The 288,358-nt window shown below is 37.7% G+C and overlaps 2 protein-coding genes, 1 non-coding gene and 1 pseudogene across 8 annotated transcripts; all 4 read right to left on the reverse strand.

The window, feature by feature from the left end:
- Positions 1–7,351: 7,351 nt before the first annotated feature.
- NCOA1 (nuclear receptor coactivator 1) lies at positions 7,352–208,903 on the reverse strand. 6 transcript variants are annotated; one of them, XM_054569049.1, is made up of 23 exons: positions 208,541–208,903; positions 160,412–160,545; positions 100,855–101,010; positions 88,001–88,106; positions 81,445–81,611; positions 79,034–79,131; positions 70,000–70,177; positions 67,910–68,089; positions 66,524–66,619; positions 64,783–64,923; positions 57,049–57,196; positions 54,382–55,702; positions 51,473–51,653; positions 43,623–43,740; positions 42,256–42,424; positions 40,897–41,211; positions 32,540–32,641; positions 30,260–30,662; positions 22,566–22,737; positions 17,742–17,925; positions 13,786–13,875; positions 9,740–9,796; positions 9,514–9,654 (listed from the first exon to the last, which is right to left on the reverse strand). In XM_054569049.1, the coding sequence occupies exons 4-22, from the start codon at positions 88,087–88,089 to the stop codon at positions 9,752–9,754; spliced, it is 4,197 nt and encodes a 1,398-aa protein (XP_054425024.1). In that variant the 5' UTR covers positions 88,090–88,106; positions 100,855–101,010; positions 160,412–160,545; positions 208,541–208,903; the 3' UTR covers positions 9,514–9,654; positions 9,740–9,751. The 6 variants fall into 6 exon arrangements, with proteins under 6 accessions (XP_054425015.1, XP_054424988.1, XP_054424998.1 ...); XM_054569059.1 differs by having other exon boundaries at positions 9,526–9,651; XM_054569040.1 differs by lacking the exon at positions 9,740–9,796 and having other exon boundaries at positions 7,352–9,651.
- Positions 24,996–25,160, reverse strand: LOC129068005 (U1 spliceosomal RNA). The gene has a single exon (XR_008528829.1). It is a non-coding gene; the product is annotated as a U1 spliceosomal RNA (small nuclear RNA).
- LOC129064601 (tigger transposable element-derived protein 1-like) lies at positions 149,840–184,383 on the reverse strand (annotated as a pseudogene).
- Positions 208,904–285,717: 76,814 nt separating the features above from the next.
- On the reverse strand, positions 285,718–286,029 carry LOC129064609 (alpha-ketoglutarate dehydrogenase component 4-like). The gene has a single exon (XM_054565750.1). It carries the CDS (start codon positions 286,027–286,029, stop codon positions 285,718–285,720), a length of 312 nt encoding a protein of 103 aa, XP_054421725.1.
- Between the last annotated feature and the right edge of the window lie 2,329 nt (positions 286,030–288,358).

Here is a 288,358-nt window from a genome sequence, read left to right on the forward strand (position 1 = left end):
TACACTAGGTTATATGGGGTCACTGAGTACATAGTTCAGTATAGGCTCCAACTTGCCCATGGCATAAAATCAGAACTCTTTAGCTTAGCCTTCAGGCCCTCCACATGTATTTTCCTACCTACCTTTTTAGATGAATCTTCTATTCCCTCATCCAAACTTGTGTTTCAACAAAGACTCCGGTTGCTGCCCTGTAGTCTCTGGTCTGGGAGTTGAATGTTCATACTCTTCTCTCCCTATCCTGCCTCTGGACTTGACTTAAACTATTTCTGACTCAAATGCTATACCTTCACAAGTCTTACACAGCCAAAAATGATAGTTATCTTCTCTGAACACCTATAACACTGTATAACATTTAAAATATTTCTATAAACATTTGGAAACATCGACTGAAATTGCATGGACATCTGAGAAGCCAGGTTTATGAAGCGCAGTTCGTTCAGCAGCCGTGTAGCACGTCTATGTGACAGGCTACAGTGAGAGCTAAGGACATAGATGAAAGCTTTTACTCTCAGGTAGCTCAGGATCTAGTGAGGAGACAGAAGTAAAAATAACAGAAATGTGCAAGGTAATAATGGGTTTACTTTCCTCCCCACAGCCCCTAGATACCAAGACTGCTAAGATACTAGATAGATGCGGTGATTTTCCTTGATAAGAGAGGGTCACTTCAAACTAGGAGAGTGGATAGAAGAGTTAACAGCATACTGAGGGCAGAACCAACCTCCCCCCACAGCCCGCAAGGAAGACACGTGGACAGTTTCAAGGAGGAGAGAGCAGTCAAGTGCAGCATAGAATTTCAGTAAATAACTGAAAACATTCAGCAATCGGGAACAAATGGGTTAACTTCGTGAAAGTAGTTTAAATAGCGTATGAGGGTGGGAATCAGACTGGAGACTATTGAGGCAACAATGGGAAGAGAGGTAAGAGGTCAGGACTATTCTTTCAAGCTTGAATGGAAGGAAGGGATAATGATTGAAGGGGCGCTGGGAAGATGGATGCCGAGTCCCACAGAGGGAATTTTCTTAGATACTTGAGCAAGTTGATGGGTGAGAAGAAGGGTAAGGAGAGAGACCAAAGTTAGTAAATAGAATAACTGATAAAAGAAGCCCAGAAAAACATGGGAAGAGGTGGGGTCATGGGCATAGGGAAGGACTGGTCTTATATAGAGAAAGAGAGAGAAACTTTCATTTTTGAGACTGGAGAAAAGGAAGTGGAGGAAGGTATGGATATATATGTTTATAAATTAGAGGAAGAAAGTTGAAGTTGACCGTACCCGTTGACCTAATATTATTCTATGAGGTAGGAAGCATATAGCCTTTTATAACACCGAACAAACTTACTGAGCACTGTATTACAATAGCACAGTGGTTGAGAGTTCAGACTAGTTGGTGTCAAATGGCCTGAGTCCAAATATTGGCTCTCGTACATGCAAGCTGTGTGAACTTGGGCAAGGCACTCAACCTCCCTGAGCTCCAGTACCTTCATTTGTAAAGCAGGGATTTATGGGGGTGCTATGTGGACTAAATGTGTTAGTTGGTACAAATCCCTTAGGACAGTGCCTGGGCATTTGGTGCCAGAACCTAAGCATAAAAATATATTTTAAGACACAGCCCTCAAAGAGCTGCCTTCAAAGAGCTTTGGGCCAAGTCAGCCAGTTGTCTGATTCCTTTTCTGCTAAGGAGTGATCCCATCCAAGGAACCTCAAGCACTCCTGCCATTTCCATTCAAGACAATTAGGAAAATGTTTCCAAATGACACTGCGTCTAAAAATAAGTTTTAAAATAATTCTGAATTCTGCAGGAAGACATAATGATAAAGCCAGAGAGGGAGAAAGAAATCTACACAACTGGGAATTAACCATTCAGGCAAATCCCTAAAGCAGGGATCTGAGCACAAAAGCTTAAAACAGGGAAAGGATAGGCACTCGTTCTGACCCAGAGAGCAAGACAGTAGCAGGGAAGTTGCAAATTTTTTTACTAGCATCAGCTAAGACCGTTATCATTTGAACTATATTGGCGCTTTTCAAAGCGTGGCCCCTAGATCAGCATCACTAGGGTACTTGTTAGAAATGAAGTACAAATTCTCCACTGAATCAAACACTCTGGTATTATCTAGAAGCAGCCTGGTCCCAGGAGGCAGCCAACCTAAAAGGTGAACAATAAATGTGTGATTTAGAATCAACACATTATGATAGTGTGTAATGCGCTTACAAAAAGAAGTCAAGATGGAGAGCAAGAATCTGGCACCAACTACATATACTATATCTGGTGTTGCACACCAAGTTAACCAACAAACAAAAAAATTCTTCAATAGAGCAATAATTGTGCTGCAAGCCCTAGAATAAATCTTTGACAAGAATCTCTTGTGCTTTATAAGTTTCTTATATGTAAAAATGTTTTATAATGAACAAAGTGTGTCCATATGTGCTTGTCAAGCCTGACAATTTGATGTTGCAGGCAGTCTTGTCTCAAGTTTAGATTCAGAAAGGCTTTGACTTGCCCAAGATCAAAATCAGTGGAAAGACCAGGATTGAAAACCAGGTTTTCTGTCCATCTAGTTTTATCTTAACCTCTGATGGTGGGTTACCTATTTGCTTTTCAGCCATCTAAATACAAGAGGGGGGTTGTTGAAGCACTGGGAAGCTGTCTTCCATTTTTATATTCGTTAATTGACATTCTGGATTATAAATCAGCCTCCTGTGGCTGTGAGTTGTATGACTCAATACCCTAGGGCCCAATTATCACTGGAGGAGCTGACAAAATTGAGTTTCTGAACTTGTAAAGCTGAGAATCAGTGTCTAGGTCATTGTTTCTCATGGGGATGACAGAATGCAGAGGGTTCCCCTAGAGGTGCATGTTACAGGCACAATTTAGTGTTGTTCAATCAACATACATCTTCCCTGCAGATTCTGAGATGCCATCCTTGGGGCGTGTTCTGTGCTTCCTGGTTGAGAATCTTGGCAAGAGTGAATGACTGTTATTGGCGGAAAGGTGTTAGTGCGGAAAAATGGCTGAGAACCACGGCCTGTGGCTACTGTTACCTCACAAGTTTTAGCTGTCCTATGTGGTCAAGCTTAGCACAGAAGAGGGGACTAATCTAAGTATGGGGACACGTAAAGACTTCTTCGAAAGGGCATCTAAATTGAAGTCTTGAAGGATGAGCCAGAAGGAGAGAGGAACATTCCAGGCTAAGGAATGAATATGAATACGGATGTAGAAGTGAGGACACAGATAATGTTAAAAAATAAAGGCCATTTGTTTAGAGAGAATGGAAGGTTGTGATGCTTAAAATGTAGAATGATTTCAGATCAACTGTAGGCAAGAAGTAGTCATTATTAGAGTCTGAGGGTTGCGTTTAGAAAGATTTCTCTGATGACTGTGTAAAGGATGAATGTAAGCGGCATGAAAGTGGTTATTGTAATCATCCAAAAAAGATAATTAAGTCTTGAATTTGGTCTGTGATTAATAGGGTTAGGAAGGGAAAAATAGCTATGAGGCGCTTCAAAGGATAACTTTTTGCAATTTGGTGAAATGAGTGGGAGGAGGTTGTTGAAAATGACCGTCAATGAAACGATGATGTAATTAATTCAGATAAGAGACACAGGAGCTTATTTGTGGGGAAGTAAGTTATTTGGTTAGGGACTTAAATTTGAGATACTGGGGAGTAGGGATCCATCCATGTGGTAATGTTCACCAGTATGAAAATTCAAGACTGGATTTTGAGAGAGATCTTGGCAAGAAGAGTGGACTTAAGATGCATATAAATTAAGTAGTACTGAGTTCAAGGGAAAAGAAGAAAGGGAGAGTACAGGGATTCTTTTCAGAATTATTACTCTCATGTAAATTTAAAACATAAAAAAAATCAGTACTTTACCAAATCCAAGGTTAGTGTCCAGGTTACTTTCAAAATGGAAATCCTGCCAAACTTCTAAGGAACTTGAGTTCTAGAGAACAGTTTTTAACTCATCAATTTTCAGCTGAGTTAAAACTTGTCTCATGGTGCTTTTATCTCTAATAGTTGTATTGTGCAGTGGAAACAATGGCAGGTTTCATCCCAAAGCCCAAGGACTGACTCTGGGGTCCAGCACTTCCTGGCCACCTGGCCAAAAATCTGAGCTTCCGTTTCACCATCTGTAAGATAAGGCTGTGACCTACTCCAACGGCTTCCTAGGATTTTTGAAGATCAAATGACATATTGCATGTGAAAGTGCTGTACAAACTAAGAAATTATTAGCACAAGAGTATTAGCCTAGCATATTTCCTGGCAGAGTAGAAAGAAAAGTATTCCTTAACCAATATACAAACTCCACTAATTAGAAAGGAAGCAGCTTCAGCCAAGCATCTGCACTTCCCACACTGTCTGTCACAGGGCCCATACTGCAACAGCTCATCCACAAGATGGAATAAACACCAAAGCCCTGGTCTAAGGTTTTGTCTCATTCTGTACCTTAGGACCGCTGGGCATCAGAATGGGAAGAAAACCTGATGGAATAGATATTCTTTTTTTTTTTTTTTTTCCAAGCCAATGTCTCAGGTTTGCTACAGATACCTGTGGGCGTTGCTTGGTTCTGTTGGTGCACAAACTATCAAAGTTCTGAGAGAAGCACAAATGATTAGACCAGAGCCCAAATCCAGGGAGAAAAATTCTTTGTCCACAGAAGGTTCAAGAGCCAGAGAAAAGTGAATGCTTCTATGATCTGATCTAAGAAACCAAATTTCCTGCCTCAGAGAAAGGATCCTGTCAGTCATTTTATACCTGTCCCACAAGGAACCCACATTTTCCAAAATTCTTTTAAGCTAAGAGGTGACAATGCAGCTTCATGGTGCCCCTTTTTAATTTCCTGTTTAGATAGGAAGGGACAGAATGCCTCTGCCAAAACTGTAGCGGGACACCTCGTCGACCTTATGCCAAAGCTCACCCCCATTTAGGCCTCCAGAGGGAGGCTCTGCCGGCCTCCAGAGGAGGGGCCAAGTCCTCTCTCCTCAAGCCCTTGAGTTCTCATCCCTCTTTTCAAAGCCCGTTTTTAAAAGTTATTTCATATAAGAAAATTGCCTAAGGTCACACAGTGAGATTAAAGTCTGCAGACTCTGAGTTAGTCCTACATCATAATAGTCTAGGATAATGAATCCAGAATTTGGAATTAGAAGGCTTGGTTTCAAATCCCAATCCACTGATTAGAAGTATGTGTGTGTCGTAAACTTTTAGTTTTTATAAGAACTTTCTCCAAGGACTGCAGAGAATTACATGAACTAATGTACCTAAAAGGACCTGACAAATTGTTACAGTACAAATTTATTTTTTCTGAACATTTTTAATATTGTCATCAATAGATTATTGTGTAAAATACATACAAGCCTGTACTCCCGGCTGGATAGAGCAAGTCGTGGAAAAGACCTCAGCTCGTGGCTGGCGCAGTTTCCTAGCAAGGACCCCGAAGCCTAGTTTGTGTTCCTCCTGGAGCCCAAGGCTGATCTGAATCACTTTCCAGCCTACCGACTAACATAATTCTAATAAAACGTTTATGAGAACCTGAGAGCATTGGTTAACGATTGAAAAAACCAGCTCTCTGGGGCTCCTTCCTGCATCCAGACCTTTGCATGTGCTGTTCCTCTGACTTCTTGTCACTGGCTACTTCCTCATCAGCCCACAAATCTCACTTCAAACACCATTTCTTCCTCTAGGAAGCCCTCCTTGACTCTCCAGACAAGGTCTCACTCACAAAGCAACTTCTGCCTCTCCTATACACCACTTAACCCAACTCTGATTCTGTGTAGGTGCCCTCCATGTGAATGAGCGTTAGCTTTGGGAGGGAAGGGTCCATGCCTATCTGGATCCTTCCATATTCCTACTACTATGGATGAAAACAATTAAGTGTATTAAATGAGTGAAGGAGGCCAGAGCGTTTTGTTTGTTTAATCTCGTTAAGAGCGCCTGCGGCAATAAAAATAAAAGGAAAAAAGAAAACTAACCCTGAACAGTGTGGCTCAGTTGGTTGGGCATCGTACTGCAAAGTGAAAGGTTGCTGGTTCAATTCCCAGTCAGGGCACGTGCCAGGGTTGCAGGTTTGGTCTCTAGTCGGGACACACAGGAGAGGCAGCCAATCGATGTTTCTCTTTCATGTCAATGTTTCTCTCCCTCTCTTTTGTGTCCCCCTTCCTCTCTCTCTAAAAATAAATGAATAAAAAAATTAAAAAAAAACGGGTTTAGTGCTGGCAGACAAGGTTTTGGATGAAGGACTGCTTTCTTTGGTAGTTTTCTCCAATCGAAAGAATTAATGGGCTTAATTAACCTATCGAGATCTTTTTCAGAGATACAGGAATCTTCAAGGACCAAGCTTGCTCTGAATTATTCACTTTGTTCACGTGGAGCTGCTTTTCTGGGAAGATGAGTTAGTCAAGGAAATCAGCACAACTTCCTGCATAAGCAGACAATTGTCTTTTCTTTTTTGATTGTCAGGACCCAGAAGATAGTTTCTGGGTACGAAACCTATCTTAGACAAAACCATAAAGAAGATGAAGTTTCTCCATATCAACCTCACTTTTTCCTCAATTGTTTCTATTTGTTTATCTAATGGCCTTCCCACAACTACTTTGGGATAAATTTAAATCAATGGTTAGCTTCATCTAAGGGAAGTATCATTTTTACCATATCCCAACTTTGGGAAAAAAAGGTTTTGTTGCCCATAAATATGACTTCAGTCAACAGCTATCAAATCTGTGTGTACTTACATGTAGGAATGTATGTGGGATATACACCCTCCTTCCCGGCCCTCTCCTAAGTATCATACTTGCTCACCCTCCTTACCCGGACCTTCCTCAGCTAAGTATAGTGGACTTAAGCTGCCTTAAAAAAACAAGTAAGAAACAGGACCTAATATAAAATGCACCATCAGACTGAAGGAGCCTCCTCAACTCAGATTCAACATCTGCAGAACCATCATTAATACATAAAAGCCAACAGTTGTTAAGAGATATGGCATCTTGTGACCCTGAAGTGCTGCTGGGATCAGATCTCCTGGGTGACAAATAGCCAGACCAGACATCATCAGACAAATGGTCAAAGTCAGAATTTCCTCAAGGCCCACTGTCATGACTTCACTTTGCCCCTCTCAAATTTCACTGAGCTGGGTCATCTTAGGGTGACTTCAAGGATCTTTGGCCTCAGCGGTCCTTTCTTTTATTATCCTTTAATTACCCATTAGTCACTTTAGGCTTTGGCAATTCCTGCAGGATGTAGGTTTCATTTCTTCCCTGTAAATGAAGAGGCAACCCATGAGGTTGTTAAACAAATTCTATTCAGTAGCTGGAAAAGTGCATTTCCTGTGGAATGACAGGAATTACATAGAAGCAAGCAATTTTATTTTCCTCAAATGTAGCAATAATTTTAATCTGTACATACATAAAACAAACAGTGCAATTATAAAACCTTGAAGGTGACATGCATACTTTAAGGTGCAGTTGGGATGGGGAGGATGTTAGCATCTCCAATTCTCCTTACCACTTTTTTTTCTAGTTCCTTATGCAAAAGTACTGAGTCAGGAAACTTCATCTGGAATGCTGAAGTTAAAGGTGAACTTCCTGAAGTCTGCACGTCTAACTGTCACAAACAGAACAGGAATGACATCCTAGAGCAGTTTGGTAGGGACTAGAATAATATGGCTGGGCTTTCAAGCTGGGAATGAATGAAATCAGGGATGCATTTTCTGAAAAACTAAAAGAGATAATGTTTGTAACTGAATGTCTTATTTCTCTTTCATAGTTGCTACCCATGTGAGCCCTTCCACCAATCTTTTGATTCGTATACTTTCTGAATAGATGCTGTTCAATGGAGTTATTTGTAACTAGGGGTGGTGAGATGCAGAGAGGAGGACCTGGGAAAATGGCTTCTTCCTTGATGTCTGAGTCCAAGCTCCTCTTCCACTGTTAGTTCTCATGGCCTTTGCTCTGCCGTGGAGCAGAGGTAGCTGGTGCGCAACGTCAGGTGCTGTCGTCATTCTCAGGCCCAGGAGTGCAGGGAAAGGCGGGTGATGGGGTCTATCTCTGCTTCTTCCACAGTACCTTTCTCAAGCTTTCCTGGCCTTGCAGTAGAACTTCTAGAACTAGAAAGTCAGTTCACTGGGTCCTTGACTCAGGCCAGGATGAGACAAGATGTGGCAGAGTGACAAGACACAAAGGGAAAATATGGTACCAATTAGGCCTCACAGCAGGATAAATTTATATTTGCACTGATGAAAATTCAAATTCCCAAAGTCAATCTAAAAAAAAGTAAGAAGATTTTCTTTGAGTACTACTGTTTCTCTGTAGAAGTAGCCCATGCACTTCTGGTGAGAGCTGCTCACACTGCTCTCGGGTTAGATGACCCCAGAGACACTCTAGGGCGGTGCACTCTAGCTCATCTGGAGCAGCGCTTCCTGGCCACTGCCATTTGGATCGGAACCTCAAAGTAAATCCGTACATGGTGTCACAGTTATTAAAATAACAAAATATCACTAGCCAAATGTAACTGCAATTCAATCAATGTTATATTTCACACACAAATATAGAAAAATCAAGGGTATAATAATAAAGCCATAAAATTAAACAGACGGAAGTAAGTTTCTACAAGAAATCAAATATATTTACAGTGAGATTTAAAGGGAAAAATAAGCTACTTGGATCATAAATTTAATTTTATTTTAAATAACTTTAGCTACCTCAGCTGTTAATACAATAAAAGCAGAAAGAACAGGCTGCTTTTTTTTTTCCAGATTTAATCAGAAAATTGTATCTACAATAATTGACAGAACTCGCTTCTTGTCCTTCACCCATTTCATCAAAAATTATTGCATTTTCCCCAAACTGTATTTTTTGGATTCCTCTGTGAATACACTCATTTCATTCTCATTCCTGGAGGCATCTTGGTTTAAATCCATCTTTTTAAAAAAGGAGAAGGGGTACATATGTGGAGGCAAAATATTCTCTTGAAGCCAACAGATACAGACTTGCTCGAAGAAGCTGATTGTACACACAAGCTGCCCGGGGGTCAGGAAGGGCTGTGGGTTTGGAGACACGTGGCAGCCTTTGGCGGATGGGCACAGGCAAAGCCCCGCCGGGCCTTCCTCCTGGGCAGAGTCGGAATGGAGCCAGCAGAGGCGGAACTTTGTCTTCCCCTTGGAACTTGTCGTTTTGGTTCTCCTCCAAAGGCCTTCATCCAGATAAGAAGCCAATGACTGATTATAAAAATAAGAATAATTAAATTTGGCTCAAGAAATAGATTGTCCAACTGTTCTGCCTTGTTATTTTTCAATATCCAAGGCCTCACAAAGAAAGAAACAAAAACATCTCTCATTCTCCCAATAAAAGTGAACTCCTTTTTTTTTTTTGCTCCAAATGCTACGACCTGAAGAATGGCTGCAGATTGAGATATCAAAAATCTCAGAAAAATATATAATATATTTGTATATCTCTGTATGTCTATTATTTAAATTTCACATTCCGTTAAAAGTGGTTATTCAGTCAGTAGCTGCTGAAGGAGGCTCTTCTGCTGGGCCTGGGGGGTCTGTGGTCCTGCCGTGGGCTTTTGAGTTCCCAGTGGACCAGGCTGGTTCAGGTAAGGGTCCCCGCCTACCAGATTCACTGTACACTGGACGTCAGCAAACACCTGAACCTGTTGCACCTGCTGGAACACAAATAAAAGATGTGTTTAGACAGAAGGGTCTGCCCCCCCGGCTTATGAGTGGGTACTACTTGAAGTGGAAACTCACTAGAGCATTCCTCTAGTCTGTAGTCACCACAGAGAAGAACTCTTCTGTCTTCTTGTCCTACAAAAAGAAAATTGCTGCACTCATTTTGCTCAGGGTTCTGGAAAGTTCACACTTTAAAAATAAAATGAAAATCGGAATGGTCAAGCCTCCTACAGGGTTGCCATCAGTACTGAGAGTGAGCACTGTTGCTAATATTGCCAAGATTGGGAAAAGCCCAGGTTGAGAGTCTGGGTATCCAGTGGTGGGTTTAAAACACACACACACACACACACGCACGCACGCACGCACGCACGCACACATGCATGTTATTTGGAAAACTGGTTTCAAAGCATTCTATGGATGACTTTAATAGGATAAAAAATATGACGTTAGAAAATTAAGGGCTTTAACCCAGTATTAGCAAAATAAAACCACCACAACTCAGTAACAGGACATCAGCATTACTAAAGTTAATGTCCAGAAGGTCTGTGTAGTATCTAAATGTACTATTACATGGTTTCTTTATATATTGCCTTTAGACTTACAGCAAAATACTAGCAGAACAATTTTATATTTAACTTTTTTTCCTGATAGACAATCCATTTAAACACATGAGCTAAAAATAACAGTAAACCTCTAGCTGAGAACAGTGTGAATTTTCCCTTTAATTACTTTCAGTAATAATGCAAGTATTCCTTTAAAAGGTCTACAGTTGCATAGTTCTAACATTTTCTATTGGGGAAACACAACCAGAAGTTAGTCTTTACCAATCAGTCTTACTAAAAAGTTATTTGTAGAACTAATGAAGGCCACTATTGCACTTGTGAGTGTTCCAGACAAAGAGTGGAGATGCCTTCTCAGTCATCTAAGTACATCTAATTAAGTGTCTGAAGCTTTTGGCAAACTTGTGCCTTGTGTTTAATAGGTTCCTAAAGTATTTTAGATTAGTGATGCAGTTTTTGGCCATTCTTCACTAATTCACTACAATCACACTCAGGTTTTCTGAAAAAAATTTAACTTAATTGGATAAAAGTTGTTTTCCATCACCCTTCACTGGCCAAATGTCAAATGTCGCGACAATCCGACTGCTATGTGAGTCTGGCCCCGGTCCTCTCGATCCAGCGACACCTCCAGCCTGCTCTCTCAGCTAACGCAGGCACCCCTAAGCTTTCTTACTGCCGATGAATGAAATCTCCACTTAGATTAGCATCGTTTCTCTCCTTAGCCTCCCTTGCTTCATCCTCCTCTTCCTCCAGTTTCTGAAATCTTGCTTCTTGTCTTCATATGCTCCCATTTGTTGTTTTCTTTGGGGCTCTTTCTTGTGTATGTAAAATACACCAACTCTCCGTGTCCCCCCCAACCGTCACTCTCTCAACTCCTCATTCCTACTTTTCCTCCTCAGGCTTGCGCCGGCCTTCCTCTCTCCCCATGTCGTGGCTCCCCCTCGCAGCCCTCTTCTCTACCCTGTGTTCCTTTCCTGTCCCCTCCTTTGTCTGGCCTCCTCCTCATCCCAGTGCTCCAGACACAGCCAGCCCCCAGTCCTACCCCGGTCCTCCTCTCCCTGTTCTGTTCCTTCTCCTGTTCTCTACATCTGTCTCTATGCTTCTTTTTAACTCAGTGACCAACTTCCATTTGGCAAAAACAAAAACACTAGAACAGGGAGAGATTTCATGATGGGCTACAACAGAAAGAAGATTCTGCCACTGAAATTACAATGAGCACACACTATAGCGCTTTTAGGTACTGATTTTTAAAAACAATTAATGTAAAATTCATGCTTAGATAGTTCAACACATGAAATACTGGGGCAGAGCAAAAGATGGGTCTGTCCCCAAACACTTAAAAACATTATCAATAAAGGCATGAAAAAAAAAATAGAGAGAAAATTTTGCTTCTTTAAAAAAGAATGCTTTATTGAAAGATAGTCTGTATTGCAATTTTTAAAAAATTAAAAAGATTAAACCAAACTTTAAAAAGTACACATCTCAGCCATTTTGAACTTTAAAAACAAGGTCTCTTGAACCAGACCTCAAAGGACTTCTGATATTGCTCCACATTCACAGATAGGCAACGCAAGATGCAGATGAAGCTTCAGATTCGCCAGGTAGGAAGAGTAGTGTGAAAGCCGAGGCCCAACCTCTTAAGATTTCCCAGCATAGTTTTTACTTCATGCCAAATACTGTCTCAGGGCTCAGGAACTTTATTGGTTGCTTTGTTTTAACTAATTTGTTGAGCTGCCCAGTATATCACTCTGTAGGTGTGAGACTTAAAAAAAAACAACAAACTTCTGGTGTCCTGGCAGGTGTGGCTCAGTGGACTGAGCACTGGCCCGTGAACTGAAAGGTCGCCGGTTCAATTCCCAGCCAGGGCACATGCCTGGTTTGCAGGCCCCATTTCCAATTGGGAGTGTCTGAGAGGCAACCAATGGATGGGTTGATGCATCTCTCAGACATCAATGTTTCTCTCCCTCTTTTTCTTCCTCCCCCTTTCTCTAAAAATAAATAAAAATCTTTAATTAAAAAAGAACCAAACTTCTAGTAAATGAAGGCTTCATCTTCCCCATCACAAAGTCCCCCCTCCTCAGCCCCGCAGGACTCAGCCTGTTTCCCAATGCGCACACTGTGGACACAGCCTCCTAACTGACCTTGCCCCTCCCGAGCTGGCTGCCCAGCGCCCCTCCTTTCCCTCCTCCCTCCTCAGGATGAAGCCTAGGCTGGCTCTTTGATCACAGTTCCCTTTCAGCCATGGAGCTTCATCTGAAGGACCGATTCCAAATCCCTAAGTTTAGCATTCAAGGCCCCTGGAAGTTTACCCCAATCTACTTTACCCATTTTAATTCTCATGAATTCTATTACAAACCCTTTCTTTACCTGTCTTCAGTGAATTTGGTTTCCCAGGGCTATGCTAAGAAATCACTGTTTCCCTGTCTCTGTGCCCTCCACTTCAAACCCCTAGACTTTCAAGTTCACCCCTACCCCGGCCCCCAACAATCAACCAGAATACCTTTCTCCTTCACTGGGCCTTGCTAACTACCCTTCAAGGTCCAGTTCAGTCCTATCTCCTGTACAGCTCTTCTAACCATCTCAGCAATTTCTTCTACTTAACACTTATGGCTCTTGTTACTTGTAACAAAAACCTGAGCTTATCCTGTTTGATTAAGGGACAATTTATGTGCATATGTCTATGTGTTATCTTTTAACAGGCCCTAAGTGGTACAGCAGAAAGAGCATGAACTTCGGTGTTAGAAAGACCTGGGTTTGAACCTCAGCTCTGTCACTTTCTAGCTTTGTGAATTGTGCACACAGTTAAATCCCCTCAGGTTCTGTTTCTTCATCTGTGAAAAAAAGGAACATTACCTCCTTCACAGGGTCATGGTGAGGCTTACATGAGATAAAGCGTAGTCCCTAGCACAGTGCCTGGCAGATCTTATAAGCATTTCACAAATGTAACTCCTTTTTCCTCACTTCTTCACACAGTTCACCTAAAGGGCAAACATGTCTCATGCTTCTTTGTATCACCACCTTAACACAATGTGGTATTCAAAAATTTTTTAAAAAAATATTGATTAAGAGACTAAGGACTCAGCCAAAGTTACTGAAGTGAATTAAAACTTCCAACATTTCTAAATTTAGGTTAATATAGGGAAGTGGCCACCCACGCTTTTTACATGGTTTTAAAATGAACGTCTAAAAGGAGGCAGAGTACATAGCAGGCATTTTTATTTGAATTTACTGAGATCTTCTGAGGTATTTTGATTACATATGAATTTGAGCACTATATTTACAAAATAATAATTAGTGGCCACGTTAAATTAAACCTTCTGAAAGCTTATCTCATTTAACCCTCTCAACAATCCTTTAGGCAGGTATTTTGTTAGTTCTGTTGGTTACACAGCAGCTCAGGACAGTTCCCTAGCATGCCCCAGATGACGCGGCTACGAAGGGCACAGCCAGGACTCACTCCCAGGCCTGACCCCAAGGTCAGGCTCTTAACCGCGATGCTGTGCAAACCGTCCTGTGTCTCTAGGGTGCATCTGACAGCTCTGGGCTTAGGCTTTTCTTACTGACCTGGGTTCCGTCTGCTTCAGTTTTGAGAAGGTCAGTAGATGAAAGCTGGTTGCAGTAGAGGCCTGTGTGTCTCAGTGCTGAGTCATTGATCTATCAAAGATAAGTACAAGACTAAATTACAAGCTAGTTGTTTGAGTTTAAGAGAGAATTCTTCAATGAAAAACAATCTCACTGACAGAAAAGTAATAGAAGGACAACAGAAATAAAAAGCTTAACAACCAACTATGTTGTTAGAAGTCAGGACAGCAGTTCCCTTTGTAGGAGTGTGGGGAGAACGTTGGGGTGCTGGTAATATTGATGTGGGTGGTAGTTAGAAAGGTGTGTTCAGTTTGTGAAAATTTATCCAGTTGTATACTTTTGTATATTCTTATATATATATGTTTCTTCAATAAAAAGTTAACTCAAACACACAAAAGTTAATTAGCAAAACACTTTCACTTCCAGTCAAGATTCACTAACAGGGATCAGATTTTTTATCCTTTGCCTGAATCAACTAAAAAATTGGACAAAATGTATGAAATGAAGGCACTCAAGACACTGGACAAAGGCAAGAAAAGAAAAGTGATCCCTAAGAGCTGGGAAACAATTGAGATGAATTCTATGATTACCCCAGCCTACTGCCTGAAGAGAACTTCCAGGTTGTAGCGTGGGGACAGGGAACCTAGGCAGAGCCTGGCAGGTGCTCTGAGTTGAGAAGATGCAGCTGGAAGTCTGAGATGGCCACGCAGCTGGTATTCACCATGCAGAATACCAGATGGAAGAGAGCTCCGCAGAGAGAGAGTGCTGAGAGGGTCTGCAGTTCCCCTCGAGGCTACAGCTTAGTATCGATCAGCTAAGGGATGTCAGGGAGCTACCCAAGGCAGAGAATAGGTTCACCTGAAAAGATTTACATGGAACAATTCCCGAAGGACACACAGAGCTGGGAATAGGTCTTGATCCCACCAGCCAGGGTAGAAGAAAACACTGTAATTCATGTGGTATCAAGAAGCATACTTGAAAAGTTTTGCCTCAGTAGCAGAGTATAGTTAGCCCTATACTACATACTGCTCTCGCCCCACTAAAGAAAAAAGCAAGACATTGAAGGATTGAGCTGTTTTCAAGTCACTTCACCACTTCCCAAAGCAAAGCCCAAGAACGTTTATAGGAATATCAACAAGGTGAAACTCGTATGTCTAGCATTCAATAAAAAAAATCAGCCATGCAAAGTTGCAGAAAAATATGACATATAATGAAAAGTCAATCAATTGAAACCAACCCCAAAAGGATGGATAGAATTGATAGGTAAGAATATTAAGATGGTTGTATTAATAGCCATATTCTACAAGTTAAAGAAAGACTGATCATGTTAGAGATATGGAAGATACAAAAAAGGTCCAAACTGAACTTCTAGAGGTGAAAATAGCAATGTTTGAAATGAAAAATTAAAATGTCGGACATTGCGAAAGAAAAGATCAATGACCCTGAAGCTATAGCAATAGAAACTCTCCAAAATGAGACACAGCGAGAAGAAAGTGTCGGCCTCACACCGCGCCCCAGACCCCTGAACCCAGACAACCGGTGAGCCGTGGGACAACTCCACGTGGCCTGTTGCTTGTGTAACCGGAGTCTCTGCAGGAGGGGCGGGGGTGGCGACGGGAAAAATATTTGAAGAAATAGTGACTGATCTCTTTCCAAATTTGATGCAAATTATATATCCATAAATCAAGAAGCTCACTGAAGCCCAAGCAAGCACAAAAACCATGAATAAAATCACACTGAAGTATAGCATAATCAAATTGCTTAAAACCAGTGATAAAGTAAGTAACCTTAAAAGCAGCCAGAAAGGGAAAAACAAATCAATCATGTACAGAGGAACAAAGATCAAATGACAGCAGATATCACATCATAAATACTGCAGTATTCAAGTACTTTGAAGTACTAAAAGCTAAAACTGCCAACCTGGAATTCAGGGCAAAGAACTTTCAAAGATGAAGGTGAAACAAGAAACTTTTTCACGCATACAGAAGCTGACAGAATCCATCGCCTGCAGACCTACACTATAAAAACTGTTGGATAAAGACCTTCAGGCAGAAGGAAGATGATACCAGGTGGAAATCTGGATCCACACGAAGGAATGAAGAACACTGGAAATAACTACATGAGTAATGTAAAAGACTTCTTATTGAAATTTTTAGAAAATATAATTTGTTTAAAGTAAAAAGTACTGACAATATTTTGTCAGATATGTATACATAATATTGTATTTTGCTGTGCATAATGTGCTCCCATGTATAATGTGAACCCATGTTTTTTGTGCGCATTATATACATGGGATTATTATACCCGTGTATAATTTGCATTCTTATTTTTTCCTCAAAAATTTGGGCAAAAAGTGCACATAATACACGGCCAAATACAGTCTGTATGACCACACTAGCATAGGGGGGAGATAACCTGTTGTCAGGTTTTTATATTATATAGGAGGTGATTTAGTATCACTTGAAAGCAGGTGATGATAAGATAAAGATGTATACTATAAACTAAAGCAACAATAACGTTATAAAACAGAGATATACACACACATATATGTATATATAGCCAACAAAGGAGATAAAATGAATTTAAAAATTCAGTTAAACACAAAAAAGGCAAGAAATGGGACAAAAAGAAAAAAGACATTTAAATCCAACCATATCAATAATCACATTAAATGTAAATGGGCTAACAACTTGGCTGAAAAGGCACAGAATGTCTAATTAAATAAAAAAGCAAGACCACTATATAAGAAATATACTTTAAATGCAATATTCTTTAACCTAACTCATTATATTTTTATTATTTTATCTTAATCTACTGTAGATAGTGAGTAATTCTAATAACTGAATAAGAACAAGATAATAAGGACAAGAAACAATCCTATTCAGTGTTTATATTTTGCTGTAAGATATGGATCACTAAATTGTTTGGTTTTTCCCTGCTAACCTCCTTAGGCTTACTGTCTAATACCCGGGGAGTAGGGATTTAAAAAAATTAATATCAGAAAGAACTTCTCTAAGAAAAGGCAACCAGTGTTTGCATGTTTTTAGACTTGCTGTAAATTACGGCTACACGGTCACAGCTTAGTCACCACAGTCTGCTTCGTAGTTGCTGACAATGATAACGTAACTACAAGGAGTTACCCCAATGATCTTTACTATCACTTTGAAATTGGTCATTCTCTCTTTAAAATTCTTCAGGAGGCTCTGGATAAACTCTAAACATTTAGATGGCCTTTAACACCCTAAAAAGCTACTACATTCATTCTGTCCTACATATTATATAAAATCCCTTTAATATTTGCCAGGCTTTTCAACTTCTATTCTTGCCTAGATCATGCTGTGATAACCAGTCTTAAATGCTGTTTTCTACTCCATTTCCGTAGGCAAATTTTCCCTGAAGCTTTTCCTAATTGGGACGTTTTTCCTTTAGATCTTCAGTAGCTAATTGTATATACCCCTCATCTGGCATAGTATATATGGTCTATGGGGATCCATCTCTTACACAGCTATTCTGTCCTATTAGTCAACTGCTGCTTTGCTCATGTTACGTCTCTCTAGCTTGTTAGTATTATTTCTTATGGAGCTATCTTCGTACAGATCAAGTACTAAATAAATCTTAAATTGAAAGGGAGAAACAAAGAAAATGTGTTCAGAATATAAAGGAGTAAATTCCAAGCCAATGTATTATATGTATCATTTTATAATAAATCTAAAACACTAAAATCTCATGAGACTAAAATCTTCCAAGGTCTGTCAAAATTTCCATTTTATATCTTAAGGGATAGTAGTTATCAAAAGATAATGGGAAAGAATAAATAAGTGTGGTTATTTTTGATGAGTCACTGCGAACACACCTGACTTTCCTTAGAATAGTAATTTGTGGTGTGGTGCGATGTGGTGTGGTGTGTGTGTAGCAAGTGTGCCAGTTGTGCCACTTACCTGCTCAGGGCACACAGTGTTCATTCCTGGCATCTGCAAAGAGCTCATCTGCATCTGGCCCATCATTGGGTTCATGTTCTGAACACCTGTGTTCCCGCCTGCCATGGACACGGTGATGCTCATGTTGTTGTACACTCCCGGCTGTGCAGGTGCGGGCTGGCTCTGGACAGCTTGACCGAACATGCTGTTAACTCAGAAACAATCCCGGTTACACCCACTGATCATGAACATGGGATAATATGACTGGACTCTCCTTCTTAATTACTGGGTAGAATCCCAAAGAAAGTACTTTACATTATTAAGCTACACATAGGCTTTATCATATTATAATATAAAAGGATCAAGTATAATTCAGATGCATTTTGAACTCTGCTCCAGGGGTTTAATAATGAAAAAGAGCTCATTATAAGTTATAATTATCTGGCCTAGTATCAGAGTTGATAAGCTCCAATTATCTAAATAATTAAGAAAGGAAGTTTTCCATATGAGTAAATCTTCCAGACAACCGAATTTTACCTGTTTAACCATCGAAATCATTCTAAGATCTCAAATATTAAACCAGTTTCTATTAGTAGGTAGAATAGTATGGGATAAACTCCAAGCACAACTTGAAACTTTACGTGTGAACCACAAAATTCTATGTGATACAAATATACACATCTAAAGGAGAATGCATGAATTGTGTCTTTTGTAAGTTTTACAAAATACCAAATGTTTTATGATTATCAGTTGTTAAACAATAAGCTGCTGGTATAATACTACCTGTTTTAATGTCAATTATGGAGAATTTAATTAAAAAAATTATTTACCCCATCAATAGCTTATCTATTCCTTGCTAGCTCTTGGGAAGTAAGCAGGATGTACTGACATTTATAGCTTCCAGTAGATTAAGGTAATCATACTGACATCAACAGGCTGAGAAACAGCCAATTCATCATGTCTGAAGAAGAGTAGCAAATTTTCCCCTAAGTAATTATAAAACACAAGTGCTCAAAGAAAATTATATGCCCAGGAAATGGTCAATAATGCATCTGTGAACCATTAATGTCTGCACAGCATGTACACTTGTGAGGTAGTGTCCCCACAACGAAAGGAGAGGAAAAACCCTATCAGCGTACCCGCCCACTTGCTAATGAGAACATTTCTGCCTTAGACAATGCTCATTTGTCCACCGATACCCAAACCCCACTGCAGAGTCTCAGGGCTTCTGTAGGTTAATGCATGCAGAAGCTTCAAGGGCTGTAATGATGTCATACTTGGGGAAAAAACTCAGGATTTAATTTCTTGTCAAATTTATATTTGGGACTGTATATTAAGTTATTTCAAACTGCTCCTGCCAATAGCTCCATTTTAGTTCCTTCTGCCATGGGAAGAAGACCAGCCCCTTCTGCAGCCTCAGTTCCAGGTCCTGGACTAGACTGTGGGGCTGCGGGCAGCTCGGGCCCAAAGCGGGAAAGACCCTTCCCTCTGCTTTCCTGGTCGACCTCCTGGCAGTTACCACAGTGTTTGGCAGCCCCTGAATCTTGGGGAGAAAAGGGAAAAAATGAAGACTGTGGCCTAAAGTGGGTTCGACAGATATTACAGGTACTAACAAGCAGGGAGGAGTTCCTGGTCAAATCCTGAGAAACAAAGGGTTAAACAACAGGCCTCCGTAGCCTTTAAAATGCTAATAAGCACTAGGACTCTCCCTTTCGACTAGTGTTACACAGAAACACAGTCCAGTTCCTGGACAAACAGATTTGGTTTAACTCTTTATTTCTCGTGCCACCAGAGAGATAATGAAAAAGAATCATACTATACTGTCTCTGAACACATCATTCTACTTAAAGATTCTTTATCTTTTACTTCTCTTCCCGTACTCTTGTCACTAACTAGACTCTTGGGAAATTGACAGCAGGTGCTATTTTTCCCTGTTCCTGGTGAGACAATGTGTGGCCACAAAAGAGATGCTGCTTGTGTTGACCAATAAGCTCCTACACATGAACCAAATAAGCAAGTGTGAAAGTTTGAAAAGTTGGTGATGATTATTTTCTTTCTCAAATGATTTGAGAAAATCAAAGTTCACAGAAACTGCTACTGCTAAAGTATGAATCAAGTCCACATTTGAATCTGAATCCAAGAAGTGACTTAGGTAGGGACAGGAGATCTCTGCACTCATTCGTTCAAGAGACACATATTAAGTGCTTACCGTTTCTAAAGGATGGACACACAGAAGTAAGCAAAAACAAAGTCCTTGCGCTTATGAAGCTTATATTTTAATTGGAGAGACAGACAATAAATAAACAAGACTAACACACAAGCTGTCATGTGTTAAGCACTAAAGAAGAGAAAGAAGGAACTAGGGGTGGGAAGTGATGTTGTTTCAGAAACGATGATCAGGAAAGTTTACTATGGTGACATTCAGTATCTATGTTTAACAAGGTGACATTTAAGTAGAGACTTGAAGTGTGAGAGAGCAAACCATGTGGCTACTGAGAGAAGAACATTCCAGCAGAGGGATTTAAAAATGCAAAGGTCCTGAGTTTGCAATGTACTTGGCACATCCGAGGAACAGAAGAATAAACAGAAGCCAGTGTGGCAGGGTGAGTGATGAGAATAGCAGATGAGGTCAGAGAAGTGTCCAGGAGCAAGATTAAGTGGGGCTTTATAGGCCCTATAGTGTGTGTGGAGTAAGCGGGAGAGTGCTGAATAAAGGACTGGCACACTGCCGTGTGTTTTAAAAGCGTCACTTCAGCGAGGGCAAGGGTGGACACAGGGAGACAGGAGGCTACTGCAGTGGTCCAGGAAACAGATGATGGTGACGTGCACCAAAGTGTGCAAGTGGGACAGGTAACAAGTGAGAGCTGCTAAGAAGCTGAAATGATTTGTGGATGGAATGCTTGATGTGGGAATGTAAGAAAAAGAGAAAAGATGCTGTTCTGAATAACTGGAACAATAGAGCCACTTACTAAAATGGGGAGAAGTGGAAGAGGAGCATGTTTAAGGGAGAATGTCACCTTTGTTTTCATCATGTTGTTTGAGATGCCTATGAGATTTCTATGTGGAGATGCTGAACAGGCAGCTGTGTTACAGAACTGGGTTCAGAGGAGAAGTCTGGGCTGGAGGTTTGTATCTGGGCATCGCAGCATAGAGAGAGACATGTAGGGCTGTAAGAGTGGATGATATAACTCAGGGGGAAGAAAAGGGGAAGACGTCCTAGAAGGAGATCTGAGACTCTCCAATGGAGGTCAGGGAGAGGAGGAAACAGAAAGAATAAGGGAGTCACCTTTCTCAAGAGAGAAACTTGCTCCAGAAACCAAATGAAGAAAGAGTGCCAAGAAAGAATAAATGCTCAAATATGCCAAGTGCTACCGATGATCATTACACTTAGCATTGTAGAAGACATTAGTGACCTTGACAAGAATACTTTTGGTGGAGTGGTAGGAATGAAATGTCTGATTGACTCAACAAGGATTGGGAGGAAAGGAAGTGACAGAGTATCTAGTCTTTGAACAAATTTAACTGTCAAGGGGAACAGACCTGTCAGCATGATGATGATGATTATTTTTAATCCTCACCTGAGGATATATTTATTGATTTGAGAGAGGAAAGGAGGGAGGGGGAAAGGGACAGGGATGGGGAAAGCGCAAGCGAGTGCGCAAGCATACCCCAGCTGGGGATTGAACCTGCCACCCAGTTATGTGCCCTGACTGGGAAGTGAACCCCCGACCTTTCAGTGTATGGGACAACGCTCCAACCAACCGATCCACCCAGCAAGAGCATGACAATGTTTTTTTTCAAGCCACGTTTAAATGCCTATGTGCAGAAATGGAGCAAGAGTTTAAGTTGGATTTCATAGGGAGCACGTCACTAGGCACAAGTGCGAAAGAGGGAGAGCCGACGAGGGAGTGGAGAGTGCTGGTACGGAGCGATTACAGTGATGCACCGCGCAATCTAATGTGATTTTAGGAAGCTGGAATCACATTAGGAGACTAAAATTCTTTTTGTATATTACACAGACAGTTCCATTTCTACCTAATTTACACAGCCCCCGTTGAGAGTTACACAGTTTCTTACACACAGTCCTCACTGAGAGCTACAGAGTTCTCTAACAAGATTTCCTCTCTCACCTTTCGGTGAACTTTAAGAGAATATGGTCTTGAGTTTTCAACTTTAACTGCCTTACTTATTATGTTGTCAGATCAAATGGCTTCCCTGTCATTAGAACCAAGACACAACCAAATTAAAACCCTTAAAAACCCCAAATGATGTGTGAAAAGTTCAGGAGCCAGGACTGGGGAGGAAAATGACTTTAGTGAGATAATTCTAAGCAAAATGGGCAAGATGAGGCTACTGAAAATCTAGATTCAAAAAGCTGGGTAAGGCGGAATGACCCAAGAAGCCTTGAAACCCTTGTTGTTGCTATGAAATCTTTAAACGATACTGAGAAGAATAAAACCTGTCTGAATTCAGCTCTATTAAATTCTACCATTTTGCCATTATTGCTTTGGTTTTTAAGACAGTTAAGTGCTTTTATAAAGACTTTTTTAAAGTACTCATTTTTACATCTGTCCCAGGGCTGTTCTGTTCCTCACAGGAACTGCCCGTATTCTTTAGGCGTGCTGGGGTTGGGATGAAAGGCTGGGGCCCTGAGGCCGCTTTTTCTGTACTATAAATATACAGATTTGCCTTAAAAATCATTATTTTTCTTTGCTGACAATATAAAATTCAGTTCCTTGAATTTGCAAATTGCAGCAGCTAATAACCTATTAGAATGTGAAGAAATGGGTATTCTTATGTGTTGTAGTGTATCGGGGATGCCTGGATACAAAAACTGCCCCTTACTTGTTTCCCATTGCTCCTTGCTGCCAGGCCTTCATGTCTGGTGACTGGTACCCAGAAGCAGGTGGAGTTTGCTGGAGCAGAGAGCTCTGAGGAGGAGGGATTGGCATCGGCACCATGGAGCTCCCAGGGCTCAGAGACGGAGCAAAGTTGGCCTCACCTTGGGGAACCATTCCTGCAAATTGACACAGATTAATTTACGTGAATATACTATAAATTTATTAAGACACAAGAATCTTTAGAAATATTCCAATCAACAGAGTAGAGAAAAAATTTCTGTCCCTTAAAAATAAGGCAGGAAATTTCAGGATAGACAGATAAACATATAAAATAAGTTTGAAAGAATGCTTTCTATTTTAAAGATGTTGATTTGCATACCAGGATTACATGTGATTTTCTTCCTGCTCTATTTTTGCTTGCATGAATTTTTAAGTGTAAAAGACATATGAACATACATGAAAGATAACTTGTATAATAAAGGTAAGTTGAAAAGGAGAGATAAGAACAATCCACATGTGCAATGAGAAATTTTTGCTTGCCACTCCTCAGTCATCTTTGTGGGCTCTTCTTCCTCCCCTTTTTTCTTTATGGAGATATAATCTACATAGCATCAAATCCACCCATTGAATTGCACAACTCAGTGTTTTCAAATAAATGTATTGAGTTGTGCAACCATCACCATAATCCAGTTTACACATTTTCATCAGCTCCCTATTTGCTGTACCTCTTTGCAGTCAATCCCTACTTCCGCCTCTGGCCTAAGGCAACCACTGCTCTGCTTTCCATCTCTACAAATCTGCCCTTTTTTGCAAATGTAATAAATGTAATCATGAGGTGTTCTGTGTCTGGCTTCTTTCACTTAGCGTTGTTTTTTTTTTTGACATTCTGTTCTGTTCAACCATTCTGTAGCAGCTATTGGTAGTTTATTTCTTTTTATTCAAGACAGTTATTGATTAAACTATTGAAAATCAATTGATAAGCCCTGGCCAGGTACTCAGTTGGTTAGAGTATTGTCCCAACATGCCAAGGTTGTGGGTTTGATCTCTGGTCAGAGCACATACAAGAAGCAACCAAGGAACACATAAGCAGAATAACAAATCGATGTTCCCCTCTGTCTCTATTTTCCTTCCCTTCTCTCCCTCGAATCAATAAATAAATTTAAAAAAAGAAAAAAAAATCAATTGACCATAAAAGTCAATCACTCTGTTGCAAGGAGCTCTATGTCTATACTTGTACCAATACCATACCACACTGCCTTGACTGTTATGACTTTATGGAGATTTTTGAAACTGGTAGTCATCCAACTTTGTTCTTTCTTTTCAAAACTGTTTTGGATTTCCATATACATTTTAGGAGAAGTGTGTCAATTTCTCTAAAAAGCATGTTGTTTTTTGATAGGGACTGCATTGAATCATAAGACCAATTTGGAGTGAATTACCATCTTTTTTATCTTTTTTTTCCTAATTCCCATTGCTGTATCTTTAAGTTCACTAATTTTTCTTTTGTAATGTTTAATCTGCTTCTTACCCCCTCCAGTATATTTTTCATTGTTTCATATTTTTCATCTGAGAGGTTGATTTTGTATTTTTTAAATACCTTTCATACATTTACTTAACATGTTCAAGCTTTCTTGTAACTTCTTGAACATACAGAATAAATGTAAAATTCATAATTGTCTTAAACATCCCTGTCTACTAATTCTATCACCTGTGTGATTTCTGGGTTGGTTCTGATGGATCGATTTTTCTTCTCATTATTGGTTGTATTTTCCTGCTTTTTTCTTGCCTGGTAATTTAAAGAATGATCCCAAACACTGTGAATTTTACCTTGTTAGGTTCTCAATTAAAAAAAATCCTTTAAAATATTTTTGACATTTGTCAGGGTCATGGTTAGGTTACAGGAAAAGGGTTTGATTCTTTTGGATCTTGTGCCTAAAGAGACAAGAGCAGACAGAGTTCAGTCTTGTTTATTAATGAGGCAAACCCTTTGGAGAATTCTGCTTGACATCCCATGAATTCTGAGTTTTCTATTCTGGTTGGGAAGAGGAGTTGGCTCTGTGTGAACTTTAAAGACAGTTCCCTGCAATCTTTTCAGGTGGCCTTCCTTAGCCTGGGTTTGCATGTACACACACATACCCCGCCTGGTACTCTGCTGAAGAACTACGTGGGATCCTCTGCAGATCCCCCGCGGTTCTCTCTCTGTGTGGTTCTCCCTTCTCAGCACTGTCCCAGCTCCACTGCCTCAACTCAGGGAAATTTCTTGCTCCTTGGTGGCTTCCCCTCCCTGCATACAGTCTGGACAGTTTTGAGAACTGTACTTTATTTAATGTAGTACTTTGAGAGTTTGTTTCAGATAGGAGAATAAATCTGGTCCTTGTTACTCCATCTCGGCCAAAATTGGAAATCTATAATAATTTTCTTTTTCATTTTTTGCTGGGAGGGAGTGTGAACGCAGACCCCCACTACCACATATTGTGCAGTCGCCTTTCCCACATTTGGGGAAATCGCAGGGGTCAGGCACAGCTGGAGTGCAACGGGTGAGCCTCGCCCTGGGAAAGCCACCTTTGTGATCACGGTGTCTCCCCTGCCAGGGAAGTCTGTAACAATTTTAAAATGTAAACATGGATTTCTTTTTATGCTTTCTGTTATATTAGCACTTTCTTTTCTTTTTCTTCTGACAAATACATTTCAGAGTTAAACACTTTTGAGGTAGAGAAAGTTGTACAGGGGCAGAAAAAAAGAATGTCATAATTTGATTACCTATAATTTAGAATAATTCCTTTAAATCTTCCTCTATAAAATCTTGGATAATTGTGCTGCTTCTTTCCCTTATTTTTATATCATACATATTTCTATTTCCTTAATGTCTCTTTATAAACATAATTGCATATACCTGTATAATAGTCTATAGTGTGTCATTGCTAATATAATGACTTCTCTTTTTTTGTTTGGTTAACCTGGTCAGAGATACAGTTAATTTATTCACTTAGTTTTTAAAAAATATTTTTAAAAGATTTTATTTATTTATTTTTAGGGAGAGGGGAAGGGAGAGAGAAAGAGAGGGAGAGAAATATCAATGTGCAGTTGCCTCTTGCGTGTCCCCCACTGGGGACCTGGCCTGCAACCCAGGCATATGCCCCAATTGAACCAGCAACTCTTTGGTTGGCTGGCTGGCACTCAATCAACTGAACCACACCAGCCAGGGCTCACTTGTTTTTTTATAGGCTACAATTTTAAATCTCCCGTGAAAGTTGAGACAACTATAGACTTTATAAAGCATTTTTTCTTTTACTCAATGTTTAACTACTTTTTTGGGTAAAGATTATATAAATAAAACTACATATTTTTTCCTTGCTCCTTCTTCCATGGGTAGTTTAATCTCTGGTAAATGGTTTTAATTTAGAATAGAGAAGAAAATGTTTTCTATTTATGACTCTAAAGGGGTGGGGTTTTTTTCCCATCATGTTAACCATCTTGATATATGTTGATTGTTTTTGCATTAATTCTAAATTTAAGTTTCAACTATTTTAGTTGTGATCCTTAAAACACTCATCTCTTCCTTGCCCTGGCCAGTATGACTCAGCTGATTGGAGTGATGCCCATGGACCAAAAGGTCACGGGTTCAATTCCTGCTCAGGGAACACGCCCATATTGTAGGTCTGATTCCTGCTCAGGGCCTGTGCGAGAAGGCAACCAATCAATGTTTCTCTCTCTCTCTCTCTCTCAAAAAAAAAAAAAAAAAAAAAAAAAAGCGATGAAAAAATGTCCTTGGGTGAGGATAAAAAAAAACACTTGCTTGTCCTATTTTAAATTGTATTTATGATAAAATATTTCCTTTCAGAAAAATTATATATGCGAGAGAGAAAAGATTCTTATTACATTCTGGATATTACTCAAAGTAAACAATAAATAAGAGGCTCCAAGTACATCACCATGCTTTGTGACATTTCTTTCTGGCCTTATCTCACATTTTAACTGCCCATGTTTTCCTTATCAGATGACCTAGTTTTAGTAGAAAGAACCAGCCTGTCAATAATGAATTGCAGAGTTCATTAGTTACAATTCTAGTCCCAGTTCTGCCACTACATAGGACCTTGGATTCCTTGAACCGGCAATCTAGTTTAAAAAGTCTGCAACTCCATTTTTGCCTAGACTATGTTAATTCTTCCTGCTGGGCCATGAATAGTATCTAGTTGCTAGGCAGCAACCAGAATTAAGATTCATCCTCCCATTCATTTATTTCTTCAAAGATTCATTAAGCATCTACCTATCCCCCTCCAACCTGACCACTATGCTAAGCACTTGATAAACAGAGATTTAAAAATAAACAAACTGCACTTTGCTCACTCAAGGAACTTGCTGTTTAAAAAGAAAGGCAGCTCCATTAACAAGCAGGTGGAGGGCAGGGTGGTGAGTGCTTCTGACTGGGAGAGCCAGGGCAGGCTTCCTAGAGAGGATGCCTCTGAGAGGGGAAATGGGAAAGGAGCGAGAGGGGAGGGAAGGGTGTTTTAACAGAGGGCACAGGATGTACAAAAGCCTGGAAGTAAAGAGAGCAAGGTATGTATTCTTTCTTGGAACTTAAGGAGTTTCTTTAGCTAGAACAGAGGTATGGAGAGAAGAGGAATTGCAGTTGGTGGGTCTAGTTCTGGACAAGTTGACTTTGGGGTGTTGGTGGAAAATTAAAGCATGCGTGTCCAGTAGGAGGCTGTACACGTGAGCCGAGGGCTCTGGGTTAGAGATAGAGAACAGAGTCATTAGCATGAACAGGTCACTGAAGCCACAGCAGCGGATGAGATCGCTGAGGAGTGGGTGGAGTAGCACATTTACTATGTAGTTTACAGAAATGGGGGCCCTGGATGGGCTTCAAGGAATTCATGAAGCGGGTATGAACTTAAAAAAGAAAGTAATCCCTCATATTTACTTAGAACATTGCCTTACTATAAAATAAATTTTAAAAGTCTAATTTTTTTCTAGTGCACTCATCTTCATGGCATAATAGTCTAGAAAAATTTTGTTTTCAGAAATAAAAGGAAACATACTCGACCATTACTATTACCTGCATGTTCTTTCAGCTACTTTGGGCCTATATTCAGCTGAAAGATGCTCAAAGGACGAAAGCAAAGTTAATGTATTCATCTTTTAGTTTTATTATCATCAGTTAACATAGGGATCGGCAAGCTTCTTCTGCGAAGGGCCAGATAGTAAATATTTTGGTTTTGAAGGCAATAAGGTTTCTGTAACAACTATTCAAATCTGTTGTGTGAAACCAGCCATAGACAATATGTAAACCAATGGGAAGGACTGTGCTCCAATAAAACTTTATTTACAAAAACATGCGGTGGCTTTTATTTATTTATTTTTTTGAGAAGTCTTGCTTTGAAAAGGTTAGAACTTTTCCAGAATTTGAATTTTTAACAACACACAACCTGGTCTTGAAGACTTCTAGTAGGCTACTGATCATACTGGATCAAGTTTTAACTTAGAGCAATAGAAGAAATTACAAACATTTCATCTTGAAGTGATCTTATACTATCGAGGAGAACTAACAACTTCCCTTTATTATTTTAAATAGTTTATGGAGGAACTGAAAGTTCTGCTATTTCATTTCAGTCTGCAACTGGATGAAACTACTACTCTTTCCACTGTACCCAGCTTCTGGATTTTGTTTGGAGTATGACTGCTGCTTTTATCAAGGAAAAATTCCTATTTTGTGAAAAGTATTTTTTTGTCAATCAGAAGCTGGGCTGGAAGAAAAGTCAGGGTACCAGATCAGGTGTCTATGGTGGGTGGCAACACATCCGGTTACATTGCCTGGTGAAGGTGGAAAATCCACCCCACTCATTGCCTCAACTACTGTGTTCTGTATATTGACCTGTGAGAGATCAAAGATTAGACCCACAACCCTGAAAGACATCTTGTCAACTTCACTGGGGCTGGGACTTTGAAGCACTGCCTCTCCAGGTGGCTTTGTCAAGGAACTGAGGCCAGATAAAAGTTTTTCTTTCTTAACTTTCCAGAGAAGAGGTGTTAAAGAGCATGACGGAAAATTGACGGAAGTACTATTTTTATAAGAGAAAAAAAATCCTTTGGGAATTTATTAATGTTTGGCTTACTTGTAGTTAGACCCCCACCCTCCCCATGAATGAGATAAATCTTTTGATTTAAGGCTTTGCAATCAATATCATGAAGGCCAAGAATCTATTTGCTGTCCTGGCTAGGTTGCCATTTTAGAAGAGGAATGGGTAAATAAATAATTATAGAAGACTCCTAATGTTGGAGAAAGTATTTCTGCAAGCTAGAATAAAGTGAAAAAGCCTGTCAAATTCTTTGCATATAGAAATAATAAGAAATAAACCTCTTTTGAAAGCCATTCCTGTTCAGACAATCTTATAATGAAAATGTGGATTTATAATCCTTTTGTTGCCCACACATATAGTGTCAGAGATTCAAACCAGCCAAAGATGACTTCATTGTCTTGAGGACAGAGGAACTGAAGTAGCATAATTTTGATTAAAATGTCTTATAGAGAATTCTGGGGCTCTCTGATACTGGACACTTAATTTAATAGTCAAAGGATTTTAGCACTTGTTGCTATAAGAATGAAAAGTCTAAATTAACTAGGCTGTCAAAGTTGGTAAGCATACGGCCATATCAAAAAATCTCTATATAACTTCACCATTTTATTCAAGTCACACAGCAGCCTTCTCATCGATAGTCATATTTAAACAGCCTTAAAATTTACTTTTTCTTTCACTTATAAAATCAAGTAATTCATTTCAATTTTTTCAGGAACTTGCCATTACTTCTGTATCAAAGTTTGATTAAACATGGTAGATTAATCAAATGTGTATTGACACTATCTATTAGAATTTCAAAAGTGACCCAAGTCAAAAAGGTATCGCCTAGGACAAAGAGAATGGAAGAGACAGTGCAAAGGAAAGATTAAAAAGAAAAAAACCTTTTGAAAGCCAGGAAGTTGCCTAAAATTGCAGGAATAGCTTACGACCTAAGCAGCTAAGAGTGGTGACACTAATGAGAAGTCTGAGACACTTTGTGATGATTGATTATCCTTATGTAAACTATTAGAATTTCCAAAATAATAAAAAGACTGTATTCAAATTATGAGTTAATGTACTTAAACCCACTGTCTGAAGTAAACTTTCATTAGATTCTTAAAGGGATCCATGAGAGAAAGAAAATAAGAGAATGCGCCTTGTAGATGGGTCTGTATAGATTCTCTAATCTAGTGCCCTGGCTAGGTAGCTCAGTTGGTTGGAACATTGTCCCAGACACCAAAAGGCTGAGGGTTTGATTCCCAGTCAGGGCATGTATCTAGATGGCGGGTTTGGTCCCTGGTTGGGGTGCATATGGGAGGCGACTGGTCGATGTTTCTCTCTCACATCGATGTTTCTCTCTCTCCCCCTCCCCCATGTGTCTTTATAAAAATCATTAAACATATCCTCTGGTGAGAATTAAAAACGATAATAATCTTATCTATCAAAGAGAGATATAAGCCTCAAATCATTCAAGCATTTAGTGGTAAAAGGTGAGTCTGGAGCCTGGTCCTCCCAACTCCCACGTGGGTGTCTTTGTTCGTTGTTAGCACACCACTCCACTGTCTCCGAGCTGGAACACATATGAAGAGAGAGAGAGACCTGTGTAGTACTTATAAGAGCAACAACGTTGTAATTCTCCTACCTGATCCTGGATACTGGAAGACATTCTGCTGCATCTGAGGGCTGATTCCAGTGCCAAACTGTCCCCCCATGTTTCCTGCCATGCCTCTGTTCACCATGTTGTTGCGGTTGGCCAAGGCTGCCTCAGGATTTGCTGCCAGCTGGGAAAACGGGCTGGTCGAAGCGGGTGGGGTTCCTGGGTTTGTACCATAGTTTGGTGGGTAGGGGAACTGCTGCGGAGCACCCTGAGGAAGACGGGGGTTCCCCATTTGAACTGGCAGTCCAGATGAGGGGGGAAGGTTGTTCCCAAAGCTTTGCTGCCTCATGAGCATGGCTCTTTGCTGCTGTATTAGCTGCCTCTGTCGGTGCTGTTGGCTGTACAACTCCCGCTGGCGCTGTGCCAGCATCTGGGCATTTAGGGGCGGCTGCAAAGTGGGGAAAATCTCTCAGTTATTAATATTATTACACTCTTTACCTATCTTGGAAAGCTTACAGAATAGGGCCTACAACCATGGGGCAACAAAATATGTAGCAATTATCAGTGCACAAAGGAAAATAAAACCGAAAAGGAACAAAAATCTCTTAAGTAATAATCACAGGAAAGAAAGTGAATTAGGTACATTTTACAGATTAAAGGCAGTTGAGAAATGGTAAAATAATACTTATGACCATTAAAGTGGGTTAAATGCAAATTCTCAAAAAGTCACACAATACTGAGAAATGTCAAAGAAAGTATACATTGATTAGCAATAGTATAGTACAGGTCATAAAACACTGTTAGAAGAAACATGAAAATCTGAAGAGGAAGAAGCAAATGTGCTTAGTGATTTTATCTTATCTGACGTTAGGTTGTTAGGAGGCTTTTTTCTTTTCCATTTCCAAAAAACTTAGTTTCCCCTTTTTCACACTGAAATAATTTATTCCACTTCATGTAAATGAACAAAATGTGATTACAGGTGATTTTAATTTTCTTCCTATGTACTTTTCAGTATTTTCCAAACTATCTATAATGAACATGTATTATCTTTATAATTAGAAAAACCTACAAATACCATTAAAAAAAGGGAAAATCAGAAATCCAAGATCCAATGACAAATAAATTATCACTTAAAAAGAAAATAATTAATTAGAACTAAAATAATAAATGGAAGTAAATGGAACCTGCTATTTTATATCATTGCCGCAGTACAAGATTACTCTTGGCATTAAGAGTTTTAGTAGTTATAATACTATGAAGAAAGAAAGAAGTGTCAAAATTAGGTTGAAATCACTTTTTGGTCTAATTTGAAAAGCAATATGGCATGTCAATGAAGACCTTCTCAGAAAATATCAATTCAGACTGAGGATCTGATTAAAGCATATGGCTCCATTAAAATTAGACTTGCCGACAAGATACCGTCCCATCTAGAAGAAACTGACATATGCCTTTCTGATAGAAATCATCTTTATGTGAATTCCAAAATAGGGCCTTTATTTCCTTATGCTCTAATTACCCTTGCATGAGCTAAGCACTGAGATTTGTAAGACATAGAAACCCAAATCTGGATCCATGAAGATGCCAGTGTCTGCTGTTTACCAGCAGTTTCCGTCAACATTTATCCTTTTGGTTAGTGTTGGCTTTCCGTATTTGCCCCAAATCTATTTGGGCCCATTTTATGGAGAAAAGAAGAGTTTTGTTTGAATGTTTGAATACTCTTTAAAACACTTCACCTACCACCATAAAAAAGTGGTTGAAACAAAAATAGTAAACTGTGTGGAAGCTGGAAGTTAAGTAGGGAGTGATAACTAGATAACACTTAGAAGGCTACACAGCTCTTTTTATCTTAAAAGTTCCAATGGCTCTAGGTTCATGTACAGGATCGTTCAAATAAATAAAAAATAGAAAATGCTGATGCTCAGACTGGGCCGAGAACACAAGATAGTTAAGATCACTCAGCAATGTGATGGCGTTTGGATCAGGTTTCAGTCAGGTTTCAGGTACCATTCACACAGTCTCATATCTTAGGCTTCTTATTACTAGCACTATTTAGCACAGCAATAGGAGCTTTCTACTGAGTCAGCAGGTATCTAATAGCAGTGACAACAATAACAATAAAACAAAACAAAGAACCCTCAGCTTTTGATCAAATATCAGTAAGGGATATCACAAGTTCATTATAAATTCATTCTGGAAGAGAGCTACACTTATAAACATCATTAAAATATCAGCTCACCAACCATTTCAAAGGTGCTCAAGTCAACACTTTAGGAAACATGGCTTGGGTTAGAAAAGTATTAACAATGTCTGGTTTTCTCACATTACCTGAGGTGTAATTTGCTGCTGCATGCCTGATCTCATATTGATGCCAACAGGAGCATTTGCTGCAAACTGGTTCAAGATAGCTTGTCGATTCTGGTGTATCAACTAGAGAAAAGTAGGAAAAATGAGATACCATATTTCTACATAAAAACAGAACAGCCCTTAAAGTTAATACAAATATTTTATTGCTTACTAACAAGTTTTAGTACTGCACACTTAGTAAGATTATTCCCTATGATTATTTGCTACAAGGCTGGTAGATCATAACATTTATCAGATATTTCCCGCCTACGTTAAATATGGCAGAGCATCTAAAAGTAGAATACACACATGTGCACACATATGTATTCACATAGGTGTATGTGTGTGTATTGTACTTTTAAAGGTTCTGCCACTAAAATACACACACACACACGAATGCATTTAAAATACTTTGAAAAAACATGTTAATACTTAGTTATTTCAGATAAGGGCAATAATGGAGAGAAAAGAAACGGCTCTAGGCCGTAAACTATTGTTAGTAAAAAAAGTAAATATACAATTGCATACATTCTACAAAGGTATGGAAGATAAATGGAAAACGGAGTTACTTCTCTCTTGGAGGGCGCCTGTCTAATGGGTACATATTTGGGTAAAATCCAACATGATTTCATTAGCTGGAGAGAATTATGTAAGAAACAAATGGTCTGAGAAAATGGACTATTTATTTAACTGGAAGAAGTAATTACTTTAGACTAGCAGTTCCCAAATTGGTATTCTAAAAGAACATTGTTCTGCAGGATATTAATAGATGTGCCGGGAAAACAGCATGCTGTGCTGTATTAAGTACTGGAAATGATGGGTTACACAAGGTGAAACAGATTTCTTTACTGCAGCAATTCTAGGAGCCTTTAATTGGCCAAAGCACAATGTGGATCTCTAAGAAGGAACCTGCTATGCAACGAATTTATCACAAATCATTTTTTTTTTGACATATAGCCATTAACAGCATCTCCTAGTTTGGAAGATGCTATCTATATCGGGTTTAGGGGTTCCAGGTCACAGCCAAGCCTTAACTTAATCAGGTAACAAAACAAGCATCCTTCGAGGTTATATCTCACCATAAACAATCTATAGCTTAAAGAATTTCTTGCCCAATACTTTGATAGGAATAAACTGTCCAGAGAGATAATATTAACAACACCAATACTATTTTGTGTTTATATGGTACTTCATAATTTATAAAATATATTGACATAAAATATTAACATATCAATGTTTTAATATATCTTATATTTTAATAAATTTTATACATTTTAATATACTGTATACAAACGAGAAAGCTTATAGACGTTTTATAAGATAATCAAAGAGCTATGAAAAGTGATTAAATCTCTTATTTCTATGTAGCTCAATTCTTTTTTAAATATTTTACTTATTTATTCTCAGAAAGGGGAAGGGAGGGAGAAAGAGGGAAAGAGAAACATCGATCGGATGTCTCTCATATGCACCTGACTGGAACTGAACCTGCAACCCAGGTATGTGCCCTGACCAGGAACTGAACCAGTGGAATGACATGTGACAAACTGAGCCACACTGGTCAGGGCAAATAGCTCAATTCTTAATTCTGGTTTCATTCATTTTCTGACTCCCAGACAACACACTGATGGGGGGGGGGCGCCGGGTAACAGAATGCTCAATATAATTTAAATATTGAAATTACAACTTTCAGGCATTGTGGAATAGAACATTTGGAATCACTTCAAAAATAAAGATGACAACATTATGGTTTTAAAAATCAAGGGGTCTCTTAAGTACCAAAATCTATATACTTCTTAAACTCAACAGATTATGGGTACATGTTTAAATAAACTGTTCATTTTACAAAGATCTATCAGAAAACTCGGTGTACGTAAGAGATTATATAAAGTCTGATGGCGACAAAGGTGAGCAGCTGGTCTTCTGGGAACGCTCTGCGAGCGGCAGAGCTGCTCCAGGACAGCGCAGTGCACAGGAGCTGTGATGCACACACGCAGACTAGCCTAGGACACCAAGGCAGGACCAAGGGCGCGAGTGAGCTCCATGGGACCTTGAAAGGTTCACTTTGGGCAGAAACAACAGCAAGTATATATAAAAGAAAGAAGGTAAGACAACGAGCATAGGTGAAAATACTTTAACACTCAGTGATGCAGAGGAGTAAAACTGCTGGGGTAGTGGGAGCTGGGATTACAAATTTACTGCTTTATATGTTCTTTCAGCTGTGAGATACGGTGACAATGAAATGTGCAGGGACGGGAAAAAGAGGCTTGAGAAGTAGTAAAAATTTTTTAAAAACCTTAGAAAATAGACTGTTTTTAGAAGTAGAAGGAATTATTATAAAGAGTAATCTACAAGCACTTTCTGTTGAAGAAAAATTGACTTCTGCCCATAAAGAACTCTTGTTCACTTTTCCCTCCCCTTGACTATGTGCGTACAACTGTCTCACTCTGACCTACTTCTCCTGATTACTAAAATGATACCCATTTTTCAGCAAGCAGGTCAAGTTCTACTTCTTCCAAGGAAGTCTTTACAAAAGGATCACCATATCCTTTATTTCTTGGGAAATTTTAATTTTGGGGATTTGAGGTTTGGGAGAGGAGGCTGATAGTCCTTAGAGCTGGGGATATAAATTCAAATGCTTTTAAAGAGCAGGTCAAAAGGCTTGTTGTATTACAAAAGGAGATGTCGGGGCCATGACCAGTGTGGTTCAGTTGGTTGGAGTGTTGCCCGTAGACTGAAAGGTGGCAGGTTCAATTCCTGGTCAGGGTACATGCCTAGCTTGTGGGTTTGGTCCCTGGCTGGGGTGTGTACAAGAGACATCTGATGGATGGTTCTCTCCCCCTCTCCCTTTCCCTTTATCTAAAATCAATAAGCATGTCCTTGGGTGAGGATTGAAAAAAAAAAGAAAAAAGGAAAGGTGGGGCTCTGTCCACTGAAAACATACAAACCCAGCCAATGCACATAAACACACACACATTCACATGTGTGCGCGCACATACACATGTGTGCACACACATACACAGAGTTCAGGCTAGCTGTCATTTTGCTTGTCTGAATGGACTTTTTTTCAATGCCTTATCAAGAAGTCCTTCTATAGTCAACCTAAAAAGATGACTGTTTGTCCTGGTTCTCAACCAGGGTGAGTCTGTCCCACAAGGGACATCCGGCAATACCTAAAAACATTTTTGGTGGCCACAACTTGGGAGGGGTTTCCAGCAGCCTCTGGTGCGTAGAGGCCAGGGATGCTGCTGGATGATCTTTCACTGCGTGAGACGACCTCCTCCACCCCCACTAACAAGAATCCTCCAGCCCCAAAATATTAATAGCGCCAAGGGTGAGAACCCTGATACAGCCACTGCATAAATTCTTGCAAGCCAACAAGTTTTTTTTTTAATAACCTTTATCTGAGCCAACTTGATAAGATATGCTGGGGAGGAATATCTCAACTGCTCCCCAAAGAGTTGTATGAAGCAGCTTAATCTTTTATCAGGCAGTTTTTATTGCCAGAATCTAGAGGTAAAATCTGCTTCTCCCTAGTTTCTGCTTTTTGACCTTAGTTCTACTTTCTGGTCACTTCTATTCTCTATAATAAAGGACTATTAATAGCAGTTCTTACACCAGATCTATACCTTTCTTCGGTACCCTAATGAATAACATATCCAGACTTGCCTAAGTATGCCATATTTTTTATCTGTCTTGACTGTTACTCCTTGTTCTTATTCATTTCTTGAGAGTATGACGACCATGTCTGTTGCTGGAGAAGAAAACGAAACTAGAATAGTGTAGCTGTATCTTTTGTCAGCCAGTGTTATATTATTTTCTATAAGCAGCAGACCTACCCATTTTTGCTGTTGTCCTTTTTCCAAAATAGAAGTTCACAAGGTCTTATAGATATTATGGATATACTTCTTGATTCTTTGCTTATTTGAGATGTAAGCACACACTACACCTACAGGCATTAACTTTGTATTTGTTCTTAATCACCAGCTCCTTCTTTCATTTTTGCCATTTACGTCTCAATCAATGCATCTATACCATTTTCCTAGGGTGCTCTTCCTCCTCCTGTTCACCAAATGGAAATTATTCATAACTGTATAATCAAATTTAAAATAGAATCTTTTTACTCCTCGTGTACTATACTCCAGTAAATGAGATATACTCAAGGTCAAGAAATTATGTTTTTAAACTGATCTTAAGATCCATTAAAAAGAAATAAACTATGATGTAAATCTGAGTACGTCCCTTTCTTTCTCTTCTCAAATCATCAGGCACAGTGCTAACTTTCTGATTACTAGAAGCTTACGTCCTTGTGTCTGGCTAGAAGGAAGAAGGAAGAAAGGGATATGACCAATAAGTAAACGTGGTATCAATCAAGTGAGGTAAGTATATTAAAAACACCATGTTATAAATCTGATGTATTCTAGATTCTAATCCTTTGTGTGTTATATGGGGTTGCAAACATCTTCACTGAATTAACTTCCCTGAGTCTGTAACTTGTCTTTTAATCTTGTTTATGGTGCCTGTTTACTTATAAGTTTTAAATTTTAATGCAAACATCAACCCTTTCATTTATGTCCTTTTTATAAGGGACCATAGAGATCATCTCATATTCACACATCTATAATTTATTTTTGTATATGGTATGAGATAAGGGTCTAATTTAATTCTCCCGCATGGACAGCCAAATGTGCCAGCATTTATTACACAGGCCGTTCCTGCCCTGCTGATCGCCACCTGTCCCTTATTAAGTTTCTGTATGTGCCTGGGTGTGTCTGGGCTCTCGATTATATTCCAATTGGTAGAACTGTCCATCCCTATGCCAGTTCCACATTGTTTTAATTTTTAAAACTTGGTTTTAAATCTTGGTATCTGGTAGGGAAAGTTCACTCTCATTTTACTTTAAGGTTTGTATTCATGCTTCTAAAAGAAATTTAGCATCTATCTGTCAAATTCCACGTTGAGATTTTGACTAGAATTCCACTGCATTTATAGATTAACTTCAGAATGACTCCTGTCTTTACAACAGCCTTTTAGTTAACAAACATCTTTTATCTGGATCTTCTTTTTTGACTTAATTTTGATTTACTTTTGTATTTTGTGATATATTTTGAAATTATACTTTCTAATTGGTTGTTGCTATTAAAAAGGATTGTCATTATTTTTTAAAAACATTTATTGATTTTAGAGAGGGGAAAGGAGAAAGAGAGGGAAACACCAATGTGTGGTTGTCTCTCATGCATCCCCTACTGGAGCCCTGGCCTGCAACCCAGGCATATGCTCTGACTGGGAATCAAACCGGTGAGCTTCTGGTTCGTAGGCCAGCATTCAATCCACTGAGCACATCAGTCTGGGTGGATTGTCATTAAGTTTTATTTGTTCTTTTACCCATAAACCTTGCTGAACTTCTGTATTAGTTCTAAGTTCCCTCCAGGTTCTCTTGGACTTTCTTGGATACAAGCAGTTACATTATTTGTTTATGATAATTTTGTTTATGTTTGGTTTCTATATTTCAAAAATCTTGGTAGAATGATGGTATTCTCTTTTTTTTTTCCCTGCACTGATATGAACTTACTTAAAATATACAACATGTCATTTAAAGAATTTTAAGGCAGAAGAAAGGGTAGATGCTCCACTTTACCAATTTGATCTCAACTGTGAATTTGCCTGTATAACTTCAAATAATTTACTTAAACTTTAATTTCTGGATTTTATCAGGTACTATTATTTAATGCCAACACACAGCCATTTACTCTCCTTTTCTTCCTGATATCAGAATAGGATTTTTTTCGGCTAATTACCCCAATCCCAGTCCCAAGGGGTGCTCTGTGAGCACTCTAAGTCAACCCCCGCCAGCAATCGGTTAAGGCTGTACATGTGACTCAGTTCTGGCTAGCCAGGTGTGTAAAGTCTTTTTGTGGTTTTCCTTTTTTGGGGGGTATGTTGTGGTGGAGGAGGAGTGAAGGAGGGACAAGAGCCTTCTGAAAAAAGTTTCATGGCTTTTAAAATGAGATGTATAGGCAAGAGCCTTGCTTTTCCCTGTTAAACAGTTTTGTTTGTATGTGACATTTGCAATCATGGCAGCCATTTTTCTAGTTGCCATGGATGACAGGGTAAAAAGATAGAAAGAACCTATGTCCTTGATAACACCACAACATCCTTAGGTCTCGTACATGTCTCTCTTTTTCATCACCTCAATATTTGAGTCAAAATATTTTGTTTTACTACTTTGAGTTGATCTTCCTTTTCTCTACTGCTGAAAGCATCTCAGCGGAGACAGTAAAATAAGCCTTGGCCAGATCTCCCCCCCACACAGTAGACTCTGCAGTGCAAGAGCCACTGTGGACCAGATGCCCCACTGCCGAACAGAAGGACATATGGTCCAAAGAACAGGTCTGAATAATGTGGCTCGTTAGGTGGCAGAATTATTGTCTTACCTGGCAGTGTAAGGTATGTATGACCATATGTATGGACACATCTGGGGGCTTAAAACACAGTGTGTCTCAAATTCTCTATTTCTCCAACTTGATGGATATTTTACTCAGTTGGGCTACCAAGGCCTCCAAACTTTGGACATGCTTTCAAAACACTTAAAGGAAGCAGTGAGGAGCCACGTTCACCTACGTGTATCCTTATTTCAGGTACATTCTTTGCAAGGCTGTGCTGCTTGTCAGCTGCTCGAGGAGCAAATCAAAGTAAAAGAAATTTTTTTCTGGATTAAATATGAATTATCATTTCATCTATTCATGAACCCGCCCTAGATTGTTGAGCTGGCCTTGCTCACTGAACCTTTAACTTCAGACAGTATTTACTGAACTCTATCCTGTAAATTGAGGAAATCAGCATACCTACACTTTCCTTTTCTGGTTTAGCACTTAATCACTTACTGCTGGTACTATTATTTAACTTTTCAGGTATTCATGTCTTAAATACTCCAAGTTGATTATAAGTTCTAAAAGTTGCCTGTATCTCTTTGTCTTTCTCACAATACTTAACACAGTCCCCTTAAATATGTTCTAAGAAAAATTAAATACAAGGGAACTATTAAGCATTTCCTGTTCTTACACTCTCTATCTTATGATGAATGACAAGTATAATAAGAAGTAGTTTATCTTTAACTTATTCTCAGAACATATTACTACTCCCTTTCCTTGTTTCTCTTTTCTTCCTTTGCTTCTCTTAATTCTTCTTTTGAGTCCTTTATTCCACCCGCAGCACTAAAAAAGTTATTCCTTTCTTTGTTGCTTACCATTAAAAATTTTTTCCCTACCTACTCTCTCCCTTCTCTTTCTCCCTTTCATCATCTTTTAAAGTGAATTGAAAGTACCTTGCATTATTAATTATACTTATTGAACATGATTTTATAGTAATAGCTAGTATTTATTGTTACTACATGCCAGGTATTGTGCTAAGAGCTTTACATGTATTATCTCATTTAATCCACATAACCACCTATAGGTAAATAAATAATTAGACTCTTTGTATAAATGGAAACCAGAAGAGTAAATAATGTGATTGTCAAGCCACCTAAGGCTGACATTACGATTTGAAACTAGAGCCTACTCTTACCACCACCACTATATCATACTGCTTTTCTAATTTATCTCCTTTTTCTTCCTTCTTGAATTAGTAAGCCTCCAGGAAATTTCTTTAATAAAAAACAAAACAAAACAACCCTAAAGCAATATATACATATGGTTTAAAAAAAATACAGAAAGATTAATAACAAGAAACAAAAATCTACAGCCCTGGTCCTACTTCTCAGAGGTGATACTTTTAACCATTTCCTTTTTTCGGTTCCTGATCATTATCTTTGTATTTGCTGCTATACAACCTTAAATATTTATGCCATGATAGCTACTCATTATCTGTCACTACAGAGGTTTAGCTCACCCACAACACCAAACACCCCCAAACGATCCTTTCCTCCATTGTCCTAATATAACAACATCACGAGGCTTCAATCACTTCAACTTCAAACAACATTAATAAACTTCATTTTCTGTTTCAGCAATCATAAACAGTATCTCTTGATACTCTAGAAATTATGTTTCTCTTTGATTTAATAATTGTACAATGTTAATCCTAGATTTTTTTTTATCTCAAAAACAAGACTGAACTGCTTTTGAACTGTAGGTCTCGAAGTCCTCTGTTATGAGCCAGCAGTCTTTAACTGAGTGAGTGTGTCCCCTTTTCTTATCCTAGCAGACTAAGGATGGTGATTTGAGTCCTTCATAAAGGGTCTGGGAGTAGACTTGATGCCCCTATTGTAGCAGTTGGGCCGTCTTATTACAAAGACAGCCCAGACCTTTATAATTTATCACCTGCTAAACAAGAGTGCTCACCTGCTGTTGCCCTTGTAATCGCTGTTGAAGTTGAAGTCGAAGTTGGTTGGGTGCAGCTGGAGGTCTGTTGAGAGTCTGCCTGGGCTGCATGCCCATACCCGGTGAAAAAGCACCTCGGGGAGGTGTCACTTGAACAGGCATAGTCCCCAGTGAAGGTTTTTGCCTGACCATGCCTTGGAAAGGGCCAGTGAGATTGGCAGTAGGTGAAGGAGAAGAATAAGGCTGGGAATAAAGGTTGGGTCTCTCTTCCATCATCAAAGGTGGCGTTGCTTGTTGTGGTGGGAATCTCTCTGACAATACATCTAATCCACCTCCCTGTTAGAAAATAAGCCAGAATATTTTACAAATACCTTCATGCCAATAAATGACATGCTTCTCTATTTCAACTCTGAATTTGAGAGCATCTCTCGAAAGGTTCATCATATTACATTTGTGCTGAATTGATGAAGCACTCCAGATGTTTACTAAAAGGAATCACCTCTGAAAGTTACCTTTGTAATGGAGTAATAGATTAATGGAGGCGTTTAAAAATCTCAGTAAAGTAACAAAAACACAGTTAAAATAAAGGCCCGAAATCAATGAAATGAAGCAAAGAGGTTGAAAAAGAACTTCATTGCAAAGCCTAAGGATCAAGAAACTTTATATTTACTAGGCTACCATAGAAGCAGATCACTAAAGGAGGGATCAATCAGGCATTTTTCTAACTCAAATACAGAATTCATGTTGTTTATCTTATTTGAAAAAAAAAATTCATAGTTCACCTAACAGAATGCTGCAACATTACGGTTTTCAAACTTTTTCATTATTACTCATTGTAAGAATGTAATTTGAATTGTGACCTGTTGTGTGGAGGTGTGTGAGTGTGTGAGTACGTAAAAGGAGAGTTTCAATTAACATAACTTCCCCTTTTCATGGGCCATGCATTCTGATACTTTGTATCTTACACTATTCTACTCCATTAAAAAGAAATGCTGGTCATGATATACTAAATTGAGTTACAACCCAACAGTATGAAAAATACTAACCTGAAAGTTTAACTATGGATAATATAGGTTGAAGACTATCATGAATGAATGCTATATTAAATCCTAAAATTAGAAATGATAATATAAATCTGGATTCTATTCTAAGTGGAGCTTCTAAGATTCTATTCCATAGTGAAAGGCTAAGACATCCTAAGACTCTAATTATTTTACTTATTTTTTGGTAAAAAATCTCATTATTAACTTTGTTAACTTTCGCAAAGGTAAATTATAAAACAATTAAGACATGAGAACAATACTGGAAAATCTTGCTTAAAAATCATTTTATAGCTTCTCAGGTATGAATCATTTAAACTATGCTAACTTTAAGAAATACCTGCACAAGTTTGTCAATTCCCAGAGCTCTGTCTAATTCAGCCAACTCAGTTTCATCTTTGCCACTAAGGAAGGATACCAGCTGTTCAAGAAGAGCTTTTTCATCATTTCTTCCTTCTACTGTTGTTGGTGGACAGAGAAGTTCATCTAACTGTGAACTAATACACTGGCTGCAGAATTAAAATATAAAGTTTAAAACAAATAATTATTCAATTTTAAGACTGCAAATAGATACATTATACAGATAAGTGCAAATCTAGCTCTAGAAAATTTTCTGATATATTTAATACGCAAAAATTTATGAACATATTTTTCACTATTTTGTCAATCACTGAACTTTGTCTCCATATTCTTCATGTTAGCTTACAGAAATAGTCTAAAAATTAACCAAGCATGCATGTAGTTAAGAAAGTGAAAAGAATTTTTAACAAAAGTAGAAAATAAAAATCAATTAAAATCTCAGGAAAAAAATCATTTGGCCTACATTAAAATTTATTCTAGTTATTCTATGGATGATATTAATTATTGATAATTAAACTACAATGAAAATAGTATACATTGTATTACCTTTCAAAGATAATCAAATCATATTGATAACATGACATGATTACCATTTATAGAAGAACTCAGACTAGGAAAATGAAACATGCTTAGTGTTAAGAAATAAAACAAACTGTTGATTACATATAGGAAATATGTAATCTAATCCAAACCAATCTCAAATGATGCATAAAACTTAGAAATATATAGAAAATAATACTGATATAACACAAGCATAAGTATTCTTTAAAGAAGGTAAATGGGAACATACTTCATGTGTTCACAGTTAAGGCTTTAAACCATACTCAATACTATCTAGTCAACTTTTGGTTGCTATGTATGAAGTTTATTCTATGTTAGGAATAGAGTTAAATGTATTGATTAGAAATTAAGTTCTAATCAAGATGGGACGCTGAGTAAAGTACTTGCCTTCTTTATACCTCTTGCTCCAAACAAAAATAAAAGCTGGATAAAATGATTATCTAACTAAAAGCTCAAGAGCAACATAATTGGTGCACCATGGCCAATTCATCCATAGGTCCCAGAAACTTTATGATAATTAATCAAAATAAAATAAAAGATAAAAATAAACCCACAGCCGCATACTGCATTAATCTCTTGGTTATTACAATATACACTAATCTTGCAGTCATGTAGTAAATAAACCTAACTGCATCTTCCCCCATCCCTTTTTTTTTCATTATCATTCACTTTTGTTAACATCTTACAAAATACCAATATAGACTGGAATCCAGTTTGGGAAAAATAGCTCTTTGTTGTAGAGGTTGGTATCCGATACTTAATAAAAATACAAAATGTATTACTCACTCTTCTGGTTTATTCTGATTCACAGCTGTCACTGTGTTATTCACCCATGGAATCTGATCACCTGTTCCTGGTTGGCCAAACTGGTTATCAATTGCTTCCAATTCCAGCTCAGGTAATCCTGGTTAAAGAGGCAAAGGTAAGAAGTCAGTGTCACAATGGAAGATAAAATGGCAATATTTTTCAGATGTAATATATAGCATAGTAGAGTAAGATTTCAATTATAAAATATTAATGATATAAAGGTCATTTATTCAGAAACTTAAAACTATCCAGAATGTGACCACATAATAAAAAGTAAATGACAAAGTGAGAAAGGTCTGTGAATCAAAGAAAATTTGATGTTAAAGGTTTGCACATACATTGAAGTTACCATAGAAGAATCACTCCAGAATTTGTCAGAAATTTTAAAAATATAATTATAACAGCCTTAGCTGGTGTGGCTCAGTGTACTGAGCACCGTGAGTGGCCTGTGAACCAAAGGGCTGCTGGTTCAATTCCCAGTCAGGGCACATGCCTGGGTTGCCGGCGAGGTCCCCAACAGGGAGCACAAGAGAGGCAACCACACATTGACTTTTCTCTCCCTCTCTTTCTCCCTCCCTTCCTCTCTGTCTAAAAATAAAATAAATAAAATCTTTAAAAAAAGATAATTAGAACAATTTTGGTTAACTGATTTTTCAGTCTACAGCACATTAGAATATGCTATAAGTAGGGGCAGTGTTATTGTCGTGATATGAGAGCTGCAAGCAAAAGACAAAATATTTGTATAAAAGGCAGGAACAGAAACTAAACGGTAAAGAAGTCTAGGGTTATTCAGTACATGGACAAAGCTCTATAGTTGTCAATCTGAAAATATAACAGTATAGTTAATAGTATAATACTTGATGCTTATGATGACAAGTAAAAAAAGAAGTTGAATTATGTTTTGTAATGGAAGAAAACAGCATATGCATTTTAGAAAGACTTTGTGTGTGAATTTTTGGAAACTTTGATTATTTCTGTACTATTTATACTAGGAAAAAAGCTGTAAATAACCCAAATTCTAGAAATTTAGGGACTGATAATAAATTATGGTATATATATATTTACAATGTGCTGTTAAACGAAAAAGAAAAAAGCATAATCTGAGACATTATATTCATAATAAATCTATTTTTATAAGTGATTTTATATATTAAAAAAAATTGAGTAGATTATCTATCCTTGGTAGATTTTTTTTTAAAAGTCAATTAAGGCATGCCTGACACTTTTTTCAAAACATTTATTTATTTTCAGAGAAATGGGGACGGGAGGGAGAGAGCAAAGAGAGGGAAACCTCAATGGGTTGCCTCTCACACCTGCAACCCAGGTACATGCCCTGACTGGGAATTGAGCCTGTGACTTTTCGGTTTGCAGGTTGGTGCTCCATCCACTAAGCCACACTGGCCAGGGGTCTGCCCTTGGTAAATTTTAGGTAGCGACATTAAAGATTACTTTTATTTTCTTAAGGTTTCTAATGATTGCTTTTAACTTTTAAAATGAACATATATTAATTAATCATTGTTATGAGCTGAATGGTATTCCCCCCAAATCTGTATGTTGGAATTCTAACCCCCGGTACCCAAGAATGTGACTGTATTTAGAGATGATTAAGTTAAAAATAGGGTCATTAGGGTGGGCTCTGTGACTGGTGTTCTTATAAACAGAGGAGGTTAGGACACAGACAACACAGACCAAGGGACAGCTATGAAGACACAACAAAAAGGCAACCATCTGCAAGCCAGTGAGAGTCATCAGAGAAAACCAAACCTGCCAGCGTCTGAACTTTGGACTTCTAGCCTCCTGAGATGTGAGGAAATAAATTTCCGTGGTTTAAGCTACCCGGCCTGTGATGTTTTGTTATGGCAGCCTGAGGAGACTCATACAATTTTTTAAAATTAAAGTATAGCTGATACACAATGTTATATTACTTTCAGGTGTACAACAAAGTGATTTGACATTTATATATCTTGCCATGTGTTCACCATGATGAGTCTAGTAACCATCTTTCACCATACAAAGTTATTATAACTTTTTGAAGAAACTGAAAATGGAGCTTTAAGAGAGATTGTAATTAGGAAGAATTCCTAATTCTAATGAGTAGAGAATAAGTAGATATTAGGATGTCTGAAAAAAAGTATTAATGCTGGATTTGGTAATTTAGAACTATACAAAACAGACTCACTTTTATATGAAATATACTCAATATACAGTATGAATGAAATGTAGGAGTTCATGTAAGCACATGCACTTCTAAATGCAAATAATCATAGCTTTCAATTAAACTTGTCTTCTCTATCATGATAAAAGACAGAGAACTTAATTTCTGTAGGACTCTGAAAAATGAAGCAGACAGAAACAAACAATAATAAATGGTGATGGGAAAGTAATCACTTGATTTCTGTCATTATTTTAATCAGGAAGTTGGTCAAAGAGTAACTAAAGCTGTCCTACTGCTGTGCTCCGCACATTAATTCTTCATTCCTATATTCTCTTTAAGAAATCTAATCTAAAAAAAATTAATAATATTTAAGAGTCAAAGAAAACTTACATGGCTGTCTACCATCAATACTAAGTACTGTAAGAGTTTATTTGGCTCAGTAACAGTACATAGTATCTCATTTTACCAGTCTTGATGGAAAAAAACGTTAAGACTAGAAGTTTGGGTTGAATGTTTTCAAAACACAGTAAGATTTGGGTGCTATTTGATTAGTAGGGGGGAAAATACAAACAAACTTTGATTCAATTTAAAGTTTTGTTTGCATAGGCTGTATGCTAAAAAGTTTGTTTTTATTCTAAAAGTGACTTCAACCTCTTGGGACTTCCTTTAGAGATGGACTTCCATAAAAAATTTGAGGATTTGCAGGAATGTTTTAAGAAATAATGCAAGCTACTTTTCTTTGTCCAGGGAATAAACCTACTATTTTTGGTCATGTTGGTGTTCCTATCACAAACATGAGTAAGTATGTATGCATGAAACACAAAACAGGCATGGTAATTATTTTTTTATAACCCAGGGTGAAAATTGATAGAGAGGAGAATTGAGAACTGAGGCTGGGATTCTCTGATGTTGAGAATTGGGAAGAGGACTGAGGTTCTCTTAAAACTTATAACTCTTCTCTCAAAAATACAGCTGCCTTAAGCAGAGATGGATCCAGGCCTTTCAACGTTCATTTAAGAATATTCAATCTTAGTTAGGCCAAGAAAAGGTAACTGAGGGAAAAACTAGAGGAAGAAGCAGGAAAGGATTTTCCAACATCCTGATTACTCTTCCCTTCCCTGCTCTTTCCCCACTAAAATACTTCTTTGACCTCACTCTTCTTTCTTTTATATTGCATTTTTTCCATTACCATTTATCCCTCTTCCACTCTCTTCCACCTATGTTTCCACCCTGCAATCACCCCTCTTTTTTAAAAGAAGCACTTAAAAATCAATGCATCTATCTACTAGACCCTTTATTGGAGGGAGGCAGCTGAAGTAGGGGTAGAAAACAAATCCTTAGGAAGTCCTGATAAAGCTATTAGTGTTTTATTATCATCTTTGCAAAGGGATCAACATATTTTCTCCATTAAAGGGGAGGGGTTTAAAGATAGTCAAATGGACACAGCAGAGGTTTTGACCAAAGAGGCACATTGTACATGTTCTCCAGTTGTCTGCACTGGAAAAGCAATACGTACCTGGATGGGTTCTTGCAGTAAATCTCTAACAAATATTTTAAACCACTTGATCACACTGCATCGGTGTGTGTATGCATATAAACAGCATGTTTGAAAACCAGGCAGAGTAACTGAGCATATTTTTTGTCGTGTGTGTGTGTGTGTGTGTGTGTGTATGCGCGCGCGCGCGCGCGCGTGTGTGTTTCCTTTTCATTCTGTGGACCTTAGTTTTCTCATATGTAAATAGACTTAAGAAAATTTTATGGTTCAATGTGGCAGATTTATCACCTATACTTTATTCTCCCTCCAGAAATATCGCTGTAATAACAAAAGAAACAAAACGGGAAAAATAAATCTACAGCTGAAGGAAAGGCAAAAGAAGTATCATGGCAGCTAGCTAGAACTAGGAAGAATTGCTAAAAGATAAAACAGATGGAAACATACTGACGCTGAAACTTCAACTAGAAAACTTGCAACAGGACCAAAAGACTTTCTAAAAAGGCGAATTTCCCAGAACACCAGAACAACTGCAAGCTCAGTGGTCACTGGAGTGGGTCAAGGATCAGGCTGCAGGCGATTGCTGGCACAATTAAAGGACAACTCAACAGCTGCCACCAGGCCCCTGCGCTGAGCGCAGCTGACTCTGGCACACGCCCATAGGATTAAAGTGGCGAGGACAGGACTCAAAGGAATCCCCAGAGTGGGTGCTGGGGCTGCCATGAGGGATTTCCCCATCACCAACTCCCACTCCCTCCCAACAACTTTTTTCTGCAACAGGGCTTCTCTTGATAAAATCAGAACCTCATTCACCACCAGAGCAAAAGGGCTTCTCACTTTGGCTAAAGAAACCCTTAGTCACCTGCACTTTTCACGGTAGGTCTTTTTCAGTATACAGCTGACTCTTGAGCAACGCAAGCCTTAGGGCACCATCCTCCTATGGGCACCTACCATCCTCCCCCTCACATACCTCAGTCTCTTCCCTTCTGGGCTCTTGGCCTTCACCAGCACTTCAGCACTAGGTTTAACAGATTCTGGCCTATTTACAGACTCTAGACGTGGAGCTGTATTGAGGGTTGGAAATCTCAAGAAAGAAGAAAGAGCTATCTGTCTCAAGACAGACTGTGAAGGAAAAACATTCCATTTTCACAGACCTGTAGAGCTAGAAGATATTTTCTATTCTTACTTAATTTTTATCTATTAACACATATATAATTGTAAAAGTCAAAACCAAAAGCTTCACTATGAATAAAAGCAGTTTCCTACCTCAGCCTTTCTGATCCTTTGGTTGCTCTTCTTTCAACAGAGGCAATCATTTTCAGCCTGTGTAGCTGGGTTTTTGGGGGTTGTTTTTTTTTTTTTTTGGGCGTTTGCCTATTTATTTCTAAATATGCATAGGCTGCTATTTCTTCATGTCTTTGTTTTAGATTACTGACTTCCCATAATGACAGATGAGGTCTTAGTTCTCCCACACCTACCTCTTACTACCTCCTGTGTCCTCAATTCCCTAACAGAGATCACAGCTTTTTATAAAATTAAAAGTTAATATTTAGATTCTTATGACTGTGCAAATATTGCTCACTGCTAAGTCACATGTGCATTATATTCAAACTCCCTTTTTTTTTTTTTTTTTTTACTGTGCTTTCTTTTTTCTGGAGTTAACAATTGTCTTATTTTTTTTCACTTTGGTACTTTTCTAGAGGAATTTTTCAGATGTTTCAACATTTTTGATATAAACCTATCAGTAATATTTTCTGTAAACTCAAAGAGAGCAATTCCTTTTTTTTTTTTCCTGGAGGCCTCCTTTCCAAAGGACGCAGGCACCTGTTCCAGCTTGCATTGGTTGTTCCCTAATCCTGCTGATCAGCTACCATTCCCAACATCCTTGCAAGTCCTCTGTTTCCCCTAGACCTTGCATCTTTCTCTTTTTTGTTTTTTTCCTGTTTGCTGAAGTACATCCTCTAGGACCTTCACTATAAAGGGCGAATATACCATGCAAATTCTTTGAGCTCTCTTATATCTGAAAATGTCTTTATTTTACTTTTACAACTACTGGAAATTTGAATGCCTAGTTACAGGTTAGAAATCATTCTAATCTCAGACATTTCTAAAGTAAATTTTACTAATGTATAATTTACATACAATAATATACACCCATGTAAATTATACAGTTCAATAAATTCTGACAAAGGTATAAACCCATAACTTTCCACCTCAATCAAGAAAACAGTATTTCTGCCCTGGCAGGGTGGCTCAGTTGGTTGGACTGTTGCCCTGTACACCAAAAGGTTGTGGGTTTGATTCCCAGTCAGGGCACATGCCTAGGTTGTGGGTTCAATCCCTGAACAGACTGGCAACTGATCCATGTTTCCCTCTCTTTCCCCCCACCCCCCAACCCCCGCCCAACCGCCCCTGCCCTCAAGTCAATAAACATATCCTTGTGTGAGGATTAAAAACAATACTAATAAAAAAAAGAAAAAACCCAATATTTCTATCACTTCTAAAGTTTCCCTCAAGCTCCTTGACTTTTAATCTTCCCTACCTTACCTTACCACTGGCAAACAATGATCTTGTACAACTAGATTTTTTTCACCCAGCATGTTTTTGAGAATTCATGCCATATACCTATAGCTCTTTTCTTTTCATTGCTGAGCACTGTTTCCTTTTATGAATACACCATTCCCTTGTTGATGGACATTTAGACTGTTTCCAGTTGGGGGCTCTCATGAACAAAGCTGTATGAACATGCAGGGCCGAGTCTTTTGATAGGCACAGGCTTTCAAATAAATGGTGAAAGATCTGACTTTGGGTGATGAGCATACAATGCAATATACAGATGATGTATCATAGAATTATACCCTTGAAACCTAAATAATCTTATTAACCATTGTCACCCCAATAAGTTTAATTAACAAAGAAAAATAAAGGAGAAAAGGTTGGATTTTTGGATAACAGGTAAATGTATGTTTAACTTGACGAGAAACTGGAGACTCTCAGCTTCTACTAGAAGAGACTTCCGAAGTCATCTCATCTAATGCCATTGTGCAGATGAAGAGAATAAGGCTCAGAAAATTAATGTGCTAACATGAGAGATTAACAGAGACAACACTGTTAATAAAATGGAGAATGTGAGACTTGAACCTAAACTCCTGCTCTCATCTACTGTTCTGGTCAGTTAAAAACTGCTTCCAAAAATGTCAGAGGTCACGCAAGATTCATCTTTACAGCTGCCTGGAAATCTTGGTAAACTTTCAGAAATTGTGTCATGACAGCTGAATGTTGCAGTAAGACAGAAATAAATGAGTCCCACATCTAATCCCATGAGAAGAAGGACAAGACTTAGGTAGGTCCCCAGACAAATTTTGAAAGTGAGCTGGTTAGTTTCTATTAGTCTCAAGGTTACACAACGGAATTATCACCACTGGGTTTTTCTTTTAAACTTCAAAATGTGATAGATGAAAAAAATTTGACAGTCCTATATAGCTTTATGAATGTTAAGTATTATACTATCAAAGTGCCTCTTAATTAGGAGAATGCTCACATGGCTAGAGCAGAGGCTAAGTGTTTCAACATGGCTGTCTCCTAAACGGTGTCCCGCGGAAAGCTCATTCTGTGGGGTGACATGTATTACTTGGAAAAAGAATTCCATAATCAAGAAAGTTTGGTAAATGCTGAGTGAAAGAAATTAAACTGGTTTAACACAGAACTTCTTAAACCTTTAACTTGCATTGTGGAACTGCACTGTGGAACTTTAAGGAATAATGTATGCGTCATGTAGCATTTGCCTGGTGTATTTTAACATGAAATCCTTTTCCTTTTTTGGCAACTCCTAGGACTAATGTTCAAGATACTTTGGGAAACATAATATGACCCAATTATTATAATTCTGAAAGTCATGCTATGGCATGTTTTGGCTGAGAACACGAAATTGCTCTCCTTAACATCAACGGTTCACTTTAACATTAATTACAAAAAGGAGAGGTTATGCAATAATTTAAAATACACAAGTTGAGTGAAGTTCATATGTCTAAATGTAACTGTATATTATTTACAGTGGCATCAATGAACTGGCATTTCACTCTCAACAAACAACAGGTCTGTGCAATAATGGAGAGAGACAAAGCACTAAGCATCATCATCATCATCAAACACGGCAAATGAGAGTTTGTCCCCGACACATACTGTTCAGCCTGGAAGTGGGTCTGGCAGTGGTGGGCTGAAGGGGAGCTGGCAGGATCTCCGATTTGATGGCTGCACCGGTGACCGCACCATCCATCCTCTCTGTCTCACATAAGCCTGGCAACTGGGCTGCCTTCTCCAGCGTGGGGAGTAACTGATCAAACTGGTCAAGGTCAGCTGTAAACTAAGAATGGAAACCAAAGTTAGAGGACAATATATTCCATACTTTCATCAGAAACTATGTAGAAAAAAAGCTGCTCCTTTAAACATTATGAATTAAATGTGACTATAAAAGAATGAAGAAAAAATAATTAGAAAGTTTGAGGCCTCATTGACATTACATGACCTAACTATTCCACTGGGAAAAATTTGGATATTTAGTATGTTAATATCCTGCAGGATATAAGATAATATATACATAGTGTTTATCTAGTACATCTCAGTATAAAACTTACGCATTGAAAAAGACTGGACTGTAAAGAAGCGTCAAGATACTGTGTTACAATGATATTACCAAGGGCCATTTTTTTTCAAAATTTTGTGAAATGACTTACTTTATGATGGAATGAAAAATAAATTTACACTAATATAACTTTTTTTATAACTTAAAAGTTTGGAAAACGTTAATAAGTAGTCTTCTAGGATTGACAGGGGGTCTCTACATCTGTCTGAGGTTATGCACAGAAGAAAACTGGGCTTTCACTCTATGATTCGCACATGATTATGTTGAGATAATTCATCAACATAAAATGTCTACCTGTTTGTATTTCATTATTTAATTAAACTAAAATTTATAGTTCTAGATTGAATAAACAGAACTATATGTATGTATTTTTGAAATGTCTGGCTTTTTTCCTTAATATTATGGCTCTGACATCTTGTCACATGTAGCAGTAGCTCATTTGTTTTTATTGCTGAATAGCACCCTATTGTATGAATACGTCACAATACATTTATCATTATACTGTAATGGATTTGGGAGTGCTTCCAGTTTGGAGCTAATACAAATAAAGCTACTGTGAACATTTTGAACATGTCTTTTGTTACACATATACAAAAATACTAACCATAAAGTAAAAAAGTGACAAATTGGACTATATTAAAATGAAGCACTTCACTTCATCAAGAACACCAGAAAGAGAAAGAAAAGGCATGCCTCAGCGCAGAGAAAATACCTGCAAATATAAAACCAATACAGTACTCATCTAAAATATATAAAGAACTCTTAAAAGTCATATATTGGGAAAATGAGCAAGACATTTGAATAGGCAATTCACAAAAAAAGATATCCAAATGATTTATAAACAGTTATCAGGGAATTGCAAATTAAAACTATGAGATACCACTACACAGACCCAGAATGGCTAAAATTTAAAAGACTGACAAGACCAAATATTAGTAAGAACATGGGACAACTAGAAGGAATTCTCACACACTAGGAAAACTGGCATTATCTACTAATGATGAACATACATTTATCTAAGATCTGCAATTCTACTACCAGGTATAAACTCAGCAAAAATGCGTGTACATGTACACCAAAACAGATGTACCAGGATTGTACACAATGGCATTATTACATAAAGCTGTTACTCTTAAAGTTAATTTTATAGAGTGAGAGTTTTAATATAGTCATTATCAAAAGATGTTTTTCAGCTTAAAAACACACTATTAGCATAGTTGTACTAAGAAAAATGAGAGACAGCCTTATCCTCAAGAGCACACACATAAATAACTAAAATAGTGTTATTACAAATAGTAAACAGACAACCCAGAGCACTATGAAGCGCAGAGGAAGGAAATGTCTAACTAGGGCAACTGGGGAAGGTTTTACACCCGTGATGTCTGGAATGGTTTGTGAAGATGAGTTCAGCAGACATAGAAAGGAGAGCAAGGCAGAAGATGCTTAGAAGAGACATGGCTTATCCCAGGAATGGCAAGCACTTCCATGTGCCTAGAGTACAGTATGCCTGAGGGAAGAGAGAGATTTTTGTAAGATGAGGGCAGAAAATAAAGCTGGTTCAAGAAAAGGACCTATGCATACTAATTTTGAATTGTGTTTCACAGTGGAGAGTCCTACCAATAAACTGCTCTGTCATCATATTTTCAGCTATTTTATGGATGTCTATATTCTGTCTCAATAATTTGTAAGCTCCTACAGAAAAGAGACCATATTTTCTGTTTTTCTTAAATTCCTTCAGAGTCCACAGCAATTATTCAATACACAAAGCTGCCTGTTAATTTCTATCCCACCCCAGCCTAAGCATAGAGGTTGTTAATCTGTAACAATTTATGCAAATATTTATTTATATTTACTTCTGTTTCAGGGCTTGTTACATGCCCTACTACCCAGATTACTCAAGTCCTTTTTCTGATGGGGGTTGAGTATGGTTAGAATCAATGAAAAGAAAACCAGCCTTAGAAAACGTTTCAAAAGAAATGAAATAGCAAAGCAAGACAGTCCAGGCAGGCTCGTCTACCTTCTCACATTTCTCTCCCATGTCATTTACATCAGAAATTCCCAAACTTAGCCACACATCACAATTCTCTGGGGAACTTCTTTAAAATATAGTTCTATTCTCAGACAGTTGGATTCAATAGATAGGACTGGGAGGAGGGAGCAGGAAAGGTATTTTTAAAAATCTCCAAAGATGTGAACTCTGAATTTAGAGAAAGAGAGAAGTATCTACTTTCTTAGAATGATGCATTAATATTGTAGTCCTCCAAAGTTCCAAAGAGAACTTTTGAGGGCACCCTATGATTTTTCAACAATTGATACTAACCTTTTAATATATACCCAATGGACAGGGCAAAATATAGCCTGAATCCAAATCTGGTCTATGGTTCAAGTGAAATAAATGAAAGCCAAAAATAACTAGCAATGTTCATCCTATGAAGTGAGGTTTACTCACCTGGTTCTGGGACTCCAGTTTAATTTCCTCAGGGGCGGGTTTGGTCATTGGGGTTGGGTTTGTGTTACAAGGATCCATCTGTTCTTTCTTTTCCACTTTCACCTTCACATCATCGAGGCTCAGGTTTGGAGTTGATCTTAAATCTTTCTCATCTTTATCTAAAAGGTAGCGTAGGAGCTGATGGTCTTTTGATTCTTTTTTCTTGGAAGCATCCATCTCTAGTTTTATACTGGAGTTCCCTTGTACCTGCCCAGTCACTGGCACAGGAGTAGACGCACTCTCCTTTTTATCAGGCTCCACAGACAAGGTGGTGATGTCCGAGGGGCTCCCCTCCTGCAGGAGCCGGTGCAGAATTTTGTGCCGTTCTGTCAGTGAGCTATGGGAGGAAGGGCAAGAACCGCCTGAAGAGTTAGCAGAGGCAGAGCTGGAAGTGCCAGTGCAAGACAGTACCTCTTTGCAACTTGTGTCTATATCAGCATGCCGTAACTGCTGCTCTGCAGTTGTCGTCAAAAGCTGCACTAGTTTGTGACTGGTTTGAGAGTATTTGTTGTCTCCATCTGACAGTCTGTCATTGTTATGTAGAAGCCCAGAATCCAGAGGTTTGCCATCATTAGAGCTGTTGTCAGGCTGAATCATTTCATTTAAAATGGATGCAATCTCTTTGTTATCTTTGGACTCAGCTTTTGCTGGCTGTATATTTAATCTGCTAGGTGAATTCTGTGAGCTTATCTGTCTGAGGACTGGAGAATTGGCAGAGAAGCCAACGGAGTTATTGGGTCCTTCATTCATGCTCTGTAACGGTGTTACTGGGATGTTTGAGTAAGATCGATTACTATTATTACAGGCAGCACTTGTCATACCCACAGGGGAGCTCAGTGTTGGAATATTAGGAGGAAAGGAATTGCTTGGCATCCTGGGCCTTGTTGCCAATCCAGAACTAACCTGTCTCCTTGGAGACATGAACTGTGCCAGGGACATTCCTGTACCTTCCATAGGAGAATTATTGAGGTTTAAAGAGGGATTAGTGCTCTGGGAACTGGCCTGTCCCTGGTTTAAGGCAACACTGGCTACAATCTGATTTCCAGGTGAGCACCCAAAACTCCCCTGGCTGCTGCTGGAATTACTATGACTGCTGCTATGAAGGTCTGAGCTCTGCTGGCGGTTTACTCTGCTGGGCACCATGTTGCTGTTGGATGGTGGCAATGTGGACGAACGGGCCACACCATGAGCTGGAGAGATACTAGGATTGACGGAGGGGTTTACTCGGGGAATTGACATTCCAGAATTAGTGTCATCTTGAGGAGAAAGACCACTGTGTTCCCTGGGGGAGAAAACACATTATTATTCAAACATCTTTATTGGTTTCCATTAAAATATTTTTATGATACATATCATAAAACAAGACCATTCACATCATTGGTATTTCAGGCTCTCAAGGGCTTCTGTATCACTTTAAGGAAAAACAGTGCACTGCTACTATAAGTGTGAAATATTAGCACCACTTAATAGGAAGTAGTGCTCTGGTCCTGTATATTTGATGATGGTTTCTGTTATAGGGGGGAAAAGTCTTTCTTGGCCTTAGAAAAACACCTAACATATGTACTTTTAAGCTTTTGACAAGATAATACAAACAATTAACATTACGATAATACTTGTGATTGAAAGAGAAACTACCCACATCTCTATTTACAAAGCATTTATTCATGACTCCCTTGTTACTGCTTTTAAGTATTTCAACTCCAAAGAGGAAGACTGGGTAAGAAAAATACTGTGTCACTGATGTAAAAATTAAAAAGGGTGATATGCAGACATAGCAGATGTTTTGAAAGAGAAATCACAATATGAAAAAAAGAACTGTGCTAATTCCATTCACAAGCATAAATTAAACTAAAATTAGAAAAAAGCAGAATACTGAATTCAGATTTTCATCAAGTTCTTTACTCAAATCCATAATTATGACAACAGATTTGTGACTGGTATTACCATGTTCCAATAAGCAAATATATCAGATGAGGAAAAGATGAAGTGAGGGGAAATGTCTTTGTTTTTGTTTAAATGCTAAATTTTAAATAGTTGTAGATGCAGGGCTTTGAATAATTCATAGATAAAAGAATGGTTCCATGAGTTTACCATAGATATATATATATATATGTATATATATATACACACACACACACATATATATATATATAATCAGCGTAAAACATATTTAGAGAGAAGAACAAATTAGAGGCAATGACATTCAAAAATCTCAAGTTGATAGTTTAATGATTTACAGTTTGAGAAACTGTCAACTTGAACTCAGGAGCCATCAAAGTTTGTCCTAATGAAAATACTTAAAAATAACAATATTAACAAACTCTGAAATCTTTTATAAGGTCATAAGTTCATATATGGAAAGTTGGAAGTTTTTATCCACTTTTTTGATTTTACCCCTAAAACACAAATTTTCAGCCACACCTTCCCTGTCTCCCTTTTTGAACATCAAAGCTATTGTTAGGCAACAAAACTATAAAAACCCAATGTGGATATATTGATTATATATACTTATTACACTAGTGTCTAATTTAGATACTGTTTTCTAGCCATCAAGAGTATAAAAATGTTCTCTAAGAAGAGATATGTGAACTGACTTATTTCATATGAAGCTCTCCAAATAAGTAGTACCTGTCGATGATATGAATTCCCATGATGAAAGGTTGCATGTCTGGACTTTGAGGGTAGCAAAGTTTACACTTGGTGTGGGCGCTAAGCATTGTCCCATCATTCAATATGAATCTATAGGATGGGCTGGAGGCAGTGCCACGAGTCATCACTGTTTCAAACAAAAGAGAAACCTAGTTAAAATTCTGACACTTGTACTTTGGGCAAAGGAGAGTTACCAGCCTTACTTCTACCTAGAACTTCATTTTAAATAGGCCCTTCCAGCTGCTGCCTGCTCAAACTCAAAGAATAGTTCAGACAAAGCAGATATCTCAGGGAAAAATGATTCTGGTTGAAATAGACCACCTGATGCCAAGTTTTAATTCACTCCTACTTGAATGGGTGCCTCCTCATGTGAGTTATGATTATAAAGAAACCCCAAACCAGGAAAAAATCAATCTTAACCCTTCCCTACAATGGGATAGCTCTTCAAATTTATTTTGTCCATTAAAAGCCCCAGAAAATAACCGTTCCCGCCTCTCACTTTCAGTATCATGTCTAACCAGGTTTTTATTCCCTTTTGGTGGCTGATTTATTAATAACTGCTTTATTGAGATATAATTCACATACCATAAAATTCGCTAAGTTTTGATTCATTTACAGAATTCCTTAACTGAAAGTCAAATTTAATTTTTCACTCAAGAATGTTAATCACTAAGGTCCTGTTTGACAAATTATTATATTCATATGTAAGTATTATTTTTAATGTTTGGATTTACTTTAGTAAGCAAATTAAGATAAGCCAATGATTACTAACATAAGGAACAAAAACTAGGTTAAGTCAGCCAACTCACTATCTAAACAGCTCTTGCCTTAAAGCTTTATTAACAGCAGACAAAATTCTAACCATATTGGTAACTATTTACTAAATAAATGAAGGCTATACCAAACTACTAAGTAAGAAAATATTAATATTTTAGTAATATAACAGAATTCTATTTTAAGAAAGGTTTAAAAGGTAGATTCAGCTATACCAAACCAAGGTTAAAAATCATATCCACAGAAATGCAAACATTACTACCACAAATGAATATTATAATTTAGCCTGATAAATGTTACTCCTATTTTTCAAAGACATTTCAGAAAGGGCTTCAAGTACATTTTAACGACATGTGAGAAACACTTAAAATGACCAATTAATAAATAATTTTTGAAGTTACATATTACTTTAAGTAAACAGAAGACATGCTCTATTTTATTGTCTTGGGTATACCATGTGAACTAAAGAGGGCATAATCTGTTATAAATCTATACCATACATCAATCTGCCTAAATACTAGAACCAGGATATAAATTTAACTAAAACAGTTAAGATTTATGTCCAACCGACTGAATTCCTTACCCATCTTGCTATTTCAGCCAAATCACTGGCACATTTACCAAATGTAACACAGAAAGAAATTTAGTTTCTAATTAAATAATAGATGATGAAAGAGTCCTTAATGGAAACTAATAATTTTTGTGTAAGGTTATAAGTAAATATTTGCAATGGCAAACCCTAAAAAAAGTCAACAATTCCTGATTACTATCTTTTTGGAAAATATAATTATAATAAAAAGTGGCATGTTAAGATAAATTATTAACTTGGAATAATGGTAAAGCTACAGATATATAAAGGGCCAGATGAGACACAATATATTTCATGTTACAGCGTTTTGCTTATGCCGTTTTGCCTAATCCCAATCAGTGTCCACGGCTCCTTAGGGTCTCCTCATGTTGCTGGCAAAGGCTCCACTGCTCTTCACCACTGAGCTAGCTGGACTGTCCAACATGGTAGCCATCAATCACATGCAGCTATTTAAATTTAAGATTAAATAAAATTAAAAATTTAGTTCCTCAGTGTCACTAGCCACCTTTCAAGCACTTATGTGTCTAGTGGCTATCCTATTGAACAGCACAGCTCTGTACAATCTGACTTCAGCTTGCACTTCCAATCTTATTTCTCATTGTTTCCTAAATGTTTCTTTTATAGCTCTTTGTAAGGGGTAGACAACTTTTTACACCCTTGTTTTTCTTTTTCAGCTAGAATAAGCGTAAGGGCAAGTACTGTATCCCATTCTTGCTTTCCACTCTCCACTGACTCTTAACAATGAAGCTTTGCATATAAAATCATACAGCAAGTACTTGCTGGATTGGTCCTCAACTTAAATCTCATCTAAATAGACTAATAATGACTTCTGATCAACTACCATAACTTTTCCTTAAAGGGTAGATTTTAACTTTTGTCTGTGTTCTCAAATGCTTATATCTCAACTTATGTGTTTGCTCATGTAGGAATCTAGACTTACTTTTGTAATAGACACTAATGAAGACAAATTTCTTGATTTATTGATAAGCCCTATAAATTGAGGAAGTCCTAGAAACTCAGGCTAACATGGGAACATTAAGATACTTAATGTGGATTACAGAAACACCAATAATCCTTTGGTAGTTATGCTGCCTTAACTTGTAGGACCGTATCTAAATTAGTAAAAATTCCAAAATTAGAGAACTCCCTATTAATACAAGGAAATGATTATATTTTAAGGTTTGAAGTTAGATTATTATTTTGGATGATGTGTGGAACAAGACTTAACACATCGTAATTCACACAGCCACACTTTGAAATAAAAAATGTTAATATTAAGTATAGTAAAACTTTAATTAGAACCTAATTAAGACTATCCAGTTAATTAAAAATTCTTCTAGTACTCAGTTGTTCAGATGGAGAGGTCAACAGAAAGGCAGCATGGGTCAATGAAAAGGGTAAGAACCTAGGAACAAGATTTAGAGTTGAACTTTGTCCTTTTCAAGTTTAGGACTTAATAATGCACATTAACCTTTGTCTATCATCACTAAAATGAAGCAAATAATGTTGTGAGATAATATCTAGCATGGAGCCTAGAATATAACATAGCAGATGCTAGACGAATATTTCCTGACTAAACACCAAAGAAAACACACCAAATAAGCAGATTCCAAAGTACTTATGTGCTGAATCATACCACAAATTCAGATGATCCCTAGAAACCATGTGCACCAATAGCTTCAACCTTATGAAACAATCACTAATTTTTTGAATTAAGATACGAGGAAGGAAGCCACCATTCTTTACAGAACTGGTTGGATAAATATTTGCTCTGCAAACCAAATTTTCCCCATAAGTGGGTTTCAAGATTTAGGCCTGAACAAAACTATTTGGAATCTCATTTTGATCACAAGTCCTGCCCTTGTTTCTGATCTAGTTTTGGCAGGCGTATAGCTAGTATTTTGATCCCTGGCTCCTGTGTCCACTTCTAAAAATTTTAGAACACTTAATGGGGAGGGATATTATTGACGTAGTAATACTGACACCCTGGAAACTCTTCAAAGAACCTTTAAAATGGCAACCTTTTCCGTTGTCTCTCCTGCCTCACCCCCATCCCTCCCCACCCCCCAAATAGGCTTCAATAGAGCTATGAAACAAAGGGAACTGCTTTCTCTGGTCCTAGCAGCTGTAGAACTAGAACTACTTGGGATTTTTACTCCACCTAAGTTGGTGCTAAGTTAATCTCAACAACCATGTTAACTAAATGCGCAGGTTAAAAATGTGCGGCAGAGTACTACAGGTCAACGCTGGTAGAGATTTTTTTTCTTTTTGGTATTTTCCTAGATACATACAGAAATAATTCTATTTTTAAAAAACTGTTATTAAGATAAAGGAAAATAATTACTTCTAGATGGTGTAAAATTTTTAATCATCACTGTGTAAACTCTATGTAGTATATCATGATTTCTAAATAAGAAAAATAACTCATATTTTAAATGATTTTAAACAAAGTTTGACATAAAAAGATTTTAAGTTAAGTCTGTTATGTGGACCATGGAATTAACCACATTACATAAGTCTCAAAGAACATTCTGGTTAATCATTTATATGGGTATTTATGTTTTATAGCAATGGTTTCAAGCTTCTTGACACTATAAACTGCTTCCAACTGTCTTGTGATATTTTTAATGAAAACAATTTTATTTTGTGATTATAAAGTTAAGATAACAGAGAAATAACAAGAATAAAGTCATTTGTAATCCCATCACTCAGACAGGAGCACTGTTAACATTTTGTGAACCTTCTAGAGTTGAATAAATAGATATACAAGAGTGAAATCATACTCTATGGATATGCTGAGCTTTCTTAGCCTATTTTTCAATGTAACAATATGTCACGGACATCTTTCAAAGACAAATGATCTACTACATGACTGATATAGTAAACAGAGCTTCCATGTAACTTTTCTAGGCTATCTAGTCCAACATTTTCCATGACTTCTGCTCTCCTTAAGTGCTGACAGATATCCTACAGAAAGAAGTATTCTGAAGAAAAATAAGTCTGGGTAACAACATCAAAAGAGTACCCTTTATTGTATAAATTCTCAGAAATTTAAATGCCATAAATACATCTTATAAATCCCCAAAAGTGGAAGAATAAAACATTTCCCAAACTTAATTCAGCAGGAAACATCATTTCTAGTCTTAGCTATTAATATCTATGGAACCTACGTTATATTTTTCAAACTTTCTGTAAGAAAACATCTTAGACTATAGACTCTGATTCAGTAGTGTGGGTAGAGCCCAGAAATCCAGTTTAACAATTACCCCAGGTGAACTTTGGGACACATTTAATGTAGACCTTTCTTTAAAGGGATGGTTCTGAACTGACCAGAACCTTGGAAGTATTCTGAACTGCATACACCTGCATGGACTTTCTCCTAGTTAAAAAAGCTCCTCAAGCGCTCCTGTTACCCATTTCCCCCCAATTGCAATGGAGAACCATTGTTATAATATAGCTCATGCTGAATGCTCCCTTGTATGCTTTGGCTGAAATGCATTTTCAAATTTGTTTCTGGAAAATAATGTGAAAAGCAGTCCATGAACTTCTCTGTCAAAATCAGCTGAAAAACTAAATAAAAACCAACTTAAATTTTTAATGCATATTAGGATTTTATACCAGCCATTGCTTTCAAAGAGTAAATTAACGGGCGGGAAAAAAGAAGACAGATGGAGAACAAAGTTTTCTTGCCTAAATATTAATCACTGTAGAGTTTTACAAACTTTTAAGCTTTTAAAAAGTCTTATACAAAATCAAGGATACAATGACATAATTTATTTCACTCTTTTCACACTTCCCCTAAGTGAAAAGGCAGCAAAGAAACTGCAAATGCCAATTTACACGTTTCTCCAATCTTGATAGACCAGGGTTCTCAAACCTGATGTATAGGCACATCTCATTTATTGTGCTTCACTTTACACAGTGCTTCACAGATGTTGCATTTTTCACAAATTGAAGGCAGGACCCTCCATCAGCAAAAAGATTATGACTAGTTTTATTCTGATACCCTCTTAATAATGTGGTGGTCTGGAACCAAACCTGCAACATCTCCGAGGTGTGCTGGTTCTTAACAATGACCTTTGGAGCTTGTTAAGATATCTGGTCCCTCACCTGAGATTTTAATTCATCAGGTCATTCCCATGTAAGGGTGATTACCGTGTAAGTGTTTTATGGACCACATTTTTCTTACTAGGCTGGATATTGCTAAATATAAAATATTAGAAAAAGATGTGTTCAAGTCATGTTTAGTTAAGTTGTCCAGAATCTCCAAAATGCTAGAATAAGAGTCATGTGAACTCCAGACAACTTAATTCAGGGAAAAGTACAAATTATTTCTACTGAGAAATTATTTTTCTAAAAAAAAAAGGAATAAAGGACATTAAGAAATGACTGATGGGGAAGAGATGTTGAATTATATTTCCTTACATTTTACTCTAAATTATTTCACTCCATACGTTAATGATAAATTATTTATTATACTTTAATCAGTTTATTGAGAATTCTAATAGATCAGAAACACATACTTTAAACTGTGTTCCAATCACATTTCTGGGGAGCCTAATCATTTGGACAATGAGACAATAAGCTAGACTTACTTTGCCTTGGTGGAAATGTATATAAATTATAAGCAGATAAAATTAAAAGTCTTCTAAGTGAAATCTTAGAAGGTCCAACTTACAAAGTAAGACAGAGAGTATCATACACTTCAGCACTTTAGATAGAGAGTGGAGGCAGTGCCTCAAATCTCAAATCTATGGAAAAGTCAAGTGCCACTCTTGGTAGAGGGAGACACAAAGTGTGCAAACAGGGTATGGCATTAGTTGCTTACTGTAATGATTTCCAAACCTGACAGTGCTTTAGTATTCCCTGGGGAACTTTTTAAAATACAGATTCTGGGTCCTATTTACTGCAATACTATCTTTGGGGGTGCTCTCAATGTAGTAGAAGGCCCACTGGAGAACCATTAGTCTGTAGGAAGGTGTCTCAGAAGTGACTGGACTAGAGAGAGGCATATAGATGGCTTAATGCGGGGTGGTGGGGGGGAGGGAAGCGAGTTGTTTTCTCCTTATCATTAGGAAGCAGTTACCCTAAAATGTAATGAATGGAAAATCATCTGTAAACTTAGGAAACCTAATATTATGGGAAAATGTTAAAAATAAGAAGGTTGATTGGATAATGACAATTATTTTAAAATTGTTTTTTAGGAATAGCTATGCAAAGAGTCTCTTTCCAAAGAAACTATTTACTAAGAGATTAGGAAATAAATTACATTGCAAAAGGAGCATTAGACCAACAATTACATGGCAATGTTTTTAAAGTGCATTAAAATCCCTTATTTCTGAATCTCTATGAACTTTCTGGACTTAGAATTTTCCTGGTCTTTCTTATAATACTGTTACGTTGATAAAGGGCAGGGAATATACTTGTTTTATACTCCAACAGACTTACTATGACAGAGCACCTATTCGATTATTAATTATTATTTCATATGACATATTTTTTAAAAAGATTTTATTTATTGCTAGAGAGAAGGGAAAGGAGGGAGAAAGAGGGAGAGAAACATCACTGTGTGGTTGGCTGCCTCTCACATGTCCCCTACTGGGGACCTGGCCCAGCAACTCAGGCATGTGCCCTAGACCAGAATTGAACCAGGGACCCTTTGGTTCACAAGCCAGTGCTCAATCCACTGAGCCACACCAGTCGGGGTTCATATGACATACTTTTGATTTGAAACTTCAACCTGAGTCAGGGGATGCAAGTACTCTAAGAGTCATGAAGTAAACATTCATGATACAGATCTCTGTAATATCTAGAAGCCCTCCGACGTGCCTGTTCTACTGGGAATGATCTTCCAAAGCCAGACAAAAATATCACTTCCTCTCTGAAACCATTCCTGATTGTTGAAGTCAGAATTAATCTTTTTCTTCTTTTGCTCATACCTGTATGATAGCCCATGTCACAGAGATCTTTAAAACTGCCATATAATCTCTCCTAATATAGTTTGAGCTTCTTGAGGCCAAAACCCTGATTCTTAGTCATTGTGGTATCCCTGGCACCTTACACAGTATTCTATGCATGTGAGGAAGTGGATACATGTCTGCTGAATGAATTAATGCATGAATGAATGAGTGACCACCACATGATATCCTGCTCTTTATAATGTGCATCCCAAAATTCAGGATCCACTCATGAATTACTTTGCTTACCCATTTCTTCCTTTCCTAAAACTGATTATTATTGCAAAAACTGTAATTTGGAGAAAATACTTATCAAGCCATAAGTTCCATATAAATTATTCAATAATAATAAAGAGCAAAGTTAATCAAAATAATTGAGAGAGAAAACTTTACCTTCTTGAAATAGTTGTCTGGCGTAAGACGGCTCTCTGCCCTGAGGTTGGAAAAAAGCATAAATGCATTTTCTCACTAAATCTTCCCAGCCAGTTCTGCCAGCAGCTCTCAGGGAACTCGTATCAATAGAGATGATTTTACCTACACAAAAAATGAAATTTTACATTTATGATAACCTCTTGATATAAATCATCCATATTTCAAAACTGACAACTGCATCTCAGAAATATTCTGCCTCCAAATGCATAATGGAAAAAAGCATTAAAAAGCACTATTATTTTTTTGTTACCTGTGGTAACAAAGTATATCGTGGCATGATAATAAAAAATGGTTTTGGACTTGGAATGTGTTACGTACTAGAATGTCACACTCTAAAATTCAATTCCAGTCAAGTTTTAAAGTCATGCCATGGAAGCCTGAACCTGCCGAAACTAATGCTGGCCAAGCTCCTGTGCCTTGGCCTCTGCATCCTCCTCTCTCTGCATGTGCTCAGGAGTGAATCGCTCTTTGCGGAAGGAGAGAGAGAGAGACGGATGTATTATTTTGGTAATTTATCCCTGCCTACTCTTTAGTAAGACCAGTTTGGAGCTTACCTTTAAAACACAATAATAAAGCATACAACATAGGAATATTAGATATCTGGGACCAAAAAATTAGTAAATATTATAACAGGATCTTATAAACAATGGTAAAGATGAAAAAGTACATTAAAACTACACATTCACAAAGAATAAAATTCAGTAGAAATTATGTCTCTATATTCCAATTAGAGAGGCGAGTGATACATATATAACTCTGATGTAAAAAGTATAGAAACCTGATGTGTTAGAGTGAAGATTAAATAATAAATGAAAAATATTTTACAAATTATGAAGAACAATAATAATTTGTTTTCGCTGAGAGTCGGATCTGAAGTAGGCCTGCAAGAGGAAGGCCTTATTATCCGGTGCTCTCACCCTCACTGGGGCTCCGCGCCCTTCTCTCACCTCCTCCACCCTGCCTTCCAGTCTCCCTCAGCTCCCTTAGCGCTTCTGCAGCTCCGCTTCCTCAGCAGGAGCGTTCATTCGGTACCGTGCTCCTACTCGCTGCCTGCTTCCAACACTCATAATTGGCACCATCTCATCTTTTAGGGCTGAGGGTTCAATAGCAGCTCCTAAGACAGGTCTTCATTAACCAGCTAATTTGAAAATAGGTCCTCCCTATTAGCTTACCTTACCATTTCACACCTTTTCCTTCGTAAAATATATCTCAGTATGTTTTGCTCAACCATGTACACCCTGAGCAATCACACATAGTGACAAGAATTTCTAGGCATTCAAAAATTATGTGCTGAATAGATTTAAAGAAAAAGAATAAAGAATAGCCAGATACATTTAAGCATAATATTTAAGCCACCATACTTGTATCTGTTTTCAAATTAATATATTTAAATCTACACTGCAAAATTTCTTTAAAAACTTTATTCCATAATTATAAAAAATAATTTATAATAAAAACAAATATAGGTATGTGGATAGTTATAAAATAATGTTCTCTCCAGCACTCTGCTCATGAAAATGATTATAATATCTAAAAATGCACAGTATCAAAACCACCATTTAAAATCTTCTCTGCATAAGACTGGTGAACAGAAGCTGAATAGCTGAGAACAGAAGGACACAAAATTTTGGATGTAATTAGTTTTATAAGCATAGCTATATCATTAATACCAATGGGACAGTCTGAACTTTGCGGTTAGTACCTGTAGTATCTTGCTTGGTCATAAAGGATTCTACACCCGTAATAGCTGGCGGCCGAGGCAATCTTCGTGCAATACAAATCAAACATGACTGGAAATCTGCCCAAAACAAGAAAGAAATTGAAGGGAAGAGGGCAGAAAACAGTTCACATCTATTACTTGACATTATCAGTTTTTATAGAAATAATACATGTTATAGGATCTGACACAATATTGGAGTCACTCAGATCTAACAGTACAATGCTAGAAATAAAGTTGCTGGCAACCAAAAACAGGTAGCTTCCAGGTGGAGACCTGGTTAGCATAAATTATCCTTTCCCACTGAAAGTTCTTACATAAACTAGAGGAAACTTCATTTCATGTACTTGGATGGTAGTAACTCAAAGAAGTAGTTTTGGCTAGATTTAAGCAACACAGTGAATTTTTAAATACAGTTCTAGAATTAATTTCCTATAGTCATCAGTACTTAATGACTACAAAAATTATTCTTATAACCACTCTGCAAATAACTCTCATATGAGAAAAACATTTAACTCTGAAACAGCATATTTTGCCCCTGACAGAAGATTTTATGTTGTATTCAACAGTATCTATCTTTTCAAAGTTCCAGTTCCAAATGCTTTTGAATGTGCTACACACAATATCACACAGCTAAGTAAGAACTTCAATCATATAAAGCCTTGCGCGTGTATTTTGTAAAAAGTCCACAGTTGATAGTGGCACTCATTCTCTGCTGAGACCAGCTACATAGACAGCCCCCCCCCTTTTTTTTTTTTGCCTCTGACTGACTTCTCATCCTCTGCTTCCCCTGGTCCTTGCTCCAGTTTCCAATCTGTGATGTTAACTTAACTCAGTATAAGTTCACAGGGAAAACTCGTCCATGGTCACATATTTAACTAAGGCCATGTTGATACCATGTTGATATTAGAGCTTCAGCTGTGTTTTCACCTGTTCTTAAGCTTTCTCCTTATAAATTATCTTGTATGGCCTCAAAAATGCTAACTCTATTCTCCAATGTTCCCTACACTCTAAACTTGAAACTTAAAAAAAAAAATCAGAGCTGTTCAACAGCCTGCTGCATCTGGTACATTTCCAACTGGCAGCAGTTAGTGGCATCTCTTATTTCTAGGCAGCAAGTTGGTTTGAATTTGACATTTTAGTGGGAATGCCAACTTAAAATCGAGAATGTGGGTACATTTTAAAGGGGTGATTCTAGATGCAAGCAATTTTTTCTTAAGTATTAAAAAATACATAACAATCATTATGATATACCATACGGTAACCAAAAACACTATCTGAAGAAGGCAGTTTTTATAATCAATTACCTCCCTGTTCCTGAAAACCATGGAAAAATGCGATCAAAGACCTTAAAATCACCCTTTGTTTTACCTTCTCCATCCTCTTGAATTGATTTGGGCTGTGACACAGTGAAACACTGCATTACTTCATACCGCTGGCAAGCTTCTTGGTTTTCAGTGCCTGGCTCATCTGGAGGGTGAATTAGCATCCTGCAGTTAAAGGTATGGCTATTTCGTCGTGTTGCCTCTTGAGGCCAAGGGACTCCATTTACTGTGGAAGAGAAATTGATTAAATGCCTGTGAATAAAGTGAAAAAGTACAAACTCTGAAGATATAAGACATACCTTTAGCCATATGCTTAGATACTCAGATAAAAAGACAGATGTCTTCCGATCTAACATCATCCTGAGGCAACAGTATACTTATTTTTCTTAGCAAATCTAAATGTCTCTTCTAATTTGAAAATTATAAAATTTCTAAGAGATTGTATAGGATTCCCCCCCCCCACCAAAGATAAGGCCTTACAAGTACCTTAATTCATTAACAGTCTTTACAAAAATTAAAAATTAATAGTTTACTAGCTCCTTTACTCAGAATTTTATAGCAGTTAATTAATAAGCTTTTCCGTTTATTTCCAGTTATACTGTGGCAATAAAAAAGAAATGATTGAAAACCGTAGGCCCATTGTTCAGCAGGCGTTTTACCACAGCAGGCATGAACCCTCAAGGATGGGCTTATGTGCATGTGCACTTTTTTGGTGAGAGGACTCCAAGTTTCTTGAAAGAGTCTGTGATTTAAAAAATATCTAGAACTGACAGAGATCAATCTTAGTTTCTTACAACCATTTTTTTGAACTTTATTTGTACAGATTTATGCTATAATACCTTGACTACTGTGTGTAATCAGTAAGTTATTACATGGAAATGACCGTTGAAAAAGAAATGTCACCTGGTTCAGTACAAGACTGAATTCTGGAATTACAGAAAAGATGTCTGTATGTTTCAAAAAAGAATCTCTGTTTGGCGGGTCACCACTTCCCCGTCACAGTGAATGCTGTAGTCACGTCACGGTGCCAATCAAAGGGCTTTTAAGGCTGTGCTCTCACCATTCCCAACAGCGTCTCCCCTTATCTTCCCCACCGACTCCCCTTCCTTTTTATGGCCGTATCACTCTATAACTGTTAGAAGAAATCATGGACATACACCTACACTGGACTACGGAGTCTCTGGTCTGCCACGAGCTAGTTGTGAGGTTTGGGTTAATTACTTAATCTTCGCCTTGTTTTTAAAATAAAGGAATCCACTGTTTTATCTCTCAATTCACTTACACTCTAAATTTCTGTAACAGGGCACTTAAGACCCCTTTATAATTCAAATATCAACTAAGTGATTTTAATAGAAACAACTATTTCATGCCCCCAGTTACTTAGAAACACATACTACTCATTTCAAAGAAATAAGGCTCCCACCCCATCAAGTAAACAATTTAGAAAATTTTATTTCCAGGCTTGGTTTAGTCATATAAATTTTCTAGCCAATGGCCCCCCATACCCCACTTTTGGAGCACAGACTGGCTAAGAAGTAGGCATATGGCTTAGTGAATGGAACAGAGAGGGTGGAAATCAGACCCCCCCATCCTCTAAGGTGGGCTCCTCTGTCAGTAAACAACCTGTCCAACCATACTTGGAACTCCTGAGTTGAAACCACTTACATCCAAAAATGTTAACTTTAATAAATACATAAAATGATAATATATCTCTCCCTCCCTCTCTTCCCTTCTATCTTTCCTTCCTCCCTTCTTCCCTTCGACCTCCCTTTTCTCTCTTTGAGAAGGCTGGTGGAAAGGGTATGCATTCCTCTCTTTCAATAAAAATTGAAAACGAAGGGAATTTCAAGAAGAGGCATCTTACGGCAAGACAACTGACGGCTCTGCCTCCCACTACGGTCACGTGACTATGGCGTAACCAAGAGAAAGAGGGTAAAAGGGACACTCTCTATCAGCTATGTGATGGCGTTCCCTCCTCACATTCACATCTCAGGCTGAAATGAAATTTTAAAATATTTTCATATATTTTAACATACATTAGAATAATACAATGTATTATAAATATAATAATACATATCATGTGAGGAGAAGCTACAGAAAGGTCATATTCTTTTAAAAAAATACATTTCTTTGTACCTAGTGATTTCGGCAGCAGATTCTTCACAAATTCTGCATGATCTCCCACATGCAGTATGCTGTAGACACTGGTGTTCATTAATTCCTCCTGATTGTAACCCAGGTAGCTGGTCACATTCTCCGATACAAATACAATTCTACCTTCACAGTTCACAACAAAGAAAAATCCATCCAAAGCCTGCAACAAAGTAAATAAGTAAATAAATGCACATATACATTTATGTATTGAAAAAGAGATCAAAAATATATGTCAGGTTAAAAAAAGGGGAAGATTCACATTTGTTTAATTTAGCTGAACAGAAGATTTTATATTGCACTCACTGTGAACGGGACAGGATTTTTAAACAGACTGTACACTAGCGTTTCAAGTAAGCAACCTTCTCCCTCAGAGCAGACGTGAAGTGACTGACCCACGTATTCAGTCATACACATCTCCAAACTGTAGGTTAAGACCTGCTGTCTACCATCAAGGAACTTATCATCGAGTGGGAGAGAGACATAAACAATACAATACCAGTGACGAATGCAGTATCGGAGACATACAGACTAGTGTATGAGCACAAAGAAGGATACCTGATTTGGGGTGAGGGAGCAAAGAAAGGCTCCTTATAGACCCCTCCCTTAGGTATAAAAAAGAACAGTCGATGAGGGCAAGAGGAAGAGAGAAGAACATTCCAGACAGAGGAGAGAGTATGGCAGTGATCTGGGCATCCAGTGTACTGAGACAGAGCCAGGGGGTCTCCAAAGGGAGATGTATGTGCCCCAAGGGGAGCAGAATATCCACGGGGCGCAGGAAGAAGTTAGAACCTCCATTTATAGTGCATCCAAAACATAAGAAAGAAATTAAGCTTAATAAACATAACGACACCCTGGTACCTCATTCAGCCCTGACAGCCACATACCCCGTCCCATGGAATCCCAAGAGAAGACGGAGAATACAGAGGTGGATGGCGGCACCTTACTCGCTGACAATCTGTCCGCTTACTGCAATGTATTACAGCTTACTTGCTACCGAATGCATATGAGCAATAAAAACAACACCTTTAAAAAGAACACTTACATAATCTTGCAATAAGAGAAAAATCCTTTGTATCATATAGGGGCTTGCTGGTTATCTGCAGCAAAATATTTAAAAGAGCAGTCAACGATGTCAATGGGCTACTCATTTTTCTTTTTAAAAGAGACAAGTGTCCCAATTTGCTGCCCTTTTCTATGATGGCAAGTGATAATGATAATATGCTACCCAGCATATTATTTCCCAAATAATAACACACTTCATTTTGTCCCTTCAGGGTAAAGATGAAAATTTAACAGTATATAAGAAGAAAACTGCCTTTTAAAAAGAGACTTATGCTTATAAAGACAGCATGGAAAAATAGCTGTTTTGAAATATTACTATAGTTATGATTTTGTTGCTGGAAATGATGCAAATCACTTGTAAAACTTATCTTCCCTATGTAAAACATTTAGAAGGAAGTTTTTATCTCTCAAAAATCTTCCTATCAGAGTTTCAGTGGGCTTTAAACCCATTTTTTTAGAATGTGAAAATGCAACGTCTTTTGATTAGTTTGAGATCAAGGGAGATGAAATTTCAATAAAAACCTTTGCATAATCGGGGGATAGGATTTTCAAATGAGTCCTGTGACTTAGTAAGCTCATCTAATGACATATTTTTTTCATTTCCAACTATCTCATTTTTGTGAGGTGTCTTTTTCAACTGAGATGATTATTTAAATATTAAAATAAACTTAACTTAGAACTACCTTTTCAAACCACTACATTCACAAAGTATTCAACCAAGATTTAAAAATATGAGGCACAACCAGACTGCTCTTATTAAAGTATTGCTAATATTTTCTTTAATAAGGACAAAAATAAATAAAACCATTTTTATTCCACTTGACTATTGTGACTATTTCTCACTTAGTTTTCATAACACAAAGGGAAGAGGGATTCCAAAAACTTCAACACTAGATAAATCATTTGTGAAACTATTTTGTTGGTTTTTTTTTTTAAATCAGATTAGCTATAAATTTCTTACCAGGTGATCTATACATTTATTTTCCTTGCAGTTTACATGAGAATAGGGATAACTAAAATACAAATGTATCAATTTTTAAAAACAGATCTAAAAGTTCTTTAAAATGTTCTTAGCTACTAACTGAATCAGCATAAATACAACTTAACTTTTTGTTTTTGGTCTCTTAAAAGAGTTTAATAAAGAACAGCTTGAATATAACAAAGTATCACAGTTCAGAGCAAGAAACAGAATTGACAGTGGAAGATAGGCAAGTAAAACTGGGCTGTGTCCCCACGAACCACTCCTGAACACCCCGCCACCACCCACTTCTTCAGCATCACCTTCTCCTTCTTTAAATCTAGTGTTCAGGGCACCCTCTTGGCTCCTCACTCTCTGACCCCCTGGAGACCCTCTCTACCCTCAGAGCCACAGCCAGTCTCTCCGTTGCTTCCTTCACTTTACATGTGTGTCTCTGGGCATCTCTCAAAGTCACCCGTTGCCTGCAGAGGGGTGAGGGGAGGCTCAAACCCACTCTTGGAATTGGCTACCCAATTTGCCGACTGCCCGTGGTGGGCTTAGGGCCGGTGTGCAGGGCCCCAGCACGAACAAGGCCCAGGGCTTCACCTGGACTGTCCAGTACAATTATATTTAAGACATTTATGAAATCCAAGGGACTTTAAACTTCTCCTTTACTGCAGGCCTGGAGTCCCTGCAGTGTCTTGTTCCCACAGACTTACTGGGGCATCTCCAAGGTCTGCTCCCATTGACCGGGCCCCGCCTCACTGCCAGGCTAGGAAGTTATTCTAGTAACTGGCCCCTGGAATGTGCAGCTGGTTAGCCTTACAGGGAGTACAGAACTTTCCCCAGGTCTGTGCTTGGCCTCACTTACATGGACTTGTCATTTCCTCTGTGAAGTGTGGGGCATCATATTTCTTTTGAGCTTCCCCAGAAGAGGCGGGCTTGGAAACAGGCCAAGAAAGGCTCCACCACAGTCAAAGGATTGTCCTGACCCTATTCTGAGATGCAGACAGCCTGTCTTAGCTGGAAATGCCCAGTTTTTGTTTTAATTATAAATGAAATACACACTTGTAAACAATTTTTAAATACAAAAATGAAGTAGATAGTAGAAGATCTGCCAAAATCCCACCCCCAAGAGATTGGTAGCGTTTCAGGGAATATGCTTTGAGACTGTTTCTATGAACATACAAACCTCCAATTGTTAAAATTATGACTGATTACTACAATCTGCTAATACCTGTTCTTATTCTACAAGTTTTCCTTATATGTTGCACATACACTAACTTCCAAGTGTGCTCCCAGGGAGGCTGCCCTCTTCCTGTTTCTCTAGGCCCCAGCAGCTGGTCTCACCGGAGCCGTGCGAAGGGGAGGGTAGCGCATGCCTGCCCGTTCAGTACAGAATCACCTGAGCGGTTTTTCCCTCTAACCAGGACACCGCCCTTTGAAGGGGACTACTTTGGGCTTCAGAACAGGGTTCACGTCTCACAGGGCCCTGGCTTTAAATGATTCCAGAAGCTTCTCTGACCATCACCTAAGTGTCAGTCACTAGACAGAGGTCTGGGAATAAAATACATAATTCTCAACAGTTGTTTTAGTCTCTGAAAGGAAAAAGACAAGCACATGTAGTTATAATACAGTACAATAGAGGAATTCATCAAGGGTAAACACCAGAGCAGGGGCCCCCAACCCCAGGCCACAGGCCGGCACTGGGCGAGGCCTGTTAAGAGCTGGGCTGCACAGCAGGAGGGGAACAGAGCTCCCCCACCTCGCCCCTACCCACCACATCTGTAATTGTCTTGTACGGAACTGGTCGCTGGTGCCACAAAGGCTGGGGACAGCTGCGCCTGAGTGAAGCAGCCAGAATGGGTGACGGGATGCTCATCACCGGCAACGTTTCCTAAGAGGAGGCCACACTGCACCTGAGCCAAAGTTTGGAGGACACAGAGCAGTAACTGAGGTGAATGAGAGGTGAAAGGACATTCAAAACAGAGGAAGCAGTTCAGAGACTTAAAAAAGAAGAAATCACTTGGTATGCACTTGTAATATTTGTGTTATATTTAACAGTTAAAACGTTTTTTGGTGGGTTTTTTTTTGAAGAAGCTTTAAGGAAAAGCAAAAGAAAAGAAAAGGAATTTATCCTAAAGGCAATGGGATTATCCTGAAGGCACCGTTATTAAGCAGGAGAGTGACACATCTTCTTTTACAAAGATCACTCTGGCAGTGGGTGTGGCGTGGAGACTGGAAGCAAGGAAACCGCTTGTGAAGCTATTGTGACCCCCCAGTTCCAATGAAAGGCCTGAATGGCAGCAATGGTGGTGGCAGTGACCTACGAGTATTTGACAGAGGCAGAACAAACAGCACTTGTCACCTACAGTGCCTGTGGGAACAAGCATTTGGGGTAATTCTTCATTAACGACTCTAGGGTTCTGGTAGGTTAAGTGCCTTTCCCTGAGAAAGGAAACTGGGGAGAAGGGGGAACTAGTCTTTTAATTTTTGGCTTTTTCTTTTTCTTTTTTTAAACAGAAAGTAATGGGAGGGATTATAAATTTAGTTTTAGAAATGTTGCATTTGAAATGACGGAGGAACATTCAGATGAAGATGTTAACAGGGCAGCAGGATAAAAAGAAAGGGAAGCTTCGAAGAGAGATCACTGAAATTTAAAGGTGCATGTAGTATCACGTGGAGTTTTGTTTATTTGTTTTTAACTACCACCATCTCTTCCCCTTCCACAAAATATGTGATTTCCTTTTGGGAGTTACTTCTTCCCTATTAAATAAAATCTCATGGGGTTATTAATTAGGCCATTGGGAGACTTTCTCCCTAACTGTGAATCTTGAAGAGAATTACAAAAAGACTGAACGTAGCTGGAATAAATTCATTCTAGCACAAGAGTACTGGCCAAGTGGGTCTTTCTCAGAGACCAATAGTACAGTTACTGCTTTCTAACCTCCTTGTGGCACTGTTTTCATCCTATTTCCAAGCATGGTTCTATGATATCCAAATAGCATCCCAATAAATTCACATTTATTTAATTTAGTCAGAATTGGTGTCTGTTGCTTGAAATCCAGAGAACCTTAATTGATATTTTATATACACACATACCTATGCACACATCATATAGACACATACACGTAGATAAAGTTGCCCAGGAATGTGCACACAATTTAAAAATAAAAAATAAAAAGAAGAGTCAAGGCCAGAATCCTGAAGGAAGCTAACGTAAGAGGAAGGCAAAGATAGAGAAATGTGAGAAAGAGGTCGAGGAGTAGCCAGGAAGAGAGATGATGGTTCTATTGAAGACGCCACAGGAGAAGCTTTAAGGAAGAGGGAGTTGGGGGTCAACAGTGTCAGGAGCTACACGGCAGTGTAGGAGGGAACGGCATAAAGCCGGGCAGGGAGGCCTGCAGAGCCGCAGAAACAGAAGTTTTCTTGGGGAGCAGTGGGAATAAGAAGCATTAGAGCCAGATAATGCAGAGCTCTCTCTGAAGAGGAGGTAATAGAATGTATACAGCAAAGAGTAATGGAAAAGGAAAAGCTTTAAAAAATGCCTGTGCTCACAAGTACTTACTATGGGCCAAGTAACAAATATTTGTTGAATAATAAATTCTAATACCACTGTTTCTTTAACACCTCCAATACCTTTATTCTTAATTCATGCTACCTTTTTGTTTTAAAAAGGTGGGGGGTGGGGAAGACAAGTTGGTGAAGATTTCTTATACGACGGAGGACATTTGGTCATGTTTTAGATGTGCAGATCTCTTTTCTGAGCAAACTCCTCTAGACTAACACTATAAAATAGAACCTGCTGCCCCGTTGGAAATATTCCCTTTCTGCATTGCCCAATACAGTAGCCGCTAACCGCATGTAGGTACTGAGCACTTTAAAGTGGCTGGTGAGAGTGAAGCATTGCATTTTTTTACGTTATTTAACCTGAATAGCCATGTGCAGCTAATGGCTATCTTACTGAACAGTGCAGTGCTAGACTGCAGCCTGGATAATTCAGTGGACTATCTCATGGTGGCTTCTCCCCTGCCTCTTCTTGGCCTCCCTGGATTAGACTCTATAAAGTTTAAGACAAGATGGGGTTGTAGGATACAGAAGAGCAACAGAAAAGGCTGTCCATAAAGGCAACCTCTAAAAAAATTGAAATTATTGGGGCGACATTGGTTTGCAAAACCATAAAGGACTCAAGGGTACAGCTCAATAAAACAGTTCATCTGTGCACTGCATTGTGCGCTCAGTGCCCCAAGTCAAGTCTCTTTCCGTCCCCATGTCCCCATCTCCCCCTCCTTTGCCCACCTCTACCTAGGCTCCACCCCACTTTCCCTCTGGCTATCATCACACTGTTGTCTGTGTCTATGGCTTATGCGTATGTTTTTTTGGTTAATCCCTTCAACCTTCTTTCATCCAGCTCCCCCTCCCCCACCCCTGTGGTAGCTGTCAGTCTAGTCCATGTATCCATGCCTCTGTTCCTATTTTGTTCATTAGCTATTTTAACTTTGAAGCCAGTAAAAGTTAGCAATTCTATTTTAAAGTCTCTGTTTCATATATCTATACCTCATAAATAAAAAAATATTATTTGCTCCTTGGAGTCAAGAGCCTAAATACATTTCTATTTTGAGTTTTTAAAATTTCTAATTTGATGGGGTTTTTTCACATTTGAAAATGCTTGCCTACTGGCATTTCGTCCATGTGTCATGTTGTGTTATAGTTTTCCTTTGATTCACAGTGGTTTTCAGGGGAATAATTTCATCAACTGAAAAGAGTAACTCTAACTTTGTTTTCTTATAGTTTTGAGTGGATGTTTTGCTGTCATTTCTGTTCATTTTAAAGTGTTAATGGACTTTTCTCATGCAGCAATAACAGATATTTACATAAATTAAAGTGGCAGGTAGCAGCACTCCCTGCCTCCACTTGTGCTGCAGTCAGTTTTGGAGAATCTATTTGCTCTCCTTGTTGACTTCTGTGGTTTCTGAAGAACGTGTAGAACTAGAATTGAAATGATTACCATTTTCCTACAGGAACTCCAGAAACCTCAAGGCCCTCTACACCTTATTTATATTTATTCATGATCTTAAATAACATTTTATGCAGAAAATAAATTTAATAAATGTTTAATGAATTGAAAGGAGATAGAAGGTTCTGAGGCCAGTTTTAAACTCAGGGCACTACGAAGGTAGGCAGAACTCCCGTAGAAAAAATAGAAGGTGTGAAAAGACTAGCTCACTACACTCTTCAGAGCAGCAGAGACGAGCAGTTAACACTAGGATAGATCAGGTCTCCAGGAAGGGCCCAAGTGTAAGCAAATAGTGGGACGGTGACAGGGGACAAGCAGGGGGAAAAGAAAGGGTAGAAGTGGGAAATGAGCCTAAAGTGCTTTTCTTTTTTAACTAATTTTCCTCTAAAAGCTTATATTAAAATTTTTCAAAATACAGCAAAGTTGAAAGACTTTTGTAGTGAACATCTATATATCCACCACTTTGATTTTACCATTAACATTTACTGTACTTGTTACAACACTGCTCCTAAAATGCAGCCATATGTATGCAACCAATTTAATGGCGTGTGAGAATATACTAAAAAAACCCCAAAACCCTGAGTCCATCACATGGGGTAGCTTCCCCCTCTCCCAGTTATATGTGTATGCAAACACTGGCTCAGAGAGAAGTTTCTATCAAGTTTCAATAGCCAATGTCTTTTATGTTTTACAATTCTAAAAAGTATGTGTTCATTCCCTTAATAAAAATCATTAAAACCAATAGTCTAAAGTAACAAAGTACTTGTACAACATGGAAGAGAAATAAAGATTTGAGATTTTGAGGGAGAAGTTGCTAGTAGGAGAGTCATATACATCTAGCAGCCTGTGAAACGTACAGAAACGGAGTATGGAAAAAGGTTAAAACAAGAGCTACACATCTGAGTGTCATCTCTGTAGAGATGAAAGGTGCAGCAAGGGGAATACATGGTATTTCTGGAACCAGAAAAGCAAGAACTGAATTTTGAGAATGTTTTCACATCAGCAGTGTTGGTAGAAGGAATTGAGGTTAATACAAAGACACAGAAATAGTTGGGGTAATAGGAAATAATGTATAAAGAGCTAGAAAATAAAGAGACCTATCCGAGTTTGTTAGAAAGCCTTCACTAGAAAGAAGGGCCTTGAGGCAGAAGGAAAGAAAATTCTATTTTATATCTGTCTATATAGCTACTTTATATATAAAATAGGAATACAGGTATATGAGCCATATATGTATATTTCATATATATATATATATAGTAATAAAATTAGGCCTACAGATAGAAGAGCACACACTGTGGGGAATGAATATGTACATACATATATATATGTTTTTAAACATTCATGTATGAGAGCGAACATTTCCCGTGATGGGCCTACTTGGAAACAAAATATCTGTGTTGAGAATAGAGGCAGTAAAGACTATATAGAAACAGCAGGGATGAAAATTACACAGCAATTACAAAGTAATTCCTGTTTAAAAGTTCTTTACTTTAAAAAGTTTCATAGAAGGTTGTTAAAATAGTACATTCTCTTACGTTTCCATAAACAATTAACAAATTTTTAACCAGCAACTTTTCCAGAAAACACCGACTGCAGTTAAGTGAGGCTTCCCTTAATCAAAGATAAGATCCTACAGTAGACACACGGATAGCATCGGCTAGCTAAGTAATTGTTCTAGTTTCCCAGCTAGTCCTAACCACCACAGAAACAAATGGCAAAGCCATGCAGTAGGCTTCAGTTTCCCATCTGGACTATTTAGAATATCTTTATGAAAGTTTCTTAAGATCATTATTCACATTTAATTCTGAAATAGTAGCAACTGTTAAATAGTTTCCAAAATAAAATAAGTATTAAATCTCTTTAAAACTTTATTTTGTTTTATAATTTATTAATTGGATATAAGACACAAAAGAAGAAAAAAAATCAAATTGGCTATAACAAAGATTTTGATCACTTTCTGAGTCAATGAGAACAGTTACCTCCAGAAGAAGAGGGCCCAAGGATTCCTTTTCTATCACTCCTTGACTGCTCGATGAGATGTCTGATTTCTGTACTTCATCATCAGTTGTTGATTTCTCTGTAATAAAAAACCCAAAGTCACACATCCAAAAAGGGCTCATTTCCATAATGGCAAGTTTAAGAAAACACAGACTCACCTAATTTCAGATTCAAATAACATGTGTTTATTATCAAGGGACTTTTACATTTAGTCTCAATTATACTCATTTTATAGAAAGTAAAATTGAGGGTTACAAAGGTTAAGAATGTGGTCCAAATAATGTAAATAATTAGTGGCAGTAGAAGGATTTGAATTCTGACCTACTGAGTCCAGTGTTTCAACAGTAAGAAAAATGATAGAACTATATAGCCTTTTAAAAAGTCTACATCAAAAATTTTTACAAAATGGATAAATTGTAAATGAATGATTATTTCATCATTTTTCTTTTATGATTTGATCAATTGCCACTAAAGAGAAAGTGAAGATGATTTTCCCTTTTGTGAGCCTTCATGAACGGCTAACCTTTTACATTCATGTCACGATGAACTGATTGATAAAACTGTAACCTTTAAAGTGATTTGAAATTCTTTTGTTTGATGTTGAAAAACCCATCCATCATCCTAAAGCAGCATCATACTTAAATAAAAGTTTCCAATCTGTCAGACGAGTTAGTTCACCAAAAACCAAATATGGTATTACTGAGTATAAAGATTAATTTTTTTTTTTACTTTAAAAAAATGAAATACTTTAAATATTTCAAAAAATACAGAAAATGACAGGGCATACATTCACAGAGCTACCATTCATTTTTCACAGATGTTAACGTTACTTGCTTCGGGTCTTTCCTTCTTAAATAAACACGACGCTGCAAAAAGAGTGAAAGTTCTGCCACCATCCTTCCTCTGCCCCTTGTCAGAGGTAGCCAGTGTTCTGAGATCATGATCATTTCTAAGCATGCTTTTATACTTAAACTACATATATATGATTTCATGAACAATATATATTGTTTTGTGGTTGCAAAGTAGTTTCTCATTGTGGGTTTGATTTGCATTTCTCTGATGGCAAGTGACATTGAGCATGTTTTTCATGTGCTTATTGATCATCTATATGTCTTCTTTGGAACACTGTCTATTTGTTTGCCCATTTTTAATTGGGTTATTTATTTGTTGTTTTAAATGTTTCATTTTATAGGATCTTGTTCCTATTTCATGGATGAAACATCTTCCCTTTTGTCTCTAAGGGACTGTTCGTTATTTTCAGTTTTCTTCTGCTCTCTGTGTTATCTCTGCTTTCTCTGAGTTACCCTTTTTCTGTTTGTTTGCAATAGTTTGTTCTCTGTTATATTACAGGTGTTCCTCAAATGTTTGGATTTCTGTTCATATTAAAGAGGAGAGAACTAAAGTGCTAACTGGCAGCTGTGTGAAGAGATGGGGCAAGGCAAGGAGCTGATTTTTTCATTTGGGATCATTCCCAGCTGCCAGTGTTCATGCGTCTGTTCCTTCGGACGGCTCAGTTTCCCTGAATGAATCCTCCCACCTTCGATTTAGGGACTATGAGCCAGGCTGTCAGGGTTTTGAGAATGACCAAGCAGGGAAGGGGCCATATGCCTCTCCGGGTTCTCTCCTTTGCAGGCTCACAGTACCAGTTGCTCCTGTCTGCTAAAGAGGCTGTCACTAACTAGCCATTCTCCAGCTTCTAAAATCTTTAAGTTATATCACTTTAATCATTTTACACATTTGTTTATAGTCTTTTCACACTACTAATATTAATCTGAAGTTCTTTTGGGTGTAGACCTCCTGTTTGTTATTTGCACTCTTACTTGCCATATAATATTTCCTCATATGCTATATAAATTTTTAGCATAAAATTAGCCTCAGAGGCACTTTTTCTTTGGGAATCCCATGGGGCCAGGCGTGGGAGTGTTTCTCCAAAGTACTTTGCCTTTGTTCTGGCAGGCAACTTAGAGGTTTTGTGGTGGGAGGGTCCCTAATAGATATGAACAGTGTCAACACAAATCATAAAAACCCATCAGGGTTCCTAGAGGCCAGAGACAAGCTTGTTACTCAGATGGAAGGGCTGCCCTGTCACTGAGCTGTTGCCTTTCAGCCCCATGTCCGCGCCTCAGACCCGACACCACAGCCTGTTTCCTGACGCTGGGCCCTGTGACACTGGGCCCCACAGCCTCCCAAGGCAACCAGTTTTCAGGTTAACTTAGTAAACCACCTTCTTATAACAAGAAGGCTCTCAGATTTACTTTCTAAAATACAGAGCATCTAAACAAAAATATTTAATAAAATTATGAATTTCAATGTAAATTCTTAATAATAAAAATAAATAAAACCACATGTGGTCAGTGACTTTAACAGCAAAGCACTTGGTTTTCCCTTTTACCTTGTTCCATTCTCTTCATTAGCTGTATCTGATCGACTGTCTTTTTCAAAATCTTGCATTTGTCTGGTTTTACACTCAAGCTGTCAATGTCACTGATGTTTGCAGACAATAACTCTGCTAGCTCTTCCAAGTATTTATTTTCTTGTTCCCTGCGTCTCTTTTCAGTGCTGTTACACAAAGAAAATTCCGTCAGTGTACATTTCTACCACTGTATTTCCTTCTCTGCTCAAGTATTTAATGTTTACACATTTAGAGAGATCCCTATTTTTTCCAGAATATAAAACCAGATTTAGAAAACAATTTAAATTTACATCTAAAAAACAGATACTACAAAACACTGAAGTGCAGAGAACAATTCTGGCTGAAATACATAAGAGAATGACCACTGCCACAGAAGCATCTCCTCAGGGGTATATATACCCCGACCACTTCAATAACCAATGAGGACAGACAGCAAAAGGGAGCAAGCAGGACACATACTATTTGTATTTGGAATTATGGAATTACTTTACCTTCTAAATAATAACTCCTTGAAATAGAAAATTTGAATTTGAAGTAACTTTGTTATAAATTAAGCAGGGTACACTATCCTAGAGTTCAAATAATTTATAATTAGAAATCTGATAAACTCTTGAGTCTTATAATGAATAGACTACAGTTGGTCTTCATCAAAAAGGAAAAAAGTATCCATCCAAAAAGTAAAATAAAAATAATAAATCAATAATTAGAAACCAAGGTATAAAGAACAATGTCTGCAGCATACACCTTTGTTTTTAAAAACAGGAAATACCATCTATTTATAAGTTCTCATAAATATAATAAATCAAATTCTATCTGAAGACAAAATAATGAGAACAAAGGATAACCGTGTAAACAGCCAGCAATTTACATTCACTCAAATGTATTGAATGAATACGGGTTCACTTTTGTTTCTCCAGTCTTTACCCCTGGCTTACTCAGCCAAGTCATCAGGCAACTTACTTTATATGTAACACATACAAAGACAGTGAAATATTACTTTGAAATGAAATTTTCTATTATTAAATTAACATAACAAAAAAGATTGGTTTACAAGTAACTCTTTGTTTTATAAGCATCAGTCAAAATCATTTGGCTGCATTTAAAAGTAGTAGAAAAAAGAGGTGAAAAGGAAAAATCAGTTGCCAAAAAGCTCACAACTGGCAACAATTAAAACACCATTTACTTTTCCTAATAAAAAAAAAGATTATAAAAGTGAGAGCATTCACATAACAATGTAGTAAGTTGAAGAGAACCAAGTCAAATAATCAAATATATTTACCAACATGAAACAAAATACTACTAACTGGTACGTATCCCAAAACAAAACCACATTTTTAAACTATAACAATAACACATTCTGCCCTTATCTTTTATATCTTATATTATTAAGGAAATAGTCCCATTTAGGTTAGTAAAACTCTTAACTTCCACAGCTAATATATACAGCAAGATTTTGACAAATTTCACATGAAGGCACTGAAAACTAGGCATGAAGAAAATGAGTAACACACATTTTAATATATACAGGCTTTAGAGAACTCCAGCTGTTGCAACCTGATAATGTTTTGGAGCACATTTGCTTTTTATGTTAGAAAAACTAAGTGATACTAGACTTATATAGTATAGACAGTCTATTTTATGATGTGTTTAAATCTATGGGGCTAAATTTCAACATAAATTGGATTCACTTGGTGGCATCCCCAAATCTGTTTTTAACTAACTTTTGTGTAAAACTGAAGCGCTTGAAACCACTGCAGAGTAAAAGAAAAAGAGTATCGATAGAATGGGCAAAATAGACAGGCAGACAGACCGGTGGCAGAGGAAGCAAGAAGCTAAAAATAATGAAATGGTGAAGTACCTATAAAATGACTTAAAAATGAGACTAGGAAAATCACCACAAAATGAAGCAATGAATAAGTGAAGACAGCAAATGGAGTACATATATTCAAATAAAGTCAGAAGTGAAGAAGGGGTGGAGTGGAGATGACCAAAACAAATGCGCCTGAATGGAAAAGGAGGCTTTCTTTATTACTCTGAGCCACCCACATTCCTCCTCTCACTGACCCACTTTATTTCCACTTATATTGCACGCATGCTAGTTAATGCTACTATGAGTTAACTTCTCGTGTATCTCTTTTGCAATTTATCAGTTTTTTCAACAAATGCTCCTATACTTATTATGTACTAGATAACTACGTACTATAATATACCCTGGCGACCCAGGAGTAAGTTAGACTTAGCCTCCAATTAGCTGGAGAACAGAAAAGGAAACAGGCCACTATGGCACTATGGTGACAAGATTAGAATACAAGAAAGGAGCACAGAGATGGCTTCTAGACCTAGAAATGACATGTTTAAACCTAGTGGTAGGGAGAGATTGGTCTCCTGATAGGAAAAAACCAGCTCTTCCAAAGGTATAAAGTGAGAGTGAAAAATATCAAGTTAAAGAACCTATAAGTGGTTCCATATCGCTGAACCTCTAGATATAAGAAACAAAAAAGACACAAGGTCCTGGCCATCTCATGAGGGCTCTTTTATACCATTATAAAAAGCAGGATATATGAATTGAAGGTACAAGTGCGAAATTCCTCTGTCACTTACTAGCTATGTAACCCTGGACAAGTCACTTAATAATTTAATTCCTCTAAGCTTCCCTTTCCTTATTTGCAAAATAGGGATAATGACATTAATTACCTCTTAGGGTTTTGTGAGGGTTAGGAGATATATATAAAAGATATATAAAAAAAATAAAATGCTCGGCAGAGTTCCTGGAATATACTAGTAGCTCAGTCAATGTTATCTATTACCATCACTTTGCTTATGATTATTTATTTTCAGGGCAAGAGGGGGCCCAGAAGAGTTATAGAATGGGTAGCAGAGCCAGACTGGTAAACTTCTTGAAAATAGAAAACATGTCGCACATTTCACTTATATCCTTACAATACCAAGCATGTGGTGCTGGTTGAAAAGTAGGCATTTTTAATAAGCACTGTTGAGCTGAATTGGAAATGTTAAACAAGCATAAGGCATACTACCCACCATTTTAAGATTAGCATTTTAATCCTCATTGTCCCGGAATAGTTAAGGAATGGAGAAGACAGTAAACAATTACTGAGAAGCTCTCCTGTCTGGGGCTATTGTACACAGGGCTGACAATACCCTGAGGTCTACCATATGCTCTTTATGATTAATAAGTTCATAATCTGTTTGAGGAGACAGCATTAAAAAAAAATCACTGCAAAGTGTTTCACGCACAAACTTAACCAGTTTCAAAATCTCGAATTTTTATTTGACCATATCAAAAATATTACTTCTTAAAAACTGAAGCCCATACTTATAAACCTGAAGAAGCAAATGTTTTCAAATATTTTGAAAGCAAATGTGCAAAGATATTTATCTGTAAGACCATCTAAGAAGAGAAAAAATATATAAATATTGATATTTGTGATGTGATTTTATACACTAAAAAAATCAAAGAGAATCTACAGATAAACCATTAAAATGAGTAAGAAAATTTAAAACAATGGATGGATATAAGAGCAATACCTCTAAATTATTAACATTCCTATACATTCATAATTGCCACTTAGAAAATGCAATAGACTAAATTCCTAAAAGCAGTAAAAATTCTATGGTACCCTGGACTATAGATGGGATAACTAAAGATGGGCTAGGCATTCATGGGGAATATTATAAACTATTACTGAAGAACAGTGAAGACTTAAATAAATGAAAAGGCTTTATATTATTCATAAATAAGAATATATTATAATCTAGCATCTAGAAAATAAAAGTGTCCATTATCCCTAATTTCATCTATAAAAGTAAATGAAATTATAATCCAAAATCCTAGCAGAATTTTTTTCAGGGGAAATTTGAACAGGGAAAACAATTTTGAAAAATAACAAGAGTCACTTGCTCTACAGCTCCGTATCAAGGTGATTGTCGTAAGAAAGTTCAGAACCAGACCTGCTTTATGCAGAAACTTGGTCTACAACAAAGGTAGCGGCACAAAAAAACAAGGAAAGGGTGGGGTCCTAACCACTGATGTTCTTATGGGAAAGGAAATAAAATTAGGTACCTATATTATATCACACACAAAAATAAATTCCAGATTAATGCAAACTCTCAATGTGTATTAGAAGAAAATACATAAAAACACACAGCCTTAAGTAATGGAAATATTTCTTAAACAATATACCAAAAAAGCTTGACACAAGAAAACCTAAGGTTCTAAGGTGTGGCAACAGACATCACAGAGTTAAACAGACTGAGAGAAGTTATTTACATCAAATATAAGCAAAAAAGAGAACTAGAAAATTAAAAATAACTCTTACAAATAAAAAGGAAACAGACAAACAACCAAGCAGGAATATGGGCAAAAGACACAGCCAGGTAATTCACAAAAGAGGAAAACATAATGAGCAATAAAAAGAAAAATTATGATCAACTTAACTAATCATCAGGAAATACATTTAAAATTATAGCCCCACACCATCAGCCTGGCAAAAAATTCAAGTGAGGAGAGAACAGTGTAGGTAAGGATATGAGAAAAAAAGGAACTCACAATGTTGTCACTTGGAGAACAATGTGGTAATTCATTACCTAAATTAATATAAAAGTGTGTATAGGTCCTAAAGAAACTCTTATGTATAAAACACAGGTGTGTATGAGGATGTTCGTTGCAGTGCTGGCTGTAGGAACAAAAATTTGTAATAAAAAGGGTGTTTATCTATAGAAAACGTCAGTCTGTGGGAATGTGGATTTTTCAAATGCGGTACATTTGTGTAATATAATATTAATGAAAAGGTAATAGGACTTAATAAATCTATGTACCTTTATATTTCAAGATCCATGCTGAAAAAGTATATTGCAGAAAGTAAACAGTATTATACAGTATGTAAATTTAATAAACATTCTATATTATTCACAGATACTTATATATACATAATTATTAAAAATAGATTGGAGGAATTAATTATAGAGAAATCAATTTATTCATTAATAGCTTTATTAATTTTATGTAAATAAGGCTATGCAAATATGACAAAACATTAACAATTGCCAACAATACAGAAAAATATTATCATTTCTATGTGGCGAGTATATAGTTTCCTGGTCTCTATCCTTTTATAGATTTTTAAAATGTCCCCAAATAAAAAATTAAAAGAAAAAGACATTAATTTTATTTATTTATTCTTAAGTTTCCCTTTAAGAAGGACTGACTTTAAATACAGACATAAATAAAAACATTAGCTTGGACGCCCCAACTCTGGATTGTATCTTGACAACAACATTCTTCCTAGCATCTGGACACTTACCTATGGTTATCAGTACTTAGGTTATCATGTCTCTCTGTGGCAGCCTGAACTGTACGAGAAATAGTCACTTTTCTTTCTCTGGCCTGGAACCAGGCACTCTGCTGTTAACACCCTTTCGTTATCCCTCCATGAGAAAGAACCATGTAGTTCAATGACAGAAGAATCTCCTGCTGCTTTACGATCTAGATCAAGGATTATCAACTGGAGCCATATTGCTACCCCAACTCTAGGAGACATTTCATAATGTTTGAAGACATTTTTGGTAACCACAATTGATATGACATTTTGGTTATCATAACTGATATAAATATGCTACTGACATTATGTGAGAGCCAGGGATTCTGATAAACATCCTACGTACACAGAATAGCTCCCCACAACAAAGACTTATCTGACTGACAGTGTAAAATAGCGTGGAGGTTGAGAAACCTTGCTTTAGATCCTAGAAGATAAATGGAATAAAATCCCCACTCTTCTCTCAGGGGACAAGCTGTTCTTTTGATCTGATTAAGGTTCCTTCTCAATCTGGCATTTGTTAGAGTCTCCTTAGCAATAATTCTCTTTTAGCCTATTTAAGGTGATCATATTCCTTATAGCACACAAACATTTAATTCCACATTGTTTAAAATACTCATATATTTCTTGGTTCCACTAATACCGCAATAATCTAAGGCCACAGTCAAAGATGTAAAATGGATTTATTGACTAATGACAAAGATTTACTGTGTCCTTACTATACACAAGCCACACACTGTGTTAGAAACTAGGGATAAAATGGTGAGCAAGTACAGACAAGGTCCTTACCAAATGGCAGCTTAGTTTACAGTGGAGAAGCCAGGGATTCATGAAATAATCACACAAACTAGTAATATCTGAAATTATAGATCAGAGCTATAAAAATAGGTGTGAGGCAGATGCATGAATGGTAGATACTTGACATAACAGTTATGGAAGGGAAGGTTCCCTTTAAGGAAGTAATGACCAAGCTGGCATCTGTAGAATGTCTCTGCATTGACTACAGAAAATCTAGAGGGAGCAAGCTGGAACGAGAGAGTAGCATTGTAAGGAATCTGGGGAAGGAGGAGAACATGGTGAGTATGAGGAACTCCAAGAAGGCCAGTAAACTTGGAGCAGAAGAAACAAAAGCACTAAAGTGGCAACGAAAATGATAAAGCAGCTCTGCCAGGAATAGGCTAAGAAAAGAGTGTTCCTACCTTGATGCCAGCGTGTCACATGGCGATCCTTTTCTCTTATGTGAGTCTGTGTTAGCAGGGTCAGATGAACTGTCCCCAAGGCCACTCATGTTGAAAAACTTCACACCTAAAAAGAAATGACAACAGTAAGAAAACTATCGTAATGAACTTGAAAGTCATAGGGGAGGATGAAGATCCCTTATGTTAGGAAAATATTAAACATTGTAATCTCTCAAAGAACAGATTACTACAGCCAACACAGAGGTATCTCCAAACATCTAGACAATAGCACAGAAATCATAAGCTATTTACTGTTTCTACATTTTCTTTTCTGTATCTGTAAAATAAAATTAATAATTCTTTGTGAAATCTTAGAGATCCACTAGGTTGAAAATACTGTTAAAATAATAAAAGAGACACTGAGATTTTTTCCCCAACTCTATCATATGTAAATTTTAAAACTAAATGTGTAAGTGGGAATCAGAGAAATTTTTTATATTTACTTATTTTAGACTCTACTTGAAAAATGACTTAAAACAACTTTTATTCATATGGTTTGAGATTTTTGCATTGCTAGGAAAACAAAGAATACATATATGATCAAAATTAAAGCAATGAACTAGATTTGGTACTTACCAACTTGGAATCCTATGCTCCTAACCTTGTGTTTATATAGTTAGACGACAAAGATCAAATGTTTAGTTATGTTAAGATCTTGGTATAATTGCCAGAGAACATAAAGTCAGCTCTCCTAGTTTGCCAGCCAGGTCTCTCTTACATGTTGTGCCAGCTAGTGACTGCATTTAAAGATCCCTATTGATCTATCTCTATCAACCACTATTCTCTGTAGAATCTCTGATGAAATTGTATCTCAGAATCCTATCCCCAGCCTTATATTCGTTACTATGTCTTGAATTTTATTAATGCCAAACGACATTCTATCCATTCTATTTCACTCCATCTACCCTTGTTCTTGTTAAATGGGAAAAAAAAAAACCTTGAATTTTTCCTTAAATTCTAAAATTATTAAGCTACTCTGTTATAAAGAACACTGAGATCCTAAAGTGTCTCTCACGTGGCTTTAATAAATGTGTCTGAGTAAACTCTTTTGCTCTAGTGCTAAAACTGCCCCAGACAAGCTGTGGTTAAGCCAGGACTTCAACAATGCCTTCTGACCTCAAAGGCCATGCTTTTAACCACCATGCTCCAGTAGGGGGATCCAGTAGGTTTCCTCCTCAGGGAAGTGACATTTGAGCAGAAATGGCTTTGCTGAGGTTTATAGGACAGATTAGAAGTATGTGCAACTGGAATTGAGAAACAAGATGAAAGATTCTATGTTATTCTAGAATGAGGTATTTGGTTCCAAACCCGGGTCCTAACTGTATATGAGACTAAAGAAGGAGGGGACAATGTGAGATCTCTTGGTAAGGAAGAACTGGCATGACATGGATACAAATTAGAAATCAGGAGTAAAAGAGTGAAAAAAAAAATTACAAGACTGTAATTATTCTTTGAGTTGAAAATTTTCATAAACTGCACTTCTATTATAGAGACATCAGAAATGTGTCTTTTTGGTTGTACAGGCCAAGATTTGTCAATTTTTATTTCCTACCTATTTCGAAAATCTATCCCTTCCTCATATTCTCCTCTCATCATCTCTTGCTAGACTACTAAAATAGCTTCCCAGATGGTCTCCTTGAGCCACCAGAATAGACTATCAAAAATTAAGTCTGATCGTATCAAGCTGCTTGCTTAAAACCCTTTACTAAACCCTCACTGGCCACAGGACAACATTCAACCTCCATAACATAATGTACAAAGTTTACAACAGCTCTTATCTATTTTGTGTCTGTTATAGATTTTGGTGAATGAGACACCAAACACCTGTCCCATCAAGCTTTTATATATGTTATAAATTATATATTATAGGTATAATTTATATATAGACAGATTGTTATATACTACATATATCTATATACACAAATATAGACTCTCTATATATTAATTTATCTTTCAACCAAAGGAAAGACTTTAAATATAAAACCCTTGGTAATATCTCATGTTCCCAGCAAAGGTAAACATTAGTCACAAAACTTGAAATTTGTCTCAATGTGGGTAGCTCAACTTAGGAACAAATATTTATTGAGCTCCTACTATATGCCAGTCTCTATTCTAGGTACTGGGTATACAGTTGTGAATCAAGTTTGTAAAATCACTGTCCTCCTAGAGCTTCATTCTATTGTAAGGGAGAGAGACAATAAATAAAGAGTGTATTAGAAGATGATAAGTGCTCTGGAGAAAAATAAGGCAACAATAGAGGCTTGGGTGTATAAAAGGGGAGGGGCAGCAATTTCAAGTAGGTAGTTTGGAAAGGCCTCACTAAGAAGGTGAGATATGAGCAGACTTGAAGGAAGTGAGGAAGAGAAAATGATATCTGGAAGAAGGGGGCTCCTGGCAGGGGGAAAACAGCCATAAGGCCTAAGGCAGGAGCACACTATGCTTTTTGAAAACATGAAAGAGATCAGTGTGGCTAGAACAGGAGATGACGGGGCAGGAGATGACATCTGAGGGATAATAATAGGCTATATCATATAGGACTTAAAAACCACTGTAAGGATGATAGCTTTACTGAGTGAATTAGGCAATCACTGGAGGGTTAAGAACAGAGAAATGACAAGACTTGATTTTCATTTTAAGATTTCCTCTATAAAGGATAAATCTTTCTCATTTCAATAATTTGGTACCTAAGTTTCCAACTGCTAAATGGGTATTCCCATTTGGATATCCCACTGTATCAAATTTCAACATGTATAAAACATGATGGGAACTTCTGGCCAAGATGGAGGCATAGGTAGATACACTTTGCCTACTCACACAACCTAAAGAAGGACAACAAATTTAAAGACAAAAAACAACCAGAACTGCCAGAAAATTGAACTGTATGGAAGTCCAACAACCAAGGAGTTAAAGAAGAAACATATCATCTAGACAGGTAGGAGGGGCAGAGATGGACAGCCAGGACAGAAAGGATGCACGGCAAGGTGGCAGTTGGCATACAGGCGGTCCCAAATTTGCATGCCCAGGAGGAACAACTGGGGAGTGAGACAGACTGTGCAACCCAGGGTTCGAGCATGGGAAAAGAAAGCCTCAAAACCTCTGGCTGTAAAAACCTGTGGGGGCTGCGGTGGTGGGAGAAACTCCCAGCTTCACAAGAGAGTTTGTTGGAGAGACCCACAAGGTCCTAGAATGTACACAAACCTACCTACTTGGGAATCAGCACCAGAAGGGCCCAATTTGCTTGTGGGTAGCAGGGGAATGGACTGAAAGCCTGCCGAAAGCAGAGTAAGTGGCACTGTTCCCTCTCTGAACCCCTCCCCACATACAGCACCACAACTGTAGCCGGGTGGGTTGTCCCGCCCTGGCGATTACCTAAGGCTCCTCCCTTTTCAACCTAACAGATGCACCGAGGCAAAGAAATATGGCCCAAATGAACGAACAGATCAAAACTCCAGAAAAAATACAACTAAGCAATGAAGAGATAGCCAACATATCAGATGTAGAGTTTGAAACACTGGTTATCAGGATGCTCACAGAAATAGTTGACCATGGTCGCAAAATAGAAGAAAAAGTGAAGGCTATGCAAAGTGAAATAAAGAAAAATACACAGGGAACCAACAGTGAAGGGAAGGAAACCAGGACTCAGATGAGTGATTTGGAGCAGAAGGAAGAAATAAACATTCAACCAGAACAGAATGAAGAAACAAGAATTCAAAAAAATGAGGAGAGGCTTTGGGACTTCCGGGACAACTTGAAATGTTCTAACATCCAAATCAGAGGGATACCAGAAGGAGAAGAGGAAGAGCAAGAAATTGAAAATGTATTTGAACAGATAATGAAGGAGAACTTCCCCAATATGGCAAAGGAAATAGACTTTCATGAAGTTCAGGAAGCTCAGAGAGTCCCAAAGAAGATGGACCAAAGGAAGCACACACCAAGGCACATCATAATTACATTAACCAAAATTAAAGATGAGAGAATCTTAAAAGCAGCAAGAGAAAAGGAGTCAGTTACCTACAACAGAGTTCCCAGAAGACTATCAGATGATTTCTCAAAAGAAATCTTACAGGCAAGAAGGGGCTGTAAGAAGAATATTCTTAAGAAGTATTCAAAGTCATGAAAAACAAAGACCTACATCCAAGATTACTCTACCCAGCAAAGCTCTCATTTAGAATGGAAGGGCAGATAAAGTGCTTCCCAGATAAGGTAAAGTTAAAGGAGTTCACTATCACCAAGCCCTCATTATAGGAAATATTAAAGGGAATTATCTAAGTAAAAGAAGATCAAGAACTATGAACAGTAAAATGACAAAAAAAAAAAAAAACCTCACAAATTTCAACAACTGAACTTAAAAACAAAAACAAATTAAGCAAACAACTAGAACAGGAACAGAATCACAGAAATGGAGATCACATGGAGGGTTACCAGCGGGGAGGGGAAGAGAATGGGGGAAAAGGTACGGGGAATAAGAAGCATAAATGGTAGGTACAAAATAGACAGGGGGAGGTTAAGAATAGTATAGGAAATGGAGAAGCTAAAGAATTTATATGAATGACCCACAGACATGAACTTGGGGCAGGGGGCGTGGAATGCTGGTGGTGGGGTTTGCAGGGCAGAGGGGAATAAAGGGGAGAAAAAAATGGAACAACTGTAGTTGCATAATCAATAAAATATACTAAAATAAAAATGATGGACCTTTAAGTTCCAGATTTCTAGTAATGATAAATAAATGAGATGAGCTCCATTATGGATTAATGTCATCATTAAAAAAATCTGTTAAACCTCTTGTCAAAGGAGAAAGGACCTATATTAGGAAAATAATTACAATTTAAGGTGGACAACCTCAATGCAAAAGCAAATACACTTGACTTGGCAACAACAACGACAGCAACAAAAAAGATGTTGAAAGACCTAACACAGATTTTTTAGCATCCATTCTGATATCCAAAAACTAAGAAAGAACAATCAGCTAAGTAATGTATCACTGTAATTAATAAGACTGCTACCTTCTTTTCTTTTTAAAGTGTATTTTTTTACTATGCTATTACAGTTGCTCCATTTTTTTCTCCCTTTTATCCCCCTCCACCCTGTACCCCCTTCCCTCCAGCATTTCTCCCCCTCAACCCCTTAGTTCATGTCCATGGGTCGCACATATAAGTTGTTTGGCTTTTCCATTTCCTATACTATTCTTAACCGCCCCCCGTCTATTTTGTACCTACCATTTATGCTTCTTATTCCCTGTACCTTTTCCCCAGTCTCTTCCCTCCCCCTCCCCACTGATGACCCTCCATGTGATCTCCATTTCTGTGATTCTGTTCCTGTTCTAGTTGTTTGCTTAGTTTGTTTTTGTTTTTTTAGATTCAGTTGTTGACAGTTGTGAATTTTTTGTCATTTTATTGTTCATAGTTTTGATTTTCTTTTTCTTAGATAAGTCCCTTTAACATTTCATATAATGAGGGCTTGGTGATAGTGAACTCCTTTAACTTTACCTTATCTGGGAAGCACTTTATCTGCCCTTCCATTCTAAATGATAGCTTTGCTGGGTGAATAATCTTGGATGTAGGTCTTTGTTTTTCATGACTTTGAATACTTCTTAAGAATATTCTTCTTACAGCCCCTTCTTGCCTGTAAGATTTCTTTTGAGAAATCAGCTGATAGTCTAGACTGCTACCTTGTTTTCTGATTAAGATCCATAAAAATATAAATGAGGTTAACCAAATATCACAAAGCAAAGAAGCCACTTAATTTTGCTTCCACACAAAAATAAAATGTAAATATTTTAAATTCATACAAAAAATGAAATTATACAATAAATTCATAATAATTAAAAAGCATCAACTCTAAACTTTTCAACAAATGGTGAAATAAAAGAGAGAAAATGATACACAGGAAAGAAAATGAAAGATAAGACTTTAAGAGTTTGCTAAAACCCAAAAGAAGAGTTAGCTAACTCCTACTTCACTCTCAGGGGCCACTTCTTGTTTCCCTAGCTGTCCATCTTCTCCACCTCCTAAGACATTAGATTATGTCCATCTGGAATTCTACTGGCCCTCAAAACAACTCCCAGGCATGTATTTCTTATTAAAGTGTGATATTTTACATACAAATTATAATTCTCTTGTTTCTTTTCCCTTCTAGATTGTGAACTCAAAGCCAGTTACTAGATCTTTTGACTGTATATCCAATACCTAACATTATGCCTAAAAGATATAGAAGCTAAAATGGATGATGAATTACAAATGATTAAATTATATCTCTAATACACTTCAAATTTTTAAAGGATATTTAAGATTTTTTTTATGGTTAAATCTTTTCCTATAATTGAGAAATTGAGCTTTCTTGAAATCCTTGTTCCCATTTTCAATGGGGGAAAAAGAAAACAAAAACAAAAATACTGACCCTCCTGGTCTAGAAATTAGAGAACATCTCTACTAATTTTGAAAAGGAAAGTTCTACTATTTTGGAGAAATTGCCTACAATACTTGATAGCACTGCAGAGACACAAAGGCATGTTACAGGAATACAACTGTAAACAAATAGTAAAATCTCACAAACTGTGTAATTTTGAACAACAAATACGACGAAATTCCCCATATTGAGCTACCCTCAGACTACTGGCTGGATATTGACATCTGCTAAATTTATCTGAGATTCTGGGACTGAGGAGACATCAGACAACAATTCAAGAGTAGCCAGAAGGGCTGGCCTACCAAAATAAGAGCCAGAAGTAAGAAGGTAGGAGTCACCTACAATTTGCTGATGATTCTGGTATGAACTGCTTTCTATTTACAAAACAATACACAGACAGTGGAATGCAAAACCTCTGATGAGTGAGAACTATTGTAGTTGTTCTTTTTGTGGAATGGCTTTATATTTGGCCGTATGAATACTTAAATAAGGTTCATTAAGAAATGTTGGTTTAAGGAAACCAATTTGCATATCGCCTTTTAAAAAGAGATAAGGTTTCCAAGTAAAAGTACCCTGTTTATTTAAAAAGACTTGCTAAATTATACCCAAACAATCTCATGCAATCTCTAGAGAGCAGTTTTAGGAACTAGAAACCACATCTATCTCTGTTCAAATGGACCAGACTAAACTAAATAGGTGGGGCTGAAGAAATAGGTCAGTGCTTTGTATTTCGGTTGCGTTATACATTTCTACATCAGAAATTTGCTATTCATCTCCTAGATTTAGCTGAAAACACTGTAATTTGGAAAATAAGTTAATAAACAACTAATAATATACTTTAAAATGCTTAGCAGGCAATTAGCACAGAGAGGCACAGAGGAGAGGGACAGTCTGCGAGGTAAACCTTCCCAAGCTGACAGCTGTATAAAAAGTCTCATAGAGGAAAAATGATAAAGAGAGCTCCTGCACCAGGCCACAGCAAAAGACATATTTCTCAAGGGGCCACTGGTGCAACTGATAGCGCGCCTGACTACGGGTCAGAAATGTTTCTCACACTGGAGTCTTCAGACACCTACCGTTCTCTAGCAGTAGTTCTCAATTTTGTCTTTTCATTTCAGTGACAATGGAAAGAAATATTTCTCGTGTGTTAAAAAACTGGGGACTTTAGGATGTTTATTGCCCTTTTTATGGCTAAATTTTCATTGTTTGGCTATACCACATTTTGCTCTTCAGTTGATGGTCATTTAAGTTTTTCCTTTTGAGGATTATTTATCAATAATGTTGCTGTGGACATTTAAATGTAAATTTTTTGTGTAAACATGTTTTCATTTCTCTAAAGTATATACCTAGGAGTGGAACTACTAGGTCATATTGTATGTAACTCTCTTGAACTTTTTGAGGAACCTCCAAACTGTCTTCCATAGTGGCTGTACCATCTCTTGCCAGCAATATACAAACATTCCAACTTCACCAAAAATTGCTATTTTCTGTTTTGCAATTTTATTTTCCTTATAGCCAACCTAGTGGGTGTGAAATGGTATCTTTACACTTCCCTAATCACTAATGACATTGGCCATTTGTATATCTTCTTTGGAGAAATGTCTAGTCAGGTCCTTTGCCTATTTTTTCAATCAGGTTACTAGTCTTTTTATTGTTGAGTCTTAAGAGTTCCTTATGTTTGGGTACTAAACCCCTACTAGATGTATGATTTGCAAACATTTACTCCCATTCTGTGGGTTAGCTTTTTATTTTCTTTATTGTATCTTTTAATAAATGAAAGTTTTAAATTTTGATGAACTCCAACTTATCTTTTTCCAACTCTTCCTCCTTTGTTTAATCAGTACAGTGTCTGGACTTCCTTAAAGACAGTTTCTACTGATGGCTGCTTTTCTATGTTTTTGCAATGTTTTTGGTTTCTTTCCATGCCTATTTTTTTGTCTAAAAAAAACAGGTATTTTCAAGCTAATGACTTGAACAAGGATTTCTGTAAACACACGAAAATAAAAATCTTCTCTGAATCCATAAAGCAGGGGACCAAAATGCAGATGGTGGCTATGCCTAACCCCTGTCCCCATAAGTATTCGCCAATATCTTAGCCATTATGGCCAGAAATAGAAAGCAAAGCAAAGAAATGGACTTAAAGTAATGAATTCTTAAAAATGAAGACATCATTTTATTCATCAATTCTATAAAATATCAAGTTTTTCTTAAAGTGTTTTCTATAAAAGAAAATCCTGTGCAAAGTTTTTTAAGTTTATTATGCTAACAAAGACATTATGAAGGATTGGGTAATAATTTCTAGAAGTATGTAATGATTAAAACAACTTACTTAATATATTTATGTTTACTACTAAAAGCTTATTCTACAGATTAAGAGATAATGCTTTCTTTTTTTGTACTAATTTTTTCTAAATGGAAAAAGTGTAAAAGTTTACTTTTTGTTTTCTATTAACAAATATATAGGAAGAAGAGGAAAATCAAATTAGTTTTTTAAACTTAATACTTTGAAGTCCTCACATTAACTTTATTTAAAATATAACTTTTTAAAGATAAAAAATAAACATATACATTTGCCTTGCTAAAATACCCCTATTGGTATTAACTTGTTACTGTGAAAAAATAGAATATCAAATATGTTTTTATGCAATTTGGCAAAAACACCTTCAACATTTCCTTGTAAATCTATAAAGCTCATTAGATGATTCCAGTTATCGTAAAATGACACTGGGTAATTATGAATACATTGTACATGTCTTCCAAAAATCAGTTGTACATTGTTCTAATTTGTGAAATAGATGTTGGAATTTAATCTTTAAAAAAAATTAAAACCAGTCTTCCTGACAACAGCTGCCTTTATGTAAACAATAAAATAAATATTTGATCTTTACTTGCATGTACACAGAACACAGTCAACCAAAGAGGTAATAGCCTTAAAAAAAATGATCATAGAGACAAAATTAAGTGATAAAAATTTCAATGTCCCTTTCCACCAACTCTACCCTCTTTCACAGATTCAGATACTAATCAGCAGAAAAACTGCTAGAAGCTGGGAAGAATAAAAATCAGCATTTGACACAGATAATCCACAAATGATTATCTAAAACTAAATAATCACATTTATTACATAAAATTACTCCAATATCTAAAATAATTAAGCCCCTGATAAGAAGTTGTTCAATTTCCCTCAAATATTTCAGAAACTCATTTTAGAACACAGTATGGTTAAATATACAAATATAAACTGATGAAAAAAATATATTGAAAAAATTTTTTAATCCTCACCCAAGGATATATTATTATTAATTTTAGAAAGGGAGGGAGAGAGAGACATTGATGAGAGAGAGAAACATCAATCAGTTGCCTCCCGTACGTGTCCCTGACAAGGGATCAAACTCAGAACCTTTTGGTGTACGGAAGATGCTCCAACCAGCTGAGTGACCCAGCCAGGGTAGTATACTGAAATTAGATCTTAATGTTATAAGGTAGCAAAAGTACCAAAGTAATAGAGCTGCATGGGTCAAAATAATTTACCAAAATAATGCAATTATATTTTGAGGGCACTAGAAAATTATCAGGTCAGGTAAACCCCCAGTTAATTTCAGGGTTGTTCCCTCCAACTGAAGAGGAAAGGGCATGAATAAAGTTAAAATACATACCTACATGGTATAATATTCATTGCCTAAGTTTATAGGAAGAATATGCATTTTTAAAAGCCCAGCTTGAAACTTAAGCCATATCAGTTGATTCAAATATATTTGTCAAAAGCATTAGTGTTACCAGTTGAAAACTGAAAAAGGAGTCTCCAAGCACTTTAGGTGAATAGCTGGTTAAACAGCATCAGTATCTGCTCAACGATTGTATGAATTTATCTGGCTATAACTCTCCAGTGTAATACCCAACTAAAGACTAACTCTAAACTGTAACTCAAATTTCACTTTCCAGTGCTAGCAACAGTATAATAAGTATGAAAACGCTGCTTATAAATTAAACCAAAGACTAAGATTTATAAAATTTCAGAATAAGGCACCTCAGTATAGTACTCAGTAAGGCACTTCAGAATTATCACCTGGTATAGTCTTTCTCAGACCTTTTCTATATGCCACTTAGAATATACACAATGCCTGTTCTGCCTATTCCCACTTTTGCAGTACAAAGTCAGTAACAACAAAGAAGTTGAGAGGAACAAAATAAAAAGATTCACAAAAAACTGTAAGGCCACGAACATGCATTTCATTAAAGGATATGACAATGTACTAATATATAGAGTTTTACATGTATTAACTCCTTTATTCCTCACAACTGTCCTATGAAATGTATACTATCATTACCTCCACTTCACAGGCTTACTGAGTTCAACAGTTTTATCTAACTAATAAAGAAACTAGGGTCTGATGATGATGACAATGTAATTACTAACACTTTTATAAGATTTACTATGTGCCAATCACTGTTCTAAGCATCTAACTTACATTATTTACTCATAAACCTTGCTAATTTATCTACACAGAAAGTATGAGGTGGGTAGTATTATAACCCATTTTAGAGGTGAGAAACCTGCGGCATGGAGGGGTTAATCTTCCCAACATCATAAGTGGCAGAGGTAAAAATCATTCTTAGGTAATTTGATTCCAGAATCTGGCTATGCTTTAACTTTATAACTAAACTATAGTCACGTAACTGATAAGCAGAAAAGCTAACTACAGATTCCCATTTCTGCTTTTGTCTCTACACTAAAATGCTTCTTCATTAGGAGTCTCTCCAGAAAAGCTTGCAAATTATGCCACATCTAAAAATCCTTGGTGGTAGCCCTGGCCAGGTAGTTCAGTTGGTTAGAGGGGTGTCCCTATACACCAAGATAGTTATGTTAAAATCGCTGGGCAGGGCACATACAAGCAACAACAAGGAATGCATAAATAAGTGGAGCAACAAGTCAGTGTTTCTCTCTCTCTTCTCCCACATCCTACCCCTGCTACTTTCCTCTCTCTCTCGCAAATCAGTTTAAAAAATTTAAAAAAAATAAAAATTAAATTCCTAGGTGGTATTTACAAAGTTCTCAAACACATGAACAGAGAATATCTTTTCAATTCTTGGTCTAAACATCATACAGAAATAAATAAAACTGATCATATTTCTGATCCTGACTTATCTTCTATGGTTATAATATAAAACCAATTATTTCCTGTAGATGTGAATCACCTTAAAATGTAAATGTGCTATTCCTTCAAAATCAAAAGTTCTGCCTTTACAAACCTCAATTTTTGTCCAAAAATATATAAATCTAAGAGTCTAAAATTATATGTATACTTACACATACACACACACACACACACACACACATAAAATTCCTTTCAATAACATCAACTCATCTTTAGGAATCTACCTTCTGGAATTCTGAGTTCCTATTTTAACAAACTTCCCCCTAAAAAATCTTTACAGGCTTTGTTCTCCAGATAAGGTTCTCAGTAACAAATCTACGAATCTCCAAAGTCCCATATCATGGTCTCTTTAGAAAGGAAAATAAATGGAAACAGCAAGCTCAAAATGACTTGCCATTGTACGAAAGAGCTATCTTTGTACTCTTCCAAAATTTTGATACCATGGAAGATAAAGAGAAGCTGATATACTATTCCAGGTTAAAGGAATTAAGGAGATGTGACAGCTAAGCAGTGTGTGATTCTGGATCAGACAACTGATAAAATTTTAATGTGGACTGTATATTAGATATGATAATAAAAATGTTAAGTTTTCTGAATGTGGTTATTATACTGTGGTTAAGTAGGAGACATATAATGAATATTTAGGAATGAAAGATCATAAATGTCCAGAACTTACTCTCACATGACTCTTCATTATTAACATGATAATGGTGGTAGAGGAATAGAATTAGTAATAAATATATAGAGAGAGAGAGAAAGCAAATGTAGCACAATGTTTACAACTGGTGAAACTGGGCAATGGGCATAGAGGTGTTGTTCAGTCTACCAATCTTGCAACTGTTCGGCAGTTTAAAACTGTTTTTAATAAATGTTAAGGGGAACTTAAAAAGGTAAAGATTTTTATTGTGATATGAAGAAAATAAGACTTTCTCAGAGTCACTCATTGAACAATGAGTTAAAGAATAAAACACCTAAGCCAGAGTTCAATCACTAGATTATTCTATTTTTTTCTCCCTTTCTCTTTTATAAAGTCAAGGTACTAACATTCTCTTACTGAAGCCTATATTAATTTCAATGTGCATTAAAGCAGTGTATGAAGTTTAATCTGAAACTTTTTGAACACTTTCAATTAGAAATGCCAGCATATGTTTCAATCTTCTCAGATCGTAGTAAGAGTCAACAGGTAGTCATTTTTCCCTCCATACTTTTGTACAGATGAAACTCTTTAAAACCAGGGCTATAACCAACCCTTACCTGGGAGACTTCTTTGTTCATAATGAGTCCTCAAAACAGATAGGGTCAAGTTAGTGCTCTGGAGGGTAGCTTCCAGGGGAATGGGGGAAAGATGTTCTCCAGAGATGGCTTTAGTCTCTTCACTCTCAACTCATTTAAGGACAATTATGCCAACAACTAAAACAAAGGAAAAGAAGAAAAATAAAAGCAGAAGGGAGGTTAGACTGTCATTTTACTGCCTAAGAAATGATAAAGGTCAAACGCTAGGTAAAGAAAATACAATTTTTAAGGCCAAATGGAAAAATATTTACAAAGACAATGGATAAAAATCTGATTTTACAGCTAAAATCCGTTTTGGTAATTAAATACATATTCCTATTTAAGACTTATATTTATGTAATACCTAATTACAGTATGTCCTTAACCTTCTGCAAGACCCATTTATATGTCTTTTATTGATACATTTTTTTCTGGCTATATTTATATGTTTATCCTTTCTACTTATACTGATTTTTCATGTTTTCAGTTTGCATTTATTTCCTTTATTTATGTAATATTCCTTACTATGTATTAAAGTTACTATATTTCACTTCAAATTTTTTACTGAAAAACTTTATAAATATTCCATATTCATAATACTTAAAAATGCAATTCGTTGAGTTCTGGTTCCAGGAATGATGGATGAGCTTGTATTGAACTAACTTGCTCAGAGAAAACAATGATTAACTCTGGACAAAACAGGGAAAAAGAGCTGTTCAAAGACATTGAAAAGTGACCAAAGGCAGGCAGAAATGTAGGGGATCAGATCACTGAAAAAAAGGAACTAAACGGGACGAGATCTACCTTGCAAGAGAGCTCTTCCCAGTATGCCGCTTAAGTAATGGGAGGTTAGACCTAAAGGAGAAGACTTCAGTCTCCCTGGTTGGAGGCATTCAAGAATGCAGTTTTAGAGCTGAAGAAACCTAGATAATGGGGGGGGGGGGGTGGGAATCATGGTAAGAAGGGTGTTATAGTTACAGAGGGAAACACAGAAATCCAGAGACAGGTGACACACAGAACCAAACAGGAAGAATATAAAGGAGTAGGGAGAAAAAGAGAAGCGCTGACCTGATATTTGATGGTTATAATGAAACCAGCCTATTATTCTTAAAATGTATCTCTCGAGTAATTATTATGTAATTATTTGTGCTATTCCGAGTTCACTATTAAAAGTTTTTCCTCGCCACCTCTCCCCTAACAATCCGGAGCAGGAGATCTGATATGAACGGTACAAACTCCTATGGATCCCCATGACCATTGGGCATGCCTGGAGGTTTCCCATTAGTAATTCCAATTTTCCCCTTATGGGTAAGCCCTTTCTGTCTTCATTATCTGCTTCTAGTGCTGGATTCTGGCACAGAAGCTGGCTACTGTGGCACTTCTATTCCTTTAATTTATTAAATTATTCAATTTAATTTATTAAATTCAATCTGGTTTAAGAATCAGATGAGGAAGCAAGATGATAGAAGAGTACCTGTAACACAGCCCAGAGTAAAAAAGGAAATCTACAAAATATTCTTCCTTTCTTACTCTGAAGTTAGGCAGACATGCAGAGCCGGAATTTAAACATATACTGAGAAATAGGAAAAATAAATACCTATGGACCTACCACCCAGAATTAACAACAGTAAACATTTCTGATATATTTATTTTCTTTTTTCAGCATTATCAATAAATCAAAGGTCTCCATACTTACACAGAGCCCACTCTGTTCCTCCCCCCTCCCTTTAATAGAAATAACTATCATCGTGAATTTAATACCTATACTGGTCAATTTTTTATATCATATATAGAGATATATCAATAAACAAAATATACTGATGTTTTTATGTTTTAAAATATACATGTTACAGTTGCCTATAACACATATCCTGCATTTGCTGATTTCATGCATTATGTTTTGGAGTTCCATCCTTGCTGGAGTCTGAGAGTGAGTGTGAGTGGGAGAGTGTGCGCGACTGGTGGTTGTTGTTCATATGTACGTGTAAATATACATCCTAGCTGTTCTTAAATTGTCTGTAAGTTTTTGTTATTACAAACAATACCTCAATGAGTGTTCTTGTACATGGCTTCTTGTTCCTATTTTCATGTGCACAAGTGCAAGAAATACAAATAGTAATATGCAGAAGTGGAATTTCTGAGTTGTAGTATTTGCATACTTCCATTATACTCACCATTTGTCTAACTGCTTGCCAAAATGATCATTTCACACTCCCACTAGCAGTGTGAGAGAGAACCATTTTCTCTGTTTTCTTTCCAACACTCGATATCATCAGACTTTTTTTTTAACTAATGAATGGAAATGGGATCTCATTCCAATATGCAATTCCCTGAATATTACAGAAACTGACATATTAGTTGGCTAATATTAATGTGAGAAACCAAGCCCCCATTATCTACCATTTATTTACTTATATGTTCAATACGTGTATACTTGTAGTTTCAGAATTGTTAACCTGAACCCCTATCTACCAAGTAGAGTACAGATACTTATTTTTTATTTTGATTTGTTTACTTATTTTTATTTTTAATCCTCACCCAAGGATATGTTTATAGATTTGAAAGGGGCGGGGGGAAACATTGTCATGAGAGAGAAACATCCATCAGTTGCCTCTTGTATATACCCTGACCAGGGATCAAACCCGCCACCTAGGTGCCCTACCACCTTTGGTGTATGGGATGATCCAACCAACTGAGCTACCTGACCAGGGCCAGTACAGGTATTTATGGACAGTTCCTTTGTCTTTAGAGTTGTCTTCTTAGGTTAGTCGGATTCTTCATAGAAGATTCTTCCAGTTTCCAGCATGGAGGTTAGAGGCCTCAGTTTAGGAAGCCAATGACAGCTCTCAGCATTCAAAATCCCAAGGGTCATTTGATCGCCTTCTACCTTCAATGCTCCTGGTGTCCATTAGCCCAGAGCTCCTCTATTTTAACCCTGAAAATATACTTCAAGTCTCACATCTGTCAAGACGGGAGCAGAGCATTGGCACAAGGACAAAGAGCAAAGGAGACCCAGGCACTTGTTTCTTAAGTAGTCTTTAAATAATCTTCCTTATTTTAGTCCTGGGTCTGTCTTCACCTCTACGCCCACAGTCATACACTACTTACACTACTACACTGTCAGAGCCCTTTGAAGAGTCACAAGTGCAAATTCAATTGGTCCTTAGCATTCTCCACTTAAAGCTTTCTTAGGTTTAGTCAGTGTTACACTATTCTAGCTGTTTTCCAGCCTTGAAAATTTTGCCTTATTTTCTCCCATTCTTCTACATCTCTGGATTTATGATTTAAAAAACAAAAACAAAGGAGAAAACCAAACCTTATTAACTTTATTTTTGTTGTTGTTTAACTAAATGGTGGCTTGGGAAGAGAACATTAAATGTATGCTCAATTTACCACCTTTCCCTGGAACCAAATATCATATTGTGACTTGTAATATTTTATTTACTTTCCATTTCCTATCACTTTTTTAATCTTTAGAAAGTTTTGTTTCATGTACGTTAACACCTTGTCTTTTTGAGAATTTTTAGGTCCACCATCTTCACATTCTCAAGAACCAATTATTCATTAGAATTACTCAGTAACAAAGAGTTATATGACAGAGACAGAATAACAGGCAGTAAAGGCCAATAAAACAGTTTTAAAAAATCAGAGTTTAGAAAAAGAATCAACTTTAGACCAAGGGAATGCCTCTTCATACACATGAGCTGATACCATGGATTGTGACTTAGGGAAAGCAGGGAAAAGAAATCCATCTTCTGTCAGTAACTGTCACCTACGAGATGAGTATCAAAAGAAGCTGTGGTCTAGTGCTCTCTGTAAGAAGGGAAAGCAGCTCTCAGAACTCTAAGGGTAGGAGACTCTCACCCAGGACATCCACTATGAAGGTGATGAAAGTAACTTTGTTACTATAACCCTTAAAATTACAATGTTTATAAATTGCTTTCATAAAATTAGTGCAGACACAAAGTTATCTTACTACAATGTGATATTAACTTACTATGTCTTAACATATCTTCTTTATGATATGCTTTTTGATGAAGAGACACAGGGATAACCTTAGACAAAATTCCCAGTGTGTGCTGGGACTTATAACTTAACTATGCTGCCATCCACTAGTGGGTCATTGTTATAAATAAACCGTTAATATTAGTGATAATTGGAAATTGTTTTGGTTAAGATTTCATAGTGACTTGTGTTCTTATTAATTCTACCCTGAATAAAATTTAAGAAAAAAGGAGGCAATTTCCTTAAAAATTGTGTGAAAAAATAAGTATTCTTCTTGGGAGAGACTGCAAAATTTCCATGAGAGAAGAAAGAATGATGTTATCAACTTTCCCATTAGTGATGGCACGGATCACGCTCTCCAAATCAAAGACAAAAATGATTTAAATAAAACTTGAAATCAAGTCATCCACATTAACATAAAAAAACATAATTAAAAAATATGTATAAAGTTTATTTACTTGAATTCTCCACAGTATGTAGTTGCTTTTTCTTATTAACACTGTCTGTGAAGAGGAGGCCTAGACAAAAAGTGAAAACTTAAAAAAAATTTTTTTAGTTTAATAGAATGGTAATACTTGCTTATTTTCCTTCTTAATCTTTAATTTTTAGAAGGCTGATTTCCCTGTGCTTATGATTATGAAATGCTTTTATGAAAAGTTTATAATCTTTCTACAGAAAAAAACATTTTACAGAAATTTTTGGGTATCTTAAAAAATCTGGGCAAATTCATGGATATTGTTAGAAGACAAAATTCTATTATGTTGGAAAAGTAGGCAAAGTGTTCCCTCATGGTAAAAGCAAGAACTGTGAGAGCACTCTAGCTGGGAAATACATTTTGGTAAATAGCAAGAATTCTACCAGTGGACCAACATTAAAGAGAACCACAAACCCAAAGAACTGTTTCTTGCACATATGCAACAAGAGATTGAAGGAAAAAGAAAAAAAAAAGCTTGTGCTAGCAATGTTAGTAAGAGCAAAATACAGGAATAACCCGAATGCCCATCAGTGACAGAATGAATTGGTAAACTCTAGTATACTGATACAATAAAGTTTCACACCAGTGAAGTAAATTAATTGAGCTTTAGCTACCTACATCTGCCCATAGGCAACCACATGTCCTTTTTACAACTGATGCAGTAGAGCACTATGATTAAAAGGATGGATTCTGGAGCCCAACTACACCATTACTAACTCTGTGACCACCTCTCCATGCCGTGGTTTCCTCACCGACAAAAAGCAGGATAATACTTATATCTACTCACGAGTTGTTAGGAGAGTAAACATTTAATATTTAAAGTTATTTAAAACAGCGCGTGGCACATGGTAAACACTGTAAAGTGTTTGATTAATCAACAGACCACAGCCAACTAGCTTAATCTCTCTTCTACTGGTCAGTCAGCTTTCTAATAAATCATAGCAGCTGTCATGTTTTCCCTTAGTTTTTGCCTGATGTGGGTAACATGCACTTCTTTAATTACTAATTTCAGTAATACATACTTGGGAAATTTTATGTACCTTCTTATGGCTTTTTGGATTTTAAGGTTTTTTATTAATTTATTTTTAGAGAGAGGGGAAGGGAGGGAGTAAGAGAGGTAGAGAAATATCAATGTGAGAGAGAAATATCCATTTGCCTCTCATACATGCCCCGACGGGGGACTGAACTTGCAACCCAGGCATGTGCCCTGACAGGAAATAGAACAGGCAGCCCTTCGTTCCCTCTCAGGGATGATGCCCAACGAACTGAGCCACGCTAATCAGGTCATATGGCTTTTTGTTTTTAATGTACTTTCTGCGTTTAAGAAGATACTGAGGCTTAACTGCTAAGTTTTAAAGATAAAATAAAATTTTAAAAAGTACAGTAATAAGCCAATCCAGAGTACTTTGTTGTATCAATTTCTATTTCTTGTCCCCTTTTACAAAAAGGCAGACTATAACCTTAAAACCAAAATTGTGTTAAATTGCCTGCATTTCAACTACTAAACCTAAAACATTAGTGACTATGCCCATTATTACATTTCATGTAATAAACACAATACTACTAATTCTGGATATAGTATAAACACATCTATTTTGGAGATAGTTATTCTCATTAAAAAAAGAGAATGTCCCCACTATTTTTACACTCTAGTCTAAGCTTCACACACCAGCAAGCATATGCCTTTTGAAATCTTTCCCACTCCCACGCCCTATATATTCAATCACCAAGCCCCACCTAGTCTATTTCAAAAATAAATAATCAACCCACATACATAAAAATCCAATACCCTATTCCTGACTCTACCCTTCCATGTAGTTTTATCTCATAACAAAATCCAAAACTCACGGCCACTCTCCCCATAGTGTACTATGCTTTCCTCAGTTCCTCTCTATTCCCTAATCTCCACCTCCCCATTTCAATGTATTTTCTGATGTGAATAATCCCTCCTATCTTTTTCATCTGCTCAGTTCCTAGTGACTGTTCAAGTTTTAGCTAAAATTCTACCTCTCTTATCCCAGAAATATAAATCAGTCTTCCATTATACTTTCATAGCACTTTCTTTTTATTCATAAGCATTTCCCACAGTTTTTATTTACATATTTGTTTGTGTGATTATGTGTTTATTGTTTATCTTTCTCACTAGACCGTAAGCTCCCAGGCGAATGTTTCTTAACTGGCACAGAGTAGGTACACAACATTTTAATAGTTTAATATGTGGAATTAATGAACCTGTTCTAATTCAACAATAATAACGCAAATAAAAGTTCAATGAGAATGAAGACCATTAAACTGATGAAAGGACGTTATGAATCTTTCTAAACAAATACAAGAGCAGTATCTATTGTGTGAGGGACATACTAGATTGTTACACAAGGAATTAGGCATAGGTTTGGAGGTGAGAACACAAACAGATAAAGTGCTAAATTCATCTCTGCTAATTGCAGAAAATCCTTTTCTGTGGCATCATTCTGCCATATAATTTATCTGTTTTTGCCACAAGGCAAGAGAGAACATCAGGGTGTTGAAGAGAGTCCACATTCAAATCTAAAAATGAAATGTAACACCTAAACTACAAGTATTTAATTCTTTCCTAAAGAGCAACTCTACTAAATAAGGAAGGCAGCTGTTGAGGACTATCAAAGCTAAGCTGTACTAAATCTCCAAAACGCTATCACAGGATACTCAGATAGAATTTTAATTCCCAATACGGGTTTTTATATGTGTTAAAAGATGGCATTTTCTTAAGGCCTAAAACAAAGTAAAGGCTAAATCTCTGTAGGTAAGTTAAAATTGACATAGACTTTATCAGACGAGTGTTTACAGTACACATTATACATTTTTCAATGTGCAGGCCCTACTCCACATGCTATCAGCTGACAAAAACCGCTTTACTACCTCTCTGGGTAGTAAAAACGGATACTCACTACAGTTAACTGATAAAACTATTTGTATCTAGATATTTCGTTTTCTTTATATGATATTTCTAAATTACATATTACCTTTTAAAATAGAGAAGTGACCAGCCTGTGTGCTTAGAGATTTTAATAAGTAATTCCATTTTTTGGAATGCAAAGTTATAATCCTGTGGTTACATTTGACTATCCCTTTCCACAGAGCGACACTGTGAACACGGGATGTGGGGAACTGCTCAGCGGGAGGTAATGCGCAGGCAGACCAGGGAGAGAGGTCGGGCACGCCGCCGCGGAGGTGTCTCAGACTCGGAGTGTGCTGCTGGCTTTGAAAAGCCGAACAAGATGCTGGTTTAACACACGGGGAAGAGAAAGAATGAACAGAGTTATTAATGAACTGAATGTTAAGAATTGTAAAAATAGCTGAGTTACACAGTTCTAAGAACCAAGAGAACTGGGGAAATGGTTATATGATGGCTAGTGATAGTGTACTTAGCAGTGACTTTGAGGGATGGTGATGAGCATTTTTTATGAACTATTAAATTTTGGGTGTTGCCTGGATATACAAATACAGACGTCATATAGGTAATAATGAAAATTCAAGATTAGTGAAAGAAGGTAAGAGGTTCTTTCTGCTGAGTTTTCATTACACAATACTATGAAATCATTCATTTCTAAAGTAATTTGGGAGTTAAGTTTTTATTATATGTGGTCTCACATATAAACTCTCCTTAATCACACAATCAAAAGTAGCTCCCCTAGTAACTTTCTACCTCAAATTATCCAGTTTGACTTACTGACCTTTTCTTCCTATTTGAATGTGAGTGTTGAAGACTAGGAACTTCATCTCTCATTCACTGCTGTTCCTGAGCACCTGGTACAGTGTTTACCACATACTGAGCTCTTAAATATTTGAGGATTAAATGTCTGCTTGTTACAAAAATAAATGATGTGTACTGGATGAAAGGAATAAAAAGAAAATGTTTGACCACTTGATTTTAAAATAACTTACTAATGTTTATCGCCTATTTTTAAAGTTATAAGGATAGGTTTCTGGTTATCATCATGGTTCATACAGGGTCCACCACCTACTTCTATATGGCCCACAAGCCAAGAATGGTTTTTACACTTTTAAATGGTTGAAAAAAATATAAAGACGATTATTTCATGCCACAAGAATACTACATGAAATTCAATTTCAATGTCCATAAACAATGTCGTTGGGATAGCCATGCTCCCTGTTTACTTATTACCTACAGCTGCTTCTGCACGGCACCGGCTGAGCCGGCCGTCCCCTGCTCTACACACGCTCCCCCTCCTTCTCCCTTCCTCCCAGGAGTTTGTGCACGTGCCCACCCAACATCCAGCTCAAAATCCACTTATGACGGTTGTCACTTTTACTCCCTTGAAAAACATTCTGTACAAAATCCTCTATATTGTTTTGTTAAGCACTAAGTGTGTATATTGGCTTCCTCATTTAGCAGTAGTATGTACCTACCATCCATCAACAAAATTCCTAGGAATGGGCCAGGGCTAAGGAACCGCCCCTGCCTCCTTTCCTCGGAAGGACAGACCGAAGGTGGAGGAGTGGGAGAGGGCATAGGTCAACTGGGAATTGAGTATGCATACATTTGTAACTGTTATTTGCTTAATAAGGAGAAATACAGAAATTTATTTTCATAAAGGTTTATATTCCCTGATTATAAAAGAACGACTTACTTTATGAACCAAGAGTAGGAAATGAAAATTCACTTAGTAACAATTTTTTTTCTAAAATTAATATTATGGCTCCTTCCTCCCCCTTCAGGAGTGTCCAACCTTTTGGCGTCTGGGCCACACTGGAAGAAAAGTTGTCTTGGGCCACACATTGAATACACTGCAGCACATAATCACAAAAAAATCTCATAATGTTTTAAGTAAGTTTATGATTTTTGTGTTGGGCCGTATTCACAGCCGTCCTGGGCCGCATGTGGCCCGCAGGCTGTGGGTTGGACACCACTGCGAATCAACAGTTCTCAATTTTTTCTTTGGTTTAAGGGTCCCTTTACACTTTTAAAAATCACTGAGGACTCAAAAGAGGTTCAATTTGTATCAGTTATAAATATTTACTGTATTATAAATTAAAACTGAAAATTTTTTTAGAATATTTAATATCTGTTTCATAACCCATTTTTTCCTTTACCACAAATAGGTAACATCAAAGACAACAAACTCAACAGCTGGTTACCACTGCCTTGATTTGGTAAGTCACCAGCTTTCTTTTCATTACTTTTGCACCCTCAGTGCCTAATCTTTGGTAAACTGCCTTTCAAATGAGAGTAGCTGGATGGTCAGTTAAGGGGAGACGAGAATATGAACAGGTGAATGAAAAGTCATCACTACCAGTACTGGCGAAATTTCAAGTATATGTCCCACTGATTTGGAATCTAAGGTCATATTAGTTTGTGGAAAATGTCAAAGTACCTTCAACAGTTTGTAAAATTATGCGCTTTCAGTCTCATGTGAGTTTTTTCAAGAAGGTTCACCATGTAATTTTAAGTCTAAAACAAGCCCAAGTGAATACTTTCCAAGAATGAATAAAAGACTACATTCATAAAAGAATTACTACTTAAGATGCAATTATCTCCTTTTAATAATGCTTAAATTAAAGCAATTAAACAATTTACCAGAGGAAAAGAATCTAAAAGGTCCTGTTAATTGTTGACCACTGTAGAAGAAATGTTTTAAAAAATCAAAACCTACATATTGTTTAAATTCCTCTCATTTTAATCTAACAAAAGCAATAATGGCAACATAAGTAGTAACATCAAATTCTTAATCATAATTGAAACGACAGTACAAAATGTCTACTCCTTCCTATTTAACCATCTGGAACATGTTACAAACTCCCTGAAAGCATGAAAAATTTGCAAGTATAATTACACTCTGGGACTATTAGCATGACATGCTTCAATAAATACTCCTAATAGGATCTGCTGATATAATAATTGGCACTAAAACCAATGGATTTTCATTATCTGGTCACTTGTTCTTACTGGCTAAATACTCAAGAAACCAATAAATTGTCCCTTGAATAGAAACAAACATGGGCAAAGTGTGACAGGTTGCAGAGGTAGAACAGAAGGGGCAAACAAAGAGCAAAGATTTGCAAATGCCTGAATTCAATTCTTATTTTCTCTCTTGCTTTCTCCCTTTCTTCCTCTCTTCTCCTGTCCTCCTCCCACCCCCAATTTGACATAACTATCTCTATTTTTGTCAAAAGCGACTTGTTGGGATTAGGAGAAAATGTTATATTACATCTTGACTTGGCTAAATTCCAGTTGGTTGAAAGTCTTCAGACCAAATCTTAACAAGGAAAAACAGTCAAACTTTACTCTTTTTTTGATGGTTTGGGGGATTTAACATTTAGCTATTTAATGATTACTCAATGATTGGAAAGATCAAGCAAGGGAAGAACCCAACCAGCTAAGATTTTTAGGAAGACAGCTCAGGCAGCTGAGCAATGTAGGCAAGGGGATTGTTGTGACAGTCTAATTTCCAACACAGTGAGAAGCTGGATTTTTGCAGTTATGGTTGGGGTGAATGAGACACTGGTATAAATCAGTAAGAACTGGGAATAAAAAAACAGGAGGCCAAATTGTCTGTGTGTCATGTTTACAAGTCTAGAATATGCAGGGAAATAAAAATCACCCATGACTGTTCCATCTAGAATTAATTAATGCAAAGATTTGTATTTATATTCTTCTATAAGTAGAAGTACATATATAGTTTTGTTTTAACGAGTATAGTATCATAATGTGCATACTCTTCACATTTTTTTCCATTAAATTTATATATATTCCTTATATTATTAAACATTCTTCTACATAGTTTGTATTGTCTGTAAAATATTTGTGTGTGTGTGTGTGTGTGTGTGTGTATGTGGTATATCAGTTTTTAAGCAAGGCAATGGCGCAGGACTTTAGATTGCTTCCAATTTTTTTGCTGTTAAAAACAAAATTATGATGAGGCATCTTTCTTGCAGAAACTTTATCTACATTTTAGATTGTGTTCTCTAAATATACTCCCACAAAGAGCAAGTTTCCTGGCACTGGAGACAGGATGGACATTAATGCCATTTAGCCAAGACTGAATTTACAGGAGATAACAGATGTATGAGGGAGAGGCTAATGAATTCAGTTATGTACACATTAATTATAAATATGACATCCAAGTAGATAAACCCAGCTGACTTCCGAAGAAGAGGCACATAAAGGTTTTTCAAATTTTGGCAGTGGACTGCATGAGATGACCAATGAAAAGTAAGAAGAGAATAAATTACTACAAAAACAATCCAACATTTAAGGAAGGGGACAATGAAAGCTGGAAGAGACAGAGAAAGAAAGGGAGAATGAGTAAAGGTAAGAGGAGAAAACCAGCAACAGTTGAGGGTAGACTATCACAATGTCCACTTTGGAGAATTACTTTGAACCTGCCCAAACAATCACAATCCCTTTACAACAAAACAAAGTCTTAGGAAAGAGCCTAAAGGCGATCAAGAGACCCTGTAAAATAAATCCCAAATGAAGCACAAATACTTCCCCACAAAGACACCAGGAATCCAACATATCCCAACACCACTACAATCAGGAATCCACACGCTTTTATGCTCATGTATCTACTACTCTCTCCCAACTTCGTGCTATAAAGATCAAAATGGCAAAGCATTCTATCTAAGTTTGTGAAACAACATTATAATTGGGGGGAGAGAGGCGGGTTCCTAAAACTGTTTTTCCCCTTTCAAGGTTTTGGCTAGTTCCAGTATACCAAGATTTATTATCACTGTAAACATGCTCACAATTTCAGCCATATTTTACAAACTTTCGTAAGTATCTTTTCCAGAATTTTTATAAACTTGATTTCATTTTTTCCTTATTCTTTCTACCCTCTGCTTACCCCCTAGGGATGAAGAGTAGAATAAATCATTGTAACTTGCCATGAAAATCAATGTCCTACAGAGAAGTGTAAATGAATTTTAGAAATTTAAAAGTGGATCTTAAGAACACATACAATATACCATGTTAAATAAAGTTCAAAAATAAGCAATCAATAAACTATTATTTAGGTACAGATATGCATGCAGTAAAACTTAAGAAATTGAAAGAATAACTCACAAATTCAGTGTAGTGTTTACACTTGGGAAGAAACAGGAAGAAGGAGAGTTGAGAAAGGCTTACACAGAGAGTTTCCATTTTATTGGTTAAATTTCACTTCTTAGGTTGGGCATACATAATACTGGTTAACATACTAAACAATATTTTAAAATTTACTTTTCAGTGAAGGACAATACCTTTTTAATAAATGGATTAAGAAGATCACACAACAGTATTTTATGGCGAATAACTAAAATATTTCAAATAACCCTATTTATTTTCTACTTAGTAAGTAAAATATATTGTCTTGATCACCTAGAGAACTATTAGTCAAGAAACTACTAGTTATTACATAAATGTAGAAAAGCATTTAGTTTATGTAAAACCTTTCTTGTTAACCATTCAGTAAATGATAATTAATATACCTGATAGCTACACTGAAGTCTCAGTGCTCTTTCAGAATTTTAATTATAGTGGGTATTTTTTGCAACTACATATGTAGTAACAAGGAATAATTAAGGGGAAAAGACATAATGCTTCTAATCAAGATTAAAGTACACGCAAAAGAAGGAATACTTGTACTCTGACCTCTTGGGTAAAGGTGGAATTAGGAGGATTTGTTTTCCAAAGAGTGATCTCCAGAGGAATCCCAATTAATAAAACTGTCAGGGAAAAAAGTGTGATTAAGATATTTGGGAGTTATTAAATCCTTTTCTCCCAGCATTCTTAAATATGTAGTTTCATTGACTGATTATAAATAGTTTTTAAAACTGAAGCTTTAGAATTGTGGAATGTTTTCCATGTAAATTGTATAAATATTTTAAATATACCATTCTCTACTAACTTAGTAAGCAACAAACCTTAACAATACCAGATACTATTTTTGTACTGTAAGATGATATCATGTACTGCCCTGGCTGGTGTGGCTCAGTGGATTTAGTGCTGGACTGTGAACGGAAAGGTTGCCGGTTTGATTCCCAGTCAGGGCACCTGCCTCGGTTGCAGGCCAGGTCCCTGGTTGGGGGGTGTGCAAGAGGTAACCAACTGATATATCTCTCACACATCGATGTTTCTCTCCCTCTTTCTCTCCCTCCCTTCCCCCACTCTAAAAATAAATACTTTTTTTTTTTTAAAAAGATAACATGTACTGAAAGCTTGAACACAGGCTACTTGGAAAGGGAATCAGTTTGACTTGATGAAAACTAAGATTCAGACTATAAATACAGTTTTCTTTCAGTAAATCAAGCTCTACACATATCATACATACTGCTATAACTGCAATCCAAAAAAGAGATTTACTGTGGGGAGCATTAACAGTAGGTGGCAATACGGCTTGGAGAACTGATTAGAATGGGACTTGAGAAGCCAGGCACTAGAAGAAATACTATCACTGAAAGAAGCAAGAGGAGACAGGCTAAAGCACAATGACAATAGTAGAAATATGTGGCTCTGGACCAAGGGACATCCCAATTGCTGCCATGTTAGGGCCCTGGCCAAAGCAAAGTAATAAAAATAAGGGCATACATAGTGTAATGACAAGATAAAGAATGACAAATGGGAAACAGATCATCTCAGTGCTACCCTCAAGAAATGACCAGTACTTTTATGGATTTTTGAGACTGACAGACTAAAGGAGGGAGTGGGGAGTAAGAAAAGAAAGGTAAATTATATAAGTAACTGAAGCTATAGTTTCAGGTCACCAGGGCTCCAATTTGAGTAGCCAGACTAAGACGGAGGCACATAAAAATGATTAATCATACAAAATAAGGAGGTTAAAGGGCTATAAGTTATAAAATAATTCAAATTAACAAAGATTGATTGATTGATTTATACAGTTTTATTTTAAAACAGGTAGTATATTTTAGCCATAGCTAAGCCTGCAACTTGTGGGGCTTTCCCCTTGCCCCATTGACTCCACTTTGTAAAACATTTCAAATCCTATCTATAAGAGCTTAAATCTGACATCCTCTAAACCCTTCCCAGGAAATAGTCTTAAATACACCCCATTTTGAACCTCTACAGTTTTCATTGTGTCTGTCACAGTACATACTAACTACACAATTGATGATTTACCAGAAATTTGATATGTCTGATATCTTCAAGTATTAATTAATACACTAGGAAATTTGTAATGAAAGTACGCTGGTTATACCAAGTAGAATAAAATTCCTTAATAAGAAGGTACTGTATTTTATGCCTCAAAGTGGACTGTTAAAATACTAGAATACAGTGCTATAATACATTTTACCCAATGGAATATCTATTGAGTCATATGAATGCATCATTCATCATATTCTACCTGCCTACCTTCAATATTTCCACAGAACTGTCAAAAATTACCATCATTCGTACAGCATCAGATTGCCAATTTAGGCAAAATTAGCATATCCTCTCTCTTATTTTTCTCCAATATTAAATAACAAAGTTCTGTCAATTCCCTCAACAAACTCTAAAAGATTTGAACTTCTTTCTGTTAACAAATCTTTGTCCAGGTTCTTACCTCCTATATTTGGGCTTAGAAGCCACTCTAGTCCAGTATACATGCAGAACAATAGCTTTATGAAATGTTTTTATTTAATTACTTCCCTTCTAATTAACTCTCAGAAGTTTTATTTAATTGCCAAGCTAAACAAATATAAAATGCATTTTCAAGGTCCTCCTTAGGCTCTCCCCTGCCTTTCTTTCTCCATTTTCTCATAAGGCCTTTGGCACTCTACTTATCAGGATTATCCCCAACTCCATTTGTATGCACAATATGCACACTTACTTCAAAATTTGGCCAAAATCCAAATTCTTTAAGAATATTTTCCTAAGTTCACCCCACTCTGATCACTAGTGCCTGAAAATTTCCTGATTTATATATAATGTAATACCTGTTCATATGCTTTAAATTTTTCCCATGCTACACTTATGTATAAGATTCTAACACAAGCATGCATTCCTGGTCATAGCCATTCATTTTTTAAAATTTTAACTTGTTAATATTTCTTATGCTAATTTAATTTTTTCTTAACTGATTCTTTTATAAAATGTTGAGGAATCTTTTTTGGTAACTGTAATGGTGAATTTTATACATCAATTTGGCTAAGCCACAGTGCCAAATGTAAGGTCAAACCCCAGTTTAGATTTTGCTGTGAAGGTATTTTTTTAGATGAAATTAACACTTAACTCAGTAGGTTCTGAGTAAAGCAGATTATCCTCCATAACCTTAGTGGGCCTTTTCTCTCTAAGAGAAAAAAGACTGAGGTCCCCTGACTTTGGATTTGAGCTGCAATATCAACTCTTCCCTGAGTCTCCAACCTGCTGGCCTACTCTGTAGATTTCAGACTTGCCAGCCCCACAATTGTGTGAGCAAATTCTTTAAAATCACTCAATCTTTTCAGTGAGAGATATATATATATATATATATATATATATATATATTCTATTGAGTATATATATAGTGTATATTTTCTATTGAGAATATATATATATAAATATATTTTCTATTGAGAATATATATACAATCTTTTTAGTGAGATATATCATATATACATATATATGTGATATATTTAATGACATATTTATTCATTCTATTGGTTCTGTTTCTCTGGAAAACCCTATTAACACAGTGCCTTAGAGTTTAAGTCTTCTTTGGTGACTAAAGGGGACCCAAAGATAGGTCTCCTATTGTCCCTCAATCCATTTATTTAACAAATATATAAGTGTCTGCTATATGCAATATTTTGAAGATTCAAAGTTGATCTAGATCTCTGTCCTTAAAAACTTGGGCATGGGGGAAGTTTAGTTGAATAAAGAAACAATTAAAACAATGAGATAAATACCATAAGGTGACAACAAGCTCAGGATACTATTCATGGGATCACAGGGAAAAGACACATAACTGAGGTTTCTACATCAATGGAATCATACTGCCTATAACTAAAATATTATTCATCATATATTTGCCCTTGGAAATCAACTGTATACCTTAAGCATACAGAAGTAAAGTAATAAACATTTTAGAAGCATAGACTGTAAAAATATCCCTGACTGCCATGGCTCAGTTGGTTGAGGGTCATCCACACAGCAAAAAGTCACTGGTTTGACTCCCAGTCAGGGCCCATGCCTGGGTTGTGGGCCCGGTCCCACTGGGGGCATGTGCAAGAGGCAGCTGATCAATGTTTCTCTCACACATCGGTGTTTCTCTCCCTTTCTCCCCCTCTCTCTAAAAATAAATAAATAAAATCTTTAAAAATTATTTTTAAAAAAATGTAAAAACAAATACAATATAAATAATATATTGTTAGTATTCCTTTGGAGTGATTTCTTCATATGAGCCAAACTGATGAAGGAATCTTAAGACAGGAATGTTGGAGAACCTTGTTCCAGTTTGAAAAACCAAATTCATTAACTGACTTTAGAAAGACAAGCACAAAATCTCATAGTTCGTAAATCTCAAGCATACCATGTGAAAATGAATGTTGAAAAATGAGATTAGTCATTAGTTCTTTGAAATGTAATAGCACATTAAGTCATAAAATCCTTATTTTGAAGGTATTCTAAGTATATTAAAAAGTGATTAAAATTTATGTTGACATTATCAATTAATTTGCTATAGCTTTCGTATTTGCAACTCTGCTCTCTTATATTACCAAATAACATAAAAATGCAGGATCTATGTTCATGATGTGAAAAATAACCATTAAATTTAAACATTAAAGAAATCATTAATATAAGAATAATAGTTAAATCTCAATCTGATAGTAAAAAATCATAAATAAAACAAAAATCTTTTCTGCTTTGGCCCTGTATTTAAATCAGGAGATTTACTTAATTCCCAGTTGTCTGAAAATCTGTAATACTTCATAACTCTGTCAGATCAGTGTCCTAAGGATTATTATGCAAAATTGCTGTCAGTATTACTTTTGACATTTTATTCTTTTGGTAAGTGATTAGAAAGAAAAACATTTCCCAACATTAATTAAACTGCTAATATTATTAAATGAACAATCTTATAATTTTTCACAAGTATTCTTTATCAATTAGTAAAACCTATATCCCTATAGTAGATACACAATTAATATTTGTTAAATGAATGAAATGGTCACAAGCCTGAGATTCCTGTAGTCTGAAGTTTATGACCTTTTTCCTAAACTCTACTTGACTAGAGACTAAGAGATTTTTCCTTTGGTACTGAACCGGATTCCATACATACTCCCTCTAAGAAACCACATAACTAGCATCACACTAATTACTAATACTTAATGAAATAATTGGAATAAGTTATCAGAGATCTCTGTTATCTCTATAGAAGCTTTGTATTCAAATACAAATACCTTGCTGCCAAACTGAAAGCTCAACAACCTGTGTGTAGAGGCTGGAAGGCTAAAAAGGCCCTAGGAAATCAATCAGGGTACCACAGGGACCCCAGTGAGTCCTCTGCTAATTTAACAAGAATTGAACTACAATATCCTTAGGTTAAGTCACTTAACTTTTAGGAGTTTCAGTTTTCTCACTTGTAAAAAGTAGAGGCTGGTCATTCCAAGATTCTAGATTTAGTGACTACAGAAAGCAAAGCAAATTTACCTTCAGTATTGTTTTGGAAGGTAGGATGCTTCAGAAGCCCTATAAAAATGGTTTTTAACCTTGTTTGGGTGAGCAACAACTTTGAGACTCCAATATAAGCTATAGATACTTCATCTCAAAAGAATTCCCAAATGGACATAACTTTGTATATAATATCAAGAGAGTTTAATAACTTTCTGAAGTGGTTCATGGAACTCAAACTTCTGTCCTATAAATTTAAATATAACTCAGTAAATTGAAGATGTTATTATGTTTGAAAACAAACTAGTACTTTGTACCTAAATCTTTTGATTTTTCTTTAACAAATTAAATTTCTTTTAAATTTTGAACAATAACAAATAGGAATCAATTATTTTTGTGACTATCAAAGAGAAACATGGTTTTGAAGAACTGAAAACTATTAGCTTAGATAATTAAGTATCCTGGTAAGTCAGTTTCCAGGTAAGTGATACCCAATCATGGTTATATGTCAATTGCAATTCTGATGAACCAACTGTAATGAAAATATTTATTTAGAATTCCAAATTTAAATAATGTGTTCTATTTCATCCCCTTCATATGGACAATCGATCTGGAAGTAAGCCTTCAATAAAAATACAAAACTAAATATGGCACGCTTAATTACTAAACATGCCTTAAATTTCTGAAAGATTAAAAAGCAATCATGTATTTTATAAGTTGAACACTGTCTCATCACATCCTAATTAAAAATTAAGATTAATTAAGCCTATTGAGCTACAACAAGCATTTGCTTATTATTTATATTACTAAGGAAAACTTTAAATATAGACAAAAATACTGGTATTAATGTTTTATAACTCATCTTCAGAATAAGCTCTTGTGTATCGTTTCCAATGTAGATCTTTTGTGCAAGCTTCTCTTAGGATTTCCCTTGCCTAAATGAGTCCCCAGGGATCTGGCAAGAAGAAATTCTATGATTATATTCTGACGCAATAAAGGGAGAGGTCTTCCTAATATTAAATTTAATGAAAATATTGACTCTGCCCTGATTGTGATGGCAATAATTCTATCATGAATATTAAAGTAAAATGGCAATAATTTCTGGATTTTTTTGTCTTTTTATGTAAGCAACATCTAATTTTCTTATGGAAGTTTTTTTAATTAAGTTATGAAATCATAAATTAATCCTTTTTATTATTAATTACAAATTACAGTTTATTTAGTTCACAAAAGAGAAACATTTAAGGACTTTTATATAATCTACTTACAGCAGTGTGGATTTGGGATTCTTCAATGTTCCCCTTAGAAATTACTTAAGTATTGTGAATACACTATCATGTTTATTTGAAGAACTACACTTTTACCAGGAAATAAAGCAAGTACCTGGATCTTAGTCTACAGTCATCTTACAAGCCTAATTTATCTTCTAGATTCTTACTTATGTTTATCAAAGAATGGTGAACTTACTGAAAACTACAAAGATATCAGTAACTGAGTTAACTTAGAATCCAAATTTAATGCTTCTCTCCAGCTGTCTCTTTACTTTCTTAAGATGTCCTGCTTAGAGCTAAAGATAAACAATTGGGCAAAGACTTATAGGGTACCCTTCATATGTGAGTGCCTCTATGCATGACGGCAGGAAGTTAGACAATACGAAAAAATAGGCTTTTACTCCCAGGATTTGCCACCAACCTGCTTTTGTAACATCAGGCATACGACAACTTCTTAGGGACCCAGTTTTTACCATCTGTAAAATAAAGATGTTGGGGCTCACTTCCAATCAAAATACTTACGTAAGTTCACATTTGTGTGAGTATATGAATGAGTAACAGAATTAGAGCAAGTCCATTTGAGACTATGGACACAAGTATGTATGTAGAAATAGAAAATGGCAAAGAAATATGCAAAAAAAAATTACAATGTTTAAGCCTCCTTTCTCAGTTTAGGTTTGGGCCTATGATTTAAAAGGGCTCACTAAGCCCAGTACTTCCATCCAAATCCCCAATACTCTCTTTTCATGCTGCCACTTTTCTAATGCCCACAGGGACTACAACCTAAGAGTATGCTTGCTTTCCTCCCAAAGTAACCATTCTGATACCTGGTCTAAGATGAACTGATCTGGTCCATTGAGATCAGGGGCTGGGAAACTTTTCTGTAAAGACCCAGGCAGTACACATGTTAGGTTTTGCAGGCTATATGGTTTCTGTAGCAACTATTCAACTCTGACTTCTGAGTGTAAAAGACACCATACACTATACATAAACTAATGAACATGGTAACAACATTATAAGAAAACTTTATTTACAAAAAAATAGGTTGCAGGCAAGTCTAGATCACACCAAGAAACAAGAGTATAAACCACCTGTAAGGTAAGGTGGCAGAGTTTCAGAGTAGATTACAAAGAAAACAATTATAAGCTATTTAAATTTCTCAAGGCCCTTTCAGTATAAGATAGAGCATGATACATAGAAAGTACCAATGAAGGTATTCAAAATATACTAGGTGTTGAATAAACAGAGATTTCCTTTTCCATTTCAGCAGTGGCATCCCCTAAGACAATATTTCCCTCCAAGCCTTACTTCTGGAGATCACTTATTCTGGCCCTCAGACAAGACCTGGCCCTTGTTTCTACTTGATCCTGGCCAATATGCTCCTGGTAGCCCTGTATCAAGGTTTTAGTCCTCCTGCATTCCTCCCCTCCCCACCCGCCACTCCCGCCCATTAATCCAAAGCTGCAACTTCACAACCTTATCCATTTGAGCCTCAAATGTCAGTATTACTACCACACAGTATTGGCCCAGGGAAGGTGCTAAGGAAATAGAGAAGAGAAAGAAGAGGATAGAGGGAGGGTAGGTTCAGATGGAGGACAGGTGAGTGGTAGCATTACCTCCCTTTTCCTGACTCTAAAAGAGAGCCAGGTGCTAACTTACTGTTAATTTAAATGAAAATACTGTCTACTCTAGTGGGAACAAAGAACACTTCACTTCATGCAAAGTGCTCCCTAATGAAAGAACTCAATTCTAACAGGGAAAAAAAGAAAAGAAAAGAAAAAAGAAAAAAAAACCACAGTAAGCTTTATTCTTATGTTTTTATCTAGATCACTCTGCCTCCAGCTGTGAAACTGACTGATGTTTTTAAAGCTCCAAGGAGCTTTTACTAGTAACCATGGTTACTGCTTCAAAACAGTACAAAAAAAGTAGGAGGGGATAGCAATTTGAGGAGAAAAACAGTTTTTTTTGATATTCATCAAATGAAGCTATAATAACAAGAGGCTGGGCAAGGGCCTAAAGATTATTACTTCTCTCGGGAGACTCTTGAGGTGCTTGATCTTTCAGCTGCACAGGTCCAGTACCTCAGTGGACCATTTTACCTTATCCAAAAGTGATCCCCCAAACCAAATTTGGTCATTTACAACAAACACTATCTTTACAAACTCAACCAATATTCCTGCCAGGAAGTCATTGAATTTGCTTCCCAGCAGAGCATCTTACTTGGAAAAAAACAAAATAAGAGCACAAGGTTGCTTAGAAGTATATGAATCCAAGACTAAGAAGGTACCTATGGTTTTAAATAAAGCTACCTAAGTAATTCCTCTTAACCTTTGTTAGCCAAAAAAAGCTTTTCATCATATGTTCCTCTTTTCAAATATCTTAGCAACATTCTCAGTTATTAAATAATAAATCATATACAGTGCCTATCATTTTTCAGGCACTATATAAGATGCTGAGTATTTCACAGTAAAGAAAACAGACAACACTCATGCCTTTATAAAGCTTACAATCTAATGGAGAAGAGAGACCTTAAATACACAATTGCAAATTGTGTTAATGTGCTATGAAGAAAAAGCATTAAAGGTATTTACTGGGATATCAAGAAAAGCTTCTTGGAAAAAAACAAAATAAGAGCACAAGGTTGCTTAGAAGTATATGAATCAAGAAAAGCTTCTTGATATATAAAGGCACCTAATGTTACAGCTACTGATGCTGGGTAACAAATACTCTCTACTTTGGTATATGTTTAGAAGTTCTCAAAATGAAAGCTAAAAAATAAAGAGATGTGAAAGGCAAGCAGGTGTTAAACAGGCAAGGGCTGCCAGGGAAGAGTGTTCTTTAGGCCAAAGGAAAAGGAGATGCATGGATCCAGAGAACGCAGGAGCTCGGCACACATGCTGCAGAGATTGAACACCCAGCAAAAACTAAAGATCTTTCACATCCACAAGCCACAGATGAAAAATATTTCAAATACTAATCATGAAAGCTCTCTGTATTGAGCCCTCACTATATACTTTGTCTCATGTATGTCTTAATACAATCTACAAGAAAGGTCCAATTATTCCTAGGCTGCAGAGGAGAAAACTGATGCACAGACCAGGTAACTTGCCTGTATCTAACTGATTCTAGAATGTGTGCTTTTTCTTAACCACAATCATATAACCTGCTACCACATATCCAAATGCCACTATTAATAATGAAGTTTTACTCAAGAGTTCTAAATTGCTATTCCATCTCTACAATTAATTGACTCTGTGCTTAAATCAATTCATTTCATCTCTTATCATTTCACAAAATGGAACACAATTAGAATTAGATGATAGTAAGGTCTTCCTAGCTTTTAAACTTTATGCTTTTTATAATTACATTACTATTTTTTTCCTATACCAGAAGTTTCTACCTACTATATTTTACAGATCATACAGTATAATAAGACAATTATCTAAATTTGAACAATTCATTAATTAATCATTCTACAAATAATCACTGGTCGCCTTTGTGCCAGGTACTCCTATAGGTGTTAGAAATGCAGTAGTAAGCAAAACAGTTAAAAATCCCTGCCTTTATCTCACTTAAAATTTAGTGCAAAGAGGTAGATAGTAAATAAAACAAGTAAGTAAACACTATATTATATTAGAATATGGTAAGTACTATGGAGAAAAATAAATCAGGGAAGGAGTATAGGGATTGCTGATTTCCCCCTGCCCATCACTGTGAGCAGGAATTTGTTAAACAAGCACGAAGGCAAATAAAGGCAAGCAATACCTGGGTACCTGCCCTTGACCTGATCACACTCTAGTAAACACAAATATGAGGAATTCTAGAAAAGACAAGCAAACAAAGTACTATGGGAAAACACAAGAAAGAGTTACAAGGTAGAAGGAATTGAGTTGCAAGCTGCATTTTACTCTTAAACACACACACATCAAAAAGAAAAAGATTCGTATAAAAAGAATATGAGACCTATATTTTAAAGCCACATTTCAAAATCTTACAAAACCTTACTGATAAATATTTAAATAAAATATGAGAAAAAGAGACACGGACTATTTTCCTGTTTGGGAAAACTATTATAAAGATACAAACTGACCCCAAAATTATAGGCTTAATACAAATCAAATAAAACCTATGTTTTACATAGTCATATATGAATCTATACTACAATTAAAAAGGTAAATGTGTAAGAAAAACCCAGGAAATTTTTAAAAAGAAGAGGAATGAGGTTATATACACCTAATGATTATGAAAACACTTATTAATATGTTTTATCCATTTGCATTTCCTTCTACTGACTTCCTTACTATTAAATAGGTAGCATCTATTTCTTTGGAAAAGTTTAGGAATGAAAACAGAAAGAAATACTAATTTTTTTATTCACCTACTAGAAATATTAAGATTCACCTTCGTAATTGAAGGAAAGATTTTGCAGTAAGATAAAATTCTTAAAACTTTGATTTTTCTAAACAAGGAGTTTTTTTTAACACTAATATTTTCTGACTAGGCCTAAAAGACTCAGATTATATAGTTTCTTCCACATTATATAGCAGATATCCCTTCTGCTAATGACAGCTAGAATATCAAGTCTGCAATAGAGAGTAGGAGGAGGATTAAACCTAGAAAAAGTATGAATTAAAGTCTCAAATTCCTGATTCTGGCTAAAGGATAGTGGGACAAAGAAGTGAGACAGGAGAAGGAAGTGATTAGACCAGCACTCCCATTATCTTAATCAGGCAGAGGCTGCAAAAGGAAAGAAATGTTTGGTGGGGTGAGGAAATCTGGGAGGTGGAATGGCTTCTGTTCTTCTTCCTGTTGAGACTGTGCAACATGAGCACCCTCCTAACCATCCCCCCTCCATCCCCAAACACACACCAACCTCTCACTTCCCCTCATACAAGCCCTAGCAAAAGCTGGAGATAACCACACCAAAACAATGCACAGAAGCACAATCAGAGTGAGGAAAGGTGTGAGAGTGGTTCTGGAGCCTCCCATTCTCCTAACTGCCATAGAAGGCACTGGGAAATTCCTGTGTGCTCCAAAGTAGTACAAGAAAGGTCATTTAAGATGCTGGATGCTGAATTTGCCAGAAGAGGTCACTGTGATGGGGCAAAGTAACTCCACAGTAAAGGCCTGGAAAAGAGACCACCTGACTAGGGGGTGAATGGAAAACCCTAGCCAGACCACGGGTAATCTGTGACACCTTGGAAGATGGTCAACATATCCTGGGAACCAACAAACAGGTCTCAAGTAACATCAGTTAGACGTTAGCTGCTGATGTCTGAAGAACACCCAAGGACACTTCTAGTGGCGCCCTAGTAGTCACAAATCCAGGAAGTAGCCCAACCAGTTACTCTGAAGAGGAGAACAGAGAGAAATCGGAGAAGACAGCACATGGACTGAGGGTCCTGGTATCCCTTCACCACTACAACGTCACAGAAGCCACACACATCCAACCCATTCACCTGGATTACATGACGTAAAGGTATGAGAGAAAAGATGATACCTAAAAGACAAATATCCAATCAGAGACTCAAATATCCAAAGAGATACATTTAAACTACTGAATAAGATTTAGTTTTCCAGATTGGAGTAAGATTAGTACTCTTCTTCCAGTCACCCAGTGACCAGGGTTCACCAAAAGGAAGAGATGAGTTATTAAAGAAGCTTTGAACATCTGAATGAGTATGAGTAAACTGTGATCCTGCTACAGATTTTATGATGTTTATTTTATATGACCATTCAAAAGAAATACTTCTTGGCACATAATAAACCAACATCACTTTAAAAGAAGAGTAATAAGTGGACTCCCACTTCAAGATGGCTGACTATGCCCATTTGTCTTCCTATTCTTCTCTTTTTAACAATATATTTTATGTATGTATTTTTAGAGAGAGGAGAAAGTAAGGAGAAACAGAGGGAGGGAAACATCAATGTGTGAGAGAAACATTGATTGGTTGCCTCTCTCCCCCCCAAGTGGGGACCTGGCCTGCAACCCAGGCATGTGCCCTGACCAGGAAATGAACTGGCAACCTTTTGGTCTGCAGGCTAGTGCTCAATCGACTGAGCCACACCAGACAGGGCTACCTGTTCTCCTTCTTAAACATCTCATGTCAGGTGGGCCTGGGAATATAGACAGTCCACAGAATAACTGAAAAACCACCTAAGATATCAGTGCAACTCTGATAGAAACTGCAAATGCTGGCCACAGCAGATACATTCCTTCTCTACAGCACACGCTGAGGGAAGGGACACGTCCCAGCATACTGGCCTTGTCTTTGCATAAGCATGATAAGAAAAAAGGGACTCCATCTCCTATTCACCACAGTAAGTGGGTAGTCAGTCTGCAAAGGTCAGGATAAAACTGAGTGGGGAAGACAATGCTTTTGAAAGAATATTGACCTTTACAGGTTTTCACCAGTTTACCAAGATGGTACAAGCATCCAACTATCTAAAGTGTTTCTGCCCCAGACTTACTGAATCAGATTTTTGTGAAGCCAAGAATCTGTATTTAAACTGGGTCCCCAAGGGATTTTACATATATTCAAGCTGGATAACCACTAATTTAGACCTTTATTTGAAATTACTATAAAGAATAGCAGCCAAGAATCACCAGCTAATTAATAAAAACTAAGAGGCACTTAGGTACAAAAGCTGGGGCACAATAACCCAAAGAAAAGAGAATAAAGCAACAAAAATAAAATGTTCTTAACTTTAATTGGTATCTTCAGAGAGATTCAAGGAGCCAATATATCTATGAAACAAGAAAAATCTGTTCAGACATGGCTGGTGTGGCTCAGGGGATTGAGCGCTGGCCCGCGGACTGAAAGGTCGCCAGTTCTATTCTCAATCAGAGCACAGGCCTGGGTTGCGGGCCAGGTCCCCAGTTGGGGGTGTGCGAGAGGCAACCAATAGATACAGATCTCACATGTCATGTTTCTTTCCCTCTCTCTTTCCCTCTTTCCCCCTCTCTCTATAAATAAATAAATAAATAAATAAATAAATAAATAAATAAAATACAGTAATCAAAAAACAAAGCATCTTTAGAAAATAAAAACAAAGATTATTTTCAAAATGAAGTAATGACTTTCAGTGAGGGCCAAGGTGTAGCAAGCTGCTACAATCCATCTGGAATCCATGCCTAGAATCTGGGGGATGAATGTCAGATACTATGTAAAAAAATTGTAGAGACTACGGATGATATTATCTTTTTCAGTAGAAGGTTTTCTTAGTTTCTGATTGGCAATGGAAGCTAATCCAATCAGAGATTAAGCTAATTTAAAGGCAGTTTTCAATCTCATGAGGACCTGGCCTGCTCCTCTGGTTCACCTTTATTGCTAGCATACAGTTATACAGAGATTGTACCTGAAAACGAATGTTTACCACAGCCTGTCTATCTTTATAGCACCATGAGACTGCTGAAAATTCTCCTTAGCTTCTCAGCCTCTTAGCAAACACTTTCTGCTCAACTTTTCTGCCTGTTGGCTTGTATTACTTACTAAACTGCAACAACTTCTAGAAGTATGGTTCAGACTTTTGGGCTCACTTCTCTATATTCATATTATCTTCAGGACCTTGGTAACTCAAGCTTCAGATTCCTTGGTAACCATGAACTCCAACAGTCTCTTCACCCTTGTAAGATTGACAAAAGCTCCCCTCAGTATGTCTGTTTCTTAGCAACCACTACATCTTCAACTTTCCTGCTTTTTGTAAAATAATGAAAACTCCCCTAGAGATCATTTATGTGTTTTGCCCTATTGATAAAATTCAAAATCCGAAAACAAAATCTCTTAGCAAGTTAGGAAAAACAAAAAAAGAACATCAGAAGCCAATTATAAACATTATATTTTAATATAACAGATGTTAAAAACAAAATAATAATGAATGAAATTTCATGTATTATCAACACTGTACTAGAAGGCTTAGCCAATGCAATAAGTCAAGAAAAAGCGAACATTATTTCTGAAAAGGAAAAATACTCCTCAAAAGTTATTTGCATATAATATGAATGCCTCTTCTTATAAAACTCAAACAGTAGGTGAAACACTATGAGAATTCATTTGAGTGTTCAGTATAATGTCAAGAAATAAAAGACGTTTCCCTATCCTAAACAATAACAACAAATATAATAAACACGTAAATTATCAAGTCTGCTAGCAGGTGATAAATGCTTTGAAAATGTAAAATAAAATAAAGTAGGGTAAGGGGAATCTGAATTGAAAATGAGGAGACAACTTTTAAAAAATCAGAATCTCTCCATCTCACAAGAAACAATAATAAGAATCACCTAGGAATAAAAAACTTTGTGAAATATATTTAAGGCCTTCAAGTAGAAAACTAAGTTTCCAAAAGAACAAAACTTTGAAGTATAACTAGCAAAACAGTCAATATACATATTAATTCTTCCCAAATATATAAATCCAAATTTTCATGTATGCCCCTTGTAAATTAGAAATGCAGAAAAAAGACATGCATTAATATTGTATATACATATAAATAGAAAAGACCAGTATGAAAAATAGCAAAGCAGGGTTATTTGTCCTACCAGATATCAAAAACTATTTTAACAATACAGTAATGGAAGTTGGTGGTCACAGCCTATGAATACAAAATATTTCAATGGACAAGAATAAAGATTAGTATATACAAATGTGGTATCAACAGGAAGACAGACTATTCAATAAATGGTGCCAGGACAACTGGCAAACTGAATAAAAGTAAATGAGTAAAAAGTTAAAAAAATTTTTTTAAAGTCAGAGGGATAAAATACCTAAAAGTGAAAATTAAATCTCAAGATAAAAAGTGTGAGAAGAAGGGGGAAATGGGGAGTTGCTTCCTAACAGGTAAAAAGTTTCAGTTTTGTAAGATGAAAAAGTTCTGAAGATCAGCTACACAACTAGACTATAGTTAACACTACTGAACTGCATGCTTAAAAATGGTTTTAAGATGGTAAATTTTATGTTTTTTACCAAAAACACAAAATTTTAAGTGAATATTTTTATGTCTCTATAACTTAGAAATGGCTCAGATGACAAATTTTATATTATGTATTTTTTACCAAAAAAAAAAAAAAAACCCCAAAATTTTAAGCAAATACTTTTATGTCTCTGGGCAAAGAAACATTTCTTTAAAAACAACTAAAAAGTATACATAAATCATTTAAAAATTGTAACTGTAACAACTTTTGGGGGGGTACAATTTCTCTATAACAAAGATCAATATAATCAACTGGGAGGCTAGCAATAACCTAAAATATTGACATCATAAAACAGAAAAAGAAAAGGATAAGTAATCAAAATATTTAAAGTCATTATAAAAATCAAAAGGAAAAATCTCCAACATTCAACAGGAAAAGAGACAAAGAATACTGTAAACAGGCAACTCCCATTAGAGCAGTGATTTTTAAACAGTGTGCCACAAGAATTTTTAAAACATGTAATATCTGACTATTTAGTCAGGGGCATGGACCTCTTCTCCCTTAGTCTGTCAAATAAAAAATGACAGCAACCAACACAACAAAGGCCATCAAAATTATACCTTTTTTTAATGTCTGATTGGCAAAAAATATATTTTTTGGTATGCTGCAGAATCTTAGTAATTAGTTTATGTGCACCACGAGATTAAAAAAGTTGAAAATTGCTGCATTAGGGAAAAAAACAAATGATCCTAAAAGTAAAAACTAGCAAAAAAAAAAAAAAAAGAAAAAGCAATCTTACCAGTAATTAGGGAAATAAGTATTAATGACATTTTCCTCTAGTCAATTGAAAAATTTTGAAAGCTTGATGATAACAGTTCAAAAGCATGCAAAAGGATACTTTCAAATACTAATGATAAAGCTACAGACTGAAACAACAATTCTGGGAGATAATCTGGCAATATATTCCAAATTAAAAATCCATGTATCATCACTATGTGTCTCCTTACAGAAGATGACAACACTTTCTATAAAATAATCTTGACAAAAAGAAATCAGACCTGATACTTACCAAGCATCTATACCCAACTAAAAATGTATAGGAAATAGAGAACACACAAACAAGTTAAACAATGCCAAGGGATGCAATAAATAAGGGCAAGATTTTTCCACAGAAAAATCTTCATGACAAACAAGCCGGTCTCTTCAACAAATATCCTGCAAGAATTTAAAATACAGTGAAAAATGGAGACATGGGGGTGGAGGAATTCTCAGGGAGGAGGATAAAAAGAAAGAGGGAGACAGGGAAAGAGAGAGGGAGGAAAAAAAGAAAAATAGATTAAAAGAGACATTTTAAAAAACAAGTCATACCAATCAATCACATTGGGAGCCTTATTTGATCCTAATTCAAATAAAATTGCAAAAATGTGGAACAAAATGCTTCTGACTTTAAAACAATTTAAAATTTGAACACTCTCTGAATACTTAATTACATTAAAGAATTACTGTTAATTTTGAAGTATGATAATGGCATTTTCATTAAGTTCTTCAAAAAGAAAAGAGAACCTATCTTTTCTGGAAACAAATGAAATATTTACAGATCAAATGACATGAAATCTAGATGTGTTTCAAAATGAGAGGGGAGAAAGTGAATGAGAGTATAGATAAAACAAGATAACTGTTGAAGGTGAATAGGAATTCATTATCCTGTCTACTCTGGCATATGTTTGAAATTTTCCAGAATAAAACATTTTAAAAATTCATATACTGTATGAGTCAGCAATTCTACCTCTCTTTGCTTAAAGGAACGCTCATGTAAGTGCATGTTCAGGAAGCACACTTCTATCTTCATTGTTTGTAGTTTAAAAAATTATAAATGATCTACAGTAAAAACCTTGAGGGTCCAAATAAAACTGGTATAGTCACAGTACAAAATGCAATACAGAAACTGAAAAACAACAAAGCACAAAGCACATGTTGTAGAAGGAATCTTTTTGTCAATCTTTATAAATATACCATTTATAAAAATAATCCACACGATTTTATATACTTCCTACAAGTATATGTGTGTGTATATATGTGCATATAAATCAGTGTATATGTGTATAAATGTATGTATATACCATAAATATAAGTGGATTGAAAATATCAGAAAACATAGTCACCAAATGTTTAACTATGGATACGTACGGAGAAAATGGAAAAGAACCAGGACTGTGGCAATCCTTGAAATGGACTTTAGATTTACTTATCTTGCTACTATTTCAAAAAGGAGAATTACTCCTGTTGTAAAAGTTTATTTTTAAAAAACAACATTAACTCACACATTTTGCTGTCTCTATGCAAATCAACAAATCTTTGTTGACTTTTATACAGAAATAGAACCAAGAAATATTTCTTAGAATATTAACTGCACAACATGCCCTACTCTATATTAAAACTCAAGAACTTATAGACAAGAATGCTATCAATCTGGAAAAGATATTGGGTTTAACCAAATGAAATTCCTACTATGATACCATTTTTACTCTTAAAAATACAATAATTGCATGAGGTTTTGTTGGCATAGGTAGCTAGATATTAACAGAAGAGAACAGAGCAAAACGGGCTAAGCTTAACGAGGTCGGAAGCTACAGCTTCACATACTCCTGGAGATAGCCATATTGCCTGGCCACGGGAATTCACACCCTGCACGCCCCACCCCCACAAGAAGGAAGAATTAGGAAGGGAAGGAATAAACAACAAAGGGGAATTCCTCTGGTAAACTCATGCCAAGTGAGGCCAGGAGGGCACACGGGGAGGTCCTTCTGCTGAGGCACGTGCAGCGGGGGCCAAGATGGCGACCAGAACGGGGAGGGTCTAATCTGGGAAAGAGACCACGTTGGTTACGGGGAGGGCCCAGCACAAGACCATAAAAACCTCGGAAGGAGACTGGTCAGTTTGAAAGCCCAAAGTAATATAATCAGAGCTTAAAAAAGGCCTTTCTCTCGGTAACCCTTTTGTTAACCTGTTCATTCTCACACGTTCTGAGACTACAAATTTTTGGTAAAGCCTAATAGTGAGACTACAGCAGCTATGTGGGCCTAGCAGCCACACAGGCAGGTGCCAGCTCGGGCCTGGGTATGGCAATGCAGCGCAGGACGGAGTGCAGCCAGGAACAGAGACTAATCTAGCTCAGCAGGGACAGAGGCTGAGCCGGACTGCACTGAACTACCCCCTGCTAACGCAGGGCCAATGACAGTTTCTGGACCCTGGACTTTCTTGTAGGCTTGATGAAGAAAAGGTTGAACTTCTTCCACTGCAGGATGGAGCTGGACCACCTGGCCATGGGTAAGACACAAACACCAGGCATCTGGGGGCAGTCATTTATTTGTTTCCCACTAAATCCTACCACTACATCTCACCTCCCATGCATGGGTCCCAGGAAATGCTTTTCTTGTAACTCCGTGGAAGGACCCCATGTCCACCAGCAACTGTTTGATCTAATAGATTTTCTAATAGCAATATTCTTATTACAGGAAATTCTTTGCATTTATATATAATATATTCCTGAAAACTTGTATGAAAGAAAACATGCGAAAAGATAAAGCGGGCTGCTATAAGAATGTTAAAAACCATGTATGTCCCTAATTTCATCTGACCAGTTGTCAACAACATAACTACAACATGTCAACATTTTCTTCTAATTCTGTACTCTTATTTCATACATCATCGTGGATTAATGTTCCTTAAACCAATAAGCATGTGACTGAAGCCAAAAAAATTTTAATTTTCATCTTGGTGTTAACTAAGAATGTTTATTCAATTTATAAGCATACTTATAATTATCACTATCAGCTGAAGTTCTTTAATTTTCTACTCATTACAAAATAAGAAGTATAATAATATTCCAAAAACTGCATAAATAATTTTTTTAAAAAGATAGCAACATTTCTGAAACTAAAATATTGTATAGACCCAACTAGGCAATATCATGCTATCTGGTTACTGGGCCTCATTTTTCCTAAGAAAAGCAGGGTATAAATCTGCAAAAATGCATGTTTTAGAAAAATGTGAAGCCCTGGCTGGTGGCTCAGTTGATTAGAGCATTGTCCCGATATGAAAGTTGCAGGTTCAATATCTGGTTACAGCACATACAAGAATCAACCAATGAATGCATAAATAAGTGGAACAACAAATCAATGTTTCTCTCTTTCTTTCTTTCTCTCCATTGCTTCCTCTTTTTCTCTCTAATCGATACATAAAAGGTTTTCAAAATGTCACAAGTACAGAAACAGAGAACTGCTCATAATTATAATTATTTTTATCACCACACTGATCCTAATACCAAAAAAATAGACCTCAGGAATTAGGCTTTACCAAAAATTTGTGGGAAAGTAGAAAGAAATGACTTATTTTCTACTCTTCGTTTTATTGCTTCTGTCTATGTCCTCCACCAAGTCAATCTCCACATTGAAGATTAAAAATATGTTTTAAAATATCTCTTTTTAAATGAACTGATCAGGTTATTCCCCTGCTTGAAATCCATTAAATCCTATGAGGACCAAATGATGTGGCTTCTCCCTTCTTCAGTTGTACCTCATATCATTTTTGTCATTGTTCTGTGTTCCAGTTGTGCAGCCTTTTTTTTACTTTAGCTATATTTTTTAAAATTTACAGTTTATATACTCTCATAAAGTAACTTTTTTTATACAGTTCTATGAATTTTAACTCACACATAGTCATGTAACCATCACAAACTGAATACAAAGAGTTTCAACCCCTCCCCTGAAAAGCTTGTTATATCCTCCCACTACACCTAACCCCTGTTATAATTAGAATACATTTTATCCTATATTAGGATGTCATATAAATGGAACCATATAGTATGTAATCTTTTGAGACTGGCTTTTTTTTTGTACAGCACAATGCCTCTGAGAGTCATCCAAGTTGTTACATTTATCAATAATTTGTTCATTTTTATTGCTGCATAGCAATCACTGCTATATGGATGTACCAGTTTTTTTAAAATCAATTAACCCATCAGAAAAACATTCAGGTTGTTTCCTGTTTGAGGTGAACACAGTTGCCATAAACATTTGTGTATAGGTCTTTGTGTGAAATTAAGTTTTTATTCTCTATAGTTTCTTTCTTTCTTTCTTTTTTTAAATACATTTGTCTCTGCCTCCCCCCCACCACTTTCCCTTGCCCCCTCCCTCCTTCCCTCCCTCAGCTCTTCCCCTTTGGTTTTGTCCATGAGTCCTTGCTATATGTTCCTTGACTTTCCCCTTCCCTTTCCTTTCCCTGCCCCCCCCCTTCCCTCTTGTCTCTGTTTATTTCTTTTCCTTTCAGTGTTGCTGGTCATATTTTCCTTGCATCTTTGTATTGTTGGTTAGGTTCCGCTTATAGGTGAGATCATATAGTATTGTCTTTCGCCCCCTGGCTTATTTCGCTTAGCATGATGCTCTCCAGTTCCACCCATGCTGTCACGAAGTTTAGTAGTTCTTTTTTTCTTTCTGCTGCATAGTATTCCATTGTGTAAATGTACCATAATTTTTTGATCCAGTCATCTACTGATGGGCATTTAGGTTGCTTCCAACACTTGGCTATTGTAAATTGTGCTGCTATGAACATTGGGGTGCATAGGTTCTTTTGTATTGGCGTTTTGGTGTTCTCAGGGTATAGTCCCAGCAGGGGAATCACTGGATCAAAAGGCAGTTCCATTTTCAGCTTTTTGAGGAAATTCCACACTGCTTTCCACAGTGGCTGCACCAGTCTACATTCCCACCAACAGTGTACTAGGGTTCCCTTTTCTCCACAGCCTCGCCAGCACCTGTTGTTTGTGGATCTGTTTATGATGGTCATTCTGACCGGTGTGAGGTGATACCTCATGGTGGTTTTGAGCTGCATTTCTCTGATGGCTAGTGATGCTGAGCATCCTTTCAAATGCCTCTGGGCCCTCTGTATCTCCTCCTTGGAAAAGCATCTGCCCAGGTCCTTTGCCCATTTTTTGATTGGATCGTTTGTCTTCTTGGAGTGGAGTCGAGTGAGTTCTTTATATATCTTGGCGATCAAACCTCTATCTGATGTATCATTAGCGAATATATTTTCCCATAGGGTTGGCTCCCTTTTCATTTTGCTGATGTTTTCTTTTGCCGTGCAGAAGCTTCTTATTTTGATGAGGTCCCACTTGTTTATTCTTTCCTTTATGTCCCCTGCTTTAGGAGACATATCAGTGAAAAAATTGCTACGTGGGATATCTGAGAGTTTCCTGCCAATGTTTTCCTCTAGGACATTGATGGTGTTGCGACTTATATTTAAGTCTTTGATCCATCTTGAGTTTATTTTTGTGTATGGTGTCAGCTGATGATCCAATTTCAATTTTTTGCATGTAGCCGTCCAGCTCTCCCAACACCATTTGTTGAAGAGGCTATTATTGCTCCATTTTATGCTTCTGCCCCCTTGGTCAAATATTAGATGCCCATAGAGACCTGGGCTTATTTCTGGGCTTTCTATTCTGTTCCACTGGTCTATGGGTCTGTTCTTGTGCCAGTACCAGATTGTTTTGAGTATAGTGGCTTTGTAGTAGAGTTTGATGTCCGGTATTGTGATCCCTCCTACTTTGTGTTTCTTTCTCAAAATTGCTGCGGCTATTCGGGGTCGTTTATGGTTCCATATAAATTTTTGAAATGTCTGTTCTATTTCTGTGAAATACGTCATTGGTAGCTTAATAGGGATCGCGCTGAATCTATAAATTGCTTTGGGTAGTATGGACATTTTGATGATATAAATTCTTCCAATCCATGAGCACGGTATATGCTTCCATTTATTTGTGTCTTCCTTAATTTCTTTTTTCAATGTTGTAGAGTTTTCTGCGTACAGGTCTTTTACGTCTTTGGTTAAATTTATGCCTAGGTACTTTATTTTTCTTTTAGCTATATCGAATGGTATTTTTTCTCTGATTTCTTCTTCTTCTATTGCATTGCTGGTGTACAAAAATGCCTTTGATTTTTGAATGTTGACTTTGTATCCTGCTGTTTTGCCAAATTCACTTATTAGGTTGAGGAGTTTTTTGGTAGAGTCTCCAGGGTTCTCTATGTACACTATCATGTCATCTGCAAACAATGATAGCTTTACTTCCTCCTTTCCTATTTGGATACCTTTTATCTCTTTCTCTTGTCTGACCGCTGTGGCTAGGACTTCCAATACGATGTTGAAAAGAAGCGGTGAGAGCGGACATCCTTGTCAAGTTCCCGATCTTAGTGGGAAAGCTTTCAGTTTTTGCCCGTTGAGTATGATACTGGCTGTAGGTTTTTCATATATGGCCTTTATTATGTTGAGGAATGCCCCATTTATTCCCATTTTGCTGAGTGTTTTGATTATAAATGGGTGCTGTACCTTATCGAATGCTTTTTCTGCATCTATCGAGATGATCATGTGGTTTTTGCCTTTTCTTTTATTTATGTGATGTATCACGTTTACTGATTTGTGTATATTGAACCATCCCTGCATCCCTGGGATGAATCCCACTTGATCGTGGTGGATAATCTTTTTAATGTATGTATTGCTGGATGCTATTATTCTCTATAGTTTCTTAATTCTGAAATACATACCATGGTTTTGTAAGATGTTAACATTCCAGGAAACAGAGGTATATGGGCACCTGTATTATATTTCAACTTTTCTGTAAACCTAAATTTATTCCAAAATATATTTTTTAAAAGAAATACATATGCCATTTTTTATTGTCCCCAGAAATGTACAGGAGTTCCAGTTTTTCTGCATCCTTGCTAGCACCTAGTATTCTCACTGTTTCTTATTTTAATCATTCTCATAGGTATGCTGTGAATCTCAGCATGGTTTTAATTTACATTTCCTGAATTATTAATGACTTTCCACACATTTTTTAATTGTATTTTATTGATTATGCTATTACAGTTGTCCCTATTTTTCATCCTTTGCTCCCCCTCCATCCAGCACCCCCCACTCCCTCAGGCAATTCCCACACGACTGTTCAGGTCTGTAGGTCATGCATATAGGTTCTTTGGCTACTCCATCTCCTATACTGTACTTTACACCCCTATGGCTACTCTGTAACTACCTATTTGTACTTCTTAATCCCCTTGCCTCTTTACCCATTCCCCCATTCTCCCCTCCCATCTGGCAACCATCAAAATGCTCTCCATATCCATAATTCTGTCTCTGCTCTTATTGTCTCTTTAGTTTGCTTTTTGGATTCAATTGTTGATAGATCTGTATTTATTGCCATTTTATTGTTCACAGTTTTGATATTCTTCTTTTTCTTAAATAAGTCCTTTTAACATGTCATATAATAATAGTTTGGGGATGATGAACTCCTTTCGTTTTTTCTTGTCTGGGAAGCTCTTTATCTGCCCTTCAATTCTAAATGATAGCTTTGCTAGGTACAGCAATCTTGGCTGTAGGTCCCTGCTTTTCATGACATTGACTATTTCTTGCTAATCCCTCAAGCCTGCAAAGTTTCTTTTGAGAAATCAGCTGACAGTCTTATTGGAACTCCCCTGTAGATAAGTAACTTCATTTTTCATGCTGCTTTTAAGATGCTCTCTTTATCTTTAAATTAACCTTTGCCATTTTAATGAGGATCTGTCTTGGAGTCGGGCCCCTTTGCATCCATCTTGTTTGGGACTCTCTGTGCTTCCTGGGCTTGAATGTCTATTTCCTTCACCAAGTTAGGGAAGTTTTCTTGCATTATTTTTTCAAATAGATTTCCAATTTCTTGCTCTTTCTCTTCTCCTGGCACTCCTATGATATGACTGTTGGAGTGTTTGAAGTTGTCCCAGAGGCTGCTTACACTATCCTCATTTTTTTTATTCTTTTTTCTTCTTCTTGTTCTGATTGGTTGTTGGTTTTTTTTGTTTTTTGGGGGTTTTTTTGCTTCCTTATGTTCCAAATCACTGTTTTGATTCTCAGCATCATTCACTCTATTGTTCATTCCCTCTAAATTGTTCTTTATTTCAATCAGGGAATCCTTCGTTTCTGACTGGACCTTTTTTATGCTGCTGAAGTCCTCACTAAGTTCCTTGAGCATCCTTATAACCAGTGTTTTGAACTCTGCATCTGATATAGACTGCTTATCTCCATTTTGTTTTGTTCTTTTTTAGGAGTTTTGATCGGCTCTTTTGTTTGCACCATGTTTCTTTGTCACCTCATTTTGGCAGTCTCCCTGTATTTGTTTCTATGTATTATGTAGAGCTGCTTTGATTCCATATCTTGGTAGTGTGGCCTAATATAGTAGTTGTCCTGTAGGGTCCAGTGGCACAGCCTCCCCTATTACCTAAGCTGGGTACTCGAGATATATCCTTTGTGTGGGCTGAGTACACCCTCCTCCTGTAGTTGAATCTTGATTGCTGTTGGCAGATCAATGGTATGCTAGGGATTTACCCAGGCCAGTCATCTGCAAGGACTGGTTGTGACCACTGACCACCAAACTCTGGCCTCCATGGAGGATCAGCTGTGCAGAAGCAGGGTGAGGGTGCTCTGACTGTAGCTGCCCACTGGGTGTGCTGGTTCTGGGGTTTCCCAAGTGGTTCAGGCCAACATCAGTCCCCACCTGTGTTTTGCCCAGGGCCACCCTGCCTGAGTGGTATAACAATCTGAGATGGCTAATACTTGTGCTGTGCTTGGAGATTCCCAGGCAAAGCCAAGCTGTGAATCTAGGCTGGCTGCTGCTAGTGCTGGGCCTGGGACCAATTACCAAGAGGTACAAGGTCTGGGGGCTCAAGGACGCTGGCTGTTGCTTTTTTGAAGTGATTTAGGAAGTTATGAAGTATGAGCCGTTCATGTGGAAAAGCTACTATTAGAAGCTGTAAATTGGGTGGGATGAAGCCTCAAGGGATCTCCAAGGTGGGGCACACAGTGTTAGCCAGGTTGATGGAGTCTCAGATATGGCACCTGCCTGTGGGCTTTGTGGTTCTGTTGGGGGAGGGTTCTGAAAAGGGACAATGATCTCTGCCTGACTTTCTGTCTGGGAGAAAGCTAGCCCCCAGCTCTTGCCTTGATGCCAGACATTTCAGCTCCACCCTGTATGCCAGTGGTGCCTTTCAAGCTGCTACCCAAGTGCTGGAGCTCAGAGGGAGGGAGTCTGAGTAAGTACATGTATGGGTGCTTTAAGAGGAACTGCTTAGGACTCTGGTAGTTTCTTCCACCAACTCAATCCTCATTGGTTTTTGCAGCCAGAAGTTGTGGGGAATTATCTTCCTGGCACTGGAACCCTGGGCTGGGTGTCTGATGTGGGACTGGGACTTCTTGCTCCTGAGATACCCCTCTCAAATTTTTATCCACCACACATGGATGTGGAACCAGCCCACTCTGTGTCTTCGCCCCTCCTACCAGTCCGGATGGATGTGGTTTCTTTAATTCTGTAGTTGTCAGACTTCCATTCAACTCTACTTCTGATGGTTCTAAGTGATGGTTGTTCTATAATTTAGTTGTAATTTTGATGTGGTTGTGTGAGGTGAGCCGTGTTTGCCTATTCCGCCATCTTGACCAGAAGTAATCTTGAGCATCTTTTCATGTGTTCATTTATCAATGTTATATCCTCTTTAAGGAAATGTCTGCATGTTTTTGCCCATTTTTAAATTATATGTTTCCTTACTGCTGAGTTTTGAGAGTTTTTAAAATAAATTCTTGATATAAGTCCTTTATTGGATGTGTAATATGAAAATATTTAATCTTATTCTGTAGCTTGTATTTTTATTCTCTTAACTGTGTCTTTCACAGAATAAAAGCTTTTAATTTCTATGAAGTATAATTTACCAATTTTTTTCTTTAATAAATCATACTTTTGGTGTCTGTTGGAAAACTCTTTGCCTAACTTCAAGTCACAAAGATGTTCCCTTATGTCTTCTTCCAAAAGCATTTTACATTTAGATCTATGATGCATATGTAGTTAATTGATATATATGGAATGAAGTATAAATCAAGGTTCATTATTTTGCATTTGAATGCAAAGCCAACACCATTTACTATTCTTTCTCTCCTGAAATGCTTTTTGCACCTTTGCCAAAATCAATTGGCCATATTTGTGCAGGTCCTAGTTTTCGACTGTCTACTCTGTCCCAATGATCTATGTGTGTATCATTTTTTCAATACCACACCATCTTTATTTCCATACTGACATTTTTTTAGTACCTTCAATATGCTATGTGCTCCTTCCTTACTTCAAAAACTTTAGATATGCTGGTTCTGTCTGCCTGTATATTCTCCTTCACTCACCTTCCAGGATTCAACTTAAATGCTACTTTCTCAGGAAACACTTTCCATCATGGAGGTCAAAGAAATTTCATGAGGAAAGGAAAAAAATCAAGATGCATTAATTCAATAGGGCTTCCAGTTTCCAACTTGGAGGAGTCCAGAACTACTGAAAGCTTTAAGAAGCCATTAGGATTTCCTAAGTTTTGTAGCACTGCTTGCTTTTTTCTGTCATGACCACCACCTCTTCTCTACCTCTTCCTGTTTTTGCCTTCCCCTAATGCTTAGGTGTGACATCCTAAAAGCAAAAAGGGAAAGTGCTTGTCATCCTGGTGGCAAATCAGGGGGAGCAGCCAACAATACATCATTCCACTTCTGCCCTGGATAGGTGTTAAAGACAGAAAAGATTCTCTAAGGACCAGAAGGAAGTGGATGAATTTCCAAGACCCTAGAGCAAGAAGGAAACTTATTTAGGTTTAACAACAAAAAGGTCCACACCCAACAAAAACTAAGGCAGTATTGAGGAACAGGCTGCTCTTTGTATTAAGTAATCACAATTTAGAGAACTGGTTGATGGTTGGGGAGGAGTTAAGAGTCCTTTTAAAGAGTCTCTTCCCTTAAAATGCCATGTAGTTGACAACAATGATTTCAAAATACTATAAACATGAAAAAGAAAAGCAAAGTTAACTCATTTTCTGAGGATCTGTTATATGTCAGGGACTGGGTTGGATACATTACATATTTGTTTCATGTAGTCTTTACCAAACATCTGTGAAATAGATATTATTTTGTAGAGAAAGAAATTGAGCTTATACAGCTTGATTGATTCTGTTTCCTTTTCTTATTCTTCTATTTTGTTTTAATAATAATTATAGTTATGAAAAAATTAAACAATTCATGGAAAAATCTCAACTAACATAAAAAAAAAGACAGTCAATAAACACCAGTACAGAGGAGATAAAGACGTCTCAATTATCTAACAACGATTTTAAAGCAGGTATCAATACAATGATCCAACAAGTAATTACAAACACTATAGAGACAAATAAAAAATTGTGTCTCAGCAAAGAAAGATATAGAGCCAAGTGGAAACGTTAGAACTGAAAAATAGCCAAAATCGAACTCACTGATGGGATCGATAGAAATTATCCAATCTGAAAAAAAAGAAAGATAATAGAGTGAAAAAAAAAGAAAACACATGGAACCTCAGGGACATGACGAATAGTTAAATAAGGTCTCATAACCATGCCATCAAACTCCCAGGAAGAGAGGAGTAAGAGTGGAAAGATAAATTAGCTAATAAATTCAAGAAGCTGAGCAAACTGCAAACAGGTTAAAGCAAAAGAAATCTAAACATAGATATATTATCATAAAGTTTCTGAAACTAAACACGCAGAAAGAAAGCTTGCAAGTACATTACCTACACAGGAACAGTGAATTTCTCTTCAGAAACTATGGAGGCCAGGGGATTCCTTTATGTTAAGGAAAAGATGATCAAGAGCCAATATTGTGTGTGCTTTTTAACACACACTTTTGATTTTTGATCATATTTCCTAAATCTGGGCCACAAAAAGTGAGAAAAGTGTATTCAAATCTCCCATATCTCCATTTATTTCATTTTGTTCAAGTTTCCAACATTTACATTCTGCATTATAATCATATAATCAATTGTAGATATATGAGCCTATATGCAATTCCAACAGGTATTCAGTCTCAGTTCTAATCTTAAATGAGTTCAGTGTTTGTCAGATTTGAGGAACATAATCAATAAGCTGGAACTGTGGCTGGCTCCTTATTTGGACTTCATTTTACTTAACCTGTCCATATCTAAAATGACAATGTTTCCTTATTCTAGGAAAGTATGGATTTTTATTCTGCTCACTGCTATATAATTCATATGTTTAGTCTTGTGTTGGGCATTTAATTTGAGAAAAAACAGCTGAAAGTCTCTTGCTTAAGAACTCAGTATTTAAAATCTAGGTACGAATTTGGAAAAAGTGTGACTTCACAGGCAATTTAAAAATCAACATTACTAAGATAAAATTTATACACAATAAATCATGCCTAATTTAAATATGAGTTTTGACAATGAAAATACATCGGTAACCACCCCCACAATTAGGATACAGAACATTTCCACTATCCCAAAATGTTTCTTAACTCTTTGCAGTCGGACAATATTTACTTTATTATTTTAAGGTACCCTAAATGAATTCTCTGAGAAATGGTCTGACATATGACAGAGCTTTTTATCTGTACCCACCAATTAAAAAATCAACATGTTTGTTTATATTTAATGAGGAAAAGAAAGAGAGAAAGAAAAAAAAAGGAAGAAAGAGAAAGAAAGGAAGAAAGAAAGATAGAAAGACAGGAAAGAAAGGAAGAAAGCCCTTATATACATATCCTCATGCTGCATACCCTAAGAACCTAAGAACATCCCTTTGCCCTCTTCTCCAGGAGGTGTAGGTCTATTCATCATTCAAGTCCCACTTACGCCACCTCCTCTGCAAAGCTCTAATGCTTCCTCTCCTCCTGTCCCTTCCCCAAACTAATCTCTTTGTTCCCTTATCTCAGTATTTGTTACACAGTTTATAAACAATTGTTAGTCCACTATGGAAAGGACCATGTCTTATGCATATATTACAAACCCAGCATCTGGTACACAGAGTAAATAGTATATTCTCAAAAATTAAATCTTAAGATTCAGGTAAACTATTACCTGCTTGGCAAAGCCCTTTCCAACTCAACGTCAACCCCTGAAAATACCAAAAAATTTAGTTAGGCAGTTGGGTATATTCTTCTAATCCACTGTTAAAACAATTAAATTGAACTATCATGTCAATTCAATTAAAAATTCATCATTTTGTCATCTCAAGCTTCTATTTAAAATTTTAATTCTGAATGTTAAACATTAATGCTCAAAAATACTGGTCAACTGCTTCAAAATATGACTATTTCTTTTAAAACAATGCACATGTTTATCCAGAGATAATTTAATTTGTGATATTTCTCTATTTTATAAACAATGCAGAATTAGTTTTGCACAACTACTGGAAACAAATTGTTTTTTTAAAACTACTTCTTAGTTTATTCCAAATAAATTTCACAACCCTAATTCACCACAATGACCTGTTTCATAAATGTCAACTCTCACTACCCAATAGCCACTAACATGTTAAGTGCTAGGGGAAAACAAACAAAAAAACCCTCCCCTGCCATAAAGCCCTAGAGAGAAAACTAGGCTCTTGGCTCATAATTTTTAATGATATGGATCCTTCTAGAAGATCATAATTTTTCAAAGATATTCTAGTAATTATTTTCACAGATGATAGCTTACATAGTTTTCTTCTATCTTGAATGAAAATTTCCAAAAACAAACATGAAGCTGAATTACTCATCTGTGTTCTATTTTCACCCTAAACATTTTTGGGAATGATTTTAAACAAAATTTCAGTAAAATTTTACCTGTATTATACTTCTGTATACTTTTCTAACAGCACTGTCTTTTTACATAACCAAGTTTAACACTTAAAATAAATAAAAATAGTATTAGTGCAAAGTAACAAATTATCACATTCCTCTCCACAGTTCAAGATGAAAAACAAAATAGCTTTACAATTACTGTAATGGGACTTCTCACATGAAGGTCCATTCTAGTATTTCCAATATAGTTTAAACTGATCTCCCTGCCTGAGCCTGTCCTATATACCAAGGCCAAATTAAACTCTTTGAATTAAATAACTCTTTCAATGTCAAAGTTTAGAGAAAACCCTTAATGACTTCCCATGTTAAAGAACAAAGTCACACCTGATCAGCCTGACACACAAGCCAGGTCAGGCCACCGGCTTTACCTGGGCCTCAGCCCCTACTGTGCCCTCCAGTCAGCTCCTGCTGTCGGGCCTTTCCCCGCACTCACCCTCTTCCTGGAGTGTCTTCCTGACTCCTGGATCCCACGGTAATCCAGTATCCTATTGAATTTGCAAACTACTTCAAATTTCTCCAAAAACTCTTCATCGACCAACTTGTTCCATATCTCCCTTGCTCATTAAGGTACTTCAGAATGGATTCTGCATATGCGTATTTCTATTTAAGTTAACACTATTCCACTGATTTGTTTATTTCAATAATAATTATAATACCTATTATAGGCCAAGGCATTTCAGGCACTGATGTTACAGCAGAGAACAACAATAACAAAAAAGATACCATCCCTGTTGTCAGACTGCTTGTATGTTATGAATATGAAATATTTGGGTATTCATTTATCACAAAACATCAAATTCCTGATTGCTGGCCAATTGGTTGTCTTTACTTTTTACTATTGTAAGTAATATTGTGAATCTAGCTCTAACAGTGGTTTTTTATTCCTTGAATTATTTACTTAGGGGTAATTCCTAAGAGTAGTAGTATTAAATCAATGGCCATAAATATGTTTATGGCTTTTGATATATATACTACCATACTACCTTCCAAATTAGCTGTACCAATGTGAAAAGCAATGCATAAGTACTTGATTCCTTATGGACTATTTTATTACAGTTATTCAATAAGTATGAAAAGGTGATTCACTACTGTTTTAATTACTCAGAAGGTTTAATGCCTTTTTTGACATTTGTTTACTCTATACCACCTTATGACCTAATGGGCATGACTTCATCAATGTACTTACTGGAACCTTACTGTTGTAAATATTTGTAAAATATTCATAGTAATTTTAGATAGTATTTAAAGTCATATTTGTTAATGTTTTCCATTTTGTAATTTTAATTTTTAATTTTTTGTTGGTTTTCTTTATATAGATGTGTTAAATTTTTTATAGTCAATTTTTTAGTTTTCTTTAGATTACTAGTCTTTTCAGAGTTTCACTAGTTATTCAATTTTAAAAAGTTAACTATACATCTGTATATAGACAAGTTCAACACTAATTTTTCTAAATGCTCTCAGGTCAACCCAAAATTTACTAAATAATTTTACCACTTGACAGACTTTCAGCTTGCTTATTATATGTTAAATTCCTAGCCATATTTTCTCAATTCTAAAGATAATTGTTTTCTTAAAATAACATTTTTAGGTTTCTGACACTAGAAGCATCAGAATTAATGTTCAAAAAACCACCAGTAGCCAAGCAAAAGAATAAGTTGTGATGCATGTTACTGCGTGCCCATGTTTAAACCTGTGAGAAATACCTTCCCATAGAAGGTATCAGTTTATCCAACTAAGACCACAGCTGAGTTAATTAAGTTCATAGTTAAACTCACTTGCAGATTAATTTTAAATGAAATCTAAAAGCCTGACTGTTGCTTGAAAATGTTTTCAGAAAGGCTAAGGAGCTGCCAAAATAGCTCAGTTGGGAGAGTGTTAGACTGAAGAAAGGCTGAACTATGATAAAGCACTGAAATAAAAAGGTATTGTGATACAAAAGTTGTCTGTTGTAAGACAAGCAGGGAAAATTCAAGGCAGTAGAAAATGTCCAGCCCCTCAAAATGTATCATAGAATTTTCAGAGCTGGGAGATACTGATGTGACTGATTACTATTTTACAAAATACAGTCACCTACGTGCTGGGTATCAATCTATTAAAAGTTTCCAGCTGACTCAAAAAGAAAGTTATTTAATATACAGCTTATCTACAGAAAAACTGAAAATATGAGGTTAGCCCAAAAAGAAAGGCAAGTTAAATTTCAAACATTTCCCATATGACTCAAAACCATACCAACATCGTAATGTGTAAAGAGACCAAAGAAAGTAAGCACAGGTGAGAAAAATCAGCATGTCAGAAAGTGAAAAACAACTGGACTCAATCTTATATTATGATTCCGAAGAAGATGGATGGTATAGAAAGTATGTGGGTAAATGTAGGCTTCTGTCAGTTAATTTCTAAGGATTTTAAAAATAAATGTAATGTTTCTTTTTTCTTAAAAATACATTAACAGTATATATCACAATTGTCTTAGAGTTGAGAAAAGGTACTGTATGTATGTATGTATGTATGTATGTGTGGATGTATTTACCTACATCTATTCAATTATTTATTCACTCATTCACTTCTGAATAGAGGAAAGCAAGAGCAGAGAAGCAGGAACAAAACTAAGGACATAATGCATAAAGATCAAACTAAGATCATAAAGATCACTGTGATACAGAAAAATACATAATGAATAAAGTAAATACAACCCAGGTGAAAAATAACAACCAGTTAGGTAACTAGCAAACAACATAATGCAAAAACCTGAAAAAATTAAAGATAATAGCAAACAGAAATCGCTGAGAAAAAGTAAATAAAAATGGGTCTTAATTGAGTTAAAAGAAAGAATATTAAGAACTTATTAAAACTATGTGGTATCTGACCAAGATTCAGAATACCATAATTCTTGATCAACCAACCACCCTACCATTGTAATAAGTACCAGAGTGTAGAAGTGAGGAGGAATATACACCAGGCAAAACTGCCTCTTTATAATCTTCAAAGGATTTTGACCACAGGCAAGTAGAGACTCTTCTGCCTCAATTACAGGTAAGCCTAACATGTGAAACACTGAGAACAAGCCAAATGGTTTCTTGGCCTCTTTTACTTATACCCACATCTTAACCCACAGAAAACAAAGAAAAGATGAATCAAATATTCAATATTTCCTCAAAGAGCCATGATAAAGTAACAGGGATCCAATTCATCTTCCCAGCTTATAGAACCAGAAAACTGGATAAAATAAAAAAGTTTTCAGATATTGGACAACAGTCAAAGCAAGAGAGATATCCCTTTTTCTCAGGGAAGAAAATGAGGTGAGGCGGACAACTGCTCCACCTCACACCTTTGAAGGAGTTTCCAGTGTGCAATGTAGAGAAGGGAGCACTTAACAGGTGGCATCTCAGAATTGAGGAAACAGACTCAATTCAGGGAGGCCAATGCAGCCAGAATTTGTAGAAAAGCAAATCAGAGAGAGGGAACTACATATAGTGACAGGGCTCTGGAGGTCTATAGAGATGTTCTTCCAAGTCATTGGCAAGTCCTGACCTGTCATGTGTTGAGATGAAATTCCCTAAGGGTGGGGAAAGGACCACTGAAAAGTGAAGAGGCCAAAGGAGTACTGAAACTCAAACATGGTTAGGAATAGTTTGTATTCCTATCAGGTAGAGTGAACACCTAGCGACACATGAGACATTCAATAAGCTCCTCAGGAGATTTCAATTCTAAATCAGCTCGAGGGAAAAAGGATGCTCTGGACCAACCCCTAACACAGCTTCCTCAAAACAAAACAAGTCTTAAAAAAAAAATCCAAGTGATTTCAATTATTTTAACTGCATGCCACAGCTGGGACCAACATAATTTAGAGAAATACAACAAAATCCAGCACCCAAAAACATAAAATTCACAATGTCTATGACATCCAATGAAAATTTACCAGGCAAATACATTAAAAGGAAAATATGACCTATAACCAGGAGAATAACAGATCAACAGAAATAGATACAAAACTGACAGACAAAGATGTTAAAAGCTACTGTAAATATGCTCAATATGCTCAAGAAGGTAGAAAAAGACATGGACGTGTTGGGGGGAGAAATGTAAGATTTCTGTATGGCCCAAATGGAATTTCTAGAAATGAAAAATACACTGGGTGGGATTAACAGCAGATTGAACAATTAATATGAAAACACAGCAACAGAAAATACCAGAACAAAGCAGAAAGGAAAAAATACAAAAAAAAAAAAAAAAAGAAAGAAAAGAAAAATACAAAAAAAGAAAGATAACACCAATGATTTGCAGTAATATATCAAACAATCTAATATACATGTAATTAGGATCCAAAAACTAAAAAAACGATGATAGGAAAATTATTTGGAGAAATAATGGGCAAAATTTTTTTAAACTGTAACTCACAGATCCAAGAAGCTCAAAAAAATCTGAGGATAAAGAAAACCACATCTACAAATATAAATATCATAATCAAATTGTTGAAAACTAGTGATTAAAAAAAATGTTAAAAGTTCCCGAGGTGGGAAAAGACCCATAATATACAGAAAGACAGCCTTCTCATCAGAAACCACGTTAATAAAAAGTCAATGGCGTTACACTGCTAGGTACCAGAAGGAAAAAAACTGTCAGCCTAAAATTCTATATCCACTTAAAATATATTTCAAGATGAACATGGAAATGTTTTTAGACAAAGGTAGAGAAAAATCCATTACAAGAAGACATGCACTTTAAGAGATGTTCTTTAGGCATAAGAAAAAGAGTATCATATCAAAATCTGGATCTATACAAAGGAATGCAGAGCAGTAGTAACAGTAAATACATTAATAGATATAAAAGACATCTTTGTCTAAGTTTTTAATTTCTGTCTTATTTTCAAGAAAAATCTGATGTGCTTACAATAGAAACTAAAAAAGTAACCCCTCCACAAAAGAATCTAACTTTTACGAAGTAACCATTGTTAGGATATTTACACTGATTTGCTAACATTACTAGGGCCTATTTCCATCTTTTTATAATCTCTAGAACAACTTCTTACCAAGGAATCACATGCTCCTTGAAAGCTAGAAGAACTCACTGAAAAAATGATCTGGCCCCAGAACTAATTTGCAGAGAAAATTCCTAGAAATTTCTTCCATCGTTTTTGATTTACCCAGATTTTCCCCTTCTGAAAGCAGTATGGGTATCTACGGCCATACCATCCTGAAAGCGCCTGATGTTGTCTGATCTCGGAAGCTAAAAGCAGTATGTGTGTTTCACAATTCATTTTAGAGACATTTCCAATATTGGCTTATAGTTAATAAATAGAACTTTCTCACAACTTTTTTAAAAAATCTCTATTTTTTAATCTCCTTTATCCTTTCTTTCTTTCTTTGGTTTTCTATCTTTTCCATGATAAAATTAGTCAGATATTTGTTTACCTTGTTTGTTTTTTAACCATCAGAAACAGCTCTTAGATTTTTCAATTTTACAGTTTTTCCTTTTCAACTCATTTGTTTCTGCTTTTTTCTTATTTACATCCTCCCTCTCGCCTAAGCATTTGTTAGTTTTATTTGCTTGTTTATTTTATTAAATTCTGAGGTTGAGTATATTTATTTCCTTTTTTAAGTCAATTTACTTCTGAGTACAGTATTAGTCTTAGACTGAATCTCATTTCAGTTTTCTAAAGAATCAGTTATATATTTGATCTCCTTTTTGACTCATTATTTAAGGTTTTTCTACTTAATCTTACATATTACAGTTTCTAGAGCATCCAGGTGCATCTTGGAAAGTACAGCAGCACCCCTTATTCACAGGTGGTACATTCCAAGACCCCAGTGGATGCCTGAATAGTACCAAATCCTATAAAGCATACCTGAGACATATAGCGGGTTCAGTTCCAGACCACTGCAAGAAAGCAAATATTGCAATAAAGCAAGTCATATGCATTTTTTGGCTTCCCAGTGCATATAAAAGTGATGTTTATACTACACTGTAGTCTATTAAGTTATAATAGTATTGGGTCTAAAAATAATTCCTATACTTAGTTTAAAAAACTTTATTGCTAAAAAACACTAATCATCATGTGAGCCTTTAGGGAGTTGTAATCAATTTGCTGGAGGAGGGTCTTGCCTCGATGCTGATGGCTGCTGACTGATCAGAGTGGTATTTACTGAAGGTCGAGGTGGCTGTGGCAGTATCCTAATACAAAACAACAATGAAATCTGCTGCATCAATTGTTTATTCTTTTCATGAGTGATTTCTCTGTAACATACAATGCTATTTCATAGCATTTTACCCACAGCAGAACTTCTTTAAAAAGTGGATTCAATCTTCTCAAACCTTGAAGTTGCTTTATCAACTAAGCTTATGTCATATTCTAAATGTTTTGGTATCATTTCAATAATCTTCACAGCATCTTCACCAGGAGTGGATTCCAATTCAAGAAACCACTTTCTTTGCTCATCCACAAGAAGCAACTCCTTATCTGATAAAGTTTGTTTCATGAGATTGCAGTAATTCAGTCAAATCTTCAGGCTTCTACTTCTAGTTCTAGTTCAACTGCTATTTCTGCCAAATCTGCAATTACTTCCTCCAGTGAAGTCTCGAACCCGTCAAAGTCATCCATGAGGGCTGGAATCAACTTCTTACAAACTCCTGTCAACGTTGATATTCTGACCTCTTCCCATGAATCACAAATGTTCCTGATGGCATCTAGGATGGTGAATCCTTCCCGGAAGGTTTTCAATTTACTTTGATCAGATCCATCAGAGGAATCACCATCTAAGGCAGACACAGCCTTATCAAACGTATTTCTTAAATGGTAAGATTCAAAAGTAAAAATGACACTTTGATCCATGGGCTGCAGGAGAAATGTGTTAGCAGGCATGAAAACACATTAACGTTGTACACCTCTGTTAGGGCTGTTGGGTAACCAGGTACATTTTCAGTGAGCAGTAATATTTTGAAAGAAATCTTTTTTTTCTGAACAATAGGTCTCAACTGTGGGCTTAATATATTCAGTGAACCAGGTTGTAAACAGAGGTGATGTCATACAGGCTTTGTTGTTCCATTTACAGAGCACAGGCAGAATAGATTTAGTATAATTCTTAAGGGATCTAGGATTTTCAGAATGGAAAATGAGCACTGGCTTCAACTTAAAGTCACCAGCTGCATTAGCCACTAAAAAGAGAGTCAGCCTGTCCTTTGAAGCTTTGATACTAGGCATTGATATCTCTAGCTATAAAAGTCCTAAATGGAAACCTCTCCCAATATAAAGCTACCTAGTCTATATTTAAAAATCTGTTGTTTAGCGTAGCTAGATCTTCTGGATAACTTGCTGCAGCATCTACATCAGCACTTGCTTCATCTTGCACTTTTATGTTATGAAGACTGCTTCTTTCCTTAAATCGCATGACAAACCTCTGCTAGCTTCAAACGTTTCTTTTGCAGCCTCTTCACTTCTCTCAGTTTCCACAGAATCGCTCTTCATTAGGCTTTGATTTAAAGGAATGTTGTGGTTGGTTTAATTTTCTATCCAGGCCACTAAAACTTTCTCCATATCAGCAATAAGGTTACTTTGCTTTCTTATCATTCATATGTTCACAGAGTCGTACTTTCAATTTCTTTCAATAACTTTTCCTTTGCATTGACAATTTGGCCTCAGCTTTTGACATGCTTTCCTCACTAAGTATAATCATTTCTAGCTTCTGATTTAAAGTGAGAGATGTGTGACTCTTCCTTTCACTTGAACACTTAGAGGCCACTGTAGGGTTATTAACTGGCCCAATTTCAACATTTTTCTGTCTCACCCTAGAAGAGGAAGAGAGGCAAGGAAATGACTGGTTGGTGGAACAGTTAGAACACAAACATTTACCTGTTAGGTTTGCTGTCTAATAGAGTTGCAGTTCATGGTGCCCCAAAACAATTACAGTGATAATACCGAAGATCATTCACCACCAATCACCATAAGAAGTGTAATAGTAATGAAAAAGTTTGAAATATTGTGAAAATTGCCAAAATATGACACGAAGACACAAAGTGAACAAATGCTATTCGAAAAGACCACTGATAGACTTGCTCGATGCAGAGTTGTCAAAAACGTTCAATTTGAAAAAAAAAAAACCCAACCCTGCAATATCCATAAAGCATAAAATAAAACACGCCTCTATATACTATGTTTTTTCCTATATACCTCTATGATGAAGTTTAATTTATAAATTAGGCACAGTAAGAGATTAACAACAACCAATAACAAAACAGAATTATAACAATATACACTGTAATAAAAGTTACGTGAATGTGGCCCTTCTCTCTCTCAAAAAAAACCTTACTGTACAATACGCACCCTTATTCTTGTGATGATGTGAGACAATACTATGCCTCTGTGATCAGATGAAGTGAGGCGGGTATGCTGGTCCAAGGGATGATTCACGTCCCAGGCGGGATGAAAGAGGGCAGTATAAGAGTTCATCTCCCTGCCCAGGAAAGCATGCAGTTTAAAACTTATGAAGTGTTTATGTCTGGAATTTTCCATTTAATATTTCTGGACCAGACTTGACCAAGGTAACTGAAACTGCAGAAAGCCAAACCGTGGGTAAGAGGGGACTAGTGTATTTCATCTTTTCACCCAAAGCTTTCATGATAAAGAAAGGAGTGTGAGTCTCTGTCATACACATGCATTTCATTATTCAAAAATATATTTTATCTCTTACCAATAAACTAAAATCTATAAAAACAAACCCTTTTTTTAACTCAAATAATTGGTTATTCAATTTCAATAGTTATGCCACTCAATAATTATAACTGTCACTTAGAAAATGAATAAACTCTTGGGCCTCTACAATTTTCATTTTCCAACTAATTTAGTATCATTTTCAAAAACACCATTAAAGATATGTTTTTTAAAAAAGTGCTTCAGTTTATTGCTATACAAATAACAGGTAAATCTGAGTTGGAGGGAAGAGATTGGTGAAGTACAAGAAAAATAGCACAACTTTTAACCAGCCACACCAGGTCCTCAGCTGGCCACCTTCCATACCCTTCAGGAAAAGAAAGTCTCTAATTGTAACCCATCTCTTTCTCCTAAGCATGAAACCAAAAATTGTCCTTCTTATTAGAGCCTGTGTGCCGCCTTTCATGAAGCTTAGCTAACTTAATATGTCACAACGTACTTTGTAGCTGGTCAAAAAAAAAAACCCCATAGAGTTGGGACAAGTCACATTTTCCCTAAATTGTTCCCACCGCACCCCTTAATAGGCAAGTATTGTTTTGGCAACCAACTCTGTCAATAATCTTTCTCAAACTCAGAGACTATTATAAAAAAAGTTCCTTACAGAGAACACAGAGATTACTCATTAAACCACCATAAGACATTATCAACAGATTTTCCCACCTGACCCAGCCTTAGGACTTAAAGTGACTAAGCTGTACTTGTTCCTCTACATTTTAAAAATTAATTGTAAAAAAAGAACAACTTTTAAACAAAACTATGAAATAGGTATCTCTTAAACCAAAAGACATATTTACTAGATACATATTATGTGCTAAACAGTGTACTAAAGGCCTTGCCTAATTTTATTTCATGTAACCTATGTACATGGTGGGAAGTAATTATATAACAGGTGTGGGGGTTGGGGAAAGGAAGGAGTAATTTTATCTAAAAAAAAGAAGGAGTAATTTTATCTAAGAGTCATAAAGAAATTCAGCAAATAGGACCAATAAAATCAACAAGTAATTCAAAGTAAAATGAGCCATGAATAGGCTGCTTGCAGATCAGGAGATACATACAATTTTTAAAAAACACTTGAAGCTGTTGAAATGCACTTTATTCTTTTGTTTCTGGATACACATTAAGTTAATTCTTAGTTTCTTAGTGAGTACCTTGTATTTTAAAGGAGTAAACTCAAATGGACTTTGGATTACCTAAGTATTAAGACAACTTCTAAAATCAAAATTACAAATGAAAACTGGTATTTAAAAGTTTAACTTCCAGCCAGTACATTAAGAAAAGCAAAAGAAATAAAAGTTGTAAGGATTAAAGTGGAGGGATTAAAAATAAAAAGTTTTAAGGAAGATTCAAAACCTAGAGAACACAAGCTCGAGGGCTAGAATGCCTGAACTCAAAACCCAGGTCTATCATACACCAGCTACGTAACCTTGGACAAGTGTCTCTGGTGCTCTTTAGAGGACCTAATGTTTAATATGTGCACATGCTTAGAACAGAGCCTTGTAAATAGTAAGCACTATATAGTAAATCTATCCTCAATAGGCAGTAGGTCTTTCTATATACAAACCCAACAGACTCAAGAAATTACTAGAAATAACTCAGCAGGTTGCTAAAGAAATATAATTCAATTGTATTCTTACAAGTCAACAGAGAAAATGTAAATTTCTGGACCTCTTTCTTATGGAAATTTTCAAAACAGCTTAGAGAATGATAAGAATTACAGCACCACCCCAACCCCCAATACCACAGTGCCTGACTTAAACAGTTATCAACTCATGGTCAATCTTGTTTCATCCCCCTCCCCACTGCCTTCCCTCTATCCTATAAAATCAGGAAGCAGATCCCAGACATATCCTTGCAGCCATCAACATTTCAATATGTATTTCTAAAAGATGTCTTTTTAAATTAACTATATACTGCTATCACATATAAAAATTAACAATAATTTCTTAATATCAAATATCCAGTCAGTGTTCAAATTTCCCTAATTATTTCATAAATATTTATTAAAATCTAAACCCAAGTAAAGTCTTCAAACATTACTAGTAATCTCAAATTTCCTCCTTCATATCTCTCTTTTTGTTACCTTCAACTTATTTGAAAAAAACAAGTTGTATTGTGTGTCCTAAGGACTTCCCAAAACCTACACTTCGCTGACTGCATCCCCCATGGTATCATTTCATTTGTTTCCCTGTCTTCTATGTTTCCTGTAAACGGGTAGTAGAACTAGAGGCTTGATCTGATTCAGGTTCAAGTTCAATGTTTTGTTAAGAATACTTCGTAAGTAGTGTGCATTTTCACTAAGGAAAATCTAATTTCTGGTTGTCTTTCTGTGACATTACCAACCACCGATCTTTGCTTAGGTCAAGGAATTCAATACAAAACAGTAATGTTCAATTTATCACTCCCTCTTCATTTGTTAACTAGAATACTCCTGAGCAAAAGAAACTTCCTCTCCTCAATTGTTTGGTTACCTTCACACATAGTTGGTTCCTCAGCAACACTCCAAAGAAAACTAATGAGGATTTTTTTTAAAGTATGAACTCACAGACTAAAACATAAGTGATGTGATGGATTATATTGTATTTATACTTCCTGATGCTCATCTTTGGCCAGCCAGAGTCCATTCCATTAAGTACCTTAGTTGTCTTGCCATGCCCTATTAGTGCTTGATAACTTTCTTGCAAGATGTTCAAAGTCCCAGAAACAGAATAAACTTTAGCCATAAGTCATTTTCCTATTCAGCTAGTTTCCTTACTCTTTACTTCTACTAAATTAAAAATTCCTCATTCTTAATTATAACTTAGCTATGTTATCCACTCAAGATTTTTTAATTAAATATGCACCCAGAAATTACAGCAATATTTCTTACTGAAGTTTACTTTCAGCGTTTCATTGACTGCCCCCAGAAAACATATCTCACTTAAAACTCAAAGTTAAATGCTTCAATTTGAAAGACTAAATCAAAAAAGATTCCTAATCTATTCTCTGCTGGTATTCTGGCTATGGAAAGTATTTCCTTGTGTTCTATTTCAAAATTTGTACATGGATTTTAAACATGAACAATAAAAATTCTTTGTTTTTTCTTTGATAAATTACTAAAGTCATCAGGGTGAGGAAATAATCAAACTATTAGAGGCTTAATTATTTTGTACCATAATTCAGACTTTTTATAAAATTCTCATACTTCATCCTTAACATTAAAACTTATCATAAAAACATGATACTGTGAATATGAATTTACAAGTTCTTACTATCTGAAATACTAAATGTATTTGCTAAGTTATACCCCCGTGAAATCAGAGAAATGGCATTATCAATAAAAATAATTATTTATTTTACTAAAAAACTAACAAATACATCAAGCTCTGTCACACTACACAGGTAGCACACATCATTGTGGAAAGGCAGGATTCTATACTTGGTGACCATTTCTTCACAATATTCCGAAAAAGAAAACCATCGCTTTAGTGGCCAAAATTGCTCACTTCCACAATTTTTAGTTTTCTTCAATGTTAAACCACAATTAGAAATCACATTATCGAATGCCAGTTCTTCTTTCTGACAAAAGAGGGATATGAATTAATATCCTGGTGCAATTTCTACTATAAAAACCAAGTGCACCTTTCCTGCAGCTAAAGTAGCCGGGCTGTGATCAGAGGAACCAATGCAACTTCTCCAGGCAAAAATGGCTTTAAAAAACCAGACCAACCACTACCAACACCAAAAGCGGAGCAATGACAAAATACTCTCCTAAGAGTGGTAACAGTAGCACATCAGTATGAACTGCTGGTATGTCCTCTGCACATCAGAGCTTTCCTCCAACTGAAAAGCAAAAATTCTGCTAGCATGCACACATGACAGTAATTCCTTTTCCAGATGGTAAACCTTTGATAAGGGATTTTTGCCAAAAGCTCATTTTACTTTCTCTCCAAGCACAATATTTGTCATTAACTTAGAAACTGGTTTTACAAGCTTCTGAGTAGTAGTGTGAGTTGACCTGTTTTTTGCTATAAGAAGAATAACGGTAACTGATAACTTCAGTAGTGTGGTCTTCTCTGTCTTGGAGCAACATTCTTTAATTTCACACTGAAAACCATTATGTTATATAATTTTATATCCTTATTTCATTTTTCATCACAAATCTAAAAGGTAATTATTACAGAAAAAGAAACTAACACAGAAATACAAGGGGGATCCAAAAAACTCGGAATTTATTTATTAAAAATTATGTATTTATTCTGACATGTTTAAACTTCAGTCACCCTCAAAGTACTCTCCATTTGATGCAATACACCTACCAAGATGTCTTTCCCACTGCTCGAAACAGTTTTTGAACTCGTGAATTTGATGCCTTTTAGTGCTTGTGCCATTTTTTGTCTCAACTCTTCCACATGGGCAAAACATTTTTCTTTGATAACTTTTTTCATTGGGGAAACAATACAAGGGGAGGTATGAGGGTCATGCCGTTCTTAGTCAAAAACTGCTGAACACTCATCACGATGTGGGCAGGTGTGCTCGTAAATCACCCATCATGAAATGGGCAAACACACTGAAAGAATCTTCAGAAAAACGGAAGCTGAACACAGCCTCTCACAACACCACCAGCTGGTACACCCATACAGATGGGTTCCTTGAACACTCCCTAGTGAGAGATTCCTGTACTACAAGGGGCCCACACTCCAGAAGGTAATTCAGGGGGTTTTGGGAGGTCCCCCCTCATATTAATTCAATTCCCCAAGGTAGCATAAAAATAGAAGAACCAAAGCTTGTGCTCTTTCTATCATACCACAGAGACAACTCTAACAAGGAAATATGCCTATCTCCTTGTTATATCTTGTTCAAATTTGTTTTCAAATGTTTTCTTGAGTCTGAATAAAATATTTCTAAAAGGTACCATTTTAACTAAATGTAAAGTGTATTCTAAGACATAACATTACAAATGTTTTCAGGCCTTAACTTATGTACTGATTTTTTGTTTCAATCTCCCTCCCACTCCCACTAAAAAATATCCCACAATCACAAAATCTAAAGACCTCTCAAAAAATTACAAGAAAATATTGTCAAAATGTATTATATAAAATTCCTGAGCATGAATTTGTGAAATTCTCACTTTTTTTCATTTTCAAAAGGAAAAGTGAGAATATTAATAGGGATATCACTCTGTGAAAGCTGGAAATGAATGGGGAGATAGAAGAAACTGATAAATTCAAAATTCCTAATTAAAGATTTAAGCAACCTAATGTGGCTATGTGGCCGTTTTACAAATAGAATCGTAAATCATTAACAACAAAAACCAATTAACAAATTCAATTGATCAGAACTTCGTACTCTGTGATCTTAATTTCTGTTAAGATCTGAATATAGAACTTAACTATATTACTTAGAAAGGGATTCTAAATTCTGATTTTATGTGCTCATTTTCTGACTGTTTTTAAATGGTTTTCAGATGAGTGTATTTAACCTCCCTAGCCCCAGAGTAAACATTCTGAATGAAAGATGTCTTCAGCCTCATTTGTAATGAAGTTATAGAATAACTTATATTCTTCCACATTCTTTGCAAAGCTTAGACATCCTACCAATGATGTTAAAAGAAGGAAAGGTATTTTAAAAATTAAGGAAAATGGTTCTGATAAGACAAATTATGAAAGAAAGAAAGATATCTAAAAGGGAAACAGTTCTGATAATAAGACAAATTATATATTTAATCATTATTACCATTTGATTAAAAAATGGCACCAAGAAATTTTAGAAAAGTACCATACACATACATATACAAGCTGTTAAGGAAGTTTTAAAACTTCTCATCAAGGCAACTTAACTTTTTTTAATTTGCTATTTGATTGAGGTAACCTTTCTTTGACAAAAATTACTCAATTACACCACTCCCTTCTCAAAGGTAATCTTTTTTTTTAACTGAAGCAGACTTATAATTTTTCAATATCATGGATTTTTATTATTTTATAATTTACCCCTTTATATACTCTTCTTCCAAAACAGAATAAAATGAAATAATCCCAGTAATAAGTGATATACTTTTCTCATATTTTCATCTTCTCTATAGTCAAGCAAGATTAATTTATAAAGCTCTATAAAGCACGCAGAGAACCAAGCAACTTGGACCTATCCCCTAAAATAATTATCTCTGCATACCTTCCACATATTTGGAAAGATATAATTTTTTAAAATTTTTTTTACATGAACACTTAACTATACCCTGTTTGCAATTTATATGCATTTTAGAGAAATAGGAAGTACTGTGTTTGTTTTCCATTAATGTGATGTTTTCTTTGATTGTTTTCAATTATCTTAATGTAGTCTTTACAGTGGGGATCCACCCCATAATTTGGAAGTGTCACTTGGTTCTTTAATTACATATCTCACTTTTCTGGTCCAAGTGAAACTAATCCATCAACTCCTAAAGCAGAGGTGTCCAACCTTTTGGTGTCTCTGGGCCACACTGAAAGAAGAGTTGTTTTGGGCCACACATTAACTACACTGCAACATGTAATCATCAAAAAATCTCATAATGTTTTAAGTAAATTTACAATTTTTGTGTTGGGCTGCATTCACAGCCATCCTGGGCTGCATGTGGCCCACAGGTCGCAGGTTGGACACTCCTGTAAGGTCCTACAGGCTCAGTCTATGGGGAGTAAAAGTGTGACACTTTTTGGTGAATAGAGAACCCTTCACAACAAGTTTAGGAAAATGGGAGAGAAGGGTTTCCAAATAAAACTAAAGGACAATCACTAAGATCTCCTGTATCATGTGGCAGACTCTGTGAGAGTGCCAAATTCAGTTGCTTATCTCAAAGGGTCATGACATCAGTAAAATAATTATTAAATTGGCATGTATTTATTTTAATTCTTCTGACATAGTTTATCGAGTCTTGAGCTGCACTCAGTAATGAGGTCTGTCCAGAAAGTACCAAGCCATGTAATATGAAAAATAGAGGCATTTATCGAAGAAGATATGAGATAAAAAAACGGTTATGCATAGGACCATGATGCCTCAGTCCCTTCAAAGCAGACACCCTGGGACCTCACACAGTTCTCTCAACTGCAGCACGATGCTCCTTTTGCTCTGGTAGCAGAAACCACGTAACAAATTTTGCGAAGACACGTTTCATGCCAAGGTCCTGTGTCAAAATCTCAGACACAGTAGTTTTTAGAATCCCCAGATCAGCTTCTAGCTCTCTCACTGACAGTCACCGATCTTTGTTGACTCCAGCCCATACACGTTCAACATCCACAAGTGTTCTGCTTGTTGCAAGCCTTCCAGAATGTGGATCATTTTCAACAAATTCTCGAACATCTTTTAAGTGTTTGTGCCACACTTTTATTTGTGCTCCACTCATTGCATCGCCCCAGAAAGCCTTCGGATTCATCCGAATAGTTTACATGGAGAAATGTTCAAGCTTAACAAAAAATTTGATGCAGATTCATTGCTCTACTTGCTCAGTCACTTTGAATGTGATGGCCACACAGCACACTCAACACTGTTCAGTTGAGTGAGAGATGCTCACTCAACAGCGTCTACCACCCCCACTAACTAGTACAGTGAGGTGCTCATTGTTCACACATGTGCATCCCAGTCCACTCTCCTTGGCTGCCAGGTTACATCAATGTCATGCAAACTGTTTTCATTATATTAATGATAGCTGGACTTTTTCCAGACAGACCTCGTATACCTTAATTTCTTATAATGGACATACTTTCCTAATTAAGATTACCTCCTTTTAAAATCTGGATCTTTTCTCAGCTTTGGGCAGGGAGTATGCCAGGGGAGAGGGTGAACTCTTCTCCAAAAGCTAACCATTCTAACATAAAAATTTAAACTTGTGAAATCTATATATAGAAACCAACATTATAAAATGACTACCAAGAAGTCAAATTAAAAATAAATGTGCTTTGAATACCTTAGAAAGTAGAAATTCTAAACGTTGATGTCTTCATTTAGAAGCAAAAATTTCTACTGCATGATCTTGCCTGATGGTCCTTGATTTTATCATCAGAGTCGGTTCCAGTTACATTTCCATTAGTATGGATAGGTCTAAAGTGAGAGAAAGACAACATATTTAGTCTACTGAAAACATTACAGATTTTAGATAGTATGATACATCACTGTCTCCCTGTAAGCAAAGATTCTCATACAGATGATTTAGTTGTTAAAGAGATGCCAATTCCCATTCTTGTCCCTACTAAGGATTTTAAAAATAGAGAACCTGTTTGAAAAAATAATGATGGAAAACTTCAATAATTGGAGGAGAGAAAAAGTCTCACAAGTCCAGGAAGCATAGAGGCCCCATTCAAGAGGAATCCAATGAGGCCCACTCCAAGACACATCATCATTAAAATGGCGAATATCAAAAACAAACAGAGAATCCTAAAGGAAGCAAAGAGAAAGAGGTAGTAACATATAAAGGAGCCCTGATACGGCTAACAGCTGACTTCTCAACAGAAACACTGCAAGCCAGAAGGGAGTGGCAAGAAATATTCCAAGGAATGAAAAGCAAAGGTCCGCAACCAGGACTGCTCTACCCAGCAAAGCTCTCAATTAAAATGGAAGGCAAAATAAGGAGTTTCCCAGACAAAAGAAGGCTAAAAGAATACACCTCCACCAAACCAGCACTGCAAAACATACTATCACCTAGTAGATAGAGGCCAGGAAAGCTGCTTAAAAATCCTACAATGCACACAGGCTATTCCCTCCATTCCCAACAACAAAGAAAAATCCAGCCAAAAAAAACAACAATGCCAAGTTTGAGAAACCATTACTTAGGACAACCACTAAGGGGGGGGGGGGCGCGCAGGTGTGTGTGCGTGTGTACACATATATAGATAGAATAAGCTAAAATGTAAGATAAAATTAGATAAAATGGAATTATGGAAATGATTTTATGTTAGATAAAATGGAATTATGGAAATGATTTTTTCAACTAAAGACAGAAAAAGAGGAAAATAAACAAAAAAGATTCAAAAGAGTAAACATCTAGTAAGATAGAAGATTTAAATCCAAACTAACCGATGATTATATTAAATTACCCAAACATCCAATTAAAAGGTAGAGGTTATCAGGTATCACATTAAAACAACAAGATCCATCTATACACTACCCACAAGGCACTTTGAATACAAAAATATAGAAAGTTTTAAATTAAACGGATGGAAATGAAAGAGAAGATAGCATGGCTATATGAATATCTGACAAAGCAGACCTCAGAACAAGAAATACTACCAGTGGCAAAGAGGGATACTGCATAATGATAAAGGATAAATTCATCAAGAAGACACAGCAATGCTCAATGTGCTCCACCTAACAACAGAGCTTCAAAATAAATGGGAAAAAAACCCTAATAAAACTGTAAAAAGATTAGACAAATCCACAATTATAGTTGCAGATATTAATACTCCTATTATTAATCAACAGCACAAGAACACAGCAAAAGTCTTAAAACCAGTATCAACTGACTTGACTTAGTTGGATATTTACAGAACATTTTACACAATGAGAGCAAAATACACATTCTTTTCAAGGGCACATGGAACAGTCACCAAGAAAGACCATATTCTGGGCCATAAAACGAACCTCAAGGTATTTAAGAGGAAAAGAATTAAAATCAAATGACTGTTTTCTTTGACCAAAATAGAAATAAATTAGTATCAATAACTGAAGGGAGGAGGTTAGGGCACTGGGTGAAAAAGGTAAAGAGATTAAACAAACAAACAAAAAATCACAGACAACAATATGCTGATTACCAGAGGGAAAGGATGTGGAGGGAGGTATTGTAGAAGAAGGTAAAGGAGGGATAAATGGTGAACACACAATACAACATACAGATATGGTATTATAGAATTATAAAAAAGAATCAATAACTGAATATAGATTAAGAATTACCAAAGATTAAAAATTAAGTGGCATACTTCTAAATACCCTAATGTCAAAAAATAAGTTAGAAAATATTTTTTAATTGAATGAAAAGAAAACAGAACATATCAAAATTTGTGGGATACCACTAAATCAGTCCTTATAACTTATAGCATTAAATGCTTACAGTAGAAAACAAGAAAAGTCTTACATTAGTAATCTAAGGTAGTAGAAAAAGAAGAGCAAATTAAACACAAAGCAATTAGAAGAAATAAAACAAAATGAAAAACAGAAAAATATATTAAACCAAAATCTAATTCTTTGAAAAGTTCAATGAGATTAAATAACTCCAGCCAGAGTGATCAAAAAGAAAAGAGAAGCCGCAAATAAAAGGGGACATCACTAGAAGTCTTATAAGTATTAAAAGGGTAATAACGTAATATTATGAAAAATTTTATGGCAATAAATTCTACAACTTTGATAAAATATACCAGTTCCTTGAAAGTTTGAAGACAAACTACCAAGTCCACTAAAGAAATTAGATAATAAGAATAGTGCTTGATATAGTAAGAAAATTTAATAATAATTTAAAATAGCTTCCTTGGTAAATTCTACCAAACACCTACAAAAGAATTCACACCAATATCAAATAAACTCTTCCAGAAAAAATGAGGAAAAAATACTTCCCAATTCATTTTGTGATAACACTCCTTTAATACAAAAATACGATGCCCAAAAAAACTTTTAAGAAAAATAAACTACAGACCAATATCTTTTCATGAACATAGACATAAAATATCTTAACCAAATATTAGAAAAATGAATCCAGCAATATCTTTAAAAATATATATATTATGACCAAATAACATTTATTCCAGGAATGCAGCATTAGTTCTACTTTTTAAAAATCCATCAATATAATTCATAATATCCACAGACTAAAGTATAAATGTTCACCTTAATAGAAGCAAAAAAAAAAAAAAATTAGAAAAAGCCCACAGCTATTCATAATTTAAAACTCTCAGAAAATCTGAACGGAAGGGAACATCCTCAGTGTACAATGTCAATCTACAACAAATCTATAGCTAATATCAGACATAATCATGGAGACTAAATGCTTTCCCTCTAAGACTAGTAACAAGGAAGAATATGTGCTCTCACAGCTCCTGTTCAACACTGTACTGTATTGACAGTATCATAATGCAAGAGAAAGAAATAAAAGCCAAGAGATGGGAAGAAAAAAGAAAAAACAAAAACCAGTCTTCTTTCAAAAGTGATAGGATTGTCTATATAGAACATCCTGAAGAATCTACCACTAAAACTAGTAAGTGAACTTAGCATATTGCAAGATACAAGGTCAACATACAAAATATAACTGTATTTCTATATGGTAAAATTATAGAAAACAGGAGCAATTAGCCTTCAAGAAAGAAATTCCTAAGCTATATATAACAAAATAAATGGAAGATCTGTGTGCTCAAAAATACAAAACACCTCCCTGGGCCAGTACGGCTCAGTTGGTTGGAGCATCATCCTGTGAACTGAAAGGCAATGGGTTTGACTCCCAGTCATAGAACATGTCTAGGGGAAGCATTCAGTCCCTAGTGCGGGCACATTCGAGAGGTGGCCAATCGATGTTTCTCTTTTGCATCGATGTTGCTCTCCCTCTCTCCTTCCCTTCCTTTCTCTCTAAAATCAATAAGTATGTCCTCAGGTGAGGATTAAAAAAATAAAATAGAAACACCAAGTGAGAAATCAAAGACCTCAATAAATGGAGATACACTATTTTGAAAGATAAATCAATATTGTTAAGATACCAATTCTTCCCAAATTAATTTATAGATTTAATATAAATTCTAATTAAAATCCCACAAGGCTTTTCATGAAAACTGACAAGCTAATTCTAAAATTCATATGTAGATACACAGACGGTAATAGAATACTCAAAGCAATTTTGAAAAAGAACAAAGTTGGAAAATTTATATTACCAGATCTCAAGACTTTCTATAAAGCTATGGAATCAAGACATTGTAATTCTGGCATAATGATAAGCATACAGTGCAACGGAACAGAAGATACTGTCCAGAAATAGAGCTACATACTTATGATCAACTGATTTTAAATAATAGTACCAGGGTAAGTCAATGGAAAAAAGATTTATCTCTGTTACAACTGGTACTGGAAAAACTGACAATCCATATGGGAAAAAAATAAAGAAAGAACCTCAATCTACAAGTGTTTTCTTACAAAAATTAATACACCTAAATATTTAAAATTTAAATTTTCTGAAGGAAAACAAGAGAAAATCTGAGGGACCCTAGATTAACCCAGGCGTTGGCAAACTTTTTCTGCAAAGAGCGAGATGGTTAATTTTAGGCTTTGTAGGGTATATAGTCTTGCTGCAAATATGCAACTCTGTCATTATAGCATGAAAGCAGCCATAGACAATGAGTAAACAGTAGGGCATGACCACATTCCAATAAAACTTTATTTACAAAAAGAGGTAGTGGGCTGAATCGGCTGTAGCTTGCCAACCTCTGAGCTGGGCAGAGAGTTTTAGATATGATACCAAAAGCACAAACCAAAAAAGAAAAAAATTGATGCTTTGCACTGAAAATTTAAACTTCTGCTCTTGAGAAGGCAGTGTTATGAAAGTGTAAAGACAAGCCACACACTTGAATAAAATACCTGCAAAACAAATACCTAATAAAGAACTTGTTTCTAATATACGAAGAACTCTTTAACACAATAATAAGAGAATAAGCAATCCAATAAAAATAATGGGCAAGGTATCTAGACAATGCAAAAATGAAAACTCATATCAAGGAGCCTACTCACATGGTGCAATACAAGTATTTAATCTTTTCTTTAGGCTCCCTAAAGCTAGACGACTACTCTCTGAATAGAGATTCCGACATTCTGCTGTACACAAGAAGATAATGAACAAATGAAAAAAAATTATCAGAGCATTTTTTTAAAGTTAATTTTTGGAGTAGTTAATACATGTGCCTGGAACTGTACAAAAGTTATAGTGCATAGAAATTTTCTGCAATCACCTAGCTCCCTTCCCTCATTTACTGTGTGTTTATAGTTTTTTTACATATATAAAAGCATTTACGTATGTATTTTTGAAAGATAGTGGTGGCATACTGCTTCTTACCATGATTTTTTTTACGTACCTTAGAGCTTACTTCATATCATCCTGTATAAAAATCCCTCATGCTTTCTTTTAACAATTTCATAATTTTACATTTATGCATATGTCATAATTTAGCCAGTCTCTCATTAATGGACTATTACATTGTTTCCAATATTTTGCCACTACTGGGAATGCTGTAAAGTGTATCTGTGCACTAATGAAGCAGAATTACTGAGTCAAAGTGCATCTGGATTTTAAATTATGATAGTCTTTGCTAGATTGTGCTCCACAAAATTTAAAAGAGGAAAAAAAAAAAGGTTATGTATCAGTAAAGCATCCAAATCAGGGAAACTAAACTAAAGCAGCAAATTCTCATAAGGTAGTCCCAATAACTAAGCAAAAATGTTTTAGAAGATTTTCAGCTGTAAGTAATCCAAGATGCTTCTTAATCCAAGATAAATTTATACTTAAGTGACAATAAGAAGGGTGGGAATTAGTTTAGCCTCATTATTCCAAATTTTGTCTATTAAATTAAGGTAATTTATTCAATATGTATAACCTGCCTCATTTCTAAAGGACTGGAATTGGTTAAAAGTTAAAATATAAGGTAAAAACCCTGGCCAGGTAGCTCAGTTGGTTACTGTGCCATCCCAGCACATCAAGGTTGAAGGTTTGATCCCCATTCAGGGCACATACAAGAATCAACCAATGAGCACATAAATAAGTGGAACAACAAATCGATGTTTCTCTTTCTTTCTATTCCTCCCTCCCTCCCTCTCAAATCAGTAAATAAATAAATTCATACATAAATAAATAAAATACAAGGTAAAAAAGATTCATCACAATAAAACTATGTATATAAAATTTAAAAATAGACACTATGGTAGTTGGTAGGGCCACATACTATTCACCAAAGATGGCTACCATCAATTCCCTCCCTTTCTCTGTGCACATGTCGCACTACCCACTGAGGGATGGGGCTTATTTCCTAGCTCCTTGAGTCTTCACTGGCCTTGTGACTTGCCTTGACCAATAGGATGTGGTGAAAGTGATATTTTGAAACTCCAGAAACCAGGAGTACCAGCAGTTTCCCCATTCTCCCTCTTGGACACTAGAAGTCATGTTAACAAATTTGACTACTCTGAAACTGCCATGCTGTGGAGAGGCCGTATGGAGGCATGCCGAAGTGCTAGATATGCGAGTAAAGCCCTCTTACATTGTCCTGTCTAACCCGCCCAGCTACAGGTACGGTGAGTGATCCCAACTGGTGCTACATAGAGCAGAAGAATCCCTTAGCCAAGCCCTACCCAAATTCCTGACCCGTAGAACTGTATAAAAATAATAATTTAGTCCTGGCCAGTGTGGCTCAGTTGCTTAGAACACGGTCCCTTAACTGAATGGCTGCAGGCTGGAGTCCAGTCAGGGTACATGCCTAGGTTGCAGGTTCCATCCCTGGTCTGGGGACATACAGGAGGCAACCAATCAATGCTTCTCTCTTGTAGAGATGTTTCTCTCTCTTTCTTCCTCTCTCTCTAAAAGCAATTAAAAAGTGTCTTCAGGTGAAAAAAATAATCATAATAATAAATCAATGTGGTTTTAAGGCACTAAGTTTTGGGGTGATTTGTTAAATGACAATATCAAGGCAACTGAAACAGACAATACCAAGTTCATGATATCAGCATTATTATGAGCACTGAGCATCAAATCTGGGCCTATTTTCAGAGCTAAAAGTTTTCATTTTTTGATAAGAAACCAAAATTTTGTATCTGAACTGTTTGAACTTACACAAAGAACAATGAGACTACTGGACTACAGTGTCAAATATAATTTTAGAAAATGCACATCATTCAAATGATGTTCCTTACAGGTAGATTCTATACAGACAGGGGGCAAATCATTAAGTCAAAACTCAGTACAGACATTTTCACGTCGGGGGAGAGAGAGATGACACGATTTTGATACTTTTGTTCTTTGAGACTTAATACCAGAAACTAGATGAATACATAATTAAGATATTCATTAAACTATCTTCTCAAATCTGATATTTTAAGTGAGTTTTTGATAGACACTAAATAGCTGTCAGTTTGTGATTAAATCTTCTAATAAGAACACACAGATTTAATACTCTATAAGGTTTGTTAAAGATGGAGTCGTGTATATTAATAGCTCCAAAATCTACCTTTTTTCTAGGACTGCTCCTACTGAGATCGCCGATTCTTCAGTGCTATATCCCATGAAAATACCTTTGTCCTTGACTTATTTAATCTGAAACAGCACCTACACAAATAACCACTCCCTTTTGGTCATTAAGTGCAGCCCATAGTCAAGGACTGGAGAGTTAAATTCCACCTCCTTGAAGGAGAAAGTGTCTGAATAAATCACCTGTTCTTCTTCTATACAAGATAAATCAGTAGGGACACTTATTTACTCACTCATTTAGTCAGTATGGATTTAGGGATATTTACTTTATACTTTGGGTTATAAGCCAGTACTATATTACTTATTATTGCTCAGATTTTTTCCAGCTTTGGTCATTGGGTGCTCTTGCAGGCTGGCTCCTTCATCTTTTTGTCAAGCCCCTATCCTTTCGGATTTTGAACACTTTGTTATTTTCTGGCACTACAAAATGGTCCCAGTTCATTTGCATCTTCCCTGCCTTAGTCCTAGAATCAGACATTTTCCGAGCAGCTTTTATACTTGTTGCTGGAGAATGGTATTAGAAATCAAAATTTGGGTGCTGGGTGTCCTCAGTGCTATGGAGGTGTCTCATTTCTAGGACCTATCAGTAAATAGAGTTAGAAAATACGTTTGTATACTAAGCCATATATACATACTTATCTAAAATATGTCCCTGTCCCTATCTACTCATATATTAAGCTAAACATGAGTTCATTCTCATGTCTCTAACTCTAGGCCAGTATTACACGGTTTGATCCAGCCCTTCCCTTACCCACAGTTATCTGTAACCTCACTCTCCAAAAGTGAGAAGCCTGGATCCCAAGATTCACTCTCTAACCACTTATTTGTTTACTACTACTACACATGCACAAGTGTTGCAGAATCATTACTTCACATGCTCCTAAATTTCTGTCTTATGTTCTTTAGTCATTTCTTCTGAAAGTCTTTTAGGACAATCCTCATTTTAGACGTATGTGTTCCTTAGATCTTTCACCTAAATCGTCTCTGCTCTCTTCACACATTCTATCTGGGTGATCTTTCCTATCCATGACTTTAATTACTTTCCAAGACTGATACTTTCCAAATCAGTATCTCCAGCCTCAATCTCTCTCCCAAACTTCAAACCCGCTTATCTAACTATCCACAGGGTCTCAACTTAACTCTCCCATAGGCACCTCAAACTGAACTCGCCATCCCTCCCTAACCTTCTCTTCCAGGGTTCCTCTGCGGAATAGCATCATCATCTACCGACTAAGATCAGGTCTGTCTTCTTCCCTATATGTCTCCCTATACATCCCTACCCAACCACCAAAGCCTAATTCTTCCTCAATCCAACTACTTTCCTCCAGCCTGTGAACCTACTATACCCAGCCCAACATCACCTCTGACCTAAAAATATTTATTGTTAGAACAAACATATAAATAAGACAACTTGCTAGGTGATCTCACTACCTTCAATTTTACTAGCTCGAATTCAATATTCTCCACACTATAGCCCGAGTGATTTTTCTAAAAAACAAACCAGATCATATCGCTTTTTCATGATTGAAATCTTTTTATAGCTCCCCATTCCTCACAGGATAAAGCCCAAATGCGTTGATATTGTTTTCAAGGTTCTATGTGATACTGTCCCTAGTTACCTCTCCAGTGTCATTTGCTCCTTTTTCTTACTTTGTATTCCCTGCAATCAACTAATCTGAAATCTTCTCAATTTCTCTCTCCTGACATCTTGTCTCAACTCAGATGTTCCTTCTTCAGAAAACTGTCTCTGCTTCTCCCCCAAATCTGGGTTAAGTGTTTCTACTCTAAGCTCACATTTCACCATCTAATCTGTCTTCATCTATCACACTGCATTGTAACTACCTGGTTATTTTTTTTATTTCAGTTGCTAGACTATAAGCTCCATTAGGGCAAAAATCACATTACCTTTTTTTTTTTAACTGTATCCTCAGAGCCTAGCTCTCTGCTTAGTGCATAGCAGAAATGCAAAAAATGCTTAAAATAAATACTTTTGCATTTCTATTTTTCTTATTTCTGCGGATTAGATTTAATGGCTATTTTACAGATAATCCAAATGAAATATCTTTTGTAAGTACAAAGTTTAATATTAATTTGTTAAATCAAGTCTATTAATTATATAATTGGACACTTTTTTCAAAAAAAGTACAAAGCTAGTATAATTTCTGAAACCATGTCTATCTGGAAATCTCTCTTTTGCCTTTTCATGTAAATGACAGTGTACTAAGGTATTAAACTCTGAGATTGCTCACAACACTGCAGGTAGTGCAGTAATTTACCAGCTGATGAAGTTCTCAGTACAATCAAAAAAGGTGATAGTCTTGTTTAACCTAAAATAAAAATTATTCAACTGTTTGTTTTACATTTTATATATTTATTTAGCCAAAAAGTTTGATAGTTTATGTTAATTACTCAAATTTTCTACAAGCATTTTACTGGTTCATAAATCCAAAGGTCTGAAATTCTCTAATCTAGTATTTTTTCATTAAATAGAAGAACAGAGTCCAACCTGATTATCTTTCCTTTGAAAATCATTCGCTTTTACTCTCTGAATACTCATAAAATTTCCCCTCATCCTTAAACATAAGAAATGCAATTAGTATAACCACTCATCTTGTTTGCTATTTGCTGAGTTTTATTAAAAGTACAAGCCTCCAGTTTAGCAACATTTTCAACACTTTGAGTATTCATTGATTACTTATACATTATCTCTGTTCTTTCTTTATAGAACACCCAATTTATGTATACCAGATCTCTTGGGTCTATCTACTGTATCTAATTATCTTTGTTGTCATAATCTTAAACTGTATCTTTCCATAATTCTGAAACATCATTTGAACCAGTCTTCCAATATATTAATATGATTTTCTGGAGTACTCTATCTATTTTCACTATTACTTTATATTTTCAGCAGATTGAGTGCCAGTCTGTGAACCAAGGGGTCACTAGTTCAACTCCTGGTGGGGGAAAATCCCTGGATTGCAGCCTGGGTCCCCAGTTGGGGGCTTGCGAGAGGCAACCGATCGATGTCTCTCTCACAAATAGATGTTTCTCTCCCTCTCATTCTCCTTCCACTCCCCTCTCTCTAAAAACTAAAATCTTAAAAAATAATTTATTATATTTTCATTCGACATTAATGATTTTTTTTCCAAAAGCTTTTTCTTGTTCTCAGAATCGTAAATCTCACCAAGTCTAAGAATTTGAATTTTTACATCTGATGCAGTGTCATAACTATTTGGTAGAGAACTATCCAATACGAAAATTCAAATTATTTCTTCTTTTGAACTGCTGAATCTTATCATCTATAATTTTTCTGTTTGCTGATGCCTGTAACAGGGATGGCCATATGCTTCCAGAATCAGAGAATGGCTCTCTCAAAAATTATTTAGATCAGTGTTAAAATATTTTTCAGAAAATCTCTCCTTTGTGTCAACTTTGGAAACTGCAAAACAGGGCTACAACCTCTTTTCTGCCTGCTAACAGTAGCCTCAGTAATAGCCCTAACCCAGTCAGTGGACTGGCCCTCTACATCAGTTAAGATTAGGCTCAGATGCACATGAACAAATACCTGTGGTTTATAGAAAAGAGAGGTTTATTTTCCCCTCACTTAAGAGGTCTGGAGGTAAGGAGGTCTGGACAGATTGGTAGCTCTACAGTCACCAAGGACCCCTACTTGTTCTACCTTTTCGCTCTGCCAACCTTACCTCATGGCATTTATGCTCAGTCATCTGATGGTCAAAAGATAATCACTGTAACTCCAGAAATCACATCTATGTCCTAGGCAGAAGAGAGGAGGAAGAAGAGTTGCTTGTGAGGCTTCCCAGATGAGTCAGGCTCCTTAAAGAGCTTTCCTAGAAGCACTACCCAAAGACTTCTACATACAACTGCTTAGAAATGTTGTTTCTCAGTTGGGTTTAAAGAAGTACCCACATTATAGAAGTTATGGTACTAAGAAAGGAAGGGAGAACAGATACTGGGTTGGCAACCAGCACTCAGCCCCGTCATTTTTCTCCCCCTCCTGAACAAGTTCCTAGTTTACCAATGTTCCTCTTAATTATGATATTCAGAATAAAAGTCAAATACAAATAATACATTTATTTTTCACTTGGGTAGAATAATTAATTCTTCCTGTAATCTGAACATAAGACTTCAATGAATGCATTTTAAGGTTGCCGAAATATGCCCAGAAGTCATAGAAGTCATATCAAACTTATCCAAAAAGCACACCCTTTTTTTTTTTTTTTTTTTTTTTTTTTTTTTTTTTTTTTGCTAGAGCTATTCCAAAACAGGTTTCCCCCATCTTGTACTTGCACAATTTATTTTCAAGGACTCTTAAGTGAGCATCTTCATTGTGACACTGTGGTCAAGTTAAAAACACAAAAAAGACCCTGAAAGACTTGTGGTACCAAGTAACCAAGGAGAAGAACATATAAATCCATGAATAAGAACTGAAGCTATCACAGGAATCCTTCTAGATGAAGAAAATCAGTGCTATAAAAATGAGAAAGTTTAAGAGTTAAATGGAAGGAGATAGAAGGTCAGGAGAGAATGAAAGAAAACACCTGCCAATGGTTCTAAGAAGAGGATGGGAAACCAGAAGGGAGGAGAGGCTAGAGGAGAAAACAAATGAACCCCGTCCTCCCCTTCCACCCTGCGGCCCACCGCCCTGCCTCGGCTCTCACAGAGCTCACTCCTCCACAAGCCCGTGCCTGCTGAATCTGGGCGCGCTGCCTCTGCCTCCTCACCTTCCATTTACTCCTCAACCCACTGCATTCATGTTTTAGCCCCCACCATGCCACTGAAGCTGCTCCTGTTTTGGCCATCTTTTAATTGCCAAATTACTACTTAGCCCCTATTTACCCTTTGATAATCTGCACTGTGGACGACTCCCTTACGTCCCTGATTTCTGGGACACTACTCTTGGTGCACCTCTTACTCTCCAACCCGTCTTCCCTCCCTCTCCTGTGCTGGCTCTTCTTCCTCCACATACCTCTCAAATGGTAGTGACTATACTGTCTCAAAGTCTATGCACTCTTCCTGAGCAACCTCACCCTCCCGAGCACGAGATCCACTACTATTATCACCTATATATGAGGGGGGACCCAAAATATCCAGAATTTATTTATAAAAAAATTGTGTATTTATTCTTACATGTTTAAACTTCAGTAACCCTCAAAGTACTTTCCGTTTGATGCAATACATCTAACAAGACATTTTTTCCACTACTCCAGTTTTTGACCTTGTCAATTTTGATGCCTTTTTTAGTGCTTCTGCTGTTTTTGTTTCACCTCTTCCACATCAGCAAAACGTTTGCCTCTGGGGACTTTTTTCATTGGGGAAACAAAAAAAGTCACTTGGTGCAAGATACGGTGAATAGGAAGGGTGGGGTGTGGGGGTCATGCCAATTTTGGTCAAAAACTGCTGAACACTCAGCCTGGTGTGGGCTGGTGTGCTCATAAATCGCCCATCATGAAATGGGTAAACGTGTTGGAAGAGTCTTCAAAAAAAATTCACTAAAGCTGAACACAGGCTCTTACACCACCAGCAGCTGGTACACTGACAGAGATGGGTCCCTAGAACACTCACCTAGCTGAGGGAAGTCTGTACTACAAGGAGCCCACCCTCCAGAAGATAATTCCAGTTTTTTGGGGTCCCCTGTCGTATGACTTTAAAATCTTGTTCAAGTGGAAATATCTGAGCTCCAAACCCAGATATCCACTAGCCTAACAGACATCTCTCCACCTGGCTGTCTCGCAGGCACCTCAATCTCAACATGTCCAAATAAAAGAGTAGTAACCTCCATCCCCAACACACAAAACTGCTTTTACTCTTGAATTTGCTACCATGGTTTCTAGCAATATTACTTCTCCATTCAACCAATCAAGAAAATAGGTCTATTCTAGATTTCTCCTTCTCTCTCATTCCCTTGCCCAATTGGTCTTACTATTCTTTATTTTTAACATCTCTTGTATTTGTTTCCTCAGCTCTATCCCTACTGCTACTTAGTTCAGGATCTCATATCACTGAACCACCAGAAAGAGCCTGTTCTCTCTGCCCAACAATGTGAACATACCGAATACCACTTAATAACATACACCGTTCTAATCCATCCCCTCCAGGCACCAAGAAGGTTGTTCCATTTCAACCACAGTATTTTTCATTCTCCAGATCTCTAATTGACTCTTCTTAATAAATGCCTTGTTTTATAACCACTTGTTTTTATTAAGAATAAATCCCCAACCTCTCTAAAAAGACTGGCTACACTTATTTTAGAACTCTATTCTAGTAACTTCTTAGTTGACCCTCTTCTGTTTGTTACTTCTCTTTTGTGGTGTTAGCTTTCCTGAAACATCTGAAGATTCTTATCTTTGTATCTGGCATTCCATTACATTCTGCTGTCTTCTATCGGTACAGTTCATTCAGGGAATAATACTCATTTCATATTGCTTTCAGTAGGAGTGGAGAACATGCAACAGGAATGTCTGCCTCAATGTCTGGTCTTCTAAGTGTGAGTATAGCCAGTTACCCAAGGTGCTTCCTGGTCTCACATACCCAAGCTCCTACATGCAGTTCTCACATGAAAACAGACCTTGGCCCATACTGGTGTTAGAATGCGTACAGAGTTTGGAGCTGCTTGGCTGTTCATGCTGCAGGAATACTAATGAATCACCCTTTTGATTACCCTAGGACCCTTCCTGCCTCTGGATATGAGCATCACCCAGAACCTCCTATTTATTTTCAGAAATTCTTCACTGTTTCTGATTTACAAAGAATTCCTCTTTTGTTTCTACAGATGGGTACAAATATATTTTTCTATTATTTCTGTAGATTTGAAGAAGGAAAGCATAAAAGTAGTGAATGTTCAGTCTGTCTTCTTCAACCAAAATAAGTTTTCTAAAAGGCAAATTATATCATCACTCTGTCCTTTTCCCATCTTAAAACCCTTTATTGGCTGCCAACTCCCACAGATAAACTCTAAATGCCTTAGTATCACATTCAAAGTCCTCCACGATATGACTGACGACCCCCACATCTTTCCTTCACCATCCAATACCCCTCATGGTCCAGCCACATCTAACTACTTCTGGTTGGCCATACAAAACCAGACCTTCATACCTTCTGCATTCATCAGTCCTTCTGTCTCTAATGCTTCCTCCTCCAGATTGATTCTTCTGAGTCTTCTAAGCATCCTTTAAAACACAGTTTCTGGTTGCTCAACAAGAGCAACAAGTTGAGTGTACTTAATACTACTAGATATTAACAGTTGTTTTCCTGCTTTTGCTTATATATATATTTTCTTTTTAAAATGTATTTGTTGATTTGAGAGAGAGAACGAAATACCGATTTGTTGTTCCACTTATTCATGCATTCATTGGTTGATTATTGTATGTGCCTTGACTGGGGATCGAGCCTGCAACCTTGGTGAATTGGGACAATGTCCCAACCAACTGAGCTAACCCGCCAGGGCTATATTTTCTAATTCTTTCTGCATTTAAGGACCTAGTACTTTTACTGAGGTGGAGGAAAGGGTTGCTGTTTTTTTGTATTTTTAAATCTGGTCAGGGCCCCCCCGCCCTCTGCAAACCCTTACCTGACTAGAGAATAAAGTCTCCCTTCCTCTCTGTGCCATCACACTGTCAGGTTACATCACTTTTTTATTATACTGTATTCAATATTCTTCTTGTAATCTCCGTGAGGACAGAACCTCTGTGAGGACAGAATCTATGTCTTCTTGATATTTCTCTTCCCCAAACCTAAAAGAACCTGAAATCTTACACACATCTAACAAATGTGTGCTGGATAAATAATGAACAAAAACAAAACAGAGGAATGAGAAATGGACAGTTTCATGATGATATGAAGTGGTCTTGAAAAGTCATTTAACTTTTCCTCCAAGAGAAAGAAAGGGAAACAGTATACACAGACAGTTAGTTAGAGAGAGTGAGAAAGGTGTAGAGTGTACTGGGACTTGGGGGACCTAAGCCACCGCCTATGCTGGAACAAAGAGGGTATGCTCACTAGCTAAATACCTGATCACGAGATTCCCCTGTACCGGAAGCCAGCGAGCCACAGCGGGACGTCCTGCTGGAAACCGGCTGAATCCTCACTGCCCCTCCCCTCTCCCTAGAGCTTTTCCCAGAAACAAGGCCCATAAATCTCCCAGACTTTCTGTCGTAGAATCGGCCATCCCTGATCAGAGGACACTGTCTTGCAAACACCTATACCCAGGACACCTGGGACAGATGATCAGGGTGACTCACCCTCCCCAGGGGTCTGCTACACACCCTTAAAAATGCTTCTACCCTTTCCCTTGCTTTGCAGTCTGCTCAGACTCAGCCCGCCTGATCGTGGTGTCCTGCCTGCAGTAAGAGCCCTTAATTGGACCTTTTTGGCTCCTGGTCCTTTCTTGGCCACCTCGGCTACCTAACAGAAGGTATAATAATTATGTGACCATCTTAAATCAAAACAAATATTAAGGGAGTATATCTAAGCCCTCATGTTTTCTTAAGCATATTATTTTTATTAAATTTATTGGGGTGACATTGGGTAATAAAATTGTATAGGTTTCAGGTGTACAACTCTAAAATACAACATCTGTATATTGTATTGTGTGTTCACCACCTCAAATCAAGTCTTCATCCATCACCATTTATCCACGCCCTCATGTTACAGATTAAAGAATTACATCCCAGAATGATAAGGGATCAGCCCAAACTCAGAACTTTTAACAGAACATGAACTAGACCCCAAGTCTTCTAATTTCCATTACAAAGTTTGTTCAGTTTTACTGATTATCCTATCACTGTTTTCACATCATGTGAGGCTTTAATAAGGGTAATACCATATTAACAGCTCAATGTTGCTTAAAAATGAAAGTTCTCCCAACGTGCACTGTCACTTAAATTTTAGTCTATCAACATTTGGCTAGGGTTTGGCTTTAAATAAGACTTCTCTTGGAGGAAGCCACTAGTGCTCAAACTAGGGAAGAAAAGGTGGAAAGCATTCATTAGGGCCATAGAACTGATTTTAACAGGTGACCAAATAACAAACACGGATGTAAGACTTGCTCTTTTTGTGGATATACTCTGTAATTTCATCAGATACCCTATAAACAAGAAAGCAAAAAGTCACCTCTTAACATTGAAAATGAGGTAAATTTCCCAAACCTGCATATTTGTGGGCTTTTGAGGAAAGGAAAGGGGTTCTTGTCAGTTTGTTTGCTGGTTGGTAAAAGCATTGTTTCCCTTCCCCATCCTAGAAACAAAAAGTTAGCAAAGACAGTTTTCCACTAAGCAGTCCATTAAGGCCGCTTTTGGTAATCTGGCACAATAACACCCAAAAAGCTGTAAGGTTAATTTTTTTTTTTTTAATTGTGAGGCTTTAGCACTGCTGAGATGAGGCTATCAAGAAATTTGATACGGCCGTGGCCAGCTGGGCCGTAGGCTCAGTTGGAGCATTGTCCCATATACCAAAAGGTTGCAAGTTTAGTCCCTGGTCGGGGCACGTACAGGAGGAAACTGATTGATGCTTCTCTGTCACATCAATGTCTCTCTTTCCCCTCTCCTTTTCTCTCTCTCTAAAATCAATAAAAACTTATCGTCGCATGATGATTTAAACTTTTTTTTTGCTAGATAAAAAAATCCCCACAAGACTTTGGTTACATAGCAATCAATCAACCCCTTTTAAAAAATATCTTCTATTTAAAATATTCATAAATACATTTTCTTTCTCTTATTTTTCCACCTCAAGTCGTATCTCAGCCCCTCCATTCCCTACCAGCACTGAAGAGATTTGCAAGGTCCTACACATCCAACTCTAAATACATGTGAACTCCAGATTTGACCATTTTAAAGGAAGGACTGAACAAAGTAAAAGGAAAATGCAAACTAACTTAGCTTGAGACAGAGTGACTGGAATGTGTGTTATTACATTTAATTTGCATATAGATGATAAACTAGTGGTAAGTACCTTGTGAAAACAAAAATTAGATTAAGAACAATAGGCCTCAGGAGAAAAGAATAAGCCACGTGAGACACAATGGACAAAAGCCAAAAATCTGAAACATATACCCAGGGCCATGGCACTGTAAAAGTAAAGTATAAGAAACAGGTTTTTCTGCTCACCAGATGTGTCTTTATTTCCCAAAATAAATACCCGCGGTTAGCTAAAAATTTCATAATATTAGTCACAATAAAGATTCATTCACTAAAATGTCATAACATAAATAGCATTAAAACAATGACCCCTCTCCAGCTTTTAATCATAAACAAATTGATCATTTTTGTTTAAATTAAAACTATATTGACTATCTTTTGTCCAACACTTCTTCAGATATTCTGCTAACTGTTTAAAGACTCAGAAATATGGTGTTAGAAAAATAAGCTATTGTTAATTCTATAACTAGAAATCTTTGGTTGCAACTCTGATGTACTTCTCAATCTTTAGTGAGAAACTATTCATTAAAATGTTATTTCTAAGTAGGAGAAAATTTCTGATATCATTGTGGGTTGCACTGTGAACTAAAACAATCTTAGAAATTTAAAACCAATTTTTAAAAATCTGCAGTATGCTAAAACAGAATGTGTATATTTTACCACTAGTTAAAAATATCTAAGAGTTTAAATTATATCATTATTCTAAATATGGTTCATTTTTTTCATAAAATTAGCAAACATTAATTTTCACAGTATAACCATCAAAATTAGATTTGTAAATTAGAACAATATCACAGAGAATATATTATGCATTTGACACTGATCTCTCAAACATTCTTGTAGAGGAAAAATATGGTAGAAAACAAGTGGTTAGAGGTACTTCCAGGCAGAGAAGAAACTGCCCAGAAAGGGCTGATTGACCACTTAGGATTCACCACCAAACAGGACTATGCTACCCCACCTCCGTGTTCAGACTCAGGATGACCTTTAAATAATTTTTTCAATGACTTGTTCCAATAATTCAAAAGTTTGTTCACCATCTCAATAACGCAACACTGATAATGCAATAAATGACAATTAAAAATGGTAAATGATGTAAAGGATAGAACACTGGGTTAAAAATAAACTAGATATAAATTAAGGATGATATATGAGTGCTGTATAAAATTCTTTATTGATTACCTATTTTTAATGTATTCTTTTGCATCTTTAAACGTTTACATGAAACATTTTTTAAAATTAAGAGTAAGCAAAAGACTAGAATAAAGTGTATTAAACAAATTTTATAAATGGGAAAACCCAAATCTTTTTACCCCTAAATTCCATGGCTCGATTTGCTACACCATTCTCTCCTCTATTTTTTTTTTCAGTCACTTTTTTAATCCTTACCCAAGGATATATTTATTGATTTTTTTTTCTTGTTTTTTAGAGAGAGAAGGAGGGAGAATAGAGAGAGAAAGAGACAGAAACATTGATATGAGAAACATCGATCAGTTGCCTCAGTACATGCTCCAGGGATGAGAGCCTGCAGCCTAGGTTAGATATGTGCCCTGACTGTGAATCGAACCTGCAACCTTTTGGTGCATGGGATGACGTTCCAACTGACTGAACCATCCAGCCAGGGCTCTCCTCTAGTCTTAGGTTAAAATGAAGATAGGAAGACCTGGCTTCATAGCCAAATTATAAATATAAACATATAAACAGACAAATAAATAAATCTACCTACAGGTTTACATGACCAAAGTAGTTAATGGGAACAAAATGTGAGATCTAATATTTTTAAAAAGAAAAAAAGAAACAAATAATACTAAAAAAATAGACTACCTTAGTCACTAAGACAGACCTATTCTAATCTGGGCTGATCAGAATTACATGAGCGCTGGTCAGGGTGCATATGGGAGGCAGCCGATTGATGTTTCTCTCTACATATTTTTATTAAAAAATTACATGAGGTTTTGATACCATATTTTAAAAGATTTAAAGTAAGAGATTATCTAGAAGGACTTCCAAGAGTCTGAAAAAATGGTATACAAGAAACAATTAGGCTATGGAAATTAGCCTGGAAAAGAGAAGCACATGGGAAGACAGAACAGCTGTCATCAAACACAGACATCAAAGCAGTCATCAATTACCTGAACCCTTGATGTACCAAAATGGACAGAGGTATGTGTTCCACACAACTTCAGAGAATAGAACTAGGACGAGTAAGTAGACCTTGGATTGTTATTACTAAAGATAATCAAGCAGAAGACACATAGACTGAAAATCCAAAGGTCTCTTACAACTTTCAAATTCTGTTTTCCCAGTCCTTATCCTTAACATGAGATCTTTGTTCTCTAGAACAAATTGTATCCTTAATTTTAATTGTATGTTAGTCACGTAAAGTTTTATATGCATACTCCCATAAAAGGAATGCCAAAAATTATGGTCCAACTGGCAGGCTAGTCCACAAAAACTTATTTTATGAAGCTGTACTACATTAATTATAATGGAGTCACATTTTACTTGATTTTATCTTTCCCAAATTCAATCTAATCTTCACTCCCATTCCTGTCTCCCAAATATGGAAAAATGAGACTATCTGAGAATCAACCTGAGTTCTGAGCAAATGAGCAGGAGGTCATCAGAACAAGGTAGGCTTTAAAAAAATGTCTTTTTCCCCTAAAATGGTCACTTCCTAAAGTGCCACTACTAGTAATTTTTAATAAAGCAATTTGCCTTTCATAAATTTCACCTTTTTGCCCAGAATTCCCCATGCCTCCTTCCCTAATTTCAGTACCCTCAAATTCCGCCACACCCCAGCACCCTCCTGTAACCCCACTCTTGACTCTCCTGATTTACCTTCATATTCTGATCTCCAAAATTATCTTCTCTTCTAATCACAAGTACAGGTAAAGAGGCAATCTGACTAGAACAGTCTATAAAAATGATTATAAACTCTTAATCTAATCAGAGATATCTAAAATGTAGTTATTTGTCTATCCAAATTAATGTTTAATACAATTTCAGGCAGCATAGGAAAGTAAAATTTAAAAAATCATCAGACAGAGTGGGTGAAGATATTTTTGTGTAAAGTCCATCATTAGCATCCTCTGAAATCAGCTCCCATAAGTGGATTCTGTCCCAATAACTTTCCTCTTTCCTCTGATTCTGAGCCTTCAAATTCTTTAAAAGCCTATGGTTTATAAGAATTGTAGCCCTGGTCCATGGGGGTGGGGGAGCAGAGGGGAGGGAGTTTATGAAAATAAGTAGGACTGGGAAAATTGACTTCCAATCATGTATTTGTATACATGATTAAATTGCAATTGGAGAAAAACCTTGAAGAAGTAAGTGAATATTAAGAAACAAGAGGTTATGAACATTGTAACAATAAGTAAAATAAGTCTGTACACATTTCTCAGTCTTTCATGACACCTGCTCTCTCATTAGAACCGATCAAGACTTCCGGTCAAGATGGAGGCATAAATAAACATGGCTCACAACCACATCAGAATTACAACTAAAATATATAACAACCATCACTCAGAACCGTCAGAAACAGAGTTGAACAGAAGTCCAACAATTATGAAATTAAAGAAATCACATCCATCCACACTGATAGAAGTGGTGGAAAGATGGAATGGGCTGGTCCCACATCCACATGTGGTCAGTAAAAATTCTAGAGGAAGCCCTAGCTGGTTTGGCTCTGTGGGTTGTGGAAGAAAATCGTGGAGTCCCAAGCATCTCTTCTTAGGAACCCACTTCTTAGGAGCATGGACTTACTCAGACACACTCCCTCTGAGCTCCAGCACCGGGTAACAGCTTAAAAGGCATCTGTGGCATACAGAGAGAAACTGAAGTGTCTGGCATCAAGGTGAGAGCTGGAGGGCAGCTTTTTCCCAGACAGAAAGGTGAGCAAAAGCCAATGTCCCTTTTCTGAACTTCCCCCCCACAGAGCCACAAAGCCTGGCTGGTGACATATCTGAGACTCCATCGCTTGGCTAACACTGCTCTACCCTACAGATCCCTAGAGACTCAGTTCCACCCAACTTACAGGCCCACCCAAGCTGCTTTTCCACATGAATGGCTGGTCTTGGCTCATGCTTCACAACTTCCTAAATCCTTTCAAACAAGCAATAGCCAGCCTCAGTGAGCCCCCAGAACTTGTACCTCTTGTTAAGTGACCCCAGAGTGGGCACTAGTAGCAAACAGCCTAGATTCACAGCTTGGCTCTGCTTGAGAATCTCCAAGCCCAACACAAGTGGCAGCCATCTCAGATTGTTTACAGTTCAGGCAGGGTGGCCCCGGGCAAAACACAGGTGGGGACTGATCTTGGCCTGCACCACCCAAGAAACTCCAGAGCCTGCACACCCACTGGACAGCTACAGACCACGTCAGAGCACCCTCACCCTGCTCCTGCACAGCTGATCCTCCGCAGAGGGCAGAGGTTAGTGGTCAGTGGTTACAACCAGTCCTTGCAGCTGACTGGCCTGGGTAAATCCCTACCATACCATTGATCTGCCAATAGCAGTCAAGGCTCAACTACAAGAGGAGAGTGTACTTGGTCCACACAAAGGGTTCACCTCAAGTACCCAGCTTGAGTGAGAGGAGAGGCTGTGCCACTGGACCCAACAGGATACCCACTACATTAGGCCATGCTACCAAGGCAAGGAGTCATAGCAGCTCTACCTAATACATAGAGACAAACTCAGGGCGGCGGCTAAAACAAGGAGACAAAGAAACATGGCCCAAATGAAAGAACAAAAATAAATACCAGAAAAAGAGCTAAACAAAATGGTGATAAGCAATCTATCAGATGCACAGTTTAAAACGCTGGTTCTAAGGATGCTCAAGGAACTTAGTGAGGACCTCAACAGCATAAAAGATCCAGTCAGAAACAAAGGATACACTAATTGAAATAAAGAACAATTTATAGGGAAACAACAGTAGAGTGGATGAAACCGAGGATCAAATCAGTGAATTGGAACATAAGGAAGCCAAAAAACAACAAACAAACAAATCCCAATCAGAACAACAAGAAGAAAAAAGAATCCAAACACATGAGGATAGTGTAAGCAGCCTCTGGGACAACTTCAGACATTCCAACATTCGCACCATAGGGTTGCCAGAAGGAGAAGAGAAAGAGCAAGAAATTGGAAATCTATTTGAAAAAATAATGCAAGAAAACTTCCCTAACTTGGTGAACGAAATAGACATTCAAGTCCAGGAAGCACAGAGAGTCCCAAACAAGATGGATGCAAAGAGGCTCACTCCCAGACATATCATAATTAATATGCCAAAGGTTAAAGATACAGAGAGCATCTTAAAAGCAGCAAGAGAAGTTAGTTACCTACAAGGGAGTCCCAATAAGACTATCAGCTGATTTCTCAAAAGGAACTTTGCAGGCTAGAAGGGATTGGCAAGAAATATTCAATGTCATTAAAAGCAGGGACCTACAGCCAAGATTGCTCTACCCTCAAAGCTATCATTTAGAATCGAAGGGCTGATAAAGAGTTTCCCAGACAAGAAAAAACTAAAGGAGTTCATCATCACCAAAGCATTATTATATGACATGTTAAAGGGACTCATTGAAGAAAAAGAAGAATATCAAAACTATGAACAATAAAATAGTAATAAATACATATCTATCAACAATCGAATCTAAAAAACAAACTAAGCAAACAAGAAGAAAGGAGACAGGATCATGATTATGGAGTGCGTTTTGATGGTTGCCAGATCAGAGGGGGTTATGAGGGAATGGGTGATGTGGTGAGGGGATTAAGAAGTACAAATAAGTAATCACAAAATAGCGATGGGGATGTAGAGTACAGTATAGGAAATGGAGTAGCCAAAGAACCTACACATGACCCATAGACGCAAACCATGGTGTGGGGATTGCCTGAGTGAGTCGGGGGTGCTGGGTGGATGTGGGCAAAGGGGAAAAAATTGGGAAAACTGTAATAGCATAATAAATAAATATAATTATAAAAGAGACCCATCAAATATCAACAAATGTGGTAGAAAGACAAAAAAATCTATTTAACAGCTTTAAAATAGATGAAAAGTACACCTGAAACTAATACCAAATAATGTTGAATGCAAACTGTTATTGAAAAATAAAATTTAAAAAGATGATAAATAATAATAAATACCAATAAAGAATAAATGATGATTAAAAACTAAAAGCTGGTCAAGTGCAATAAAGACCATTAGAAGAAGGATATGGAGGAGAAGATGGAAGGACAGTTGATGACGGTGTCCTTTGAAATGAATGGATAACACAAATGCAAATAATCTACCTACAGGTAATCATGACTTGACCATACATATAACTGAAAGTAAAATACATTATTCTGAGTTAATATATACAAAATGTGAAGAGCTGTGCCTAGTATATAAGCACCCAAGAAAGTGTTCACTTCTACAACTATTGCTTTATAACACGCACTTTTTGTAATTTAAAGAAATTCTAAATACTCAATCCTACCCCCCGTAAGAATGTAATACATATTTTAAGATAAATACAACCTGAATGTATTACCACTTTCAGATTTCTTTAAAAGCAAGACTCATCCTCCAATTACAATGATGTGTTAGCTTACAAATTACTGAAGAACATTATTATATTATTATTGATTAAAGTTTTACTTCACCCTTTTTATCCTCTACAATCACAGCCTTCTTCCAATCTGTTTTAATATCTGGCCAAAACCATCTCTCAATGTACGTCGTGATTACTGCATCTTCTTCATCAGGTGTCCTTCCTCCTCCCATTTCTATACCACATCCAATCAGGATCCAACTTCTAGTTCCCACAGAGTTGGGCACTACAACTGATATACTCTCTTTGTACCTTCAAAATGCCTCTACTATGTGCTCTTATCAAATACCATTATAACAACTGTTGATCTACCTACTGCCACTATAGTCTGAGAGTCCATATTTTCTTCATCTTTAGGAGGCTATCAGACAAAGCTCAATACTAAATGCTTCTAAATATTTGCTGAATGTATAACTCTATACTTCAAAAATAAACTACATGGCGAAAATAATTTAAATGTAGTACAACTAGATGAATTAGTATACAGTTATTGAATCGTCACTATAAAAACTAAATCATCATGAAAACTCAATAATGAATGTTCAAGAGACTGTATATCTGCTGTGATAAAGAGTAAGAGATTTAGAGTCACTCCCAGCTTTCTTTCGTTCACTCATTCAGCAAATAACTAATGAGGCTACTTTAAGCTAGGCACTATTCTATTCTGTCATCATAGAATGTACATTTCAGTGCAGAGAGGTAAAGAATAAAATAAGTGAAGTATACAGTATGTTAGAAGGTAATATGTATTAGGGGAGGAAAAACAGGTGGGAAGGGGACTGTAAGTAAAGGGGAAGGGAAAACTTGTGATATTAAATAGGATGATATAAGTAGACCTCCTTTACTCAAGGTGAGATTTGAGCAAAGAGTTGAAGGAGTTGAGATATCCAAGAAACTGCCAGAATGTTTTCCAAAGTGGCTGCAACATTTTTCATTCCCCTCAGCAGTGTATGAAGCTTCTGATTTCTTCACATTCTCTTCAACACCTGTTATTATCTGATTTTTTTTTTTTAATTTTAGCCAACCCAGAGAGTGTAAGTGGTATCTCATTGTGGTTTGGATTTACGTTTCTCTGAGAGTTGTTTTTCCATACGCTTAAGAGTGTCTTTTGAAGTATGGAAATTCTTAATTTTGATGAAATCCAATTTATCAGTTTTTTCTTTTATGGATCACGCCTTCTGTGTTCCAAGAAATCTTTGCCTAACTCATGGTTACAAAGTCTTATACCATGCTTTTTTCCCCTAGAAGTGTTAAAATTTTAGGTTTTATATTTGGTTCTAAAATTTGGAGTTAATTTTTTAATGTTGTACAAAGTATGGTACAAAGTCCTTTATTTTGCATGTGGAAATCCAACTGTTCCAGTCCCATTTGTTGAAAATGGTACCTTTGTTAAAAATCAATTTAACATATGTCTATAAATCTATTCCTGGACTCTCACAGATAGTATAAAAAGTACAAACTTCAAACAAGAGCCTAAGTAACAAAAATGTGTAATAGGAAGTTTAAGCCAAGAGGAATTAAGTGCGGCCTGTGTCCCTACTAGTATAAATATTACTAACATTTCGCAAGGGTGGCCATTAGTTTGGTTCAGTTATCTAAGCTTAATAAACATTTTATCTTGCCTCCCCCTTAAATAAAGGAAGAACCTATTCATATGCATAAAGAGAAAAAATACATTTCATAGATCCGGGTCCACTGGCCTTTATAACATGCAGAGCAAGGCTCAGCCTATTCACCACCAAGCAGCAGCCCATAGGAGGCCATAACCAACTCAAAGAGTGACATTACCAGCTGGCTGAACTGAGGTGGCTATTCCTCAGTGACAGAGCTAGGGAGAATAATTCCTTTCTTGAAGGCGATTCACTGAGTTTCACTTGTTGTTTGTTGTTTGTTTTTAACTCCTGATCCAATGAGTTAAAATATAATTATTCTGGGGGGGGGAAAAACAAAAATTCTGAATAAACTATAAATCCAGACTGTAACTTTCAGAAGTCTACCAAAATATTAACAACTTTTGCCTAGGGACAGGACTAGATATGATTAATTACTTGCTTATTCTACTTGCTCTGTGCTTTTTTTCTTCCTTCTACTTTTAAATAGTTTTCTCTATTTTTCACAATATTGTATTTTCCTTTCATAATATAGGGGACAAAAACAAGCAAGCAAGAACTCAAGATAGCCTTCCTCCAAGTAATATAACATGAATCACCTTTAATCTCTCCAAATGCCAAAGGAAAAAGAAAATTAACAAAGGGTGCCAAAATAAATGATCCCAAAATAAATTATTCCTAAATTCACCTTTAATAATTTAGAAACTTCACAGGAAACATGTTTTTAATAATAAATCTTTTTAATAAAAAAGAAACTCTTTCTCAATTCTAAGCTAGACTGGAGAGCCATAACTCACTCTGATGTCTCGAATTTGAGCAAGAGGCAAGACGAGACAGGCTCCCTTACTTCTGTCTCACTCTCTTGCTTCTTAATCCAATGAACGGACACCATCTCTATCTTTAAACTGTGAATAGTTAATATCACCATCAGTTTTGCAGATTGACCTGACATTCATTGTATTTTTTACTAAATGACCTTAGATGTTTGTCAATGTCAAAATGTAAGCCATAACAAATTAAACTTCCTATTTATGTTTATATTTTATTACCCAGTACACTATACTAATTTTGTTAATTTATTAATTATTCATTTTAAGTCATAATTGCCACAGACTAGAATCTTGCTTATTTTACTTGCTCCACATAGAGTTCAATCAAATAAAATGCAGGTAATGAAGACTACTACCAATACTTATGTGACTGTGTTAATGCCAAGAAATTAAAACTTGCTATTTTTCAACAAAACTGGTCAAATGAATTATGGGTGTCTTTATATCAGAATAAGTCAGTCACAGATCCTGAGCCACATGGTTCCCAGGAGCCTGTTCGTGACAGCATGTATAAACGTTTCCTTACACAAACCAAGTACTTCCCAAGTTGGCCAGAGAAATCGCTGGGCCTAATAACTGCTCACCATCTAGAATTAACCATCTCTGAGAGAGTCCAGGGAAAAGCTGAAGGCCCTTCTGTCACAGATGCTGAGGGCTCTACTCTGATAAGAGGTTGGACTATATATGATCAGCAAACTTCCTCCTAATTCTCATATTTTATCATGAGTGCAAAGGTTAATATGGCTTTGGTAAAGAAATTCCATTTAAGACGAACAAAGTACTCATTAGCCAGGAGTCAGAGGTGAAACTAATGAAGTGGCAGAAAATCATATATTGATTAGAATGTTAAATGAGGTAAGCCTGAAAGAATTGCTCATGTGTATATTTAGAAAATAATGAGCTATCTCTACTTCAAAAAGAATTGGGATCTACCTCATATCGTACAGAAAACTTAACTCAAAATAGATCAAAGACCCAAGTATAAGTGTTGAAACATAAGACTCTTAGAAAAGAAACATAGGCATTAATTTTCATGACCTTGGGTTGGGCAAGGAATTCTTAGCTATGACACCAAAAACACAAGAAGAAAAAAAAAATAGAAAATTGGACTTGATCAAAATTTAAAACTTTTGTGCCTCAAAGGACACCATCAAGAAAGTAAAAATACAGGCCATGTGATGGGAGAATATATTTGCAAGTCATATATCTGATATGGGACTTACATCAAGAACTCTTACAATTTAATAATAAAAAGACAACCAAATTTTAAAATAGGCAAACAATTTGAGTACTCACTTCTCCAAGAAAGATATGCAAATGACCAATAAGCATATAAAAAGATGCTCAACATCTTAGTCATGAGGGAAATGCAAATCAAAATTATGATGAGATGCTACTTCACACTTACTAGGATGGCTAAAATCAAAGCCATATAATAACAAGTATTTGCAAGGATATGAAGGACTCAGAAACCTCATACACAGCTGGTAGGAATATAAAATGGTGCAGCCACTTTGGAAAACTTTTTAGTTCAATGAAATGTTAAAAGAGTTACCATATGACCCAGCAATTCCAATCCTAGGTATATAACCAAAAGAAGGAAAACATATGTCCATGCAAAAACTTGTACATGAAAGTTGACAGCAGCTTTATTTTTTTAAAAAGATTTATTTATTTATTTTCAGAGAGAGGGGAAGGGAGGGAGAAAAAGAGGGAGAGAAGCATGATGTGTGAAAACAAACATAGACCCCTTGCCTCCCACACGTCCCTAATGGGGGACCTGGCCTGCAACCCAGGCATATGCCCTAACCTGGAATCAAGCAGCAACCTCTTGGTTCGCAGGCCAGTGCTCAATCCACTGAGCCACATCAGCCAGGGGAGCAGGATTTTTTTTTTTTAATGTTTTACTGTTTATGCCATTACAGTTGATCCATTTTCCCCTCTTCATCCCCTCCCACCCAGACCACCCCCCAATTTCATAGTCAATCCCCACACCATTGTCCCCGTCAATGGCTCTTCCGTGCACATTCTTTGACTAATCCCTTCACCTTTTTCCAGTCAGTCCTCATCCACCCCACCCATCCCCTCTTACATCTGTCAGTCTACTCCAGGATTTCAAGCCTCTGGTTCTATCTTGCTCTTTATTTTGTCCACAAGATTCCCCTTGTGAGATTGTATGTTATTTGTCTTTCACCAACTGACTTGCTTCCCTTAACAGTCTCCAGTTCCATCCATATTGTCACAAAAGGCAGGAATTCTTCCACTGAGTAAATGTACCACAGTTGTTTTATCCACTCAGTTACTGATGGGCACTTAAGGCTGTTTTCATATCTTGGCTATTGTACATAGTACTGCTATGAACATAGAGGTACATAAATTCTTTTGAATTGTGTTTCAGGATTCTTAGGGTGCAGCAGTGGAATTGTGGGGTCAAAAGGCAGTTCTATTTTTAATTTCTTGTGGAAACTCCATACTATTTCCCACAGTGGCTGAACCAGTCTGCATTCCCACCATCAGTGCACAAGGATTCCCTTTTTTCCACTTCCTCGCCAGCACTTGTTTGTTGATTTGCTCATGATGGCCATTCTCAGGTGTGAAGTGATATCTCATTGTAGTTTTAATTTGCATCTCTGTGATGGCTGGTAATGTTAAGCATCTTTTCATATGTCTATGGGCGATATATATGTCCTCCTTGGAGAGTGGCTATCCCTTTCCTTTGCTCATTTTTTAACTGGATTTTTTGTCTTCCTGGTGTTGAGTTATATGAGTTCTTTATATATTTTGGAGATCAAACCCTTGTCTGATGTATTGGTGGCAAATATGTTCATGATAGCCAGAAAGTGGAAATAACCCAAATATCTGTCTATCAACAGTTGAACAAATAAACATACTACAGAATATTATTTGGCCATAAAAAAGAATGAAGTATTGACACATGCTACAATATGAATGAACCTTGAAAACACTATGCAAAGTGAAAGAAGCCAGACATAAAAGGTCACATATTGCATGATTCTATGGGATTTCTTTTGGGGGTAATGAAATAGTCTGGTATTATTTACTATAGTTGTATAATTTAGTGAATATACTAAAGGCCACTGAATTGTATACTTTAAATGGGTGACTTTACGGTACATGAATTATAGCTCAATAAACATAAGAATAAATACAAATAAAAGGGAAATATTTCTTGGGAACATCACAATGAAATCCTAGATATTTCACATGGGAAATATAATATGACAATATGCATCAGAAGATATGAATAGAAGTCATATGAATAGAAGATATATGAATAGAATAAGAAGAAGCATAGCATCGAGAAAATGTGTCCAGGTCAAGCCCTGGAGCTTTCTGATAAACACATTACCAAGGTTTAGCAAAAACAACACGCATAGCCCTGAACTCTGCATGTCTGTGCCAGGCAGCCATTAGTCCTCAATCGCAACCCCTCTGTCACGGAGCCGGAAATGGTTATAGATCTCTTCTCAACACGGTTCTCCATGTGCTCGTTACCAATTATCATAACAGACTGCTGAAGGTTAGACCTACACATGCTAACTTCACGTCCATTTCTTTTAGTCTATTACATATGCAAATATTAGTGATCAGCACTTTAATGGTCTTATTAATCATAAAATACTTCAGACATACAAAAAAGGCCCTGAAATAATTTTAACATATATAACATACCCACTATCCAAATAAAGAAATATAACATTACAAATTCCGTTACACTCCCCCTACTTTTAATGTTTATCCTTTTAGAAATAGAAGTGTGACTACACTCCTGCCCTCTCACTTACAAATACCTATACTAAGCCTACATACATGGCCTATGAAGTAAAACTAAGACATCACTATTTACTCAGAGACTCTTAAGCGGCCACTGACATGTGACATTTACCATAGAAGAATTTCTGTCACTATCAATTTTAACAAGAGATGGAAACTCTCCCACATGTCAACAGCAACAGTAATGGAAACAGAAGTCAGAAAATGACCAGAGGGTTCTCTCCATCCAAAATTTTCACTACCATTTAGCCAAAGGCAAAAAGGCCCCTATACTATCCACCTTTCCTGCGTTTTGTCAAACCAACACACTTCTCATTTTAAGATCTACAATATTTTTCAAGACACTTTCACAAACAATTTCTCATTTACCCTACAAGATGGATAAGGCAGCTAGCTATATGTATACCCCTTTTCACAGATAGGGGAGAACAAAAGGATTAAGAGCATAAGATTGGAATCAAGCAAGGCCTGAATCCCTGCTTCACTACTTTTTAGTCAAGTGAACTACAAAATAAAGATGCCTAGGTTTACAGGGTAGTTACAAGAATTAAATTACACAATGTATATAAAGCACTTAACACAGAACATGGTGTTAAATAAGCACTAAATGAAGAGTAGCTGCTACTACTGTTGTTGCTGTTAATTATGTAAGTAAGATCAAACAGCCTGTAAACAAGGGAGCCAAGACCAAAACCTATGTCTTCTTTGATTCCGTACAACACTCCTTCATTCTCAAATGGTCACCAGGCGTCCTATGTGTCCAGGGTAGACACTACCAGTTTCAGGCAAGGCTTCCCCTTTCTCAGCGAGCCACTTCAGGGTTTTAAGAATCAAAAGCCAACAGCAATACCAACAGCTGGTAACATCACAAAAAGACAAGACATTATACACGTCTCATAATACCATCTATAGTCATATTGTGCCGTTCCCCCACCCCACCACCCCTGCCAAAGTAACCTTAATCGAGCTTCTATATTAAACTTCCAATTTATAGGGTATATATAGGGTAGAGAAATATGTTGAACTAAACCAAAATTCATACTGTAAGAAATTCTACAGGACAAACCAGGTTATTCAACAGATTAATTATAAGGGGCGGGGGGAGAGAAGAAGGAATCTACAAGTTTAAAAAAGACTTAAAAGACATTTCAATCAATCCTGATGTCAAAAATTTTTTTTAATTCTCTGCCCTCCCAAAAAAAGCCAACAGCAAGAGTCCCAGTGCATCTGCTTAGGAGAGAAAACACATTAGTGACATAACCAGAATATTTGGGAATATTTTAGGCTTTGGGACATGTCCTTTTCTCTTAAAAATCAATAAATAAGCATCCTTATTTTTTTAAAAAGGCAATAACAACATGTAAAGCTTATACTGTCTATGCTACACCTATGATAAAAGTCTCATTTGAAGAATAATTTTTAAAACTAAGGGTTTACAAGTTCTTAAAATAACATGCCCCCCCCACAACTCCCCCCCCCACAAAATCTATAAGAGATGACTGAGGCAAAGGTCAAGGGAAAAAAAAAGAGCAAAAAGTCAAGAAGAAATGCTTTTGTAATTAAAGCTTAAAAGAAAACCCACACCATCAACAGGATTAGCTGTCAACAGTAACCTTCCCAGAAGTAACGCATCCTATGATGAGAACTGAGATATCCTAATGAAAATTATAGCACCTCCCTGTCATCAAGAAGCAGCCAACAACTTGAGGAAATTAAATGAAAATTAATTTGAAATTTCAACATGGGCACATGCTATAATGAACATTACCTTTTATTTCCATATTATTCCAAAAATGATTTGGGACTGCTTACAGAGTGCATTCGAATTAAAAAGAAAGAAGTGACAAGATTGGGGCAAAGGAAAAATAAAGGAGGAAAGTAAGATCAAGTCAGAGGTAAATTCACACAAACTACATGCCACAAATTCCTACATAGCTATAAGGGAAGAGCAACAAATTTGACTCTGAGCTCCCTTGCAAAGAGAGACATACCAAAGGTTACAAGAATCATGATGACTATGTAATACAAATGAACCAGCTAGTCAAAGGGGAACATAGCTTTTCCTGGTACCAAGACCTGGAAAAAAACATTACTACATGGGTTTTAATAATGTTGATGATAAAAACAAAAGCAGCTTGAATTGTACACTTAAAAATAGTTAAGATGCTAAATCTTATGTATATCTTACTACAATTTTTAAAAATGGGGGGGGAAAGGAAATAACAGCAGTTCATTTTCATTGTACTTATCCTGGGCCAAGCATGGCCTAAGCATTCTATATGTTTAAATTCACAAAATTCTCCCAAAAACCTTGAGGTACAATTATCATCCCCACTGTAGAGATGAGAAGACTGAGGCACCAAGAGTTTAATAACACACAACTAGTAAGTAACAGGACCAGGATTCAGGTCCAGGAAATTTGGCTCCAGAGCCCACACTCCTAACCGTTATATAACCTCTCATCCATAACGGTGTCTCCCTTAGGCAAAACCATTTGCCTTCAGCTAAAAGTATATTTATCCATGAACTATTAGCTCATTTTTTGTTCAATCTTAGTATTGTTGATCAGCTGCTAATAGCAATAGCAATAGTTACAACAGCATCAACAGGACACTGAGATAAAGGAGATTAATATCCTCACAAGAATTCTACAATAAGAGGAGCACTAAATTTTATAAAGCTGTTTGTTTTAATGGCCCTTAATAAAGGCTGACTGCATTATACCAAATGACAATCTTGCAAAATTAATTCTTCCCCAGTCTGAAACAATGCAATCAATATACACAGCTCTCTGGTATTCTGGCTTGATCCAAGTAAAAACTCCAATTGTTTCTAGAACAATGTATTAAATATGTTTATTTAAGCAATTCTCAAAAAAGTATTATTTCTGACAACTCTGTTTTTTTATAAGAATTGAGCAGCAAAGTGAATATGTACTTGCTAGAAATGAAGCTATTCTATGTTGACAATGACAGGTAGACTATATACTTTCACAGTCAACAAGTGCAGAATGAGGTTAATATCCTCTTAATAAAATTAAGGAACCTAACCTCTAAAGATATCTAAGTATGTATCAACTCACCTCTCCATAGAGTTGAGCCAGGGAAGTTATATGGCCAAAATTTTCCTCTGAAAGAGGTTCTGATTCTGTACCAATGGACAAATTCAATTGAATCCCAAAGTTCTATGCCATTCAGTATAGTTACAATGATTTTGACCTGGAAAATTCTCAAAACATGAGTTTCCCAAGATTTATCTCTGCCATGAAATTACCTCAAGCATCCATAGAGCATTCAAATGAGGCATGTACCTGAGTTAACTAAATGAATTGGGCAACTATTTAAAGTTACTAAATTTAGCCCAAGCTTGTGTGGCTCAGTGGATTGAGTACCGGCCTACAAAGAAAAGGGTCGCCGGTTCGATTCCCAGTGTAGGGCACATGCCTCTGTTGCAGGCCAGGTCCCCAGCAGGGGGCACACAAGATGCAACCACACACTGATGTTTCTCTCCTTCTTTCTCCCTCCCTTCTCCTCTCTAAAAGTAAATTTTAAAAATTTAAAAAATGAAGTTATTAAGTATAACCAACTACCATAAATGTCCAGAGATAGCTGGTATATTGGGTTAGCCAAAAGGTTCGCTTAGTTTTTTCCATATGATGCCTCTAGTAGTGCTTAGTTATCATTAACATCATTTGAAACAATTTTGTTACACATTGTATTATGACAGTTGTCATATCGGCATGCATTTAAAAAAATCTTATCAAAACTGGTGAATTTTTGTGCAGCCATGTTAATAATGATGATGGAAGAAGATACACAACATTTGTGGCGTATTGTGTTTTAATACTTCATGAAAAGTAAAAACACAACTGAGACGCAAAAAAAAAAAATTGTGCATGTATGGAGAAGGTGCTGTGACTGAGTGAACATGTCAAAAGTGGTTTGCAAAGTTTCTTGGTACTATTGACATTTTGGCCAAATAATCCTTTGCTGTGGGGCTGTCTTATGCATTGGAAGATGTTTAGCAGCAGCCCTGGCCTCTCTCCACTAGAAACCAAGAGTGGGAGACGGCCAACAAACTCAAAATATCCAAATCAATGAAGTTATTGGTGAAAATGAAAAATGTAGTTTTTATTTTATGGAAAATTATGTAATGGACTTTTTGGCCAACCCAATATGTGTGCGTGTGTGTATGTGCACATACAATGTGAGTCTTTAGTTTGGATTAGTAAGTATCTCCTATCTTTCTGTCTAAACAAGTAGGCAGCAGGGTCAGCTGCCTACCAAAACCATTCCTAGTTAGTGTAAATACAACCACATCATAATACAACTACATCATGTAAGTATAACTACATCATATGGCTAGGAGGCAATAAAAAAGACAAGCATCACACAAGAAAAGCAAACAAATATGAATAACAGAGCCTTAATTTGAAGAATCCAATATACAATAAACATCTGATAAGATGATCAACTTTATCAATAGTCAGGGAACTGCAAATTACAACAAATGAAAGAGCCTATCCCTCATCCAACATCTATTTTTCAATCTCAAGGAAGAGACCTGCTTTGGTCATATGACCATCCTATAACAATGACTGTGACAAAAGGAATGGAGAATTATAACAGACAAAGCCTAGGTCACATGCCCATCCCTAGGCCAAGAGGAAGGATAATGTGACCTGAAATGGGGGAGGGGATACTAGATAGTCTAAATTAACAGCTACCATATAATTTACTACCAAGACTTTCATCTTTTAACTCTACATATATGCTTCCACTGATTTGAATTTGTTATTAGAATACAGCCATGTGTTATATACATGGTTTATTTTTTTATTTCAAAAGGAGAAAATTGTTGTAATGTAGTCAGAAAGTAAACCTAAGGTCTAAAAAGTTCACAGTTGATGACTTCAGGAATGAAACTGAGGGAAATTAAACTTCATGTGTAAGTACGCCTAAGTATCTAGGCTTCCTAGTCCTGCGCACTTGGCCAATATTTTAGCCACCACCAAAACATCCTTATCAAACCCAACCTTAAAAGACAAATGAAAAATGGAGGAAAAAGGTTTTAATTAGCAGTATGCTGATGAGGAGAAAAGGACCTCCAGGGACATAAGAAGAAATTTTATGAAATCTTCATACAGCAGAAGGTCTGTAATAGTATCTGAAAGCCCTTTATATCCTCTCTCACTTTTCTCACCCCAAAATCTTACCAGCCAAACAGTATATGTATTGCAGAAAAGCTCAGTTTTACTGAGGCCAATCACTTTCTACCTGTTTAAAATCTTTACTCTAAAGATGGTAGCAAAATCACCTAAACTAAAACAATTTACATACCTACGCCTAGAGATATGAGTAAAATTTCTCCTTTAATTGTTCCAAACACTACCATTCAGCATTACAAGTTCTTTTCACAAATAAATTTAGTAATAAAAATGCCACTTAGCCCTGGCTGGTGTGGCTCAGTGGACTGACACTGGCCTGCAAGCTAAAAGGTCACCAGTTCGATTCCTGATCAGGGCACATACCTAGGTTGTGGGCCAGCTCCCCTGCTGGGGGCATGTGAGAGGCAACTGATCTCTCACACAAAGATGCTTCTCTCCTTCCGTCTCTTTCCCTTCTCTTCTCTCCAAAAAATAAATAAATAAAATCTTTTTTTAAAATCCCATTTAGACTGACACACAAAAACAATTCCTCTTTATTTCAGTAATTCCAGGCAGGGCCTACTGATTCTGATAGTTATCTCTCTAAAGAAAGCAACTGTGCTTTGGTGAGGCAAAGGCAATTACTGCTCACCAAATTTTCATGTTCTTGCCAGCATTTCCTAGCCCCTTAAGCAGTGTCTTGTAACTACTTTTGGTTATGAGAGGAAGTGATATGGGTCACTGCAGAGCCAAAGGCACAATAACCAAGGAGGCTCTCTCTCCAGACAGTGCACCACATGAACCTTATTATTTTAACTGTAGAACCCTTTTTTCAAGTTCCATGGAACTATGCTGGAAGTATCACTCCAAATCCTACAAATCAAATTCGAATTCCACTTCCTCCAAGACACCTACCCTGACCATGCTAGGCTCCAAGGCATGATCAGTAACGTACTTATATATATATATATATATACTGTGAATAAGACTATGAAAGCACTGTGGTATTGGCACATACTTAGCATAATAAGTTGCCTCTACCTTCTATAATTTACAATATGGTTGGTGGGAAAGGGAACATGATAAATAAATTTCAAGTGAGTGCTAAAAATAAAATATGCTAGAGGAATTTCCACATATCTCAGTTAGCAACTAACTATACTAGTTATATATGCCCATATAACATCTTTTTTTTTTTAATTCGTGTATGATTTAAAGCAAATGAGTCTTCTTATAGGGATTATGATCTCTTTAAAGGGCAAAAGCCCTACGATATAATAACTTCATGGTACCTCGTATTACCATTCAAACACAAATATTCAACAAAAATTTATTTTACTTGAGGAGGATATGTTGAAAAAATAAAACAACTGTAGTAATCTTCAAGACATTAGGAATTTGTGTCTCCAGCAGAGCTAAGGAGAGAGAGGAAGAAACTCACATTCTTCTGTTATCCATGGCAGGTGGAGCTCTACTGGAGAACAGTGAGTCATCAGGCTCCCCCAGACCTGAAGAGCCAACTTCTTATGCTGTAGGACTACATGCCCTCTGAGCGGTACTTGATTTCCAGTTCAATTTCTCAAATGCCCTGAAGTGGCTAAAGAGAATCTCTAGATATTTTGTGTGAGTATTTTAGGCACACATACAAAAAGGTCTATTTCTCCAAATTAATAATTAGTATTGTGATTTAATCAATATGACTTGCCAATATTTTATTTCTACATGTGTTAGACATTGCAAAGAACAAAATAAAAATATGATCTCCTTTTGCTATCCTTATACCCTACTTTGGGAAATAGGACACATGAAAACAAAAAATGCCACACATTATAAGGCAGTATAAAGTGTCAAATGAATGATAAGGAAAATAAAAATTAAAAGAGTTCACAGAAGAGATTACTTTCAAATTTTATATTCTGAACACTTAAAAGCAAGGTGGCATCTGAGCTGAGCTTTAAAAGACAGGAAGAATTTTAGGAGGTATAGGCTAGGAATAAGGGAGAGCATTCCAGGAAAAGGAATATATAAAGAAGTGGAAATCGCGAAGTCCAAGGAATGTTTGAGGAATAGTAAACTGACAATTTATTCTGAATAGCTTATTGGGGAAGACTAGTGGGAAATGAGATGAGAAAAGCAGGTTGGTGCTAGACACTGGAAAGCTTTAAATGCCAGGCTAAGGAATAATTTTATCTTGACAGTAATGAGGAGTCATTGAAGATTTTTATGCAATGTTAACACAATAAAAATAAAAATTACAATGATCACTCCAAAACAAAATTTAGGGCAGGCTGAAAAAGGAACTCGCTAGGGCCAATGAGACCACTTTGGTCATTATCCAATAAGTAGGCCTAAATTAGAGCAATGACATTGAAGAATTAAAAAAAGAAAAAGAAAAAAGAAAAAAAGAAACAAATCTAGGGAGCTAAGGGTACTTTATTGAAAAGTGTTTTCACGTATGTCAAATCAGACTCTAAGGACTCTAGAAAGCTGAAATTCAGATGCTTGAAAGAAGTTAAAAGCACAGCAACTGTGAATTCCAGCCTTCCCAGCCGATCTCCCTGTACTTGACTTGATACTGGGCTCTTCTATGCATCCCCACCTCCATACTCACAAAAGGTCCACTTTTTTTTACTAGGGTTTGAGGGAATAAAAGTGGGAAATTATATAGAAAGCAAACCAAGTGATGATGGCCAGGTAGTTATGCAACAAATAGAGCTCAAACATCTGTAAAGGCCAAAGGCATTGCAATCACATCTATTACAAAATGGAAAAACAGACTGCAAATCCAGTCATACTGCAGGCTTGAGTAATGACATCAGATATATCCATTAAACTTGGCAAGAGGGTAAGACTGGATGAATGGAGTTATTGAGGTCCCAGTCCTTAACAACAGAGTTTCTTAACCTTTGGGGAGGTCATGGACCCTTTTGGGAATTTGGTAAAAGCCACAGACCCTCTCCCCAGAGAAATGCATAGACTCACAAAATTTGACATACAATTTCAGAGTGTTCACAGGCTCCCTAAAGCCTCTATAGAGACTTTTAGTCCACGAACTCCAAGAGTTCTTCCTTAAGAACCTGTGATATAAAAATCATAACTATTTTTATCATACACCCTAATGTCTAAAAGATTTTTAATAGGAAGCCATATGTGTATATTTCTTTATAACTTATATGCATACATGGCACACCAGACCAATAAATTATGTACCTTGTAAAGCATATACAAAAATAAAAATTTTAAAGAATGACATTTATTATAATAAGATAATTTTTAAACATTTATTTTACTTACTGATGACACAGATTTGTGCTTTTCCTAATAAATATTAGGATATTATACCACTACTTTTGGTAAAAATAACGTGACTGAACATGGTTTGTTATTTCTTAATTTTTCTTTCACATTTTGTAATACAGCAACTTGAAAGTCAAGTTCTAAATTCAGTTCATTTTTACAATAAATAGCTATTTTATTTAATTTTAATGGGTATCACTGCCAAAAAAACAGACTTTACACAGATAAGAAAAACCTGAATAAAATATGATACTCAATTTTTGATCCCATTCACCATTTATGTAAAGGTTTTTTGCTAAAAGTCAACTAGTGATTTTTCATATTTCCTGATGACAATCAGTTCTTCTTATTAACTAATCAGATGGTATTAGCTTTTTGTATTTTCAGGGCCTAAAACCACTAAAACTCCTCCTTTACAAGGCTTTTATACAGGTTAGAAAATGTTGTTGCCAAGTTCAACTATAAATATATATATATTCTTAAAGTTAACACATCATTTTCAGTAGTTAAATACAACAATAAACGATGTACTTCTAAACACCCATTTTCAATAACCTCTTCCATATGTCAAATTTTATTTTGTTTTTGAATTACTTTTTGAGTCACTGTTAGAAGCTTACCATCATCCCAAAGAGACAGATAAAGTGTGTTTATTTTTTTAAAATATCTGCTAGGTAGCACACGACTCATAGCCAGCACTTGTCACAGAAAATGTCAGTGAATTTGGAACATTTGGGTTTTTGTGAAAGAAAAATGATTAAATCATCTTTAAGTTAGACGATTTTTTTCAAGATTTTATTTATTTTTAGAGACGGTGAAGGGAGAGAGGGAGAGAAAAATCGATCTGTGGTAGCCTCTCATACGCCCCCTACTGGCGACCTGGCCTGCAACCCAGGCATGGGCCCTGGCTAGGAATCAAACCAGCAACCCTTTGGTTCACAGGTTGGCGCTCAATCCACTGAGCCACACTGGCCAGAGCATAAGTTAGACAATTCTTAAGCCCTCTGCCTCAAAGTGACCAGTTAACTTCTGTAAAGGATTACACAAAAGATCTGTATGGTGATTTCCTACTGCAATACAAAGTATGTTAATAGTCTATTATTTAAAAAAATAAATCTAAAAATTCAATTATCTATGTCCCTATAAACTGTAAGACATCACAACAGATGACTGAAAGGAAAGCAACTTCCTAAAAGACCTCAAATTTCCCAGATCATTTTCCATAAACCCTACTGCAGAGACCACTGCTCCTGGAGCGCCAGGGCTCCCAAGGGTCAAAGCTCTCCATCTATCAGTGCCTTCCAACTAATTTCCCTTGAACGCTATCAAAGTTTATAGGAATTATCTTTAAAGAAACTCTAGTTATATTGAATCCATCTCTGAATTATTATCAGTTTGGCAAAAGACACAACTGCAGCACCTTCTGTGACAGCAACTGTCTTCAACACTGTTCCCTCAGTGTAATGTTGGCTAGTGATTCAGTCAAATAAAAGGGCTGGAACAAAGTCCAGGACTCTTCATGACATATCCTGCCTTAAATCCTTTTGTAATATGGCAAGGCATAAATGAATCAGTAATATAAATCATGAACTATACTGAGAGCCAGGGGCTTTCAATTTGCATGCCAATCTCACCTATACAGTGAGATACACTTATACAAGGACACAACATTTTTACACTTAAAAAAACAAGTCCACTGCATCCTCTTAGGAATGCCAAATGATAATACATCATTAAAAAAATAAAAATAAAAAATAAAACATCCCTGGCAGGGTAGCTCACTTGGTTGGAGCATCATCCTGATACGCCAAGGTTGTGGATTTAATCCCCAGTCAGGGCACCTGTAGGAATCAACCAATGTATGCATGAACGGGTGGAATAACAAATCTCAATCTCTCTCTCTTTCAAAATCAATAAATAAAATATATTTTTAAAAATAGGTACTGCCAGTAAAAAAGATTTCGTACTAACTTCTATTTAAAAAAGAAAAGTCTGTTCTCAAGTATACAAAAAATGAGTAAGTTTCCAGTGTGATAAATCTTACATATGGAATCACTTTCAAAACTATGAAAACATAAAATTGGGGGTATAAAAACTGTCAGAAAAAAAGAGGTACATAAATTTCGAAAACTGACATTTCTCATTTTCATCCAGATCTATATACTTCGCTGTGCCTCGCCACCTCCCTCCATTGCAACCCTTCAATGTCTTGCTGCTGCACCTAGAACGTCTGGTCCCTTCCCTCCCCCACCTCAGCAGGTACCACGCTCCTTTCATCTTTGCTATGTAATCTTCCTGAGGAGACAGCTCTCCTCACCCTCATTCATACAGCAATCATCCCCGACTTCAATGTTCTTGTCCACCACTAGGCCCTCCACAAAACTTGCCCTGATCTCTCTCAAAGAAAAATAATTACTTCCTTTCCTGAACCCTCTCTTAGGTCATAATACCCTTAAGAAGAGGATCTATATCTTATCATTTAACTTACGTATCTTTTAACAACAAAGTACCTTGAACAAAGTAAGTACTCATATAACTATGTCTTGAATGAATGATTGAGTGACTACTTAGAAATTCAATTACAGACTTCCTATAACATCTGGAATGGAGAGGGAAGTATGAAAGACTTTGCAGAACAAACAACTTTTCCCTTGTTTCTTCCAAACTCACCAAAGTCAAGTCAGTATTACACATACAGGTGCCTTCAAAAAGCAAGGACATTTCATCCTTCAACTCTCTGGTCAAATATGGTATGTTATCTTTATACACACACACACACACATTCACAACAGAATATCTTCTGTTAATCAAATCTATGCTGGATAATAAAAGCATGTAAATATTTTAACCATATAGGCAAACTAAAAATGTAAGATGCCATATATTAAAGCTATCAGAATAAGATCAACCATTCAAAATACAAATAGAAACACGGAGAATGACCAAGCAATTTATTCCAAGTGGGAGAAAAAATGCCCTAAGCTTTAGCTATTTACTAACAAAACTTGAGAGGCAGTGTTTTATTGCTAAGAATCCAAAACCAACCTTCCAAAGATAAGCTTACCTGGACAGAAGTACCAAAGAACTGACATTACTAAAGTACAAAGGTGAGATAAGAAAGAGCACAAAAATCTTAAAGTGACAGTTTCATTAAGTAACTGGCATATATGGTGCCTGGATCATCAGAAAGCAATGAGATTGCAGGGGTCCTCACTGCACATCTACAGAACAGAGAGTCCAGAAAGGAAAAGAAGCTACAATGTGGTCAAGTGCAGCAAACATGCTTGGAGAAAAGCCAATTTAAAGGTATGCTTGTGATTTCAGGTCAGAAGACCTGGACTCCAATGTCATCCTACAAGCTGTGCAATCTTACACCAGCCACTTAACCTCCCTGAGCCTTGTTTCCTTGTGTGTAAAATGTAATATGCAGAGCAAGCACAGAACCTGAGTACACTGGGTCTCAGAGATGGCACTAATAAGCATTTGCTGACTCTGAATGAGGGCCATACACCAAAAGCAGACATTTCTCTCCAGGTGCTTTTGTAGTTTTTGAAAGAGCATTTTTAATTAATTCCTTATTACAATATTTGACAGACAGTTTTTGGCCAAAAAATAAAAACATTCCTTTTCTCCTAGCTTATATATTACTCAAAATCTCACTAGAATTCTTTAAGTTTAAAATCTCTTTGCAAATACAAGAAGTAACTCTTGTAAAGAAGACTGGAAGCCAAAAACCTGGGTTCTTGTCCAAGTAATGCCACTACATGTGCTACCCAAGAAAATTACTATAAGCCTGGTTTCAGTCTTCTTACCTATAATATTAAGGTTGTCCTAAATTACCATTAAAGCCCCTTTATTCTAAATGTTGTGGTTCATGCCATGTTAAGAACGCCTTGATCTAATTAAGAAAACCAATACAACATACACTAAAGAGAGTCACATTAAGAAAAAAAAGAAGAAATATATAGAATAAACTGAGTAATTGATGCTAAGAGAGTGATAAAAATCAAACTTTCTAGAGAGCACACCAGCTTTGACTCTGTTTTTGAAGGTCAAAAGATAAAGGAAAAGGAAATATAATTTAAATAAAGAAAATGAAACATACAAAATCAAAGAATTAGAATATCTATGGGTGATTATAATACAGTCTTCACTTACACAGCACTTGACAGTTTACAAAGCATTTCTGCATATGCAACCTGCAGCAAATTTTCTGGGATAAGAAACATAACAACAGTTTAAATGATTTACATTTAATAAATTTGTCCACAGAGCCTCCACTAAAAACAACTAACAACATCAAAATACATTTTAGAGAGGAATTTTTTTCAGCATTTATATGTAGGATGAATTAGGCAAATTCATGCAGGCAAACGGCTATAAACTGACAAATCATAGAATTTTAGCACAAGAAGAAATGTAAAATCAGACTAATATGCTTATTTAATGATAAACTCAGACCCACAGAGTTGATGTGACATTTATTACTCCATGTGTGAAATGACATGAGGACTAGATTACAGAACCAGAAATAAGAGAGAAAATCCAAGAAACTGCAAAGAAAGAATCAGAGAATTTGGTGATGCGTTTAGCTTATGGACATGTAAGAAAGCATCAAAGTCTTACTATGTACAATCAATATGCTAGACACATCTTGCTATTTATTATAATAAGTTAAAGATCACCACAATATGAAGCTCAGTACATTATTCCAAATTTAACCATGAAAACCTGAGGTTTATTATGTTTAAGTAACTAGCCCAAGGTTATATCTACTAAGTACCTGGAAGATTAGTTCACTATCCCCTGTTTGAAGTCAAATTTCCATTTCCAAAACAAGCTTAAAAATTGCCTCAAAATTACAAGTTAGAAGAGCAAAACTGAAGTATCACTCTGGAAACACTGGATAATCCAGTGTTCTCAGAATTCTCGTCCTGTTAATAGGTATATTTCACCTCTGTGCTTACTACACCTATGGTTAGCAATATGATCTGTCTGTTCCCAATGGTGAGGTTAAAGATTTCTTAATAAAGCCCAACCTCCCCACCCTCTGCAATGAAATAAATCGATAGGGAGCGATTAGATCAAAATATTAATAGTATATCTAGCTCTGGCCGGGTCACTCAATTGGTTGGAGTGCTGTCCCATGCACCAAAAAAGGTGTGAGTTGTATACCCAGTCAGGGCACATACCTAGGTTGCAAATTCAATCCTTGGTTGGGTACATATGGGAAGCAACCAACCAATGTTTCTCTTTCTCTTGCGCTTTCTCTCTCTCTCTAAAATCAATAAACATATCCTCAGGTAAGGATTTTAAAAAGTTTTTAATTAAACAAGTAGTATATCTAAGAATGAAGATCACTAAACTGATTAATTTCAAGTCTTCTACAACTTTTTGAGTGACTACAGCTTCTGTTTTGGCATAAGCTATTTATCTTTGAACTATGAAAACTACACTAAGCTTTTCTAAAAGCCTATCACTTCAAGAAGCCTCAAAAATACTGTATTGCAGATGGGGATATGGGGGAGGAAGCATGGATCCAACAGCCCACTCTACTTATACTTCTAGAATTGGACTTACATGTTGGTGTCAGTGTTTTGTAATAATTTCTTTTATTTAGTCATGTATCCATCCAGCAGAAATAAAATGTACTCATTCTATACTCTATATTAATCCAAATACTGTGCACTCACGAAACAATGTCCAGAAGCAACCAAGAATGGTATCCAGTTGCCACTAAGCCTTTTTATGACCCCCTATGTTGAGAGAAAGGTACCAAGTCTAACTAAAATATAAAGAAAATAAAAGAGAAGGCTTGAAATGGCTAGATCTCACCTCTAATGATAAGAAAAAAGGTCAGAAACCACGAGAATCTTTCTCAGCCACCAGTGACCAAGGGCTAAGCTACTGGTTAACCTGAAAGAGAAGCAATAAAGAAGTCCTTCCCCATAGTCTACCAGAGGTGTCCAACCTCTGGCCTGCGGGCCGCATGCAGCCCAGGATGGCTATAAATGCAGCCCAACACAAAATCATAAACTTACTTAAAACCTTTTTTTTTTTTTTTGCTCCTCAGTTTTCATTAGTGTTTGTATACTTAATGTGTGGCCCAAGACAACCCTTCTTCTTCCAAGTGTGGCCCAGAGACGCCAAAAGGTTGAACACCCCTGTTAGTTTTTCCAAGTAAGTAGGAAAAGTTGTACAGGTAGGGATAAATTTATATGGTTCTTCAGACCAGACTGGATAGCATGTTATTCAACTCCCAAAACACGTGTATTTCACCCAATCCCGCACTCCCCTCAATGCCTGATATTTGCAGTGAACATAAAAAGGAGACCACCACATGTTTTTGGACCTATGCCATGAAAGCACTGGGTGGCCCTCTGAGATTTCCTGTGATTATCGTATGGAGGAGGCAAAATTCACTGCCAAGACAATTCTGAGCATCTTGAGGATCTCCTACAACCCATGACTTAGGGGATTCTACTTGGGTGTGTACTTTTATTGACTTCTCATTCTTGCCCTAAAATGAAGGTTATGTTAGGCCATATAGTTTCAAGCCAATCAACTCCATAAGATATGCAGTATATTCAAACAATGTGGAGCCCTTGGAGAATGAGGAAATAAAAAACTAAAGGAACAAAGGTAGTATCTCTTTAGAGAGGATATGTCAACAGAGAAGGGAGGGCTAAAATATTCTTTTAAAATCAATTATAAATCATTTTCTGATATATAGTACAAGAGAGAAAAGATTTTCAAAGAACATCCAGCCCTGACCAGTGTGACTCAGTTGGTTGGGTGTCGTCCCCTAAAGCGAAAGGTTGCCAGTTGGATTCCAGGTCAGGGCACATGCCTGGGTTGCAGGTTTGGTCTCCAGTCAGGGAATGTGTAAGAGGCAACTGACTAACTGATGTTTCTCATGTGGATGTTTCTCTCTCTCTCTCTCTCTCTCTCTCTCTCTCTCTCCCCTTTCCTTCCTCTCTCTCTAAAAATAAATAAAATGTTGGGGGGGGAAGAAGAATATCTAATATCCTCTCTTCCCCACTCCACCTTTCAGCACCTCTACACCACCCTCATCACTTACTCAATATTTAGTCCTGGTGAAGACCAATCACTGGATTAACAGGATCGAGAGTACATGCAGAGAACATTCCATCCTAGGAACATCTTTAAATTATTTAGGCTCATTTACCACCCTTCCCTATAGAGGAAAAGCATGAAATTTTGTCGTCGCTTTCACAACTTATACCAGTGAGCACCATAGCAACCCAATCATCTGCCCACCAAAAGATTAACACATACATAGAAAACAGGAAATTCAACAAAATTTAAAGTTTGACCTAGACTCCCTTAACAGTTAAATGTCTTAAGTAGTAGCAGTATCTTTATATCACACCCACTTCATGCTACCCTTACAGCTTCCTGGCATAAGCAAATTCTTGGGATTATACAAACTGCTGCTTCTGTTTCCAGCCCAGATTTCTAGAAATGAAACCCTGGAATTGAGGGAGAAAGAAAAACAAATGTTGGCAGAAAGAGGGAGGAAAATGCATTGTCTATATAATCCCAGTTTAAGTGGAACAATCACCATTAGTTCCATCAGGCACTGTTCTTCAATAAAACCACTTACCCAAAAATGCAGATCTAAAATACTCCCTTGGCTTAAAGCACACAGAAAGCAATTCAATAGACACAATCCTACAGATTTTCTCAGAAAGAAATAAGGAAGAGTTTAACTATACAAGATTCAAGTTTTGCACCTTAAAAATCAAACTTCATTGTGAGTTAAATAAATGTAATAAAACAGTAGTGCAACATGTCTACAAAAATCAAACCAAACACCTGTTCTTATTAGCAGCACCCCTGCATTTTCTCTCCAAACCGTATGTTCCCTTTTCAGGCCCCCCTTTTTGATCCACTGTTCCCAAAGCATAAAGTCTAAATAAGAATTGGAGGGAAAACATTTCAGAGACTAAGTTCATAAAACCAAATTAGATCCTTCCACAAAGTACAAGGGATAAAACAGATACACTTTCAATTGTATTTCATTTATAACAAACAGCTCAAGGAAGCCCATTTATTAAGCTGAATCACACCCCATTGCTACCTTTAACCCAAAACTATTCCTAGTTGAGGAGCCAAAAGACCCAAGCAAATACTCTCTTTTCACATTATTCTCAACATGAAGAAATCTGACCCCCTTCCTACTACATCACAGCTTCTGTGAAATAAACTGAGAGGTCCCTTTGGCCAACTTTTTTTTTTTTTTTTTTTTTTTTTGAGACTAACCTCCGACCAATTCCAGAAGAGGAGACACACCTCGAACAAATTTAACCCTTGAGGTCCATCCTTTCAACAGTCCAGTATAATCTAAGCTTCCCCCCAACAATGTTTTACACAGACACTTGATTTCTTAATCCCTGAAGTGTAAGCCTCAACCAGTACAAATCATCGCCATAGAGATTACTCTGGACATCTACAAAGGGTGCTGGGGCTGCAATTCACTCAAGAACCCTTCATTCACTATCATCATACTTGACTTTAAAAAATGCACTGTCTTAAACGAAAAAATGTCACCTTCTCCACAAGGACACCTGCCTCTTCAAGGCCTGTACAATAAAGGAGACCTAAGCATGAAAGGCTAAAAAAAAATCTTCTGCTTAAAGTTTTCCTCCCCACCAAACTCTGCAGCCACAGCACTGTGGACTGTCCTTGTCACACACACAGGCTTTATTGTCAAATCCTCCGTCTCCCTCTAAGATCGTCAGCCCAGGCAGCGTCTAGCCCATGGGAATGACTGCTTTAAAATAAATAAATAAATAACGGGGGTGGGGGAAACCATAGGTAGTTTTGGGTAGTAAGGACTAGGGACCCCAGTGTCCAGTTTCTCCATTTCTCTTCCAAGAGTTCTGTCGCTGACCATTAACTATCCCATTTCCCAATCTTCCAATCAACATGTTTGTCCCTCTTTCCTAGGTCCTTTCAGTAGAATCCTGGGAAGGGGACCAAACCCTAGCCCTAACAGCAAAATCTCACTTATCCACACCATTTCTGCCTCTGAAATCCCTCGTCGGGAGAATGAAGAAGACAGTGAGCCAGGATGAAATAGAAGCGCCGTCGAAGGCTGCGCTTACGGAAAGGCTCGCCATGGTCATCCCCATTTCGCAGTCCGGGCAAGCGAGACTCTGAGAGGTTAACCCGCCGGCCAAGGTCACCGCGCTCGCCGGAGCCGAGGGGCGCCCGCGCCGACTTCCGGCTCCCCCTCTCGGCGGCGGGGAGCGCCGGCGGGCTTGGGGCGCCGCTCCCCACGCCCGGCCGGCTGCCGCGAGACTCGCGCACCCTCCGCGGATGCTCGCCCTGTCCGCGCTAACTAGGGCAACTGGGAAAGGGGGCAGAGAAGTCGCTGCTGCAGCAATTTCCCTCCGCGGGCACAGCCCCCAGCTGGTGCCCGTGACAGCTGCGACCTCCGCCCCCTCCAGCCGCGCGAGGCCGAGGGAGAACTCGGGGAAAGTGGGAGGGGGGGCGGAACGGAGAGAAAGGAGAGCGGGGGGTGGAGGGGCGCCAGCTGCTCCCCGCCCCCTAGGGCCTCGGCGGCCGCGCGGCTCATGACAGCTGCACCCACCGGGAGGCTAGGCGCCCGCCGCCCGCCACTCACCTGCCGCCTCCGCTTCTGGGCCGCGCTGACTGGCGCCGCGCTCGCCCGCGACCGTGGCGGCAGCGCCTCGGCCTCCGCTGCTCCACGGGCCGGGAGCCCGCCGCCGCCGCGGCTCTCTGGCCCCCTCCTCCGGAGCAGGGGTCCCCCCGCAGGGGGATGCAGAACAAACCAGGCACAAGCTCTGCTCCAGGGAGCAGCAGGGCACAGAGCGGCCGAGGCGCTTGAGGCTGCGGTCCAGCCGTCGGAGGGGAGGGCTGAGCTAATCGCGTCAGACTCCCGCTCGCCTGGTCTGAAGAACAGGCATTTCAGCCGCTCTCCGCGGCCGCCATGTTCTCCTCCTCCTCCGCCGCTGCTGCCGCCGCCACCACCGCCCCCTGCTCGCGGCCCCGCCCCCTCTGCGCCCCGCCCCGCCCCGCCCTCTCCTCAGTGCCCCGCCCCTCCCCGCCCGCCTCGCTGCCCCGGAGCTCTTGGCCGGGTCTGGCCACGGCGACCCGGTGCCCACGAGCTCCGACGGCGCGCTCGGGGCAGCGCGCTCCCCACTCGCCAGGCGGTGGAGCGAGGGGTTGCCCCGCGCCCTCTGCCGGCCGCAGGCCCCAGGGAGAGCTGCCGCGGTCCCGCCCCGGCCCGTGTCCTAACGAAGTGTGGGAAAGGAGGCCCTCACTCTTGCCCTCCCCTCGGGGCGTTCCTCCGACTGCTGCCGGGAAGCGGCCTGGAACCCGGGGGTGCGTTCAGCTAGGCCGCCTGGCCTGCAGCCTCCGGCTCGTAGCTGCTCTTATCTTTCGAAGAAGGTTGTGGAGCGAGCGGCCAGAGGCCAGGGAGGAGGCGGTCCCGGGCCTGGCCCTCTGTTCGTTTGTTGTATTACTTCGAGCAAGACACGTCCTGCGGGCCTCGTTTTTTATTCTGTAAAAGTGGGAGGTGGTTGTCTAGATGATTTCACAGGCTGTTAGAGAAGGGGAAAGAAAGATCATCTGCCCCCTTCGTTTTACAGATGAAAAGATCTGACTGACAGGTCTGGCTCTGCCATTCTGTGAATTGCCCCAAATGTCTAACATTGGCAGAGTTTTGCCCTCAAGGGGGTCCACACCTTTCTTCGTTTCTACCCGCTTAAAAAAAAAGAAAAGAAAAGAAATCCTATAGTGTAAGTGCTACTTCCAAAAGTAGAGTGTGTCTTGTCACCACAGGAATCAAACAGCTGCTGAACAGGCTTTCTGAGCCATGATGGCTTTATCTGGGAAGTATCCCTCATTCCAGCGGCTTGTCCTGAGGGTGACTGAGTCACTGGCTGCCCGCCGCTTTGTGGAGCAGACAGCTGTCCTATCCCGCACCCTGGGTCCCCTCCAGGCGCCGAACCGACCCCTCAGTCCCGTCCTGCGGCCGTGGTCCCCCAGCCATTCCTGCTGCCTCTCTTGCCGTGTTGTCTTCCCTAAAGCCCCCTCTGTAAATCCTAAACCCTTCTGCACTCCACCTTCCACCTGAAGCCTGACTCTGCCTGGGAGACACCTCAGCCTGCCTGGCCCCTCTGAGGCAGTGGGCATGCCCTTCCCGCGCCAGGAACTCCATCCTGCCACCCTTCGCGGCCATTCCCCAGATCAGCGTCCCCTTCCTTCGCCTCGGACAGCCTGTAGCCCACACTCCACGCTCATTCATTTAGGCAGTCATTTTTTAATGCAGTCACGCTGGTCAAAAACCTGTAACAGGGACCCTAGGTGCATTGCATGAGTTCTTGCCCTCCCCTGGTTTAGCAAGACCTCTAGCAACCTGCAGAGTCCCCATCCCCAGTAAGATCCCGTGTGGTCCCCTTCTTCAGGACCTGCCTCACACTCTAGTCCCATCCAGACTGTGGGAAGTGCCTGCAAGGGAGCCAGCCACTTGCCCAGGTAATGCTGGCTCCTGGCCAGGAGAAAGGCTGCAGACTGCTGACTGCCCAGCCCCGGGGACACTTCAATCCTCCCATCATGTGGTCTTTCTGCAGCACTTGCTACTGAACTTCTTCCTTTCTGAAACTCCCTTTCTGCCTTCTACATCATTCTCCTTTCTCTACCTGTTTCCTGGCCTGACTTCTGCTAGCACTTTCCTTGGTTTCTCCTTTCTCACGAAGCCATAAAGTGTTGGGATCCTCAAGGCTTTATTTTCCCCCCTCCCTTCCTCTCAGGTTGCTTTAGTTTCCAAGCTTCAGTTGTCAGTAATGCCCACATCTCCTTGCAGCAGTCACCCACCCAGCCCAGCGCCTGCAGCTCAGTGCCAATTAACTTGAAAACATCCCTAGGACATGCAGTGCTGAGATTTTGTTGAATAATGAATGAAACTTAAGGTATTACTTATATTGCCATAACCATCCATAGATGCTAAAAAACAAACTCCTTTTCTAAGGTGAGACTCCTTCTTAAGTGAAACTCTTAAGTGAAACCCTTTGACTTTTTCTACAAATTATAATCACTTGCCAAAAAATTATAACCCACTTTTTTTCTTTTTTGCGTGCGTTAAAATACACATAACATAATATTTACCAGCCTAACCATTTTAAGTGTACAATTCAGGGGCATTAAATACATTCTCACTGTTGTGAAGTCATCACTACCATCCATCTTCATAACTCTTTTCATCTGGTAAAATGGAAACTCTATTAAACAACTCCCCATTCTCCTCTTCCCCCAGCCTCTGGCAACCACCATTATGCTTTCTGCCTTGGATTTTGACTACTGTAACAAGAGTCATACAATACTAGTCTTTTTGAGACTGACTTATTTCACTTAGCATACTGCCCTTTCCACAAATCGACTGTATATTTGCACATACAAATACAGTAAGGTATTCAGTTTTACATGATAAAAGCACACTATAAATGCTTGTTGGTAACCTGATATCTTTCACTGTACAATATACTTTCACCATGAAAATGGCTGAATACTCTTGCATTGTGTATCCCTTTAATCATTTAATTAACTAATCCCTTACTGGAAAATGTTTACATTGTTTCTGGTTTTTTTGTTTGTGTGTTTATTTTTGTAAATAATTTTTCTGTAATTCTAATGCATGCCTCCAAGCACAGTTTGAAAAATATTTTATTGCATTAAATTCCTAGAAGAATCATTGCTGGCTCAAAGATACATGCTTTCCCCTCCCCCCAACACATTTGCCAAAGTGACTTCCAGAAATATTGTTCCTATCTATGGTCCTACCTGCAATGCATTCATTCGCCTGCCCCTTCCTCACAAAATGAAGTTTGTCAGCCTTCCTTTGAAGAGTGTTTAGTGTCTACATTTGCTTGAACTATAAACATTAAAAAGATTAGGTTTAGAGCTGGGCAGACCTGTGTTTGAAATGGCTCTGCCACTTACTAGCTGTGTGACTTTGAACCAACCACTTTAAATACCTCCAATCCTCAGTGTCCTCATTGGTAAAAAGGATGCTGGCAAAGGATTGTTGCAAAGACTGAATGAACAAATGTATGAAAAGCATTTAGTATAGCATTTGCCCATAAAAAAGTAAAAATTAGCTCAAACCAAGAAGGTAACAATCTGCCCAGCCATTCATCAGGCTGGGAGAATAGGCACAGATAAAGCCAGCTGCACAATTAACAGGATGCAGTGTCCCCTAAGGACATACTGCAGCTGTAAAGTGTCATAATAGCCTCCTTCTTTGAGTGACGACTACTTTCCTACTCACTGAGAAACTTTGTTCTCTACAATCATAGATATCAGAAACTTTGGTGTGTGTAATTATATCAGTAAGAAGGTCAAATAGCGAGTTAGTTGCTTCCTACACAGGCCATTTTTGCTATGATGAGTCTGGGGAGAGGCTTTCAAGGACAAAATTTCACAGATTTCAAGGTGCTTGCCTACGGGCTGCTTGCTGTTAGCATGGAAAAGAAGAACAACCCTCAGTTGATCAAGTACAGATAACACAGAGAGCAGGAAAATCACCTAGCCACCCAGAGAAGTATAGGTGGACACAGGATTATAAGTGGGTAAGAAGCGAGTGGGTAGTGGGAGGTCAAAGCTAGCTTGCTTGTGAAGTCTGTTGATGGGGAGAGAAGATGATAATCAAGAACTTAAATGAGGACAAGAAGACTAAGGCTTCAGTTGATGGGAGATATGAGCATGTTGGTGGGCAGAGGGCAAGATCATTTATTAGAAGAGACTGAAGTTGTAAAAAAGGAAATAATGAACCAAGCAAGGTTTAGAGGATATGGACAGGAATGAGATAAAAGCTATAGTGGGTACACGATTTATTGGGTTATTCTTCCATTAACTATTTATTTGACTCTAAACTCCACAAGGACAAGGACCAAGTCAGAGTTTGCCTACTATTGTGGCCAGTACCTGGCACATAGTAGGAACTCTATAATATTTGCTAGATGAATGAATGAATGAAGGAATGAATGAACGAATGAAAAGGGAACCTACCAATGCTGCGCTTTTGTGCTCAGTGGCAAAAGCTTAGGTCCAAATTAAAGAAGAAAAAAAAGAGGCCTGAGGGAGGTTGAAATACAATATAGATGTCTGCTTTGGCCTCTTTGGCCAGTGTACTGGATGACGTCCAGGAAACCAAGACAAATTGTCACTGCCATGTAGAGAAACTGACAGTTGTGGTGACTTCAGTGCCGATGTTAATTGGAACTGGACACTACAGCACAACAGTAGGTATTTATCACCCTGATTTCTGAATGCCAGGTGAAATTTATCATATAAATCTTTATATGAGGACACTGAATAGCAAAGTAGCTGGTGCCCTTGACAGAAATTTTACCAAAAATGATAGATAGATTATACATATGCACAGCAATGATATTCAAAATATTTAACAAGTGGTATGCCACAGAACCCAACAGACCAGCTCCTAAGCAACCTGTGGGACTGCACCTCTGTATGCTGACTATTGGGACTGCTCAGAGACCGACAAGTTTTGAAAAGGCTATTCTGCCAGGTGGAACAGAGTGTGCAAAGCAACATTGCATGCTTTCAAAGCCTGCAAATTCTTAGCCTCATGCTTCTCCATCAAGTAGAGCAGAACTTTAATCCCTGTTCCCTCAACTTTGTCCTGCAGGCTTCAGCAAACCCTGAACCCGGCCACTTGCTTTAATCTCTATGTTCCTTCACTCATCTAACTCCAGAGCCAGCCGCACCTGTAGGAGGCCTGCCCTTTATCTAGTCTGTATGCCTATTAACTTCACTGGCCTATAATTATCCCCAATATCTGCCACCCACCCTCGTCATGCACCTAACAGACCAGATTCTTGACAAGATTTAATCATAGATTTAATCAAAGTAAATTTTATGGCATGGAGGGAGGCCCAGTGGTAGAAAACCAAGCTTCAAGAAGCAACAGACTGAGTGTTAAGACTAAGAGATGCAATGACAATCCCCTGAATTTTCTTGTGGGTCATGTAGACATACACCTCTAATTTTGAAAGACAGAAAACCAAATACAGAAATGATGGACTTTTGTCACTGCTTAAGGAAATAAGGACTTCCCTGTGTCTTACATTGTGTTTTGTAATAGAAACCCAAAGGAAGCCTATCTGATGGAATGCCTCAAAAAATGCAGGAATGTGTTAGCCAACAACCCATAGGCAATTGCCACAACTGTTTAGCCTCCTGTGGAAGGTGGAACTGATTGCACAGGATTATAATTAACCAATCATTCAACAGGGATATGGGCTGAATTGCAACCCTCCCCCAAATTCTTGTGTTGAAATCCTAACCCCCAGCACCTCAGAAAGTGACCGTATTTGGAGAAAGGGCCTTTAAAGAGATAATTGTTAAAATGAGGCTATAAGGGTGGGCCCTAATCCAATCTGACTGTCCTTGTAAGAGGAAGAAATTTGACCACACACAGAGACATCAGGTGAAGGGATTAAGAAACACAAATTGGCAGTTATAAAAATAGTCACGGGGACATGAACTACAGCATGGGGAATATAGTCAATAATACTGTAATAATTATTCATGGTGTCAGATGGGTAATGGAATTATTGGCATGATCACTTCGTAAGGTATACATGAATGTCTAATCGCTACATTGTACATCTTAAGCTAATATAATATTGTATGTCATCTGTAATTGAAAAATGAATTTTAAAAAGAGAGACACCAGGGATGCCGTCATTCGCAGAGAAGAAACCATGTGAGGACACAGTGAGAAGGTGGCCATTTGCAAGCCACGGATGGAGGCCTCATAAAGAAACCAAACCTGCTGACACCTTGATCTTGGACTTCCAGGCTCCAGAACTGTGAGAAAATCCATTTCTGTTGTTGAAGCCGGAGGTCCCCAACCCCCTGGCCATGGACTGGTGCAGGTCTGAGGCCCGTTAGGAGCTGGGCAGTGCAGCAGGAGGTGAGCGCCGGACCGGCGAGCGAAGCTTCATCCGTATTTCCAGCTGCTCCCCATCACTCGCATTATCGCCTGAGCTCCACCTCCCATCAGATAAGCAGCGTCTTTAGGTTCTCAGAGAAGCGCAAACTTCTTTTCGAATTGCGCATGCGAAGGATCTAGGTGGCGCACTCCTTACGACAATCTACTGCCTGATGATCTGAGGTGGAGCTGAGGTGGGGATGCGAGCGCTGGGGAGTGGCTGCAAGTACAGATTCTCATTAGCAGAGAGGCTTGACTGCGCAGAGACCATAATGAATCAATCGCTTGCAGATTCCTATCAAAACCCTATCGATGAGTGGCCAGTGACAATTAAGCTGCATCTGGTGGCAGGCTTTATAATGGCAAGTGAGTTGATGTACTTCAATTGCACAGCTGCATCTAATGGCAGGCTTTAAGTCAGAATCTGACACTTATTTTAGTCTGTGCATGGCCTGCCCGTTATTTTATTTACCACTTCCGCCTGTGCCTCTCTCCTGCACTGTGCACTTGTCTCCCTCACAGTTTTGGTAAGCCCACGTGCTAACCCTAGCATGTGGTGAGTAGTATAATTGTTTCATTATATATTACAATGTAATAATAATAGAAATAAAGTGCGCAGTAAATGTAATGCGCTTGAAACACCCCAAAACCATCCCCTGCCACCCTCAGTCCATGGAAAAATCGTCTTCCACAAAACCAGTCCCTGGTGCCAAAAAGGTTGGGGACTGCTGGTTTAAGCCTCCTGGTCTGTGTGTTTTGCTATGGCAGTTTGAGCAGCCTAATACAAAGAGGTACTTATTGCAGCCCTGAGGCATGAGGGTCACAGTAACAGTCTCCTCAACTGGGCTGCAATTATTTGAAGGCAGGGCTTAGGTCTTATATTTGTTTGTATTCCCCAAAAGCCAAGAGAAGTTCCCTCCACAAAGCAGGACTTCAGCACAAAATTTTTAATTGATAGTATATTAAAAAGTCTAAGACACAGTCGCTATCTTCAAGATGCTTGACAACTGGTATTAGAGATAAGACAGGTCTGGAAAAGTAACTCGCAAAGCAAGAGGACATATGGGGGGAAGGGTGAAACACTAAGGGATCTGCAGGAGCATTTGTGGGGTTCTTCATGGCTCAGATTCAGGCAGGAAGGGAAGAAGCAGCAGGGTTCCTGGGAGAGAGAACAATGTAGGCAAAGGCAGAGAGTTGGAAATGCTTCATTTTCTATAATGAGAGAGAAAATAATTAATCCAGCTAGAGTGGAATATTCATGCAAAGCAAAAGAAATTCCACTGCATTTTAGAGAGTTCTGAACGCTGGACTTAGACCATAAGACTTGGTCCTTGTCCTAACTTCGTTCTGGAACTAGGAGATCTCAGACATGACTCCCTCCTGGTTCTGGGAGTTGAAGCAGGGTAGGTGGGGAGGAAAGATTGGCACATGGAATTGCAAAGTACAGGGAGGAGGAAGGTCGAGAGAAAGCAAACTTGGGCGTGGCCAGGATCAAGATAAGTGAATCAGAAAGGCAGAACTGCTTATGAGGTAGCTGGACTAACCTGGAGGTGCTGAGGCAGAGCAGCACCTGGAGCAGCTCCCTGGGGCCCCAGAACATAGCATAAGCACTTTCTGGAAGCCCTGTCTAGGGATGGGGAGGGTGATGTGAAGAGATGGAAGCATTCTGGACAACACACAAATGATGGATCACTGAAGGTTGCTGACCAGAGGACAGCAGAATGGTGTTTTAGTAAAATCAATTAAGTACACTGTACAACTAGAGTCAAGAAGGATAGCACGTCAAAACGTGATTGGACGATTTTGAAAATCATTTTGAAAACATCCAGTTTCATTTTTCTTTAATTGCCATAGTGCCTAACAGTCAGGCCTGAGTAAATAAATGCTAAATGAATGCCTTCTGCAAAATGATTGCTTTTCCCTTTCGCCTAAGAACACTTTCTAGAATAAAGTAATCAATTAATGTCATGGTTTATATATCACATTCCTGCAACTTTGGACAATGTTAATTCTATGTAACACAGTAACTCCTGGGTGAACAAACAGAACTGAATTTCCAAACTTTGCAGGTTGAGGGTCTGATGCTGCATCAATTCTTCAGTTGAAAATTGTGGAAATAGATTCTTGCTACTTAAAAATTAATTGATTGGAAGGATATAGGGCAGGTCAAAGAATAAAAGGACCCGTTGTATCATTTGTCTCAGAGGCCGAAACCACAGCAGCTTCAGGGAGCTTGGCAGCAGGAACATGTGAGCTGTGTTTCTGTGGCACTGCTTTCCGGCCGGATAGCTTCGCCACCTTCTGTGCCCGTATTCCTCAGCTCAAAGTTCAATTCCTAGGACAAAAAGTGTTGTTGGCCAAGCAAAGAGCAAATATCAAACTCTACGTTGGGGGTAGATGACAGGGTCATTACTGACAAACAACCCCATCAAAACCACATACTGGACAATACTGGGCAGGAGCAGCCCGCAAGGCAGGAAGCGTTCTGGACAATGAAATTCTAGGCAGATGAAAAAATAACCAATGTGCACTCTAGGTATTTCCACTTCATTTATTCTGCCCTCAAAAGTGTGTAGACAGGTGATTGGACAAGATGCTGCTTATTTGCCCTTCTACCCCTGAGAAGTCCACACATTGTAATTCATGTTTGTCATTCTAGAGACCAAATCTTACAGATAATGATGACTTCATGGAACATGGAGCTTATCTATACAGAAGAATCTCATTTTTAGAATTTTCAATATTTTTCCATGTATCTTCATGATCTGGTAGATTAAAGTGTTTTCGTTGCAGTATAACACAAACATAAAAAGAGCATAAACTTTAAGTGCTTGACTTAAAGAATGTCACAAAATGAACAAAAGTGTAATCAGAACCCAGATTGTGACGTAGAATATAACCAGCACCCAAAAGCTCTCTTTCTCCCAGCAAAGATAACCCCTAAATTAACTTCTACCAGTGGAAAAAGTGTAGTAGTTGGAAAAAATAATGATAAGTTCCTAGAAAGCTAAAACAATTTAAAACAAAAAACGGGGGGGTGTATTTAAAAAGTAAATAAATTAATTAAAAAAAAAATACGGCATTTATGGACTCCACAGGAAAAAAAAATGTACTAGAAATAAAACATAATCATAGTATATAATTTGGTTCAACTATGAGGATTATTTACACAATTATTGTAATATAATCACTGACTACTGATTTATCCAAAAAGTATAACTTTTGAGGTCTCTGAGGGGGCCCAGTAAGTAGCAATCTTCCCAACCTGAGTTCTGAATGAACAGTAGGCCAAAGAAAGGAGTGGCAGAGAGGCTAAGACGGCACCTCTACCATAACGACTACAGGCAAGTTGAGGGTGTAGCATCAAGTCTTTTTGCGAAGCGGGGTGGTTAATCCTGAACCAGACCCAGGGAGATCCACTCCTCAGAGGCAGTGCTGGGCCCAGGCAGGCGTTCTCCCAGGAGCGCCTGGTGTTGCCCCTTCGGCCAACAAGGGCTCCCTGCAGCCAGCAGGCGCCTGTTTTCCATATAACACCACCAGATTTTCAAAGCTGTCTCTACAAAGTGGTAAAGAGAAAATCATTCTAGGCAGTGTTCGTGTAGGAGTACGTTTTGATTACGATAGAGCTAGTGCTATAAATAAATGAACTCCTAAATGTGTAATGTCTCAAGCACAACATAAATTGATTTCTTGTTCATGTAACAGGCCAAATCATATGTTCCTCATCAGCGGAGGCAGTTTTGACATTTTTCCACACATGGCTTCCAAGGTTACACTAGTCATCTCAGCAGAGAGAAGCATGCGAGGGAGGTTTTTATGGGCCCGGGCCTGGAAGGGTCCCTCATCACTTCCACTCACATTCAGTGGCCTGGAGACGTGACTGCAAAGGAAGCTGGGAAATGTAGCGTAGCTACATTGCAGAAAGGAGAGTGAGTTTTGGTGAACAGCTAATCAACCTCTGCCCCTGGGTGTGCATTTCAATTAGGCAGAACTTTAATTGTTTCCCATTGCCTCCTGTGCCTGATACATAGTAGGCACCCAATAAATGTCTGTTGAATAATAATATAGTGGAAATAGCATGGGTTTCAAGATCAAATAGACCTAAATTCTAATTCAAGCTTTGCCACTTTCTAACTACATTAATTTAGAAAAGTTACTTAAATTTCCCAAGCCTCAGTCTCTTGTTCGTATAACGGAGATGAAAATACGTTTGTGATCTGCTACCCAGACTATACCAGCCAGATGTGGGAATGGATAGTGACTACAAATATGCCAAGAAAAATAGTATTTGTGACAGAGGTCTCTTTGATTCCCTCTCAAACAGCTCTGAGAGTAGGGAAGGCGGGACTGCAACGTGGAGCCAGTGGTTGTCTCATACGTACTCTTGAAGAACAGTAGTCATCCAAGTGGCCACGAAACCCACCATTTCCCTGTTTTCTGGCTGTGGCGCCCCGGGGTGGACTCTGCTGCCCGGGGGTCAGGGCCTAGGCTGAGGCTGCAGGTGCTGAAGGCCTCCGTGCTCCCACGGTCCCCCAGAGTGCTGCGCTGCACTCTGTTGCATGAGCGGCCCTGCAAGGCTAATAATAATGTTGCTTTCTATCCTCCTGTTCAATCTCACTAGGACTAAGGTAGGAATCCCTGGAGCAGAATCAGCAGATAATATCAGTGACAGGAAGCTAACAACGCTCATGACATCCCTTCCATTTTCATTCAAAGTTGCTCCACTCTCCTTAGAATGAGTCATTTTTCAGGACCTCCTTGATTCTTCAAGCAAGTAGGTCCCTTCCCACCAGGCTTCTGGATATTCCTAGACCTGTCAGGACTCTGAATCCAGGTGAGCGGCCAAACTGGGACTCCCCCGTCCCATCCCATCCCTGCTCCCATCCTCATCCTCTTTACAGGCTGGATGTTAGCATTCAGTGAGATAAAGCAGGTCAAACACCAGACTTGGCAGTGGCCTCATGAAGGTACACAGTAAGTGTTGGTTCCTTTCATAGTCCTTGGGATGCGTCTAGCATCACTGAAATTGATAGACCCATCATCTCTCCCCTGAAGGGAGCCCCCAGCTACATGCACCCTTAAACCTTGGGACGATGGCCCAGTATTGTCCAGTACGTGGTTTTGATGGGGTTGTTTGTCAGTAATGACCCTGTCATCTACCCCCAACATAGAGGACAGATATACTTTGGTATCTAGGGCAAGATCAGCAAGTTCACAGTTAATAAACAGTTTTGGATATAGAGCCAGGGGAGCTTGAATTTTTAAAAAGAGAAAATAGGAAGCTGATGTAGCCCCAAGGGAGTGATATCATGCAAGCGGCATATTTACACATGTGATTTTTCCAATTATCCACAGATATTTACTATTCAAATGGAGTGTAGGAGTTCCTAATGGTGGTGTTATTATCCTAACAGCTGCAGTATATGAGACCCTCATTTCAGCCCTAATAGGAAGCCAGAATTAGACCTCAAAATGCGCATGAAAAGAGGGAAGAAAATATGCAAAATGAACATGATATGCCAACAAATGTCTTCTGGATGAATTAGCCCAAAAGAAGCACGAAAAAACCAGAGGCACTCGCAGTGCCAGAGGGATGGCCAGATAAGGAATGGCCGGGAGGAAGCTGTTTAACTGCCTGGACGATGGCAAGTGTGAGACGCTGCGAAAGAAGAACCAGGAGGACTTTGTGACGAGTTAGATGTGCGGCACGATAGAAAGGAAGGAACTGAAACAACCACGGGCTTGCGAGCGAGAGGTGCCTACGCTTTAAAACATAGAACTGAGGGTTCGAAGACCTGTCTCTGTCACTTTGAACACGTTACTTATCCCCACTCTGGCCCAGTTTCCCCATTTGCAAAGTGCCTCTGTCAACCTGATAGCATTTTTGTGAGGCCCAAATGAAAGGATATGCAAGAAAGCGCCGCACACGCTATAATGTTCCGGACAAGTGGAGGCGGGACATTTCACCATCCCCATTCTCATCGTTGTCAGTAGGAAAGTTGGAAAGGGTTATAGTCTGAGGGAGAATACAATAAATTGCATTTTAAATATGCTAAAATGTTGGCCTAATGTCCAGGTGGAGATGGCAGATGACAGCTAATGTGGGGGAATGAATGAAGGAGTTAGTGAGTCAGGGCCATTACACATATATAACAAGAGCATGTTTCTATGAGGAGTCAAGTCTAGTTTATTGATGTAGTCTTGGACTCCAGTGTGGACGCAACTGTAGAACTGAGGTTTATAATCACTTGCACAATACAGAAGCACACACAGGACACCGCGGAGTTGTGCCCTGCTGTTTCTGTGCCGTGGGAGCCTGGATGTGGCCAATGCCCTACTCCAGGTCCTCGGCGGGCGGCATGCCCACCAGCATGAAGCACACAGAAAATGGCAAAAACAAATAAGATTCCCATGAGAAAAAGATGGTGTTGGAGTAAGCAGAAAAGAAAGGAAGAAAGGATAAAGAGGGAAAGTAAAAAAGAGATGCTGAGTAAAGGATATTCACCCACTGGATACAATGATAACTAAAGTAATGAGAAAAAGATTGCACATGCTTAGAACAGAAATCAATGAACTGGACTGCCTGTCACATAAAATACATTGTACTATATGTGCAAACAAAGAAAACTTGCTGTTTGAAGGAATCTTGTGATGTTCCTCATGTAAAGCGGAGCCCTTGTCATAAAGCAAATGCTCACTCCCATTTAGCAAGTGGTGAATTGGTTAACTGCACAATCTATCACTTGGCATCTGCTAGGACTCTTTACATCAAAATAAGGATATATGTTGAACCTTCAGCTAGAGATGAGCTATTTTATACCTTCTCTCCCACGTGCATGCATCTTTTGAATAAGTCCCCTGGGGATGCCACACCACTTTTCCTTATAAAATAGCCATGCGGTGACTGACCACAGGCATGGGGCCAGACTGAGGACCGACCTAGCTGTCACGGTCTAGTGCAAAAAGGTGAGTTAGGCAAGCGCAGCTCCTCTTCTGGGTTCTGGACTAAGAAACGCAGCAGTGGTGGCTGAAACTGAAAAGATGCCAAATTGTCAACCCAGGTAGAAGAGGCAAGAAACAATGAGAAAGCAGAAGAAGCTGTCAGGAGACAGAGAGAAATGGATATACAGAGAGAAGTGGAGAAGCCACAAGGCAAAAAGATGTAGCTCATGAAAGGAAGACAGCCTTTCCTTTTCAAGTTGAGTGTGTGCACATCCTTAACGTAATGTACATTTTCCCAGAGATAATAGCTGATAATAGCTTCCACTTACTAAGTAATATTTACTAGGTTCCAGGTCGCGCATTACCTGCCTTATTTCTTTCCATTCTCCCCATGTCTCCGTGAAAGAGGCAATCCGATCACCTGTAAAAGCTGAAAGAGGCAGAAAATCGCTCAAGGTCATAAGCCACTAGGGAGTGACAAAGTATGGAGTCCAAAATTCTATGCTCTTAACATGTGGTGCCCCACTCCATTCCCATTCGCAACCCTGCCCCTGGTAATCAGGGCAGACTGAGCACTTGTCCCTATTCAGAGGCCACAGAATAGTCCTCTCGTCCTCCCATCAGTTTGAATTGCCAAAACGAATCTTACTGATTGACACCAGAAAAAAATCAAAACATCAGATTATTCAAGAAACGCTGCTTGCACAATCAGTTTGATGGACAAGGTAAGCGACATGCCTGTGTTGAGCTCCTGCCTTCTGGGGAAGGAAGGGATGGAAGGAGTACAGGCGCTGTGGGATCAGGAAAAAGAAAAGATGAGAAAGTCACTCTTAGAAAAGGGTTAACTTAAAAAAAAATAGATTAAGAAAAAGGCCAGCAGAGAGATCAGCTGCAGATGTGGATGGGGGGTGTGGCAGCGGGGTTGGGGGCAGGGGGGTGGTCAGGAGAGCATCTCTACTTGGGATTTCAACAGGCTGAGTGGAATGTGACCCATCCTGTACGGGAGGATGAGCCTCAAGTCTGTTGGGAAAATGCCACTTTGCTTCCCCGTGATCCCGGTGAGCTAAGACCTGGGCCTTCATTTATAATGGGGTAAAAGTCACCTGATAGAACTAAAAATCACAAGATACAGTTAACTCGTGGATTAATCAGTTTTGCATTTGTAAATAATCAATTTGTTAATCAAGCTCTTAATAGGCTATTAGATAAGTTTAAACAATGAAGCCATGTATCTGCAATTTACCAACCTCATATAACCGAGGATTTCCACATTCGGTAGCAGACTGGTTTTGTACTCTCACTCCTTGTGTGTACAAGTTGGGATAAAAGAAAGTAGTGTAACAGGGACCCCGGAGAGAAGAAAAGAGAGGGAAGCCTGCAATCCCCAGCACTTGGTCAACTACTTTAAAAATGCTTCTTTTTTTGATAAACTTAAAAATCTTACCTCCTCCCAAGATTCTGATACTATCACCTGAGGGAATTGTTTTTCAATCTGTGGATCATGAAGTCAACTTAGTTGGTCATGACTAGCATTTTAAAAAGAAAAAGCACTGTTTAAAACATTTTTCCTTTTAATTATACACACACACACACACACACGACTGTGTACTGAATTAAGATGTAATATATATTTCTTATTTTGTTGTGGTTCACAACAAAAGAAATTAGATAAACATTGTCCACTTCCTGGCCTCCCTATTGGGATTATTTTATTTTATTTACTTGTCCATCTTTCTGTGGTTTGCCTAAAGAAAAAAAAGACCTTTATTTATTTTTAAATAGACAAGTATACTTTAATATTAAATTTTTTTTTTCAAACAAGCTCCTCCCCTTACCCTGGAGACCCTCCATTCCCCCAAGGATAAAGGGTGCCCTGGTTGAGAACAACTAGATAAAGGCTTAGGGAAATCTAGTTTCTCAAGTAGTAGCAGCAGCAGTTGCCAGCAAGGAAAGCCTATACAACTTCTGTTTGTTATGCTTGCTGAGTTTATTTTATCACACTGTTTCTGGAAAGAATGTAGAGGTCAGTGGGCCACAAAAATTCATAAACTGACATTTAGGGTCACTGAGTTCTCGGGCTGATTAAAGTTAAAAGCTGTCATTCTCAGTGTGCCTCTATTCTAGGAAGGTTAATATTTTAGCCAGGGTGATCCTTAAAATATTAAATAGCTAGTCAGCATGACTTCTACACAATCTGAACGGATGTTGACCATAAACAACTAATAGGTATATTCAATCTGCAGGTCACCCTGCACTTTAGCAATGGAGGAAAAGTGTGAATAAATGCCTGGCCTTCCTTCAGACAATATCTGTGAATTGCAAGAAGACATCTCAGAGCAAGAGCTAGAGTTGGTCCATGTCAAAAGATAACAGTAAGGTTTAAATTATTTTTTGTAAGTTGAAGAATAATTAGATATCATGTGGCAGAAAGAGCGTAATACACAGGATGGAAATGATGAAAGGTTTTCAAGAAAACAAGGACATCTGGAAATATGAAGGCAAAGTAGGTTTAAAAGAAAACACAAGCATAAAAATCCATAAGGGAGGGATGGAAGAGAAAAGCAAGAAGAATACTCAGAAGATAGTGGAATAAAGATTGTATCTTCCTTGATTACTGAAAAAATAAGGAGTAAGAAGAATATATCCATGGTGCTTTTAATGGAAAGAATATATTTTAAAGGACAGAGATGGGGTATTGCCTGAGCTTTCCTCCTGTTCAAGCAACTGTCTAGGGACCTGGGATGCAAGGATAGGCATAGAGATGAGCCAAGACTGGTCCACAGGCTGTAACTGATGGAGCCATGGGGAAGACAGTGTCCTGGGCAAGGCTGGAAGGATGCCAAACACGGAGCCCCACTGAAGTGCTGGGCCAAAGGATCTGGGCAAAGAGGCAGAAAGAACCAGGTGCTGCGCAAGAAAACAGGAACTGAGATCTCAGGACAAGGCAGGCAGTTTAGAAGGACAGGTGGGAGGCAGACCTGGGGGTTTCCCAGGGCACTGGGAAATTTTTATGGGATTGTTTAGGGTGCTAAGCTGGTTTTACTTAAATCTAATAGAGCCAAGCTCTTAACTTCAGCAAGAAATAATAGCCACAACAACAAAAATAACAGCAACTGCTCTTTATACCCATATGGGTCTTCTTTTGAATCTTAGTTCCACTACTTGCTGGTGACAGAATGGGTATAATTTGACAAATAACTTAACTTCCCCCACTTAAGTTTTGTATTGTTTTAAAATGCAGATGATAACACTCTGACAGTCTCTGCCCAGAGGACCATATCCATTGCAGGTAGCACTACATATCTATGTGTTGACAACTCCCAAATTCACTCCTCCGGCCCTAAACCCCTCTTCTGAATTTCAGACTCCTACATCCAAACACAAGTCAAACTTAACAAAGGCAAAATGAAATACTTTAAATTCTCTTTCAGGGTCCAGGACCCTAGTCTTTGTCTGAAACTCTTCACCTCCATGAACGTCACCATTGGTTAGCTAACTCCTCGATTTCTCCTTCTTAACATCCAACCCAGTGACTCCTGGAATCAAATCCACAATCCTTTCAAAGGCCACGGCCCGTCTTCTCAGGTCCTTCTACCCATTTCTTAATATGAATCTGGCTCCAACCTCAATGAGCCAGACGTCACACCTGTCAGAATGGCTATAATCAAAAAAATCAACAGATAACAAGTGCTGGCAAGGATGTGGAGAAAAGGGAATCCTCATACACTGTTGGTGGGATTATAAATTGGTGCAACCGCTATGGAATACAGTGTGGAGATTCCTCAAAAAATTTTTTTAAAAAGTAGAGCTGCCATACAACCCAGCTATTCTATTTCTCAGTATTTATCTGAAGAAAACAAAAACACTAATTTGAAAGTACATACGCATTCCTATGTTCACTGTAGCATTATTTAGAATCTCAAGATACGGAAGCATCCTATCAGTAGATGAATGGTTAAAGAAGATGTGAAACACACACACACACACACACACACACACACACACACACACACACAATGGAATATTACTCAACAATAAAAAAGAATGAAATCTTGCCATTCGCAACAACATGAAGGAACTTAGAGGGTATTACGCTAAGTGAAATAATCAGAGAGAGAAAAGCAAATACTGTATGATTTCACTTACATGTGGAATCTAAAAATAATAATAAATGAATAAACAAAACAGAAACAGCCTTATAGATAAGTATAGAGAAGAAGCTGATGGTTGCCAAAGGGGAGAGGGATGGAGGGATGGGTGAAAGTTTTTTAAAAATCTGGCATGGCCATGAAAATGTGCGAGCCTCCTCAAGGCCCCATGTCTCCTGAGTCCGCCCTGACTCTTTCGCTTTCTCTGCTCCCAGCGGCTGCCCCTCGTTGCTGCCTGTGTAGGTTTTCTAAGTCCTCCTCAGTTATGGTCTTTCCCAATTTTCTCTAGCCCTCCTGGCTTTTATACCCTGTTTGGGATGTGCTCTCTGGCTCCACCTGGGCCCTCTTCCTCTGAAACGGTTCTTTTATTTCCCCGCCAGCTCCACATCCAAAGACCTTGGGTAAGAAACACTTCCAAATCCATGCAAGCCTCAGCAAAATTTAGGTATACAGAGAACTGTGTCAAGTGGATCAGAGCAAGTGAGCAGAGAAAACAAAGGACTTTGAGAGAATGTGTGTTAGAAATGTCCAAACCAAAAGGTATAGCTTTTCATAGCAAAATATTTCCCTTCTGTGCTGTGGCATGTTGGAAAAGTCCAAGACCATCCTGAGAATAAGGAGCCAGAACACTCCTGGGCCGGGCTTCTGGGGGTCCCTCCCTGGTACGGGGCAGCGGCCTGGCCGCTCTTGCTTTCCCTTCCTGCTCACAGCAAGACCACAGCATGCAGCCAGACAGTTGGGTTATCAGCCAGTGGTGCACTCCCATGAATTAGTGCAGCCCATAAAAGCCCGAATGATAAAGGATTTTAATGCAAGTGCTTTTGCCCTGATCAATCTAATGTGTGGTTCATAGCGCAACCTCAGAAATATTCAGGAAGCCGAGAAGTACTGTATGTGGTAAGGATGAATACGGAGTAGGAACACCCCGCCCGCCCCCGTGAGGGCAGGTGAAGAGTCATAAAACTTCCTCCCTTCCATGAAGAAGGTACGAGATACAACTTTAGGAAGCAGTCTTTCATGAAGGATAGTTTCTGGAACCTCATTTTAAAGCCAGCTTCCAGGTAGAAATCCTTGCATGGCTGCTTTCCTTCTACCAGGGGTGTCCAACCTTTTGGCGTCTCTGGGCCACACTGGAAGAAGAGTTGTCTTAGGCCACACATTAAATACATTGTGACATGTAATCAGACACACACACACACGCACACACACACTCACACACACACACACACACACACACATCTCATAATGTTTTAAGTAAATCTATGATTTTGTGTTGGGCCGCATTCACGGCCACCCTGGACCACATGGGGCCTGTGGGCCACAGGTTGGACACCCCTGGTAGGATAGCCAGACCCTGTCTGTTTTAATTAGTTTTAGTTTCTCCACCAACTAGCCCCTAGGCCTGCATGCAGTAGATACTCATTAAATACATGTTGTATAAATGTAACCACTTCGAGCTCCCCAAAGCCCTAACTTCTCCCTGCCTTTTGCCTTTTATAATTTTTAAAAATAACTATTTCAATCCTTTGCACACACACAGTTGGTTCACTCAAAATAACCCGGGTAGCCTGGCAAGAGAGAGGCTCACAGGTCTCCAACGATGTGCACAGAATATCAGAAAATGTGCATAAAATTGGGGCAACTGTAATAACATAATCGATAAAATATAATTAAAAAAATAAAACCTGCATAGTGTTTCTCGTTCTTCAGATTCACCTTCCACTCCATGCCCTACCCGCCCCTGCCTTTAAAGAAAGAAGGACGCCAGACTTTTTTCCTGTTGTACATGTAGAGGAAACAGGCCGAGAGCAGATGAATAACTTCCCAGGTTCCCTCAGTTTCACAGTGGCAGTGCCAGAGCGCTTTCAGAATTCTGGAACATGCCTGAGAGACCAGAGTCCAGACTAGGACTCTGCCACTGAGAAGCAGCCTGAGTAATACCTACAGTCTCTGTAGATTGAAGGCCTTGTCTTCCTTCCTCTGTAACAAGGGGTGGCTCCCACCTTAATGGAATTATTCTAATGCAAAGACTGAATTAAAATAGGTCACTAAAATAGGATGATAGGGAAAAGTGTATACAAATTAGATGCACACAAATAATTGTTTCCTTCCACCCCCAGAGTGGAAACAGTGCACAATTTTGTGATGATAGTAAAACTTTCTGTTGGTTTTTTTTTTAATTTTGTCTGAAAATAAAGATCACATGCATAATACATCAGTATTTATAGTAACTTCATTAAAAAGGCATTTCAACAATGTTAATTCTTGCGTCTGACATATATTTTCTGATACACACACGCACACATGCACCCACGCACGTCTCTCTGTCCTCATTAGCCACCTTGAACCCGCAACCTGCAGCAAGGCAGCACACAGACTCCCAGGAAGCAAGGGTGAAGAAGCTCCCACTTCAGATGGTTTCTGAGATAATTTTCCCCTTCCCTCAGGCTGAGATATTCTGCCATCTGTTTTGATTAAACCTTTCAAAATTCAACTTGTGTTTTTCCTTCCATTCCTTTGAAATCTCCTTTAATTCAACAGTCTTTAGGCTTTCTTCTTTCCCTTAACCACCATCTGGTGCTTCTATTAAAAAAAGAAAGAAAGAAAGAAAAGAAAACACATACAACAAACACTTTGAGTTCCTTGGAAGAAAGGTATAATGATGAGGATAATTTATTCCCATAGTGAGGCCCATTACAATTTCCATGGCAACAGACTGTGATGTTCTGAACATGGGACTTTGTGATCATCACAAGAACAGGATGGCAAAAGGCCCTGTTCAGACTCTTTGTCCTTATGGATTCTTTGGGTAGTCACTCTCAGTGGCTCCCAAATGTCTACAGAATTAAATCTAAAGGCCTTAGCATGGCATTCAAGGCCTTTTCAGCCTGGTCTAGTCGAGTCAGGCTCATCGTCTGCCAATCCCAGGGCACCTGGTATTCTGGCCACTCTCTACAGCTCACTGTGTCCTTGGACACGTTACATTCTTTCACGCCTCCAAGCCTTGTCTCTGTTATTTCTTCTCCTTTCAATGTCCTCCTTCCACTTCCCTTTTTTCTTTCTTTCTGCTTTTTTTTTTTTAATCTAATTAGTCCTCCTTATTCTAAAGGTTTATCTCAAATGTCACCTTCCAGATGGACTCTTCTTCCATGGCTCACCTAAGCAACAGACATAGTTCTCTGTGCTCCCAGCATTTTGCTCAAACAGGTAGAATAACACCCAACTTTTCTAAGATTCATAGTTATGTTTATAGCTCCTTTATTTGAATATGATTTATTTGCTGTTGAGATCCATGCCTGTTGCATTTTTGTAGGCCACCCAAATTATTTCACACAATTTCTCAAAACGTTCCTAAGGGCTAGGTGGGTAGGCCTTTTATCCCCATTTTACTAAAAAGACACCAAGTTTTAGAAAATGTCTTTGACAGGCGGTAAGTGGTGGTAAATGGCAGGCCCAAATTCCATTGGTAGATTGAAAGGATTGTGGACTTTTGGGTCAGGCATATTTGGGCTTGACTTAACCTTCCATTCCTCTCTGACCTCCCATTTCTTCGCCTGTAAAATGAAGATTAAATGAAATCAGGATGTAAAGGTGTTTGGCACATCATTGATATTTAAGCCATGTTGGCTTTCTTCTTTCCCCTTCAAAGGCTACTTTCTAGTGACATCTAGAAGCAACATAAAAATTATTTTTCCATTTTTATTTCCTAAATTTTTATATGGTGCTGAAATTCAGATGAACAAGGAAGTGAACGTCTTCAGCATATTCCAGAGAAAAATCTTTGCCTTAATTCCCTTATTTGTAATCTGCTTTAATAAGAGAACCTACCTAATTGACCTGTAAAAATTAAATGAAGCAACATATGTGGATGCATTGAAGCTCCTAGCATGGTGTGGGCTGTAGCAGCACTCAGGATGTTTGCAATTACATTATTATTATTATCTCATCATCTTTATCATTATCATTATTATCATCGCTTTTTTGCATGACAAAACAAAAGGCCCCGTGAGAATTACAAGAAGTGGAAAGATTGCCTCACGCCTCTGTCTTCAGCTTTCCTTACCACGGCCTGCCTTTTCACCCGAGTCCTCTGTGCAGTCATTTCCTGCTCGAAGATTGTAGGTTTTAGATAGGGCTTCTGTGCCTTATCTGTAATACTCTCTGTTGGGTGGACCTAAAACAAAACCTGGCAGAGGAGAAGCCTGCAGTCAAGTTTGGTCAAAAGAATGCTGACTGATAGTTCTCCAGAACGAGCGCCGACGCTGAAATGAGGCTCCGCAGCCCCCGACTCCCTCGTCAGTACGGTGTTAATTTTCAACTGCGGCATGTTCCCGGCACGGCCATTCTTGGGAAGATAGAGCGGGCCGGTAGATGACTCGATAGAGCTTTTTGAGACTTTAGCTACTTAAACTTGTAGCTTTTTCTACATGAGCTTTCCTCGTAGGACAGAGACAATTCCCAGACAAGGAGATAGACAGCTCCTGATCTCGCGGGAATGTGGGAGGGTCTAGAAAACACTCCTCCAGGTACAAGCACAGCCCTGCCTGGACGATCTGGTGGTAGAATCAGGTGTTTGTTCAGCAAATAACGTGTTGAGTACCTCTCCCATTTTATGCCCAGCGTTGAGCTAAGCAACACCAAGAAATCCTGTTTAGCACCTTGCAGCCACCTCCCCCAGCACCAAACTAACCACCTAATGAGAAAGAAAAGCTGTTACTACCTTCAGGGAAGGGAAACGCGGCTCAGAGTGTTTAAGTGACTTGACCCTATGTCACACACGTAAGTGACAGAGGAAGAATTAAATTTAAACCCAAGCCTCTGAGACCCAGAGCTCAGATGCTTTCCCTGATGCTCCCAGGGGCGCTCCCAGGACCGCTGGCGGGTTTCCCAAGAGTCACTGCTGGTGATCACGCCCACGCAGCAGGTGCTGGTCAGCCTGCCCCCTTGCTTGCTGTTCGTCACGCTAGGGTTAGCATTAGGTTGACTCCGCTAGCGCTCTCCCTGACCATCACTTTGAATATGACTTCTGGGTGGTGCTTTCTTAGGAATGGGCAAGGCCTGCAATACTCAGGGTGCAAAGGGTCAAAGGGAGGGGACTTCTGGTGTGTCCTGTAATACCTTTCCGTTTAGAACGCCCCCTTTTTCCCTTTGCTACAGCTGGGGTGGGGTGGGGGGGCATTGAGTGTGACTCACCACGCCCTTCGAGAGCCTCTGACTCAGCTCAGCCCTGGTGTTCTTCCAACGCTGCTCAGGACACTGCGGGTGCCCTGCCCCAGCTGCCCAGGGGCAGCCAGGCCCGTGCGGATGTGTTTGGTTCAGCCCTAAATGACACCAAGTTCATTAGTAAATTAGACACACACACCAGTATCAAAAACTCCCCAGCAACCAACGGGGCTTAGGCAAGTTTTGGACTGTGTTGAAGCCAAGATTAATGTGCAATGCCATTAGAATTAATTAACTGCTTTCCATTCAAGCATATAGCTTACACTCACATTGGTAGTGTCATTGACAGTTTATTTTTAAGTGGAAAAACTCACAGAAGTTAACTATAAATATTAAGTGGGAGTAGTTGAAAGTTAACCATGATTTTTAAAAAGTTAACTCTAAGTTACAAGGAAAAAACTCTCTATTCACTATTTTATATAGCTCCATAATAAACTATCCTTCTGGATGTGGGGCATTTGTAAGAGATCACATTTATCAAAAGAAAAGGAACAAACTTTAATTTAACTGCTTAGGAATTAAATTAAAATTTGGCTGTTCCTATATAGTAAATGACAGGTGTTCCTTCAAGCGCATGGAGGGCTCCCAGCTCATTTTATTGTTCCTGATCGCTATTTTACTCACTATGCAGTAATTCTGTCTGAAAAAGAATTTTGCACTTGGCAGAATGTTGGCATTACGCTGCCCTTTCTTTCTCTGAGCCTGTTCTGGTTCACTCTCCAGCAGAGCTTTTCCCCGTTTATTTATTGTCAAAAGTGCTTTGTCCCATCCTCTGATAGCTGTGCTTACTCTCACTGTAAAACTTCAATTTCCACCATTTATCATCTACTCTGAGGTGGTTTTAATATTAGCATCAAAAACAGCCTCATCCTGCAGTGAGTATCCTCTAGGACAGCAATAAACAACATCCTTTTGGGGAAAGTTGGCTCTATCTCTACTTTTAAAAACAGATGTTTGTATGTTTTGACGAACTTCCCCCCTCTCCATGCAGAATGTCTTCCCGCGTGACCTGACACCAAGCTTCTTGTTTTCTAACTGACACCTTCTAGATTAGATACTGTATCTCTGAAACGCTTATTTGCAAAAATATAGATATAGGCTGGTACTAGGATTTTTGTTACCTCCCTTGGTTACATTTTTTAAATGTTTCCCAGTAATTTGTGTTCTGCAAGAAATGAAACTAAGCCACGGTTATACAGAAACTTTATAATATCCTCCCTGGAGAGCTCCCCATGGCTCAGCCTCCTGGGGGCCCAGCCACAGAGATCTTCCCAGCCCTGTGCTGGACCTCAGCACCTTTGTTTTAGATGTATATTTGGAACCAGGGAGTTGGGTAGGACAAAGGATGTTTTAAGGATTTAAAGGGAAAAGAAGCCGCCTACGTTGAATTCACTCCCGTGCTGAAGCTATTGCAGCCCCTGCCTCCAACACCGCATGTGTTCTGGCTTTTAGCAAGATTGTTCTCCCAGCTCTGCTCTGCAATGTAAAGCCCCATTGCCCACTGCAAGTCTTAATGAAAAGCAGCTCATAAGCAAGTTACGTAACCTAATTGTAATCCAGGGATCAGCGTGGTTACATTATTTGAAGACGTAGCATCCATTTTCCATGACCTGATTTTGAAAAGAAACCCAGGGAAGAAAAAAAATACCCAGTTCAGCACTTGGCTCCCTGTGCTCATTCTAATGAGAACGCTTGTAAATAATTCAAAAACAATGACTTTTGAGAACATTAAACTCAACTTAGCTCAGGGTTATATCTCAAAGCAGTTTCAGCTGCTTAAAGTAAATTGTAAATGATCATGAAATATGGAGCTTATTTTTGCAGACAATTTAGTCATTTAGTAAGTTTAATTTCCTCATCAATTCAACCCATGTGGACCACTGACTAGAGGCAAGACGCTGGGTAATGCTAAGATGTATGAGCCCTGCTCTCAGGAAGCTTCTAGATCTGGTCAGGGTTAACAACAATGGATCATCATTGGTTCATTACCTGAAACAAAGGTACCATAGTAATGTAAGATGTAGGGGAAACAGGGTTGGTGGTTGTTGGGGTGTTTACAGTAACCGCACAATCTTTGCAACTTTTCTGTAAGTCTAAAACTATTCTAAAATTAAAAGTTTATTTTTAAAAACCTGGATAGGGAAATAGTTGGACTCACAAATAGAAACACATTTATCCTTGTTGCCTAGTTTACAGAAATAAAACCAGGCCTGCTTAATAGGCAGCTTCATAAGTGGTATGATTGTTTTATGAACTTCAGAAGCACAAAACTCGATTACTCATTGTCCTGATTCATGTTAGTGTGTCATGAATCAAGAACTGTGATTGGTTCTTTGGTCCTTACATACACTTCATTTAGTTGATTTATACTGTGTGTATTATAATAATGTAACAAACCACTCTTAACCCGAGAGCTGAAATCCCGCCATGACTCATATTCACGGAGGTGTTCCTTGTGTAACCCATCCCCCAGCCTCGCCCTCTGTAACAACCACATCCTAAATTTTGCTTTTATCATACTCTTGCTTTTCTTTACATTTTATTACACATATGTGTGGGCCTAAATAATATGCTAGTTTTTTTTTAAGTCCTCACCCAAGGACATGCTTATTGATTTTAGAGAGAGGGGAAGGGAGGGACACAGAGAAGGAGAGAAATATCAATGCCAGAGAAATCAATCAGTTGCCTGTCATATGTGCCCCGGCGAGGGACCGAATCTGCAACCTAAGTATGTGCACTGACTGGGAATTGAACTTGCAGCCTTTTGGTTATAGGATAATGCTCCAACCAATTGATTCATACTGGCCAGGTCAATATGCTAGTTTTATTTGTTTTTTAATTTATCATATATGTTATCTTCTGGGACATGTTCCTATGGTGCAATATAATGTTCCTAAGATTTATCAATAATGTGGTTATAGTTCATTCACTTTCACTGTTGTATAATATTCAACAGCAGGAATATACTACAATTTATTTTACCATTTTCATCGGTGGTTCCTAAATTTTTGCTATTACAAATGGATTCTGCCGTAAACACTGATATGTGTGTCCTGGTAAACGTGTGCTCAACTTTTCCATTGAACTAGAGCTTTATGAGATTGAACAATACTAAAACTGCATCAGAATCAAAGCTTAAGAGTTCACCTATAGAAATTACATTATGTGTGTCCAGAGAAGAGCATATGATATAACTTCTTTTCCTCTGAGGCAAAGAAAAATATGAATTATACACTAATTCCATGTCACCTAGGATTGGATTTGGCTGGACCATAAAATCCAACTTAGCAGTGGATTAAATATACATGCTGCTGTCATGGAAAACATCCAGAGATGAGGGGCCTGGCACTGGGACGGCCAGGTCCACAAAGCTGTCATGGGTTCAGGCTTCTTCCAGCTTTCTGGTTCACTGTCCCTAGGGTGTGACCTTTATCTTCATGGTCCAAAAGGGTTGCTCAAGTTCTAGCCATTATACATATTTGCTTCTCAGTCAGTAAGCAGGAGAAAGGATGGAGCGAGTGCATCTACCATTCAAGGATCCTTCCATCAAACTGCACATGACGTTTCTAATTATATCCCATCAACCAGAAGGCTGGAAAATGCAGTCTTTATTCTGGGCATCCCTGTAGTCAGCTAAAAATTAAGGGTTCTATTACTAAAGAAGAATAGGAGTAAGAATTTTGAAGACACTTAGACTCTGAGAGAATTGTCATAGCTAAAGTGAGAGCAGGAAGGAAACTAACCCAACAAGGATTTGTGCTCTAAGGTGTAAAGAAAAAAAATCACCATCTAATGATTACCACTGCTAAGTTTCTGAGACATATTCTTTCAAACTTTTTCATGTATATATACAACCATATATATAGTATATCCATAACTATACCTATATTTATACAAATATATTCACACATTATTTTTAAAGGGACTATTAAGTTATTGTGGTAAGTCAAAGGGAAAGATGGCTAGGTTGTTTCCCCCTTTAAACAATAAACTCCACAGGAGATGTAACATGGGAGTAACTAGGAGAAAGAGGAGAAGGTGCTCTGTGATTGAGTTTTTATATTTCTGAGTTGATAACTGCAAATTATGCATAATTTTCTATAGATTAAAATTCTTATGTAAAATGTTTTGTTTCTGACAACATGAGATATTAAGCTAGTGTGAACAACTCTCACTTCAAATATATTAAAATGCTAGATATAATATACAAAAATTTAATTTCATAGTCAAAATTGAGAGAAAGAAAAAAGAAAGGGAAACCATAGATGTCAAGAAGAAAAAATGAATTCAAAATCAGAGCAGTAAACTCCACTTACCCTTGTCTGAAAAACATGGGATACTAGACCTGGATAGAAGGGCTTAGGGCTGGAGGCTGGCAATTGAACATTTATTCAGGGGAAAAAATACATTACTCTCGACTTCAGAAAGTCAGGGAGTTGCAACTAAGACTGTGCCAAAATAGTCCATTAAATCCATGACAAGGGAACTAAAAACAAGCAAACAAACAAAAAATAAAATAAAGCAAAAAAAAAAAAAATCCCAGTGGCCCACAGAAGTTGTAGAGAAGCTCTGTACCTCATACTAGAGAGATTAAATCCCCATGGGGGAATAAAAACTGAGAATGTGGGATCCATATTTCCATATTTTTAGTGCTCCTACCATACAGAAATCCTCAAACTGGTCCAGGACTCATAAAATTTCTCAAACCTTGGCAAAAGAAAATGTACGACATCAAAGTAGAGTGACTCCCACAGTTCAAGGCACTAAGATAAAAAAAAAAAAAGAACATCGTATATTCCCACCCTGCCCAAATGAGCTCATAATATACAAGAGAGATGAAGAAATAAGCCAGCACAAGGTAGAGTTCATATACATAACAATAGCAATAATTTGTGTGCTAAGAACTAGATAGAACAGCAACTCAGAAAGGGAATACAAAATATTTAAGTTAAATTAAAAAGTTGACCCAAAACATGATTCTTAAAAGAAAAAAATTGAGCCCTGGCTGGTGTGGCTCAGTGGACTGAGCACTGGCCTGCAAACCAAACAGTCATTGGTTCGATTCCCAGTCAGGACACATGCCTGGATTTCAGGCCAGGTCCCCAAAGGGAGGTGTGTGAGAAGCAACTACATACCGATGTTTCTGTCCCTCTCTTTATCCTTCCCTTCCCCTCTGTCTGAAAGTAAATAAATAAAATCTTTTAAAAAAGAAAAAAATTGATAAATTGGACCTCATCAAAATTTCAAACTTCTGCTCTGCAGTAGGCCCTATGGAGACGATGATAAAAGAAGCTACAGATTGAGAGAAAATATTTGCGAACCATGTGTCCAAAAGTGAGACTGTATCTAGAATATATAGGAACTCTCAAAACTGAACAACTTAAAAATTCAATTAGAAAATGCGTACACGATATGAAGAGATATTTCAGCAAAGAAGATGTACAGATGACAAGCACATGAAAAGATGCTTAACATCATTAGCTACTAGGAAAATGCAAAACATAACAACAATGAGACATCAGAATGCTGATGAAGATATGAAGAAATTGGATCACTCACACAATGATAGGAATACTAAATGATACGGTCACTCTGGAATAAAGTTTGGTTATTTCTTTAGAAACTAAACATTCAATTACTATATAACCCAGCAATTTAGCTCTTGGGTATTTATTTCAGAGAACTGGAAACATGTTCACACAAAACTGTAAATGAATATTCCTAAGTTTTATTCATATTAGCCCACACTGGAGATAATCTAGATGTTCTTTAACTCTTGAATGGTTAAACAACTATGGTATATTCACACCATAGAATATTACTGAGCAATAAAAAGGAGTGAACTATTAGTGTAATATTAACTGACACACAACTTGGATGGATCTCAAGGAAATTATGCTGAGTAAAACAAGCTAATCTCAAAGGTTACATTCTGTATTATTCCATTTGTACACCCTTCTTGAAATAGCCAAATTGTAGAAATGGAGAATAGACTTTTGGTTGGGGGGGCGCGGGTTAAGTACAGCGTGGGGGAAAGAGGGAAGAGGGTGGGGGAAGAGGGAAGAGGGCGTGGCCCTAAAGAAGAGTGTGAGCCTTGCCATAGTGCAGCAGTTCTGTATCTTCATTGTGGAGGTGGTTACACAAAGTTAGGCACGTGATAAGATTGCACAAAACTATACACACGCACACACATGCTTATAAAACAGATGAACTCTGAATTAAACAAGGGATTAAAGATATACAGAAAGAAAAGAAGCCATGATGATGAAAACCTAATCAGGTTTTTCAGTTAAAGTAATGTGGTTAGAAAATAAAATATTGTCACTGAAATGAAAAGCTTAAGAGGCAAGTTAAACAGCCTATTAGACATAGCTGAACAGAGAATTTGTTCTCTGGAAAACAGAGTTGAATAAATTACACAGAATGTAGTGGAGAGGGATTAAAAAGATGGAAAGTGCATGAGAGAAGCTAAGAGATACAGAGGACACAATGAGAAGCTACTACACACCTCTAATGGGAGTTCCTGAAGGAGGGAATGTGGGGGTGAGGGATAATGCTCAGAGACAATAGATCAAATTTTTCCATGTTTAAAGAAAGATGTAAGTCCTCACATAGAAGGATCCGGCCGAAAAAAACATCCACACACAGACAAATGATGGTAAAGGTACAGAATACCAGAGTCTCAAAAGCAACCAGAGGGAAGGGACATGCTATCATAAACAAAAGTAACGATTAGACCGACAGCATATTTCTTATTAACTATAGCAGGGCCTTAAAGACTAGGGTAATACCTTCAAAGAACTAAGAGAAAATAACAATTTCACTTAAAGTTATACACATAACTAAAGTACCTTTTAAAATAACATGAAAATGAAGTCATTCTCAGACAAACAGAAAAAAAGTTTATTGCTCACAGGCTATCACTGGAAGATCTATGGCAGTTATTTCTTCCTGGAGCATAAGAAAGAAATTGAAACAGAAATGAAAAAAAGGAGATGTAAGAAGGAGAGAGCGAAAGAGAGAGTTGAGAGATAATTTGGTAAACATATAGCTTAAATCTACACAAATATTAATTGTAGAAAGTATTAATAATATTGAAGACTAATGGGGGGTAGAACAAACATTAACTAAAATACCAGCCAAGAATATAATATGTTAAGTTGGGGGGGGGGTTACCAAATTTAAAGTCTCTAAGGTCTCTGTATTTTTTGGGAAGAAGATAGAGTTCTTGGTTAATTTGGTAAACATTTTAAAGGCAACTGTTCATGTTAAATATTAACAATAACCAAAAACCTTCTAAAAATAAAGATATGTAATATATAACTTGCAAACAAATACAGAAAAAAGAGAACTTTAAAAAATTGAGGCAACAGATGACAGGAAAAGGGAAACAAAGAGCAGGGTAAAAAAAATACAAAATAACTTGCTAAAATTAACACAAAATATATCAGTGATTGAAAGAAAGGAATAATATCTCTACATTAAAACTCAGCAATTCTCAGATTGGATTTTAAAAACAACAAAGTCCTGCCATATGCTGATGAAGACAAAAAAGAAACCCCAGAAAAATATACATTTTTTTCCAAAGCTGGCACACTACCATTATTATTATTATACAGAGTAAATGTTAAAGCAAAAACTATTATTAGTAATAAAGAGTATCATAACTGAATAATAAAAGGAATAATTCTCTATTTTGTTCAAGGCCATGTTTTGCTGTCCAAAAAATATCTGGCATACAGAAGGTGCTCAGTAAGTGAATGGCTGAATTAATTAAGTCATGAGGAAGATACAGCCCTAACCGTGTAGACTTCGAATAGAGAGAAAGTAGAACTTGACAATATTTGAAGAAAAAGTTGACAAATCTATTAATACCAGTAGATTTTTAACATTTCTCACACTGGAAATAATAAGGTCAAACAACGTTAGTTAAAGATACAGATGATTTGTATAACTGACTTAACAAATTTGATCTAATGGACATATAGAGGACCTATACCCAACAATTATAAAATACATAATTTTTCAATATCATTTATAAAGTAATGTAGAAAACATTTATTAATGTCAACTATGTATTAGACTATAAAGGAAGTCTTAACAAATACCGAAGAATTTATATAGAGAGCATGTTTTCTTACTACAATGTGATAAGGCTAAAAATAAATAACAAACAAAAAGCATTTTTTAATGCTTGGAAATTTTAAAACCCATTTTTATCAATTTAGTCTTAAAAGAAGAAATAATTATGAATATGAAATGCATAGAACATAAATGGCAATGAAAATATTGTATATCAAACTCAGTGCAAATAGCACAAAAGGAAAAGTTATCGTATTACATATATACATTTTAAAAAGAAAAGTAAATCTAATGAATTAAGTTCCTAAATGTTAGGAAAAAAACTATAATACAATATTTAGGAAGTATAATACAATAAAAAATTCTTTGACAAAATTAGTGCCAATAAATTTGAAAACAAATGACATGGATTTTTAAGATAAACTATTCAATTTATCTTAAGATATTACTAAACCTATAATCATAAAAGAAATAGAATAGTTAAATCTACCACTAAGAAAACATGAGGTTTATATTATTTTACAGGAGAGTTCATTTCCAGAAAATAAACTCAAAAATAGAAAGTTCATTTTAGGAGGCTAGTCTACCCTTGATACCAAAACCAGACAATGACTGTACAAGAAGGGAAAATATAAGTAAATCTTGGTTGCGAACATAAATGTAAAAAATCCTAGACAAAATATTAGCAACCCAAATCCAGGAATGTAGTTTTCTAAAAAATTGTACCAACTGGGTTTATCACCCAAACACAATGATGAATTACCATAAGAAAAATCGATTATTTCATTTCAATACATTAATAAATTAAAGGAGGAAAACCACATAATCATCTCAGAGGATACAGGAAGATCATTCAATAAAATTCAATATCCACTTATGATTTTTAAAAAACCCACAGAACTCTTAGCTTACTAGAAATAGAAGGAGACTTCCAAACCTGAAAAGGAGAATTTACCAAAAACCTACAGCACACATTACAGTCAATAGTGAAATGCTAGAAATATTTCTAAATTCGGGGAAAAGACAAGGATGACCATTATTACCATTTCTATTTAACATTGTCCTAGAGGTCTTGTGCAATAAACAAATAAAATGTGTAAGAATTAGAGTCAAAACTATGACAGCATATTGTTTAGAAACAAAACTATCGTAGCATATTAATCATAGTTGTTTTGAATTCTCAGTCTGATAATTCCAACACCTCTGCCATATCTAAGTCTGGTCCTGATGCTGGCTCTGTCTCTTCAAATTGTGTTGGTTTTCTTCGTTTGTTTGCTTTTTTGTCTTTTAGTACGCCTTTTTTTGTTTGTTTGTTTTTTGGGGTTTTTTGTTGTTGTTGTTGTTGTTAAAAGCCAGACACAACATATGGATAAAAGCAACTGGGGTAAATAGGCCTCTTGTGTCCAGTCTCATATGCATCAGGTCAGGGGTTATGCTGCATTTACTGTCTGCAATAGCTGTAGGGGCCAGGGGCTAAATTTTCCTCTGGTGTCCTTATTTCTGTCTGCACTATTGTCTTTAGACTCCTCTGTAGACTTCTCCTTAAAAACCTCGGAGACACACAATTGTTTCAGCTGTATTCCCGTTATTGTACAGAGGCCTTTTGGATGTGGGTCAGTGGGGAAGGGGAAAGGACTATATATGAATGCTTGACTAAGCCTTATACTTAGTGTACATAAATGAACGAAGTCTTATGCTTATTCAAGTTGTCATATGCCGTACCTTCACGAGTGCTCCTCGGTTTTGTTTTTCTTTTGTTGTCGTTTTGTTTTCCCCCCTTCGGTGAGACAGGAGGGTTAGAGGGAGCTGGAGTTAGTTGGGTGTTTCCCTTTCTTCAGGGGGATTAGTCTCTAGTAGAACCCCAGTTATAAGGCTCTGGTAAAATAAGTTCCTCATGAGGGCAGGCTTTGTTAAGAACAGTATGCTCTGGGCATACGTATTTCAAAACAGAATTTAAAATGTTTATACCAGGATACCGAACTCACCGTTGAAGGACGAGTTCTCTGTTGGCCAGGCTGCGGAGAAATAGGAACTCTCATACACTGTTGGTAGGTGTCTAAAAGAGCAAACCTCTTTGAAGAGCATTTTAGTGTTATCTAGTGGGATTGAACACTTAACATATTCTAGGCCCTAGCAAGTCCATGCCTAGATTTACACTCCGTACTATTTGCCTTTCTGAATGTGCTATTTGCATGGATGATGCAAAAGCAATTGTGGTTAAAGCTGCTAGTAATTCAGTACAAATGAAGACTGTGGCATCAAACTGTCCTGATTGTCACTGTATTCTTTACTGTCAGCCACTTGAAATAAAATTATCATCATCATCATAAACATCGTTCAGTTTGACTTAAGAATTCTATTGACAAAGCAGTGAAATTTATTAATAAATTGTATTACATTTCAATTCTGGAGTACATGTCCTTTTAATACTAATATTCCGTGTAACGAAATGGAAAATACACATAAAGCACTTCTGCACACCAAGGTATGATGAGTCTCCCAAGGAAAACACATGCATTTGTTGAGCTATGAGCTGAGCTAGCTGCTTTTTTTTCACAGAATGCTATTGCTACTTGAAAGAAAAACTGACAAACGATGGTTATTCAGACTTGGGGTTTTGGCAGGCATTTTCTCATAAATGAACACACTGAGCCTGTCACTTCAAGGAAAGCAACTGACTGCATCTGTTGCCAATGATAAATTTTGAGCTTTCAAGCAAAAGTTAGAATTTTGGAAAACTTGCGTCAACTGCCATGACCTTGACAGTTTCCCAATTTTTAGAAATTTTTATGATTAAATCAGTGGTGATGCAAGTAAATGTGCTTTTTTGATATTATGTAATGAAATCTGTCAACATTGGTAAGACGGGTACAATTCAGTGAACTAATACTCTTCAAAAGACCAAGAAAGATCAATGGGTTTTAATGATACAGAATATGCGAAGTTCACTAATACGATTTCAGAGTCCACGTTGCAACAACCTTTAAGAAACTCTTACTTGTTGCCTTTTGATTTAGTATCTTTGATGAAGAATATCCAAAGTTATCTAACAAAGTTATTAAAATACTCCTCCTTTTTCCAACTACATATCTATGTGAGGCCTGTTTTTCCTCATATACTTCAACCAAGACAATATATTGCAACAGATTGAATGCAGACGCAGATGTAAAAATCCAGCTGACTTCCATTAAGGCAGGCATTAAAGAGATTTGCAAAAATGCAAAACAATGACCTCACTAATATTTTTATATGGTAAATTTAGTTGTTTTTTAAGTTATTTATGTTAAAGTGTAGTGAGTTTGTTATTGTTATTTTTAGATGAATAGTAAATAACTATTTTTAAACTTTCAATTTTAATTTTACCACAAATATCCATAAATATAATCCACATAAACAAAAGCTATTTGGGGTCCATAATCATTTCAACAGTGTAAAAGAATCCTGAGAACAAAACTTTGAGGAACATTTTCCTAGTGAAAAAAATCTCCCATATGTTCCCCAACAGACACGTGCAAGACTATTCATTGCAACAATATTTGTAATTCACAAAAATTCAATACTTAATGTCTATCAGTAAATACATTTTGATATAGTCATGCAATATGATACCTCTCTAAAGTTATTAAATAAATGAGCTAGAGTTTTGGGTATTTATATGGATGGGTGAAATTTTAAAATGTTGCAAAAGGAGAGGTATAGAATGATACCACTTGCACACACTGCAAAGTCAGAGAGAAGGATATTATTGCTTATGGACACATCAGTATGTAGTATGAAAGTACCCGCCTTGAATATGGATACACAGAAAGATACCAACCCCGGGGTTGCCATTGGGGAGTGAGGAGTGGGACCGGGAAAAGCAAAGGAAGGTTCAAATGTATATGTGAATTATTAAGAAAAACATGTGAAGTAAACATGGCACAAAGTTAATGTTTATTCATCTTGGCTGTAGGTATTATTCTGTACACATCTATTCATTTGTAACAACCCCAATATTAAAATATGCATATTTTTAAATGCCTCTGCATTTGCTCTCACGAAGAAAAATTCAAGGGTCTGCTTCCCAGTGGAATACATTTTCTCCATCCAGGGCTGGACAGCCAGCTGTCTTGCTTTCTGCCGGCTGCTAGTTGACCCTGATAGATGACTTGGGATATTTGAAGGGTAATAATGTCTTTTCTGTCTGCAAAGCTCTTGATCCTGGGTTCTCAGTCATGGCTGCAAAGGAAATTCTCCCTCCGATTTCTTACAGAACTCCTGCAGCTGTTAGGCAGGGCAAGATGCCAGCATACCCAGAGAACAACTTGAGCGGCATCAGCATAGTTCCCACTTGGGGTAGGACTCCCAACACAAAGTATCCTGTTCCTTTTCCTTTTCCTTCTGAAGCCAGAGAGCAAGCCTTTGATTCATGTGGCGATGATATCATGTAGCCTGGTGGGTGTAGCTGGGCTCTGGGCGTGCATCTGCGAGGCACCTAATTCCCCTAGCACTCCCTGGAGGCTCCTGAGCCCCACTGGATAATTTCATGGTAGCGCGGAGATGATATTTTTACCTTTAAATTTATACATTCAGCCCAGAAGCCACTCAGCTTCCCGGAATTTTTATTAAGAATGCCCTCAGCAATAATTTTCAGACTTCATAGCCTCCGATCAGGAGGAGAGAGCTTGATATTCTGGTTTTGTTTCTGTTTGAAGCGCATATGCCCAAAGGAATTGTATGTGTCCCAGATTCAACACAGCTGTTAATTAGAGCTGAGAACACTTGGTTGACCCCTGTGTGGCTAATTGCTAGAATTGAGAAGCGTCTCTAAGGGCCTCATATGATAACAACTGAAAATTGTACTGAGCATCACCTAACGCTTCTGGAACCAGTTCAGGACGGGAAGCAATCGGCTCCCTGCGGTTTCTGGCGCGGGAGAGGCAGCTATGTGCTGAAGGAGCAGTATTAAGGATTCTCTTCAGTGATTAAAACACCCACATTTCACTTTGGATGTGTGACTGGAGGCAGTGTGCTCGGAAGGGCTTATCAGAGAGCTCAGAACTGTGCAGTGCAGCACATGTGGCCTACTTCCAAGGGCTTTGACCAATCCTCTAGCACCTCGCCACGGTCCCAGTGCCACGGCCACCTCCAGCACAGTTCTGTGGGACAGGGTGTGAGGTGACTTCTGCTGGAACCCTGGCCCGGCCTCTGAAGCGCAGCCTGGTGCAATTGCCTGTCTCTGCATCTTAAAATGACACCAGTATCCAGCTCTGACAATGAAAGAAATGTATGGAAATCACCCTGTTTCCCACCTGGTACATGAGAGGTGATCACTTCCCTCCCCTTTGTTTGCTTGGTGGGCAGAGGAGACAGTGAAAATCACCAGAAATAGAGAGGTAGGCTGACAGAGAGGGCGAGTGCTGGGCCTGGGGGGGAAAGAAGGGCAGGTGAACAGGTGAGAAAATTAAAGCTGAAAGTCAGAAGGAAGCCCAGAGGGACAGTGGTGAGGGAGGGGAGAATGGAGAGACAATGTGGGGAGAGCAGGAGGTGAGAAGGGGGAAAGAGGAACGTAGGGGAGGAAAAGAAAAGATGGGTCAAAAGGAACAGCGAGAGAGGGGGCCCTTCCTCCTTTCTCCCCAGGTCCCGGGAGAGAGTGGGAAGCAGCAGAACTGACCCTGAGTAGTTTGGCCTTCTCAGCCAAGAGGCCCAGAGCACATCCCAGATAGTTCAGTGCTCTGGCTGACTCCACTTTCGCGACCTGGACCAAGGAAGGTTGCCTGGAGCCAGCAATGTAAGGAGAGATTCATGATCCCTTTTCCAGAAGACATCCAACCCGTGGGTCCAATTCTAGGAAGTGACAGCAGCAGAAAACAACCTAGAGTCGGCCTTGTCCAGACTCGGGGAGGCAAAGACCCAAAGGGAGCTGGAGGAAAAGAGATCCATTTCATCTCCTTCTAGATCCAGATTGCCTGCGAGGGCGCCGTGCTCCAGGGAGAGCTGAGGGCCCCATGTATCCTGAGTTTCCAATTGGACCTCTCTCCTTCTAACAGGCACCTCTCACTAAGAAGCAGATATGGAGGATGCTAATATGCTTGGCCCGTGTTGGACAATGGTGGGCGAGACAGAGAGGGCAGCATGGCTGCTGTCTGCAGGGAGCACACTGGCGAAGGAAACCTAACACAGGGGGATCCCAATGCACACGACAGAAGAGTGTCGCCCGGTGCGCTAAGCGGGCAGCGCAGGCTCAGGCTCGGAGACTACAGAAGTCAGAGGGTGGCCGTGAGGGCTGGACTAGTCGGGGAGAATTCACAGAGGAGGTGGGGCTGGAGGTGGAGCAGAGGCCTCGAGGCTCAACATGTCCAGTGGCAGAAGTGGCTTTTACCAGGATAAATTGACACGGCTCCTCTCACTTGTTTGGAAAGCCCATGGTAGAGGCTGATCGTGGTCATTTATTGCCATACTTTACATAAAGCGTTATATTTTGAGACTTCTCATGTAAGTGTTTATAATCGCTCTTCATATGGCTTTTAAGAAATATGTTTCATTTTCAGAATTGGGAAATATCTTAGATTTTATATAGTCCAGGCTCCATGCACATTTGAGGAAATAGTTCCCAAAAAAGGTCAAGTGACCAACTCGGGGTTAACTCTGGGTTAAGTAGCTCCAGGACTGCAACTCGGTTCTTCTTTTGCTACTTCAACAGACTTAACAAAACTGCATAAATGCAGTTTTGTCTTCATGTATGTGGAATTATTTTCTGTAATTGAAACTTTTGCTTAAAAAGGATAATTTTATGTTTTATTTCCTTCCAGTAAAAGAAACACATGATCATTATAGGAAATTGAGAAAATATAGGTAAGACAAAAATTAAAATCACCCATAGTCACAGCATCCTGGTCATTGACAATTTGAAAATCATTAATAGTAGGTATTACCTTCATTTGACTCTTATTTCAGGGTATCTTTATTTCAGAGCAAATGTCTCTGGTCCTTTTTAAGGAGACACATGTTAGCAAGGATAATATGGTAGAAAGGGCATATGATTTGGAGGCCAAAGATCTAGGTTCAAGCCCTGGTCAGTCATCACTGGCTGTGTGATCTTCCATAAGTCAATCAACTTTCCTGCACTTTGGTTTCTGATTTGCAAAGTAATGGGGTTTCAATGATCCACTTCTTAGCTTGCTAAAATGTCTTTTCTGGGACTTCAAAATCAAGCATTGTAAGCTTAGAACAGTTAATTAAAACAAAACAAAACAGTGTCTGATGTTTTTAAAGGAATGCAACATGTTGAAATAGGCCTCTTCCTTTCTCAGGGTTTTGGCTGAGTCTCCAAAGCTGAGAACAATAGGTTCTCAGCTTATGTCTCCCCCACTCACACACATGCTAAGTGAGATACAAGAGGGCCCAGGCAGGACTTGCCGAGAGAGGGGCCTACATCAGGCTCTGCCACAGTTTGACCTTCTCACACCTCCAGGCTTTGCAAGAGAAAGCTGAGAGCAGGGACCTAGAGGCTGCCTTCTGATTCCATGGGAAAAAATGTCTATTGAAAAGCTGGCTTGTAGTATCTTGGGGAGCAGAGCAAAGCCAGTGGGTCTCTGAAGGAACAAGCTGCACTTGTAGACAATAGAGAAGTTTGTGCCAGGAAACATGAGAGTTGGATTTGAGTTATCTTATAGGCTCTAAGAGGCCCTTCTAGATGATTCCACCAGAGGAGACACTGTGTGGGGTGGTCTGCTGGAAACCAGATGATGAAAGGGAAACTTTAAGAGCCTAGCTGACATGGGCATTGTCCAAGCAATGCTATAGTAGGTTATCCAGGGAGGAAGGATCTCTAAACAAATCCTCAAAAGCCCCAACTAGAGCAACACCCGGGATTACAGTGGCAAGGACCACAGAAGGCCTTGCCTCTTTTTCCTTAGTCCCCCTTCTCTCTCGCTGGACCCAGCTAGTGCAGGAGGAAGTGAAACAAAGAGAGAAGAAATGACTACGAACCTTCTCTTTATCGTGTTTGCAAGTCCAGTTGTGGTCCATGCTAGTGGAAAAGAGAACTTTAATGAGGGTCAGAAATTGACGTTTGGATATTAGAATGGACTGAACTTTTTCATAGCTGAAAGTAACCAGAAAACCATGGTAGGGGAGAAAGATTTGAGAGAACAGCTTCTAAGGACCAGTCATAAAACAGAACAAAATTGTTTCTGCTTGAATCTTCCCAAGTCCTGCTTGTTTAATATACTAGTTACAGCCCTGGCTGGTGTGGCTCAGTAGATTGAGTACCAGCCTGCAAACTACAAGGCCACCGGTTCGATTCCCAATCAGGGCACATGCCTGGGTTGCAGGCCAGGGGCACACGAGAGGCAACCACACATTGATGTTCCTCTTCCTCTCTTTCTCCCTCCCTTCCCCTCTCTAAAAATAAATTTAAAAAAAAATACTAGTTACAGGAAGATAACCTGATGAGTTGGGGGAGAATTGATTGCAAGCGTTGAGGGTGGGGCAGTGAGGAGACTGGTGGCCATGTCCCCATTAAGAGGCTATTGTCTAGATATTAGGCAATAAGGCAATGGGAGCTGAGGATATTTCTGAAGTGAATCTGGCAGGAATTAATGACCACTTAGATGTAGAATGGAAGTAAGGTGGATGACTCATATGAGCTTCTAAAGTTTCTAGCCTGAGAGACTGGAAGATGGTGACTTGATGGATAGCAATGCTACTTCTACAGCTAAATATGTGTTCTAGAAAGATCTCACACTTAGGTCAATGATGCCACATTTTTGGAACTCCTCAAGTGAGTTCTGACTGAGCCAATGGCTTCTGAGCCAATTTATGAGTCATACAAAAATCAATCTCATTATTTTTCATTTATCTATTTTTCATTTAATCCATCATTTAACAAACTTTTGTTAAGTGTTCCCTCTACATTATGTACTGTGCTAATCACCGCAAAGAAGAATTAGCAGGATACAAGCTCAGTCCCCTAATTGCTCACAGTCTCTCTGCTCCTTCGACTCCAGTTAAATATTGGAGTAACACTGCTTTTTGTTGTTGTTGTTGTTGTTGTTGTGTGTGTGTGTGTGTGTGTGTGTGGCTTTATCCCACTTCAACTCTCTTATGTCATTGCTTTTATGTAGAAAATAGCAGAGTATTTTGCAAATTGGGCATGTACCATCTTAAGTACATGACCTTATTTCCATTTGTCCATTTTCAATTTTGTTCTGTGTCCTACAGAATTTAGGCTGGATGAGAACATGGTCCAGAAATTTGATCTTTGTCCAAATTTGCACTTTCTAAATATAAGCAGACACTCAGAATCAGTCTAAAATTATTGGCACAAAATGTACCCAAACAGGCCCATACAACTGTGTTCTCTCTATCTTTCTATTTCTCACTCTCTCTCTAACATACACACACACACGCACACGCGTATATATTATACCATTAAGATTTTGTTCATTCTGGTAACAATACATGTCTTTGTTCAGTCTGGTAACAATATATGTCCAGGACTCAGGATATCAAAGTTTGGTGCTAACTCTTCTAAGGTACATAAAAATTAGATACAGTAAGTGGTTCATTATTTTCAGAAGTCTACAACTTAGTAGGAGAGATGGATGCATTTATAAATAGGCAGATATGATATAAAATAAACTGTGAAATAATATAATAAAAGAATAAACAAATTAACAAGGAAGAAAAAATCTACAATAACCCCTTGTACTTATGTTGCTCGTTTTTTGGACCTCAGGTGCAGGAGACCTAAGTTAATGAATTAATCATACTCTTTAATTTATTCAACAAAATTCTTTGAGCACCTACCATGTGGCAGGCATCTTTTTAGGCATTGCAGATATGCAACTTTTATTTAAGTTGGGTACACAGTCAATTAGTAAACAAATACCTGATAGTAGTGGCAATGGAAATAGTTGAAACAGGGCAGTGGGAGAGCAAGTTATTAAATGGCTCTTCAGTTGAGTGATCAGAGATAGCTTCTCTGAGGATGGGACATTTAAGCTAGACCTGACCGACAATAAGGAGCCCACCCTGAGAAGGAGGATCAGAAGGATAAGCATCTCAGACAAGGGGAACAGCAATTGCAAAGGCCCCAAGCACAAATGAGTTTCACGTGCTACTGAGATTAAGCGAAGGCATGGGTGCCTGGAAACTCACAGGCCAGGAGGTGAGGCTGGGGTGAGATGAGGTGAGAGCGGTGGGAAGTGACCAGATAACCAGATAAAACAAGGCTAAATTTTAAAATAATACAAAGTCTAGCTGATTCTTAATTGCATCAGCACGCGCGTGCATGTGCGCGCGCGCACACACACACACAAGCTTCCAAAAATGCATTAAGAATTGGCATAACTGCTGGAATCTATGACTGCTTTGGAAGAAATAACATTCATTTGGATCCAGTTTAAAGACTCATTACTTTATATTCACATCTAATACTTCATTTAACTAGGAAAGTATAAGAACAAAAGATGGTTGCAACCTGTAAAGAAACTCCAAGCATTACCAATGGTATCATTGAGCAGAGTATTGGAAAAGTCATGGGCTCCTAAACAATTTTGGGGAAAAAAAAACCAGCATGATGGCAAGCAGGGGGAGGGGAACAATTCCAATTACGGGATTGTGGAAGAATGGCAGTTTTTGCTATGTTTCTCATTAGGCTGGAGAAGATTATGCCATATTCTTACCATTGGTTCTGGATAAAGCCCGTCTTTTATTTTATATTGTTACTTTTCCCAATTCCCACTCCACAAGTGTCTCTTCTAATATTTTTTGGGATATGTCCTGAGATGGGTAGGTTTCTCTGGTAAATACATTGGATTGTTTTCAATGAATGTGATTTTAATTAGCTAATATGGAATTATTCTATGATATTGTTCTGTCTTACTTAATTACCCAAGACTATTTTTAGAAGTCTATCCATGTTGCTCTGCATATCTCTAACTCACCACTTCCAGCAGCTGCAAAGCATTTCGTGGTAGGATCCCTTACATCTTACTTACCCCTTCTCCTGGAGAGGGATGCCGGGTAGCCGCACACAGTCGGTGTGCGATGGACATTCTCATTAAGGTCGCCTTGTGGACTGAGGCGGGTGTCGCTGGGAGATTACATAGCCTTGAGGGTGACTCTCACTCAGCTGCTCTTGGTAAGGTGGGATCACTCTCCCAAGGGAATGCACTAGTCCACACGCCCATTACATTTTCATAAGTGATTCATACAGAATACGCTGAGTTTCAGGGATATATTCAAGGTCAAACAGATAGTAAATCTCAGGATCAAGAGCCAAGTTTTCCAATTCAGTTCTGAGGCTTTTTCCACTGGGCCTTTCTGAGTAAATCTACCCTTACCCACTTACCCATACAAATGTACACAAACACACACACAGATGCAAAGTTTAACTAAGTTACTCCTTAAGTGATATCATTATCTTTCACTGCCCCTCATTTAACAATTATTTTTGAATGGCAGTTAACAGGATATACTGCATTTTGTCTTCATGAGGTCAAGGTTTTATTTCCTTTGATCATCAAAGCTGAGCAGGTATGCATTAGGAATAGTCTCCTTCCTTTCTTTGAAGAAACTTAAAATCTAATTTCCTCTGCAAACCACAGTCAACATTAATACAAGTTGCAGATTTTCAAAATCTTTCTGTGGTTCTATTTTCTTCCACTTACATTTCATGGCTATAGAATCCCTCTAAACTGATCATTTTACCTGGTCCCTGTTCTCTATTTCCAGAGACTACAAACTTTCTCAAACTTCAGGTCCCAAATATTGGAACCATTTTTGAAGACAGCTACAAGGCTTGTGGCCAGTGCCCAGCGTATAGCATGGTGATTTTGTTGGGAACACAATGTTCTCTGGGTAAATATGGCAGAACCATAAACTGGGTCAATTTTAGTTGTGATCGTTTATGCCCTTGGGTTTGAAATAATTACTTTCTTAGACATGTGGTTCCCGGAAGAAATTCATGCTGTATTTGATTTTTTTAAATGCAAAATAAAAATTCTCTAGCAGAAATGCATCAACAGCATGTTAAGGAATTTGATGACAAAAAATGATCTCCCCGTAGAATGCATGCACATGGTGCGCAGACTTGGAAAAGGAGGACACACCAGCAAGGCTGTGTGAAAGGGAATACCATCAACAGCGACCTGGGGGCCCACCTTTTGACTGGACTGGTATCAAAATGCTGTCCCACAATTTAGGCAGAAATAATAAAAAATAATTTATGCTTTTAGCGCTGAAGGAGCAATATTAAGGCTAGTAAAGGATAACTAAAAAGAAGTATTAGATGGAAGATACACCTATTTTTGCTCAAATTTAATCTTTAATGATCTGTTTTAGTGATTGCCTGACTGTTAAGTGTGTAGTTGTAATAGGCTTCTTTTGTTTCTTTAAATTAGAACTTCTCCTAAAAAAAAAAAAAAAAGAGGGCTGTCCCACATATCAAAAACATATTTGACACCATTAAATAAGGAATTATTTCAAAAGCTTACCATTGACACTACTCTTCAGATCAAATTAATGTCCTAAAGGCAAGTTACAAGTTGGAGAGAATCTAGCACAAGATATTCTTAACATCTTCCTTTAGATTCTGAGATGGAATCTGCACTTGATAAATATCTATTCTGTACACAATTAGGTGGAGCCAACTCTTCCCTCTCAGAAAAAAGCTGTCCTAGTTCCTGAGGAAAGAAACCACTCAGCTGCTTCAAAAGAAGACCATGGAAGCCGGGGTTCCTCCCGGGGCAGGTCAGCTGCCATGGGTACCGGAAGATGAAAGCTGAGAACATTGACAGATTTTTATACTGGGCCTCTAAGCCCAGGGCCATTATTAAAACTCTAGGGGCCCAGGTCCTAATTCAATCTGCAAACTTGTGCTTTTGTTTTAGTTCCAACATGTTGGTGTTTGTTTTCATTTGAATGTCTTAGGAGAGGCATGAAGTTAGCCCCAGCTTCCTCCACTCTTGGTTGTTCTCATACCCTCTAACTCCTTCTGGTTACCTCTCTGGCCCTGAAATCTGTCCAGTGTGCAACCACTGTTTAAACAAATCTGTTGTCTTAGAAAAGTGGTTTTGTTTTGTGGTCCCAAACCTCTGTGTCCCACCCACTCCCACCGTGGTCCCACACATCCCCTGAACAAGCAAGAGGACTGACCCTGTGGACATGTAAGGGCAATAATGCAGATCTCAAAAATCTTGACTTTCCACTACTCCAAAAACCATTATACAATAGAGTATAAACTCCCTAAGAGAAGAGACACTGTGCTGTTTTTATGTCTTCCCAATATCTAAAACTGGCACCTGGGAGGCAATTAGTGGAAATTTGTTGAATGAGTGAATGAAGAAACTGCAGCTTCTACTCTCAGTGCCGGCAAAGTGAGTTTGGAAGTCAGTCATGACACTTCTTAGTGCTTTTCCTTCGTACATATTTGCTGTCAGTCTGAGCCAACCACACTTTATGTGTCAGATAAGATGGGGACAGTTGAGAATGAACCTGCGTGCTCTGTAAAGAAGCCTGCACAGGAAAGGGGTTTGGGGTTTGATGCCGGGGTGACCTAAGGCGAAGAGGATGACAGGGAGAAGACCACGCCTGGTTTTTAAGTTAGTTCTGAAAGAAGGTGGAAAACGGCCAAAGAGAGGGTGAGACATGATGACAAAGCTTCTGTCCCGTTGATCCTTCTCTTGATTGCCTTGCTCAACAGTATCCAATAGAAATACAACATAAGCCACATATGTAATCTTAAATTCTCCAACAGCACATTAAAAAGGTGAAAGAGGAACAGGTATAATTAATTTCAATAATATATTTCACTTAACCCAATACTTTAAAAATAGTATTATTTGAGTATAGACACTGGCTACATCTCAAGTGCTCACCAGCTGCTTGTGGCTAGTGGGTACCACGTTGGACGGCATCATCTAAAGCTGCCAGGGCCTCCTAGCACCCTGCTCAGTGACCAGAGCCTCTAGCCAAAACAGCTTCCTCCGTAACTCTGGGTTCTCCTACCATTACGCTTCCCCAAACAGATAAAGTCTTACTTGCTTTTTTCCATCTCGTTTTCTCCCTGGCCCTAAACAAGGATCTGACTTTCAGCAACGTGCTTTGTTTGACCTGCTCTAGTGCAAGACAGTGACATCTTCCTGCTTCATCTTTGTCCCCCCTGGCATTTCACACACTGCCTGGCCCGTCTAACTCCCCCATGTGTGGATGGCTATAGGGCAAATGAGTGGGAGGGAGGTCCAGAGGACGCAGATGCTGGTTTCGAGGAAGCGCCCTCCTAGGCACGGCTGGCAGTGGCAGCAGCTACCTCACCAGGCCAGTTCTGCCGTGTGTTCTGAGATGTGTCACTGGACGCTTAGCCTATAGCCTGTTCTTCCAGCCTTTCCAATGCTTATAGGAGCTAATAAAGCTCTTTCTGCCTGAACTAGTTAGTATGGATTTTATTGCTGAAACCAAGAACCTGACCCAATTTTTGTTGATTATAGTATCAGTCTTAGGGTTTTGCTGTACTGCTCAGCATGCTCTACCTCTTTATCTGATTTATCAGCTTTAAATGAAGTCTTTTGACATCCTGGCTACAAAAGATTAGGCAATCAGCATATTTATCCTCCATTTTTATTACACAATTGCCCTCTGACCCCTACATTCCCAAGTTTGATTTTGATAACTTTCTAGGTAATTTTAACTACCAAATCTAGACTTCTTGGTGCCCAGGGTCTGCTCACCACCCACACACACAGGATTGCTTTCCCGCTTGCCCTATAAGGAGGAAGAGCACAGGGGGTGGGGTGGCGGCGGGGTTCCTTTCAGTGAAGCCCAAACCCACTCTGTCCAGCCGATTACCCGCACCCTGGCTTGTCTCTCAGTGGGATGATGAGAAGACAGAGGACTGCTCATCTTTTCTCTGCTTGCTGACCCCTGGCTTGTGTGTTTGGCCAGTAAAATCAGATCCATAAGTCATGCTTCATACTGTTGAGGAATTCATTCCTAGCCCTGTTTCACAATGGGTGGTGAGAACAAAGGGCCTCACCTTGAATTGCAGTGAAGATCATTTCTCAGGATGTAAAAACCCAGAGGTCACCAAAGAAGATATCCATAACTGCAACTTCATGAATTAAAAAAAAAAAAAAAATCAGTGGAGAAATAATTACTATAAGTGAAGTCAAAAATCAAAGGACAAACTGGGAAAAATATTTGTAACTCATATCACAAAGGGCTTATTTCCTTAATATAAAGAGTTCCTGCAAATCAATAAGACCACCACCCAATAGGACAATGCGTCCATGATATGAATAGACAGTTTATAGAAAAGTCAGTACAAAGGGAACACTAAGACAAATGATGCTTAATCATATGAAAGGAGAAAATGTTATTTTAAAATATGTGACTATTCCACTTTCACCTCTCAGAGTAGCATAGGACAGGATGGACGGTAGCTGGTCCGTGGCTTTGGCAGCATCTGGGGACATGGGCAGGCTTACCGATTGGGGTGTCATTGGTACAACGTCTAGGAAGGGCAGTTTGGTAACATCAGTTCCAATGATAATTACACATACCTTCTTAACCAGTATTCCAACACTAGGGGTTTGTTCTGCAGGCACACTTGCATATACACAAACTGAGTTATGTCCAATGGCAGCGTGGTGAGAGCAACATATTTTAAATCACCTGAAAACAACAAGGAGAATAAGAAATGGCTGAGCCGCTTATCCCTGAACCTTGATATGGATGAAGAAATGCAGCTTTCTGTGGTGATGATCCATCCCAAATAAGGAAGGTGATCCAAGCACAGAGACTGTGCATTGCAGGCAGAGCTGGCAGGACTCAGAAAGTATAAACACTAGTGGAGACCCGAGGTGCAAAACCAGCAAGGCCTTGCTTGGGACAAGACTTTGTGCGGGCCAGCTGTGGAAGTTGCCCTGACCCATCGGAGACCACAGAGGAGCAGGGGCAGCAGGTGAGGAAAGAAGGCTGCAGACCCACCCACCCCCTTGGCATAGAGACACGGGATAGAGGAACAGCTGCCAGCAACAAGCTGCCCTGCAGTTGCCAACCCTTTTCTCTGAAGAGGAGAAAAGGCTACGCCAGCTTACACAAGCGCACGTGCAAACCCTGCTGGGATTGTGAGGGCTCGGGAGAGGTTTTGTACACCCCTCTGGTCCCCTCCCCACAAGTATTTCAGCAAACTGGTTGTCTAGGCAGCAGGGTCTCCAGGAGACACTGTTCACACTGTGCTGTATGTGAACAGCGCTCTCCTGGAGGGCATACGATTTGGACGTTGTTCCTTGGAAATGTACAGTGGGTCAGCCCTGCAGGGAAAAGTGCCCTTACTTAAAGGTGAAAAATAATCAGAAAGGAAACAGCGCAGATCTTGACAAAATACAAAACAAAGGAGGAAATCCATAGGAAAAATGATTGGCAGATAAAGAACTATAGCAGAAAAATCTTGCCACAAAGCCTGTGAAAATTATGACAAAATAAACTGTCGAACTAAAGAAAAAATAACCACTAGAAAAATAACCTGTCTATAAGAAGCACTCAAAACAGAGACACAAGTGTTCAAGGAGAAAATGACTAGACAACTGAAGTTTAAAAGTGAGTTAGCATTACATTTTTTTCTTTGAGGTAGAATTTATATGCAGTGAAGTCTTAGATGTATAGCTTGATGAATTTTTAAAAGGTAACCCCACTGAAGTAACCAGCATCCTGATACATCCATGGAACATTACCAATACCCAAGAAGGCTTCTTCCTGCCCCCTCCCAGTCAAAGGTAGTCGCTCTTTTGATCACTATCACCTGCCATCAATTAGTTTTATCTAGTGTTGAACATTTTATAAATGAAAACGTACAGTAGGTACTCTCATATGCCCAGGTTCTCTCCACATTATGTCTATTAATATTCATCCACATTCTTGCGAATGGGAGTCGTTCATTCTTTTTCAACACTATGTAGTATCCCATTATATGAATATGCTGTATTTATCCATTAACGTTGTTTCCAGTTTTTAACTATTATGAAAATAGCGATGAACACTCTGTATATGAGGAGAGCATAACACAGAGGACAAAGAAGACACAGCTCTTCAGGACTCTGGACAAAAGCTGAGAGTCAAGCTTGTCAGAGAGAATCCCCAAAGTAGGGAGACCATGGCTCTGTGCTGAGAGACTGGCTAAACCGAAGTAGCTAGACCTCAGGTGGGGTCCAGGACCAGCAGGAACCGCAGGAGGGTGAATGGCCCAGGAAGTCCCATTAGGCACCCCCTGGCTGAGAAAACCAGGTCATAAGTCATAGGCCCCCAGACTCAACTGGGAAAACCACGAGGCAGAGAGCACCCAGGCGGCCTTCGGACAGGCAGATGACAGAGAGCACGTCTGAAGTACAAACACAGTGAGCCCCCTCCCCCATCATCACAGGAGAGAAATAATAGCTCCCTTGCCCTATAAATCCACATCCAGCTTAGGAACAGTGGGAGGGCCCAGAGCACTTTTATCCAGTAAAAATAAACACTGACATATATTAGGTGCTTAGTGTGTGCTAAGCACAGTTATAAGCTGTTTACATGTATTAACTCATTTAATTCACACAAGCGGAAGACATAAATATTATTATTACTCCCATTTTAAAGATGAGAATACTGAGGCACAGAATGGTTGAGTGGCCTCAGGTCATGGAATCAGTGGTCGAGCTGGAACATAAACAACAGCAGTCTGGCTCCAGAGCTCCTGCTCAAACCATTACAGGAATAGATTATTTGAATCAGTCACCAAAGATAAACCTGAATTTTTATAAATATGGAACTGGTGAACTATATTATGTTACATCCACATGAGGAAGTTGAATGCACCCATTACAAAGAAAGAGGCAGCTGATAGGGAATGACCTCCAAGGCGTATTAAGTGGGAAAAATAAAAAAGCAAGTTACAGAAAAGTGTGTTGTATGTTACGTTCATAATGAAAAGGTTTCATAAACACATATGCTTGTATCTGCATAGATACTTCTGGAAATACACTCCAAAAACTCACAACTCAACAGTAGTTGTTACCTTGGAGAGAGGGACCAGGAATCCAAGTGATAAGAGTTGAGGAGAAACCTGCTTTTCATGCCATTCCTTTTAGTGTCTTTTGAATTTTGTACTATGTGTGTGTTACCTAATCAAAAACACATGACTTAAATTAATAGATAATAAAGAAAGCTGAGCAGCTTCCCAGGGACAGAGGATGATAAAGTCCACCTCACCAATTTGGGTGAGGCAGGAAGAAAGTTCACTGGAGGTAACTCTGTAAGTAAAAGGAATTTCAGAGGAAAAAAAGAGCAAACAAACAAGACAGGATGTTTAATGGGGAGGTTTGACTTGATGCACCAAGTTTCAATAGATTTCAGATTCCAAAGTGAGGTGTGAGGCCATATGGAAATTTCAAAGCAGGTGCCAAGAACAGGTTAGACAACTGACCCACATCAAGGCCCTAAGGTGCTGAGAGAGACGAGAGGGAGGATACGGTGAGGAGGATTTCTTCGGAGGAAGCTATGAAACCTTCTCCTCAAAGGTAGGGGAGCTGTAGCAGGACCCCCTGGAGATGCCCTGCGCGCTCCTTGCGGGATCATGGGGGCCCATGACTGAGAAAGCTAAAGGGGCAAGTTCGCAGAGAAGAAGGAGACAGATCTCACCGGGCCGCTCCCCAGATCACACAGCAGGACTTCTCCTGTTGTCCAGAGGACACAGGTAAAAAATACCAACAGGAGTGATGCCAAGTGGAGAGCAGGCGCAGCCAACCAAAAGTAAGGGCAAAGGAGTTGTCAGTGAAGCCCCGGCCGTGGAACTTAGACAGACCTACAGAGTTGCCTCTGAGCGTGCTTCTGACTTCGCTGGGCCCAGAGAGGGGAAGCCAGCCAGTACTCGTGAGTAAATAGTTTATCGCTGGTCCCTTCTCTCCTTCCTGCCCTGTCCACTCTGTCCTGGCTCCAGGCTCCTGGCAGAGCTCCTCGCGGTCAGCAGATCGCTGGGGGTGGGAGGGCGGGTGGCAGGCAGCAGTGAGCAAAGAGAAGCTATCTCCTCCTCCCGCCTGCCTTTCCTGGATCACAGACGCATCTGCAACAGACCCCAGCGAAAGGAAGGGCGAAGCTTTAATGACTAGGTTGAGGTTATGTTTGTGACTTAAAGCCATCCTAAGGATTTTTCTTCATGAGAGTGACCAGAAATGTGATGGAAGCGCTTGAGTCCCCTCCCAGAGAGGAAGGCAAGCGCTTTCCCACTCCACGAAATGCTTCAAAAGGAGAGTGGGAAATAAAAATAAAGTTGCTTCTGTGATCACAAAGCACAAGTCCTGCTTATTCAATGAGCTGGTTACACAAAAGGATTAACCAAGACTAAATTCAAAGACCTGAATTTAGTATGTGAATTTCTCATGACTTTTCACTCTAATTATTGCTTAACGTGAATGCTTAGAGAGATCTATTAATATACATAAAATGCAGAGATCGATCTAGACCTCTAGGCATCAAGAGAAAGAATAAAAAGGCCACACATACCGGTATGTATGGCTTCTGTCAACTATCCACGCTTGAAGAAAGCCATATATGATGACAGAGTGTACGAATTATTTAATATCAATACACACATTAAAATCAAAGCCGGTGGCCACTGCTCACCCAGTTCAAGCTCATATTGTTGACTTAATTACATGCCTCTGTCCATTATTCTACATGAAGGGAGGAATACTGAGTCACTCTTCTCTATCTCCACCATGCTTCCCCTGGAGTTTCGCAAGCATTTTAGAAATTTATTTATCCGAATAAACCGAGGAAAGTTGTCTGTGCCCCCATTTTTAGTTCACAAGCTGTCTTCTGCAGTATTTGGGGCCAAGCAACACATTTTATTTCTCCATGTGAAAATAAGGCTTAATTTTCTTAAGTCCCAACATTTTTTCCATTGCATCCTGAAATACAGATAAGTCTGTTGAACATTATGTGTGCAGTTTGCAGATAGGTCACCAAGACTGTGAACTTATTCTTCATTTTAGCTCGATGTAATAATCTTAGAAAATACGGCAGGTAGCACCCAAAGATGGCTCTTCACCTTTCCACAGGCCTGACATGAGCTGGTGGCTATTCACATGTATTAATCAGAGAGACCCAGGCTGACTATATTACATATAACTCAAATATTAACTTTCAATCCTTATAGGTTATCCAAAGACTATACAGTCAATTGCACAGTCATGTGCATTTTACTTTTTGTTTCAGAACAATATATATCTGATTCTTTTGCAAAGCATGACAATCTTCAAAGCCAAAACCTCATTTTGGAAGTTTAGTTCTCCTGAAGTAGAATTTCCTATGTACAATATTTTCCCAGTGGTTGAAAAAGGTTTATGTGTTTGTTGTGAAACGGAGTGCAGTTCTTGCTTGATATTTCCAAGAACATCAAGTTTCCCAATTTTTGCAATTTACATATCAGACAAGGACTAATTTCCTAATATACAAAGGTGGGGCAAATGTAGGTATACAGTTGTTTGTATGGAAATTAATAAAAATACAAGAATAAATTCTGTGTTTCCACTACTCACAACTCTAAACCTACTTTTGTCCCACCCTGTATAGAGTCCCTACAAATGGGTGAGAAGACCAACCCACAATAGGAAAATAGGCAAAATAATAATAATAATAATAAATATATGGATAATTCCCTGAAAAGAGAATCTAAGTGGATCTTATAAAAAATGAAGATGCTCAGCTTCATCATCATAAAAGAAATAACATTTTAAATGATAACGCAATATCACTTTCACCTTCAAATTGGTAAAAATCAAAAAATTTTATGACACATCTCAATGGGCAAGGCTGCAGAAAAACAGATACTCATACCTGTTCAACTTTCCCAAGAGAGCTATTTGGCAATATCTATCACAATTACACAGATGGTGTGTGTTGGTCAAAATCTGCAGAACTGTATACTAAAAAGGGTAAATTTTGCTGTATATAGTTATACCTTAATTTTTAAAAATGAAAAAGTTGATATTTACGTCACAATAAATCCTATATTGCCTGTAAAAAGAATGAGACTATACCAACTATTAGCCTATTTTAAGTGAAAAAAGCAGACTGCAAAATGATGTGTGTGGTATATTCCTTTCAAGCAAAGACAAAGACATACTTATTCCCATGTTTGCATATGCACAGTCTCTAAAAGTGCACACATACTGCGGCTGCTTTGTGTTCGTTTGTTTAACCATATGTACATACTACTTTTTCAAGTACAATAAAACTTTAAAAAGTGGGGGAAAATACAAACATACATGTGCTCAACCCAGAAACTTAACGCTAGAAATTTATTCCAAAGACGCACTCACCCAACTGCAGACTGGTATGTGTTCAAGGTTGTTCACTGTAGCATTGTTAGTAAGAGCCAAAGACTGGCAACAACCTAAGGGTCCAACCAAGGGGACACTGGTGAAGACATGACATTATGAAATTGGAGAATACAGAAGTCCCCCCCACCCACCCGTATCTGCAGCTTTTGCAATTTCAAGTACCTATGGTCAACCAGGGTACAAAAATACTAAATGGAAATACTAAAATTCCAGAAATAAACAATTCACAAGATAGAAATTGAGTAACATGATGAAATCTTACGCTGCCCTGCTCCATCCCACCAGGATGTGAATCATCCTTTTGTCTAGCGTATCCACGCTCTGTACCCTACCCACCTCTTAGTCACTTTGCAGCTTTCTTGTTCATTGGACCGACTGTGGCAATATCACAGTACTTGTGTTCAAGTAACACTTATTTTACTTAATAATACTGCATTCACATAACTTTCATTATAGTATATTGTTATAACTGTTTTATTTTATTACTATGTACTGTTGTTAAGCTCCTACTGTGCCTGACTTATAAAATAAACCTTATCATAGGGATGTATGTGCAGGGAAAAACATGTTATAGACACAGTGTTGGGTACCATCCATGGCTTCAGGCATCCACTGGGAGCCTTGGCGCTCTCCCCTCCCAGCAGATAAGGGAGACTACTGTACTTCGAGGCTGTAAGAGAAAGAACCAGGAAGCTTCTTGTGAACCAAAATCAAAGTACATATTCACGATGCAAGATATCTTAAGTAATAGGGGAAAGATAAACTCCCAGGCATCCACTGGGAGCCTTGGAACTATCCCACCCTAGCAGATAAGGGGGAACTACAGTACTTAGAGGCTATAGGAAAAAGAATGAGGAAGCTCCTTGTGAACCAAAATCGAAGCACAGAAGTACAGAATGTAGGATACCTTAAGTAAAAGAGGGAAGATAAACATTCATTTGCTTAAATATGCATGAAACCGCCTTGAGAAAATAGGTCAAAGCTTACAATGGGTGGCCTCTGCGGAGGGAGACCAGGCATCTGGGGAGCAAGAGCAGGAAGGAAATATGTCACAAATATTTGTTTGTACTCTTTGATTTTTGAGCCATGTGAAAGCATTACCTATTAACACAAACTCTAGATCTCCCTGGTGTGGTATTACCAATATCGATAGACCACAGAGGAGCTCGCTGTGAAAATAACCTTCGTTTAGTATAATGTGTCCTTTACCATCATAAAGAAGTGGGATCTGTCTTACCATTTCATTCAAGCCTGCAATGTCCTGGGCCTGTTGCTAGGGAACACTTCAGGTGGACAGACTGGCTGGCCAGTTTTCTTGCAAGAACATCATTGTGGCCAATTATAAAAGATTTCTCACCTTCTATCAAGGATATGGACACCCGGTGTGGAGAGCCCTAAGGTCGCCAGAGGGAAGGCCGGAGGCATTGATTTAGGAATGAAGCTTTTCTGGAGCGAAGGGTTGACCTCCAGGCGCAGCTGGCGCCCAGCCAAGCACAGAGATTGTGGTCACACAGCGAGCAGGTCACACAGCTGGGTCACCCTGTTGTGCCTGTCTCCCAGGATGGTGCTGTTTGAGCAAAAGAAAAAGCTAGTGAAATGCAGGCATCACAGTATAAGACTACCACTTTTTATAATTATAGGCTTAGGTATGAAAATAATTTATCAATCTCTCTGAGTATCTTCAAAACTATTTAATTCCATGAAAATGAGAAATAATTTATATTCAAAAAGAAAACAAATGCATATGCTCAGTGTTGCGGAAACTGTCCAGAGCACATTACAATAATGATGGTTAGAGTATACAGTAGTTAGCATATAATAATGAGAATAGTAATTTAAATTCTTCATTGTATTATATGATAAGTGGACATTATTTGAAGAAAAGGCAATAAAAATATTGCACATAATAAATTGTAAGTGCATTCATTTCCTATTAAGTATATTTCATATTAATTTTATCACACGGTCAGTATCTGAGAATATTTCTTGGTCATAGGAGAGTCTGAACCTAAGTATTAGTGAGAACTCTTCGGGTAGTGAGTAAGAGAAAATCTGATCCAAACAGTGGCTTAAGCAAAACAGGAACTTCCTTGATTATGTAACTAAACAGTCCAGGAATAGGGCTTGCTGCTATGCTGCTATCGTGGATAAAAGGCTGAAATGGATCACCAGGGTCTGTGTGTCTCTCCCTCTCTCTCTTTCTCTGGCACAGCTACATTCTCAGACAGGTTCCCACTCAAGGTATCAGGATGGCCTCAACAAATCTGGGCCTTACATTTAAGGTAAAAATCTGTCAAAGACTGAGAAAGAATCTCTCTCCCAGACCTCCCAGCAAAATTATCATTACTTCTCATTGATTTTGAATGAGGCTGCTATTAATCAATCAGTCTGGCCAGGGGAATGCAAATATGTGGACTGATTTAGGTCGCACGCTCTGTGCCTGAGCCAGAGGTAAGCCTGAGCCAGAGGAGCTACAGTGGGGAGGCAGGGATTTCCACAGACAGGAACTGGTACAGTGGCCAGCAGCAGGGTGGCGGCATGGTGGCCAGGGAAGAGAACAGCCGCCAACAAACAGCTGTAGCCTGAGATAATTGGTGTGCAATGGAGATCTCATAGGAATGAGGATCTACCAAGAACAAGAAAAGCACGCTGCAACCGAGTGGGAAAGAGATGTTTACATCCATTACCTGAAATTAATATTTTATGTTAAAGAGCCATTGTTTCTGGACTTAATATGCAATTGCAAAAAGAAAGAATAATTCATGTTTCTGGACTTGATATGCAATTTAAAAAAGAAAGAATAATAGCTTTGTTCTTCAGAACTTTACAAACTCTTCATAAAATAAGCTTTGAGAAGAAAATTTTATCCTGAGAATTACTGCAAGATTACTCTCATCTAAAAGCATGTCAGAAATGAAAGACAGTGCTGGGAATCAGCTGCTGTCAGTTCTAGATGGAATGTCTAATTTGAAAATGACTCATTCTTTTCCATGTAAGGCTCTTCTATAACATGTAAATTGGAGGTGACTTGTACCATTTGTGTAGTGGTAAGATAAGAGCTAGGGTTAAAAGTTTGGGTTAGAGGCAGAGTGACTTTTAAAATAGCTTTAAAGTCAGTTTCTATACTCATCAAGCATTTAATAGCAAGAAATTTAGTCCAAGAATTCTTCTAAGTCACTGCAGAGAATTAATAATTATCAGAGGAAGAAAAACATTTTACTAGTTTCTGAAGAGGCATTGTCCTGCTCTTGGCACAGGGCCGGATGGACTTAGCGTGTATAATTTTTCCTGAGCTCCTCTGGCAGGGACTATTAGTAGCCTACCCAAAGCTTCTGCCCCATTTCTCTCTTGCTTAAAAAATAAATACACAAACAAAAGTCTTATTTCAATTATGCAATGATGTGCCCAGCTTCAGGGTCTAAATCATGCCACTCTTGTTTCCCTTTTGTCATTTCTAGCCACGGTCATGTGATCAAGTTCTGGTCCAAGACTCTCTGCTGAGAGCCTCGATGTTTCTTCCTGCTTAAGGGGACTTAAAAGAGAAAGAGAAAGACCTTTTGCTGTTCTTCCTTCCTGCTAGGGACCCAGAGCTCTGAGGTTATAATGTTTAGAATCGCTGCGCCATCTGGCGGTCAGAACGGGCAGGCCAAGAGAACATCTACTGTAGTTTGTGCCTAGACATCATCCAGCTGCCAAACACAGCCAGACATCACCTGCTTCCACATGTTTGTGAAGTGGCATATTATGGTTCATATGGTTTGAGAACTTTTAGTTGGGTATTTTGTTGCTTTCAGCCAAGATCATTCTTAAATGACATATATCCTCAAATTTCTGATCCATGGTTGCCATACTAAATACCACACAGCTGACAAAGGACTCACTTTCAAAAATTCATTCTTGAAGAACATCTACTACCTAAACTGTCCAAATAAAATTTAATCCAGTGTCCTCACCCCCCCAAAAAAAATTTCCAGCCAGACCCTTTTTACAATTTCTTTTGGAAAACCTTTAAGTAAAGTTATCAGCGAGCTATGGCATTCCCTTACTGCTGACACCTGTCCTCCTGTTACAAATGTGACAATCAGTCAGATCTGAGGAGGAAGGTTCTGAGATCACGACAGAGGAAAGCCTTCACTCTTAGCCATGCAAAGATACACAGGCTGTCCTTGTACGTGGTGGCAGACACAGAGAAGCTCAAATAGGAGCAGAGGGATAGGACTTCAGAAAAGAAAGTTAAGTGTCAGATGGAATTCAGCTAAATAATCTTCTTTGGTTACTCTCAACTCTAATACTCAAGGATTTTACATTCTTGGACCTCATTAAATGCAAAAAATTTTTTGTTTGATTCTATAAGAACTGTTTTATTACCATTTTCTCTCCTTAAATATTTGATATATACCCATTTCTTTCTTTCTTTCTTTCTTCTTTTTTTTTTTTTTCTGACTGCCTACTCACCATCCTTAGCATCACGTAACCCAAATTCTATACCCACTTCTGTATTAAAATGTCCTTAGTTTATTATTGACTAAAGATTCAGGTCAAATCCAGCACATTTTTAATTGTTTTAAATTAAATAATTTTTATTATTAGATAATTAGTTTATTTCTGCAAATGTTACGAGGAATCTTCATGAATTTTTAGAATCCTCATTCTTGAATATATGCCTACAATATTAAAATCTGTCAGTCTGTTCTCTGTATCTATGAGTCTGTTTCTATTTTGTTTGTTTCTTTTGTTCACTAGATTCCACATATAAGTGAAACCATATTGTGCTTGTCTTTCTCTGACTGATTTATTGCACCTAACATAATACCCTCTAGGACCATCCATGCTGTTGCAAAAGGTAAGATTTCCTTCATTTTTTACAGCTGAGTAGTATTTCATTGTGTAAACGTACCTCCGCTGTTTTATCCACTCTCAGAAGGGAAGGGAGTTGGAGGGCTGGATGAAATAGGTGTAGGAACTAAGCAAAAAGAAACAAACAAACCAAAAACAGTCATACACACAGACAACAGTATGGTGATTACCGGAGGGAAAGGGGTCATGGGAGCAGGTAGAAGAAGGTAAAGGGGGTATAAATGGTGACAAGAGATTAGACTTCGGGTGATGAATACACAATACAATATACAGATGATGTATTATAGAATTGTACGCTTGAAATCTATATAATTTTATTAATCAATGTAACCCCAATAAAGTCAAAAAAATATATTTTTAAAACTTTTATTTTAAAAAAGGCTAATGGTTTAATAAATTGTGTCTATGCAATGAAGGTAACGAAACCTCCACAAAAATCTAAAGGTTGGGGTTCGGTGAACATATGCTGAGGCTGGGGGGTGGTGTGCCCAGAGACGGCAGGGAAGCTCTGCATCCCTGCCCAGGTATCACGCCCTGTGCATCTCTTCCACCTGGCTGCTCCTGAGCTGTACCTTTAATAATAAACCAGTAACCTCATAAAAAACAAATAAGGTGTATAACATGAAAAAATACTAAAATCTACTAGAGTTGCTTACTATCATTAATATACTTGTTGCCTCTATCTTTTGTGTTAGTTTTCACATATGCCTTACATTATTTTTTCCAGCTTTTTAAAGATATTATTTACATATAACATATATAATGTTTAAGGTATACGACATGATGATTTTATATATCTCTCTCTAAATCATCGTGTATGTATATTTACATTGTGTATAAATAGTCATATTTAACATGACAAGGTTAGTTAACACTTCCACTGCCTTGCATAATTATCTTTGTGTGTGTGGTCAGAACATTTAAGATCTACTCTTTTAACAGCTTTCAAGTATATAATACAGTGCTGTCAGTTCTAGTCATCATACTGTGCATTAGATTCCCAGAGCTAATTTATCTTAGATCCGGAAGTCTACACCCTCCTTGATCTTTATGCTCCCGGACTGTCTCCTGCATCTGAACATGGTTTCCAACCCCTGCTTGAAATTCTCTCCTTCCTTCCCTGACATTCCAGATACTCAAGAGTTTTCTTTTTTCCTGTAGTTCTCATCAAGATATAAGTGAATCCTCTGAATTCCATACATTCAATTTCTGTTTCAAGAATTCTGACTCAGTAGGTCAAGTGTGAGATGCTTTTGACCAAATGCTCCATGTTTTTAGGGCATACGTTTCCCCTAATCCCTCTCCTAGCAATTCTGTTTTGTAAGCAGAGAGGAAATAGGAAATGGCTGTTGGTTAGGCTACCAAGTTCTGTTCAATATTACACATTTAAATCTGGACTTTTAAACTAACTAGAAAAAAAACTTGCCATGTGTTATTAAAAAAGGAGAACTTCTCAATTCGTAGAAAGCCCATTAACCATAAGGAAAAGGATGATAATTTAAGCTATGTTAAAATTAAAAACTTCTATTCATCAAAAGATACCATTAAGAGATTGAAAAGATAAGCTACGGAATGGGAAATTATATTTGTATCATATATTATTGAAAAAAGACTTGTATCTGGAATAAAGAACTCATGCAAATCAATAAGAAAACTATGGATAACCCAATGTCCGCTCATGAAGAATTCCAGAAAATACCCACGAGAAAGTGAGTTTCAAACAGTTACTCACTAACCTTAGAGAATGTAAAGTCATCTTACAAAAATGTTAGCAAGAACTTCCTTGCCCCTCATTTAGCCTTCCTACCACTCCTGTTCTCACTTTTATCCTGGCTAATTTTGGAGTTACTAACAAGGAACGCATAGGTTATAGGTCGGGAAGGAGGCAAGTAAGAAAAAGAACTGCAGTGCACATAGATTTGTACCTGCAGCTCGTACTTGTGGGGAAAAGATTTAATTATTGAATTAAGGCTGCTTTCACATGTTGTTTTGTGATATTTCCACTGGGTATATAATTCTATGTTGGCAACTATTTACTTCAGCACATTAAACGTATCATTCTGTAATATTTTGGTTTCCATTACTGCCGCTGAGAATTCAGCTGTAGGTCTATTACTTCTTTGAAAGTGAAGTGTCTTCTTTTCCTCCCGCTACTCTTAATAGGTTCTCTTTGCCTTTAGTTTCCTTTGTTTCCTACAATGTGTCTATGTGTGTCTTTCTTTTTATGCTTCTTCTTGTGATTCATTTGTCTTCTGGTATTTGTAAGTTGATGTCTAAAGCTGGAAAAACAAAAAACAAAAAAACCCAACTATTGTCTCTTTAAATGTTGCTTCTGTCCCATCCTCTTGTATTTACTTCAAGACTCCAATTGAACATATTAGACATTTTCATTCTAATGTCATTTATTCTTTTCCATTTTTTTTTCTCTTGGTACTTCATTTGGAATGGTTTCTTCTGACTTGTCCTCAGGTACACAATTCTTTCTTAATTGTATCTAATTTGTTTTTAAATTCATCCACTGGTTTAATTTAGGTTACTCTATTTTTTGCTATTAAAATTTCTATTTGGTTCTTTTACAATTCTGCTATGTCATTTTCAAAAATACAGTTTGCTGCTGAAATATTCAAGCTTCATTTTTATCTATTTTAACATGATAAACATAGTTGCTTTATAATTTATATCTGGAATCCTTGAGGGCCTGTTAACATTTTTCTTGCTTATGGTGTTTTATCATCTTGTATACCTGGTTATGTTTTTTATTGTGTCCTGACAATTGCATTTTTTGATTATTTATAAGCCTCCTATGATGTTTTCTTTCTACAAAGAGAATTTCTATTGCTTCTGTCATGTAGTTGGAGGCACCAACAATCCAAGATTACCCTGTTCAGTTTTGTGACTTGGGATTTTCTAGACTACCCAGATGATGCAAAGACACGCTGCAGTACAGGCAAGGGTTCGTTTACTTTCAATTCACCCTTATTTGTACCATCTGTCCTTTTAGTTCCCGGGCACAGGGCACTGGCTCCTAGTGGACCCTAGACTCCAACTTTTGTCTCTGGATTACTAAATATTGCCAGGACAAAATGTCACCACAACCATGATCATCTTTGTGGATTTTCATCTTTCCAGGACCTCAGCCTAGTCATCCCTCTTTGTCAGTTTGCTATTTCTAGAAAGATAATTTTATATTTTGTTCCGCATCTTAGCAGTTTTCAGTGAGAGGATTTGTCAGAGTTACTGAACACATCATTCCTAGAAGGAGTCTAACCTGAGCTTTCTCATCTCCTCCTGCCTACAGCCCTGAAGCTTTCTGAGGAAGCACAGACACGGTAAAATAGTAGAAGCTGGGCTTTTGGTATTACTGCTCCATTAATTTGCTGTATGGCTTGGAGCATATTACCTAACTTTCAATTCTGTGGAAACAAATTAAAATTAACCCCTCCATCTCTTTAAGGAAGTTAAAGAAAAATGTTGAAAAAAAAATACATCATTTAGTCCGGAAAGAACTTTTGTACTATCTTCAAAAATAGCTTAGTTTGTGCTGAGAGAGAGCAATTTGACAACCTATCAACTAAACAACAACAACAAAAAAAATTGGTTACCCGAGTATTTAGATTTAATCAAAATGTTAAATAAGATTAAATTTGACCATGTCTTGTGTTATTTATAGGTGATATATTTTTCTTTTGGGCTTTCTTCCCAATTAAACATGGAAAAATAAGGATTCTCTTGCTGTCAATTTTTTTTTATGATAGATACAAGTATTAAGCTTTCAAATCTGTAAAATGTCAAATATAAATTATGCTTTGAATAATTGTGGAAATTTTAAAACATGGCTAGTGAAAGATAGTATTGTTAATGTGATAACCAGGATAGACTAGGTGATGCTGCAGGAATAAACAATAAAAACTTTTGTTGAGTTCACCCATGGCAGCTTACTTTTCACTCACGTGAGGTTGGCTGAAGGTCCTGTGGCCCTTCCAGGCGGCTCCCTTCCAAGCGTGCCTGACGCCCAGGCTATTGGTCACACCATCGCAGTGCTTGGCCTCTGCTGTTGTAGTGGCAGGAAAAGAGAGACATCAAAAATGAACAAGTATCCTCTCTATGCTTTGTCCCAGAAGTGACACATGCCACTTCTCCTCACAGTTCATTTGTCATAGTCACATAGACCCACCTAACTGCAGGGGGCTGGGAAACACATGGGAGCATGTGGGAGTATTCAGTAATAAATAAATTAAAATAAATTAGATCACTGCAGATGTGATTGGACTTAAAATGAACTCCTTGAAATATTTCCCAGTAAGTGTTATTCCCAAAACAACAGGAAAACCATGGTGTGGTTTCCAATATTTGAAGATGCAGATCCTCTGATATCTCTGCACAACTGTGGTTAATTTTTTAAAGAGGTTCTGACAGCTTTCAAAACATAAAACACAGCATGGAACTTCATTTATTCTTGGATACTTGCCTTATATTTAAGAGAAAGGAATTGGATAGAATAATCTCTATGACACTTAAGAGTACTTGGAAAGATTAACAACCAAAAACAGTTACTTATTTCAATGTGGGGTGATATTTTCAAAATTCTAGTTATCTAATCAAAATTTTAACTATACATTAGAAGTTCTGGTGCTTTTGGTGAGGGAAGCATTTGGCAAGTGAGCTGGAAATGCAGGCAAATCTCATGCATCTGGTTAATGTCACATCGGATTTCTATCTAAGAACCTTCATTTTTTATTTAATGAATGCATTTTATTAGGTAACATAAGTTTTAAAAAATGGAAACACCATTTCTCGGGTGCAATGGAGGGGGTGAGGTCAGCTTATTCAAAAAAGTTAACAGGAACTTACATTATTAAAGCTCTGCCCTTTATATACTCATATAACTCAGTGTGTTTGAGCTTTGGCAAGAGAATTCTTCAGTAAGAGAGTTTTGCTAAGTTTGTTAATAGCATTTCCTGTGTTCTGTGTATTGGTAAAAAAATGAGAGATTATTAGTAGAAGTCTCTACTTGCTCTTATTATTGGTAGAGACTACTGCCAGTAATTGTGTGGTTGCAAATCGCGTCATGTAGGGTCTGAACAGGTAGGTGAAGCAGATACGTGGGAGTTGTGGAGACAGATTATTCAGAGTTCCTTGAAATATTCTGCATTATAACACTTTGGGGGGAAGGCATAATATGTTATTTTTAATATACCAATAGGGTTGGAATTTGCTGGGAGAGCCAGATGGAGAGCTAGCAGGACAAGGAAGCTGGGCTTTGTACAAGAAAACGGTTAAAAAGATGGGCTGGAATCTAAGATGGGGAAGGAGCCCAGCAGTTCTATTGTTGCAAAAGTCATTACTGGGATTAACTTATTATGGGTACGACACAGTAGGGCAAGTCTTCGGTTCTTAATTTTTTAGCTATACTATTAAAGTCACTGTTATTTGCATTGCGATGCTTTTACTTTTTATTTGCATTACCCCTTTGTCTAGCTTTAGGAATTACCTTCTTCTCTGTCTGGCAGGAAAGCAAATGTATAAAGAACATTCCATTTGACAAGCTGCTTTCAAATCATATTCTCATCTACCTTCCTCTGCAATATTTGGTTCGGACAGAAACTTTTCTTCTCTAGCCTGGTTTCTGGCCTGCAATAACCACGGGACCTTCTGCGTGGTCCCGCTGTGATAAAGTGATCATCGTCTTCAAATTCATTACTTAATAGTTTTTAATTTAGTTTGTATAGTAAAGGTGTGTGTGTGTGTGAGAGAGAGAGAGAGAGAGAGGGAGGGAGGGAGGGAGAGATTTGGCTCTTTCAGCGAAGGAAGGTGCTGTGGGGAATATGCTGAAACATGCCATCTGGGGCTCCATGTTGCTGCCGTTGTGCAGTCTCCCTTCAAAGTCTCTTCATCACAAAGGCTTGTCAACAAATTATAAAGGAGATTTATCTGATTAGTTATGAGCTTGCCTTATCTTACCTTATTTTTAATTGCTTGTCAATCCTATCATATTTCGCTATAAAAAGGCAACTATTCCTGTCTTCGTTGTTTTAAGGAAAACTGAGCCTGATCGTCTTCGTGCTGCGGTAAGAGGGTGCTCAGGGTGAACTGTCAGAGAAGGTGAGATGGGAGCCAGTGAGCGGGCTCAGGTGGAGACGGCTCCGGTCGGCCTCCCACGGTGAGCTTGCTGCCAAGGCAGACAGCCTTGAAATTGGGGAGAAAATCTGATTCTGCTGAATCCAGAGAACCTCCCTAAGACAGGAGAATGTGATGTTGCCAGCCTCTCTCTCTCTCTCTCTCTCTCTCTCTCTCTCTCTCTCTCTCTCTCTCTCTCTCTCTCTCGCATACCTGCTCCCTCTGGTTTTCTAAGGGTCCTGAGCACCAGGGCCTTCCTTCTGCCTCCCACTTTGTCCAGGGAAGTTTCTAAACACAATGGCTACGTTGCTTTTATCCCAGGCTATACTAACACTAGTTAAAGTGGTTTTTGAAATAAAGATAAAAATCAGTCGTTCAGTGAAGTTCAAAAGGCACTAGTCTTGAAACCCTGAAGCAGGCAAGGGAAAGCCCTAAGAATCCTGGGTCTAAGAAAATTCCAGGAATTCCTGTTATGCAAGGGAAATCTGTATCACAATACAATGATTACAAGAAGTAAGTCATAGTTTGTAAATCCCAAGAACTATTATGAACTTGGGAGGTAAAAGGCTGAGGAAAAAACAAAGTAACAATCAGCATGACCTACAAAGTTTTGTCTACCGAAGAAAGAGATCAGAAATAAAAATTAGAGTTGTATATAAGTTGTATATGAATGTAATATCAATATTCTGTGAAAATAAATGACCTTTAAAGACAGACTGTACCTTAATACATTTAATAGGAATAAATAAATATGAAAATGTTAATCCCTTAAAAGCTGGAGTAGATATAATTATTATCAAAGTTGACTTTCAGGCAAAACCATTACTAAGGATAAAGAGGGGAACTTCATAATGATAAAAGATTTTATTTACCAGGGAGAGATATAACACTTTTTAATTTATATGTTCTTTATAACATAGCCTGGAAATACATAAAACAAAAGAGAACTAAAATGAGAAAGAGAAAAACCAAAAATCATTGTGATGGATTTTAATGTAACATTTCCATTAATTCTGGGTAGATAACAGATTAAATTGTGAAGGAAAAACTATAACTCTCTTAGAAGACAAATTAGGATAGTAATTTCAAGACCAATTTCATGAAGCAATTTTCTTTAAAAAGATACAAATATTTCCTACCCAGATGTAGAAACCACATACTAATCATAAAGAAGAAATTTGATAAATTTAACCAAATTAAAATTAAGAACTTTTGTTTATCAAAAGATACCATAAAAACTTGAGACAAAAAAAGCTATAAAATAGGAAAAGATATTTGCAATATATAAACTAAAGATTTATATTGATAACTTATTTAAAAAGAAAAAAGAACTTCCACAAATCATAAGAAAAAGCCACGAATCCAATAGGAAAAGTTTCAAACACTTGAAAGTCCTTTTCACAAAAAAGGAAACCTAAAAGGTCAATAACCGTATGAAAATATGTTAAGCTTTATTTGCAATCAGGGAAATGTAAATTAAAACCACCATGAGAAACCATTACACATCTACCAGATTGCCAAAGCTTTAAAATCTGACATTGGTGAAGACATGAAACAAAAGGGAATGCTTAGAGTTTGGTATTTTATATTCTACCGTATTTTAAGACACATCCCCTAAGACCCAGCAATTTGACTCCGTATTAACCCTGGAGAAACTCACGTGCACGTGCACGGAGACGCATGCGCACTGAGACACGCGATCCTGAATGTGTACAGCCCCAGGACTTGGGATGGCAATGGGAATAACCCAAATACCCCTCGGTTGCTGAGTGGATAAATAGATTGTGGTGGAGGAATACAAAGGAATATTACCCAGCAGTATAAGGAAATTAACCACAGCTACATTGAAGACACAGCTACATCGAAGACACAGCTGCACAACCATATGAGGGATGAAAGAAGCAAAAATACATATTTTCTTCTTTCAATGGTGTAAAGACCAAAAGCAAACAAAACTAAATTATGTTTTTTTAGAGATAAGTATGTGTATGATAAAAACATAAAGGAGAGCAGGCGACATTTATCACCAAACTTGTGATAGTTACCTGTGGGGGAAGAGAAAGGTTTGTGATTCGGGACACACAGTGAAATTCTAGAGCTCTGGTAATGTGCCTTTTCTTGACCTGTGATGGTTACCTGAGTGTTTACTTTATAAATTATAGTTAATCTACACATTTATATTTTGTACACTTTCTGATGTATTATATTTATAAATAAAAATATTTATAAAAGAAAAAAAGAAAGTCTGAAAATTAATGAGTTAAGCATCTAACTTAAGATGTTAGAGCTGCAGAAAAAAGAGACTAGAAAAATAATAAAATAATCAAAATATTATATAATGTACTATATATTATATATGTATTATATCAAAATATTTCATACACATGTATAAGATACATAATAAATTTATACATAAACTTTTATTTTATATATAAATTATATATATTTATGCATGCATTATATTTTTATATATAGTTAAATAGAAGATAGAGGAGCATCAAAACCAAAAGCTTAGTCATTGAAAAGACAAACTCCTTAAAGACCAATCAAAGCAAAAAAAAAAAAAAAAGGTGCAAATAATATTAGAAATGCAAATTAACAGGAAATAACTACAGATGCTGAAGAGATTGAAAAGATAAAGAAATATTTTGAAATTTTAAAAAGAAATAGTTCAAATAATTTTTTACCAACAAATTTGAAAATAGAAACATATCTTACAAAAACCAAAATCAGGAAAAAATAGAAAACTGGCAGAATTTTATAACAATTAAAGAAAACTGAATCAGTTTAAACTATTCTCACAAACAAAACAATAGACCCAGACAATTTTGATAAAGAGTTCTCTCAATAATTCAAGAAGCAAATAATTTCAGCCTTGTTACAAACCATTCTAAAGGATAAAAAAATAAATACACCCAACTCACTTTATGAAGCTAATTTTAGTTGGACATCAAAAACTTAATAAGGAGAATACTTGATAGGAAAATTACAAACCAAATTCATTCAAACAGAGAAGCAAATATCCTAAACAAAATGTTAGGAAAAGGATCCTAGCAATACATGGAATAATAACATGCAGTGTCCAAATTGGGTTTAACTCAAGAATGCAAGATGGGTGTATCAGTTCCCTATGCTACATTAAAAACAAAACATGAAAACAAAATGACAATACTCAAAAACCGTGGCTTCAAACAATAATTTATTATTTCTCAGAAAGCTATGGGCCAGCTGGGTTGATCTTGCCTGGGTCTTGTGTGGCTGCCATCACCTGGGAACTCAGCTGCGGGTGGGGGGGCCTAAGGTGACCTCACTTACATACCTGGGACCTCATTTGTGATGTCTGAAATGGCTGAAATTCTGGATCCCTCCCCCCTATGAGGTCTAACATCCTTGTCTTTTCCATGTTTAGAGAAGCGTTCTAAGAAGGAGAGAGCAAAAGAACAAAGCCTCTTGAGGCCAAAGTTTAGAAATCACTCAGTATTTCATCTGCCACATTCTCATAAAACAAAACACAAGGCCAGAGTTCATTCAAAGGATTGAAGGAATTATACTATCCAATATTAAAACTTACTGTAAAGCTTACTACAAAATAATCAAGATAGATACCATGAGCTCAGTCTTGAGATTTAATATAGAGAATTTGATTTATTTAAAAAAGAGGGGGGATTCGAGTCACTAAAATAAATACAGTATTTATTGATTGAATGAATGAATAACAAATGAAAACATAAGGGTAAAGTAAACAAAGTCCAAAAGTCACTTAGAAGTAATGCTCAGACATACAAAGAATGTTCACCCTCCAGAATTACAAGCAGATTTAGCTTTCCAGCAGCCAGCCCAAAGAAAGAAAAGTCTGTTGCACGTCCACAATGTTCATAAAATAAAAGATGAAAGCAGATGCTCAAGAGAAAATATTATTTCCTAATTCTGTGAATGAGAGGAATTTCTCCCGTTTAGGAAAACAACTGTGTGGGGGCAGTGAAGGTGTCAAATGTCCGCAGCCCCGGAGGCAGCCGCCAGCCGCTTTAGTAGTGGCAAGAAGCAGCCTTGCTGGCACAGACGTGGACAATTTGACACCAGGTATTGGCAGGCTAGGAACAGAGGTCAGTGGGAGGTGGCAGCCGGCAGTGGTTTGGCCACCAGTTGACCTCTGAAGAGAGAAGAGCAAGAACAGAAACTTCAAGGCAGCCAAAAGAACAAATCCACACGACACTTGCGAGATAACACAGAGATCCCAAGGACTCACAGGAGGAAATGGAGGCGTTCCTGGACCAGGTAGGGGAAGAGAGAAGAATACAATTGTATAACCTCAGAGCGTGAGTGTGATATGTTTTTCTTTCCATTTTTGTCAAATCAATACATATGTCTCTTTAAAAATTAAATAGAACTGTTAGCTTACAGTGAAAAAAAAATAGCAGAATTCTTCCCCTTTGAGTCTCATCCCCAAATTCCCACAACTTTGAAGGAACTTCTTTAAATTTTTGGTTGCTTCTTCTGGCTTTCTGTGTATCTAAATTATGTGCTTACAGTGCCATTTCTTGATTTTTTTTTACTTTAGCTGTTATGTATTACTTTGCCACTATGGTAAATGAGATTTAGCTCTCTTAAATCATCTCCCTCAAATATAGTCACTCACATATATTTCCTCATTCCCATTTCCCAAAATTGGTTATACTAGCTAATTTATCTAAATAAATATTTATTATGCATATTATTATAATTAGTTATATTATTCACAGCTGTGATAATGTGTACTATAATAACATTTCCTTCCTGAACAACTTCATGTTTTTTCCAGTGTTAATAACTGCCTTGTTTTTTGGGGGGTTTTTTTGGTTACTTGTTTGCTTAATTATCCATGTCAAAATCACTAATTCAACTCCAAACTATCCAATATAACTAAAAATTATTTCTGAATACATTCAAATACTTAGGTAGCCTATAAGTTTAGTTTTCTCTCTAGAAACACCTCTTGGAGCCCTCTGCCGACTCCCTGACCTGTACCTGCTGTTTGCGAGGCCTGCTGCCCAGCAGTCTCCTTGCAAGTTCCCTTCACTGAAACCCTGGGCACTCTGTCCCCCTTGCTTATTTGTTGGATCTTCTGTTTCTTGGGTCCAGTGTCTTTCTCTTTCTTGGCTTTTTCCTATTTCCACATCATTTAGTATTCCTGAATAAAAGTGTCACTATTTTACCCTCATACCCAAGTGATAATTTGCCTAGGTACAGAATTTTAAATTGGAAGTCATTTTTTTTTTCCTCAAAAAATGCTGAATGATTCTACTTATATGAAATATTTAGTTCTATCAGACCATAAATTTTTAGGGTGAAGCCTATACACTGGCATCTTGAATGTTCTCCCACAGATAAATTATGCTTAGGTCTTAGGCAATAGTATTTTATGTACAGTTGGTTAGGTTTTCCAAATTTGGTAAGAAGGGCCTGTTCCTGGAACTGTGGAAAGTTGGAACACTTGAGCAACTTGGGTTGAACTGGCCGAACCCTGGAGTAGACAAAGGAGTCAGTAAGACCTCTTTATCTCAACTAAACAGAGTAAGGTATACAAAGGATGAGTATTTTCTACATATTTGAGGGTTTTGATTCAGGGGCTGAATGAGGAAAGGGTGTTTCTGTGTTCTGTTTTCAAGATGAAAGATTGGCAGGCTCTATTATTATATTGTGCTCATTGTGTATATCACCCTGTCTGATGAGTTTGATTTCAGCATCACACAGCATAATTTTAAATGAGATATGGAGTGGAGGAATGTCTTCCCAAATAGTGGATAGCAGGGGTTTTCACAACTTAATGTGCACACATAGTGCCTCAACCCCAGATACTCTGATTCAGAAGTTTTGGGGAAGGACCCAGAAATCTTCATTTTATATAAACATTCTTATGTCCACAAAACACACTTGGAAAAACACTCGGGTTGCCCCTCGTACAGTGTCATGACCTGGCTCTCTGCCTCCCTGGGTAGAACGTCAAAAGAACACTTTTTTAAAAAGGGGCTGGGGTGCTAAATGACTCACTTCTCGAGTCCCAAGAGGAGGAGTAGCAAGGATTGAAGATTCAGCTGCATAAAGTGCATACAGGACATTTCTGATATTCTGCTAAGCTCCCTGGAGAGGGAAAGCAACCTTAGGTTTCCTGACTTTAACAATTAATCAAGAGCAACAACAAACCCTCTCACCTCCCACTGCTCCCCAAGACATTTGCTAATCAGGAGTGTATGCACACTCTAACCACTAGAGGGAGCCCCAGGATTTCCACACACAAACTCCATTTCCGTGGGACAAGAAATCAGATGCCAGTCAAGGACATTTTGGGGCTTTATTGCAAAGTGGGGAGCAAAGAATGGAGGGAACGAAAAAGTTAGAAGCATTTGCTTATACATGGAATGTCCTTTCCTTCTGTCTCCTATTTAAGTCTTTGCATCTTAAAAAGTGGTTCTCTCAGGTAACATGGTCTTGGTTTTGCCAGGGTTATTAAAGAAAAAATTATTCTAAGAATACTGTATTACATATTTCAAAGTTGCTAAGAGAGTAAACCTTAAAAGTTCTCAGCACACCAATACAAAAAAATAATATGGGAGGCAATGGGTGTGTTAACCAACATTTTTGTGTACAACATGTACGTGATCAAATCATCATTAAAATAATCCCATAGATTATATATTGACATAGATTTCTCACCATATGGTCTAATCTTTTTAAAGGCAAGCTACAAAACTGCATTAGGGTATGGTTCTATATTTGTAAAAATATATAGATATATAAATAAATATGCATTTTATGTATTAAGAAATGTCTGAAAAAGTATATACCAAAATGTTAATGGTTTTCTCTAAGTAACAGAAACATGGATGGTTTTTTCTTTTTATTTATGTCGATTTTTTTCTTAAAAATGTGTATTGCCTGGGTATATTTTTAGAAGTGTTTTAAAAATCTCTAATTGGTGATCATATGCTTTTGAGTAATTATAAAATGAGATTGCAATTATAAAATGGGTTATAATAGTAAGGAGTGTCTAGTCCAAATAACTAAGCACTGAGGTCCCACTGGGTGACCTGCCCTGGGTGGTAAGCTGGGGATAGAGATGAATTAGCTGCACTCTTTGCCCTCCAAGAATGTAAAGGCCACATTCCCTGGTGAGGTTCCTTGGCTCTTGGCTTTGCTGGCTCTGAAACCCCATTCGTCAGCCCATTCAAGATCATCTCTCACTGTTAACCAAACTTACTGAGGCTGATGGACAAACTAGGACAATATATTAATTTGTGCTGAGAATTATCGCAGTCATATAGGCCAGAATAGTACTCCAAGCGTGACCAGCACATTTTGTCCCCATCGGCTGACCTAGATAGGGAAGCAAAGTATGATTAGAATGTTGCTTGCTGAGCCTGGAGTCATACCAGGGGCAGGTAGTAAATTAAAAGTTTAATGGGACCTGGCTAAAATAGCAGGTAGTACCCTTCTCCTCAATAAATATGGCCTTTGCCAATAGAACCATAAACACCGCAAGTGTGAGATTTTCTCTTCCCGGGACAGTAGTAGTTGGGTGGACACTGCCAAAATGTATCTCAGAGAGTCTCCTTTAATAAAAATCTCCCCAGGCTAACAAACCATGATTTCTTTCAGGTTGCTCCCTTACACCTACAGTTGTAATTTGCTCAGATCTGGAGCCATTCCATTCTTTTAAGTAATTTTTGCCTACTTTTTCTTTGCAATTTTGTGTTTGGGTAATTCAACTCTGAAGAGTTCCTTAATTTTAATAAGAACATCTTATTTGTTTAATCCTCCTTTCTTAAAGGACATCTTATTTATGCACTCATGTACAACAACTTTTAAATATTGAATGATTTTTTAAAAAACATTAGGACAACATATTCCAAATCGGGGGCTGGTGCAGGGACGATAATGGAAAGGGTTTTTGTTGAAGAATTAGGAACCATCACTGAGGCCTCTATAGCTGCTCACTTGCTCCTCAATCAGGATTGCGCTGGGGCAAAATGCTTACACTCAGACATGATACTGAGCCGCTACCACACGAGGCAGAAGACACCGACACAGACCTCTCTCCTGAAGTGCTCATAAAGGAGCTGCGGCTTGGTGTAGCTTCTATGGTTGCTACCTTACCCACCCAAATTTTCTGTAATGGTAGCCAACGTCCACACAAGCTTCTCATTCTAAATTCTGCAGAACATGGTAAACTCCCTGTGGATTATCTAAAAGGGAAACTTTCTTTAAGCACATTCTTAAGGTGGCAGCATGGACACACTTTTAGCACACAGATCTGCACACATGTGAGCATGGGTGCATGTGCATACATGGGCACACTATTTGAAAATACTTTATTATTTGAGAGTGTAAAAAAGGCACTGAAATATTCATTATGCAAAATTACAAAACATAGAACTAATTTGACTTTCTGATACTTATTTTAAGGGTTAGGTTTTTTTGTTTGTTTTTTAAATTTCACAATGGGTGCTTTAGTGTTTAGGACCTTTAAACTCTTAATCCAATCCTGGTGATGTTAATTCTAGTAGAAACATTTTATAACTTTTAACATTAAAACCACCTGATGTTCATGTTCATCAGGTAATTACATTTATGTATTCTAAATTTCAACATGCTACAGCTACCAGATACATTCCCAACTCCTTCCAAGAAGCCATGAAAAGTTTTTCACATCTTACTTTCTTCATACACCAAAATAGCTCTTAAAGTTAATTATACTTAGAGTTAGGGTTCTGTGCCAAACACCCAATGTCTAAACATTAATTATTATTTTCTAAGTATTGAGAGTGCAGTATAAGCTGTCAAGTACATGTCAAAACCTGTTCCCTGCCCCAAGGCTTGCCATATAAATTACAAAAACAAATCAATTCAGACTACATACGACATCAAATTAAAAGCAAGGTTAAACTTGAAAGACACAAAGTTCAGAGATGTTTATGTAAATCCCTAAGAAATTACCCCTTGATTAGGCAAATAAATTACCATGTTATTTTTGTTTTAACCACAATTTGCTGGTTTGAGGGTAGAATTTTATATTTTTGTTTTAATCTTCTAACAATATCACTGTTCCAGGAAAGAACATTTAACTTAAGAAAAGAATACTACAATTGTAATACAGTTTCAGTTACTCTCTTTTGTTGCCCGAAATGAAAAAAAAACAGCTGCCTAAAACCCTTTGATATCTCCTAGATTCTCCTTAAGATTCTGAATGAACTAAAATACATCAAGTCATCGTAACAGAGTTTCCAAGATAGTAGCAAACTGCAAAGAGATTTTAATATTTATTTTTTCTTTCACTAAAAAATTGTGTCATCTGTTTAGCTCATATTGCTCGTCCTCTCTCCTTGACTTCCAGACATTATAACTCCAAAATCACAGGAGTGCAGCTGAGCAGACAACTTACTTATACAGCTCGATTCCTTAGTCACAGCTGATTGGACTAGGAGTAAGAACCTGACTCAGGTTGGACCAAACCCAGTCTCATCCCAAGAAGCATGGAATTGGAACTGAGGGATTAAACCTTTCTTTCAGTGGCTAGACCTAGAATGTGGAGGTGGGGGTGGGGCGGGGCTGAGGTGAGGGCATCCACTAGGATAAGAAGCATTTTACAGAGACAGTGAAGCACAAGTGCGGAGATGAGGTAGAAAGGGTGTCTATCAAAGGACAGTGTTTAGTCCTTGATTCTGTTTGCTGGCTTCATTCCTGCCCTTGCGACATTGATTCCCTCCTATAACTCTATATGCATGGAATAAACTCTGTCCTTTTTTGCTGTTGAGCCCCTTGATTCCTGTTATTTCCAACCAAACATTTTCACTCAACCTGGTCCCTCTGACATGGAATTAAGAGTTCCCTGTGTATACGAAGACATAAGTAAAGCCCGTGCCTAAATTATTGAAATGGTTGGTGGGTCTAAGACCTTTTGAAACACATGAAAAAAATCTTACATTGGTGAGCCTTTGGGTAAGGAAGCTTTGTTGAGTAGACTTCAATAAAGGAGCTATTTTTTGCAAGAATTTGGTAAATATCCTTGCCCAACATAACTTTATTTTCAATTAATCAAAAGCCTTAGGAAACGCTGAATTTAAAAGAATAAAAATTAAGATTTTTATTACGTTTTAAGAGTTCCACTGCTTAGTGTATTATATATAAAAACAAACTGGGCCTCTCCTAGGATACCTCTTATCAGCTTGTGTTCAAACAGGTCATACAAAGTAGCGCTGTTAGTACATACTCATATAGCCTAGAAAATAAACTAGACAGAACTTGGAAAAGAACCACCTGACTATTCTGATGAGGTAGGAGAATCTTAGAGATCTCCTAGATCACCATACAAAAATGTAGATGATATTATCTTCTGCCATAATTTTTTTTTAGCATCCAATGACAGTTATTGAACATCTAACATGGGCAGGCATCATGTTACTTTGTTTATTGCTATATCCTCTTCACTTAGCATAATCTTGGATGTAAAAGGCACACGGTAAAAATTTTAAGTGAGCAAATTAATATTAAAGGATGAATAAGAATCAATCCATGCTATCTGGTAAGTAGGAAATAATCTGTCAGATGACACAATGACTAAATGATCATTTAAAAACAACTCTCTTTTGTATACATTATATGAAGAATTTCATTGAATTGATAAAAGAGATATATCATAATATGTAAATGGACAGAAAATATAAATAGGTCACAGAAGGAAAAATAATTTTATTAATAAAACTAATAAAAATGTTGATCACCAGTAATGATCTAAGAAAAACAAGTTGAAAAATTATTTTGCCTAGCAATTAAAATTTTTTAATGTAGTGAAATATAGTTGGAAGAGGATATAGTAGAAAGTGTATACTCCTACAGTTCAATGGCAGAAAAAAATAATATATTTTTCATAGAAACTATCAATACTTATTTTCATGCAGTGATTAAAGTTCTGAGAAGTAATCCAAGGGTAGACACCAAAAGAAAGAAAAACATATAGATGAAAGTATTTATCATGACATGTTTTTTACATGCATTTAGGTGTTTAGAAAGGAAATGTTATTTATAATAATACAAAATCAAAATCAGCCAATGACAGGCGCATCATTAAGTAAATTATGGTACTTCACTCAATAGATAGTATGAAGATTTTTAAGAAGATAAATATGGAAAATATAGACAACATACTATTATAAAATATAACAACATTAATGGAAAAGAAGCTGAAAATAAAATCATTTTACACTATGACCACAGTCAAATAATAAATATATATCCATACACACAAGTCCTAGAAGTAAAATGAAAGAAGTTTGAGTAGTTGAAATGGTGCAAATGCTTTATATAGGATCTAGATGTAATTATAAGTTTACTTAGAATTATTAATATAATGTTTGAGTAATGAAAATAAAAATAAAATCAACCCCTTTTTCTGAATAAAAAAGTGAACTTTAGGAAAAAAGAACATGGGGAGTTTGGTCAACAACTTTCTTAAGCACCAAAACAATTCTGATATTTTCCACAATATATAAAATTGAAAATTCTTTGTGTAGCAATAGAAATTGAAATTATCTTTTGTAACAAAGTGAAGGGTTAACAGATAGATGAGAGTATGATATTTAAACAAAGGATTTCATTAAGTACTTCATTTTTAAAGTTATTTTATTGATTATGCTATTACAGTTGTCCCTATTTTTTGTCCTTTGCTCCCCCTCCACCCAGGACCCCCACTCCCTCAGGCAATCTGCACACCATTGTTCATATCCATTGGTCATGCATATAGGTTCTTTGGCTACTCCATTTCCTATATTGTACTTTATATCCCCATGACTATTGTGTAACTACATATTTGTACTTCTTAATCCCCTCACTTCTTCACCCATTCCTCCATACCCTCTTCCATCTGGCAACCACCAAAACATTCTCCGTATCCATAATTGTCTCTGCTCTTCTTGTTTGCATAGTTTGTTTTTTAGATTCAATTGTTGATAGATATGTATTTATTGCCATTTTATTGTTCATTATTTTGATTTTTTTTTTTAATTTCTTTTTTAGAGAGGGGAAAGGAGAGAGAAAGAGAGGGAGAGAAACATCAATGTGTGATTGCCTCTCACATGCCCCCTACTGTGTGGTTCCCAGTCACATGTGCCCTGACTGGGAATTGAATCAGAGACCCTTTGGTTCGCAGGCATTCAATCCACTGAGACATACCAGCCAGGGCTGATTTTCTTTTTCTTAAATAAGTCCCTTTAACATTTCATATAATAATGGTTTGGTGATGAGGAGCTCCTTTAGATTTTTCTTGTCTGGGAAGCTCTTTATCTGTCCTTCGATTCTAAATGATAACTTTGCTGGGTAGAGCAATTTGGCCATAGGTTCCTGCTTTTCATGACTGAATATTTCTTGCCAATCCCTTCTAGCCTGCAAAGTTTCTTTTGAGAAATCAGCTGATAGTCTTATGGGAACTCCCCTGTAGGTAACTAACTTCCCTTTTCTTGCTGCTTTTAAGATTTTCTCTTTATTTATAATCTTTGGCTTTTTAATTATGATGTGCCTCCCTGTGGGCCTCTTCGCATCCATCATAATTGGGACTTTCTGTGCTTCCTGGACTCACATGTCTATTTACTTCACCAAGTTAGGGAAGTTTTCTTTCATTATTTTTTCAAATAGATTTCCAATTTCTTGCTCTTTCTTTTTTTCTGGCACCCCTATGAGGCAAATGTTGGACCTTTTAAAGTGGTCTCAGAGGCTGTTTATACAATCCTCATTCTTCTGGATACTTTTTTTCCTTATTGTTCTCCATGGTTGTTTTTTGCTTCCTTATGTTCCAAATCACTGATTTGATTCTTGGCTTCATCCACTCTACTGTTTCCCTGTAAATTGTTCTTTATTTCAATTAATGAATCCTTCATTTCTGACTGCATATTTTTTTATGCTGTTAAGGTCCTCACAAAGTTCCTTGAGCATCCTTATAAACAGTGTTTTGAACTCTGCATAGATTGTTTATCTCCATTTCGTTTAGCTGTTTTTCTGGAGTTTCGATATGTTCTTTGTGAGGCATAAGCCAAAACAGCCATTCATATGGAAAAGTCTCTGTTAACAGCTTGGGTGGGCCTATAAGTTGGGCAGGATGGAGTCTCCGGGGATCTCCAGGGTGAGGCAAACAGTGTTATCCAGGTTGATGGAGTCTCAAATATGGCACCAGCCTGCTGGCTCTGTGGCTCTGTGGCTCAGTGGGGAGAGGATTCAGAAGAGGACATTGCCTCTGCCCACCTTTCTGTCTAGGAGAAAGCTGCCCCCAGCTCTCACCTTGATGCCAGGCACTTTAGTCCTCCCCGTATGCTGCTGGTGCCTTTCAAATTGCTACCCCAGTGCTGGAGAGCAGAGGGAATGAGTCTGAGTAAGTCTGTGTGTGGGTTCCTTAAAAGGAACTGCTTGGTACCCCAGAAGTTTCTTCCACTGACTCAATCCCTGCTGATTTTTGCAGACAGAAGTTGTGAGGACTTATCTTCCTGGCACTGAACCCTGGGCTTGGGGGCCTGGTGTGGGGCAGGGACTCCTTGTCCCTGACATAGCCCTCCTGAATTTTCATTCACCACACCTTGACGTGGGACCAGCCCATTGCACATCTCCACCCTCCAACCAGTCTGGATGGATGTGGTTTCTTTAATTCTGTAGTTGTCAGACTTCCATTCAACTCAATTTTTGACCGTTTTGGGTGATGGTTGTTCTATATTTCAGCTGCAATTTTGATGTGGTTGTGCAAGGAGATGGGTCATGTTTACCTCTGCCACCATCTTGACCAGAAGTCATCATTAAGTACTTCTTGATGAAAATGAGATAATAAATAGGCAATCCATTTATTTTTAATGTGTACTTTAATAAGTATAGAGTACATAAATAATTAGGTAAGCTTGTGGAGCTGATCAAGATACATAAATTATGAGATATGTGTCCATCTAAATTTCCTATGTAGTTTTCTTTTTTGTTTACAGAGTATTTATTAAAGTTCTTTAATATACAATTTCTCACTTGTCATTTTGGAAGTCCTTTATTGTAAAGACTATTCTTTTGTTTGATAACAAACAGAAGCCAGTGTCAGTGATTATCCTGGGCTTCCACATTGGATAAATTCAATTTCTTCTTGAGACATAGGCTTCTTTCTATATTTCGAAGGTAGTGTTTTTATTATTTGTGCAGTGCCTGGTGGGCCCTGATGCATCAGCCATTCTGGTGATTTACTTCCCTTAAAATGCTGTGAAATTGAAGAAGAGTGAGATGGTAGTCCTGCTGATCTTAAAACTTCTGGTACATTGGGTTTAGGATAATCTCTTCTGTTTGGGAAAGTTATTAATGGAGTATGTGGCTTGACTACCTGAATGACCATGCTAGAAGGCACCATCTTGCTGCCCATCATGAACTCCAAGAAGGCAATAGGCAATCTTTTCAAAATGACTTAGTCTGGCCCTGGCCTGTGTGGCTCAGTTCATCAAAGTGCTGTCCTGTAAACTGAAGGGTTGTGGGTTTGATCCTCAGTCAGGGCACATACCTAGGTTGTGGGTTTATAAGGGAGGCAACCAAACAATGTCTTCCTCCCTTTCTCTCTCTTCCTGTCTCTCTAAAAGCAATAAAAAAATGTCCTCTGGTGAGGATTAAAAATAAAAAAAAAGATTTAGTCTGAAACCTTTTAAAATTTCTCCTCCCATAAATGAGTAAATTCTAGGAAGACTATTTCAAAATGTGATAAAAATTCTGTTGCTTCAAAATGGACTGTCTACAACATTGAGCAAAGGCAGCCAAGCACAGATGGGTGCATGATTCTACTTACATAAAATCTTGAAGCTGGCAAATTTATGGTGTGTGTACTTTACCACCTGCAAATTATACCTCGATAATGAAGAAAAATGGTCTGTAATCAGATAAGATCATTTCACAGAAATGAAAATCAGATACAGACATGAAGAAGATTTCATTTTCCTTAAATTGCCTATTTGGAATGTAATGAAGCTTTTCTAAGTATTTTGAATAATCTGACCTTACCAAATTACCCTCAGTCAATGTGGGTGGTCATGAATGGAAGATGTTTATTTAATTAGTTATTATGGCTCACATTGGCCAGACTCAGTGTACATCTTTACAGCCATCGCTTCCACTCCTCTTCAAACAAGAGGTGGATTCTCTTTTCTAAAGAGTTATGTTATTTATTTATATGACAGACTCTTGAAGGAGTCTAATAAGACCATGTTAGTTGCACCCCAGAAATCCATGGCCAATACAGAGAGTGGGGGTGCACTGCATGCAGAGGGAACAATCATAAGATCCAGGCGGATCATACAGTGTATCCGACTGCAGAGTGGAACTTGACCCACTATTTCACATGTTCATATATTGGGTTACCATTCTTCCAAGATAAATTATTTTGGACGTTTTTACTTATGCATATTTAATACAAAAACTAAGACATTACTGATGCTGTAACATAGTGAGAGAATTTAATCACAGATCGGAAAGAGAGTGGACTAGGTAGTCATAGAAATCAGGAGTCACATTCCAGCTCTTTCCACTTTCTAAATATGTGACTGTGGAATAAGGATCTAGTTTTTCTAAACTCCAGTTTCTTCACCTGTGAAATGAGGTTTATAATACACTGTTATCTTAAGGATAGTAGAAAATATAGAGATGAGTGCCTGGAGCACTCAGCAAACAATGGTTGGTGGTGGTGATGGTTAAGTGTTAGCCACCCTCAGCACTTACGGCTGAATAGCTTTGTTCAAGTCCTATAGTTTTTTATTTATGAAAAAACCCCAAAACACCCACCTGTTAAGGAACAGCTTCTGAGGTTAAATTAATTTGCAAGCAGTCTATTTTTGTTTTTTCTTGACTTTCTATGTGGTCCTACTGAATTAAGTACTTTTAAATTACAGTTACTAGAAAATAAAAAAGGTCTATTCAATGGATACATATAACACACAAGGGTGAAAAAGCTAGAAATGGCCAATAGCACCAAGCACCCAATCCCAACCTCCATCTGAGTCCCAAGGCCGAAAATTCTCCTGGCCTGGTCAGTCATCCTGAGAGTAAATGAGGGTGGCAACCAACTTGAGGTTGCTGACCCCATTTGGGGCAGTGATTTCATTGCTCTAATTTTTAGACGTTCATCTTATTCTTGGGAAGTCAGGACAGGACAGATTTCAAACATTTAATCTAAACAAGCAAAACGTGGCCTCCCAGTGGCCTGGGACTACATTCTTCTAGTGCTCTGGCACCAGAGCATGGAAGGCTACTCGATCTCTCTCCCACAAGGGTTGTGGTGAAGCTAGGGTAGGGGCAGTTATCCTTTTTATATTTTATTGGCTCAAGATATCTTACTTAGGGAGAAGAAAATGGCAATACTGGAAATAAAAGTTGCCTGGCCAGGCTGGGCCAAGCTGTACAAAATGATTTGATTCACTGTATATTTTAAACTAAAACATTGTTGCTATCAGAACATAGAATAGTAGGGCCTGTATTTCTCTATTAAAAGGGGAAAAGAAAATCAAAACAACTCGGCATCAGAAAATTCTCAGCACAAGGCTGATCCCTGATTTTACCTCTTTTTCTCTGTACCAACCAAAATCTGATGATCTCAAATAGAACTTTACCCTGCTTCCCAGGACTGTTGTGAAAATTAAATAACAAAATTACTCTGTCAAGTGCAAAATGCCAAAAAAATATTAGTTCGGTTATTACATACAAGAAGGGAACTG

This window comes from Pteronotus mesoamericanus, unplaced genomic scaffold (assembly GCF_021234165.1).
Source record: "Pteronotus mesoamericanus isolate MK-2021 breed Mesoamerican mustached bat unplaced genomic scaffold, CSHL_Meso_final contig_101, whole genome shotgun sequence".
Taxonomy (NCBI): Eukaryota; Metazoa; Chordata; class Mammalia; order Chiroptera; family Mormoopidae; genus Pteronotus; species Pteronotus mesoamericanus.

What these genes read in the sequence shown, in the direction of transcription:
- LOC129064609 (XM_054565750.1), bottom strand. Translation starts at nt 286,029, where the DNA reads ATGATGGGCAGCAAGATGGTGCCTTCTAGCATGGTCATTCAGGTAGTC.
- NCOA1 (XM_054569013.1), bottom strand. Translation starts at nt 88,089, where the DNA reads ATGAGTGGCCTTGGGGACAGTTCATCTGACCCTGCTAACACAGACTCA. An exon ending in CAGACAACTATTTCAAGAAG is followed by an intron (nt 57,197 to 64,782) that starts GTAAAGTTTTCT and finishes TGTTTGAAACAG; the next exon opens with TGATGACTCGTGGCACTGCC. An exon ending in GGAATTCATATCATCGACAG is followed by an intron (nt 55,703 to 57,048) that starts GTACTACTTATT and finishes TTTCTCCCCCAG; the next exon opens with GGAACACAGTGGTCTTTCTC.